General features: G+C 43.7%; 4 protein-coding genes and 1 non-coding gene across 12 annotated transcripts; 3 read left to right on the top strand and 2 right to left on the bottom strand.

Annotated features, from left to right (window-relative positions):
- Positions 1 to 53,601: 53,601 nt before the first annotated feature.
- On the top strand, positions 53,602 to 59,291 carry SRP9 (signal recognition particle 9). Its single transcript, XM_053307772.1, has 3 exons — positions 53,602 to 53,841; positions 57,122 to 57,190; positions 57,908 to 59,291. Exons 1-3 carry the CDS (start codon positions 53,770 to 53,772, stop codon positions 58,025 to 58,027), a joined length of 261 nt encoding a protein of 86 aa, XP_053163747.1. The 5' UTR covers positions 53,602 to 53,769; the 3' UTR covers positions 58,028 to 59,291.
- A 12,379-nt stretch (positions 59,292 to 71,670) lies between these two features.
- Positions 71,671 to 139,262, top strand: EPHX1 (epoxide hydrolase 1). Of its 4 annotated transcripts, XM_053307762.1 has the most exons (10): positions 71,671 to 72,556; positions 74,616 to 74,735; positions 97,876 to 98,063; positions 110,919 to 111,099; positions 115,149 to 115,376; positions 128,338 to 128,467; positions 130,804 to 131,018; positions 133,265 to 133,373; positions 137,027 to 137,152; positions 137,770 to 139,262. In XM_053307762.1, the coding sequence occupies exons 3-10, from the start codon at positions 97,881 to 97,883 to the stop codon at positions 137,978 to 137,980; spliced, it is 1,383 nt and encodes a 460-aa protein (XP_053163737.1). In that variant the 5' UTR covers positions 71,671 to 72,556; positions 74,616 to 74,735; positions 97,876 to 97,880; the 3' UTR covers positions 137,981 to 139,262. The 4 variants fall into 4 exon arrangements, with proteins under 4 accessions (XP_053163737.1, XP_053163731.1, XP_053163738.1 ...); XM_053307756.1 differs by lacking the exon at positions 74,616 to 74,735 and having other exon boundaries at positions 71,676 to 72,556; XM_053307763.1 differs by lacking the exons at positions 71,671 to 72,556; positions 74,616 to 74,735 and adding an exon at positions 76,903 to 77,038.
- TRNAA-UGC (transfer RNA alanine (anticodon UGC)) lies at positions 132,999 to 133,070 on the bottom strand. The gene has a single exon. It is a non-coding gene; the product is annotated as a tRNA-Ala (tRNA).
- Positions 139,263 to 158,759: 19,497 nt separating the features above from the next.
- TMEM63A (transmembrane protein 63A) lies at positions 158,760 to 233,962 on the bottom strand. Of its 5 annotated transcripts, none has more exons than XM_053307636.1 (23): positions 233,158 to 233,962; positions 229,123 to 229,308; positions 228,161 to 228,240; positions 226,934 to 226,994; positions 225,105 to 225,142; positions 223,413 to 223,555; positions 214,545 to 214,596; positions 202,994 to 203,102; positions 199,316 to 199,386; positions 189,116 to 189,196; positions 187,287 to 187,410; positions 186,935 to 187,068; positions 183,790 to 183,927; positions 182,784 to 182,937; positions 180,646 to 180,752; positions 179,501 to 179,587; positions 178,696 to 178,758; positions 177,504 to 177,666; positions 174,493 to 174,598; positions 172,310 to 172,477; positions 171,375 to 171,490; positions 169,057 to 169,122; positions 158,760 to 159,788 (listed from the first exon to the last, which is right to left on the bottom strand). In XM_053307636.1, the coding sequence occupies exons 2-23, from the start codon at positions 229,297 to 229,299 to the stop codon at positions 159,630 to 159,632; spliced, it is 2,397 nt and encodes a 798-aa protein (XP_053163611.1). In that variant the 5' UTR covers positions 229,300 to 229,308; positions 233,158 to 233,962; the 3' UTR covers positions 158,760 to 159,629. The 5 variants fall into 5 exon arrangements, with proteins under 5 accessions (XP_053163611.1, XP_053163635.1, XP_053163619.1 ...); XM_053307660.1 differs by having other exon boundaries at positions 233,455 to 233,962; XM_053307644.1 differs by lacking the exon at positions 233,158 to 233,962 and adding an exon at positions 232,689 to 232,949.
- A 29,728-nt stretch (positions 233,963 to 263,690) lies between these two features.
- Positions 263,691 to 273,572, top strand: LOC128349989 (left-right determination factor 2-like). Its single transcript, XM_053307432.1, has 4 exons — positions 263,691 to 264,115; positions 266,495 to 266,738; positions 270,456 to 270,695; positions 272,870 to 273,572. Exons 1-4 carry the CDS (start codon positions 263,848 to 263,850, stop codon positions 273,207 to 273,209), a joined length of 1,092 nt encoding a protein of 363 aa, XP_053163407.1. The 5' UTR covers positions 263,691 to 263,847; the 3' UTR covers positions 273,210 to 273,572.
- Positions 273,573 to 288,358: the final 14,786 nt, after the last annotated feature.

Below are 288,358 nucleotides of genomic sequence, written 5' to 3'. Positions count from 1 at the left end.
GGAAGCTACCACCCAGATTTCAAAAAAATTGGGCAAAAGGGAATGTGGTGTAGTGCACATAGGACACCACCACTCACTCTGGGCCACCCTTGCGCTTCCCAAGTGGAGTTATGGGGATGCTGAAATCCCCATTATTCCCTATGGGGCAAAAGCTTAAAGACACACAAACTTCAGAAATTATTTAAAAATCACCCCCTTCACCAATTTATTTGAAATCTAGATGGTAGCAGGCACCCATTGGGGCACTACCACCTGACCCACTCTTCTGCCCTCGAAACCTCCTTTCTGCTCCGAATCTGCCCCAAAGACATGCCAACTTCAAAAATCATTTAAAAATCACCCCTTTGCCCAATTTCTTTGAAATCTGGGTGATAGCTTCCTTGCACCAATTGGGCACTACCACCCACCACAACCCAGTCTGGGCCACCCTGGTGCCCCCCACATGGAGCTATAAGGTTGCTGAAATCCCCATTATTCCCTAAGGGAAAAAGCTTAAAGACTCATAAATTTCAAAAATTCTTTAAAAATCACCCCATTGCCCAATTTCTTTGAAATTTGGGTGGTGGATTCCATACATTGGGCACTACCGCCCAACCCACTCTTTTGGTCCCAGGACCCTTTTAAAATCTGAAACTATTCAGATTCAGAAAATTTGAGTACAAATCAAATCTGGGGTGATTGGGGGGGTCAGATTCAGACCCAAAACAAATCAGGGGTGTTTCGATTTGGGTACAAATAGAAATGAAAAAATTGATTTGTGCACACCCCTATTAGAAGGCCAACAAAACCCAACAGGCCATACCCATTTGATCTTGTGGGCCCCTTACCACTTTATGTATGAAAATAATGGATAATTATTAGGAATATTGGTAAGACCAAGAGTTAAGTTCTGCTTCAGGTTCAGACTGATTACATCATATTGCATGGACTAGTTGCAGGCAGACCAGAGCCTGGGTAGCAGGAATATGAACACTGCTTGGACAAAGCAGTGCTTTGTGACAGAGGCACAAAAGCATACATGCCTTTATCACAGGAACAGCAGATGTGCTTAAGGTAGGTGGTTTCAGATTTTAGCAGATACTTCTCATGATGCTTTGAAAAAATAGCCATAAGCATCACATGCAAATGGAACCAAGGGAAGAGAAAAAATCTCTTCCAGGTGAAGACCTTTTTATTCAGTCAGGCCTTTTCTTTAGATTTGATTTTAACAATGTCTTTTAAATTGTTCTGTAGTATCTTGTATTTTCTCTTCCCCCCCCTTCTTTGGTCTGTAATGATTTAATGTGTTGTGTGTATTTATCTCATGTTTTAATGTGTTGTAAGCCACGCAGGGAAAAATTTGTTATGGGGCAGCTAACAAATAAAGTTGTTATTCCACATTCTGGAAGTGTATTCCTTGTACAAGCCCTGACTTTTCTGAGAAACCAGGACTGACATTTTCTGCACTCTCTCTTTTCACCAAGTAAATGCAGCATGTTTTAGAGTGGGATGTGTGTGTGTGTGATTTCAGTCTTGCATGGTACTTTAAAAAAACCCCAACAACCACTAGAATCCTCATTAACCACTCATGTGTGTACAATTAACAAAGCCAGAGTACATATACTGGATTGTTTACAAGTTACAGCAGAACTAATCTGTGCTGAGTGATCTTGAGTATGCAGTCTTGCATAGGAACATATTGCTGGATCAGACCAAGTATTCTTTACATGAATCCCAGTACTTATGAGTCCAGCAGAAACTCATCAGTAGCCAACCAGTGGACTACTGTCTACTTTCTGCTCATCACTGTTTTGAAGTCCCAATTTGAAACTGACAGAAAGATTTTTTAAAAAGTCTTTGCAACCTTTCAATTTGCTGAATTTAAGGGATGCTACTTTTGGGGGGAAAGTTAGTGCAATGGTAGCAGGACATATAATGGGAGGGGATGAGGCTATTAAGTAAACACAAAGGCGATACAAGGTTGTTCTTCAGGTTCAGCAAGCACAGAGAAAAGCATTCCAATTAATGTGTGTATGTGGACAGCTTCGACTGAGATGCAGCTAGAGCAATATGCAACCATATTAATAATTTATTGCAGTAGCATCAATTTGATATTTTAAAAATTAGAGAGATGCCTGCCTTCATGTACCAGGCTGTTGAGCTAGCAAGTGCCGAAGAGAAATACTTATGCAAAACCACAGCTTTCCCTTTTTATAGGAGGGTTGTTTCTTTTAAATCTCTCTGGGTGGTGGTGGTGGTGGTGGTGATGATGATGATGATGATGATGATGATGATGATGATGATGATGATTTTAAAAGCCTGGAATGAATATGGGAACATGGACCAAAGAAGCAGTTACCTGAGCAATCTTTTGCATACCCAGAATATAATGTAGCATGCTGTTGCAGACTCTTCTAAATCAGAACCTTGGCACACAATGTAGTATTCTGATAGCCAGTTCACCACATTCAGTCTCAGCTGACAAAAATGGGAAACAAACCTAATGTCCAGGGAGAGGTTGAACCTCATGATCTTGCCTGTTAGGAGCTACGAGTGGTAGAAACACACGGCTCTGTGCACAGCTGACCAATGGGCCAAGCCAGCTGAGTTACATATTGGAGAATCTCCCTAGGCAGTGCAAGGTGCCCAGCTACTGGTATGCCTCCACCCTCCACTGCCTATTGGCTGTCCTCTAAGAGAAGGGCTAAAAATGCTTCTTGCAGGCCAGTGGTGTAGCAAGGCTGATGGTGGCCTGTGTCCAAGCTTTTCAGTGAGCCACCCTTTGTCGCAGCGCCACCCCCACAGTCCTCCCCCCGCAGTCCTCGGTTCATCTGCTGCTGCTTTTCTGGTTGCGGCTGCCTCCGGCTGCCCACTAATCGTAATACTGCATGATGGCATCATAATACTGCATCATGGCTGACAGCAGCTATAGCAGGGGCCACGGAAGCCCGGCCAGCCACCCACTTGGCCTCTGTGGTCCCTGCTACAGCTTTTGTTGACGGCCGCGATGCAGTCTTATGACATCACCACCTGGTGCTGACATCATAATACCATGTCACGTCCAGCAACAGCACTTGTAGCAGGGGCCATGGAGGCCAGGCAGTCGGCTGGGGGGCAGCAACAAGAGGGCAGAGGCAGTGAAAGGAGGGGGCCTCTGGGGGCCCACAGCCCATGTTTACAGAACACGGGTGAACACCAGTACTTGTGCCCTGCTGCAGGCTGGGGCTGTGCCTAGGCAATGATGATAGTCTTGGTTTCTTCCCATATTCAATATCTCTTGGCTCCAGCACGTAGAGCAATCTCTCATCTGGACCTCCTTCAGCTCTGACTCTTGGCTCCTGGCTTATGGCTCAGCTCTCACACCACCACCATACATATTGATTCCCAATCTACATTTATTAATTCTTCATAGCCCAGTCCTTCCAAAAAATTCCAAATTACACAAAAGTCCAGATTTTAATAATTGAAATAAAGTAGGATTATTAAGCTTTCTGATGCATATTTTTCATAATGTATATTGCAACTTAAAAAGCACACATATATATTCTTTCCACTATAGACTATGATTTCTATTAGATTCAGACATGGAGAATCATTCCTCTTCTTCATCAATTATGTTTAGAATTCAAGAGTCACTCATTCTTGATTGTACAGAAAAAATAAGATAGGAATAAATGAACTCAGTTTTGATGTGTGAAACTTCTGCTTTAACATACCATGTGTTTCCGATCTAACTAGCACTTTCGAAACACGGTCAAGCTACTTGGAGTATTTGCCCTCTTGTGCAAATGCCTCTTGGTGGATCACCAGAAGCCCACAACAGCACAGGTGGGTTGCCACTGTCCATGTTAGACTGTAAAATGTGGACCAGTGTATGTACATACATGGTCAAGTTTTGAGATCATATACATATATTTAATGTCCATGTGCAACTTCATGGTACTAAGCTCAAGATGCTATGAATAAGCTAAGTATAGTAAGCTCAGGATGTAGATGACATTAGACTTATTAACATGTTATGTACAATGCATGTCCACTCAGTCTACCATGTGTGCATGTGCACATTACATTCAGTGAATGTACAGTAATATGTTTCCTATCTGTTCCCTGCATTTGAGGGGGGCCTCTATCATTTGAGGGGGTCTCTAGTAGAGAAGGCTGCTTTTGAATGAGTGGCTGCATTTGAAGGAGCCGTAACTGTACATGTGTTTATTTTTAAATGAACACATGTACAACCATACATGCAAAAATGTACATGCGTACAGGTACCTGTGTGCATGTATATAGCAAACATTTGAATAGGCCTTATGTTATTTTTAACATAAGAAACATAAGAACAGCCCTGCTGGATCAGGCCCACGACCCATCTAGTCCAGCATCCTGTTTCACACAGTGGCCCACCAGATGCCGCTGGAAGCCACAGACAGGAGTTGAGGACGTGCTCTCTCACCTGCCATTATTCCCCTGCAACTGGTACTCAGAGGCATCCTGCCTTTGAGGCTGGAGGTGGCCCACAGCCCTCTAACTAGTAGCCATTGATAGACCTCTCCTCCATGAAGTCATCCAAACCCCTCTTAAAGCCATCCAGGTTGTTGGCTGTCACCACATCCTGTGGCAGAGAGTTCCACAAGTGGATCACGCGTTGCGTGAAAAAGTACTTCCGTTTGTTGGTCCTAGACCTCCTGGAAATCAGTTTCATGGAGTGACCCCTGGTTCTAGTGTTGTGTGAGAGGGAAAAGAATTTCTCTCTCTCCACTTTCTCCACACCATGCATGATTTTATAGACCTCTATCATGTCTCCCCGCAGTTGTCTTTTTTCTAAACTAAAAAGCCCCAGGTGTTGTAGTTTTGCCTCATAAGAAAGGTGCTCTAGGCCCCTGATCATCTTGGTTGCCCTCTTCTGTACCTTCTCCAGTTCAACAATGTCCTTTTTAAGATGTGGTGACCAGAATTGTACGCAGTACTCCAAGTGTGGTCGCACCATAGTTTTGTATAAGGGCATTATAATGTTAGCCGTTTTATTTTCAATCCCCTTCCTAATGATCCCTAGCATTGAATTTGTCTTTTTCACAGCTGCCGCACATTGAGTCGACACTTTCAACGAGCTGTCCACCACAACCCCAAGATCCCTCTCCTGGTCCATGACCGACAGCTCGGATCCCATCAGCATATACTTGAAGTTGGGGTTTTTCATCCCAATGTGCATCACTTTACACTTACTAACATTGAACCGCATTTGCCATTTTGTCGCCCACTCCCCCAGTTTGGAGAGATCCTTTTGGAGCTGCTCACAATCCATTTTGGATTTCACTACCCGGAAGAGTTTGGTATCATCTACAAATTTGGCCACATGGCTGCTTACCCCTGCTTCTAGATCATGTATGAATCAATTAAAAAGCACCGGTCCCAGTACAGATCCCTGGGGGACCCCACTTCTTACTTCCCACCATTGTGAAAACTCTCCATTTATCCCTACCCTCTGTTTCCTGTCTTTCAACCAGTTAGCAATCCACACATGTACTTGTCCCTTTATCCCATGACAGCTAAGTTTCCTCAGGAGTCTTTGATGAGGAACTTTGTCAAAAGCTTTTTGGAAGTCCAGGTAGACTATGTCAACTGGATCACCATGATCCACACACTCGTTGACACTCTCAAAGAAGTCCAAAAGGTTGGTGAGGCAAGATTTACCTTTGCGGAAGCCATGCTGGCTCACTCCCAGCAGGGCCTGTTCTTCTAGGTGCTTTACGATTTTATCCTTGAGGATGCTTTCCATCAATTTGCCTAGAACAGACGTTAGGCTAACCGGTCTGTAATTTCCCGGATCGCCCCTGGATCCCTTCTTGAAAATTGGTGTTACATATTTATGCATGTTTTATGTATTTCCTCACATTTTCTTGTGCTAAAAGAAAATAATCTTTTTCTCCCTTATTCAGTTCTGTTCCTCATGTACTCTCATCTCTTCTTTATATCATCTTCATCTCAAACTCCTTCATTTACTCTTCAGGAGTTTCCCCATTTTATCACTGATAACATTTCCTCTGTTTCCCTTCCTTCCTATCCTCCCTGTTTTATTCTTTTTTATTATTTCAAATACAAATATAATATGAATTTAAAAAGCAAAGATGACTTCATAATGGATTTCCAAATAGGAACAAGGAAAAAAGAAATAAATACATAACCTTCAAACAAAACATCCACAAGGTGGTACCTTGATATTCAGTTCCTTTTCAGTCTTTCCCTTCCTTTTCTTCTTCTGCCTCCCCATGTCTTTCCTTCATTTTGTGTTCTTTGCTTCCGTTTCTCTGTTCAACTTTGCTTCTGGATTTTCATCTACTAAAGCTATGCCCTGTTCTCTTGATCCTGTTCCTTCTTCCCTTCTGAAAAATATCACTCCTGTCCTCCCATCCCTACATCATATTTTAACCACTCTCCTCTGGCATTTTCCCTGCTAACTTCAGTGCTCTGGTGTCTCCTGTTCTGAAAAAGGCTTGTTTGGATCCCAGCTCACTTTCCAATTAGTATCCCATCTCTCTCCTCTTCCTTTTGCTCCCAAGCTTCTTTAATAAAGGTAAAGTGTGCTGTCAAGTTGGTGTCGACTTCTGGTGACCACAGAGCCCTGTAGTTGTCTTTGGTAGAATGCAGGAAGAGTTTACCATTGCTTCTTGAATATGTTCTGATTATTCAGTGTCCACTTCTCATCCTTTGCGCGATCTGTGTCAGTCTGGCTTCATTCTACAGAAACAACTCTAAATTATATAACGAATTATCTTCTTTTGACCAAATATTCAGGTCACTTTTCTATTCTTCTGCCTGTTCTTTCTACTGCATTTGATACCCTTGATCACTTGATTCTTCAGTTACCTTTGTATGGTATAGGTGTTTCTGTGTGTGCGCTTTCTTTATTTTTTCCCTTGTTTCTGATACAGGATCTTCTCTCCCACCACACTCCATTCTTAAGGAGTTACCAGATGGTGGTTTATTCATTCATGAACACTGATAGTTACAGAAGATTTTACAGGGCATCTATATGTGATTTGCACTATCCCCATAAAACACCAAATTTCTTTTCATTGCTTAGATATTCTAACAAAACTCTAGTGGTAAAAATTGTGCAATGAGGAATCATGTAAACAGATCATAGGGATTGAGGAAAAGTGGTTTATGTGGCGACATATGCAAAGACTAGTTTCCAAAGACACTTCTACTACGTACAAAGACACCTACTTCTGCAATTAGCCACTGTACATTTGGTCATTGCCCTTTGCTTTTTTTTTTTAAATAAGGCTCATCTTATCCCTATTATGATTTTCTGTCATCTTTTTATTTTTTATTTTCGAATCACTTTGTTCACTTTTTGAAAAGCCTACAGACTAAGGATTAATGATGCATCAACCTCAGAATAGTCAGCTAAATTTCAGCAATTCAGAGAGGGTTTTTGTCTGTGAAACTCAAAAAAGGCTAGGGGAAAATTCAGACTATGTCCATGAACAGAAATCTTGGATATATTTGTTTGTAATTTCATTGGTTTCATGCACACAGGAGCTACCTTCCCTATCTTCATCCCATTTTCTTCCCATTTGGGGCCAGTTCAAATTATACTAGCCCAGCACACATGAAGAAAGAGGGGCCACACTGAGAATGTACCCATTGGGACATCCTCCACTGATGTCCCAATGTCCCCTGACAAAAATGTTTACAGGAAGACTCCAAACTTTAAAAGTTACTTTCACAGGAACCCATTAACCCATTTGTCTGCTATTTGTCAGGCTTCAAGCCCTCAGAAGGAGCTCCCATCCCTGCAATTTTCATTTCTTGACAGAATGAGGTGAAAAAGTTATAGGCATTTTAGTGATTTCTCATTATAGTCTTGAGACTGTCGTAAATCTGTTAGCTCGGCTAACCCAACAGGATTTACAACCCCTTTCAGCACTCCCCGATGAGTTAACAGAAAGTGGCAGTGGAAGTGCATGAATGAAAAATAAAAGGCTCACAAAGAAAAACAGTAAATGAATTAAGTCCCCTGAACTGAACTAGGTAGTACCCCCCTCTAACAATAACTGAGTAATAAGTGAAAAGAAAACAAAGAGCAAGAAATGAAAATAGCGAAGGACAACAGAAGCAAGGAATTAACAGAACAAAGCAGGAAAGCATAAACAAGGCAAACTGGAACTCGGACAAAGTTTTGGAATTCAAATAGCACACTGTCTGCAGCCAGCGAAAAGTTGCAAACAGCATCTGAGCAAGTGAGACTGCTAAATATATATGGCTCAAGAGAACCAGCAGCCAATCAGGCTTCCCTGAGTCAGCACTTCGGCTTCCTCTCCTGTGATCTCCTGCGCCTGCGTGACTGCCACTGAGCCTGCCTCTTGAGACGCCTTCTCAAAACAAGTGAAATCCCAGGCTCCTCCCCATCAGAAATCATGTCTGGCAGCTGTTGAGAATCCTCAGCTCCAGAGTCTGGTCTCCCTGCCAAATCCTTTTGCTGTGCCTCTGAGCCCTCACTAGCAGGCGAATTCTTCTGAGCCAGACGTCTGAGCCATGACAGAGAACCATTTTTACACTATATTAGTTATTCTTTCCCTCCCCAATAATTACGGAAGTGCATAAGCAAACATTAAATATACAATTAAAAAAGAGGAAATAGCAGTCTAAAAGTACAATCCATGCATATTTATTCAGAACTAAGTCCCATTATGTTCAGTGGGATTTACTCCCAGGAAAGTGTGCTTAAGATTGCAGCCATGTTATTAAAGGGGAAAGTTCCAGTAGGAGAAAGCTATTTCATAAAGTGATGAACTGATTCCCCTGCCCTATTCCAAGCTCCATGGAAGGTTTGGCAGAAGGGAGAGGGATGCTGCAGAAGTTAAATGAACTACAGTAGAAGTGCATGTCAACAAAATTCATTTTTTTCTTTTCTTTTTAAAGCCAGACTTGGGCCAACACCTTTATTTCTGTTCATGCCCACAATAAACATCATGGGGAGATGGGGACATTGGGAGGGACAGGTACAGCATCAACTGTCGACATTCTGTCCCCTAGTGTGGATAGAAAATAGTGACATGAGTACAAAAAAGAAAGTCACCAGAAGTGCTACATGTGGAAACTCAATTTCTCGTCCACATGCAGATCGATGTGCAGATCCACGGAAGTAAGTGGGGCCTATATCTGGAAGCACTTTCAGTGGAGTTCTTTGGAGTTGTACTATGAGTCTCTTCCCCTTTGGTTTTTATCATCTTCCACTTGGGACTATTATTCATTCTTGTAATATCTATAGTTTTTATAGTCCTCAGTTTTTAGCTTTTTATTAATAACTAGCTGGCCCAGGCACAGAGCATCTGTGCCTCTAGTTCTCCCTCATTCTCGGCCCCTGGCTACTTTCTTCTCCAACCCCACCACTTTCCTCTCCTCCTGCCCTGGGTGCTGCTTTTTCTCCACACACAGTTGCTTTCTCTCCCCACCTGCCCGTTGGCCTTATCTTCTCTGCCACTTTCCTCTTCCCCTCCACCGGGTGCTGCTTTTTCTCCCTGCCCACCCGTTGGTCTTGTCTTCTCCACCACTTTCCTCTCCCCCTCGCGGCAGTTCGCTCGCGAACTCTCGCAAGAGCTGCCACACATGGGATTAGCAATGGGTATGTCTAAGAGAATTATATATAGATAGACAGATTTTTAATTTGAAACTTACTTAAAAATGTAATTTTAAATGTGGTTTTAGCCTGGTCTTTTAAGATATTTATTTTATTCATCTTTTATTTTACATATATTTATTTCTTTACTTCTGTATCCTTGTGCTCCCTCACATTATCTTCTTCATGTTTTGCTGGTCCAGAATTTTACCTTCAATCTTGCATCCTTTCTCTCTCTCACTGTCATATCTATGGTATGTCTTGCCACAGAGATGGGTCTAGATCCTCCTTTGGGACCTGAGGCAATACTGCTGGCCCACTGCCTGCTTCTTGGTGATGCCAAATGCTTTCCCCTTATATCTGGTAGAGCATCTGCAGGCACAAAGAGCCATCACCATTCCTTCTCCTTCCATGCTTGCTGGATTTGAAAAAGCGGGGCCAGAGAAGAGAGCGGTCAAGAGAGTGATGAGCATCTCTCCACCATTCTCTTCTTCATTTCCTCTACTGTCTAGTATTGCACTGGAGGGGTGGGGTATAACTATTTTAAATAATAAATAAATAAATAAATACTGTCATCCTGCTTTTCAAATCTATTGAGTGTGGGAGAAGGAGGAGGGGGGATTTGTGGTGGTACTGGGTGAGCAGAAACTGCTGCCCCTTCCTCCTCCCCATCCCCCAATAATATATTGCCTGAGGTGGCTGCCTCAGTGTGCCTCATGGATCCGTCAGCCTGCCTTGCCACCAGATAGTGCCCCCTCAGTCTTTTCAAGCAGCAGCTGAAGACCTATTTGCTTACGTGAGCCTTTGCCACCCTATCTCTCATTCTCCTCCCTTTTGTGTCTTTATTTCCTTTTCCCTTGTAGATTGTAGGCTTGCAGGCAGGACCCCCACCGCCGCTACAGCCTATCTTTAAGATAGTTAATTGGTTTTGATTGATTACACTTATATTCTGCATTTCTGCCAAGGCATCTAGAGTGGTTTACAATTTAAAATACTAAAACAAAACACAAAATATTACAAAAGATAAGAAAGCAGAGTTGCCTGGGGCCACTAGTGGTCTCTTCAGGAGCAATTGGTATAAGCTCCCTGTTCTGGGCTTCCCTTCAGTTTCCTTCCTCCCAGGACCCACCCCTTAGAGGTCAACAGTTCTTTCAGACCATTGGTGGTCCATTCAGGTGCTGATGATATGAGGTTTCTGTCCTAAGCTTCTCTTCTTCTCCTTTTAATTTTTTTGTAAATTGCCTAAATTTCCAAGGCTCATAACCGTGGCTGAGATATTCCACAACGAATGCAGGCAGTGTAGACCCACCTGTGTCACTGCAGGGCTCTAAACCATCCAATGATCCTGCTGCACAGAAGGCAGTACCAGTACTGATGACTCTAGCACCATTGCATGTGGTGCCCTACTTCCATTAGGAATTATGGGAACAGTGTGCAATGTGTTATTGCAGCAGTACTGATACTGCCCTCTGGTGTAGCAGCATTGCCAGGTGATTTAGAACCCTTATAGCAGTAGATGGGTCTGCACCACCTGTATTATGCTGTGGGACACGTCAGCCAATAACTGACATGTCCAGTTAAGCCAATAACAGGATGCCAATAACAGGTTGTTGTATTACTTGCTTCAGTGCTTTATCTTATCTCAGTGCTTCTTTTCATATTGCCCAATAGGAATGGGTCCCCCACCACCTGCCACGTGAATCATTATGCAATGTCCTCCAAACATTTTAATGTTTAATCTAAGCCACTTCTCCTATTTGAAGCCTACAAGTACATAGATCTACAGGAGACTGCAGAATGCCATTAATCAGCTGCTTTTGCTGATGCTTGTTGAAAACTGAGACTTAAACTGCAATCCAGTGCACAGTTGAGCTGCTTAAATCCCAGTGAAGTCAATGACATTGAAGCAGCCCAATCTGCAGGATTGCATTTCAGTTTATGGAATAAGCCACTGCGATGCATTGTGCTTTGATCTGAGCAATCCAGGAACAAAACTACACTGAGCTATGGTGTTCCCATGGGGAAGTTACAATTACTTGGTCTAACCTATCTCACAGGTTTGTTGTAAGGATATATAATATAAGGATTACAACACACTTGTACAGGGCTCAATTTGGGCTTTTGGTAGGGGAAAGAGATTTTAAGTATGAATTTGGAGAAAAAGAAAAAGGATGATGGCAGCCCCTGGATCAGGGGGTGACTCTGATATCTTGGGGTTCTTCCATGAGCAAGAGCTCCTCATCTGATGCCAGGTCATCTTCAGCCTAGTCCTCACTGGACTTGGGGTCAGGACTCAGGACCAGGGGAATTCCTGATAAAGGGCCCCCAGGGGCCCCACATTACTAGTTAAAAGAGCAGAAAAGGAAAAGGGAGATAAATCCCTGCTCTACAGTGGGTGGTTTTGAGTAGAGGCTATATTTACCTGTCTCAGGTACATTCTTTGCCTTGAATCGCAACGATAAGATAGGAGATTTGCCTGGTGAGGGAAAGCTATGTTCTTTGCTTGCAAATGAACAGATAAGCCCAAAAGATAGCAATTTCAGATTGTGCTTTCAGCTCAGAAATTCTCAGATTTGGGAATCTCTAGAATTCATCCACAGAATATGCATTCTCTCTGGGCTTTCATTGTGGTGTATGGTCAGGTTAGCAAGAGGTGGGCAACCTCAGTCCTTGGGAGCAGTGGGGCAAATCTGAATTGTGTTAGTGCTGGGCTGGATGAATGCTGAACTGGAGTTTACCACAGACGCTGAACAAAAACTGGTTTGGAAAGGGTTTTTTATACCTCTTTGAGTGTCCAGAAACTTCTCCCAGCTTCTAGAATTTTCCTTTAGGCAGTAATGTCTTCCAGTGGCTGGGCTATTGTTTCAGATGAGCTGCATAGCCTAAGGGAAGTGACCACTATGGGTGCAAAATCACCCTTTTGAGACTGATATTCTGGTTTTCAAAAGTGGTGGGGAAATGGGTTTTACATTTGGATAGGAAGATTGCTCTATGGAGCTGTTTTACTAGTGATTACATTTTATTTCCTGAGGGAGGTTTCATAGGATATGCATACCGAACCTGTTTAGATTTCCAGAAGGTCTTCCCAAGTCATCTGGGTTACTCAGAGACTTATTCAGTCCTTTTGTTATGGTTATTGAGATTCCTGAGAGGAGATGGACACTAATGTTGAACCTTCTCTCATCATCTATTGCCAAATGTCTTTTCCTGTTTGGTTTCTTGTAATGCCAGTGTGGACCTGAAAAGTCCTGGTACTACCAGGGAGACCCATAAGCATATTGTTTGGGCTGAAAAGGGGGTCACTCCTAACACTAAAACTAGAGATGTGACAAATTCAAGAGTGCAATTCTCCTGGGTTGGTCACAGTGATTCAAGGGCTTAATGGAGGAAGGTAGAAGGGAGATTTTAAGTGACAGGCCAATCTTTAGCATAGCTGGAGAAACCTATTCATGAATATGGATCTCCACTATGTTTGCCTGAGACCGGCCTTTGTTTCCATGGAAACAAAGGCTGATATATCCAAAGATCTCAGTCTGTTAGTTGTGGCTTCGTGCCTTCTTCATTTCTGACCACTTAAATACCCATGATTAGAAAGGTTCTTATGAAGGGGTCCTTAGAGAATTCCACCTTCACTGGTAAAGAATAGAGAAGAGCAGAAGAAGGGAATAGGAATCTCTGTCCTAAGGGTGGCGCTGCAGGAAGGGGCTATATCTACCTTTCTTGTCTGCATAGCTTTCCTGGGCTGGAGTAAAGAAGCTGGAGGTCTGCTTGGAGGGGAAGCTCTAGGCAGCTACACTGAAGTTGTAGAGGTCAAGAGACCTACAAACTAGGGAGATCAGCTCTCTGTGCCAGAGATTTTTATTTATTTATTATATTTGTACACTGCTCCAAACTCACATATCTGGGTAATTCACAGCAACACAAAAATTAAAGCAAGAATTCAAACCTTAAAACAATTTAAAACCACAATTCTAGTTAAAAAGCTTGAAAAAAATCATCTTTAGAGACTTTTTAAAAGCTGTCAGAGATGGGGAGGCTCATGTTTAATCAGGGAGTGCATTCCAAAGTCTTGGGGTGGCAATAGAGAAGGCCCGTCCCTGTTTAGCCACCAGGCAAAGTGAGTAGCCACCAGGCCTGGTGGCAACTGCAGACAGACTAGACTTCTCCTGATGATCTCAATGGGCAATGGGGCTTATAATGAAGAAGGCATTCTCTTAGATATTAAAATATTTTAAAGATTCCTCAAGAATAGAACTTCTGGAACTCGTGCATAGAATGTGCATTCTGTCTGGGCTTTGCAATGGGGTGGATATTTATTTATTTATTTAGAACATTTCTAAACCACAAAAAACAAGTGTCATGGCAGTTTACAACTGGTTAAAAACTATGAACAATAAAATCAACAGTAAAAAGAGATGTTTAAAATCAAATAAAAATAGTCAAAAATAATGATAGGTGTGGCCTCAGTCTTTGGGAACATATTAGTGGACGGTGGACAGATCTGTGGGCAGGTCAGCAAACACTGGGTTAACACTTTCCGTGGTGCTGTTTTTCTCCCAAAAATCCCCAACACATATTTGTCCCTGAAGTGGCTTTTTGCAGCATTGGGGGTGATTTTCAGTAGAAAAATGAGGCAGGTGAAAGGGTTAATCTACCTTCCTGTGTGCTGCTTTGGAACCTGTGCAAATGCTTTTTAAAAAAAAATTAAGGAAAAGCAATAGCAGTCTTATGTTCTCTTTTTCACAATGTATTTAACAGAATGTTTCGCATAGTCCTACATGATTAGTAGTATTAATACATGATTAATATCTTTCTTGAGGTCCAGGATATATATGTGTGTGTGTGTGTGTGTGTGTGTGTGTGTGTGTGAATGGCTCTTTGACACTGTTAGGATTAGGTAATTTCATCATAACTGACATAACACTGGAGAAAAGATCAAAACAAATTTTCGTGTTACAACTAGCAGAAAGTTGACGTTTCTTCACAAATGGTATATAACTTAATTTAACAAAGGGTAGGTGAAATAATGTAACGAAATGCAAAATTATTACATTATTTCTTGAACATTTTTTTAAAAATGTTGTTTCTTTTGTACAACTGACTAACCTAGAAATGAAGGAATATGCAATGACAACAATATTGTAGATTTCTTCCTAACAGAACAATATTTACAAGTGGAAAAATATTTTCTAACAGTCATCATGCTGCTGGTAAAGAAACAAAATGTTTAGTGATTAATTAACAGTATGTTGGTGAATAATAATTGTTGTAACTGACATATATTAAAATGTAACTGATGTAACCATTGTTATGGGGAAATGAAATGTCCCATCAGGTAACTGTTCCTCTGGAATCAACATACACATTAGCCTTATTCGCTATTATGTTCAACGCCATGATCTTTACACAGGCACAGTTATTCACACATTATGTTGCATTATGGGTACAGTCGTAGTCTTCCTGTCTGACCCATGTATTTGAGAGGTCTGTATCCAGGTTCACTTTTTAACATGGACACAGGTACAGTCATTCACACTGTGGTGAGCAAGCGGTTAATGGAGTCTGAGCCTGGTTGCCCCAGTGGATGGCATCATGGTCAGTCCAGACACCAAACCTTGTGTTTGGCTGCAGTCAGGGATCCAATTGAATTGGGAGTTGACTATTCCCTTTCTTTTCAGAGGAGGGGTTTCTGTTCTTTGGTATGGTTTTTTCTTCAGCATTGTTTGGGGAGTTGGAGGTTGGGAAGGAGACTAGAGAAGGTGGGGAAAGTGCCTCTCCGTCTTTCTCCCTGGAACTTTGCTCAGCATGGGCTGAGGAGATTACTTGGAGGCTTGTGGAGAATAACAGCCCCAAGGACACAGGAATAAACAGTATTGCAGGGACAGTACTTGAAGTTTGTGTTCCAGTTTGTGTTCCAGTCGCCTCAGATTAATGGCTAGAGGCCCGGCCCCAAGTCCTCTCTTTAGCCTTTGTTACTTCACAAAGACTCCAGGATCAATGGTGCTGCTTCAAGCCTCCAACCGAGTCACAGAGCTGTTGTCAGGTCAAGCTCTCTTCGGCTTCTGGCCATCATTGGCAGTCTGACCCTTAAATAGCTCCCGACAGGTGGTGCAGTGCTTGCGAGTTCCTTGCAGGGCCAGGCATCATCGAATCGGGCAGGGTGGCTCACGGGATCGAGGATCGCTGATGCGGTTGTTGGTCTCCTCCACGGGAGAGGAGCCAGCCGATCCTTGTGGCCTCGAGCCTGATACCATTCGGTCCCCCCACAGATTGTTAATATTATTTTCTGAGTGCTCAGTGGGGAAAGGAGGGCCCCCAGTCACATGCCTCTCTAGCCTTAGGCCAGAAGAACCTCAGTTTGCAAATATTACATATCAAGGGATCAATTTTACAGTTTCAGGCTTTTGAAGAAACTGTGAGGGAGACTGGGTGTCCAGTCTAGTAAACCTTGAGGAGAAAGGATCTGTAAACCCTTCCCAGGTTATGAACAGGTGGTGGCAGCAATAAACCAGTCAGTGCCCGCCCAAAAGGATCTGGGGGGTCTGAACAAACCCAAAAGCCATTCTCTACACACACAAAAACATGTACCTGTGTACAGACATATGTACACTCATACAAACATATATACACTCGTACAACATCATCATGTCATCAAGATATTGCTCCTCCATACACAGAACTCATCCACATGATTCATAACAGGGTCAGAGGAGCGCTCAGCCGGGATAGGAGAACCGTGCATGTTCCCGATCAGCAGCTGTGTATTTGCAAAGATAGAGGCAGGAGCTGGGAAGAACAGGTGTGGCCAACTCACATTCTGTCCCCAGCATTTTATCAAGACTGGGCAAAAAGCTGTCCTACCCAGCTCCCACCTCTCACACAATCACTCTCCCCTCCTCCTACCTTTACCTTTGCAAACACATGACTGCTGATCAGGAGCACTCACAGCTCTCCTATCCTGTCTGGGTGCTCCTCCAACCCTGTTTAGGATCATGTGAATGAGCCCATAATCTAAGTTATTTCATCATTCACCCAATCTCAGTTTTCTCAACCTGTTGTCCTTCTGGTAACCCAATTACACAGACAAGCCTGAAGATGCCTCTTGGATTTACAGGCTCTGTAGGCCCAATCTGCTTTATTACTGAAGATTCTTTGTACCAGATACAGTCCTTTCTCTCAGCCAATACCAGCCACCATGACACTAGTGCATCACTCTAATTTTAACACCACAATATTCAGCAGACATCTCTTCAACAATACTGGCGAAATAATTATCTTTGTTTTGGACAACAACATTCCTGACAATGCACTTCTGCACTTCCTCTTTGCTTGTTGTAGTCACATAATCCTTAGGAACTGATAGCTGACATGATACATGAGCACTGCAGAAAAATGCAAGAGCAGCCTGATCTATTTCAGTGGGACCTGGCTTCTTCCAACTTGATGAGATTGCTCCCGTGGGTAAAATTTGTCTGTCAGCCTTTTAACGACAGCAACTTTCTTTTGTGGAACTTTCGGGAGTACTTTGTTGGCACAACAGTTCGCTTTACCCAGTGACTAGGCAGATGAAAATACTTTTGCTGGTGAACTAACAGAGTTATTGTTTGGGGTTACTCATGCTGCTAACAGAATCTTCTTCCTCATTCTGTATCTTCTCATTCTTTTTGGTCTTCTCTGCTTCTTGTTTTTTTCTCTTCTGATTCCACTCTATCTATCTATCTATCTTTAGATAGCTAAATATCTAACTCAACCCAAACTCATGTCTCTGGGCAGTTTACAAGAAGCATAAAACAAATTAAAACAGTTTAAAACCAAAATTCTAGTTTAAAAGCTTTGGTGAATAAATGTATCTTAAGAGTCCTTTAAAAAGCTGTCAGAGATGGGGAGGCTCTTATTTTGGCAGGGATTGCATTCCAAAGCCTCAGGGCAGCAACAGAGAAGACGAACTGGTGGCAATTGCAGACTGACCTCTCTGGATGATCTCAATGGGCAGCAGGGCTCCTAATGAAGAAGACCTTCTCTTAAATACCCCTGGGCCTAAGCTTTAGTACAAGTTTTTTGCTGAAGGAACCCCCCCCCCTTTTCTCTAGTTTCCCCTAGTCAGACACACTTTCCATAAACTTTTTCAATCTTTCCTTATCAGTCTTGGACATGATAGTAAAAATTAACAAGAGCTAAAAGAGAAGTGGCATAAGAATGCGCATAACTGAGATGTGGCATATTCATATGTATTGTCAGTTCCCATGAAATGTTACATCAGTTACTTGTATTCCTAACAGAAAAAAATAAACATTTTTTAAATTATTACTACAAGTTTACTTATATAATATGGTTGATAATTTAGGAGAAATATCATAGATAGATAAACTTTATTGCGGTCTTTGACCAGTACAGAAGCATGAAGAAAAAAACACAGTGTCATACATGTACAGTATAACAACAGTATAGATTTACAAATATACAGTGGCATGATAAATTATTCTACTACCGTGGTCATTAGTTGTTGTCATATATTCATTACTATTAAACAAAATTTAGCCATGTTATGGGTAAAGTGGGCTTCATGATCTGATAAAAGAAATAAAATGTATGCTTCATCTCCTCTGCCTGGTAGATCCTTAATCAAAGGTAAAATTAATGATTCATGTAAATCCCTGTAAAAGTGACAATATAATAAAAATATGACCCACATTCTCTATGGCCTGTGTACTACAGGGGCAGTAGCGTTTAGAGTAGGGTGTCCCACCATATAGCACTGCTGAGGGAGAAATATCATATTACAATTGCATTTCAACAAAACAGAACTATAGTTATCGTTGTAACAGGCATAACAAAGCCTGACCCAAGCTTTGATTAGGTGCTTTCTGAAAATTGTTGGGTGTTAATTTACGGGGGGGGGACCCCTAAAATCTCATGATTTATTTGTAGGTTTAAACACTGAATTCATCTGTTTCAAGAGTTTCCTTCCTGAATCAAGATACGTGCCTTTGCATTTTCTATTTTTTCACTAGATTTAAAAGCAATGCATGCACAGCATTCAAAATGGCTGCCATGCCATTTGACCTATCCACAGATCCATGCAACTATCACTTTCAAAACTTTTATAGACCTCCTCTGTGTGTGTGGTAAATCACATATGAATTCCAACATGAGATCTTTGCCCTTTAGCTCCCCCTTTTCATGGAATTGCCTTATTCTATTATTCCCTGTAAATGAATTTAAATTCATGCTGGAATAATGAAGAGCAGTTTTAAATGCTTTACCCCATTCATAGGATTCAGGCGAGACAAGAGACTGACAGTATTTTCACAAACCTTTCCACATTGCTTTTTCAGATTCTGTGGGAAAATCCTCATGATTTTGCTGCAACATTTTTAATCCGTTCCATAGGCTTCACATCACCACTGATACTGTACAGAAGGTTTCCCCCTTCCTCTGCCCCCCCCACTCATCTTGCTTTTGATCATTTCCCTTGTATTTCACATCGTAGTCCTTGAAGATATGTATTCAGTAAGCAGCAAAAAGAAACTGCTTCCCAGATGGTAAAATCAGACATCCCACTTGGGTTATTGTGTTTTTCTTTTTAGCTTCTCTCAATCCCCTTTGTGCCGTTAGGACTTTACTGTTGCTAAGCTTAGTGCGATCTTGGCCTGGTTCCAGCGTAGGTAATTATATCCTGGCTGGTCTAAAAATTCCTCCTGTTGTTTCATCTGGAGCAGCAGATCTTCACTTTCTGTCCTCAATGGTCTCTGGGTGCCCATAAGTGATAGAATACTTTTTCCCCCTGTCCCAGTGGAGGATACATTTCAATGCTGGATGAATGAAGGCTTTTGAAGAGAAGTCAGTGAAAAGCACAGTAGTTTTCTAAGCAAAAACCACTTTCTTGTGAGCACCCTTCCCACATATGGCAAACGATGGAAGGGAATTATAAATGAGGAACTGATGGACATTTGGTGGGAGAGAAAATGGGAATACGTCGATTTGGCATTAGAAAGCTGGAAAGATGTGTTGTTAGATTGCACTTCTGGGTACCTACCTGCAGACTGGAAGATGAGTGCCCCAAACAAAGCATGTACAGAATTCCTTTCTATCATCACTGAGTTTCTGTTGTCAGCACTTGGGTCTATAAGCAGAACTTCATCAGTAATTGAAATACAGAGGGCAAAGCGGGTCCAGTCCTCATACCTTTTGAAGCACACCTTCAACTACAGTTTATAGAAGGCTACATGGGGATGGGGATGCTTTGACCAAAACTGGAGAAAATCACACAGTGGGATTTATGGATTTCATTAAGAGCCCCTGATTTATCTTCTCCCCCAGAATATATTATTTATCAAGGCACTTTGGATTTGGGCACTGAACTTGACATTATAAGAAATGTGGTTGCTGTCTAAAATGGTAGCCTCAGCTCCCACACCATAAAGTATAATGCAACTTACAATGGGAAGTACGGTGCAACTTACAATGGGAATGTTCCCATGAGAAGTCAAAACTTCTCATGGGGACATTGAAACTTACATTTGATGGGATGAGGACACAAACATTGCATCAAAACCAGACCCAACTGCCTCATTTTCACTGCCACAGGTACAGTGGCTCTGTTCCTCTGGGTGGCTGGTGACTGCCATACCCCCGCACCCCTCAAAAGTCCTCTTGGAATCATGCTATATCATCACGTCTATAAATGAAGTAACAAAATCAGGGCCGGACTGGGTGCACTGAGAGGGCAGTGGAATGTACGTGGGGAGGGCGCCAGGTTTTGAGCAGAATGAGTACTGAAGGGTGGGAGTATTCACTGCTGCTGAGTGTGGCGGGGTGCAGGGGCACCCCACAGGTGGGACACACCTGGAATATGTCCTGTTGCCCTGTGGGCCAGTCCGAGCCTAAACAAAATGGGGTAGGAGGCTGCCTCAGCCCCACAACTTACCTCAGCTCCTGATATCAGTACACCAAGCATTTCTCGGCCCTTCACTGCACTAGCAGCACCCAAGGTAGAGCAGAGGTTGGAAAACACGCAGCACAATAATGTCAGGACATGACTAAGTTGCCACAACTGGCATTATGAAGTGGGAGGGGATTCAATATGGGGCAGCCACATATTTCATGTGTTCCCACCAAATGGAATGAGACTTCCAGGTTGTATGAATTGCTTCCATACTTCATACAGGTCTGTGCCTCAGACCTTTGGTTTGCAAACTAAGTCCTGACTGTCAGAGTATAATGATGCACCATTGATCCCGAAGGTACATAATTTTGAGCACTCGTGATGGGCTAAGTTTATTCCTCTTCCATCATTCCTCCCCGCAAACTCCTGTGGCTTCTTTCTGAATGGTTTCATTCTATACTACAAAGTTCAGATGCTTAAAAATCATTAATCTTAACCCATTTTAAGATGATGTTATATCCTGTTCCAGTCCATGTGGTGCTGAAGAAAGTCTAAGGGGAATTAACTTGGAACAAATAGTAACCAGCAGGAAGATGAGGTAGCAAAAAGCTGAGAAGAGGTATTGAATAGCATAGAGCTGGTTTCAGGCAGCTGATCAGAATCAGGTACCACAAGACAACCTTGGGAGTGCTTCCAGGAACAGCAGACATTATTCCCACAAAGCTCCAAGCTCAACCGAGTTGTTATAACTCCAAGCAAAACTTAGTCACTTCCAAGGCCCTCCTTCTTCGGCTGAAGTAGCTGATTTGGCTTGAAACTGTGTGCAGTAATGCCACTTAGTGGCCTTGGATTATCTTGTCTGTCTTCTCCAGTTGGTTGGGACTTGTAGGACAGAAACAGCATTGGGGGTTTGGTGGGCTGCTTCAGTTTCTTCACCGGAAAGTCCCCATTTCAGAATCTGGTAATCTTCTTCCTTCTCAGAGAGATCAATTGAGAGTTTCCTCACAGATTGTTTCTGATGTGTACAAGAGCTGAAAGACCTCCTGGAGGTTGTTCAAACCTGGCTTTTATTATTTTTTTTATTTTATTATTTTTTAATTTATATACCGCCCTTCCAAAAATGGCTCAGGGTGGTTTACATCAAAACTTTGCATCTCCTCCAGAAAGAAGTCTCTGAGAGCTATCAGGGAGCACTTCACACACAATTCGGGATTTTCATTGTGCATTAGAGTGTAGCCCATTTTATACCCAGAGTTTTTTTTAAAAATGCACTTTTTGCATCGGTTTATTTTTGGGCAACTTCGAACTCGCAGTAAAGCCTTGCAGTAAATTCATGGTAAAGCCTGCTGTCTCTGAAAATGGCCCTGGGCACATAATCTTGGGATGAAATCATCAGAGGAGTCTGGCAAGTAGATCAAAACACCTGATGTGGGGGGAAATACATAAAGTTCCTTTTAATGCCTTCCATGGTTTGTTTAATTTATTTGTTTAATGTATTTCTATGCTGCTTTTCTAAAAACAAGTTTACAAAAAGTGGTTTATAGCAATCAAAGAATAAATACAGCAGATCCCTATGAACAAAGGATGACAAAGCAATAACTGCTGCACAGTAAAATCACCATATAAAACCAGCCAAAATATTAATTACAATTAAAAGCCAATCAACATGAAATGGTTTTGAGGGTCCATTTCAAACCAGGAAGCATGGGAGCTTGTCAGAAAACAAAACAACAACAACAACAACAACAAATATTTATATTAGGAGTGTGCACAAAACCACCTGGCCTGGTTCAGTTCATGTTTGAACCAAACCCAAACCGCACCAGGCCAGTATGGTTTTCGCCCCCTTCGAACCCCACTTGTGTGGTTTGGTTCGGAGGGTGGGGGTTAGTTGAACATTTTTGAAAGAAAGAAACATTATTTTTCTTTTAACTTATCCCCTCCTGGGTCATGACCCAGCCACTGCGCAGGCGCAGCAGGCTCCAAAATGGTCACTGCACCAGGAAATAGGCCCGGAAAGGGCTGAAGACGTCAAAATCGGGCAATTTTTACAAAAAGGAAGGTCGGCAGGGGCCTTCTGAGTTATTGCCAGGCCAGCAAGCAAGGTCTATGATGATGACCTTAAACCCAGACACATACATTGGGTCTACCTATCACCAAAAAAAAAGATGAGATGGTGGATCACTTCAGACTGAAGGAAAGGGCCCATATGTTGAGATTTTTCTATACTCACACATGCGTGCGCACGCGCACACACACACACACACACACACTCCTAACAGCTGTCTCTCTAATTTTTTTCATATCTGTGCAAAATGTGTTTTGTTCTGGGCGGCAGTATCAAGGCAGTGTGTGCGCATCTCCATTCAGAATGGGACCTTCCTGATTCAACCTGAGTGGAGCCTAAATTGAACTTAGCAGACATCAAAAAACATGTGAGCACGTGCATGTGCACATGCCTTAGAGGGAAATGTGACTCCTGCACTTAGAACACAAGAATGCCAGGGGCAACTCTAGAAGCATTCTTCCTGGCATCTAGTTTTGTTTTGTTTTGTTTTTTTAATGTGCAGGACTGTCGAGACATAGGTTTACCACCTCATCTGCTGTTTATAAGGACTAAGCCTATGAGATTTAAACGTAGGACTCATTCAAATACAGCTCCCACAGATATATATATATAGCTACCGAACGTTGCATCAAATCATTGGAGATGACAAAGATCAGACCTGGGGCTTTGAAAAGCATGTGATCTGTCACTGAACTGTGGCCTCTCCTCAGCTTTGAGCCCCTCCCCAAGCATATAGCTACCCCATCCCTCTGGGCAGGGCCTGTGCAGGATTTGAAACTGGGACTTTTTGCATCCTAAGCCAGAACTATACTACTGCTGGACCAGCAATACCAACAGTAAGCCATCTGAATGTGCACATAGGAGCACAGGATAGGAAGCTGCCTTATATCAAGTCAGACTATTGTTCCATCTAGCTCAGTGAGATCTACAGCTTCAGGTAGGAGTCTTTCCCAGCCCTACCTGGAGATGCCAGGGAGTAAGCCTGGGACCTTCTGCATGCAGACAGAATCTCTACCACTGAGCTACGGTCCCATCTCCTAAGGGGAATATTTTACAGCAGACATTGCTCACGGGTAGTCACCTATCCAAATGCAAACCAAGGCTAACTCTGCTCAGCAAAGGGGATAATCAATGCTTGGTACTGCAAGAAAAGCTCTACACATGTCTATAACATACATAAATGAAGTATTTCACAAGCACTGGTGCTACATTGCCCTGTCCATTAAGAGAGGAGGAGGAGGAGGAGGTGACCTTTTCCTTAGTCATGTGTACAGAAGAGTAAATAGCACTGAAGGCACTGAAGCCTAGAATGTGAGCTAAATGAGCATTGATGGCTGCACACGGGATTGCCATAATTCAGTGTCTGCTTTCCTTTGCATTATGTGCACAGGAATATAGCTGCAGGTCTATTCCCTCATCTTGTTTCTGCCCTATTCACCAATCACAGGATGTATATCTGCAGAGGTTTTTAACTACCCCCGTGACTTCCGGTCTTGAAAATCAAAATCTCCTCCGCAAATCACTACAGAATTACTGTGAGATTTTAAGAGAATCACAGCATTGGGAGAGGGACTCCATCTGAATGAGGGGTGTCATATAAACACTACAGATTGACCATAAGTACTGCCCCACTGTGAAGTGAATGAAAGCCAGGGGACTTTCCAAATTACACCTTAGAACAGCAGTAAAATGCTTTGGCTGGGCAGGATCGTATTGAAAACGATCCCCAGAATCTCACACTCCTACAACAGGAAAATACAGCTGTTTTTCTGGAACAGACTTGCAATGTTGTAGCACTAAATGGCGAAGATAAAATCTGAAGTAAGGCATCAGAAATGTGAATGGCACCTTGCTGTCAGCGCAGGGACTGTGGTGTCACAATACAGGAAGTACGGAAGCACACTTTGCAGATCCGTAATGACACTGTGGTAAGGGTTAATCGGGAAAGTGCCCAGGTTAGTAAGAGGAAATTCCATAGCAAGCTGCAACTGGGTAGAGAACATAAGGGTGATTTCCAGATTACCTGCTACAACCACGGTAAAATGCTTCAGCTTGGCAGGATCGTATTCACAACGGTTCTCAGAATAAAAAAAATCCTACAATGGGAAAATACAGCAATTTTTTGTGACACAATTACAACGTTATAGCACTATATCGCAGCAATTAAATCCAAAACAAGGCATCAGACATGTGAACGGCACCCTGCTGTCAGCGTAGGGACTGCGGTATTACAACACAGGAAGTGCGGAAGCATAGTTAGCTGATATGGTGTCACCCCGCTGTAGGGTCTAATCTGGAAAGCACCAAGGTAGTGGGGGGAATCACAGAATATATGGGAACACTGTCAGGGGCATCATGTTCTCTACTGGAGATCAAAGAAAACCGCTTTATGCCAGTAGTTATAACTTCTACAAATATCAGAAAGCCATGTGCAATCAAGAGGTTGTTGTCTCCATGACCACCAAATGCCAGACCAAATCCAAGAAAATTTTTTGAGCTGTATGTGGAAGAAATAAAAATCAAAGGCATGGTTTAGACCAGGGAGTACAATGTGCGGAATAACTTAAATCTGAGCTTTGCAGTGCTATTTATAGCTTCCCAATGCTATTTAGCTTCCCAATGTTATTTATTAGCCATCCTACCCAGTGCGAGCCTCCCACATCGTAACTGTTGGGTTTTGTCTTTCAAAGTGCCAACAAAGGAAGCTACCCACTCCAGTTACAGAGTAGAGTGCAGAGTTCTGTTGCTGCAGTCATCTAAAGAATACGCACGGAGATTGTCGTACAATCTAAACTAAATAGGTTTATTGGTGAAGTACACTTTGGATAGTAAAGACCTAGTGCTATCTATTAGTTACATAATGGATAGGTAGCAGGAGAGAGAGATGTTTCCATCTGCTCTGCAAGAGGAAAGGAAGTGGACTGACCCCCCCCACAGGAAATATTTCATAGAATAGAAGCAAAGCAGGGAGAGGTAAGGAGACCCTCACTAACTACCTCTACTCCCAATGCCCCTAGTGGTCATTATTAGGATAGTTGGTGCAAAAGGTCAATGCACTGGAATGCCATCTCCAACAGTAACCTCCCCCTCCCCCTACTTAGGATTTTGCCGATAGGCGTGATTGTGTGGGAGCTGGGAACTGGACAGCTTTTTGTCCATCCTCAATAAAATGCTGGGAACATAATGTGTGTTGGTCATACTCATCATACCCAGCTCCTAACTCCTACACAATCACTCTCCCCTCCTCCTACCTCAATCTTTGCAAACACACGGCCACCAGTCAGGCGCATTCATGGCTCTCCTACCCTGGTTGGGCACTCCTCCTGCCCTGACTTTGACTGTGAAAACGAGCCCAGAGTGTGGCAAAGTGGGATGTGTCTAAATGGTCAATAGTATTGCACATGTATCTGAAACTTAGGAACATAGGAAACTGCCATATACTGAGTCAGACCATTGGTCTATCTAGCTCAATATTGTCTTCACAGACTGGCAGTGGCTTCTCCAAGGTTGCAGGCAGGAGTCTCTCTCAGCCCTATCTTGGAGAAGCCAGGGAGGGAACTTGGAACCTTCTGCTCTTCCCAGAGCAGCTCCAGCTCCTAAGGGGAATATCTTACAGGGCTCACACATCGTCTCCCATTAATATGCAACCAGGGCAGACCCTGCTTAGCTAAGGGGAAAGGTCATGCTTGCTACCACAAGACCAGCTCTCCTTGCCTCTGTTAGTAGAAGTGGATAGATACCGTTTGGAGATGTGAAAGTGTCTTCCTGTTTCTTTCTAAAGAGAGACATTTTCTGTGATGTCATCTCTTCACATCTCTGAGTGGCACTCCAAGCAATATTGTAGGGTGAAGTAACTTATTGATGGCTGAAAAAGACAGATGAATGCACAGTTCTGCTCAAATATATGGCACAATTAGAAGACTTAATAAAAATTCAAGTGCCATCTTTGGTGTAGGCAGGTGGGTGAACTGAGTAAACTCAACCATTGGAATAATCCATGCACTGCAATGTTTTCCCACACTGAAATATGAGCTTAAAATGAAGACTTTAAAATGTAATTTTTTTAAAAAAAGACAAAACCCTGATTTCAGCATCCTGTTTCACACAGTGGCCCACCAGATGCCTCTGAGAAGCCCACAGCAAGAGGGGAGGTCATGCCCTCTCTCCTGCTGAGTGAGTGTGGTACAGTGGTTAGAGTGCTGGAATAGGACCGGGGAGACCCAAGTTCAAATCCCCATTCAGCCATGATACTTGCTGGGTGACTCTGGGCCAGTCACTTCTCTCTCAGACTAACCTACATCACAGGGTTGTTGTGAGGAGAAACTTAACTATGTAGTACACTACTCTGGGCTCCTTGGAGGAAGAGCGGGATATTAAAACTGGTACTGAGAGGCATCTTGCCTCTGAGGCTAGAGATGGCCCACAGCCACCAGACTAGTAGCCATTGATAGACGTGTCCTCCATGACTTTGTCTAAGCTCCTTTTAAAGCCACCCAAGCTAGTGGCCATCACCACATCCTGTGGCAGAGAATTCCATAGATTAATTATGTGCTGTGTGAAAAACTACTTCCTTTTTGTCAGTCCTAATTTCCTGGCCTTCAGTTTCATGGGATGACCCCTGGTTCTAGTATTTTGAGAGACAGATTTCTCTCTTTCCACTCTCTCTATTCTGTGCATAATTTTACACACCTCTGTCATGTCTCCCCATAGTTGTTGCACTTTTAAGGATCCAGCTGCTGTCATCGTCATGGAATAATACTGAAACAATTCTTCAGATGAGTTTTACAGCTGCCAGACACCCCTAGCCATTGGAGCCTAGCTACAAAAGAGAGGAAACACAGCCAAGGAGAACACATTATCTGTTTGCAGTCCTGACAAAAGCCTCGTTGTGGTGCGAGTGGGAAAACAAAGGGTTCACTCCACTCTGGTTATGCTGGCACAAACGCTTGCTACAGTCCTTTTCAATGCACATATACAGGCAGCTTCGAATCCTGGGGGTCAGGAATACAGTTTCCGTGGCTCCTGCTCCCACAGTCCAGATGTGCAGGTTGATTCTGCCTGTCCACAGAGGTGAGGGTCTGATCATACAGCATGGAGTCTGAATGGGTGATGTTTCATGCTATGCACATAGGTTAAGGGTGCGCAAGTCAGCTCAAAATTGGGCCGTCTCAAGCTCAAACTGACTCGGCTCAAAGGCTGAAGCCAAGCTCGGTTCAGCTCAAGATCGAGCCCAACTGGCCAAGCTGGTTCAGACCCAGTTCAAGGGTGGGGGGTGGGGACATTAAAATTATTTTTTCAAAATGATTCCTTACCGCCAAGGGTTTGGGCGGCCTCGAGGGGGTGCCGCCACAGCTGCGGAGGGTCTCTGGTGGCTCCTCTCCCCCACCTGCCTCTCCCTGGGCCTGTTTGGGTAATTTCTGGGCCGTTTGAGCCCTATGTATGTGTGCAGCTGCCATTTGGGGGGGGCCGCCGTGCATACACACTGGCCATCTACGTTGACCTTGGTCATACAGATGGCCAGTGTGCATGTGCAGCAGCCTAAAAAAATAGCCACTGTGGCCTGCCTTTCTTTGGGGTGTTCCCTCAGTCCATGTCATGACATACACAAACATGAAGACCCTTGTATAGGATCACACCAAAGGTCTAGCTAGCCCAGCATCCTGCCTCCAACAGTGGCCTGAGAAGTGTCCCTGGGAAATTCACAGGGCAGGACGACAGCCAACCCGTTTGTCCACAGCAACTGGCATGCAGACCTAAACTGCTGCTAGCTGTGACCGAAGATCCAGCCTGTACAGAGATCCTGATGCAGTAAACAGCTCCGAGTGATAACTTCAATAATGCAAGCCTCCCCTTTTATCAAACAGTTCAGCCTCATGAGGGAAATGGTGCTGACTTCTGTGTGCTGCTAAAAGGCTATTTGTGGTGAGAATTTATTACGGGCAGCGCAACAGTCCTAAGGTTTCCAGGCCCTTGCCTTGCCTTTCATCTGTGAGCCAAACCTCTTAGCTTCTGCAGCAGGGTCCATTAGTGCTTTTCCATGAGCACTGCTAACAATGGTCTCCTTAATGGGAGTATCACTAGGATTACACTTACAGAATCCTCTGGCACAAAAATCACTGAGAGTCAGTGCAGGAAAATAATTAACCCTCATGATACTTCTCTGAGGAGCGAACAGAATACTTAACAGGCTTTATGGGCTATTGAATTAAGCCTGTTCTTGGGTGGGTGGATGGGGGGAAATTCCATTGTCGTTATGTGTAAGAATTAAGGCATCACTGGTCCAATGCACAACAACCTTCCGACTAATTTATCTCCAAAATGGGTCCTTCAGTTTCCATGTTTAGGAAAATGTGTCACAAAAGATGGAACACCCACACAATGTGCTCTCTCTAATAAAAATGGGGCTTCCTGCTTCCTTCCAGCCCCAAACTGTTCCTGCCTCCAGATGCTCCTGATTAGTGGACAGGTAAATCAATCATAACTGAGCCTTTCATTATTGGCTGATGATCCTGGAGAAACTGGAAGTGGCAACAAACAAAAAGCTGATTATTGGCTAGGAGGCTTTTTAATATTAAAATCGGGGAGGGAATTCTTATGCTAATGTTGTCCATCCAGGGCACAGAGCCTGGAGCCCACTATAGCCACACAAACACTAGGACCTGGAGCAGTAAAGTCTTGTGAGGATGTAAATGTTACTGAATTCAAAATGATGCCTGCAACTTATAGCTAGCTGAGTGACAAGCCAGCTGCCTGACAGACTCCTGCCTAAAACCTTGGAGAGTCACTGTCAGTCAGTGTAGACCAGGCCTGCACAACATAAGGCCCGGGGGCCAGAATCGGCCCACAGTAACTATTTTACTGGCCCCCAGGTACCCTGCAGCAACATAGGAGCTGGATATTGCCTTATCGTGCCATCCTGTGCATGCTTTCTCAGAAATATGCTCCATTGGTGGGCCATGTAATTCCCGTGTTACTCCCCTGTAAGCATACCTAGCATTGCAACCTGAAAGCAAAAACAATTAGGGAGAGGAGAGGACTTGGCATTTGTTTGGGGCTGGCATGCACTCTAGGGGCCCCACTCATCGAGTAGGGATAGGACCTATTCTCTGGCCACTACCCTTGGTTGAAACTATGGGCCCACTGACAGAGGGAATAGATCCACAAGTAACTAATCATATTTTTGATTTTAATGTAATGTGCTAAAAATTGACCTCGGCCTCTGCACGCCAAGTTGTAGATGGTTCCGGCCCACCAGGGCATTTGAGTTGTGCAACCCTGGTGTAGACAATACTGCTATTACTATTACTAGGAATGTTTATATACTGCTTTTCAACAAAAGTTCTCAAAGCCGTTTACAAAAAGAAAAATCTACTGAGCTAGATGGACCAATGGTCTGACTCGGTGTTAGTCAGCTTCCTCTTTTCCTAATTAAAGTGGAGCATGGGATCAAGCTCTAAATGTCGTGTTCCAGTTTGTTACCAAATATGTTTAGCCTGAGATTATGGGGAACTGATACAGGTAGCTTTTGGAAGAGAACATCGTAGACTAGCTTTATGCACACGCTTGCATTTTTCAGAGATATTTATACGTTTAATAGAGCAAAAAGGTTTTGGTCTTTCAGCAACAGACATCTCCGGCAAAGCAAATTAACAGTCCTCTTTGAGGAGGAGCTTCTCCTCCCCTACAGCAGCAATTTGTCTCAACAGAAATGGAGAAAGGGGGATACATAGAAGCCTAAAGCAATCATGAGACAACTGGAGTTCATAGAGATTTGGTGATGAGCAGCAGCAGTCTTCCCAGACATGGAAGCCTCATGACCTCTCTTACCTCTGCAGAGAGTTAGTTCAAAGAAACTGCGTGCATGTTTTTTTGGCAAACATCATGTTGGCTTGCTTTCTCTTTATAATCCTTCCTTTAAACCAGTAAAAGCAAATGGTGGGGTGTGTCAGTGTCTAAATCTATTGTTCTATTGTTATTTGTTTATTTTATTTTATTTTATTCACATATTTATATACTGTCCAAAACGGATGTCTCTGGGCGGTTTACAATAAAAACAATCCAAATTTTTAAAAAGTTAAAATTTAACACAATCTTAAAAGCTGTTAAAACTGTTTAAAAAAACTGTAAATTAATTAAAAGCCCGGGTGAACAAATGTGTCTTAACTGCCTTTTTTAAAGTTGTCAGAGATGGGGAAGCTCTTATTTCAGCAGGAAGTCCATTCAAAAGCCTCAGGGCAGCAACGGAGAAAGCCAGTCCCTGAATAGGCACCAGATGAGCCGGTGGCAACTGCAGATGAACCTCTCCAGGTGATCTCAATAGGTGGTGGGGCTCATGGCAAAGAAGACATTAGAGCTCTTCGCACAATCCATGAGAAGAGCTTGCGGGCGGGCTGCAGGGAAGGCGGGTTCCGCCTACCTTCCCCACAGAAGATCTCTTCTAAATCCCTGGGTGGGCAGATCACCCGCCCAGACGAGCAGTGGCTCTCGCTGCAGCTCCCGGGGTTGGCATGCCGGGACACATTGCTGCATGTCGCCCCACCCCCCGGAGCCCCAATAATGCACCATGCAGGTGTGCGGTGCATTACTGGGATCCCCCCCGCCCAGTGTGCCAGCTGGTTGACGCACGATCAAATAAATGAAGTTAAGGGAGCACTCACTCCCTTAACCTCATTTAAGAGGGAAGCTTCACAGGCAGGTTTGCCGCTGTGTAGCCACTGGGATGGAGCCCAATCCTGGTGGTTCACACAAGTGGGCAAAACCAGGCTGGGCTCCCTTAGCCCGGTCTTGCATGCATGTGTGAATAGCCTCATTCTCTTAAATACCCTAAGTTGTTTAGGGCTTTATAGGTCATAACCAGTACCTTGTATTTGTTGGAAATTCTCTGTGGTGAGAGAATCCCTTTCTCATTATAGCAGAGTGCACAGAGGCACGGCACAGCGGAATTTGGTTAGGCATGCATGTATGTTGAGAATAAAGTAACTTGGAGCCAATTCATAGTTTCAAATCAATATATAAGGCATTTATTAAGGAACTCCATTCTAGATAGGAAAGTGAGGAGTTAGGATCTCTAATCTATTTATCTAGCTGGATGCAGATGGATTCTGCATCTTCTCTGCACAAATGGTGCAGGGAGAGAGGCTTGCCATGTTGCAAGGTAGAAGGGCAGGTACGGAAGAGAGAGAAAAGGAAGTTAGTCCCTGAGATTAGCAATCTACATATCAAAGGGATAGCATCAGAGCAGTGGAGAAGTGATGACCAATGTCTTGACCCTCTAGCCCTCTGACTTACTAGTCTGTCCTCCACTGTCTGAGACAAAGAGACAGCACAAAGTCCTTTAACTTCCAACAGTATTTTGCCTGGAAATGTATCAGTAGCCAACATAATTCTTTCAATACAGAAGTAATATGGTCTCTCCAAGATGATCCAGAGACCAACTGGTCTGCCACATTCTGTACCAATTGCATTTTTCAGACTACGTGCGAAGGCAGCCCCACATAGAGCGCATCGCCGTAGTCAAGTCTGGAGGTTACCAGCATATGTACCACTGTTCTGAGGTTGTTTATCTCAAGAAACAGATGCAGCTGGCATATCAGCTGAAGCCGATAGAAAGCACCTCTGGCCATGCCTCAATGTGGAATACCAGGGAGCATTTGGATCCAGAAGCACTCCCAGGCTGTATAACTATCTTTTCCGGAGAAGTGTGAACCCATTCAGAACTGGCAGATCAAAATAATCCCATGAGTTCCAACCGCACACATTAAGTACACAATAAGTAGCTTTTTGTTATTTTTTGTTATTGGGAAAATCTTCTTTTTTAAATGGGGTGTGCAGACAGCACGCCAGATGTGTGTGGGGGACTGGTTTAGCTCCCAAGCAGGGCCGCGGGACCCTGTTCGGGTGTTAAATGGCCATCGCTGTGTTCGCAGCGTGGCCAGGAGCAACTCTTCCCTGCCTTAAAGGCAAGGAGAGCCATTTCAGACCGCATTGCGAATGCAGCGCTGGCCTCGATCTAGCTCCCAAATGAGGTTGTGCAGCCTTGTTCGTGAGTTAGATAGCCAGGAGAGGCTCTCCCTGCCTTTAAGGCAGGGAAGAGCTGCTCCTGGTCATGCTGCAAATGCAGCACTGGCCTGAATCTAACTCCTGAACGGGACTGCACAGCCCCATTCAGGAGCCAGACCACACCTCCCGCGACTGATCTCAGATGTAGGGAGTGGGGCCGCTGCTGTGGCTGGACATGGGCCGCCGCTGTGGCTGGCCCCGCTACTGGCTGTGGGTGAACACCCCACCCCTCTGCCATGGCCCTGATCCAAATCAGCCCCTCTCGTGGCACAGTGCTTTTTGAAAAATAAAAAGCTGTTGGGCGTTTTAATCATAGACTTCCAAGTCATGTTTAGTTGGCTCTAAGCTTTTCCCCGCTGGAAAGCTGAGTAGAACAAAAATACCAACAGGTCACCACGTTAGGAAGCAGAAGGTACAATTTTATACAATATAATAATAATAATAATAATAATAATAATAATAATAATAATTATTATTATTATTATTATTCAATTTCTATACCGCCCTTCCAAAAATGGCTCAGGGCGGTTTACAAAGAGAAATAACAAATAAGATGGAACCCTGTCCCCAAAGGGCTCACATTCTAAAAAGAAACATAAGACACACACCAGCAACAGTCACTGGAAGTACTGTGCTGGGGGTGGATAGGGCCAGTTACTCTCCCCCTGCTAAATAAAGAGAATCACCACGGTAAAAGGTGCCTCTCTGCCCAGTTAGCAGGGGTAGTATTTATTTATTTTATTTATTTATTTTATTTATATACCGCCCTTCCAAAATGGCTCAGGGTGGTTTACAATTAAAACAAGCCACTAAAACAATAAAAACTAAAACTAATTAAAAACAATATAGCAATTAACAATATAAAAACATTTTAAAATAGGATTAAACAGTTTACAGTAATTAAAAGCCCCAAAATCGGGTTAAAATTTAAAAACCCTGGAAAGCCAGGCTAACAGAGAATTCAAATTACAGATTTCCGCAGGGAACACATTCCACAGCCCCGGAGCAGCCATAGAGAAGGCCCGCCTCCGAGTTGCCACCAGACGAGCTGGTGGTAACTGGAGGCGGACCTCCTCAGAGGACCTTAATGTGCGGTGGGGATCACGCAGAAGAAGGCGCTCTCTAAGGTAACTTGGGCCTAAGCCATTCAGGGCTTTAAAGGTAATCACCAGCACTTTGTATTTTGCCCGGAAACATATCGGCAGCCAGTGCAATTGTTTCAAAATAGGTGTAATATGGTCTCTCCGGGTTACCCCAGAGACCAATCTGGCTGCCGCATTCTGAACTAATTGAAGTTTCTGAACTACGTACAGAGGCAGCCCCACGTAGAGCGCATTGCAATAGTCAAGCCGGGAGGTTACCAGCTGGTGCACCACTGTTTTGAGGTCATCCTCCTCAAGGAATGGATGCAACTGTCGAATCAGCCGAAGCTGATAGAAAGCACTCCTGGCCATGGCCTCCACCTGAGAAACCAGGGTGAGGCCTGGGTCCAGGAGTACTCCCAAGCTGCACACCTGCTCCTTCTGGGGGAGTGTGACCCCATCCAGCACAGGGAGATCTAACTCACTCCTCAGATTCTGAGCCCCCACAATGAGCACCACCTTGCTTGGATTCAGCTTCAATTTGTTCTCCCTCATCCAGCCCATTACTGCCTGTAGGCAGGCATTTAGGGAATGAACACCATTTCCTGATGATGAAGATGAAAAGGAGAAGTAGATTTGGGTGTCTTCAGCATACTGATAACACCCAGCACCAAATCTCCTGATGACCTCACCCAGCGGTTTCATGTAGATATTAAAAAGCATTGGTGACAGAATGGAGCCCTGAGGGACTCCATATAATAGCTCCTGCTTTGAGGAGCGACTGTCACCAAGCTCCACCATCTGGGATCTACCCGAGAAATAGGAACGGAACCACTGCAAAGCAGTGCCCCCTATTCCCAGCCCCTCCAGGCGACCCAGAAGGATACCATGGTCGATGGTATCGAACACCGCCGAGAGATCCAAGAGGACCAACAGGGCCACACTCCCTCTGTCGATTCCCCGGTAAAGGTCATCCATCAGGCCGACCAAGGCTGTCTCAACCCCATAGTCAGCTCTAAAGCCAGTTTGAAATGGGTCTAGATAATCAGTTTCCTCCAAAACTGCCTGGAGCTGGTTAGCCACCACCCTCTCGATTACCTTGCCCAGCCAGGGGAGATTGGAGATTGGCCTATAACTATCCATCGCTGAGGGATCCAGGGTAGGCTTTTTAAGAAGAGGTCTAACTATTGCCTCCTTCAGACAAGGAGGCACCCTACCCTCCCTCAGCGATGCATTTATGATATTAACTAGGCCATCTCCAACAATCTCTCCACTAGATCGAAGCAGCCAGGTCGGGCAAGGATCCAGAGAACAAGTGGTAGGCCGTACCGCTCCAAGGAGCTTGTCCACGTCATCAGGAGTCACAGATTGAAACTGATCCAACCTAACACTGCAAGAGGGATTGCTGGATACCTCCCTCACAGACCCTGCAGAAATAGCGGAGTCCAAGTCGGCCCAAATACAGGAGATTTTATTCGCAAAGAACCCACTAAAGGCGTCACAGCAGAGTGTCTCTGGGAGCTGATTTGAGGCAGAAGGAGCAGAGATTATACTCCTCACCACCCAGGACAACTCTGCCGAACGTGAACCCGCAGACGCAATGCACGCCGACCAAACACGCTTTTTTGCTGCGCGCACTGCCATTGCATAGGTTTTCAAATGGGTTCTATGCTGCATCCTGTCAAATTCGAGCCGAGTTCTCCTCCACTTGCGTTCCAGTCACCTACCAAGCTGCTTCATCCCCCGCAACTCCTCCGTGTACCAGGGGGCCATCTTAGAAGCAGGCCTGGAGGGACGCTTAGGAGCGATATCTACTGCCCTGGTGAGTTCTGTATTCCATGTTCCCACCAGGGCATCGACAGAATCACCGGCCGCACCAACATCAAAACCCTCCAAGGCCTTTTGGAAACCTGCTGGGTCCAGCAGCCTTTTTGGGCGGACCGTCCTAATAGGTCCATCACTATAAGTATAATGGGAGGACTTACAGGAGGCCTGGTTCAGAGGCCATTTCTGATTTCTCAACAAGAGAATACTCAGCCAGAGGAAAGGACAGCTGCATCTATGAATAATCCTTGAACTGTGATCAATGGAAGAAGTGTAGGGGATCTCACTGCCTATGGGTAAGCGGGTATATAGAAATATAGAAATTTTTACATGGTGCTGTAATTTGGTCCAACTAAAGAAGAGAACAAATGTGAATGTTACCTGTCTATTAGTGACTTGTATGATCGACTGTGCCAAAACTGGAAATTAGAGTCACATTATCAGCTTGTCAACTCAGAAATGAATACACTAATGTTTCTTGAGTTGTTGAGTGAATCCTTCTGTGACAGACTTTCTCTGCTTCTTTTTCACCTCTCAAGGATCAAATATTGTTTTGGCATGAAACATAATAAGGCCAAATCAAATGTGATGCGGGAGATATGTAGTTGTGATCTCTGGCAATATATCTATATCTAGATATTAGTAGCAGGTGCGAAGAGGCCCTATTCAGATCAGTGCCACTGTGCTGGAGAAGGGGGTTAACTTTTCTCCATGCTATTTTCTTGATGATCCTAAAATGATGCCCCATTTGTCCCATGGGGAGAAAACCTGAGAAAACATGGCAGTATTCTGTGACTGCAGGGTGGCTATTCATACTCCCAGTGGCTAGGCTTGTCTGCAGAACTGAAGACTGAACATAGGCTAGAAACATTTGTTCCTAAATGTGTGGGTGTCAGGTTTCTGCAAGTATTCGGAACATCTGAGAAGACCAAGCCTATATTTTAAAAGCTAGAACCAATTTCCATTAGCATCTTGGATGAGGTTTTTTCTTCCCCTTTTCTTTTTTTCTTTTTTTAAAGATAAAAATACTCTCTAGCATGGAAAAAAACAATTTTACTCAGTAGATTGCCAAGATCTGAAATGCATATTCAGATAGAGGGAATCCCCTCCCACATACTTAATGCATGAGTTTTGTGAAGGCTTCTCTTCACATATGCTTTCTACCCTAGGCTTTGAATATTTAATTTTTCTGCAACAAGAAGTTAAAAAAGAAAAATTTAAAGACACAAAACCCCACTTGTGTTCACTGACTTTCAGCAGGAGGTAGCTATTTCTTCCCCCCTTCCGCTTCTTCATGCCATTACAACTTTCCTGTACAGAGAGCAATCCCATCCACTTTCAAAGAGGGAGCAAATGATTAGGATTACAGTATGCCCAGATGCTCCTGTGTCAGCAGAACAATCACATTATTGCATCAGTGTAGCTTCAGTGTTTCCCAACTGCTCCAGTGCAAGAACATTGTGCAACTGCTGCATTTGTGCAAATCTCACAGGTACACAAAGTAGTGTAAGAAGTAGTGTGCTAGGATGGTGGGGAAATGGCAGTTAGTAGGTATCGGGGCATAACTGCAATTGAGCGGATGTGCTCTAAGAACATAAGCCACGCCAGCCCCCACTCTCCCTGCCTTGAGTAGAGGTACCGCCGAGGGGCCTTTACCTGTTGCCCCCTCCTCCTGACTGCCCACTTCCCAGTCAGCTTATGTGACTGAATGAGTAGGAACAACAGGAACAGAAGATAAGTGGCTGAATGGACTCTTTCTTGAGTGAACAAGGAAGGGAAAATGCCCATCCAGCTGCTTACCGTTGGATGAGCTGGTTGGGGAAATGGTGGGCGCACATGCGCCCTGAAGTTGACTGCACAGCATGCCGGTATTGCCTGATGCTGACACACAGGGGCGTAGCTAGGGGAGAGGGGGCCCGTGTTCATCCCTCTCTCCGGTGGCCCCCCAGAGTGAGGAAGATAATGAAGAAAATAGGGATGGATGGAGCTGGAGGGCCCTCAGGAGCTGGGGGCCCGTGTTCTTTGAACCCTTTCGCTCAATTATAGCTACGCCCCTGCTGACACACTTATCACTGGCCTTATAGAATCATGGGAATTTGTAGTTGGAAGAGACCTTGAAGGTCTTCTAATCCAACCCCTCGCTCAGTGCATGGAACTGCAATAGCTTCCCTGACAGATGGCTGCCCTGCCTTGTGGTAGTGCACCATGCTTTTGGATGTAAACCGCCTAGAGATGTGAGTTGAGGTGGTATATTAATGTATGAGAGAGAAAATATGATCATCACACCTCCATATGAAACAAAGTCAAACACTCCATGACCATAGTTGCCAAATGTCAACCAACACCCCCTCTATACAAATATAGCCTAGGAAAAGGAATCAGGAACTCAAAGAAATAGGAAAAGCCCAACCTACCCCAAAGAATTACGCCAAAGAAACCAAATATGGGACAGAGGGACAAAATCACAGAATCTGCCCTTCCCAGCTTCCCAGACATCCATTACAACACCAGAATATTGGACAGACCTGCAGAGAAGAATCCTTACAAGAGTGAGAAATCATGCCACACCAGCATGAGAAGGGCTGGGAGAAAGACAGCAAAAGAAACACAAGGACATGGTCATAAGCAGCACCACAAGCAGTGCTCATGCACAAAAGTAGGAACCACATGCACGGCATGATCAAATCACTATGAAAAGGAATCCAAGTTCCAGAATAAGAACGTTGACAAAGGATAACATGTGGCTGAAGCACACTTAAGTGACCATGCAGAAATGTTCTGAGAATATAGGAGCATCTAAGCAAGGCTGCACAACTTCGGCCTTCCAGCTATTTATTGGACTACAAGTCCCATCACCCCCCAGCCACAATGGCCAATAGCCAGGGATGATCAGAACAGTAGTCCAACAGCAGTTGGAGGGCCAAGGTTGTGCAGCTCTGATCACCAGAATCACCAATAGCACTTATTCCCTCAAGAGTTGCAGAAATGCTCATGAGATTATCTTAAGGAGCAATGCAAATGTGTTTTCCTATCCCTGTCTTCCCTGCATTTCTTTTAAATTAGGACTGCACAACTTTGGCCCTCCTGCAGATGTTGGACTACAACCCATAATCCCTGACTACTGGCCACTGTGGCTGAGAATGATGGGAGCTGTAGTCCTAAAACAACTGGAAGGCCAAAGTTCTGCAGCCCTATTTTAAATGGAGAAGGCCCTGTGCATGAAACAAAGCCATGTGGATTCCAGGTGCAAGAATGTGATTATTACAGAGCAGAAGCTGCAATGGCAGTGCACGTAAAAGCTAGTCAAAAGGGAGACAATTAACCATGTTTCTGCTGGTTGTTGTTTGGTGGAAGAAGGCCCAAGGAAAAAACCACAGGAGACCAGCACCGCTACAGTTGTGCTTACAACATTACCTCACAGGTTCTCATGGCACAAAAGCCAAGAATTTAAAGAAATTATTTCAGGTTGTAGTGCAGAAATAAATATAGCTCAAGGACTCATGAGAAAAAACATAGAAAAGTTACAGATTGAGTAAAAGCACAAAGGGATGAGAATGTTCCCACAATAATAATATCCCAAAATGCTCAGAGAGGGTAATATGAAACAGAAAGGTTATGCATAAAGGCTATGCACACTATCCAATCCCTGGATGCAAAAGGGCATCCAAGGTGGCTCACAATATTAAACAGAATAAAATAGTGCAAATAGAAATATAGAATCAGCTACTCAAAAAAGAACAAAAACTATGAGGGAGTGGGGGTGGGAAGCAGCAGCAACAATAATTAGGGCAGCAAAACCCAAAAGAGAAACAACATTCTAGACTGAAAAAATGACATTCCATGAGGATGGTCAGCCTATGTCAAATGCCCAGCAAAAGACAGTGTCCTGGCCAACTTTCTAAAGACAGATGGAAAAGGATGTGGCCAGGCAGACCTCCTAGGGTAGGGAGTTTCATAACCTTACCTGGCATAGTCACCGCAAAGGCCCTGCTCCGAGTATTCACCAGGCTCTCCTCTGAGAGTGGTGGGACATGAAACTTGATTATTTCAGAGGGTGAGAGCATCCTCCTACAGAGAAAGGTGGTCCTTCAGTTACCCTGGACCCAGGGGCAAAGCTATAATTGAGCACGGTCAGACAAATGCCCCTGGGCCTTGAGGGAGCAGGGGGTCCACTGCCTGGTAACAACTCACTCTTTGCTTGCACCCTCCCAACTTACTGGCCTGCTGTTGGTTCTTCATCAGAGGACTCATCTTGGCTTCAAGATGAGGCTTTACTGCGAACTTGAAGTTGTCCCCCAAAATTGACACAAATAGTGGATTTTTTTTACCCCGGATATCGGGTTACACTCTAATGCGTTGTCTCTACCTCCTGAGAGCCACTGCATCAGAAACTAGACGACAGTGGTACCGTCACGTTATCCGAAGACAAAAGTCACAGGAGAAAAATGTGTTGCTCCGCTTTAAGGCAGTAACTGAGCTGTAAAGGTAAAGTGTGCCATCGAGTCGGTGTCGACTCCTGGCTACCACAGAGCCCTGTTGTTGTCTTTGGTAGGAGGGGTTTACCATTGCCATCTCGCATGCAGTATGAGATGATGCCTTTCAGCATCTTCCTATATCATTGCTACCGGATATAGGTGTTTCCCATAGTCTGGGAAACATACCAGTGGGGATTCAAACTGGCAACCTCTGGCTTGCTAATCGAGTCATTTCCCCGCTGCATCATTAGGTGGCTGTAGGCGGTCCCTATTCACTTACTAATGAAATGGATGCAGGCATAGATTAAAAAATGTAATGTTTTAATGGGTCCCCCCCCCCGCCCTTGTTTGTCTCAGTAGTTTGTTTTGTGGGTTTAATGCTAAGTCTCAGATTCATAAGTTTGGCTTTCATAAGGACTAAGCACAAGCCTACTGTAGGCAGCGGCAGGTGATGTTTTTTTGAATTGGTTGGGGCTGCAGTTTTTAAACACTCTTTGCTTCTCCGCACCAGGATTTATGAAGCACTAATAAAGAAAAAGCATCTTGAAACATTTGCAGAGTGCCATGCTTTCCTCCCCATCCCTGCGACGAAGAAAATCAACTTGTCGAAAAGAAGTATATAAATAATAGTAGAACTACTACTATTCCGCACATAGGGGTTCTCAAATTTGAAGTTGTTGGAATTCAACTCTCATTGTGACTGGAGGTGATGGAAGGTATAGTCCAAAACATCTAGGGACCCATGTCTGAGAACCCTTGCTCTACATGGGTAGAGAGAACAGCTTTCATGTGAGAAGACCGGCACTTTTCATTAGTAATTTAGTTATACCACGTGGTATATGTTCTTGAATTTGTTCAACGTTGTGGTGATAGTCTCTAACCTAGATAGCTTTAAAAAGGAAATAGAGACACAAGAGGGAAATCACGGAGGCAGGCGCAGTGTGCAGCCCTGGCCTCAAACCCAATGGGTGCCCCCCCCACCAGCCATGGGCCCATTGGGTGGCCTATGTTCACTGAATACAGTTGCCTAATGTTAGTTCTGCCCTGCTGAGCTCCTTGGAGGAAAACTGTGATAAAAATGTAAACAATAAAACCTCTGACCATGTGCAGAATTCCAATAATCATAATAATTGTGGATTAATCATAACCAGCCTCCATGTGTTTGGGATCAGGGAGTACATCGTCCAGGTCTAGGAAGTATAAGGAGTTAGTGTGACATCTAGATGCAACTTAAACATTTTTAGAAATTCACTGGAAACCAGTCCCTCAAAGTCCTAAGAAAGTCAGGCAATACAAAGCATGCTGCACAGCATTTGTGTTCCATTACTGAGAAATCACAACCTAGCTTGTTGTCTGCTAGGGGAGTAATATTGCTCTCTACACTCAGAATCTCATTCCATTTTTTGAGAATCTGCAAGTAATTTGGCAAAACACTATGTCCCATGATACTCAGTGAAAGCTGATAACTCCCTCCCCTGAGACATCTATTTAAATAATAAACAGCTAATTAACTGAAATGTAGACACATTCAGACTTAGGAAAAATAATATCTTTCCTCCTCGTAAGGGCAAGGGTCTGGCTGCTCAGGGCTAGGAAGCAAGAACCGAAATGCCAGCCAGAGAGTTACAATACCTAACCTGTAGTTCACACTCAAGTGAAAGTGGGGGCACTCTGCATGGACCATTTGAGTATAGCCGACCTCATCTCTCTTTAGACTGCAGCCCCTCCCCACAGTCAGATCTAATGAGGAGGCAATGGACTCTCAGTGAATCTGTATCCGCACAGCCCCAGGAGGCAGCTACTGTGTCTGCTTTGGCAGGAGAAAGGAGGAGAAGGAAGAATGAAGAGACAGCCCATAGCCAGCTAGGAGCCGTTGCAGCACTAGGGCTAAGAGAAAATAGACCCACTGTGGGAGAGGGACGTCTCTGGCTATATTCCAAAGGGAGACAAAGCAGCCTGCGTCAACACATGACTCACCCTCCAGTCTCACCTCTCCCCTTCCTGACTCCTGATTGGAGTTTGAACTGAAGATCAGTTTAGAGAAACAGCAAGACAAATGAACAAGGTGATGACATTGACTTCAATTGCATTTCTCTTTCTCTCCCTTGATTAGAGAGGCTTGGCCTTCAGCCCATGATAGACATGTTGCCCCAGTTATAAATATTCAGCACCTCTGAATCTGCATCCAAATAATGAACCTGATAAGAATGAGAAAGAGAGCAAAGCAGACACCTAAATTCTTTATGACAGTAAGGTACCAATGTGGGACAGCAACCCTAAGCCATACTGAACACAGTGAGAATTACTTCCAAGTAAGCACACATAGGCTCAGAGCGCACATCAAATAAATGGAACATATTTACACTACAAACATATAGTTGTAGGGTATAAAAGTTTTATACCTGTCTAGTGGTCATTATTTCCCAGAAAATCTTGGGAATTACAGTTCAGTAAAGGTTCTGAGCATTAGAGATTCTAGGCCTAGTGCACAGAACAACAATCTCCAGGGATATCTCTCTCCAGGGATATATTCAGACTATTAAACCACTTAATTCATCAGTATAGATATGTCTATTATATATATTTTACTTGTACTTCTAATGCCAACTTTGTACTTCTAAAGGTCAACACAGTCCAGGGTCCAAACACAGTCAAGACAATACAGGAACACAGCCAATTAGCACGCAAGAAGCTGTTGTTGCTATCAGCAGGGAATGCATGTTACAGGCATCTTAAATAGGCTGAGCCCCCTGGTGCTGTTAATTAACAGCTGCTGAGTCAGCAGCTTTGCCTGTTGTTATACGCATGCGTCTTCTTAGCTCTTGCTGTCTCTTGGATCGGCGCCTCTCCACAGCCGAGACTGGTCGCGCCTCCTCCACAAGAGCTGCCTCACTCGGCTGTAACTCATCTTCAACTCCCTGTGCTTCAGACCCACTCTCTTTTGCCACCTCTGGTCTTTGCACACCCTCTTCTGCTGTCAGCTCCGTCTCTATCTCCAACTCGTCCTCAGAGTCTTCCAGTATGCCCATGACACTCCCTCTCAATTACCTTGCCCAGCCATGGAAGAATGGGGACAGGCCTATAGTTGCACAACACTGAGGGATCCAATGCAGGCTTCTTCAGAAGAGATCTAATGATTGCCTCTTTAAGGCAAGGAGGCATCCTGCCCTCCCTCAGACAAGCATTTATAATATCTACCAGGCCTTCTACAACAACTCCCCTGCCAGATTGTATAAGCCATGCCGTACAAGGATCAAAAGAACAGGTGATAGGTCACACCGTTCCAAGCAGTTTGTCCACATCCTCAGGAGTCACAAACTGAAACTTATCCAGCCTAACCACATAAGAGGAGTCACTGGATACCTCTGCATCAGACACTGCAGTAATTGTGTAGCCGGAGTCTAAGTTGGCCCGAATACGAGTCATTTTATCTACAAAGAACTCATTAAAAAGTCACAGTGGGTAATTGATGGCTCCAAATTCTGATTCAAGGGAGGAGGGGCATGTACTAGCCTTCTTACAACCCTGAACAACTCTGCTGGACGTGCGCTTGTAGATGCAATATGGCCATGGAGAGGGGAAAACCGCTCACACACACAACTTCTTCACTCCTAATTACCCCGATCCAAAACAGCTTTTTATGCAGCAACAACACAAAAGCCATTAGGGCACCATTGCATGCAATTACATCTAATATGTAGGAAAAGCCTGGAAGTCCCACCCCCACTACATCAATCACCCTCGTACCCCACCACTCATGCTTACAGTGCGCTTGTCTGAAGCAGGAAGAGCCCTAAGCATGATGGGAGTTTCTGTGATTGCAAGGTTGGATTGATTCTGTCTTGCAATCATGCAAGTGCCCACCATCACAATTAGAGCTTTCCCCTCTTCTGACAAGCACCACTGTGAGTGTGAGTGGTGGGGCACTGTTTTATAACTGCTTCCCTCACAAACACAAAGTACTCTTATATTGACTTAAATAAGTTTATTCAGAAACAACTCAGTTTTCTCCTTCTTTCCCTCTTTTCCTTTCTGACTCCAACCCCCCCCCCCAACTCTTTACAGTATCCTCACTGGGACAAACTTCTAAACAAAGCATAAAAGATTACTGGATAAGATACAACAGGTGTGCTGCTGATTGATGTGGTGGGGGTGGTACTTCCCTTCACCCCACTGTATATGGCCACAGCGGGATGATTTTATAATGTCTGAATGAAATTAAAGAATCTCCGGTAACCGTTAAATCTTACATTCTTGCAGTGTACACTCTTGATTTCTGGTGAACCCGGGAGAAATTGGCAATGTCAATTTGGTACCAGACCAACTTGACATTTCCCTGGGACTGACAGCAGGAGTTCAGATCTAAGATTCATAATCCCAGGTAGATGCTGGGTTGGCATGGTGCCAACCCCAAATCGCCAATTTTTCCTGGGTTCACATGCCTGGAAATCGGGAGCATATGTGCCACGGAAACCTAGGCTTTAACAGTTACCACAAATTCTTTTAATTGTGTGAACTGGCCCAAAGATATGTCTCTACAGATTGCTTAATAGTAGGCATGTGCCCGAAACATTTCGGAGGCCATTATGAAGGCCTCTGAAATGTTTTGGCGCTGGGGGCAGTTTCGGCGTTGGCAGGGGTAGCGCTTTAAGGGTGGGGGAGAGTGTACTCACCCCTCCCGCCGCATTTCCCCCGCCGGCACATTGTTTTTTAAGCCCCTCGGGGCGGCAGCGTTCCTCCCTGCCGCCCCATTTTCCCCGTCGGCCAGAAGTGGCAAGTCCGCATGCACCTGTTGTGTGCACGCACGCACGATGGGTGCACGCGCACTCGCGACTTCCAGCCACTTCTAGCCGACGGGGAAAATGGGGCGGCAGGGAGGAATGCTGCCGCCCTGAGGGGCTTAAAAAAAACAATGCGCCGGCAGGGGAAATGCGGTGGGAGGGGTAAGTACACCCTCCCCTGCCCTTAAAGCTCTACCCCCGCCAGTGCTGAAGATTTCCGTGCACATCCCTACTTAATAGTGACTTACTATTTTATTCATTCACTAGTAATTTTAAGCCCGTTAGATTAACGGGCGCTAGTAGACCACCACCGCCCCCCGCCACCGCCAGCAGGCCCAGTCCTTCTGCTGCGGCCCCCGCCATCAGCGGGCACGGTCTCCTTGGCGTGGCAGCCGTGTCTCTGCGGCCGTAACATGGCCGCCGTGTCTCTGCGGCCATATCTTTCTTGGACGTTCTGGGCATGCGCTCTGCGCATGCCCAGAACAGCCGAGAAAGACATGGGCAGGGAGACACGGGATTACACCAAAGGCTTTTATTATAGAGTATTCATTCATCCATCCATCCATCCATTCAATTTTTAAACTGCCCTTCCAAAATGGCTCAGGGCGCTTTACAAATAAAACAAAACAGTTAAAATCAATCAACAATTAAAACAAAGATTTTAAAATACCATAAAACAACAGTTAAACAATAAAAACAGTTTTAAAACCCTGAAAAACCAGGTACATTAAAACTCTTTACAACAATTTAAAAACCCAGGAAGGTCAGGCCAAACAGATCGGTTTTAAGGGCTCTCCTAAAAGCCAATAAAGAGTTCAAATTGCAGATTTCTGCAGGGAGTGCATTCCACAGTCTAGGAGCAGCTACAGAGAAGGCCTGCCTCTGATTCGCCACCAGATGTACCAGTGGTAACTCAAGACGGACCTCCTCAGATGACCTTAATGTGCAGTGGGGCTCATACAGAAAAAGGTGCTCTCTAAGGTAAACTGTTCGGAAACATATCGGCAGCCAGTGTAGCTGTTTCAAAAGAGACATAATATGGTCTCTCTGAGTTGCCCCGGAGACCAGTCTGGCTGCCACATTTTGAACTAACTGAAGTTTCTGAACTATGTACAAAGGCAGCCCCACGTAGAGGGCATTGAACTGGGAGGTTACCAGTTGGTGCACCACTGTTCTGAGGTCATCCTCTTCAAGGAATGGACACAGCTGTCGAATCAGCCAAAGCTGATAGAAAGCACTCCTGGCCATGGCCTCCATCTGAGCTACCAGGGTGAGGCCTGGGTCCAGTAGTACTCCCAAGCTGCGTACCTGCTCCTTCTGGAGGAGTGTAACCCCATCCAACACAGAGAGATCTAACTCATCCCTCAGATTCTGAGCCCCTACAATGAGCACCTCCATCTTGCTTGGACTCAGCTTCAACTTGTTATCCCTCATCCAGCCCATTACTGCCTGGAATGAACACCATTTCCTGATGATGAAGATGAAAAGGAAAAATAGATTTGGGTGTCATACTGATAACAACCAGCACCAGATCTCCTGATGACCTCACCCAGCGGTTTCATGTAGATATTAAAAAGCATTGGTGACAGAATGGAGCCCTGGGGAACTCCATATAACAGCTCCTGTTTTGAGAAGCAACTGTCACCAAACTCCACCATCTGGGATCTACCTGAGAGATAGAGGTGGAACCACTGCAAAGCAGTGCCTCCTATCCCCAGTTCCACCAGGCAACCCAGAAGGATACCATGGTTGATGGTCTCAAATGCCACCGAGAGATCCAAGAGAACCAACAATCATACTCCCTCTGCCAATTCCCCGGTAAAGGTCATCCATCAGGCTGATCAATGCAGACTCAACACCATAGCCCGTTCTAAAGCCAGTTTGAAATGGGTCTAGATAATCAGTTTCCTCCAAGACCACCTGGAGGAAACCACCCTCTCGATCACCTTGCCAAACCAAGGGAGACTGGAGATTGGCCTATAACTATCCATTGCGGAGGGATCCAGGGAAGGCTTCTTAAGAAGAAGTCTAACTATTGCCTCCTTCAAACATGGAGGCACCGTCCCTCTCCCCCAGCGATGCACTTATTATATTAACTAGGCCACCTCCAACAATCTCCCTGCTAGATCGAAGAAGCCAAGTCAGGCAAGGGTCCAGAGAACAAGTGGTAGTCTGCACCACCCCAAGCAGCCTGTCCACATTCTCAGGAGTCACAGATTGAAACTGATCCAACTTAACACTGCAAAAGGGATTGCTGGACACCTACTTCATAGACCTTGCAGAAATAGTGGAGTCCAAATCAGCCCGAATACAGGAGATTTTGTCCGCAAAGAACCCACTAAAAGTGTCACAGCAGAGCACCTCCTTTTATTTTGTTAGTAAAATACTCAGCCCCATACCAACTGACCCACATAGCCAATCTATTATGCATAATCAGTGACACAGTTCACTGCAATACCTTTTTACCCAGCCAACACCAGAGTAATAATACTACCCTGCTTTGTAGGCTGGAAGCAACAACATAACACACCATCCCCTACAATTTGCCTTTCCTGTTGACTCACATCCCATCCTTTTGTGGCCAATAAATCCACAGCTTACATTTTCTTATTTCGTTGCTAGTATAACCCAGAGATTATGCTCTGCATAATTCAACTTCTCATTCACTGACCTATTCTGTGGGCTGCTTTGCTACTTGTTTACTTGGCCATCCACCACTGAGGCTTGTACATTTGAGCTAATCTAAAACAGCAGCTTGCATTGTGATTCAGATCAGGAACTTCTGGGTTTTAAGTGCATCCCCCAAAGGCAGATAATAGAAGGCTGCTATTTTTGCTTGATATATGATGGCAATTATATAAGTTTTTAAAACATGGACAGAAACAAGGGAGAATCCTTTCTGTGTTTGAAATAATGGGACAACAACCACACATTTATGCATCCATGATTTTTTAAAAATCTGAACACCTAAATATTTTCTTGCTATTTCTCTAAATGAATTTTAATCAACTTTAACTGAATTTAGGAAATAAAGGAGTTGTAGGATTTCTATAATTGTCTAACCTCCAGCCTCTTGCTAAAACCAGCAATTTCATTTCACCTTCAGCAAGAAGCCACAGTATCCCCTTGGAGTAAAGCCTTTGAAATAGCTGCAGCTGGGTCTGGATCTGGGGCACCTCTCAGCAGAAGAGAACCAGTAATTTTAAACCACTTGCTTTTAGAGAAAAAGGCATTTCTCCTCTATAGATAGTCATGTACTTGTTTAATGAGGGGTCTTCCAGCCTGGGAAACCTTGAAGTGGAGTCATTTAAAAAACAAACAAACTCAATTTCTTTTCCACAAGCCTACACAGTAATTTTGTCTGTGTTTACTAATTTTAATAGACTGAGCCACAAAAGAGTAAAATATCTTCCCATCAGATTGTGTCTCCATCTTCCTAAAATGTCCATCTTCCCTTGCCCCCCATCTCTCCCCACTTCATACAAGCCTGTCAACTTCTCCAAGCCTTCACCAAGGCCCTATTTGTCAATATACAGTGAGGGAAATAAGTATTTGATCCCCTGCTGATTTTGTCCATTTGCCCTCTGACACAGAAATAACCACACTATAATTGGAATGGTAGGTTTATTGTAGCTGTGAGAGACAGAACAACAACAAACAAACCCTCAAAAGCCCACTGCCCAAAAGTCAAGTGACGGATTTGCATTGTAGTGAGGGAAATAAGTATTTGATCCCCTATCAACCAGCAAGATTTCAGGCTCCCAGGTGTCTTTTCACTATATGCAGGTAACGAGCTGAGATGAGGAACACCCTCTGTAAGGGAGTGCTCCTAATCCCAGCTTGTTACAGTACCTGTATAAAAGACACCTGTCCATAGAAGCAAGCAATCACTCAGCTTCCAAACTCACCACCATGCCCAAGACCAAAGAGCTGTCGAAGGATGTCAGGGACAAGGTTGTAGACCTGCACAAGGCTGGACTGGGCTACAAGACTATCGCCAAGCAGCTTGGTGAGAAGGTGACTACAGTTGGCACGATAACTCGCAAATGGAAGAAACACAAAATAACTGTCAATCTCCCTCGCTCTGGGGCTCCATGCAAGATCTCACCTCGTGGAGTTGCAATGATCATGAGAATGGTGACAAAGCAGCCCAGAACTACATGGGGGGAACTTATCAATGATCTCAGGGCAGCTGGAACCATAGTCACCAAGAAAACAATTGGTAACACACTACGCCGTGAAGGACTGAAATCTTGCAGTGCCCGCAAGGTCCCCCTGCTCAAGGCAGCACATGTACAGGCCCGTCTGCAGTTTGCCAATGCACATCTGAATGATCCAGAGGAAAACTGGGCGAAAGTGTTGTGGTCAGATGAGACCAAAATTGAGCTCTTTGGCATCAGCTCAACTCACCGTGTGTGGAGGAGGAGGAATGCTGCCTATGAGCCCAAGAACACCATCCCCACCGTCAAACATGGAGGTGGACACATTATGCTTTGGGGGTGTTTTTCTGCTAAGGGAACAGGACACCTTCACCGCATTGAAGGGACGATAGACGGGACCATGTACCGTCAGATCTTGGGTGAGCACCTCCTTCCCTCAGCCAGGGCATTGAGAATGGGTCGTGGATGGGTATCCCAGCATGACAATGACCCAAAACACACAGCCAAGGCAACAAAGGAGTGGCTCAAGAAGAAGCACCTGAAGGTCCTGGAGTGGCCCAGCCAGTCTCCAGACCTTAATCCCATAGAAAATCTGTGGAGGGAGCTGAAGGTTCGGGTTGCCAAACATCAGCCTCGAAACCTTTCTGACTTGGAGAGGATCTGCAAAGAGGAGTGGGACAACATCCCTCCTGGGTTGTGTGCAAACCTGGTGGCCAACTACAAGAAACATCTGACCTCTGTGACTGCCAACAAGGGTTTTGCCACCAAGTACTAAGACATCTTTTGTGAAGGGATCGAATACTTATTTCCCTCACTACAATGCAAATCCATCGCTGACTTTTGGGCACTGGGCTTTTGAGGGTTTGTTTGTTGTTATTCTGTCTCTCACAGCTACAATAAACCTACCATTCCAATTATAGCCTGGTCATTTCTGTGTCAGAGGGCAAACGGACAAAATCAGCAGGGGATCAAATACTTATTTCCCTCACTGTAGTTGCTAAGATGTTTAACTCTTATTATCTGAAAAGCCAATACACTAACCTCTGTGAACACTTCAGTGTACAGACATTGTACACAGACAGTATACAGGGTGCATGATGATGGTGCTCTTTATTATTATTATTTTTATTCTGCTTTTCAGTTAAAATTTTAAAAAACCAACAAAATGGCTTGCAAAAATTAAAAACACCTTTGTTTTATAGCTGCTTCCCTCATACACACAAGGAAATCTTATATAAATTTAACTAAAGGTTTATTCAGCAACAACTTCATTTTCTCCTTCTCCTTTCCGACCCTTTTCCTTTTTGACTCCTCTCCCACACTCACTACAGGATCTCCCCTGGGACAAATGTCCAAACAAACAAACTGCAAAATATGACTGGATAGAATACAACCACCATACAAAATACAAAACAATATCAAAGAAAATGCAGCCAGCAGCAGCAAAATAATTGCAGAATACACCCAGATCAACACAATTTCAAGCAGCAGGTCACAGCTAAAAACAACACTACCATATAAAGCCTGCCAAAACAGAACGGTCTTCAAGGGACACCTAAAAACAATAAGGGATGGGGGCAGGTGGATCTCCAGCGGGAGGGTATTCTACAATCTTGACACTACCACCAAAACTTTTTTCATGTCCATTCTCATCTATATCATGCAAGGATGGGACCAAACACAGGGTCTCTGAAGTCAATTTTAAGTACCCACTCAGGTGGGGACAAGCAGTGCCAAGATCTAGTGTAGTCTCCAGGGCCAAAGGCAATTCACCCTACTGAGTGGCTTGCAATGGTCACTATAGTAGCCATACTTAATAGGAAGGGCCACACATTTCCTGATACCACATCGTATAAGATGCACATTGCTGGTTCCCTAAGCCACCAACCCAGTTTGCTCTGTCCATCCTATCCAGAGACATTCTTAGCCAAGGACCTTGGGGATCTGGTCCATGGCCTCCTGCCTCCGGGGGGGGGGCCTCCAAATGTTTTGGGGGGCCTGCCCAGAGTCCCACCGCTGCCCCATGCCCTCTACACCACTCCCCCACTGCGCCGATATTTGCCATTTGTGTGGCTGGGGGTGGGAGATGAGCTGAGCAGACCTCCCTCATGGTAGCAGCAGGCGCAGCAGCTGGTGGGTCTGTCCGTCTGGGTGCACCTGCCCGTGTTGCCCAGGAAAGTGGGCAAGAACGTGCAGCAGCTTGCTGCTCTGGGAAGCCACTGCCCATTCCTCCAAACGGGCTGTGGATGAGACTGCTGCCTAGAGGGAGAGGCGAGGAGGACAGGCAGGCGAGTGGAGGTGAAGAGGGATGCTAGTTGGAACTGCCACTTGCTTGTCTGCTTTGAGTAGTGTGGGGGGCTCTGGGGAGGCCCCCCCGAACATTCAGAGGCCCCCTGGAGACAGGAGCAGCCGTGGGGCAGTAGTAGGTATTTTAAAAAATTAAAGGAGGTCCTCGTGGTGCGGGGCTCTGAAGCCTTTCAGGTCTGGGCTGGTTTTAGGACCTAGGTGTGCCACTGATCCTATCTTCCTTTTTACTTCCACAATTTCACTTTCACCTGTTACCATGTTTCCCCACTTCCTCATGTGTCTGTCATCAGGGCCATCAATCAACCAGCTGTAACTGTGGGAGGATAACTTAGTGTATGTGTGGGTGCTGAAGTGCTACTATCAGTCTTCTGAGAGTAGGGGTGGCTAGTTGTTGGGGAAGGACTGAAAGTGTGAGGTATGCTTCCATGTATATGGCTTGCTTCCTACCACAACATCCAGGCCATGAACTGTGTTGGGGCCATACATTCTCCTCCCACCCAGTGATATTCTTGATCTGTAGACAACTGTATGTTTCTTGTTGCCCCATGGAATCATATTTAACTTTTGGCACATGCATAGCTGAAATAATAGTTGACTTTATTTTCTGTAACACCCTACATTGTGCAGTTGGATCCTTTGTTTTAGATCTGGGGGCCCCTCTGCCGGCTGATGTCTTGAACGCTGGTGTTGTGATGATTTTGTGTGTCTGTTTGCCCGTATTATTGTGTTTTATACTGACACATGCTGCACTACTTCAGCATTGTCTGTGCTGTCCCTATTGTTTTGGCATTCTTTCCTTTTTCTTGTATATGCAAGTGTCTAGGGCAGGGTTTCTTAACCTTGGGCCCCCAGATGTTGTTGGACTACAACTCCCAGAATCCCCAGCCATAGCCTATTTTATTTTGTTTCTCTCTGTTTTAGGGCTTTTATTTGTCATAATGTGGATATGCCTGGATGGATGAGGAATATCAAGGACACCAGTCCTGCTGAATTGTAAGACTTCTGGCTGTTTTCACAAGCATTAGCTTCGGACCCTCTTGTGGCATTCAGGCATCTCCCTGAAGGCACTGATACAAATACAAATACGATGAATATGTATACACTGCTTTTCAACAGAAGTCCCCAGAGCAGTTTAAATAGATATAAACAAACAAAATTTCTCTCTGTCCCCAAAGGGCTGACAATCTATAAAAGAAACACAAGATAGACACCAGCTACAGCCACTAGAGGGTTGCTGTTCTGGGGATGGATAGGGCCAGTTGCTAAATAAATGACCCATATTAAATAAAGAGAACCACTAGTTTTTAAAAGGTGCATTTTTTGCTCAGTTAGAGGGGTTCTAACTTATGAACTGTCCTGTCCTGATTGCATTAAGTTTGCTAGAGAATGGGATTAGACAAGAGCACCAAGACTTCAAGATGCCAACTTCAACCTTGTTCTAAGATTCAAAGCTGTGTGAAATACATCCAAAAGGAAAGTGGAAGGAAAATTAACAGATGCTATAAACACAGAAATAACAAAGTTAGGACATAAGTCACAACGCATCTCTGATGTTCATGGATATTAATTAGTTGATTAACTACAATTTAGTTAATAGATTTGTATCCCACTATTCTTTAAATTAAAGTCAAAGAGGCTTATAAATGCTTGAGGGTAGAGTTAGGGAAGATACATAATACTATTACTACTACAAATATTTATATACTGCTTTTCAACAAAAGTTCTCAAAGTGATTTACACAGAAAAATATTAAGTAAGATTGTCCCCTGTCCCCAACTGACTGGCTTACCCCAGGGTGCTGAAAACATAGAACAAACTGTGTTCTTTATTAAGTTGATAAAGAACAGATACATGTTCATGTTAAATAAAGAACAGTTCTTTGAAACAAAGAGCTCACAATTTAGAAAGAAATGTAACGGAAACACCACTGGAGGGGTGTTGTGCTGGAGTTGGATAGATTGCTCTCCCCCTGCTAAATATAAGAAAATCATCACTTTAAAAGGTGCCTCTTTGTTCAGTTAGCAGGGGGGTGACAGGAGCCTCATGTGAATATATTGAGCAGAAGCTAGTAAGATGAGAAAGGAAAGCAGAATGTTGGAATCTAATGACTAACTAGTCGCTTGCCACATCGCCTTCTGATTGGACAGAGTAATGACCAATGATGATTGCCCTTGCCTCTCTATCACAAGCGCAGGGCCTTTGTAACTTTGGAGACAGGGGTTGCGGCTGCGCTTGAGGTTTTCCTCTACCCGACCATCGAAGGGTGCTGTGAGCTCAACTTTCCGTGCAGCTAGTCTCCGGAAACCGATCATGTGCTCGCCGTCTCTATAGTAAGCAGTTCCCCATTGGAGCAGGAAGAGGAGGAGGAGAAAGTGACTTCCAAACAAAGCGCCTCGCTATTGGTGCGCTTTCCCAGTGAACCCAATGGCAAGGCTCCTTGTTTAAATTCACCCCGCCTTAATCCACCATCTTGCTGCTTGTTTGGCAGACAGATGAGCTGTACATTTCTCGTCAGAGCGAAGCAGCCATGCCGCATTATCAGACCTGGGAGGAGTTCACCCGCGCTGCCGAGAAGCTCTATTTGTCCGATCCTATAAAGGTACTCGGGAGTGGGGAGGGCTATGAGAGCTGCTTGCGGCACGAGAAACTGCCAAGGAGAGACTTGCTTAAAGAGCTGGGGAAGCTGGTATCGAGGGGTGGAGGGGGGGACAGCGGGGGGTGGCTTCTCCCTCAAGTCTGCATCTGTGACACGTAGAGCCTTTTGTCTGGTTCATCAGTTCAAAGCAAAGCATGGGGTGATGTTCATGGCTTCATCCTGAAGCTGCTCCATGAATGTCTGACTCCTAACAGTTAAGTGTATCTTTGTATGTAGTTCCACTCTGTATGTTGAAGTGGTACTGTGCTTACTAGTCATCAACAATGAGCTGGAGGTGAGAAGTCAGCTGTGGCTTTTGTGGAAACTATTCCTTTGATTATATTAATGTGTGCTGGAAAGAAGGAATTCTTTGTGCTCCTCAGTATTATTTCAAAGTAAGTTCCCTTTGTGTCTAGATCAGTATGTTGATAACATTTTTTAATCAAATGTGTTTAAACTGACTTGTTTGAGAATGCTTAGACATAATGATGCATAACATATCTTTATATAACAGCTTCATTCGTTTTATAGGGGAAAGTAGCTTATAGCTCTAAATCTGAACCGAAGCTTCAATTACTGCAACTTTTGGGGTAATAACCCCTGAGAAGCAATAGAAGCAACCATATGGAAATCAGAGTAGCTTCCACAATTGTAATTTGGTATAACTTAAAGTATAAAATTATGTGTCACTCCTCTGTAAAAGGTAAAGTGTGGCCTTGAGTCAGTGTTGATTCCTGGTCACCACAAAGCCTTCTTGTCTTTGGTAGACTACAGGAGGGGTTTACCATTGCCTCTTCCTGTGCAGTATGAGATTATGCCTTTCAGCATCTTCCTATATCACTGCTGCCCAATATAGGTGTTTCCCATAGTCTGGGAAACATACAGTGGGGATTCTACATCTTTTAAAAAGATGTTTACCTTATGGGTGGCTATACCATGATTTTGGCAGTGAACTATCTGATGTATGTATTAAGACTGGGATATTCAAGCCTTGTTTCATATTTTATGTGAAGGACAGATGCTCTTCTAGTAATACCCAAACTTTATTTTGCTGAACACACATTAGTTCTCTAGAGCAGAACTTTCCTGCAGTAGTAGATAAAATGTTAAGGGTTTAAAAATCTCATTGAGCTATAGATTTGGTAGGTAGTGCAGCATTGGAAAAGTACCCTGCCTTAGTACACAGCTGGATATCTCACATGTGTCTGTGTGATACAATTGTCAGAATGATTTGCTTAAAAAAAATTTGCAACATATACCACTGAACCATGTGTTAACTGTATACTATTAAAGAGACAAATTCATCACCCTACTTGTAATATACAACATATACAAATCCAGGCATTTGTGTTTCAGGGCGCTCTCCCAGGGCTCAAAAGAACATTCATTTTGAACTAGATGGCAAACAGAGATTTAGTTGGTTAATCTGAAACATCATTGAAGTCCAGTTTTCCTTGCCAGTTTTCATGCTGATGTCTCACCTTTACTTATTCTTTCCTCCATGACTGTTTCCTCTTGACCTAGAAACTTCCTGCTTCTTCTGATCTGCCATTTCCTGAGCAGAAATGCTTCTAGACCCTTCTCTGTAGTATCAGAATCCTGTCCAATGGCAGTTGGAGAAGCTTAGTGTAGGAGCAGGTCATTCATTGATTAGCAGAGATATTTCTGCTTGTCCTGCCTCCTGTCACATTAGGCAGTTTGAGTAATAGCTGGCAAAGGTTATATACTGAACCGCACATTCCCTTTAGTATATTATAATATAGCTTCTGGACTACAAAACCCCTGCAAGTCTGGATATTGGACCTAAAATATAGTATACATAAAATATTTCACCCCTGCAAGTCTGGATATTGGACCTAAAATATAGTATACATAAAGATATTGCCAAGTGAGTTTGTTTGACACATTTGTATACCACCCAGAATGCAAGTCTCTGGGCCGTTTACAACAAAACAGTAAAAACAGTTGACCTCAAACTATTACTTTGAAAATAAATGTTGTCTTTCCTGTTGCACATAATATGACTCTTATTGATAGATGGTTATTGCTGCTATACCTTAGAACCCCACTAAATTCTTCAGTTAAGCGTTTTCTAGAGATGTGCTGTCTTCTACTACTTGATTTCACGATTAAACGCCTAGTCCAGGGGTTCCCAACAGTGAAGACTGGTACCCCTAGGGGTGCTTGAAGGGCTGCCAGGGGGTACTTGTAGCCCTCCTGCCTTTCCATGCTGTAGCCATGCTGTTCTCCATCTGAGGATCACTGACTTGAAGTTGATGTGTCTGCTGCAGAAAGAAAAGAAGGAAAGTGAAGACAGTCCTCCCCCACTCCTGATTTGCTGGCTATGTGTTGAAACTCGTCTTTGCCTAACTAACAGGCTTTGTCCTATAATTTCAGTGGGAATACTCCTAAGCAAGTCACCTTAAGTGGCGCAGTGGGGAAATGCTTGACTAACAAGCAAAAGGTTGCCAGTTTGAATCCCTGCTGGTACTATATTGGGCAGCAGCAATATAGGAAGATGCTGAAAGACATCATCTCATACTGCATGAGAGGAGGCAATTCCCTCCTGTATTCTACCAAAAGAAAACCACAGGGCTCTGTGGGCGCCAGGAGTCAAAATCGACTCGAAGGCACACTTTACCTTTACTCTTAAGTAATTTAGTCTGGATGTAATCAAGTGGTTAGAGTAGCCTGTCTCATAACTGTAACATTTAAATTTGTCTGTTCTCGTATATATGATCTCTCTTACCAGTCAGTCTATATGAGGTACCTGAGCTGAAGACTTGTGACAGAAAGATACACTTGTGTTTGGTTTTTTTAAAAAGGTTGGGAAGCTCTGCCCTAGTTTATCATGCAGCACAGAACACATCCAAGTTTTGAGTCTGGATTTTTTGCATTGGTGGAAGTTGGGAATGAGAGAACTTTCTGAGCAAAATAAAAGAACTCTTAAAATTGTTTTGTTTTTGGATTAAGGCAGTCTTGCAAGTAACTGCTTGCTTGGATACCTGTGACAAGTAAGAATTGCTATGAGGTAGGAAAGCATCACTTTAATGTGCATAGGTCTCTGAATGTAAATGACTAATATAGGGGGGTGTGTGTATGTGGGTTAATAAAGACTAGTAACTGTTGTAGACCTATTTCCAAAGATGGGTTAAGGAATTCAGCATTATCTGTCTTTGAAGGTGCTGTGTGGAAATAACCATATGTCATTTATTCACCCTTAATAATGTTTGTGTCTTCTCAGGTGCGTGTGGTACTCAAATACCGACACTGTGATGGAAGTCTGTGCATCAAAGTAACAGATGATGTAGTTGTAAGTAAAATATTTCTTTGAATTGAACAGTATTGCTTGGCCCTTGGGATAGTTGTGTGATTAGCCTGCTGACATATTGCTTTTTAAAAACTAAGTAGTAGCTTTGGAGGAACCGTGCATGTGCTGCTTAGCCTTTTCCTTCCTGTGGTTTGCTCAAAACATCTTCCCACTCCTCATCTCCAGCTTCTTTCCTTGTGGCAGATACAATTCCTGTGCATTGTAGGTCTGTAGCTCTGCATCTCCCTTGACATGCTGAGGTGTCCTGATCACAGCTGAGTAGGTAATTGCAGCTCCTCATTGTCTGAGAATATATAGGTAGGGTGCTACTGTATGAGCTCAAAGGTCCATTTAGTTCAGCATTGTTTCCGAGATGGCCAACTAGATGCTTCTGGAAACTCAAATAGGGTGTGATGGTATTGTTGTTTGTCCCAGGCATCTTATATGCAGAAGTATATTGCCAATCATAGTTAAGCTACCATTGCTAATAGAAGCAATGTTAGACCTCAAAAAATGTGTTAGACCTCAAAAAGCTGTTAGACCTCAAAAATGTGTCCAATTTCTAATTGGCCCTTATAGTGCAATATGGAAAACAGTATGTAATAAACCAAACAGAAATGAGAAGAAAACTCATGTGCTTAGTAAAATGCAAGCCAATATTAAGCTTGGGTGCAGGTAGATTGAAAGAAACACTGATAAATGTCTCCCTCTCTCTTTCAGTGTCTACTTTATAGGACAGACCAGGCTCAAGATGTAAAGAAGATTGAGAAATTCCACAGTCAATTAATGCGACTCATGGTAACCAAAGACTCCCGCAATGTTGCCATGGAAACAGACTGAATAGCTGGAAATAAAATGAATACTTCAGTCATATTTCACAGCAAGAGAATATCGGTTGCATTTTGGCAAATTTTGGACAGAAGAAGCATGTGGCATCAAGTAGATTGTTAAAGTCTAAAGTGGGCTTTCTAAGGATTTTCAGGATCCACTCCAGAGTGGCTCAGAGACTATATGCTTTCATTTGAAAGCCTGTTTTGTTTTGTTTTAAATTTGAGCAAAAGAATGTCCTCCACAGGAAATACTGAAGGTTAAAGTACATTAGGCCAGATGTGTACACTTTAAAAATATATATTCTGTACTGTCTTTTTAAAAAAACCCAGTGAGGGAACAAGTGTGTTTCTTTGAGAGGATGCTCTGCTATGGAGGGAGTTCTGCTGAATTTTATGTCCCTGTATTTGCTAAAGTGAGGAGAATTATTGGTTACTAATATAAAACGATTAATAAACCTTTATTGAGTTAGCAATAGCATCTTCCACAATGGATTTAAATGGCCAAAATGTACAACTTGCAATACAGCTAAGTCTGTGGATGATGGTTTCATGCACCTGGACTGCTGGATTCTAAACTAGTTTTGATCACAGGGTCATCAATCATCTCTTGGATGTTCAGTTGACATGTAAAATAACAAAAGTTTACTCTTTATCAGTGATGGGCAAGTGTTTATTGAATCCTATTTCCCTAGGGGAGCTTTACTGGCAGAGAGGTCCATTAATCAAGTTAGACTTTGAACCTTGGGGAGAGCGGAGGCATATAAATAAGGCTGCATGCAGAACTTTTTTTGTTTGTTCCTAATGTTCTCATGCAACAAAGATTTCTGTGCAAGTTCTAAAATAGTGGTCTCCTAAGTTGATGTTGAACAAGTTTATACCATAGATTATATTCTGCCCTCTATTTTAAGCTTTACATATTTCTTATGAAGGTATATTGCATAACACTAAACCTGATGCTATACTGTGAGTGATGTTCCATATTGTTAAATACAGCAGTTCAAATATGGAGAGCTCCACAACTTAATGGATTCCCATGTATAAGGGAGGCGCATATTTGGTGTTGAAGATAATCCTCTCTTTTGATTTGACTGTCTTCTGAACACCAGTTAGTCATACTGTTCACCAAAGAACAGTTTTTGCACGTTAACTTCATAAGGTAGAGAAAGCACATCAGGATACTGATGCATACTGTGATACTTATTTCAGCATGGTGAACTGCCTCATGACACTTTCAATCCTGATATGAGATGAACAAAATAAAATACTTGTCAGTACAGTTGTCTCTTCAGAATCTGTTATAGCTATAGAAACTTGTATGGGTACTTCACTGACTTCAAGCTGTTTTCACTGTTCATAGCTGGTATGCCACAAAGAGGTTCAGTCTTGAGTCTAATGGTTGATTAGTTAATTACTGTGGCTACTTTAAAGGGCAGAGGTTTTTCATACCTTTCAGAGTTTGTTAGACATGGCGGGGAAATGGGGAACCTATTTTCTGCATGTAGTGTACCTTCTTGGAAGTGGCTTGTCTAAGGCCCTTCTGTGAAAAAATTAAATTCAATCACTGCTTGTGATGACATGCCAACTTTTATACTTGGGAGAAGCTCAAACAACTTTAAAAAAAATCTTGTTCATAACTCTCATCCTATATAATAAAACCCTAAGGTACCTGCGTCCATGTCTCTTGCGGGTGTTCTGCGCATGCGTGGCGCACGCGCTGCTCCGCTGGTGAGGAGGCCGCTCGGATTCCCGGCGGCAGGGCTTAAGAGCCCGCCGCTGCCACTACAGCCCCCAAGAGCAGCCGCTCGGATTGGGCCGCGTCTGTGGCGCTGCCCGGAACAGCCACTCCGGTGGTGGGGAGGTCGCTCGCCGCCCTGGATCCCCAGCGGCAGGGCTTAAGAGCCCTCCGCCGCCACTACCGCCCCTGGGAGTGGCCGCTCGATTATGCCGCGTCCGCGGCGCCACTGAGGGAGGCCGCACCCATGGCCTCTAAGCAGGGGGCCGCCCTTGATTCTCGGCGGGGGGGCTTAAGAGCCCTCCGCCGCCGCTACAGCCCCCAGCACAGCCACTCCTATTAGGCCTGGCCACGTGCTCCTGACCGGCCTAGGAGCTGCTACGGACGTCCTCTCTCCAGCGAGTCAGAGAGAGGACTGAGCTGGCGCAGGTGCGCAGCCGGCTCCCCTGTTCACAACTCTTCTAGCGCCCATTAATGTAACGGGCTTATCAGTCACTAGTGATTACCATAAGCCTCTTCACATGAGCATCTAAACTTAGGTAGTCTGCCTATAACCCAGGGTTGCATGCTTGTGTGAACCAGGGCAGTTGCCCTAAGCCCTGGTAGTATGAATCTGGGTAACCCTGCTTCTAACCCTCAGTCTTAACCCAGGTTATTGAACAGCAGGGGTCCAGGTACCTGTGCTTGTTGATCATGTGTCCACTTTTCCCTATGTTTCCAGGTCCCAGCAACTGGCCACTGTGTTTGACACAGTGCTGCAGCTGGGTGGGCTTCAAGCTGTGAATGAGCCACTCGACACTGCTCACTCAATGTCCCATTATATAGCATACCTCCCAATTGCTTTTACATTTCATTTGCTATTCTATTTGACAAGAGTTCATATTTTTAATTGACTAAACACTAAGTTGGGAATCCATATCTGAAGCCATGTAGACTGTTGGATTACTTGCTTTACTATGTTAACTTGCACCACAGGGTCTAGAACTCTGTGGCGAAAAGGTCCCAAAGAAGCTCTTCTCACGTTCAGTGAGAACTGTGGGGCTAACTGCAGGGAGAGCGGGCTTAGCCTGCTCTTCCCACAGACGAGCAGCCGCCCACACGTCCCCCGGAAGTTCCAGGATGCCCCGTGCAAGCACGAGGGGCATTCTGGAGAGACCCCCAAGCCCGGGAGGCTGCTCGCAGCCTCTCGGTTGGGGGCCTACTCGTGTGTCGCCATGCGCCACAGCAATACACAAGCAAAAAGGTGGTCTATAGGGAGGGGTAGTTAGGCGGGCTAGCCACCTTGGGAGCACTAGGCTCGCCTGCAAGCCCGGTGGTTCCCACGATCCCTGGAAAGCGGGCTAAGCTCCCTTAGCCCACTTTCCAGTGATTGTGACAATAGCTTCAAAGTCTTCCTTTAAAGACATGTATTATTACAAAACTTGGAATATCTCTCTAGTTTTCTTGTGGGAGTGGGGAAGTGTTTGCAAATGGAGCTGGATTTAAAAGAAGATGACAAACTGAACCGTATGAAAAGAGAGCAATAGCTGCATCTAGCCAGCATAGCATAGGAGAGCCAGCATAGCGTAGTGGTTAAAGTGTTGGACTAGGACTGGAAAGACCCAAGTTCGAATCCCCATTCAACCATGAAACTCACCGGGTGACTCTGGGCCAGTCACAGATCTCTCAGCCTAACCTACCTCACAGGGTTATTGTGAGGATATAAATGTAAAAAAATAAAATAAATAGCCATCAGCCATTCCAGCCATATGTGTTGGCTGGAATCCAAGGTGCTACTTGGTTAGTTTAAGCTCATGTTAAACCAACCAAGCTACTTGGTTGTGCTCATCTAGGGAGTGAGGGCTCTTCCTTGAACAACAGACTGGCAAACTCCTTTTGCAACATCTCTCAATTTTAAAGTGCTACACAAAAGAGATGACAGTGTGGGCTATTGTTGGAAGAAAACACCCTCTGATACATGAAACTAGTTGAGAACATACAAACAGCCCTGCTGGATTAGGCCCAAGGCCTATCTTGTCCAGCATCCTGTTTCACACAGTGGCCCACCAGATGTCTCTAGGGAGCCCACAGACGAGATGAGGGCATTCCCTCTCTCCTACTGCTACTCCCCTGCAACTGTTATTGAGGCATCTTTCCGCTGGAGATGGCCTATAGCCACCAGACTAGTTGACACTGATAGATGTGTCCTCCATGAATTTGTCTAATCCCCCCTCCCCTTTTAAGGCTATCCAAGTAGTAGCCATCACCACATCCTGTGGCAGAGAATTCCATAGATTAATTGTGTGGGGAAAGTACTTCCTTTTGTCGGTCCTAAACTTCCCGACCCTCAGTTTCATCAGATGCCTCCTGGTTCTAGTGTGAGGTGGGGTATCTCTCTCTTGACTCTCTCTACTCCATGCATAATTTCATACACCTCAATCATGTTGCATTTTTTCCACACTAAAGCGCCACAGATGCTATAGCCTGCCTCATAAGGAAGGTGCTCCAGGCCCCTGATCATCTTGGCTACCCTTGGTTGATTGAGTGTATCATTAGATACTAGCTCTCTGGTTTACAAATCTGTAGCAGAGAAAAACTGTACTCTTTCTGGCCTTTCTCCACAAAGGCCAGAAATCTGTTTTAAATAACAGATGCTTGGGCTGTTGCTTCTTCCACAGTTTACAATGTCATTGCAACTATGTAGCTCCTAAAATATTTCTAGGCTGAGTTCCACACGTAGTATATTCAAGCACTATTGTCTTCTTAGACACTAATTGTCTGTGTTGACTTTTGATCATGCATGACTCATGTCATCTTCATCTATAATTACCTCTTTAAGAAAGCTCATTTTATGCTGAGCCACTTTAACCTTTTGTCAACTCAGTTCTCTATGTGTAACAAGATCACTGCTTCTTGGGATACTATATTTGTGGCACTGTATGTGTGTTCCTGCTTTCTTAGGAAGTCTTTGCGGCTGCATGCCAGGCTCTATCTGCTCTTTATTTCCTTCTGAATAAAAAAGTGTGCTTAAGAACTTTGAATTGAGAAGATGTCCTGGTGGATAGGCCCAGAGGAGAGAGAACCATACTTTTCCAATGGCATTTTTAGCCTACTTGCTGAAGGGCAGAAGGCTTCTGAGTTCAGCATTTCTGTATTGTACTTCTCTAAGAACTTATGTTTGCAGCTGGATATAGACCAAATTCACAGCACATCTAGGGGACACTGTGTTGTTGTTTTTTTAAAGGTCTGCCATGTTGGTTCAAGATGGTGGCTATTCAAAGTATAAGCAACATCCCTTTGTAACTCATGTGCTGACAGATACAAACCAAATTCAAAGTACATGAGAAAGGGTCCTAGGTAAGTCTCACCGTGTTAAAAGAAGCAGAAAGTAGGCTCCATTCATTCTTAACTGCTTTCTTAAATCTTTACTATGCAAGGAGGAAAAATTGATTTTATTTTTGCCTAAAACTTCGTGGAGGATTTGCTTTTTACAAACCAAATATATAGAAGGCAGGGATAACTCTTTTCAGCCTCAGGTGTGAGCAGATATTTAAGAACTGACTCTGCGCCAGTCATGTATCTCTCAGCCTAACTTGCCTCATAGGCTTGTGAGGATAAACCTAACCATACACATTGCTCTGGGCTCCTGGACACTGTTCCCTCTAACAAGGATTCTCAGATGTTGTTCACTACAACTCCCAGCATCCCCAGCTGCAATGCCTTTGGCTGGGGAGTCTATGAGTTGTAGTCAACAACATCTGGGAATTCATTTAAGAGGGAACACTGCTCCTGCAAGGAAGAGTGGGATATAAATGTAAATAAACTATTTTTTTAAAAAAATGCTTTACCTGTCCAGTGTGGAGGATGGAGTAAGTATCAGCGTTCCTACTGAAAATTTACTGGCATCCCATAGCGATGTATACCTATGATGGCACACAGGGGCCTTGTATTGATATAGCTACTGTCCAACAGAAGGGATTGCATGTCATATTTAGTGCATAGATTGAACTTTTGCGTAGCTGCTTCCCTACTCATCAACATGTCTTGTATCCTAATTCAGTCACTCCCTCCACTTTTTTCAATTCTGTGCTGAACAATAATGTTGCATAATGCCACTGTGTACTAGAGTGGGGTGGGTAGACCTAAGGCTTCTGGGAGTTCCTTTTCTTTTGCCAAAGCCCTGGCAGCCATCAGCACAAATAGCAACTAGGGGAGGTGGAACCAGTTGTGAAATGGCAGCCTGTACAAAATTTTACATCTACAAATATAATGGCTGGTGGTGGCAATAAGGGAGGCTAGCAGGGGGAGGGGAAACCTCTGTGGGACGCCCCCCCCCGCCACCTCCAAGAAGGGGATAAGTAAAAGGGAGTAAGTTTTAAAAAAACAATTAAAAAACATTGTTCGCAAACCTCCCCCTGGACCGGACCGAACTGGGGCGGTGGTTCAAGGGGTTGCTGGACCAAACTGGCCTGGTCCAGTTCAAATCCGGTCCGGACTCTAACTGAACTGGGCCAGCTGGTTCTGTGCACACCCCTACTACTGGCTAGAAGTGAAAAGCAATGCCAGGCGAGTTCAGATAAGCCTGAAAGCTGGCTGTAGGTTCTTAGCTATCTAATTTCCACCCCTGTGCTAGATGGCAATATTAGCTATTTACAGCATCTGGGTCATCTTTACTGTGTTACTGAGCTGCTGTCTGAAATACATATATGAAGAGAGGCCCTCTGGTATGTTCTACTACCTTCTGAAATATGGGTGGTAGTGGTGATGATTGATGATGCAGATGCATAAAAGGACCTACTATGTAGAATTCCCTGCTTCGGGCTATTAGAATAGTTGCTTCCTTGCTGTTCCAACAAGCCTTTAATGTTCTATACAGCTTGTTTTCTCCCTGTGTATTAGTTTTAATTGTTACTTGTTTTGTGTGTGTGCTTGATATAACTACATTTTATTACTGGCTGTTGTGACTGTCAGAAGCTTTGGACATTTTTTAATAGAGTGGGGAAGTGGGGTAAATATTTTAATAGAAGTAAAATATAATAATGCACTGTGTGTCAGAGAAAGTTGGTGAGTAAATACTTGTCTCCAGGTCTAGAGAACTACCTGTCAAAAAAAAAGAAAGCCCACTTGAAAGTGTTCCTAATCATACCTGTTAAAGAAATGGTGTAGCATAGTAGCTAAGAAATTGAGTTGGCAGTCACAAATCCTCTGGTTTGAATCTCACCTCTGTTATGAAAGTCCATTAGGTAGACTGGGCAGGGTATTTCTTTTCAGTCTCAGCTCTGCTTACAAGTAATTAAGGCTCTCCACATGAGTAGTGTGGAGAACCTAAAAGGGTTCTGTGGGGAGAGCGGGCTTGACACGCTCTCCCTGCAAACAAGCAGAGATCTGGATCGGCTGCCCACACGAGTACTGGCTCCATCACAAAGCCAGTTGGGATGGTGGGGTTTGGGGCCCTCCTGGCCTCCAGAAGTCCCAGCATGCCCCATGTCAGTGTGCGGGGCATTCTGGAGAGCCCCCCGACTCGGGATGCTTGTTGTAGTCTCCTAGTTGGGGGGGCTACTCATGAGTTGCTGCGCTGCGGGGACACACAACAAAGAAAACGGTTAGCAGAGCACTCGCACCGCTTACCTCATGGTGGGGGGCGTTAAGCGCGCTTGCCACTGGGAGCTACACAGCTCCCTTAGCCCAGAATAGCCTCATTGTAAGAATTACACAGATAAGGAATATCTGTGAAGCATGTCAGTGCTATACAAATAAGTATTCTGTGGACATGACATTAGTTCCGTATGAACCATTGGAACATGTATTGGTGGTTTGATGATGAGAACTTAAGGCTAGTGCATGCACACATACACGGAGCCTTCATTAAATTATTGCTTGTAGCAGCAGTGGGGAAGTAACTTGTCTAGTGAGCAAGAGGTTGTCAGTTTGAATCCCTGCTGGTGTGTTTCCTAGACTATGGGAAACACCTATATCAGGCAGCAGCGATATAGGAAGATGCTGAAAGGCATCATCTCATACTGCACGGGAGATGGCAATGGTAAACCCCTCCTGTATTCTACCAAAGAAAACCACATCGCTCTGTGGTCACCAGGAGTTGACACCATCCCGACAGCACAACGGTAGATCTGAGTGCTTGCTAAAGGAACACAGAGATGATTTTTTTCAGGTGGGATGAGTTTTTTACATCTTACAGCAAGGCTTTGAAATAGAAATGGTCTGGGGTGAGATGGGAACAAATTTCCAAGGCAACATGGTGAACTATTACATGTGAACAGAACAGGTTGAAGAATAGAGATGGTTACTCTGCCATGGCAGAGCACTTTAATGTAGCCTCCTCCATGTGATGGTTATAATGTGCACTGGTCCATGGTTGGATTATATGTAATGATAATGCTGTCATTCAATAGCAGATGTCTTTAATGGAAAGGAATAAAAAATATATTTACCATTGTTGTCTGGACACATGTTATAAAGTCTTTCATAGTATCATGTGGGTGGTTATACTGGAATGGATTTAAAGATATAAGGAGAGATCTGCTATTAACCTAAACCATATGTGGATCAGCTCTGGTGTGAATCAAGCTGTGGAAACTTGGATTCTAGAGAAACCCTCCTCTGCACCTCACAACCCCCAGTGAGGCCAAGATGTGTTTATTTTCCTGCTGCATACCAAACTTTATTTGATGTGACTGCCTCCTACAACTAAACATTTGCTTCTTGCCACTGTAAAGTCCCTGTATGACTATTAAAGAGAATGAAAAGCACGAACAATGGATTTCTAAAGAGAGAATAAACACATTCCTAAACAAACTTGTGTTCAGCAGTTATAAACATCAGCATACAGCGACAGCTTTGGGCCATACATTCCATTCTGTCATTTTTTCACTAAAATCAAAAGGGAACATTTTGAACAATATATTAATTCATATTCTTTTACACAAGACCATTACATTTACAGGCTAGCTTTGGAGCTATGTGTATTTGATACTGTATATCAAAATACTTTGGTGCCTTACCTCTCTCCTCCATTCCCACCCCCAAGTTCATGCTTGAAGAATTAATTGGACCCCAATGCTGAGAAAGCAAGAAGCCTAACTACAGTGAGCAGGGCCTGTGCCTCAGTGGCAAAGCATCCCAGGTTCTATCTCCTGTATCTCCAATTTTAAAAGGAACTGATATGTGCAGGATGGAACAGTGGTCTGACTTAATACGGGACAGCTATCTTCTCTTTCTCTTCTAAACCTGTCCTTCCCTTATGTCCTAATCACACCTTTCTCTCACCTTTTTCTGCACAGAAATCATTAGGGATGTGCAAAAAATTTCGGGCACAGAACGATCTGTGCCCGAAACAAACAATTTTGGGTGATTCGGGGCCGAACCGAATCACCCCCGATGTCCCCCGAATTTTTTCGGACACGAGCCGAATCACCCGAATTTCGGGGAAAAAAAATTCGGGTGATTCGGTTCATGGTTGATTTTTGGTGATTTTTTAAAGTTTTAGTGACTTTGGGGTAGTTCGGGGGCATAGCATGGGATCTGGGCAAAAGGAGTGGGGTGGGGTGGTAGTGCCTAATGGGTGCAGGCTACCACCCCAATTTCAGGGGGATTGGGCAAAGGGCTGATTTTTGGTAAATTTCTGAAAATTTCATGTCTTTGGGGCAGATTGGGGCATATTGAGGCAGAAAGTGGGGCCTGGGGCAGAATAGTGGTGTGGGTTGGTAGTGCCTAATGGGTGCAGGCTACCACCCCAATTTCAGGGGGTTTGGACAAAGGGGTGATTTTTTGAGAATTTTTGAAGTTTTGGTGACTTTGGGGCAGTTTGGGGGCAGAAAGTGGATCTGCCCCAAAAGAGTGGGGTGGGGTGGTAGTGCCTAATGGGTGGAGGCTACCACACCAATTTCAGGGGGATTGGGCAGAGGGCTGATTTTTTGAGAATTTTTGAAGTTTGGGTGTCTTTGGGGCAGATTGGGGGCAGAAAGTGGATCTGCCCCAAAGGAGTGGGGTGGGCTGCTAGATAGTGTCTAATGGGTGGAGGCTACCACCCATCCCCAATTTAAGAGTGATTGGGCAGGGGGTGAATTTTGGTGAATTTATTTTTATGAGGTTTGTCTTCATAAGGTGAAGTGTGCTAAATTGATTACTTCCTCATATTATTCATAGTAAAGGAAAGTGTGAAAAAGTGAAAGTGGGGTCATGAGAGTTGTTTAATTGAAAAAAATCTCATTTGCTATGATAGAATGAGAATTCACACCTCAGAAGTTTTTTCTGAGGTGTGAATTCTCATTCTATCATAGCAAATGAGATTTTTTTCAATTAAACAACTCTCATGACCCCACTTTCACTTTTTCACACTTTCCTTTACTATGAATAATATGAGGAAGTAATCACTTTAGCACACTTCACCTTATGAAGACAAACCTCATACAAATAAATTCACCATAATTCACCCCTCTGCCCAATCACTCTTAAACTGGGGATGGGTGGTAGCCTCCAGCCATCAGGCACTATCTACCAGCCCACCCCACTCCTTTGGGGCAGATCCACTTTCTGCCCCCAATCTGTCCCAAAGACACCCAAACTTCAAAAATTCTCAAAAAATCAGCCCTCTGCCCAATCCCCCTGAAATTGGTGTGGTAGCCTCCACCCATTAGGCACTACCACCCCACCCCACTCTTTTGGGGCAGATCCACTTTCTGCCCCCAAACTGCCCCAAAGTCACCAAAACTTCAAAAATTCTCAAAAAATCACCCCTTTGTCCAAACCCCCTGAAATTGGGGTGGTAGCCTGCACCCATTAGGCACTACCACCCCACCCCACTATTCTGCCCCAGCCCCCACTTTCTGCCCCAATATGCCCCAATCTGCCCCAAAGACATGAAATTTTCAGAAATTTACCAAAAATCAGCCCTTTGCCCAATCCCCCTGAAATTGGGGTGGTAGCCTGCACTCATTAGGCGCTACCACCCCACCCCACTCCTTTTGCCCAAATCCCATGCTATGCCCCCGAACTGCCCCAAAGTCACTAAAACTTTAAAAATTCACAAAAAATCAGGACTTTGCCCAATCCCCCTGAAATTGGGGTGGTAGACTCTACCCATTGGGCACTACCACCCCACCCCAAAATTTTGCCCCTGGGCCCCTTTTTACCCCCCCGAATCGATTCAGATTCGGATTCGGGTTAAATCCGAATCCGAACCGAATCAAGGGTGATTCGGGTGACCCAGATTCGGGCACAAAACAGAACGGGGGTGATTCGGCTCGGGTCCGAGCCGAATCACCCAAAAATCCGAATTGCACACCCCTAGAAATCATTAAGTAGCCATGTAGTTCCAATAGAGAAATCCAAAAGCCTCATCCAGTAACTCTTTTGGTCCTAATAAAAGTATTACTAGATGTAGCTTCTATTTTTCAGCTCATGTACTACTAATAATATTTTTTTAAAAATAACAACCTTTATTTGTTAGCTGCCCCATAACAAATTGTTCTCTTGGTGGCTTACAACACATGAGATAAAAACACACATCATAATGGACAAGCGGGGAGGATATAAAACACAAAACAATTTTTTTAATCAGTTACAATCAGATCAAAATTATTAAAAATTTTAATGTAAAAGGCCTGAGTGAACAAAAAGGTCTTTACCTGGCATCTAAAAGAAAAAAGCGATGAAGCCTGGTGAACCTCACTGGAGAGGCTATTCCATAAATGGGGTGCAACCACTGAAAAGGCCTCTCCCTAGTAGCCACCTGCCTCACCTTTCGCTCAATTTATTTATCTATCATATTTTTATACCGTCCAAAACTTAAGTCTCTGGGCAGTTTACAACAAAATTAAAAGTAAAACATTAATTAAAAACAAAAACAATTTAAAAGCAAGAAATTTAAAACACAAACAATATCAGTTAAAAGTCTGGGTGAAGAAATGCGTCTTTAGAGACTTTTTAAAAGATGTCAGAGATGGGGAGGCTCTTATTTCACTAGGGAGCGCATTCCAAAGCCTCAGGGCAGCAACGGAGAAGGCCCGTCCCTGAGTAGCCACCAGACGAGCTGGTGGCAAATGCAGACGGACCTCTTCTGATGATCTCAATGGGCGGTGGGGTTCATAACGAAGAAGACGTTCTCTTAAAAACCCAGGGCCCAAGCTGTTTAGGGCTTTATAGGTTATGACCAACACTTTGTATTTCGCCCGGAAACATATTGGCAGCCAGTGTAACTCCTTCAATACGGGAGTAATATGGTCTCTCCTGGATGACCCAATTATAGCTACGCCTTTAGGAGTGGTCGAATAGCAACTTGGAACTGGGACCACTCCCTCTCTTAATGAGGCATTTAGAACCTGCTGGACCTAGCTAAAAATTCCCTCCCGACTAGATTTAATAAGCCATGAAGGGCAAGGATCAAGCCCGTACATGGTTGGCTGAACTCGACTAAAGACTTTGACCACATCCTCAGGCCCCAATAATTGAAACTCATCCAGCAAAACTAGACTAGGTTTTACTCTGGACACCTCTCCCAATTATCCTGCATCAGCTGTAGTGTCCAACTCATGGTGAAAGTGAGTGACATTACCCTCAAAGTGCTATGCAAATGTGTCACAGCGTGCTACTGAGGGTTCTAATACATGCTGCCCAGGGCCAGATTTCAAGAGGCCCTGCACCACCCAGAAAAGCCCTGCTGGATGACATTGAGAAGATGCAATGGTGGGTGAAAAAAAAATGTTTCTTTTGTTCTATCACTGCCACAGAGTAGACTCGGTAATGAGCTCTAACCTGTGTTAGCTCAGAGTTGCCCTAAATTTTCCTCCACTTACATTCTAGCTGTCTCCCAGTTTGCTTCATTACCCTCAGCTCAGGTGTGTACCAAGGTGCTGCACAGGCTCTGCTTTGCGGTAGGGATGTGCACGGAACCACAGAGGTGTGGTCCGGCACTGGGGGGACACTAGCTTTAAGGGTGGGGGGTAGTACTTACCCCTCCCACCGCTCTTCCCCCTCCAGGGCTGCACCTAAAAGCAAAGTTTTGGGGGCGGCAGCGTTCCTTCCTGCCACCCCTACCCCTGTTGTTGCCAGGAAGAAGAGGAAGTTACCAGCACACATGCGCCCGTTGCGGCGCGCGCTTGCGCCCGCTGGTGCCACTGCGCGTGTGCCGCACACATCACATGTTGCGTGTGCATGCAACATGTGATGTGTGGGGTGCGCGCATGCTACGACGGACACATGCGTGCTGGTAACTTCCTCTTCTTCCTGGCAACGACGGGGGCAGGGGCAGCAGGGAGGAATGTTGCCGCCTCCAAAACTTTGCTTTTAAGTGCAGCGCCAGAGGGGGAAGAGCGGCGGGAGGGGTTCTTTCAATGCAACAGTCATTGGTGGGATGCTATGCTGGGGGTGAACTGGGTCAGTTGCTCTCCCTCTGCTTAATATAAGAGAATCATCACTTTAAAAGGTGATTTTAATAAATTAATAATAATAATAATAATAAATAATAATAATAATTTCTATACTGCCCTTCCAAAAATGGCTCAGGGCGGTTTACAAAGAGAAATAATAAATAAATAAGATGGATGGATTTAAAGCACTCTTTGCTCAGTTGGAAGGGGGACATTATCACAAATGTTTCACTGACTCCTCTTTTCTCTTGTTCTCCCAAACTCCCCTCTGTCAAGGGTGGCTCAAGGTGGGGCAAACACCCCCTCAGAAAAGTAGTTTCCCGCCCCCCGCCCCATTTCTGGTTCAGAAAATGTGGTGGGACACAGCTCACCCACCTATATGCACCCATTTGCACTTTTCCGTTTCTGTGCCCCATCTCAATTTTCTTTTCTAGCACTGCCACTGTGACCACCTTTACCCTTCCCTGTTCTTGACTGATTGGTTGAGTGAGTGAGTGAGTGAGTGCCCTCAAGTCGGTGTGGACTCTTAGCGACCACATCGATAGGTTCTCTCCAGGATGATGTGTCTTCAACTAGGCCTTTAAGGTCTCTCTCAGTGGTGCATTCACTGCTGTCGTAATCGAGTCCATCCATGTTGCTGCTGGTCGTCCTCTTCTCTTTCCTTCAACTTACCACGGTGGTTAAAAAGAAAAACCCATTGCTCTTTGGGAGGAAACTGAAGACCACCAAGCTCGGGTCCCAAGGCCGTATCGATCATAATTCGGTTCCGTCAGAATCAGAGATTAAGGTGAACGCTGTCCAAAACACTTTATGTCACGACCCTAGAATGCGAGCCAGGAAAAGAAGACGTGCCCGTAGAAAAGGCAGCTGAACTGCCTTAAGCAAAACACACGTTGCAGTGAAAGCAAATTTCCCCCGATTCTTCTGCGGTCTTAAAAACGGCATTGAGCAAATGCAGCAACCACGAATTGCTAATTGGGTTTCCTCAAACGACCGAACTGGGCGCACGGCTTCTTCCTCACCCAAGTTCCCTTCTCCAGTTGTAATCTCAGCTCCCCGCCTCCCCGCTTTCCCCGAGATTCGCCAGTTTTTAAAACCGGGCTTTGATTTGTTTTGTGCCCAGTTGTCATGGGTGTGAATGTGGCGTGCTGTTTGGGTGGTCAAGAGGAGGACTGGACTACGGCTAAGTGTTTGCTCTTCTCCTCTTTAAGAACTACATCTCCCAGAATCCTAATCGTGGCATTTCGGCCCGCTATTAACTCCTAGCGCTTACAAGAATGGGTGACGCTCTGGACGAGGGAGGCTCTGGCGCAGTTGTAAGAGTTGTTTGGGCGGGCCCAACGAAGAACGTCCGCCCCTCCTAATTTTGGAGGCAGTACAGAGATCAGCCAGGTTGGGATACGCGAGGAACGAGCTGAGGACTGTGGTGGAGGCACCTTTGCACGTGAGGATTATTAAATCGGTGTTTAATCGGAATGCAAACGCTACAGTGGCAGAATGTGCATCCGGTTGTTCTTATTTATTATTTTTTACCGTTATTTATTCCTCCTTCCAAGGAGTTCAGAGTGGCTTATGATTCTTCCCGTGCTTTTGTATCCTCAGCACAAGAGCCCTGTGCAGTAGGGTAGGCTGAGACATGGTGACTGCCCAAGATCATCCAGTGAGCTTTATAGCTCAGCAGGGATCTGAACCCGGGTCCTCCTAGCCATTTAATCTGGTTTAGTCCGCTTGGACAACTTTCACGCCTCGCATAAGTCCTGCGAGACTGTCTCAAAGATGTTGCTTAGCATCTTTCTCGGGCAGAAAGGGGAAACTTCACTTGGTAAGTGGGAGGGCATTGGATTGCGTTCCCGTCGGGTAGTTAGGCTACCAGAGTTACTTGGAGAAGTGCGAACAGATGAAATATTCTTGTGTGTGGTAGTTCTGCAGTTTACACGGTTTTAAAAAATGCCCCTCTCTGTTACACTGGGTGGGGGGAACAAACCAATCGTGCTCTCTTTGGGAGGAGCCTGAAGACCACCGCAAGTGAGCCTGAGGCAGTATCCCTCCATAATCCATCGTTTGTCCTGTTTCAAATGCCCTGTTTGTGCAGGTATGCAAGGTTTTGCAAACACACACGTTTCTGCAACTTTTACCTTTGTTTTAACAAAAAGCTCATGCTTTGAAATGCCATTGTTTTTGCATTGTGCTGGAAATGTTGGTTTGCATTGTGTAATTCGTTTAGAATCATTAGCTGTGAAGCAGTTCAGATTGCAAACCAGCTTTCTGTTTGCAGCCATTGAGATCCAAGGTTCTGTGTAAGAATCTCTCTTTCACCATGTGGCATGATGTCTCCACCCAACTTTTAATTAATAATCCCAGGCGTGTTCTAGGATAACACTTAAAAAAACAAAACGAAAAAACCGATTGATTTTATAACACAGCCAATTTCATAGCCATAATTTACTGGTAGGAAACTCAGGCTGGAGAAACATGAATAGCCCAAGTTTATCAAACTAGCCCCATGCCTCTTATGTGATAAATACATGTAGTTGCAATAAAATGGTTTTCTCTGAATATCCTACTATGGACATTTTCCTGATGTCCTAAATAGATTGTAATCTGATCTGGCATATTGTTTGACCTTTTTAAAAAGTAAACAAATATACTGTTGGTTTCTGTTGTCTTAACTTTTGCAACTATAACAGTTCTCTTTCTAATTCTGGTCCACTGACCACAATAAAAACTTGGTTGGTTAGTAAAACAAGTAGTTCAACTTATTTATTTAATTTATATACTGCCAGACTCCAAGGCTCTAGGCAGTCCACAAAATTAACCACAATAGAAACAGCATAAAACCAACTAGCAATTAAAAATTTAAAACGTTCAGCAAGGTTGCTACCTTTTGGTTCTAGGTTTCCCTGGATAGCACCTTTAATAACCAGCAAAATGCTACGAAGAGGACCCACAGCTCAGTGGCAGAGAACATGCTCTGCATGCAGAAGGTCCCGGGTTCAATCCTCTTGCATCTCTAGGTAGGGCTGGGAAAGGCCAGACTCCAAGGCTGAACCCCAAGAGAGCTGCCAGTAGCCAGTGTAGACGGTGGTCTCTTTCAGTATAAGACAGCTTCCTCCTGTGTTCCTCACTATGGCACGATAGATTCTTCCACCAGCACTAAATAGAGGGGGAGGGCAGTTGCTGACAGTGTCATGAGATCAAGGCAAGTTCTGTAGTGGAGGCAGATCATCTGAGGAGTGGAAGGTGCTGTTGCAGTTTTTTTCTGGAAAGGATACGGTTGGGAAGCTAGGGTGGTCTTTTGCCCAGGGACCACCTTTAGACCTCTGATGAAAGGATCAGACAGATTCATAGAGGGTAGGTCTACTAAGGATGACTGGCTATGATAGCTAAATGGAGCTTCCAGGTTCAGAGGCAGTATTCTGCTCATAAGGGAGGGCTATTATTATTATTATTATTATTATTATTAATTCAATTTCCTTCCTGTTGCCTTCATGCCTTACTTATAGCTTTCCAGGGGCGTCTGACTGGTTACTGTTGCTGGGTGGTTTTCGGACTACAAGCTCTACAGCGGTTGGAGGTGGTGTAAAATGCTTCAGCTTGGCAGGATCATATTCAGAACTGAAAGGGTAAAAGCTCTTTGCAGCATAAATCATGGTACAGCTGAGTCCGTTAGTATTGCCACCCATGACGATGTGTTTTCCCAGGCAGGGACTGTTCATATTGATTGTTAGATGTGCTCTCTATGCCTCCTAGTGCTGCATTTTGGGCCAGTGGGGTCGCAGAAGAGGATGATGACATGAGGCTTAAAAAAAAAAAGTTTGGTGGTTTAATGCAAAGTCACCAGCAGGAGGAGCAGTCTTTTCTAGCTTGTGCAAATGTAACTTTTCGTTGCTGAAAATTAGTTTTTAAACTAATTAAAAAACACACTGGCTGGGACTGAAAAAGGAAGAACAGAAAAATATAGAAAGAAATATAAGCAAAATGAATTTAACATTAACAGAGAAGGGAGCAACAAGCAAATAAAAAGGAAATTGCACTGATGCACCACTGCAACTGTGCACAAGAGCACCCAGGAAATTTTTTTTAAAAAGGGTAGTTTCGAAAGCTAAGAGGAGATTAAGATATTGAAACGTCAAATTGTTGAATGAGCCCTCCACATTACACTACATTACACTGTGGAAACAGCAGGACAGCCCTCCTAAAACAGCAAAATACAACTATTTTAATACGGAAGCACATTTATTTATTTATTTATTCTTTATTTAGCACATTTTTATACCGCCCTAACCCAAGGTCTCAGGGCGGTTAGCAGATACATAGTGAAACTGTTGTAGCATGTAATCTGGAAAGCGCCCTGAACTGGGGGTAGTTCAGTTGTTGCACTACAACTTGCATCACCCCCAGCCACAATGTATTGTTGAACAACAGCTGGAGTGCTGGAGGGTGCTTGCCCCTGGTAGACCTTGGTCCACATGGGCTCCTCTTCCACTCCTAACCTGAAGCCGACCCTGGAGGAAGTGAGCAGACTGGTTGGTAAGCATTTTCCCCCTCTCAGCCATCTTCTTCTGTCATGTGACTTGGCAAGTGCACATGTAGTGTGGCTTCTCTCTAGGCTCCCAAGTAGCCAAAGCCAAGAGACTAGAGCAGAGATGTGTGTATTCTGGAAATTTTTGAATTGGAAAAAATTCCCGTGCAAGTTCATCCTTGTTTGCATAAAATTTGCATTAATGTTTTCCTCAGAAGTTTACTATGAACATTTTTTTGATGTCCTCAATAGATTGTGGTCTGATTCGGCATGTTATTTGACATGCTGACAATACAGGACCAAAAAATCAATTTTTAAAAGCTTGATAGAATAGATATATTTTCAGTTGTCTTTAGAAAGATACTATTAGTGATGTCCTCTGAAGGATGTCCTCTGATGTCCTCTGAACCTAGAGCTGGGGCACTACTGCTGCAATCTGCTTCTTCAAGACATTAATTGGTTGGACAACACTGCTGATCCTCTATCTTGTCTCCAATTGCCTGAAGATCCTGCCAGTTTTCAATCATTACTACTTTAATGTGGGCAAATACTTCTGTCTTCTCCATTTTATATCCCACTCTTCCTCCAAGGAGCCCAGAGCAGTGCACTACATACTTAAGTTTCTCCTCACAACAACCCTGTGAAGTAGGTTAGGCTGAGAGAGAAGTGACTGGCCCAGAGTCACCCAGCAAGTATCATGGCTGAACGGGGATTTGAACTCAGGTCTCCCCGGTTCTAGTCCAGCACTCTAACCACTACACCACACATGCATGTCCAGTGCTTGATGATTGCAGCTCTACACTTCAAACTTTTATTTTTCTCACAAATGGTATTGGTTTTGGTATACACATTTTATGTTTATAAATGTTGATTCAAAGCAAAGATCTAACTTTACACTCACTATTTAGCATTACTGCCACTTATTTACTGATTTATCTTCCTCAACCAAGAGACGACTAAACCCCAGTGCTATATCAGTGTGAGATCTTGGCATGGTTTGTTGCATGCAGTGTTGCGATGCCAAGTTACCTGGTTGCTTTTGTGGCCCTGTGGAGTCTGGAAAAAGGCATGGCCTTCCTCCTGTGGGGCTTTTGTTCCCATCAGGGGGCAGTAGGGATGAGAAGGGTCCAGGCTGGTTGGATCCCAGTGGGGTTGAGAGAACAAGGCAGGGAGAGATGCAGGAAACAGCTCCAGGGAAGGCAGCTACGTTGGGTGTGGCAGGAAACAGGAAGCAAGGTCAGGAAGGGGGCGGGGCTGGAAATAGGCTTTAAGCCCTGACAACTCTGCACTGGGGCATTTAAAGACAAGGCAGCTGATGAGGAGGGGCTGCTTCTGAGTATAGGAGCCAGGAGTTCTGCAGGAGAGGGAACTGGCTGAATACAGCAAGACAGGAGGAGGACTCAGGTGACAAACTAATCTCCACTCCTGGTTGTTCCTGAGGCTGATCTCTTCTTTTTTTCTGCTGACCCAGTCATTCTGGAGTCCAAGAAGGGCTAGGAGCCCACCCCATCCCCTGGGAATCTGACATGCATTTAGCAACTATATCTGCCCTTGGGTAATCCACTGGATTTCTTCCAGTTCAGGAACTCAGTTTGATTAACTTTTCTAGATGGTACTATTGGCTTAACTGACATTATTCAGGCATACTTTGGAACTGCACTTTGCCCTCCACATAGTTGCTAGCTGATTAAATATATGTCTGTCCTTTTCTGCTTGGGTTTCTACTGTGAGAGGAGGCTTAAAGAGAAGGTAATCCAAGCTAAATCCATTTTCTTTTAGAACTTTCTGGGAATTGTGGGAGTACAGACAGAAAGAGAGTGCGAGAGAGCACACTTGCTTTGTTGAGACTAATCCAGTTTCTTTATTGTGCATAGATTGAGTTACAAAACTGCATAGTAACTGCTGCTGGAAGTCTGCCACCTACATCACGGAACCTTGCTGTCACCTTGACTAATATGTAGGAAGTTCAGCAAAGAGTGCCTTGTGTGTTGTTCCTGTGGCACAGTGAACAAAACTTGATTTTCAGGTATCTCCTGTGTAAAGGAGATGCCTCTTGTTCTAACCTAAAGTGGAAAAACCAGAGTTAGTAATGGTTTCAGTAGGTGTCCCTGTCTTAGTTTTAGGAGAACTTTGCTTCTCCCAAATATATTGTTCGTAAGAGAATGTAATTCAAAGGTTTCTTTTGTATGACTTATATATTCTTGCTCTAAAAGGTTGCCTTCTGTCTGGTTGGTTCCATGACCAGCTGCTCTAAAGCATAGTCATTTAGCATGTCTAGAAATTAGGCCTCTCTGTCAGTACCGACACTTGTATTTGCCCAGTCTATATGAGGTTGCCGGTTCAAATCCCCGCTGGTATGTTTCCCAGACTATGGGAAACACCTATATCGGGTAGCAGCATTATGGGAAGATGCTGAAAGGCATCATCTCATACTGTGCAGGAGATGGCAAAGGTAAACTCCTCCTGTATTCTACCAAAAGACAACCGCAGGGCTTTGTGGTCTCCTGGAGTTGGAGACCACAATTCCTGGAAACCACAACCGACTCGACGACACTCTTTACTTTAGTTTTTATGTGAAGGTAATTGAAGTAAACGATTATTATAGCACTCTCTCTCTCTTTGACGCCTCTCTGATTTGCTTCTCCAACTCCAGGTTACTCTCAGTGTTTTTGATCTGGAGGGTGATAGCATGTCCCTATTAACACATTTCCTTTCAGTCCTTGTATTATCACCCAGAATGATTCTGTGCAGGACTTTAGTTTTACTTCAGTTTTACTAAGTTTTCTAGTTTGTTGATTCTATCCCTTCTTTATCACACAGTGCTACTGCACTCCCTCTCCCTGTCTTTTCTGTAGAGCTTGTATCCCGGAGTAACAGTGTCTCACTTTTCTACCAGGTTTCCAGTATGCCCACTGTGTGTGTGTGTGTTTGTTTTTTCAGTAGCTTCTGGCACCTATACACAGAATCTCTTATCTGGAATTGGTGTGTGCTATCTCCCTTACTGTCATTTGACCTTTTTGACCAGCTGTCATGTTTTTCTGTTGGCTCTACTCCTGGTTCTACTGTGTCTCCTTCTGGTTTAACTGAAAAGTTTGAACCCTTGAGAATTTTGTTTGTCATTCTAGATACCACCCAGTTCCTGTCGGCAGTCTCCCAGGCATCATTTTAGAAGCTGCCCTGCAACCTTTTTGGTTTTATGTGACTCTGCTAGTTCTTTTGAATCTCTCAGCAGCTTTTGATACCATTGACTGTGGTATCCTTGTGGATCGCCTGAGGGATTTGTGGGGTAGGAGGCACTGTTTTATAGTGCTTCCAATCCTATGTCTCAGGTGGATTTCAGATGGTGGTGCTTGGTGACAGTTGCTCTTCAAAGCAGGAGCTATTATATGGAGTGAGTCCTCCAGGACTCCATTCTGTCACCAATGCTTTTTAACATCTACATGAAACCACTGGGTGAGGTCATCAGGGGATTTGCTGCTGGATGTTATCAGTATGCTGATGACACCCAAATCTATTTCTTCTTGTCATCAACATCAGGAAATGGCATTGGCCCCTTAAATGCTACAGGCAGTAATGGGCTGGATGAGGGATAATAAGCTAATGCTGAATCCAAGGAAGATGGAGGTGCTCATTATTGGCAATTGTAATCTGCAAGATGCGATAGAACTTCCTGTTCTGGACAAGGTTACACTTTCCCAGAAAGAACAGGTTTGTAGCTTGGGAGTACTCTTGGGCCTGGTTCTCACTTTGGTGCCTCAGGTTGAGGCTGTGGCCAGGAGTGCTTTTTACTAGTTGCGACTGATTTGACAACTCTACCCATTTCTTGAGGAGAATGAACTGAAAACTGTGGTGCACCCTCTGGTAATCTCCAGGTTGGAATACTATGCACACTATGTAGGGCTGCCTTTTGTAAGTAGTTCAGAAAATTCAGTTAGTTCAAAATGTGGCAGCCCGAGTGCTCTCTGGGGTGTTCCGGAGAGACCACATTATGCCTTTTCCAAAACAGTTGCAATGACTGCCAATGTTTCCAGGCAAAGTACAAAGTGCGGGTTATTACCTTTTTAAGCCCTGAATAGTTTAGGCCCAGGTTACCTGAGGGAACATCTTACTTTACAAGATCCCCACCACTCATTGGGGTCCCTCTTCAAGTGTCACCAGTCCATCTGGTGGCAACCTGGGATAGGACCTTCACTGTTGTGGAACACGCTTCCCGTGGATATAAGGGGATTGTCTTCATTGGTGGCCTTCAGGAGAGCTGTAAAGACCCACCTCTTTAGCCTGGCTTTTAGTGATATTTAGTTTCAATGTTATCGAGTTTTAATTGTAATTTTTATCTGCTTTTAATTTTTATTTTAATGTAAACTGCCCTGAGCCACCTTCTGGAAGGGTGGTGTATGAATGAATGAATAAAATAAATGCCATACAAAACTCCTTTGATGTCTGTTAGCAAAGTCCTGTTTACAAATCTCTGGGTTGCAAAGTTCTCCTGGTCTGAGCCTTGTCTTCTCAAGAGCTGCTTCCAAACTGAGCCACCTCAGGAATGTGGCCCTGATATGAACAGGTGGATGGACCCCTTTTTAGAACCAGGGCCTGCTCTTAGACTCCCAAAAGACAAAAGGCTAGATTGAGGCCTGTGTCTGAATTGCCATTTTGGCAGGAAGCTGAAGCCTGACTTTGATTTTTATCTCTTAGCCAAGCCAATGAACAGAAATGCTTATTCTTGAGAGTCTGGGAAAGAAGGGGAATTTTCCATCACTCACTCCCAGCCTTGAAGTTGTTTACCACCTTATAATTAGGAAATTATAAGAAACCACGTATAGATAAGAATGCCCGTGCTGTGCTATGGGGGATGTCATATTCATATATTATTATACCGCACTTCCAAAAATGACTCAGGGCGGTTTATACAGAGAAATAATAAATAAGATGGATCCTTGTCCCCAAAGGGTTCACAATCAAAAAATAAACTTAGTCACTGGAGGTACTGTGCTGGGGGTGGATAGGGCCAGTTACTCTCCCCCTGCTCAATAAAGAGAATCGCCACATTAAAAGGTGCCTCTTTGCCAAGTTAGCAGGGGTTATAACACTGAGACACCCACCACCACCACCTTGCTTATGTAACATTCTCTGTCCTTCTAACATATTTCCCTGGGCTGAAGAACATCAACAAATGGCTACCAGCCAGGGCCATCTGGACATGTCTCTATCTTGAGATTCATCAGACAAAGACCAGAGCTCGTGTTTGGCTCCTCCCTGAAGGGAGAGAGGAATTCGGAGAGCCGTGTCGGAATTTGTTTATCAAAGAGGAGACACTCTGAGTAGATGAGGTGATTATTTTGGCTTTGAAGAGTTGGCAAAAGGGAAGGGTAGGCATGGGCTTCTTCATAGAAGAGGCACCATGTAGCCCCTCCCTGTATCTCCAGAGCCAGTCACCCTCCCACCAGAGATGCCAGTGGAGATCTCGTTCCTGTGTACCTGGAAACTGGTAATAATTGCCCAGAGCCATGCCTCCATGAACCAGCCACTTCTGACTCGCATCTTCCCCCACTCCCTCTTTTCCTCTCTGCCCTTGGATCTATCTCTTACCTATCCGAGCCCAAGTGAAGCCCCTGCTGCAGCCATTATTTGCCAGGTAGCAGGAAACGGCGTCTGTCTCCCCATCTCCTCCTTCTGGTCCATCCTCCTCCCCTCTTCCTAAACTGCTTTAATGGACATTCCTCTTGTCGGTCTCCTCCCTCCCTCCTTGGAAACTACACTTTAGCCTTTTCCTCTCTGCCAACACAGCTTCTAGGATTGTTTGGAAACAATCAGGAGATAGCAAAAGGCCTTCAGCCGCTTGCTCCAAAAGAAATGAAACTGTTTTAAACTATTCAGCATTTAGTAGAAGGGTTAGAAAGAAATACTTTTTTTGCTAAGAGTCAAAGATGCCTTGCATTTATTAGTGGTATGAGTTAACTGTCATAGAAATTATTAGGCCAAATTAAAGGGGAAACACTGATTGAACTGTGTGCTTTGCAGTCAGACAAAATGACAATTCAGACGCAGGCCTCAATCTAGCCTTTTGGCTTTTTGGGGCCTTGGAGCAGACCCTGGTTCTAAAAAAGGGTCCACCCACCTGTTCATATCATATGCCTCCTCTCTTGAGAGGATGGCCTCATGCCAAATGGCTGTGATGTAAGCATATGGGCCGATCCACCCGTTGGTGGGGGCGGAGCTGGGGAGAAACGTAATGAGGCTGTCAAGCCTATCGGTTCCTGGGCTCTTCCCTTTTTCTTGACCATACAACAAATACAAATAATCACTGAGCAAGCTAAAGCAAAGCACACACACACACAAAATCAAATCTAGTATATTAATATACCTTTTGCATTTTAAAAAAAGAACTATGGTATAACTAGCAATACATGCTCTTGATGCTCTCAATGTGATCTCATATGCATGTTTCAACTCATTATATTCAACAATTATCTCTTGCAATTCTGGCCTATCTAATCCAATTTACTTCAAAGGAAACAAACCTGTTCCCTTTGTTACCCTAGTCCACAGGTATCCACTCCTAGATCCTGTAGTCCAGGTGGACAAAGGTGTGATGTTTACAAGTTGATGGTGGTGGAGCTTTGGGTCAATTTTGCCACAGGTTGCTGACAGCTAACCAAACTCCTTTGTCTCCTCCTCTTGTCCAGTTATGTGTCCCATAGCACGGCGTAGGCGTTCTTATCTGTACGTGGTTTCTTATAATTTCCTAAATCAGCTAGACATGATTATGCTTGACATGCCAAACTAGTTCTCATGACTGGTTTTAGCAAGTCACGAGCCGCCCAAGACTTTTTGCAAGGCGGTAAAAAACTTCAAGGCTGGGAGCGAGTGATGGAAAATTCCCCTTCTTTGCAAGTTTCTAATAGCTTACAAACTACAAAATCAAATAAAATTCTACAAGCAAATGTACTAACACTAGAAGTCCCCTCCCACAATCTGTGTGACTCACCTGCAGCTAATAGCTGCCCAGAGAATGATTTGTTATGGGGCAGCTAACAAAGATTATTATTAGGCACAATTGACACTGACAAAAACAAACCTCATAGCAGAGAGGCAGGCAGGCTACCTGTTCTAATTAGCCCTGTTCAGACATTACATTATATGTGCATACAGGCGTCTGTCTACATGTAGATATTTTTTGTTTGAATGACTGCACATGAGTTCATTTTAAAGTTGAGTCTGGATTCTGGCCCTTAAAATGCAGGGTACAGATGGGTGTGCTACTATATGTACACTGAACACAATGTGCAGATAACTGCATGTGTGTCTAGGTCTGTATGTGTATATCTGTATGCTGTTTTACTTCTCTGCCCATAATACACATGGAGTGTCTGGGTCATAAAGGTTGTATGTTTCATTAAAGGAAATCTTAACATACACTGTTCTCAAAGGTAGTTCAGTTGCTTCCAAGTCTGTTCTGAAGCAACAACCAATGATTGCACTTCTGCTCATTACTCCTTCTGACCCTGCGTTTGTACCATACTATGATCATCCTTATGTTGTTTTAAAAAACAAAACAAAAAAGTATTCTGTATATAGTTAGTTTCTTCTAGCCAGGATAGTACTTTGTACTGTAATCCAGTTCTTGGCTCCAGGCCCTAGAGATAGCAAATGGAGTAATCAAGGTATAATGAAAGTCCATTAGTACAGTGGCAACTATAGCTGGGGAGGATGGGAGTTGTAGTCCAGCAACAGCTGCAGGGTTGAAGTTGTGTATTCCTGCTTAAAGTGGCCAGTCTGGCATCTGACAAAGGAATGATAACATTTTCTTATGGCGGACAAAGTGTAGTTCATACGAATACAACAAATATTTATATACCACTTTTCAACAACAGTTCTCAAAGTGGTTTACATATATAGAAATAAATAAAATGTCTCCCTGTCCCCAAAGGGCTCATAATCTTAAAAAAGAAACATAAGAGAGAAATCGGCAACAGCCACTGGAGGGATGCTGTGCTGCGGATGTGTAGGGCCAGTCGCTCTCCCCCTGCTCAATAAAGAGACTTGCGACTTTAAAAATGTGCCTCTTTTGCTCAGTTAGCAGTTAACTAACTAACTTGGTTAGATTCATAGCTCTTAATGAGAGTTAATTATTGGGAGATACATGGAAGTGGCTCTGGAATATACCGCCCGGGGAAGCCATTGGTCTTTGTCAGGTGATTCTCCTTACAGGTGAAACTTGGAAAATTAGAATATCGTGCAAAAGTCCATTAATTTCAGTAATGCAAATTAAAAGGTGAAACTGATATATGAGACAGACGCATTACATGCAAAGCGAGATAAGTCAAGCCTTAATTTGTTATAATTGTGATGATCATGGCGTACAGCTCATGAAAACCCCAAATCCACAATCTCAGAAAATTAGAATATTACATGGAACCAAGAAGACAAGGATTGAAGAATAGAACAATATCGGACCTCTGAAAAGTATACAGTGTACTGTGCTTGATTGGCCAGCAAACTCGCCTGACCTGACCCCATAGAGAATCTATGGGGCATTGCCAAGAGAAGGATGAGAGACATGAGACCAAACAATGCAGAATTGCTGAAGGCCGCTAATGAAGCATCCTGGTCTTCCATAACACCTCATCAGTGCCACAGGCTGATAGCATCCATGCCACGCCGCATTGAGGCAGTAATTGCTGCAAAAGGGGCCCAAACCAAGTACTGAATACATATGCATGCTTATACTTTTCAGAGGTCCGATATTGTTCTATTCTTCAATCCTTGTCTTCTTGGTTCCATGTAATATTCTAATTTTCTGAGATTGTGGATTTGGGGTTTTCATGAGCTGTACGCCATGATCATCACAATTATAACAAATTAAGGCTTGACTTATCTCGCTTTGCATGTAATGCGTCTGTCTCATATATCAGTTTCACCTTTTAATTTGGATTACTGAAATTAATGGACTTTTGCACGATATTCTAATTTTCCGAGTTTCACCTGTATTCTCCTCTCCAGCTAAGGGTAGGGGTTGGTGTGTGAGTAAAGAGACATAGCAGCCTGCATCTGGAATCAGACTGAGTTTGGAGAGGCTTGAAGCACCCTGAGTGCATAACTGCTGTCTGGGGATTTGATGTGATCTGTTGTTCCTTGTAGGAGTGCACTGTTGTTTGGGAATCCCTGTTAGAGGGAACACTGCCCCAGACCCTAGAGATAGTTAATAAACAGGATGATCAGGTGTAGCAGTCAAGACAATCGACTTACAGTAAATATTGTAAGTGCTATAAATCACACTAGCGTCAAAAGCCAAGAAATGTATAATTAAGTTGTGGTGGGAAAAATCATGCTGCTGTTGTGTGATTAATATTAGGGATGTGCAAATGGATTCGGGTACAAATCAATTTGTATCTGAATCTAGCTGATTTAGGTGATTTGGAGACAAAACAAATCACCCCTGTGATCCATTGGCTAGATTCGGGTACAAATTGAATCACGCCTGATTTGATTAGAATCGATTTAAGATTTGGATCCCTTCTATTAATTACCCCAGATTCCCAGCTTCATTTTTTTAAAAAAGCTAAGCTCTAGCCTTTGTAGAAGTGGAGTTATGGAGCAAAATTGTGTGGCCACTATTTTTAAAGTGTTTGGATTCTTTGGTGTCTAATGACCTTTCCTCATAATGAATCCCTATGAGGATTCATTACACACCAAAGTGTCTGAACACCTCAAAAATTCCTAAAATATAAACTGAGTATCCAGTGACTTGTGGGTTGCGGGGTAGTTGGAACATTGGATGCCACTAATTCCCCACCCCCACCTGCAAAGCAGTGGGGTCAAAATGAACAGAAGAAATGAAGGTGTGTAATGCAGACACCAAATAATCTAAACACTTTTAAAAATACCTAAAAAATAAACTGAGTACCCCAGTGTGTGTGGGGGTGGGGGAGGGTGTAGTTTCCTCATAGGGATTCATTATGAGGAAAAGTTATTAGACATCAAAGAATCTAAACATTTTGATATTCCTAAAAATTAAAATGAGTATTCCACTGCCTTGCAGGTGTGTGTGGTGGGGTGTAGTTGGCACATGGCAGTAGATAGTTGGCACTGTCGAGTGACAGTCAAAATGAACAGAAGAAATGAAGGTGTGCAATGAATCCTCATAGGGATTCATTATGAGTAAAAGTTATTATACACCAAAGAATCCAAACACTTGAAAAATGACTGTACATTTTCTCCATAACTCCACTTCTACAAGGGTTAGAGCTTAGCCTTTAAAAAAAAAAGAAAAAGGAATGCTTGGGATCCGTTTTAGGGTTAGTATATGGCAACTTCAAATCCCCATTGTTTCCTATGACGGAAATAGGAATACCAAGTGTCCCGCTGCCTTGAAATATGGGTGGTAGGTGGCACCCATGGGGACCTACGCACCACCCAAATTTGGTTCCCCTAGGACCTTGTTAAGTTTTCTGAATCCGAATTGAATCAAAGCAAATACAAATCAAATCAGGGGTGATTTGTTTTGGGCACAAATCGATTAAAAAAAAATAAATTTGCACACATCCCTAATTAATATCTGATTGTTATGAGCCTATCGGTACGATTTTTCTCTAAGGTGGTTTCAGATCAGAGTCTGGGATCTGACCATGGAACAGGGCATCTTCCCCTGGAGCAGGAGTTCACAACTTTAGTCTCCAGATACTGTTGGACTACAACTCCCATCATTCCCAGTCATATTGGCCTTCATTGTGGCTGGAGGTGGTGGGAGTTGTAGTCCAACAGTATCTGGGGACTCAAGGGTGGGAATTCCTGCTTCAGAGGAAGATTTCTTGTTACAGACTAAGATAAATTGTGGATCACATTCAAGAATTCAATGTCCTAGAAAATAAAAATAGAACTCATTTACTGATATTCTCTCTCCAATAGTTTTCATCCACTGTTAGTTAATACTGAAGATAATTCCCACTCTCCTTTCCTTTAAATACTTATGCTGAATAATTTCTAATAATTCCCTCTGAAATGATAATTTTAATTAAGGCAGCATAAATCATGAGAACCAACATGACTGCTTAAAGTAGTTAATTTTCTATTCTGTGGTTTGCTGAAGAGTGAATTAACGAGGCCTCTCCTTGTTTCATCACTCTGACTTGGCTTTTTTGACGACTGCTTATTTTGCTTCCTAGACATATGAAAATTTGTAGAAGCTTTGGACAAATTGTTTGGTTCTTTGAATTGTGACATGGCCTATCCTTGCTCGTCTCTTCCCAGGAACCCCTGCTAGAAACCAGTCTGTAACGAAGGATCTGATTGTAGATCATGAATTCCTAAACACTGTGCCAGGACACACTTGTTTTCTATAAGAGAGTGGCTAGTGTGCCATGTGAGATAAATATACAATGAGACCTGTATAAGATAATTAGTCTATCAAGGTCAGTATTGCCTACAGGGCACTGACTGGCAGCAGCTCTCCAGGTTTCAGGCTGGGATCCCTCACAGCCCTGCTTGGAGATTCTGGGGGGTTAAATTTATTTATTATTTATTTATTTAATGTATCACGAACAGCTTTAGGAAGCGCATTCTAGAGCCCAGGAGCGACTACAGAGAAGGCCTGCTCCCAAGTCGCTGCCAGGCGAGCTGGCAGCATCTGGAGATGGAGCTTCATGTGCAGTGGGGATCATACAGAAGGTGGCGCTCTCCCAGGTAACTTGGTCCTGTGCCATTTAGGGCTTTAAAGGTAATCACCAGCACTGTGTATTTCGCCTGGAAACCTATTGGTAGCCAATGCAATTGCTTTAAAACCAGCATAATATGGTCTCTCTGAGAAACCCCAGAGACCAATCTAGCCACTGCATTTTGGACAAACTGAAGTTTCCGAGCCCCATACTAAGGCAGCCCCACGTAGAGCGCATTGCAGTAGTCAAGCCTAGAGGTTACCAGAGAGTGCACCACAGTTCTGAGATCATTATCTTCAAGGAACGGACACAGCCGACATATCAACCGATATGACTCGAAGGAGCCTGTCCACATCCTCAGGAGTCACAAAGTGAAACTGATCCATTCTAATTAAACCAAAGGAGTTACTGGACACCTCTACAACTGACCTTGCCATAACTGTGGAGTCCAAGTCGGCTCGTATGTGAGAGATTTTAATCTGCAAAAAAGTTGCTAAAAGCATCACAATGGGATGATGAGAAATCCAAATCTAAGTTCAGAGAGGAGGGAACCTGAGTCAATCCCCTCACAACTCTGAACAACTCTGGTGGACACAAACTTGCGGACGCAATGCATGCAGAATAGAATTGCTTCTTCGCTGTACTGTATGTATTGACACAGAATAGGCCTTCAAATGGGTTTTGTATTATGTCTTATCTGATTCAAGTTGTGTCTTCCTCCACTTATGCTCACTTCTCCCTTGCCGCTTCAGCTCCCGTTGCTGTTCAGTTTTGAACAGCGGAGTCAGTTTCAAAGCGAAACGGAGAGGACACTTAGCGGCCATAAATATCTACTGCCCTGATTAGCTCCGTATTCCAGGTCTCCACCAGAGCATCAACAGAACCACTGGCAGAACCAATTCTAAAACCCTCCAAGGCCTCTTGGAATCCTATAGGATCCAGTAGCCTTCTTGGCTACCTTCTGTATGCAAAGCATGTGCATTACCACTGAGCTACCAAACTTCTCTGAAGCTCCTGTGAAACTAAAGTACTCAGCCACAAGGAAGGCTACGAGCTGCATCGCTTCTCTTCCCTTATTTCAACCAACCTCCAAAGAAATGTTTCATCTCTTTTCTGGCTTTGACTGGCACATTCAATCACTGCAAGCAGTGCAGAAGCACAGTAGAATTACCTGCCCTTGAAGGAGTCTGCCTGAGTCACTGCTCTGAACTTCTTTCTTCAGTCAGGAGACCCACCCAGACTGGTTACTCAAGTGGATACACAACTGTGTGCATTTGTGGGTCATTCTTACTCTTAGGCATTCTAATGGTGAACTTTTTTGCATACAAAACTAACCCCAGCTGCAATTCCAGTTGCACTGATGGACAACAAAGCAACACAATAGTTCAGAGTCGCTTCTGGAACTTCTCACACAGACTCTTTTATTGGACATTGGTATCTGCTGATAATCATCTGACTACTCAACATACCACAAATGGGCATTTTGAATTTTGGAAAGATGTTATTTCTCAAACTACCCTGGATTTTCTTTTCTTCTTGTTTGTTCATACTTTGTTGTACAAAATATTCAGTGGAACTTGGATTTAGAAAAGCGAGAATGAATGCTGCTGCTATATTTCCCTGTTCCAGACATGCACTTTTAGTTCAGTGAACAGCCTCCTGGCGTGTTGCCTTTAAATATCCGACCAACACAACTAGTTTTCATGCTCCTGTCTTGTGTTTCTCATACAGTTGTTCCTGCCCTTTTCCACCTTCAATGCTAACTGGGCAAAGAGGCACCTTTTCACATGGTGATTCTCTTTATTGAGCAGGGGGAGAGTAACTGGCCCTATCCACCCCCAGCACAGTACTTCCAGTGACTGCTGCTGGTGTCTATCTTATGCTTCTTTTTAGAATGTGAGCCCTTTGGGGACAGGGATCCATCTTATTTGTTTGTTATTTCTCTTTGTAAACCACCCTGAGCCATTTTTGGAAGGGCGGTATAGAAATCGAATAAAATAAATAAATGTCTCCAGCCTTTTGAAAGGGAGGAGGCATTCAAAAGCAGTTTGATATGGCATGGGAGGGATGTCAAAGAAAAAACCTCAACACACTGGGTAAACCTGAGCCTAAAGTAGCTCTTTGGGTCTCAGGCCTTGGTGCGAGTTTGGTCTCTTGGTGGAAGCCCACCTATATTTTTTTCTTAGATTTTCTTCAGGTCTGCACTGGCTTCCTGTTTTTTCTTGCTGGATCAATCATATCTAATGGTTTGTTTTCATGGCTATCATATACAGCTCTGATAGACATATGGATAGAGCACTCATTCTTCTGGTATAAAATATCCAAGACTGAAAAATAAACATCTAAATGTGGAAGGGTTCTCCCCTTCACTTTCTAGCTTCCACTTCTGAATGGATTGTTCTGTTATGGATATGAATAAATATTTAGAAATGCTTCCTTGAATTCCCAGCACATGAAAGTAGTGTTGCCAGCCGCACCAAATCATTTCTGTTGCCTATTCTCTTTGGCACATTCTTCTAGCATTCCATCATGGCAACAGAAAGTGATGTTTTTCATTTGTTTTCCTTGCTGTCATTTCCATATGATAGGTTCTCTTCTGATCTAATTATCATATTTTTCAGAACGTCTTTGACATGAGAGTAAGGGCATGATTTTGTCAAAGTTAAGCAACAGAAATCCCATAAATTTTGGCTTTTTATATTTATGTATTCTATAGTTGATTAAACAGAAATGTAATGTTAGAAGTGAGAATTCTAAAGCATTGCTCTTAACACCACAGTAAACTCTTCTGGTCACTAGTGTCATGATGAGATGTACATACAGTAGGGCACTTCCCAGACTAGCTGCTCAACAGCAGCAAAATGCCTCCATTCAGGCAAGTCAGATTTGAAACGTCAACAACAGGGGGAGCAGTCTCGCATAAACTAACCACCCGAAAAAACAGCAACTTTCTTACGCCGGATATACGACGTCCTAGCTCTATATTGCAGTGATTAAATTCAAAACAAGGCATGGGGAATGTGGACAACAACCTGCTGTCCGCGTAGGGACTATGGTGTCACAACACAGGAAGTGTGGAAACACACTTCCGAGATATGACATGACCCCATTGCAGGGTCTAATCTGGAAAGCGCCCGGGTCTGTCTTGGTCAGTAAAGAATCAGAATTGTTCAGTTGTTGAAGACTAGTGCCTGTTTGGGTATGTTATCCAATGTCTGTCTCTCTCAGTATGTGCTGTTCAGTTTCTTAATTAATCTTTGGGTTTTGAACTCAATCTAGTGTCTTCAGATAATCTCTTAGGCTAAACTTCTTTACCACCAGAGCATACTCTGCTGAATGAGGATTTTAATGTTTCTCCTCACACCCCTCAACATATAGTGGGCAAGACATTTCAGCTTCTGCATTCCTCAGTTGCTCTGATGTTATTGGCAAGGTACAGTAGCTGCAGTAACCGTTATAGAATGTCCGTGATGTAGTGTTGATCAATCTAGGACTGGCTGCTGCTGAGATGTCAGGTGAGGAAGAGGCCTCTGAGGCTAGTGTTCTGAGTGCATGGATACCAAAGTTCTCTCTTGCTTCCAGTTTTGCTGTATCCGATGGCAGCTCTATTGCAGTAACTGACAAATCAGATAGTTTGTGTTCTCAGGTATTAAAATGTTTGGCTACTGGTGGTTCAGATTTCTTCATAATAATTGCAGAAGTGTGTACATAGGTCATTTTGTTGTCTTACCCATGTACTACATAGTGCTTCCTGGTCAGTTGGGTAGATCACGTCACAGGATCACAGGTGGAGTGTGGTGCCAGGGGGCAGGGCAGTGAGCAGCTCCTTTAAAAGTGAGGACAGCAGGTCTTTACCTGCTCCTACTCTGCTCCACACAGCTTCCTGTGCATCTTTAATATATAATGGGGTTTGTACAATATTGTGTATGTTGAAGTCAAAATATAGAGAGATTATTTCAGTGCATGTTGTGTTGGCTTTGTGTATTTTTTTGTAACATGTAGAATCTTCCTGGAGAGGGGTTTGGATTGATGGGATCTGCTGTTTCATTTGTGAGAATTTCTGATCCTTGCAATCTGTAATGGATTAAAGCCTTTGTCTCAGAGCAAGCTCACATGAGGAGAAGAAATGCTGAATTATCCCTGTTGAGCTGCAAGACTAGGCTTCTCCTAAAACTTTTCTGTAATATCGGTTCAAAAGACTGCCACCAAGCACCCGAAAACTTGCAGAGAACCAGCCCAGTGGGTTTGGGTGCTTTAATCCAAGGTCCCTCGGTCACCAGGTATTGGGCAATTTTTTTTTTTAAAACCCACTGTCCAAATGTATACCTACACGGGATGCGAAAACCTGGTAGTTGCTGACCATCTGAGGACATGCTTGCTCCAGAATAAACTCTCTTCACCCCCCTTTTCTGAGTTAAACACCCACTCTAAAAGTCTTGTACACCCCCCCCATAAAAACCCCAGTTTTATTCATTTACTACAGACTGCTTCCACCTGAGGCTTCTAGCTTTCTTAGATACAATTAAGCATCTTAATAAGATTACAAAAATAGTTTGTCTTAATGCAGGTTTAAATGTTTATAGAGTCTTTTGCAACACCCTGGGTAGAACGGGCATAGGCTAGTGTTTCTTATTTTAATTACATTGCAGGTAATCAATACTAGAACAGTATCAGGGATATACAAAACACACAACAAAGAAACAAATTCTAATGCAAAGTCTGACTAAACAAACTCTTCCCTAGATGAAACCTCACAAAGCTCAGGCTTCCTTTCCTTGAAATCGCCAAACTACAGAGGAGAATTCAAGTTTCCTACCCTCCTATCTTTCAAGGATTTGCAGTCATTTTACTGCATCCATCCTCCATGGGCACATGTCCTTCTCTCTTCTAACAAAGAACTGTCCTTGTTCCCAGAATTCCCTGCAACCGCTCTCTTGGTCCTACCCACCTGGTGTACTGATTGGCTGCCTTGGAGTTCACCAGCGGGTCAGTCAAGACAAGGGTTCACTCCCTGTTAACCCTTTAGGGAAAGGGGTGGCTGATCACTACACAATCTCTGCAAGGATTGCTTCACACTCTACTTGTCCAAACCAGTTCTAGTCCATTGAAATTCTATTTACCTCACTGCAAACTGGCACTGATTTTGGTTGATTTTGCACCATGGGTAATTTTTCTTTGCATGAGCAATTGTGTTGGCTTGTTCCCCCCCACTGTGACAATTTTCCTTATCATTCATCCATTTGGTTCCTATATAACATCACTTAAATACTGTCCATTTTAATTAGGTTTAACCCAACCATATTTCATATAGGGAAACTATATATCTTTGGTGTTCTGTATTCCTGACGGGGATGGAGAATGGGAATAGTCTTCTCAGTTCTTTACTCTTTTGTCCACTCATAAACAAGTGAAAATAGAAGGGAGGCCCAAGTGAATATTGGATTATTTATATTTCTCTAGTGTTGATGTCAAACTATAAATCTGGTTTATTTATTTCAAAACTGATTGTCGTGTGTTGAAAATAGGGTGGGCATTAATAATGGTGTTCATTCTCCCCCAAATGCAATTTTAATTAGTTTTTGCTGGCAAAATGAATATTCATACCAGTGTTCCAGATTAATGCTCAGCTTTGTAGCCTGGGAACCCACATGTATCTATGTATTGCAATGTGGCTTGAGCCTTTAAGTCTCATGAACTTCTTGCCAAGAATGAATTATTACTCATTATAAGTACATGACAATTGCAAGGATGAGTTGTGCAAATATACTTGCCAAAGCAGCAAAGTGAAATTACTAGTCCTGGGGCATCACATCTGTTGCTAGTGTTAATGTACTGTGTCCAGTGCTTTTAGGATCATTCAGCTAAAAATCTCCAGTGCGAACAAAAGGCTCAGAAAAAGGTAACAGCAACCGTAGGGTAGCATCCAGTGCGAACAGAATGCTTCTGCTCACACTACCAGAGGGGGTGGGGAAGAGGTTTTGTTTTTGTTTTGTAATCCCCCTGCTCCTGGCTTCTGCAGTTGCCTGTGCCCTCTGAAAATGTTTTCCTGAGAGCTGAGGAACCCTCGGGAGCAAAAACATTTTTTGGGGGGTTCAAGAGACTACAGAGGGAAGGATATCTTCTCCTCTGCTTTTGCTTGTGTAAAAACATTTACTCTGCATGCTACCCAAGAGCAAGGTCAAAGGAGGAATGGGATCTTGAATACTTCTAGGCTACCTCTTTCAGATTTCTCCTCCCTCCCTGGAAAGCAGAGAGATTTAAAGGGGCAGCCCTCTGGCCTGAATCTAGCACTCTTCCACTCCATCAAGTCCCTTGTGGCTCATTGCCAGTGCTGGTGGACAGGCGTAGGTGGGTGTGGAGTAAAGAGGCAGTTCATTGGGGTTGCTTTGGCTCAGTGAGTGCTGGTTCATTTCTAGGGATTGTGGCTTCAGGACACTAAGCCTAGTGTCAGGGCCAAGGGCTGGAACTGGGTCTAGGGCTGGCTCTGCTAGTTCGCCTGCCCCCACTCCTCAGGGCACTGCTGCTTGGTGGCAGGAGTCATGACAGTATTTAAACTAAATCTATAAAGAGGATTCTGTTCTGAACCTCTTTTTTTAATTTTCCAGACTACAGACACACTGTGAAAAGATGAATGAGCAGTTATTTCCAAGACTTGGCACTGAGCCCCAGCAAAAATGTATACACTTGTGAGTTTCCCTTGAAGCTCTAATCTCAGAAGGCAAACTGCCAACCAGATCTTACCAGGAGGCCTTGGGAAGACATAAATATCAATAGCTGCATATTCATATTTTTTGAAAATGTGAATAAATTGACCGATGTAAGAAGAAAAGTATAGTGGAATTGTTTTGTTTTTCCTAGACTTGCTTTATGACAGCTCTGTGAGGTGGGTAGTTAATCGTTCATGATGAAAGAACTGAATTCCTAGCAAGACTGTGACAGTGTCTGACTGGTCTTGTGATCTAGGGAGAGCTTTGGGACCTGTTGCTGATGGGAGGTTTGGCATCCTTGCATCAGTTGTGGGTATCCAGAAGGACTTTCTGCTTAAAACCCAATAGGTAAACACACTCCTACTGTTTCATCCAGTGCTGGTTCTACACACTTTGCCCATCATGCTACTTAAAGCTTCAGTATTCTGAAGTTCTGTTCAGTTAGTTCAAGAACTAACATGATAAAAACTAACACTTCTTGAATCAATAGGAGTGAAAGCAATTGTGTGAAGCACTATTAATATGAATGAAACAAATTACTGCATCTGTCTTTGTTTTCATCAGTATTATAGTGACTGCTATACAGGCAAACCTTGGCATTTGTGGACCCGACACCCCTGCTTTCGCGTATCCGCGGTCAGGTAATTGACACCTGACTTTGGCATATATGAAAAAAATGGGCCCAAAAGGGGTTAATTTTTAAATTAACCTGCTTTTGCAGGTTGCAAAAGCAACCCATGGGTTGCTTTTGTTTGCGGATTATGGGAGTTGTAGTCAACAATATCTGGGAATCCCTGTTAGAGGGAACACTGGTTGGGGGTGGGTGGAAATGACCTCCAAGGTCATTTCTGCCTGCCATTTTGTGACTCATTTTGACCAAAAAAAAGCAGCTCGGAAAATGATTTTTCACGGGCGGGGGAATGAAGGATTTGGGCCCTTTTGTGGGACATTGCTGGAGGCCCGTGGGCTATGGTAGGGTACTTTATTTTGTGCCCGTCCCATTTTTTTGTGTATTTTGTCTGTCATTTTCAGGCTTACAGGAACCTAACCCCCGCAGTGCCATTGCCATAATTACTTGGGATTCAGTTTCCTTATCCATGGTAGTGGCAGGGAACGGAACCCCTGTGAATACAGAGGTTTTCCTGTAATAGCTAACAAAAGATTATTATTATTTTGTCATCTTGGCAACCTTTCAAAATTTTACAAGTGATCATTTCTGATTTGTAAGGGTGTCCACTGAAAGTCATCTGGAAGTGACAAGAATTTTTGGTGCTGCTAACACCTTATTTAGCAGGGGGAGAATTGACACTTTAAAAGGTGTCTCAAGCAGGGGGGTTATGTGCACTTTTGGTTCAAATTTAGCCCCTCTCCTTTACAGTAAATAGGCCTTGCAGTAGTTAAATGGTGCCTCTGTGAATATTTTAATGAAGTTTCGGGTTGGGGGGACACTTGTCCTCCTACCTACCTGTTTCTCTTGCTTTGGATTTGACCTGTGGCACCACCCCTAAAAGTTGGCCGCCCCTATGCTAGACTATACTTGGATAACTGTTTCAGTTCTTTTTCATATAGTCCCCATTTAATCCTATAGTTTGTCTAGATGATTCCACTTTCGCAAGCTTAGCATCTCCTAAAATGAGCACGTTTACCACAGTCTCTTTATGATGGTTTGGAGGGACAGGAACATAGCTTAGTGGCAGAGCACGCTCTTTGCATACAGAAGGCCCCAAGATCAATTCTTGATAGCCAAAACAGTCTGTAGCAGAAGAGGGGGCCATGGGTGCATGTCTTCCTGTCTCCTTAGTGGTGTGTGTGTGGTTTATGACTCTATATAGTCAGCCATGTTGCCCAACATGGCTGATTTTGTCTTGCAGGGAGGTTGTTGGAGCTTGTCTGGTTAATGATATTAATACCTCACTGAGGGAGGGCAGGATGCCATCTAGTCTGTAGGAGGTGGTGGTCAGACCCCTTCTTAAGAAGCACACTTTGGACCCCCGATGATGGATAATTATAGGCCAGTCTCTTAACTTCCCATGGTTGGGTAAGATAATTGAAAGGGTGGTGGCTGATTAGCTCCAAGTGGTCTTGGAGCTAAACTAGACCTATTTCAAATTGGCTTTAGAGCGGGCTATGGGGATGAAATGGCCTTGGTCAGCCTGATAGATGACCTTCACCAGGGAATTGACAGGGGAAGTGTGATTCTGCTGCTAGTTTTGGATCTCTCAGTGGCTTTCATCAACTATGGTATCCTTCTGGATCACCTGAGGGATTTGGGGATAGGAGGCACCATTTTACAGTGGTTCCATGACTATGTCTCAGGTAGATTGCAGATGGTGATGCTTGGTGACAGTTGCTTTTCAAAACTGGAGCTATTTTATCTAGTCCCACAGGGCTCCATTATGTTGCCAATGCTTTTTAACATCTACATGAAACTGCTGGGTGAGGTAATCGGGGGATTTATTGCTGGATGTTACCAATATGCTGATGATACCCAAATCTATTTCTCCTTGTCATCAACATCAGGAAATGGTGTTAGCCCCTTAAATGCCTGCCTACGGGTAGTAATGGACTGGATAAGGGATAATAAACTGAAGCTGAATCCAAGCAAGACGGAGGTGCTCATTGTTGGGGGTCGTAATCTGGGATAGAACCTCCTGTAAAATGGGATAGAACCTCCTGTTCTGGATGAGGTTACACTCACCCAGAAAGAACAGGTTCATAGTCTGGGAGTGCTCTTGGGCCTGGGTCCCACCCTGGTGCCTCAGGTTGAGGCTGTGGCCAGGAGCACTTTTTACCAGCTGCAACTGATTCAACAATTCTGCCCGTTTCTTGAGGAGAATGCACCAGCTGATAATCTCCAGGTTGGACTACTGCAATGCTCTCTATGTAGGGCTGCCTTTGTATGTAGCTTGGAAACTTCAGTTATTTTTAAATGTGGCAGCCATATTGGTCTTTGGGGTAGCCTGGAGAGAACACATTATAGCAATAGCAATAGCAATAGCACTTACATTTATATACCGCTCTATAGCTGGAAGCTCTCTAAGCGGTTTACAATGATTTAGCATATTGCCCCCAACATTCTGGGTATTCATTTTACCGACCTCGGAAGGATGGAAGGCTGAGTCAACCTTGAGCCCCTGGTCAGGATCGAACTTGTAACCTTCTGGTTACAGGGCGGCGGTTTTACCACTGCGCCACCAGGGGCTCTTTATGGCTGTACTTTAACAGTTGCACTGGCTGCCAGTATGTTTCAGGGCAAAGTACAAAGGGCTGGTTATTACCTTTAAAGCCCTGAATGTCTTAGGACTGGGTTACCTGAGAGAGCGCCCGTCTTTACAAGATCCCCACTGCTCACTGAAATCATCATGAGGGGTCCGTCTTCGGGTGCCACCAGTTCATCTGGTGGTGACCTGGGATTGGGCCTTCTCTGTTGCTCCTAGATTGTGGAACGTGCTCCCCGTAGATATAAGAGGATTATCTTCCTTGAAGACCTTCAGGAGAGCCTTAAGGACCCATCTTTTAGCCTGGCTTTTAACAATATCTAGTTTTAATGTTATCTAGTTTTAGTTATAATTTTAATCTACTTTTAATGGGTTTTTGATTTTATGTAATTTTTATTTTAATATAAACCACTCTGAGCCACCTTTGGAAGTGTAGTATATAAATCTGAATGAATGAAATAAAATATAGTAGTTTAGATTCTCAGGCCCTTTCCACCATATTTGTATACCACCCCAGCAATGTTGTTGTCTGTATGCATATTTAATGTTAGCTAAGCTTTTTTGATGCTTTTGCCTTGTGTTCCTTTCTGGAAAAGCCAATGTTGTCTCTAGCTAAAGCGTTCTTTTAATACTCTGATTCTGGTGTTTTTTGTTGTGTTTTGCAGTCATCATGTTGCTTGAAATACTGTCTGCTGTGGTCTTGGGGGCGATCATCTATCTCTATATGACCAAGAAAAAGGAGGAAACATTACCAATGGGAGAAGGATGGTGGGGCAAAGGACAGAAACCTGACTCTGAAGAAGATACAACTATACATCCTTTTATGGTGGAAACTTCAGAGGCTGAGATAAATGTAAGACAGAGTCAGTCTCTCTCTGTGTGTGTGTGTCTCTCTCTCTCTCGCAGATGTGCAACAGCCTAGTACAAGCCTCAACAGATTTTCTTTGGATCTATGGGCCAGCCCAAAAATTAAGAAGCCAGATTGCCCTGTGTGTATACATGCGCACACAGGGGTAGGATTCACTGCTTGCCCCTAGCAGTGCCTTCTGCTCCAAAGGAGGATGGATTCTCTGTTCCATTGAGGGGTGTGTGTGGGCTCCTCACCTTGATTGTGCGTTCCTCTTCCTGGTCCTGTCCATCTGGCTCAGGCAGATAATGGACAGATGTGACCAGGAGGAGGGAGCAACCTGTCCCCAACTTTGCTTGCTTGCTTCTTCTGGTCATGTCTATCAATTGCCTGGCTCAGGTGCCATGATGAGGTGGCTCCTGGGAATGGTCAAGTTCTGACCTAGTATTTCTTGCTAACAGCTTGGCCTTGACCTTGCTTTTCTGAGGGATGTTTCTTAGTAGAACCTATTTTCAAATTAATGAGCTTAAAAGTGCAACCTAAGGGTCACCCCCAACCTGTTTATATTTCTAACCTGCCTTATTACCTTTTAGACTCAAGTTGAATAACTTAAAAATACAAAATGTACTTACAATATGCAAGCCAATCTATATAAGTTTGGGCTTATTTTTAAATCAAGCCAGGATCAACAAAAGTATCTATCAATCAAAATTTATTGTGCTGAGCCATAGGCCATTACATATAAACAAAATAGAGTAATAGCAAATAATACAACTAAAACAGTTGCCTTAAAAGAGGTGACAAGTCATAAAATCTTATAAAATCAACCTTCCTGATTACTTCAAATAAAACAGCCTCGTAACTTCCTAGTTGTCATTGCAAATAAAGCGACAGAATATGTTACATATGGATAATCATTGCACAATAATTCCTCAACCGCTTCATAAGACTATCAGTGAACTGTTGAAGGATGGTTGCCAGAAATTTCTTCCGTGGTTCTGTATACAAGAGACAACACATCTTTGTGAGGCGTGTATCTCCCATTTCATTTAATCTGTGCCAATAGCGAAGGAAAGATAAATCAGTTCTGGCAGCAATGGAGGGTCTGTGCCCTAAAGTGGGCCGCTGGAGTACCAGGAGGAAGTCCTAGTATTTTTCTTAAATATTTGTTTTCAGTAATCTATAACTCTTCCTTTTTCTTTCTCTCCTCAAATTTCTGCTCCATATAACAATTGAGAGATGGCTTTAGAAACCTCTTCAGAATGGGATTCATTAATGGGGTTCTGTATTCATCTAGAAGTGTTGCAGCTGTGCATTAGTTTTGGCACCTGCTAGCAAAGTGGCCTCTGATGTTTCTAATTAATATTAACGTCAATATTTATCCCCAAAGAATGACACCTGCTCCAGAATGTGCCTATCAAGTCGCCATTTGAAGTGTTGTTTTCTTTTTCCAAAGACCATTACCTTAGATTTGAAGTAATTTATTGATAGTTTTTCCTCTTTACAGAAACTCCCAAACTTAGCCAACATTCTCATTAAGCCTAGTCTATTTTGAGAAATCAAAACTAAGTCATCTGCATACAACAAGGCCACCTTTTGGGTTCTGAGGGTGCGAAGGAAGAAGGGGATGTCATACTTGTAACTGTGCTATTTACATATATATTAAAAAGGAAGGGGGCCAATATATAGCTCTGTTTTACTCCTCTAGTAATTTGAATTGGTTCTGTCAAAGTACCTTGAAGCCCAATTCTAACTCGCATGGTATCGTCCCTTGATAGCCCCTGAAAGAGCCATAGAAGTCTTTTATCAATGTTGGTTGTAGCTAATTTAAGCCACAGCTGAACCTTGTCCATGCCGCAGAAGATCAAATGCCACAGAAAAATCAATAAAGACTCTGTGTAAACACACACAAACACTCCCCCCCCTCTTATTCTTATTTGGACCCTGAGTATATTTTGAGATTAAATGACATAAGACATATATCTGGTCAATGGTACACTGCCTTTCCTAAAGCCTGCTTGCTCCTCATGGATAATAGTTTTCTTCCTCGCATATTTGTAATTTATGGAGAAAATAACCAGCATACAATTTATAGGTCACATCGAGGAGACAGATGGGTCTGTAGTTCTTAGGGTCTGAAGGATCCCCTTTCTTATCAGTTGGTACCACAATGCTAGATGACCACTGTTTGGAACCTACCCTAACACCTCCAAAATCCAGGATTTGTTTTATATCATATTATATCAGTTGTCACCACATTCATGGAATTTTAGTAGCTTATTACTTCCTTTCACTGCCAGCATGTAGGTGTACCACTAATCTTGGTCCTCCTAATTGATTTTGATAACTGCTTTTTCTTGTACTTTTCTGGTCAAACCAATTATGGTAACAGGACCAGTTTTCCTTTGTTGTACTGGAGACACTAAAAGAGGTCTCAGCAAACAAATTATATCCTCATATACATCTTGCACTTTACATGAGCCCTCAATTGCCTGCAGTCTCAGTTCTTGCAACCTCGGACTGCCTAGCAGTGATCTTATTTCCGCTCCCATTTGGAGAGACGACTTACAACACCTGTCACACCTTTAAAAAACTCCCTCCATTTTCACTTCTAATACTAGCCCAGGTTGTAGTTTACTAACATTGAGTGTTGGTTGTAATGGAAGATGATCACTTTTTGCTCTATCAACCAGAGAAAAGGAGTGGACCAAGGATACTAAGGATGGTGAGCCTAGCATATAATCTACTACACTTACCCCCTTTGCTGTCAAATAACTAGAAAAAAGATCTGGATAACTTCCATTGAGGCAAACCAGATGGTGCTTAAATATAATAGTCTAAAGCTTTCCCCTCTTTATTAATACCTTTTATCCTGGAAAACTCCTGGAAGTTAACATCATCATTATCCTGAAAGTTAACATCACCTTCCAGGTCAAGGCCTAAGTTGTCCTTCCCCATTCTTACATTGAAGTCACCACCTCTAAGTAGCTGGGAGTGGACAATCTAGAATTATCCATATTTATCCATAGAATTATCCAGACAGCGTGGTGTAGTGGTTAGAGTGCTGGACTAGGATCAGGGAGACCCAAGTTCAAATCCCCATTCAGCCATGAAATTACCTGGGTGACTCTGGGCCAGTCACTTCTCTCTCAGCCTAACCTTCACAGGGTTGTTGTGAAAGAGAAACTTAAGTATGTAGTATGCCGCTCTGGGCTCCTTGGAGGAAGAGCGGGATATAAATGTAATAATAATAATAATAAGATTCTAGACCTTCGATCAAATCCTCTAGCCTACTCCAAATTTCTCTGAAGGTGCTCCATAAACCTGGAGGAAAGTACACAAACCAAGAAACCAACACCACTAACTTGCACTAAGAGCACTCAAAAGAAGCTGTCTGACCAATCACTCAGCAACAATCCATTTATATCTATAGAGGTAGAAAGGAGGAATGTTACCCTTCCCCCCCACACACACACCACCTTGTCCCATCTTGGAGGATTTCCTTGCTGGTTGCTTCCAAACCTTATAACCCTGCACAAACAACACATTTTCTTCTCACAGCCAGGTTTCCTGCAAGAAGACTATATCATAGGACTGGAGATGGCTAATAAAATCTGAATCTACAACCTTATTTCGCTACCCTGTAATATTCCATGACCCTGTCTTAATGTTTGTATCCACCTCTAGCCTGTCAGGGGTTGATAGTCAATCCTCCTGGATATAAACCAGTGGTTCATATCAGTTACCTGCCTCCCAGGCTTGAACTGCAGTCACCGCCCAGATGCTCAGGTTTCAGGCTGTATATAAATGTGTAAAAACAGTAATTTTGCCTCAAGGAGTTAGACCTTCTCTACAGCCGTCTACCTGACTATAGTGAGTTCCTGTGTCCGCACTCATAATTAGACTATAGGAATTTGTACCCACCCCAGGTCCATTCTTGTAGCAAGTAGTGAGGTATTGCCACCTGCTCTGCTCCATTCTCCAATTTGAATTGTCCAAATTGCAGCTCAGATCAAAGGGGCATGGTCATTTGATTGGAATATTGTTAGGAAAAGTCAGACAACTAGGCTATGTGGTCTCCAGTTAGAAGCCCTCTTAAGTCACTGTAATTTATTTATTAATTTATTACATTTCTATACCGCCCAAAACTCACGTCTCTGGGCGATTTACAATTAAAATAGTTTAAAACATCTAATCACTTAACAATTAAAATCATTTAAAACATTAAAAAATTTAAAACATTAAAACCCAGTATTTTAAAAAAAAGGGGGGGGGATTTCTTCTTCTTCTTAAAACCATAGATCTCATTAAAAGTCAGGGTGAATAAATGCGCCTTCAGTACCTTTTAAAAGTTGTCAGAGATGGGGAGGCTCATCTCTGGGGAGCGCATTCCAAAGTCTAGGGGATGCAATGGAGAAGACCTGTTCCCGAGTAGCCACCAGGCGTGTTGGCGGCACCCGCAGATCAACCTCTCCAGATGATCTTAACAGGTAGTGGGGCTCACAGCGAAGATGACATTCTCTTAAATACCCAGGGGCTAAGCTGTTTAGGGCTTTATAGAAAATAACTAGCACCTTGTATTCTGTCTAGAAACTTATCGGCAGCCAGTGTAGTTCTTTCAACACAGGAGTCATATGGTCTCTCCTAGATGACCCAGAGACCAACCTGGCTGCTGCATTCTGGACCACCTGCAGTTTCTGGACTACATACAAAGGCAGCCCCACATAGAGCACATTATAGTAATCCAGCCTAGAGGTTACCAGCATATGTACTACGGTTTTGAGGTCGTTCATCTCAGGAAACAAACATAGCTGGCATATCAGCCGAAGCCGGAAAAAAGCACCTCTGGTCACCACCTCTACCTGGGATACCAGGGAGAGGTTTGGATCCAGAAGCACCCCCAGACTGTGTACCTGTTCCTTCTGGGGGAGCGTGATCCCATCCAGAACAGGCAGATCAAAATAATCTCCTGAGTTCCGACCCCACACAATAAGTACCTCGGTCTTATCTGGATTCAGCCTCAGTTTGTTATACCTCATCCAGCCCATTACTGCCTCCAAGCAGGCTTTAAGGAGGTCATGCCTTCTCCTGATGACATTGACATGGAGAATAGAGTTGGGTGTCATCAGCATACTGATAACACCCTGCACCAAATCTCCTGATGATATCTCCCAGCGGTTTCATGTAGATGTTTAACAACACAGAGACAATATGGAGCCCTGAGAGACACCATATAAAAGTTCAGATTTTGAAGAACAGTCTTCAAGAGACACCATCTGGAATCTGCCTGTGAGGTAGGAGCGGAACCACTGCAAATCAGTGCCTCTCACCCCCAGTCCCCTCAGACGTTCCAGAAGGATACTATGGTCAATAGTAACGAAAGATGCTGAGAGATCTAAAAAGACCAACAGAATCACACTCCCTTTGTCAGTTCCCAGTAGAAGATCAGTCAGGTCAACCAAGGCAGTCTCCACCCCGTAGCCCACCTGAAAGCCAGTTTGAAATGGGTCTAGATGATCAGTTTCTTCCAAGACCACCTGGAGCTGGGAGGCCACTACTTGTTCAATCACCTTGCACATCCATGGAAGATTGGAGACAGGCCTGTAATTGCTTGACTCTGAGGGATCCAAGGCAGGCTTCTTCAGAAGTGGTCTAATGATTGCGTCCTTAAGACAAGGAGGTATCCTTCCCCCCCATCAGAGAAGTATTTATGATCTCTACCAGGCCCTCTACAACAGCTTCCTTGCCAGATTTTATAAGCCATGCTGGGCAAGGATCAAAAGGGCAGGTAGTTGGCCGCACCATTCCAAGCAACCTGTCCACACCCTCAGGGGTCACAAACTGAAACTGATCCAGGGTCATCACATAAGGGGAGCTGCTGGACACCTCAGCATCCGACTCTGTAGCAATTGTGGAGTTTGAATCTAAGTCAGCCCGAATTTGAGAGATTTTGTCCACAAAAATCTCATTTAAAAGGTTACAGTGAGTACTTGTTGGTTCCAAGTATTGATTCAAGGAGCAAGGGGCACACATTGGCCCCTTCATAACCCTGAACAACTCTACCAGATGTGAACTTGCGGACATGATATGGGAGGAAAAGAATCGCTTCCCTGAGCATAGATCTTCAAATGCTCTCTATGTAATAATTTGTCAGATTCAAGTCGAGTCTTCCTCCACTTGCGCTCTAGTCATCTACCTTGCTGCTTTAGCCCTCGTAGTTCTTCTGTATACCAAGGGGCCAATTTCTAAGTGGATCAGAGAGGATGCTTAGAAGCGATCGTATCCACTGCCCTGGTGAGTTGATTATTCCAATTCTCCACCAGAGTGTCAACAGGGTCACCAGCAGAGCCAACACTGAATCCCTCCAAGGCTTCCTGGAAGGAATTGGGATGTGGTCGTGAGTCCTACCTTAACCAGATGGTGGTCTGTCCATGACAATAGGGAAATCACCGGAGTCCCCACCCACGGAACACCACCCTGTTCAGAGTGAAAGACCAGATCAAGCGTATGACCAGCAATATGCTTCTGTCCCGAGACCACTTGGGATAGGCCCATAGTTGTTATGGCCGCTATGAACTCCTGAGCTGCCCCTGACAAATTGTTCCCAAAGTGGACATTGAATTGCTTTTGTCTCCTGGGAATTGCTTTTGCCACTTGAGAAGCTGGGTAGAAATATTTTGCCTCCTATTTTCATTTAAATGCCTTCCAATTATTGGGACAAGGGGGTGATCCCTAGGTTGTAGGCAGGCAGCCTGAGTCTCGGATGTAATTTAATACTGCTTTATACAGTGCTTTATTTTTAATCCAATGTTCTCAACTTTTGCACTATTGTGCCCATGGACCATATTTGGCTTCAATTTCTAAGATCTTCATTTCTTCCCATACCAGTATTATTCCAGCAATACAGCCCAATTCCTGTAGAGTGGCCTTTTTGTCTACAAATTTTCCTGCTTTTATAGTCCAGGTGGACAAGCTAAGGATGAGAGATTCTTTGGAATCGGGCTCCCTGCAAGCCCCCAAAAGAAAAAATGATATATTGGTGGGCCCCTTGCTCCCTACTACTGATTTGGTCATGAAGTTTAAAAATAGGCTTTCCAGCCAAGGTGGCCTCATCTACCTTATGCCTTTTTACTGAAATCTCAATTGTCCTTATGGGCATTATTTCAGAACTATCCCAGAACTCATCTATTGTTGTCAGAGTATCCTCTTCAAAGCTTGCGGAGACTGGGACTTTAATGCCCCAGGCCCATCAAATGTAGGGCAGATTGCTGTTTCTGCAAGCCTATCCTAATACTGTAAAGAATAAAGAGGTTTGTTTCTGTATATATCTAGTAGATCCAGGTCTAATGTGTCATCTTGAAAAGAGTTAACTTTGTGGCCAACCTAGTCTTTAGTTTCTGTAGTTCTCTCCCTATCAGGAATAGTCAGAAGAAGCAATTTTCAAAATGCTTTGTTCAAGAAACAAATAGCCGGTAAGGTTGCTTGAACCCCTGTTAAAACCTTTTTTTTGCTTGGGAGACATCTTCAAACAGAGTTAATACTACCTGTCCTGACCAAGTACAATGTTTTCCCAAAGCTGATAAGGGAGGGGGAGTCACACCTTCCTTCCGATGAGGCTTTGGAGTAGACACATTAAAATCAGATGGTGAAGAATGTTGTAATTTGTGATTGTTTAGCAAAGCACCAAGAGGAAGCTGCCCACTCCAGTTACAAAGTACTTCAGAGCCTAATTGTTGCAGTTAGTCAAGAACAGGCATGGAGATTGTAGTGTCGTATAAAGTAAATAAGATTTATTAGGTTAAGTACATTTGAGATAGGAAAGACCTATCCTATGAGCTACCTAATGAATAGGATGGGGGTGGGGGAGAAAGAGATGCTCCCATCTGCTCTCTAAGGAGAAAGGAAGTAGAACGGACTCACTACAGGAAATACCTGAGGAGTCAAGACAGGGGTCATAGAGGCAAAGCAGGGACAGGTAAGGGGACCCTCACTAACTACCTCTACTCCCAGTGCCCCTAGTAGTCATTAGGATAGTTGGTGCAAAAGGTCGATGCACTGGAACACCATCTCCAACAAAGAAAGGGGACCTAAATTATCGTGTTGCCCTTGAGGGGTAATCTCAGGTTGCCCGAGGAACTGAGGGTTGCCAAACATTGTTGAGATGGAGTCGTTTGAATCAATAACTGAAGTAGCATAATTTGTGACATCAGGTTCTGTGACAGTCCCTGCATCCACAGTAGCTACAATCTGGTTCACCTCAGGACCTCCCAGGTCCCCCATCCATGCTGCATCAGAATCTGTCACACTATCCTGCACAGTGGGGGGTGGGGAGTAATCCTCTTTAGTTTTCTGCTTGAGAGAAATAGGTGACTGTTCAGTAAAACCTGGGAAACCTTTACATTGCTTTCTGGGTGACACCATGTTCTACTGTTCACTATGGTCTTTTCTTCCCATGAAGGCCCCTCTCTTCACAGCTCATAATCCCTGGCCTGTCACAGACTGTTCGCCGTTGGTCGAGAGCCCTCTGGCCCTCGCCCTTTGGCAAGCTCAGCCAAGTTGTACCTGCAAATGGATGAGGCAGAAAGCAAATTGCAGCATCTACCCAGCTGGGGCAGCTTTGGTTCTCTCTCCTCTCCCTTCCCCTCTGGGCCCAACAAAAGTATAAAAATAAGTGATGCACAGTGTAAGGTAGATCTGCCATGCAAATGGCAGTTATTTCTTCTCTAGCAATCACCGTGATAAGCAGTTTTGTTTGGAGGTCATGGCTGTGTCATATTAATCTGGACACAACCTACTGTTGTTCATTCTATTAGCAGAAAACAGTATAATGATGTGTTGTGGTTGCTAGTGTGCGTTAATCAACTCAAACTGGGCTATTTTCTGTCACACGCAGCTGACAATAGTCTTAAAACAATGAGATAAAAAGGGCATGCTGCACACGGAGTGGAATCTAAGTTTAGCAGCCTTTAACAGCTTCTGCATGGACCTTGTGTTTGGTTCTCTGGGGAGAGCCTTTGATTTGAAAGGCCGGCTCTGTTCTAATGGCTGTGGCAGTACCTGTTGTCCCCGGCAAGTGCAACAGGACTGTTCTAAGAGCTTTGCTGCGTGATTAGTCGCATCATGTCCCAAATTTCTCTGCCACCCCCTCTTTTTGTACAGTGGTCCCACAAATCCACATATAGCTACTGTAGCACCTGCCACCCACCATAAATGGGGGGGGGGGAGACTGGAGAAGGAAGCTTCTATGCGGCTCCTTTCCCCCCATAGAGATAGCTGCATGCCCCCCGATGCAAGAGAGGTGGGCAGTGTGCAGCCTCAATGCTAAGGGGAGGCATTATTGTTGGAAGAAGAGGGTGGTGATTGGGATTTCTCCCCGATCTTGGCAGAAGAGCATTCCTGCAATGCACAGAGAGAGAACACAGAACCTCCTTCTGTTTAAAAAAAAGAAAAGAAAAAGTCACTTCACATAGTAATTAATTGGGGTTCATGATCTTCACCCACACACATTTTCCCATACAGAAGTTTTGAAAGAATATACGGAACCACCCAAACAAGAGATGAGGAGATAAAAACACAACCTGTGGGAACCAGAGGTGGGTGGTGCAGAATGCATGAAAAATGAGTGGGATAATTTTTCCTATAAAAGAAAAATCCCTGTAGGAAGACTAAGTATTGCCAAGCTGTAGCTTCTGTTGTATCACCTGAGAATTTAAGAGATTGTAGGACTAGTTGCAGAAGTTTGAATGAATGGATAAAAAAATGGTATAGGTAGTCAGGGGGAAAGGTTGTAAAGGACATATTGCAGCTTCAGTTTCCTGTCTGGATACTAGAATGCTTTTCCAAATATACGTTAAGACCATGCAGAACAGGAACAGATTTGAATGCCTGGAGCAGGGCAATAAGAAATGTTAAGACTTGATGGAGAGGGTGGAGAGCAGGCAGTAATCTCACCAAAACAGCTGCTATGTTGAGATCAGGAGTTACAGGTGAAACTCGGAAAATTAGAATATCGTGCAAAAGTCCATTAATTTCAGTAATGCAAATTAAAAGGTGAAACTGATATATGAGACAGACGCATTACATGCAAAGCGAGATAAGTCAAGCCTTAATTTGTTATAATTGAAAATTAGAATATTACATGGAAGCAAGAAGACAAGGATTGTAGAATAGAACAATATCGGACCTCTGAAAAGTATACAGTGCTTGATTGGCCAGCAGACTCACCTGACCTGACTCCATAGAGAATCTATGGGGCATTGCCAAGAGAAGGATGAGAGACATGAGACCAAACAATGCAGAATTGCTGAAGGCCGCTAATGAAGCATCCTGGTCTTCCATAATACCTCATCAGTGCCACAGGCTGATAGCATCCATGCCACGCCGCACTGAGGCAGTAATTGCTGCAAAAGGGGCCCAAACCAAGTACTGAATACATATGCATGCTTATACTTTTCAGAGGTCCGATATTGTTCTATTCTTCAATCCTTGTCTTCTTGGTTCCATGTAATATTCTAATTTTCTGAGATTGTGGATTTGGGGTTTTCATGAGCTGTACTCCATGATCATCACAATTATAACAAATTAAGGCTTGACTTATCTCGCTTTGCATGTAATGCGTCTGTCTCATATATCAGTTTCACCTTTTAATTTGCATTACTGAAATTAATGGACTTTTGCACGATATTCTAATTTTCCGAGTTTCACCTGTATTTCCCATTTGGGGCTTAAGCACTATTCTCTGGTTGCTTCGCTCCTTTCAGCGCCCTCTGGAATTGTCTTTCCATAATTCCGCAGATACAGCATTTTTTTGGTGTAAGCATGTATCCCACTGTGTTCCATGCAAAGTACTGGTTGGGGCAGAGTATTGGCCATAGGACACAATGGGGAACTCGAAACACCCCATTGTTCCTCATGAGTAACTTCTAGGGACATCAAATGGGCAAGCGGGCGATTTAAAAAAGTTTATTAACCTTTCCCCAAAATCTCCATAGGTTCCTATGGGGATTTGGGGGAAATGTTAAAAATTGGTTAAAAACCCACTTTGGTACCCCTAGGAGCTACCCAAGGAGAACAATGGGGTATTTCAAGTTTCCTCATTGTTCCCTATGGCTAGAACAAGCTGCACTCAGAGTGCATGCGCACAATTTTGCAATGCATTTTGCAACCCTGCTTTGAAAAACACTGCAGAAGCACACAGTAAAAGGGAATCTGTCACTTTCAACACAGATTTCAAACACAGTCCAAATGGCAAAAAAGAAAAAAGAAAAAAAAGAATAACTGACCCAGAATCCACTGCCAGCCACAATACCTGTGCTGTAGTAACATCATTGGCATAAGTTGTTCTCTCACACACAATTATGACTCCTTACATTACTTCCTAGCATTGCCACCACAACATCTTTACTTAGCAGCAAGCATATCCATAACCTAGAGCAACTTCAGCTACATTTTTTACTTAGTGCACCTTGTAATGAATGCAGATTGCAGAACAGTGAGTGAAGCACAAGTTAGTCTCAAGGCCAGACATGGAGCTCATTACAGCAATTCCCAAGAAATATACACTCTTGCTCAGAGCTGCCACTGTCCATTTCTTGCCACAACACTATCTCATAAACAAAACAAAACACACTCAAGGAAAGCAGACCCCAAGTTCTGCCTTTGTCAGCCTGAGATCCAGCAAAACTAGATAGTTATAGCAGCAATAGCACAGCATATTGTACTCAGTGCTGAGAAAAGAAAAACACAAAATCAAACCTTCCTTCTGTCCTGGTGTAGCCTCTTCAAGAGAGGCACAGTATAAGGATGTGCACACTCTCTCTCTGCCTCCCAGTCCCCTTGTATACAATTTGAAATTCCCTCCTTTGTGTTCCCCTTCCCTCCTCCCAGCCAATGGGGGCACAGATGCTGATGACAACACTTGATTGGTATAATAACAAGCCAACCAAGAAGCAAGGAGATCACAAGCCAATCAGAAGCCAGTACCAGAAAACCAATTGGCAAGGGAAAAACAGACCTCCAAAATGGTGCTTTGAGCATTGAAACGTTTTGATCGAAATGGGGGTGGTCTGCTCTGAGCTTGAAACAGATGCTTTATTTAAAGGGTGTTCTATTTTGAGCTCGAAACGCCCCATTTCAAGTCTTAACGTGTCACCAGCTTAATGTTCTGCACATGCTTACACTATAGCATCTACAGTTGAGGAGACTATGTTACTGGTTTTTATCTCTCAAGCTTTAGTGTTTTGTGTTTTATATTTTTGCTTGCCAGCATTTTTAGATGAGATATGACTGTTGTTTGTTTAAATATGTATATTGGTGATCTTAGTACTGTAAGCTTCCCTGAGAATATATGAATATATAGGGTATAAATGATTTAAATAAAATAAATATTCTTTTTTTTGAGAGAGAGATTTCTCTGAAGTCTGAAATGAGTGGGGAGCAGTGCTCCCTCTAACAGGGATTTCCTAGATGTTGTTGACTACAACTCCCAGCATCTCCAAGCAAAGGCTATTGCTGTTGGGGATACTGGGAGTTGTAGTCAACAACATCTAGGAATCCCTGCTAGAGGGAACACTGGTGGGGATATATGATAATGATACGTTGATAACATTGTGGTGTTGGCCTGCAAAAATTAAGTGAGCAATTCTGGAGTCAGTTTTTGATCTGGAAGCATTCCAGGAGGCACCAAAAATGCAAAGGATGTAAATATAATAGGAGTCAATGCTTTCCCTTTGAGGCATCATAGTTTTGTTGTAATATGAAGTCAGATAAGTATGTTAAATATGATTCATGGGTATACAGCTCTACCTCTTTCTTTTTTTGCTCTCATCTTCTCTTCCCTCCTCCACCTCTATTATGTCTTAGGATTTGCACAGAAGACTTGATCAGGCTAGATTCACTGAGCCATTAGAGAACAGTAACTTTCGTTATGGGTTTAACTCTACTCATCTTCAGAAGGTCATCTCTTATTGGAGAAATCAGTTCAACTGGAAGAAGCAAGTGGAAGTTCTCAATAAATTCCCACAGTTCAAAACAAAGATTGAAGGTTCGTGGCTAAAAAATATTGAGATTTAAATAAATGGATCAATAAATACATATTTATTGTTTTCTCCTTTCTGTTCTTAACAGACATATTCAATGTCAGTACATCATTGGTTTGAAGAGTGGAGTAATATATCTTTCCTGATTTGGCTTTGGTATCTTTGGAGACTAAAAGCCAAACTATACATTGTAATATTGAGCCCTTAGCTAATTGACAGACTTAACATTTATGTATGCATTTTAGCAATAGGCAGGCAGAGCTCCCTTTGTAACTTCAGAATGCATTTGTTCTCCACGTTTGTATCTGGTCTCTGCTTTACCTGTGGCTCATATAGCTTTATTTACTTTTGCATGAATAGCCTGTGCTTCTTCCAAGAAGTCCAGAGTGGTGCACATGGTTAAATTTATCCTCCCAACGGCCCTATGAGGAAGGTTATGCTGAGAGATATTATTTATTATTATTTATTTATTACAGTTATAAACCGCCCCATCCAGAAGCTCTGGGAGGTGTACAACAACTTTTTAAAAAGACATAAAACCCACAAATCAAACACAATGCTAAAAACAATATAACAAGAATTCAAAAATGATTAAAACTATTTAAAACCAATTAAAATACTTTTAAAAACAACAACACTTTACAAGCCTTGAAAGGCCAGGCCAAATAAGTTTTTAGGGCTCTCTTAAAGGCCGATAGTGAGCCTAAACTGCGGATATCTGCCGGGATTGCATTCCATAGAACAGGAGCAGCTACAGAAAAGGCCCAGTTCTGAGTCACCACCAGACTGGTAGTAACTAGTCATCATTGAGGTAATCAGGAGACTGACCTCTCCTGATGACCTCAACGAGCGATGGGGATCATACCGAAGAAGGTGCTCTCTAAGGTGACCTGGACCCAAGCCATTCAGAACTTTAAAGGTAATAACCAGCACTTTGTATTTTGCCCGGAAACATATTGGCAGCCAGTGCAACTGTTTCAAAACAGGCATAATATGGTCTCTCCGGGTTGCCCCAGAGACCAATCTGGCTGCCACATTTTGAACTAACTGAAGTTTCCGAACTACGTACAAAGGCAGCCCCACGTAGAGCGCATTGCAGTAGCTGAGCCTGGAGGTTACCAGCTGATGCACCACTGTTTTGAGATCGTTCTTTTCAAGGAATGGATGCAGCTGTTGAATCAGCCAAAGCTGATAGAAAGCACTCCTGGCCATAGCCTCCACCTGAGAAACCAGGGTGAGGTCTGGATCCAAGAGCACTCCCAAGCTGCGTACCTGTTCCTTATGGGGCAGTGTAATCCCATCCAGCACAGGAAGATCTCACTCATCCCTTAAATTCTGATCCCCCACAATGAGCACCTCCGTCTTGCTTGGATTCAGCTTCAATTTGTTATCCCTCATCCAGCCCATTACTGCCTGTAGGCAGGCATTCAGGGAGTGAATGCCATGTCCTGATGATGAAGATGATGATGATGAGGAGAAATAGATTTGGGTGTCATCAGCATACTGATTACACCCTGCACCAAGTCTCTTGATGACCTCACCCAGCAGTTTCATGTAAATATTAAAAAGCATTGGTGACAAAATGGAGCCCTGAGGGACTCTATATAATAGCTCCCATTTTAAAGAGGAACTGTCACCAAGCTCCACCATCTGGAATCTGCCTTAAAGATAGGAGCGGAACCACTGCAAAGTAGTGCCTCCTATCCACAATTCCCTCAGGTGATCCAGAACGATACCATGGTCGATGGTATTGAATGCCGCCGAGAGATCCAATAGAACCAACAGAGTCACACTCCCTCTGTCGATTCCCCGGTAAAGGTCATCCATCAGGCCGACCAAGGCAGACTCAACCCCATAGCCCTCCCTAAAGCCAGCTTGAAATGGGTCTAGATAATCGATTTCCTCCAAAACTGCCTGGTTAGCCACCACTCTCTCAATCACCTTACCCAACCATGGGAGATTGGAGACCAGCCTATAGCTGTCCATCACTGAGGTATCTAGGGAAGGCTTCTTAAGAAGTGGTCTAATAATTGTCTCCTTCAAACAAGGAGGCATCCTATTCTCCCTCAGTGATGCGTTAATGATATTAACTAAGCCATCCCCAACAAACTCCCTGCTAGATAAAAGCAGCCAAGTCGGGCAAGGATCCGGAGAACAAGTGATAGGCCGTACCGCCCCAAGCAGCTTGTCCACGTTATCAGGCATCACAGATTGAAACTGATCCAATCTAATACTGCAAGAGGGATTGCTGGACACCACTTTAATGGACTCTGCAGAAACAGTGGAGTCCAAGTCGGCCTGAATACAGGAGATTTTGTCCACAAAGAACCCATTAAAAGCAGCACAGCAGAACAAAGTCCCCAGGGATTGGTTTGAATTGGAAGGAGCCTGAATCAAACTCCTCACAATCTGGGACAGCTCTGCCAGGCGCGAACCCGCAGAAGCAATGCACGCAGACCAGAATTGTGTTTTTAACGCACGCACCACCTCCACATAAACCTTCAAATGGGCTCTATGCTGTGTCCTGTCACATTCAAGCAGAGTTCTCCTCCACTTGCGCTCCAATCGCCTACTTTGCTGCTTCAGACCCCGTAACTCCTCTGTATACAAAGGGGCCACTTTTAAAGCAGATCGGAAGGGATGCTTAGGAGCGATCGTGTCTACTGCCCTGGTGAGTTCCCTATTCCAGGTTCCCACCAAGGCATCAACAGAGTCGCTGGCAGGACCAATATCAAAATCCTCCAAGGCTTTTTGTAATCCTACTGGATCCAACAGCCTTCTTGAGCGAACCATCTTAATAGGTCCTCCACCCCTGCAGGGCTGGGTTGTGGCTGTGAAACCAACCTTAACCAGGTAGTGGTCTGTCCATGACAATGGGGAAACCACAGGATCCCACACCCACGGAACACACCCCTGATCCGAACAAAAGACCAAATCAAGTGTGTGGCCGGCAATATGAGTTGGTCCTGAAACTAGTTGGGATAGACCCATAGTTGTCATGAGCCGCACCAGACAAGTCAGCCTCACAATGGATATTGAAGTCACCCAGAACCAAAAGTTTGGGTGACTCCAACACCAACTCCGAGACCAGCTCTGTCAGCTTAGTTATGGAGTCAGTTGGGCAGTGGGGTGGACGGTACACCAACAGAATCCCCAATCTATCCCTAGTTGTCAGCCTTAGAAAGTCACACTCAGTGTAAGTCAACTGTTGCACAGGGGCCCTGGTAAGGGAAATGGTATCCTTATGGACCACAGCCACTCCACCCCCCTCCCACATCCCTTAGGCTGCTCCACAACAGTGTAGCCTGGTGGAAGAAGCTGGGCCCAAACTGGGCCACTAGCTTCCCCCATCCAGGTCTCAGTTACACAAGCCAGGTCGGCTCCCTCATCCATGATCAAGTCATGGATGATTTCGGTTTTATTCTGAACCGACTTGGCATTGGAAAGGAGCAAGACTAGATTCTGTGGGAAGTTGGAACTGCTCCATGAGGCCAGAGAGCTGACAGTGCAGCTGGAAGCGGAAACAGTTACTAAATTACTGGTTTCCCTTTCCCTGTAATGGCCAGCTGCTCTGCCAATGCCAATTCTTCTATTCCCCACCACAACAGTAATAGCTGCCCCAGAGCTACTGGACACACACCCGGCATCTTTGGGGCGGCAGCGTTCCTCCTTGCCGCCCCTGCCCCTTTGTTGCCCGCTAAAAGTGGAAGTAACTTCTGCGCATGTGCCCGCCAGTGTGCACGCATGTCGGTGGCGCACTCAGCGGCGGCAGACACATGTGTGGAAGTTACTTCCGCTTTTAGCAGGCAACAAGGGGCAGGGGCGGCAGGGAGGAACGCTGCCGCCCTGAAGATTTTGCTTAAAAATGGAGCGCCAGAGGGGGGAAAGCAGCAAGGGGGGTAAGTACAACTCCCCCGCCCTTAAAGCAACACCCCCCCAGTGTCAAAGAACTAGGAAATAACCTAGTCTTGGATTCAGGTAAATACAGTATGTGCTGCATCCACCTAATCAGTTGGTTTGGTCTCTAAAGCGCTTGTGTATGTGTTTTCCATAGGTATTGATGTCCATTTTCTTCATATAAAACCTTTACACTTGCCTGACGGTCAATCTACAAAGCCATTATTAATGGTTCATGGCTGGCCTGGATCATTCTATGAATTTTACAAAATCATCCCACTCTTGATAGACCCTGCAAACCACGGCTTGAGTGACAAACACATTTTTGAAGTAATTTGCCCTTCCATCCCTGGGTATGGCTTTTCAGAGGCACCGCACAAAAAAGGTATAAGTTTTGTATGTAGCTTCTGCTTTTTTCAAATGCATTCTAATGTATGTATTCTAATTCTTGGCCTTGATAAGTAAACTGGTTAATTCTTTTTTCAAGATCAGCAGTGGCGATTAGGGTCCTCAAATACGCTTTCAGCTGTGCATATATAGGCACACATCAACATCCCTTCCTTCATTGATGTCTGCTCAGGCTTTGTGTAGGCCAGTGCTTTTCCAGTTGTGTTCTGGGGAGCCCTGAAGCTTCTCAGAAGTGTGTCAAGCTTTTCCCAATGGAAAGATCAGGAATGGTAGACCAGCTCTCTTGCAAAATAGCTTGCCCACCCCTCCGAAACTTCCTCTGCAATGTGTGACTATAGGGGAGGGATAGTGTACTGTATGTTCTCGGGTTCATTCTCAGTTCACTTAAGGTGATGAGTGAGGCCCAGCTGGCGATCTGTATGAACCAGGTGTTCATTCCAGAACACTCCACATAATCCTCTAACACGTTGGGTACCATACATGGGTTTCTTGGCAAACAAGTCAGTGTAGCAGAGGCTCCCTGAAAGTCAAAAGTTTGGACATAATTTCCACTGATACAACCATTTCTTTGAGAAGCGGGAGTGACTTTGCCCTCCATTCCACACTTTTGTGCTAGCTCAAATCTAACATTAGTTGTGCTATACCCATCTACCTTAGATGATGACTGTAGAGCTCTACAGTTATAAATGCTAAGAGTGTACAAACAGGAGAAGAGGTAGGTTTATTGATGGTGGGGTTTTTAACTAAGTGTATCTGAAGTACAAAGATACACACCGAAAAAAATAACACACCCACACAATTCTTCAGCCTTTTTGTAAGTTCTAGCTCTCTTCAAATAAAGTTTGAATGGTCCCCATGGTTCCCAAAGTGTGGAATATCTATTTTCCCCCATGTCTCTTGATTCTGTCTACTTAACTCTTATCACTGTTTGCCATTTTTATTATCCATTCTTTTTGTACATCTGCTTTTCAAATACTATGCAATCAGCAAATGTGCTGTAATTGAGACCTTGATTATTCCTATTTACTGATTTGATGCCCTAATAGAAATGTCTCATCTTCATTGTTGTGACATCTTGTTTTTGTTTTTTAAAGGTGCATGAGTGCTCCCACCTCATATGATGCAGTGGGGGAAAGCCTTACCTCTTTAAAGTTGCAAGAGACAGGGAGGCTCTTATTTCAACAGGGAGTGCATTCCAAGGGTAGCAATAGAGAAGGCCCTTGGAGTAGCCACCAGATGAACCTCTCTGGAGGATCGAAATGGGCATTTGGGATCATGGCGAAGAAGATGTTCTCTTAAATACTCACGGCCAGCCATTTAGGGCTTTATAGCTTATAAGCAGCACCTTGTATTTCCCGGAAACTTATTGGCAGCCAGTGTAGTTCTTTCAATACAGGAGTAATGTGGTCTCTCCGAGATGTCCAGAGACAAACCTGGCTGCCGCATTCTGTACCAACTGCAGTTTCTGGACTATATTTAATATAACAGACATAATGTGCTCCCTGCTGAGATACGATCCTCCCCATCTCTGGCAATTTAAAAAAAACACCTGAAAACCCATCTTTTCACCCAAGCTTTCTCAGCTTCCTAAATTTTGGGGGTTTTAATAACTGGCTTATTTTAAAATTAAAAACCCTATTTCGGGATTTTAGTCACTGTAATTGTTTAATTGTTGTTTTAAAATGTTTTTTTTAATTTGTTAATTGTTACGTTGTTTTTTAATTTGTTTTAGTTCTTTACGGTTTTAGTGGTTTGTTTTAAATGTAAACTGCTATGAGCCATTTTGGAAGGGCGGTATACAAATGAAAAATAAATAAATAATAATATAAGTGTGTTTTTAGCTTTTAACAAGAAAACATGACTGAAAATGGTTATTACTATACTGAGATATGTTTAGGCAAGTATTTCATAACTGGTGTGCTGCTCTGACTTGCTCTGTGTCAACTCCAAAACAGGGAGTGTGAATGCCCTGCTTTTGGAGCTGGCTTGCTTGCTTACATACTGGGAAGGTTGCATTCTTCCTGCTGCATTTAAGGGGTTTGAACTCCAAAAGCAATGAGTTTAAACACCTTGATCTGGATAGTGATCCAATGACAGCCGCAAAAGTGAGTTCTGCACCTGCGCAGACCAACTTCGGGATAGATTCTTTAGCTCCTCGATGTGCCCCTCCCCACCGAGTGTGCGTGCTCCACACCTGGTTTTTTTTGGCAATTGGGCGCCATTTCCCTCAGTTTCTTTCTGCCCGCCAGTGCAATCACTTCTTTGGTGTTATCGGCTCCTCAGAAAGTTTGTTTTTCAGAAAATTCCCTCATTAACTATTTGACTTTGGACTGGACTTACGATTCTTCTTCTAATTGTAAAGTATTTGTACCTAATTTATTGGATACTTAACTTGGAAAGGCTTAAGGACTTCTCTTTGTATTTGTGGACTGGTTGTGTTTGCATCAGTGGATTATTTTGGCATAATGAATATGGACAGTTTACTGGCTATTCTTTATTTATGGACAAATTGTTGTATTTCATTGGCTTCCTCATGCATACGAACTCCCCTACAGGAAAGACCACCTTTAAAAGGTGCACAGATTGTAGGGGGAAACTCCTGTCCACGGACGGGTATGACCAATGTTTATTCTGCCTGGGAGAGGGTCATAATGCGGCACACTGCTCAGTTTGCTCTTCCTTTTCTAAGCAGACTCTTAAAAACCGTGCAGCGTGTTTAAAAGTTGCTCTTTTGGAAGACGCACTAACCCCGAAGGGATCATCACCCCATTCTCCTTTGGTGTCCAACACAGAGCTGAAGCCAGGGACTGCTTTGCCAATGCAGTCTAAATCCCCGACATCGAGACCATCAACATCGGTGTTGATCTAGGCGTTTAAGAAGCTGGAATCGACATCGAGACGTAAGATTTCCTGGTGAGTAAAGGAGAAACGCAAGCCAGAGGAGGTGGCTTCTGACACTCTACCTCCTAAAAAACACAAGGATAAGTTGGTGAAGTGACATTGTCAAGATGGGGCAAGTGAAGCAACACACTTCTCTATGGGGCTCCAACACTGCTTGCCACCCTCGACGTCAATGCTACGGAGTCAAGCAACAACGCATTCTCTGACCCTTACTCTCTGCCATCCCCCGTCTGAGACGACATCTGGTCTTCGATATCGAGCTGTGTCTTTGTCTCCAACTACTACACCTCAACAGTCACAGTTGACGCCGAGATGCCCCTTATTGGATGCAAGGTCTACGACCTCACGACAAGGAGCTTCTTCCCCTTTGGTCTTGGATGTCGACTTTGATGCCAAGATCTCATTAGACCCCAAGTCAGCACAAAATATATTAGCCCTTCTGGAGTCCAATGACAGTACCCCCTCAGCAGGCATGTTTAAAGGCTTTTTGAGCCACGGACTGAATGGGGAAGATGAAGACGGAGTAGTGGCTACCCAACCAGTGCCAAAGACCCCTTCCTTCTCTACTGCATGTCTCGACTTTACCACGCTTATACAAGGTCTGCTACCTGGACGTGGATGGGGTAACACCTGCTCGAACCCTTCGCCAGTTTTCCTTGAAGACTTTTTGGCTTATAGGGCATGGAAAGCTAGATGACAGGAGACCCCACAACTAGTTCAGATTGCAATGCAGTTCTTTCCGCCTATTGTTTTCACACAGGATACGGCTGTGCAGACAGTCGTACAGCACGATCTGACTCCTCGGCACACAGTGCCGCAACTTGCCCATCAAGATGCAGCTGTTCAAGCTTGTGTTCCAACTCCAGCTACTACCTCTACTGCAGCTGTTCAGGCTTTTGTACCAACTCCAGTGGCTTCCAAACACTCTATGTGTACTCAGACAGTAAGTCAGCCAAGATATATGACTACTCAAACAAAGGCTTCTCTAGCATTGGAAAAGGCTATTCAAGTATGGGAGGCTGGAACATCATCTAGTGCCTCCACAGGTGCTGACAGCAATGGCATCCAGAGAGAACTAAGACTTTGAGTGCAGCTTGCACAAGCTCAAAGGTGGTTGGCTCTACAGCTGGAGAGAATTCTACAGAGCCGGTCTCTTCGGATGATGAGTACAAATTGGTCTCTTCAGAGATCGAATCCACAGGCAGTAACTCTGAGCTAGACCAAAGTGTACCAAACAATCCTTCAATCTCTCTGAATAAAGAGATGCGCTCTTACCATCAACAAGTGACTGAAATGGCAACAGTACTGGGACTGGATTTGAAACAAAAGACTATGGATTTGGATGATCCCGTTTTATAATTTTATGAAAAGGATGACGACAATTCAACCTGTACCTCATATACCTTTCCATGCTTCCTGTGATTACAAAGGCTGTGAAGTCAGCATGGGAGGTGCTGGTGACATCAGCGCCTACCTCTAAATGCCTGGCAACACTCTACAGGGTGCAAGAAGAGGGAAACGAATATCTGTTGAAGCACCCAATACCAAATTCTATTGTAATTTTCTGTGCCTCTTCTTCAAAAGGTGGTAGGCGACATACTACACCAGCCAATAAAGAGGGCCGCAAATTGGATGTGCTCGGACACAGGACATATGCCACCGCATGTTAATAAAAATAGCCAACTACATGGCCTGTCTGTCCAAATATACTTTGTGGGACAACTGTTTTGAAGAATGTACGACCCTGTCTTCTGCGGAATCCATGAAGAAATTTGAGGAGATGTTTACCAAGGCAACCATGGTGACTAGGCAACAGCTTAGTAATGCCAAACATCTGGCGGAATCAGTCCTGCATGCTCACATCTGCCGTAGCCCTACGCTGATATGCTTGGTTGTGTTCCACCAATCTACAACAGGACATGCATGACAGAGTGGATGCACTACCATTCGATGGCAAGGGTCTGTTCTGTGACGAGATGGAATCCACTATGGAACGGTGGAAGAAGTCTAAACACACTGCTAAGACCTTCAATACTACATCACAGAGGTACTCTAATAATAGATACCAGCCATATGGCCGACGTCAAGGCAACTACCATCAATTGAAAAGAAAGGACTATCACCAGCCTTTCCAGTGTTACAACAAGAAATAATTTAACAGACCAAAAGGTGCACAAACAGCACGTAACAAGATGCCACAAGCAACAAAGCAGCACCTTTGATTGGTGTGCCAGCCAGGGGCATAGCAATGTTGGAGTGGGCCCAGAGACAAGATTTAAAAATGCCCCCCCTCACTGAAGCTCAGCTCATGAAGTAAAGAAATCTTAAATGAGGCTGAATAGTGGTAACAAAAAGCATAGTGTTTATCTATCTATCTATCTATCTATCTATCTATCTATCTATCTATCTATCTATCTTCTACATGTCACAATAGAACATCGTCCTAAATTATTTTTTTAAAGGTTTTGTAAATTGTGGACGATGCAAGTCATTTAATGGTACTAGAGCAAGACATGCTGTTCTGGTAGCTCAAGGTCTTAACCACATCAATTTCGGAGGATGAATACAACTGAAGGAAGCCTGGGTGGGTCCGCGGCTGGTGGAGTCAGTCATGTGACTTGCCTCTGGGGCCCCCCCAAGGCAGTGGGCCCCCAGACACTTGTCTCCCCTTGCCCTATTATAGTTACGCCCCTGGTGCCAGCCCATCTGTACAACAAAGGCTGTCTCCATCACAACTGATGTTTCCGTCTGTCAGTACCAAGCCCAATATCTTCCTGGCCAAAGCCAACAATACCATCAGGGTGTAAGTCATGCCAAAGCATGGCACAACATAACCTCAGACAGATTGGTTCTGAGTATAATACAAACTGGTTATGCAATAGAATTCAAAACTCTGCCAGTTTACACGAGGGTGATATTCGCTTCTACCTTGGAGACCCTGATGAACGAAGTGAACACCTTGTTGTTGAAAGGAGCAGTATCGCCAGTACAGTGGGCATACAGACATCGGGGGTTCTACTCCCGTTACTTTCCAATCCTAAAGCGGGATGAGGGGATCCGACCAGTAATGGACCTAAGGTGGCTCATCGTGTATATCAATGTGAAAAGATTCCGAATGATAACATTGCAGGCAATCCTTCACGGGGAGGAGTGGATTGCAATGTTGGACCAGAAGGTTGTCTATCTTCACATCGGCATTCAGGAGAACCACAGGAAATACCTTTGGTTCACAGCGGGGCAAAGTATTTACCAATACAATGTCCTACCCTTTGGCCTCTCAACAGCAGCAAGGGTCTTTACGAAGTGTATGGTGGTGGTGGTTGTATACCTTCGAACTCAGGAGCTTACCTTATTCCTGTATCTGGACGACTGGCTGATCCTAGCAAGGTAAAAGAGCTATCGCTCGCGCAGATAGTCTATGTAACAAGTCTTCTAGAGGGATTAGGGATCCAAATCAATTGGGAGAAATCACACTTATCCCCAGCAAAATGGCTAAGTTACATAGGAACTGTATTGAATATGGACCAACAAAGGGCTTTTTTTGCCAGTGGAGTGGTACAAATGCCTTACACAACTGATATGAACATTCCAAATACAACCGATCCAACAGGCAAAAACTGTCCAGGTGCTCTTGGGGCCTCATGGCATCATGCACCGTGATGGTACGATATGCCAGACTGCGAATGCGGAAACTGCAACTATGGTATCTGTCCACATTCAGACCAAATGTGGATGCCCAGAACATGAGACTGACTGTTCCAGAAGCTGTGCTTCAGATTCTGACCTGGTGGACCCAGAGAGAGCATCTCTTGGAAGCAATACTATTCAGGGTACTGCTACCTACTCTGACTGTCATGACAGATGCCTCCCTTCTGGACTGGGTGGTGCACATGTCCATCCTCAAGGTGCAAGGCTTATGGACTACACAGCAGCTGAAACATCATATCAGTTTCCTGGAGGTGCTGGCAGTCTGTCTGGCCCTCAAGTCCTTCCAGAACCAACTGTGTGGGCAGATAATACAAATTCAAATAGACAATATGACAGCACTGGCTTACATAAACAAGCAAGGCAGGACGGTGTCTCAATCCCTTTGCCACCTGAGTCAACAAATATGGAACTAGTGTATCTTCCAAGAAATCCAAATGGTGGCAGTTCATATCAAGAGAGAGGACAATACACTGGCAGACATCCTCAGCAGGTCTCTTGTTGCAACAACACAAATGGAAGTTGAACTCGCTTTACCTAAACACAGTATTCGCAATATGGGGGACCCCTGCAGTGGACCTATTCATGACACAAGAGAACAAGAAGTGTCTAAGCTGCTGTCCAAGGGCAGGAGTGTGGAAACACTCCAAAGGAGACACTTTCCAGTATCAATGGACAGAAAGTTTGTTTTACTTGTTCCCACCTTACCTGCTGCTCAACAGGGTAATAGCGAAAGTGCTACAAGATGGAACAAGATGCATTATGATAACCCCATTGTGGCCACGGCAATCATGGTTTCCATGGCTAGTCAGACTCTCTGGACAGAACTACTAGCGCCTGCCGTTCTGCGGATCTATTAAGTCAAGAGCAGAGGAGACTTCTCCACCCAAATCTAGGCACGTTAAACCTCACAGCTTGGAGGATAAATTATTGAGCAAAATCCTTCTAAATGACAAGAAAACCTCTACCGGGCGGACTTATTCAACCAAGTGGAAGAGATTCCGAGTATTTGCAGGGACAAAACAATTTCACCCACATGACGCCACTGTCTGTGAGGTACTGCTCTACCTAACTAGCCTGAAACAAGCAGGATTAGCAAATACATCCATCAAGTTTCATCTAGCTGCAATTTTGTCTGACTACCCTGGTTGGGATGGGAGAACAGTTTTCACTCACCCAGCCTGTAAGAAATTCTTAAAGGGCATAAACAACCTATATCCGCTGGTGCAATATCCAATGGATAAGTGGAGTCTGATGGTTCAACTTTGACTGAGAAGCCCTTTGAGCCCATGGTGATGGCTTCTTTGAAGCTGGTAATTCTGAAAACTGTTTTCCTTATAGCAGTAACTACTGCAAAGCAGGTTAGTGAACTAAATGCGTTCCATATTGAGGAGCCTTACACCAAATTTTCACCAGGATAAAGTAGTGATGTGATTTGATCCAGAATTTTGACCTAAGATAGTGTCTGATTTTCATATGAATCAAAATGTTGTTCTTTCAACCTTCTTCAGAGACCCAACTATGCCGCTGGAGCGTGTGATGCACAGTCTGGATGTCAGACTGTGTGCTCTATTCTATTTGAAATGTACAGCTTATTCAGGAGAACAAAGAACCTTTTTGTATATTATAAGGGCAGGACAAAGAGTTTGCTGCCTTCGAGACAGCGAATAGCACACTGGCTTGTTGAAGTTACCTTTCTGGCTTATAAATTGCAGAAGTGGACCCTCCTAAAACAGTGAAAGCCCATTCAACTAAGGCCTATGCTTCATCAGCAACCCATCTCACAGGCATTACATTCAGAGACATTTGCATCACTGCAATGTGGGCCTCGAACTTGACGTTTGTAAAGCACTGCACACTGGACCTTTGCTCAACAGCAGCTTCTTTTGGACAGGCAGTACTAAAACGGGTGCTACAATATCTTGCTTCTCCCACCACCAGCAGCGAAAGCTTGTGAGTAACCCACTTTTGTGGCTGTCATTGGATCACTATCCAGATAAACAGGTTGCTTACCTGTAACAGATGATCTGGTAGTGATCCACTGACAGTCACAAAACCCGTCCAACCATCCCCGCTGCAAGAAGCAAGCTTACAAGATAAAGATTGTTGAGAAACAAATATGTTATGGCATTGCCGGCCTACAGAAACTGAGGGAAATGGCACCCAACCGCCGAAAATAATGGGCGCAGAGCACGCGCACTCGGCGGGGGAGGGGTGCATCAAGTTGCTAAAGAATCTATCCCGAAGTTGGTCTGTGCAGGCGCAGAACCCACTTTTGTGACTCTCTGTGGATCACTACCAGATCATCTGTTACAGGTAAGCAACCTGGGGGTTTTTTTGGTGCTCACTCGAAAGAAGCTTTGCCCACACCACAGTTTTGCTGTGACAAAAAAAATAATGCTGCTGTTAACCCTGTGCCCCGATTCTTATTTATTTATTGGGACGGGAAATGTTGGGGAATGCCAACTTAAGCATTGACAATAAATCCGCATTTCATAAGCAAAGGGCGGGGGGGGTCACATATACACACCACACTGAACATCATGACAACTCCATGCAATTTTGTAAAACTGATTTGCCATTTAGAAGCATGATACAAATTTTGCTTCCAAATGTGTACAGTACAATTGTATTGCACACAACTACTCTGAACCATGTGCAGAATCCTCCCCACGGTCATAAAACTTTAAAATGCTTGTAAATACTGTTTTTGAGAAAATGTCTTCAGGAAACAGAATTATGATCTTTCAGCAGTTGTTAGAGGAACACTGCTAGATTATTTTATGATGCTCAAGATAATGTAAAGCAAGAGATATGGCAGTAATCCTTCAGTTAAGGCTTCAAAGCATAGCATTCTTCAAATGAGCTGAATTTGAAGTGGATAGATGTATTTGCTCCTCCAAGAAAAATGCAAATCCATACCCCACTCCACCAAAAGGAAAATAAGGTACCCTCCTGCCTGTCCTTCCTCTCTGCACCTGCAAGTGATGTCCTCAGGGTTCCCCTCCCACTTTCTTCTGACTATGTTAACAGTAGCTCCTCCTGCCTTAGACACTCAAGCTTGTGGGCTGGGCTTAGGGATGTGCATGAACTGGAGTTTGGGCCGGTTCAGCGGTGAGGGGTTTACCTTTAAGGAGCAAGGAGGGTGCTCATCCCCCCCCCCCCCGCGCGTGTTCCCCTGCCAACACTGTCTTTAAAACCGCTGGCGCGGGGCGGCAACATATCTCCTTGCCGCCCTGGTTAGCGTTGGACTGGAAGTGGCCGGTGCATGTGTGCATGTCACGCATGCTCACCGGCCACTTCCAGTCCGACACTGACCAGGGCAGTAAGGAGGTATGCTGCTGCCCCCTGCCAGCGGTCTTGGAGACAGCGCCGGTGGGGGAAACACGGTGGGGGGGGGATTAGAACCCTCCCTGCTCGTTAAAGGTAACGGCGCCCCTACTGCACCAGCCGAGTGCCAGTTCGTGCACATCCCTAGCTGGGCTTATGGAAATGCTGATTGATGCACTTGCTCTCTTTCAGGTAGTGGGGAGAGAGGGAAAATAGAGAATAAGAGAGAGAGTGCAGGTCCTGCCATTTTTTTAAAAAATTACTATTAAAAGAACAGAGTGGCTTCTGTCCCCAAAACTGATGGTATAAAAAGAGGTGGGGGTGGAGAGATTGTAAGGACCCCTGCTAACTGGGCAAAGAGGCACCTTTTAATGTGTTGATTCTCTTTATTTAGCAGGGGGAGAGTAACTGGCCCTATCCACCCCCAGCTAGTACCTCTAGTGACTATTGCTGGTGTCTATCTTGTGTTTCTTTTTAGATTGTGAGCCATTTGGGGACAGGGATCCATTTTAATTATTTATTTGTTATTTCTCTGTGTAAACCGCTTTGAAAACTTTTGTTGAAAAGCAGTATATAAATGTTTGTTGTTCTAATAATGATCAAGCTGGCCTCACTTTTAAAAAAGGGAAAGAAATCCTACAAAGACAAGTTGTGCTATGACCCATCTTCGTTCTTGCTGATAGCAAGAGCTTTTCCACATGGGGCTTTTACAGCACTTTTGCACACTGAGGCTTGAGGTATGTTCATATAAGGGTGGGATTTAGCCTGAATTCACTGCTGAGTCAGCAAGGTACTATTCATATAGCAAGCAGAATTATTCAGGTGATATCTTTAGAAATAGAGCTTTAATTCGAGAGTATATGTGTCCAAAAATAGTTGCACTTTCTAAAATGTTTTCCTGGGATATTCTGTCATTCTGCAGAGAATGATTCTGACATGTGGAGGCCCCCATGGATAAACTGAACAAAGAGGCAGCTTTTAAAAGTGGTGATTCTCTTTATTTAGCAGGAGGAGAGCAATTTGCCCTATCCACCCCCACCACAGCATCCCTCCAGTGGCGTTGTTGTGAGTCCATCGGGGACAGAGGGCCATTTTATTTATTTATAGCTATGTAAACCACTTTGGGGACTTTTGTTGATAAGTGGTATATAAATATTTGTCGTATTCATCATATAAAGTGGATCAAGACAATATGGAGGTGTGGCTTTGCTGAATGTCTGCTGACATGATAGCACTCTGGGCAGACTTCTTTCCTCTGCCCTGGAGTCAACTTCCATTCATTCATTTCTATTTTTTCTTCTAATTTTTAAAATTCTTCCTTCCTGAAAAGCCTTCAGGAATTCTTCCTTCCTGAAACAAGGTACAGTTGTAGCACAGGATATAGGACTCTTTATTAAATTTTAAGTCGATGGGTCAATCTATTTTTAAGAAATATCTTAGATAGAGAGGGTGTTGCACTTTTAAAAAAAGTTTCCTCATTGGTCTTGCACAAGACTGCAATTGGCCACCAGATGGCAGGCTTGCGTGAGGTCGATGGGGAAATAAAAAAACAAACAAGTGAAATATCCTCCCTGTCTAAAATGTTCTACTAAAAATCATTCAGTTGACCCATCGACTTCAAATTTAATACACAGAGACCCACTATCCTGTGCTCTTTATCCTGTAAAACTGGACCATGGAGCTCTGAAGCTGTGCCTGGTTTCAGAGGTCCATGGCCAGCCCTTCGCAACTTATAATTTTCTTCTAATTTTCCATTGACCTCTATTTTAAAAAACCCAAAAACAAACTTGTAACTGGCTATAGAGACACATGGCAGCCTTGTACAAGACCCAAAGCATTTTTTTAACCAGTCAAACATTTATGATTGTTTTAAATAGCAAAGGTTTAAAGGAATACAGGGTATCCACCACAAGCTCACATACCTGCTCCTTTTGTACCTGAACACTTGAATAGGGAGGAGGAGGAAGAGCGCCTGCCTCTTCTACCACCCCATTGGCTAAAAATGGGCCGGAAGGACAGCAAGGAGAGCATGCAGTATGAACAATCCCTGCTTGGAAAAAACCTAAGGAACCATAAACATTATTTATTTGTTATTTCTCTGTGTGAACCGCCCTGAGCCATTTTTGGAAGGGTGGTATAGGAATAGAATAGAATAGAATAGAATAGAATAGAATAGAATAGAATAGAATAGATAAATAAAAGCCAAACTTCATAAGATATAGGAATATGAACGGCTCCAGGTTTACCCCAAATGGTTCTTGAAAACATTTATTTACGTTTATTTCCACTTTGACTACCCTCGTCCTATGTCCTCCAATGTTAGACCACTCCCTCCTGCACTAAAGCTGGCAGTCTGGAAAGGCTCCAGTTATTCTGCTACAGTATTCAAGTCAGAATATCTGAGGTCTGAAAAGAAACGAATATTTCATGGAAGCCCTGCAAATCTCACACAGGATGCAGGCAATGTTGTGTGGACCCTCCATAAAATCCCCCCTCCCCCCGGTAACAATCAGTGCTTGTGATGGAATAAACCTCCATCTGGAAGTACAAGAGGAAATACTTTTAAAAAATAACCCTTACCTGCATGCTATAGTCCTGATTCTGATCCTCCTGCAGCTACTATTTTAGTTGTGGGAAACAAAGATAGAGGTGCTCATGTAGTATTGTGTTTAGCTTGGCCCTGAGGCAGCAGCAAACAGTGTTGATGTGATGGCTAGAGGGCGTTGGACATAGTATAGGTTCAAATCCCCGCTCAACCATAGTAGAGGCTACTGTCCATTCACAGAAAGAAAAGTGTGGCTAGAACTGAGAACATACCCTCCCTGTAGCATATTGCATGTAGCTGTTGTCATGTCTACTCTTTCATGTGATTAAAAAAATGCCCTGTTGTGTTGCATGCAGGGGAGAATGACTCCCTGGCAACCTTATCTATATCCCCAATCAGTAACTTATATCTTCGGGGGCAGAAAGCAATTCTACATGATACTTCTTTCTATTTGCAGGTTTCGATACTGTGTGTGCTGCCCGCGTCTTCTATAAATTGATGCATAGGCTGGGCTTCTCCGAGTTCTACCTGCAAGGAGGGGACTGGGGTTCTGTGATCTGCACCAATCTGGCTCAGATTGCTCCAAGGTGAGTGTTCAGCTTCTTGACAATGCAAAGCAGATTGATCAGTTAAGCAACACATTGGCTGTTTAGGAGAATGGGATGTCTTCACTCTGATTTTAGATGGGATATTTACAGTGTTCTCCTGCACCATTTACACCTAATGGGGCGACGATGTTATTTGCCAGCTGAAGCACCCCGTTTTATCCAGGATGAAGCAGACTGAATCATTTTCTGGATCTAAGCTGGGGGAGAGAATAGGAGTCAGTTTGGAGGTTCACTGACACATATTCAGGGTGGGGACATGCTGAGAATATGCTTGCCCTGAGGTCACTGAAGGACATCCTGACACGCTCTTGGGTTGTTCTTTAAATTGCGTGAGGAAGCGTTCATCTGAATCACCCCTCTACACAGACTACAAAACCCTTTTAAAAATGGGGTTTGGAGTGCATGTAGTGGGGCAATTCACATGATCGCCCCTTCATGCTCTGATGACATGACAGGATATCCTTTCAGGATGAGTGCATTCTTGGTGTGTCTCCACTCTGAATACACATGCCAGTGGACACCTGTCCAAACCTGCTCAGTGTCATTTGTTCACAAAGGGCTTTTCATCTCTGTACCTCTAAAGCTGTCTTGTTTTACCTGGATACAGACCTATCGCCACCCTAAAAGTTGGGGGGGGTGTCAAAAATGGGGGGGGGCAGCTTAACTGTTCCCTATCAGTCCTAAGTACAAGCAACATTAAATTATTTAACAAGTACAGGAGGCCCTATTTATTCACAGGGGTTCCATTCTTGCCTATAGGCATGAATATGGAAACCACAAGTAAAGAAACCTTACCTCTGTGGGAAACCAGGTGTTAGGTTCCTACACGTGCACGCACGCACGCACGCACGCACACACACACACACACACACGGCTAAAAAAGTGGGGAGGGGGCAGATATAAGAGTATATAAGAACAGCCCTGCTGGATCAGGCCCAAGGCCCATCTAGTCCAGCATCCTGTTTTGCACAGTGGCCCACGAGATGCCTCTGGAAGCCCACAGGCAGGAGCTGAGGGCATGCCCTCTCTCCTTTTGTTATTCCCCTACAACTGGTACTCAGAGGCATCCTGCCCCTGAGGCTGGAGGCAGCCTGTAGCCCTCCGACTAGTAGCCATTGATAGACCTCTCCTCCATGAAGTTATCCAAACTCCTCTTAAAGCCATCCAGATTGTTGGCTGTCACCACATCTTGAGGCAGAGAATTCCACAAGTGGATTATGTGTTGTGTGAGTACTGCACTTGCTCTCCAGAGCAAATTCCTCCATTTATTTTTTTTATTTGTAATTTTGTGGAAAATCACACAGATTATTTTTTAAAGGCACAAAATGGCTCCACGCTACTTCCGGACTGGAGATGACCCTGGAAATGCAGCAGAAGTTATTTCTGGTGGCCCAGAAACCGTGGATAGGCAAAAATAAAAAATAAAAATATAGGGACTGTCTGGATAGGAGCTCTAATTTTTGAATAACTTTTAACAAGGTGCCTAATGTGGTTTGCCTTGAAAAAGAAAAAGAAAAAGAAAAAAAAAACTTCTGCAAAAGTAACTGGCTGAAGTGGTTGGCGTATAAGAGAGGTTCTTTATGTTGACAAGAGTTGTTGGGAAGTATGTAACGGAGCTTGGAAGTAGACACAAGCCGTATTTCCCTGGTTTCTTGCCATGTTCCCTTGTTAGCACTATAGCACCCAGCTGGGAGCACTAAAGGTGTCCCTAGAAGTCAGACAGCCCCTTGCCCCCAGGATATACTTGTGTTTTAAAGCAAGAAGCCAGCCATGCAGGTGCCAATTGTTCTGGGGTAGAGGACACTTTGCTGAAGCACCTTGCCTTGCCAGGTATGCCACGGGAACTAATTGTGCTGAAACCACACTGCTGGTTTTCTAAATTAGATCCCTGTGAAGCTGCAGGTTCATGCCTTCCTCTTTGGGGAGGATTGCTGGTCTTGCAGTCGCAAGCATGAATTGATCCATTTGCTAAGCAGGGTCTGCCTTGGTTTGCATTTGGGTGGGTGACTACATGCAAGTGCTGTAAGATATTCCCTTTAGGGGATGGGGCCATTGCTCAGGTGAATGTATGCAGAAGGTCCTAGGTTCAATCCCTGGCCTCTAGGTAAGGCTGAGAATGACTCCTGACTTAAACTTTGGAAAGCCACTGCCAGTCAGTCTGGACAATACCAGCTAGATGGACCAATGGTCTGACTCAGTATAAGGCAGCTTCCTATGTTCCTAAATGGAGGGGGGAGAAAGAGATTGGGAGGGAGGGAGAGGGAGAGAGATTTTAACTGGACAAATGATCTAACTTCTTGTTCATATTCTTTTAGCCACGTGAAAGGCCTTCACTTAAACATGGCAGTAAATACTGCTTTGAGATTTAAGGAGCTGCTTTCCATTCCATTGGGACCATATTTTCCAAAACTCTTTGGTTTCCAGGATGAGGATATCAAGTTGATATTTCCTTTTAAGGAAAAAATGATCAACAAGGCGCTGATGGAAACTGGCTATATGCACATCCAAGCAACGAAACCAGACACTGTTGGTAAAAAGCTTTTACTCTTACTCTTTATCATTTCATTTGGTTGTCCTCGCAAGTAGACATTTCTTTCCTGTGATCAACTAATTACGTTTGTTCTAAAAAATGTGCAAAAGTGCTTTAAAGTCTGCAGGCTGAAATGTGGGGTCGAAATTTTTCCAGTGGAAAAATTTCCATTGCTAAATCTCATTGGCTGACATCCGGACTAGCATTGCGCACATGCAGCAGTGGCCATCTTTAGGTGACGCACATTGGGCTTCAGAAGGAATAGAAGATTGGGGGAAATCGTCCTTTCCCCCACTCAAGTGACAGTGTAGTGATGGTCTGAAATTCACACTGCTGCACGTGAGGAATGCTAGTCCAGATGCTCAGCACTGGTTCATAAAATTTATTACTAACATTGGATGCCAATGTGATATTAGGCAAGTTCAGCAATTTCAAAGTGGTAACTCCATGTTTTCCAGGTGATTATACCTAGAAAGTGTGTGAGAGAGGGTACATATATTTTATTGGTTTATTGAATATTCAAAAAGAAAAAAAATCTTTCCACATAAAGCTTTGACTCTGTTATAGTAATGTCATAGTATAACAGTTAAAGCACATGAAGTGTCTTTATTGACCCCTGTCAACACATCAAATATTTCAGTTCAGCTACTTGAAAAACTTGATACGTGGTGTGGGAAATTAATATGGTGGTGGCTTTCTTTTCTTTTCTTTTTTTTGCTTGCCCCCATCAAATTTGTGGGGCAAGGGAGCATTTGGTGCTTCACCTCAGGTGCTGGGCCACCTCTGGGTGCACATTGAGGTGCGTGACAGATAATGAGAGAGAGGTGGACAGGAGAGAGTAAGTCCCGGTTCAAATGTTGGGGGTGGAGGCAGCTGTCCTCCACTTTCCCTTCCATGAATGTGGAGGAGACCCAGAGCCATACAGCCATGACTGCTGGTGCAGAAATAACTTATCTATCTTATCATGGGGAGAAATTGCATGAAGAAAACTTCTGTGTGGTATGTGTTGTGGACCACCCAGTATACTTTGATTTGTGATCAAACCTTCTGTGATATGTGTGGTGGAAGGGAAATCTGTCTCCCTGCTCCTCCACGACACAAGGTTTGCTGCCAACAATTGTGACACTGCTACAGAGCTACTTGGAAACTGCCATGTGAATTTCTTCCCACCTTGACCTCCTCTGGTTGTTAGCGGAGCTGATTCAGAGGACTAGGTAGCATGTTTTTGCAGCTGAAACTGTCAGCACACTTAACTCAGTTTTTTACATCTCTCTTTATGCATTGATCAGTCATAAGCCTTCAGTTGAGCTGATGATGCCTAGGAGGGAAACAGTCAAATTTAACTAATGGGTTGTTATCTGGATAAGTAAGTGGATTAGCTTAACTGTAATGTTGTGAAACTTTTAAGTGCCTCAATTTAAAGCTATCATTTTTATAACTGATTGAGGAAAGTGAGTAAGGAAATGGATCATGCATTCAGTGATATCGAAATTAAATTATCGGGCTGAGTAATAATAGTATTGCCCTGTTTGGCCTATTCAAATTTAGCATTGCTTCAAAAACTTAATCTAGTCCAAGAAATGAACCAAAATGTGACTACACCTGGTCTCTTGCAGTTTAGAACATGGATTGGCACTTGCTGTTGAGGGGCCACGATGTTCTTCAGACAGGAGAACTTTTATTTAGTGGCATATTTAGTGGCAGCTGTTTCAGATGCTGAAGTCTGTGGCTGACGTCCCGGCTAACAAAGTGCTTTGTCGCACCAAGCTGCACTCGTGCAAAAAAGGATTGCATCACTTTCATGGAGATTCTCAGAATGGTGCTCTTGTGCAAAGGTTCCCTGCAAAACATAAGAGGCATGCCACCGGTTACATAGGAAGCTGCTTTCTACTGAGTCAGACCATCAAGCTCAGTATTGTCGACACTGACTGGCAGTGGCTTCCTCCCACATTTCAGGCAGGAGTCTTTGCCAGCCCTCTCTGAAGATGCCAGGGATTGAACCTGGGACCTTCTGTGTGCAAAGCAGATGCTCTGCCACTGAGCTACACCCTCATCTTGTTGCACTAGCACAAGCATGGTTGCACAAGGGCAGCACTAGGCTGGAAAGCAACTCCAGACTTAGGCTTGCACAAAGGCTTTGTTCCTCTGGATATCATCAGCCATTGTATATTGTGGAAAGATCTAGCTGAAAATGTGCTGGATAAAAGTCGTCTTTTTGTTGTTGTTGTTGTTTAATTGTGGTTTAGGCTGTGGCTTGAATGACTCTCCTGTGGGATTGGCTGCATACATCTTGGAAAAGTTTTCTACATGGACGGATGAAAGCTTCCGGAATCTGGAAGATGGAGGATTAGAAAAGTGAGTGCCATTCTCCCTGCCCCAGATGTACAGAAGTTTTATTTATCTTTTCTAATTAAGTCGTTCCCCATATTTATTTGTATTAAGCATTTATATGCTTTTTTTCTCAGCACCCCCCCCCCTTTTTTTTTTAGTTTAGAAAAAAGGTGACTGAGGGGAGACATGATTGAGGTCTATGAACTCATGCATGGTGTGGAGAGAGAGGAATTTTCTCCCTCTCGCATAACACTAGAACCAGGGGTCATCCCGTGAAATTGATTGCCAGGAAGTTTAGGACTGATATGCGGAAGTACTTTCTCACACAACACATAATCTATAGAATTCTCTGCGACAAGATGTGGTGACAGCCACCAGTCTGGATGGCTTTAAGAAATTTAAGATAAATTTCTGGAGGACAGGTCTATCAGTGGCTAGTCTGAGGGCTATAGGCCACCTCTAACTTAAGAAGCAAGATGCCTCTAAATGCCAGTTGCAGGGGAGCAACAGCAGGAGAGAGGGCATGCCCTCACCTCTTGCCTGTGGGCCACTGTGTGAAACAGGATTCTGGACAAGATGAGCTTTGGACCTGATCCAGCAGGGCTGTTCTTAGGCCTGTTCAAAGCATAAACATATAAATAAAGTTATAACAACACTGAGCAGGGAGCTTTGTTCCTGCTGTGGCTTGTCAATCTCTGTGTATTTATTTAAGATATTTATATCCCACTTTTTCAACCCATAATGAGATGTGTAAGGCAGCTGACAACAACATTTGACAATCATTTGATGAGATAAAAATGACAAAACAAGTCAAATTAACAGCACAGGTGATCAGCAGCATCTTATCCAGCAGCAAAGTTTAGGAGCTTGCCAAACCTGAAGCCTGTGGGAATGAAACCAGTTTTGGTCTCACATCTAAAGGCCAGTCTGATCTCCTACCCATGGTGCAGGGAGTTCCGCAGCCTAGCTGCCCCAAGGGAGAAGGCTCACTTCTGCATCTCTGCCTTCCTGAATTTAAGAAACCCAGTGCTACAGGAAGGCTAAAATGGATTTTGATTTGGAGTTTATATGTATTATATGTACACGTATGCAAAGCAGTATCTCCAAGCATATTTATCTCTGTACTTCACATTCCAACTTGCATCTAGTCTATAGAGAAAAGGCTTAACCAACTCAGGCTCTTAACAGATTTCTCATCTTTCCTATAAGTTACAGAGTAAATTCTGCTATGTCACAAGCCCTGTTCAGATATTTTGTTCGCGTATGCATACATGTGTCTGTACATTTGTTTGTGTGAATGACTGTACCTGTGTTCGTTTTAAAAGTCAACCTGATGTACAGGCCCCCTCAAGTGCAAGATGCAGATAGGGAGTGTACTACTGTATGTACATTTGAATAACTGTACATGCACATAGATCTGTCTGTGCATACACTGTGCGCAGATTGTATGTGCGCAATACGTAACCAACCGGCGAATAAGGCTACAGTTGGTTTCACATCTACTGACTTCCTGTATAGCTGAATGGCTTTGGGGCCAAACAGTGGATCATCTAAATCGGACACAGTCCTCTGGAAACTGTCTTGTGTAAGCCCCATTGAAACAGAATGGAATCTGCACATTCCAACTCATTTTTAACAGAGCTTGAGTAAAAGAATTGAGCCATGTTAATTAGCCATTACATGAATGGGTGATGCCACAAAATGTGGAACACTTGAAAAAGCTGCTGTCTGTACTAGCCCCGGTCAGATGGTGCATTCCTCCCTTTCCCCCTCCTGTCATGTTCACAGAAAACTTCCTGGGTTGTTATATGACAGCTTTGATGCTCAGATGATAACCCATGGTTTGAGAATTCCAAATAAGCCAGGACTGCATATCAGGCTTGAGCCATGACTTGTAACCTTGGTTTGTAGGGAGTGCTTAAGCCATGTTTTTCTGGTTCAGATGTTAGAGTAAACTGTGGCTTAATGAACCAGGATGTCTTCTGAGAAGCCAGGCTCATGAGGGGAGGACAGATGGGAGAGTGCTTGCACTCCTTGCTCATTCCCAATCTAACAAACAATAGCTTATTGGACCAGGAATATGATGTCTAAATCAGGCCATTGCCCCCTGTTTCCATAGAGTAAACAAAGAAAGGGAACTTATTTACTAGATTCAATTATAAACTTATTCAAAAAAAATCCCAAGAGAATATGATGATGATAAATGGAAGGACAAATATATTTCAGCAATATCTCAAAAGGATCAAGCTAAATGTTGATGCCAGGAAACAGCATTTCTCCCATTAGTACTGCTCCTTGCTTTGATGATGAAATCCTGTATGTTGCTGTAACTGTCCAGAGATCTTGAGAAGGGAAGGACTATACTTCTTTTCTTTTTCTTTTTTTTTAAGGGGAAGGGGGAACATCTGCTTTTCTTAATTACTTTAATTTCTAAAGCATCCATAATTAATGGTCTGCTAGTTTTGGCTTGGGAAGAGGAATATGAGTAGAATCAAGGTTCTGATGATGCTCTAAAAACAACGGAGCTGCTGGTGGGAGGTTTTTCACAGTGTGTATTAAAAGCTAAAAAAAAATACATGATGGACCTTTGGCTTGCTATGAATGACGTATGGAATATTAATGGGAAACGGTTCAATTTCTTTAGTCTTCCTAACTAATATATTATTGATAACACATAGCAGAGTTTGAGTCTATGAATAATAAATGTCACAAACTGCTGTTTTGCTCTTACCCTTTGGGGGAAGAGATGAAGCCAAGACTTGAACATGCTTTTGAAGGTTATGGCAAAAAAGAAGCATCTGATTATCTAGTCGGAACCACGGCAAGTGGCATTTTCGCCCTCCATATATCGCCTTGGTCAAAAATGCATCAGACCTGGGGAGACTACAGTGGAGATGGGATGCTTCTGTGTGACCTCTTCCCATGGTACCCTTCCTGCTTTTAATTTCACCTAACTTGTAAACGGTCTCTAAATCTGTTACTTGCTTAAGTGTTAGCCTTCTCCAGCAGGAAATGAGAGTCTGAAGTGATTCTGCAACCTTTTGGCTAAGCACAAGGGAGAGGTCCAGGTACCTCAGCCAGAAGGTTCCATGGAAGTGAGGTGGCAAGCAGCAGCAATGGTGCTGTCTCACTGTACTGATAGAAATCCCATGGGAGGATGTCCCAAGTGGTGAGGCTCCTTTTATGCAAGTTGGCCTAGAGCTGGCAGGGGTTAAGAGTGAAGGGCAACATAAAGAGGAAGCTGTTATCTTTCTTGCAATGTACTGGGCGCTTTCCAGATTACACCCTGCAATGGGGTCATGACGTTTCTCTGAAGTGTGCTTCTGCACTTCCTGTGTTGTGACACCACAGTCCCTACACTGACAGCAGGGTGTCGTTCATGTTTCCAGTGCCTTGTTTCGAATTTAATCGCTGTGATATAGTGCTCTAATATTGTATATCCGGCGTAAAAAATGTTGCTGTTTTTTCGGGTTGTTAGTTTTCGTGAGACTGCTCCCCCTGCTGGGTGCTTTGCTATTTACGTTTTGAATGCAATTTACCTGAACAGAAGCATTTGGCCACTGTTGAGTGGCTAATCTGGAAAGCACCCAGGTCACTTCTGCAAAAATGTCAGTAACTCACTATTTATAAAATTATACTAAACTCCAGTGTCGCTGTTTCTGGAATGTATTTTTCAGGATGTTCACTCTGAATGACCTCCTCACAAACGTCATGATCTACTGGGTATCGGGCTGTATCGTTTCTTCAATGCGCCTTTACAAGGAGGCTTTAGGGAAGGGCATTGGCACACAGAAGCATGAGAAGTAAGGGATTCTGCTTTGCCCATTTTGTTTTCCTTCTTGAATACCTAGTAGACCCTAGCCCTCCTCAGACATTATAGAGCACAGCAGCGCTCATGCTTACAATGGGCAAAGCGGGGAGGAAGTTCCACTCTGCTATTGTCACTCACCTCTTCCTGCCAGGAGAACATGTTTATGGTGCTGTTTGTCTGAAGGGGGGAGGCAATGTACGTGTGTTCTCCATTGACTCAGTGGGCTGCAACCTGGATTGAGTTCCACAAAGCAGGAGATGAAGGCAAGAGCCGCCTCCTGCTTGCACAGCAGCTGGTATTCTGGAGATCCTGTCTAGCCAGCATGCCTAATAGCCAGAGACAGACTTTGTATTCATTGAATCCCCTTCTAGCTCCAACTAAGGTAATTGCCATCGCCACATTCGGGGCAGTGTATATTGTGACCTGCTGCAGTGGCAGCAGCACCAACCTCCCTGCCATCCTGTTTCTAGGCATGACTGTCCCCTACAGCCTTTGTCTCAATCTCACTTCCCCTATTTTGACAGTGGCTCTAAGTGCCAGTTAGAACGTGGCTTCATACTGGAGAGCAAAATGTCATCTCTGTTTCCCCCGCCCCCTTTTGCTTTGCAGGCTCCCTGTGCACGTGCCTACAGGAATTGCTGCTTTCCCCAGTGACTTGGTGCATTATCCTCGGTTGTGGGTGGAACAGAAGTATCGCAATCTTGTTTCATTCAACTTCATGGCCAGAGGTGGTCACTTTGCAGCTCTTGAGGAACCAGAGCTTCTTGCAGCAGATATTCTACAGTTTGTAGCAAAAGTGGAAAAGGGAGAGATTTCTTAAAGAAACACCTTTATAGGGTTGTGGGCTGTCATCACTACTTCTGCATACACACACACACACACACACACTCTCTCTCTCTCTCTCTCTCTCTCTCTCTCTCCCAATACAGAAGTTTATCCGATAAGAAATGGGGAAGTGCTTTGTATTTAGAGTGGCTTCTGCTGTAGTCCTGCAGGTTCTCATAGCTCTGACTCTTAGTCTTGTTCAAGCCAACTTCACGATTGGCTAGTGTAGTGCAGTGACTGGACTATGAATGAAGATGCATCTGGTTTAAATCTCCAGTGTGAGTATCATACTGGCCTACCTAGCACAGTTGGCATCAGAATGACTAAAGGTTCATGATGTAAATGAAGCATGTTGAATACTCAAGATGCTCTGTTTAAAATGATAAGTAGAATTGGTAGGTGTATCAGAGCAGTAATTAATCATGTGCTTAGCTTGCTCTTCCTTTTATGCTAAGGGGACGGGATAAACCGAGCAAATGGCAGAGTGATGAAGACGCCACCTGTCCACATACCCAGCTTGAATAAGGGTGAATTTAGCCATTCAGGGTTCAGATAACTTTCAGGTAGCATCTCCAAACTAAGCCTTTAACTCTACCAGCAGCAAATGCGAAGTAAAACCGAAGAAGCCATCCAAACCGTGTTCTCAAGTAAGGGCCAAGGAGTTGAGGGTAGAGCACCCTAAGGGAAGTATATGGAATCCAGTGAGAACTGTAAGAAGAAGTAATGAAAACTCCCAACTGCTTGATTACTAGAAAGGGGTACTTTTTGCTAGAGACTAGATCCTGTTCACCTATGAGGACTGGGCCACTCTGTCTGTTTTTTCAGATAAAACCCAAGTACCTGATTATATACCGGACACCAGGTTTCTTTCAAAGTAGGAATAACACAGGCCTGAATATGAAAATGTACAAAGCTGAAACTGTGTAACTTGATTATTATACTTGAATCAGAGCAGTTGAAATTAGAACTAATTTGACTCTGACATTTTTAGGAGGAGAAGGAAGCATAGGGTTGGCTTTAGAAAACTTAGGTTCCAATTCCTGCTTAGCCATGAAGCCAACTGAGTGCACAGCATTAATTCTCAATTCAGCCTACCTCACAAGGTTGTTGTGAGGATAAATGAGGGATTACTTATTAAGTGCTCCTTCAAAACTGCTATAGACATGAAATTCAGAGCATGCAGCTAGGACCTTGACAATAACACATGAATAACTTTTATGTTTGCCTTTTGCTTTACAGAATGCTTAGAATTCCATAATAAAAATAGCTGAACTATAGCGTTTATATGAACAAGTGTTTAATTACTCTCCCCACCCAGCTATTACACTCAATAAAGAAAATGCGTATAAGCATCTTATGGTAGAAGTACCAATGCATGACTCTGCATAAGAGGAAAAGTCTGATCTGGGGAAAGCATTGGCTTAGTGGATAAGAGCCACTTGTACTTGACTGTCGTCCACACAACAGAAAGGTCAAAATGAAACAGCAGCCCTCTGGGAAAAACGGGTTGGTATAAGGTCTGCAAAGCAGTTCTAGTGTGTGTGTTTACACTTCAGAAGTGCTTACATTCAGCTCCAGTTGCACCCATATACTTGCCAGAATTCTCTTATCTGCATCAGAGGCTGATGGGAAGGCAGCAGTGCCAAGTAGCAAATTGCTCTCCCCTGTGGGAGGGGACTCTGGATTCTCAGGAGCCTTTGTTTAATTTATAGGGCTGCCCATTAGTAGGTTTTGTTTTGTTTGTTTGTTTTGGCAGCACATAGCTTGTGAATGGTTCATATAAACATTTATATCCTGCTTTTCCATTGTTGCTTTTCCAGCCAGCAACAATTTAAAACCAGACTTAAAACAAACAAGTCAATGAAAAGAATTTAAACAACCACCAACAAACTCTTTAAAAACCCTACAATATTCCATTATTGGGCAAAGTGCTCAAATGCATGCTAACATCTAAGTTCCAGAGTTTCTTGGAGTAAGTAGTGTGTTTGGGTCTATTTGAATCCAGCTTCAGACCTGGTTATGATATGGAGACTGCTTTCATCACTGTGGTGGGCAATCTATCCCTGGAACTGGATAGAGGAAGCATGTCTTTGTTGCATCTACTGGACCTTTTGCTAGCTCTTAGCACCATCTACAGTGGTATCTTTTTAGACCACCTAGCTGGGATAAGACTTGGAAACACCATGTTGCCATGGGTTCTGATCCTTTCAGAAGGGGAAGTTCCAGGCAGTGGTGGTGGGAGACCACACCTTCACTCCTTGGCCATTGGCCTGAAGAGTTCTGCAGGGTTCCATTTTGGCCCCTGTGCTGTTTAACGTCTATGTTAATCTGCTGCAGCAGTTCTCCAGGAATTTAGGATGTGGTGTCATCAGACGTGAATGACACCCATTTCCTTTTTCCTTTCCATTTCATTCTGTTGAAGTGCTTAACTTAGAGTTTCTCAAACTTGAGTCCCCAGATGTTGTATTACAACTCCCATCATCTCCAGCCACACCAGCTTTTGGTCATTGTGGCTGGGGAAAATGGGAGTTGTAGTCCAATGTCTGGAGACCCAAGTTTTAGAACCCTTTGCTTAACCAATGTTTGGGATCACTAATGGATTGGATGAGGGCAAATAAATTGAAGCTTGAACCAAGCAAGGCAGAGGTGCCTCCTGCTCAGGAAAACTATTGATTTGGGAATTGGAGTAAAATCTGTGATGGGCAGGATTTCACTCTCTTTGATGGCACAAGTTTGCAACTCAGGAGTGTCCCCAGAGCTTTCTTTAAAGGTCCTGGATATTCCTCTGATGACTGTAGTCGGGAGTGCTTTTACCCCTCTTTAGTTAGCCATGCCCAGGCATGCAGAAATTAGACTTGGGCATGCTCTATGCTTTTGCTCCATCCTGTTTGGGTTATTGTGAATGATGGAAGTAGCATTTCGACTGTGATTGTACGGCACTCAGTACAGAGCAGTGCTTTGTAGCACCTTTCAGCAGCACAGGTGACTCTCTCCACCAGGGGCGTAGCTAGGGAAGAGGGGGCCCGTGTTCATCCCTCTCTCTGGCGGCCCCCGAGAGTGAGGAAGATAATGAAGAAAATAGGGAGGGGTGGACCTGGAGGGCCCTTAGGAGCTGGGGGCCCGTGTTCTTTGAACCCTTTCGCTCAATTATGGCTACGCCCCTGCTCTCCACTATCAACGTTCCTCTGCACAGTCTGTGAGCAACTATTTTATATTAACTGCACTGTGCCTTTTAAAGGAAAGAACTATATGCGAGAACTATGGTTTTTAAAATTAGACAAAACAAAACCAGAGCAAAAATGGCAAAAACAGAGCCACTGCCCAGAGCCTCTGGACAGGGCGGTTTATAAACGTTAAAAAAAAAAAAACCTAGTTAATCAGGTTCAAAAAAATAATCTAGAGGGAGCATAGACAAACTTTCTCCGTAGGCAACTCTCCTTGTATTATTTCACCACAAAGCTTTGTTCCTTTCCTTGGCTCTGGAGACATTAATGTGTCCCCCTTTTGTCTCCAAATCTCCCACACGTGGTCTCCTTTTTCAGGGCTCGAGGTCACCCTATGAAATGTTTCATGCGCACGCCAACATCTGTTGCAGCCAGGAAGTATAGCTGTACCATAATTTAAATTAATGTCCCCTCGCAGACTGATCTGTCATGATACAGACAAAATAAGTGGGAAGGAAGTTTACAAAGTGATGCTTGCCAGACCTCCTTTTTCAAATGTAAGCGCAGGCGTATTTTCATCTTGCTCCTGCGGTGGCCTCACGTCAGGGGCCAAGCCCAGAGAAAGGGTAATGGCAGAGGAGAAGCTACTTTGCACTCTTTGCTGTGCTCTTGTGTTAGCATAAACCTCTGCCAGGCTGCCTCTCTTCAGAGGTTTGGGAGCTTAGGGGGATGGGCAGGGGTTCTCAAGACTTTTTGCTGCCTGAGGCAAAGGACGGCACGATGCCGCCACATCTGTGGGTGAGGGTCAGCATTCTCAAGACGTGCGGCCAAGGCAGCAGCAGCAATAGGTGAGCACTGATGAAGCCACCAAGCCAGGCAGTGCTGAGGGGTAAAGAAGAGGCACATCCCAGTGGGATGAGAAGGAAATGGACAGCCTCTTCCAGTGGGGTGTGGAAGGGTGGCAACAGTGGAGAGTGTGGTGGCACCTGTAGTGGTGGGTTTGCTGCTTCCTGTGCCCCTCCATGCCTGAGGCAACTGCCTCACCCTGCCTCATAGAAGGGCCACCCCTGGTGATGGGGAGAAATGACAGTGGATTTGGGAGAAAGTCCCCTTTTCATACAAAGCCTTTCGATGACTTGGCAGCTGCTGCATTAGGAAACTGGAGGCAGCAACAGCATATAGCAACCACCACAAGCCAAGTAAATGTGACCATTGGATTCCGCACATTCTGTCCTGCACTGATCTTGAAGTTAGCATTTTCATTACATTATTTTGAAAGCATTTTCCTGGTCTTGTATGCTTTTCACAGCTAAGAAGATGATAGTCCTCTCAATGTTATGTAATATTAGGAGGTACATACTGTACCTCCTGTATGTAATTATTATTTGCATATTATTATTACATAAAGGTATTATATACACTGCCTGCATGATGTCAAAGTTTAGATTAGATGGTGTCTAATCTGTCAAAGTTTAGAAGAGCTGAAATGGATTTGCCTTTCCAAAACTGTCAACCAGAAAAGAGGGAAAAGTCCCAGAAGAAACCAAAAGTAAACAAACTGGAACCTCAATCAGAAACCACAGTCAAATTGAATATAAATCTGTATTAAAGTTTTAAATGAATGTAAGTAAAAGCCATAATCAATACCTATATATGAAGTGATTTCTGGATAAAAACCCATTTTGATACTTACATAGAGAGATAGAACCCAAATATTTTCCATGATGGAATTGTACCCCCATATAGGTCACTTGCACTCAAGCAGCCCTATTTATCTGTGTGAATAAAGTGAGCTTGATAAAATATTGAAACCAACTTTTATCCAGAAATTGTGTCAAATGTATGTTTTGATGCTTTGTATTTAACAGTCATTTGTAGCTTTAATATAGTTTTATTTGCATGTTTGATTAGATTAGATTATGGTTTTTGACTTTACTTCTGGCTCACAAGATTGCCCACAAAATTCTCTTGCAAATTTTTATGGCAGATATTCTCTGAATATTGAACATATGAAGTTGCCTTGTACTGAGAGCACTGGTTCATGTAAGTCAATATCACTACACTGATAGTGGCTGGGCAGGGCTCCAGAGGGAGGTCTTATCCCAATTCTAGCTGAAGATACTTGATACTTGGATTGAACTAAAGACCTGCTACATGTAAAGCATGTGCTCTGCCACTGAGCTACAGCTCAATCCTGTAGGGGTGATGATATTCTCTGGGTGTACATTTTTTTAGGATTAACAGTTGACATCCAAAGATGTTGCAGTAGGGATTAACATCTGACACTACCTGACAGATGGCTTGCATAGAAGTTGGTATGATTTGATAGTACTTGACAGATGCCTTGCTATACAACATAGAACATTTTATTTTGATTTTATCTGTTCCTTTGACCAATCAAACAGGTTAATGGTTATGTCAGGGTTTTATTCAGAAAGCATAATGTCAGAAGTTGGCATCAAGATTCAATTACATCTAAAATTACGTCTAAAATTTTGCCAAAAAATCAGCAGTATTGTTTGGCATCTGCTTGCTCACAGGTGACACAGGTAAGGAATTGGGAGTAAATTGTTTCAGCTCCTGAGTTGTATTCCTAAGTTGTAATCACTTGTATTCCTAAATACAGCAGAGGTGTCTGTGAGTGGTCTTTGTGAATCTTCCTTTGCAGAGCTATCTTTGGGGATAAACACAGTCCCCCAATAACCCAGGAGATGAGTGGTGGGCAGAGCCCAGTTTCTGTTTTGAAGCCAAGGTTTTGAAAAAAGGAGGTGATTCGGAACACACAGCTTGACAGGCCACACTTTGAAATGTTCTGAACTGTCACATGCTGAAAGCTCTGCCCTTTATTTTAAAAGTGTGCAAATGGAGACATGGCTAGGAGGGGGAATCATAAAGGAGGGGGGGAAATGAAATTCTTGCCTTCTGCTCCTCTTTATTAACCACTGAAGGTCTCCCCCCCCCCTCAGCTTTTCATACCTAATTAGCTTCAACTACATTGGAGCTGTTTGAGAACTGTGCCAATTAGTCTGCATGCATAGGTTTAGCTGCCAGTGACTCATTAACATTCCAGTCTCCATTCAAGGGCCCCTCTTTCCAAAAGAGGTCAACGCAAGATTCCTCATTTCAGCATGCTGACCGTCCCATTATATACTGCCAGGGCTACAAGGACACAGTGTACCTTGCCCAGTCACTTATTCCAGAATTGTTTTTCAACCCTGTTTCAGGTGTGCTGTGATGACAACAGGCACAAGGACTGAAGGGGTGTGCGGGCATAAGAAAAATGAGGTGTCTTTCCCACTCCAATGGAAACCTCCTGTCGGCTCAAATGAATTCCAGTCCAGAATGAGAGACCGTGCACTAGAAACAAAAATGCTTTGGTCTTTTTGCAGATATTCTGTGTGGCGTTTGGAGGAAGGTATTTCCACTCTAGTGGAACCTAGCTATAGGGCTCTTTAGGTCTAAAGCAAGTCCTTGTGGTAGCAGTGGCCTTCTACACCCACACACAGTGTTAACCTTTCACCTTCCAGCTAATGGATGTGGGTCTGTGGGCCCACTCTGGCCCCTGGGCTGATGAAAAACAGATTTAAGAACAGGCCTACGTTGTTGGGGCTGTTTTCTCTCAAAATATGCACATCGCCATGTTGCTGTGCTCCTAAATTCACATGCATGAAATAAGGGAACAGAAGAATGTTTGTGCTGCACCCCTCCTCTCCTGCTCCTGGATGGGAGAGAAACCAGCCACCCATTGCTGTGTCCTGGCTGCTCCCCTCCCACCCTATGCTTCACCTCACCCTGCTGTGATGTTAACCCCAGGCACGTTAAAGCAATTTAAAACCACAGTCTAGTTTAAAAGCTTGAGTGGGTCAGCCAGCCATGACAGGGAAGGAGCTGTTGCAGACAATGCTCACTTTGGCAAGTGCCTCACCTCTGTGCTGGAGCTGAGCTTCGGCAAAGGCTCTCCTAGCCTATTGATAATTATTACCTTACCATGACTGTTAATTATCCTGGATAACGTTTCCAGTCAGCCAGTTGAGACAGCCTGGATCTTGCTCATGCTTATTGTTCACGCTATTTATTGTAAGATGGGGGGGGGGTATCTGGCTCCCGAACAGAGCCCTGCAGCTCTGGCCAGCGCTGCGAATGCAGCTCCGGGCATTTAACTCCCAAACGGGCCGCGCTGCCCCTCCGGTAAGCTAGACTGGGGCAGCTCCACGAATGTGGTGGCCATTTAACTCTCGAAAGGGGGCCGCTCAACCCCTGTTCGGGAGTTAAACCAGCAGCCCTGCATCTGACGTCAGACGTGGGGAGCATCAGGACTGTGAGGCACAGCCCCTGATTGGGCACGACCCGGGTTCTTTGAACCTGTTTGCCCAATGGTGGCTCCACCCCTGAGATGCTGCCACGGATTGAACTTGCTGCCTTGTGCATGCCAAGCAGATGTTCTACCACTGATTTAAAGCCCCATGGAAGTAACAATGAAAGCTGCTCTATACATTGCCCATCTGGCTCGCTGTTGTCTACACTAGGGGTAGGCAACCTTTGGCACTCCAGCTCCCACCATCCTCAGCCACAATACATTGTGGCTGGGCTGATGAGAGCTGTAGTTCAACTACAGCTGGCATGCTCAAGGTTGGCTACACTGACTGGCAGCAGCTTTTCAAGGTTTCGGGCAGGAGTCTCTCCCAGTGAAGTTAGGGCCTTCTGCATGCAAGTAGATGCTCTGACACTGAACTTTGGTCCCATTCCCTAACACCTGTGTGTTAGGCCCGGTCATCTCTTATCACACCTGTGCTGTTGTCAGTTGCAAATTAGATCCATATGGTGTTTGAGCTGTGATGGCTTATTCAAAAATTCATAGTCAACATTTGATGATGCAGTCATCAAGCATTGGACATAGATGTGTGAACCAGCATTTAAAGAAATACTTCCTAATTGAAGTAGTAATGACTGAAAACTGTCAGCATCTTCAAGCAATTGCAGCCAAGAGAGAGGATCAGCAAGGCCGGTCAACCAATTAATAATAGTCTTGATGTTGCAGATTACAGGAGTAGTGCCCCAGCCCTAGGTCAAGGAATCTCTTCCTTCATAGAGGACACCACCAATGGTGTCCTTCCAAAGACAGCTTCTATCAAGCTTTTGAAAATTGATTTGGTCCTGTGTGGTCAATATGTCAGACATGCCAAATCAGACCACGATCTATGCAGACATCAAGAAAATGTGCAAAGTAACATTTCCTGAGAAAAACATGAATGCAGCTATTATGTACCTTCCAGCACTCCAGCTGTTGTTCAACAATACATTGTGGCTGGGAATGATGGGAGTTGTAGTTCATCAGCTGAAGTGTTAAAGGTGGGCTACCCCCAGTTCAATCCAGCAACAGTAACCAGTCAGATGCCCCCGGAAAGCTATAAGCAAGGCATGAAGGCAACAGCCATCCCTTATCAGCAGAATACTGCCTCTGAATCTGGAAGTTCAATTTAGCTATCATAGCCAGTCGTCCTACCCTCTATGAATCTGTCTAATCCTTTCATCGGAGGTCTAAAGGAGGTCCCTGGGCAAAAGACCACCCTAGCTTCCCAACCGTACCCTTTCCAGAAAGAAACAGCAACAGCACCTTCCACTCTTCAGCTGATTTGCCTCCATTACACTGTCAGCAACTGCCCTCCCAGCAACTGCCTTTCCCCTCTATTCAAGGCTGGAGGAAGAATCTATCGTGCCATAGTGAGGAACACAGGAGGAAGCTGTCTTATACTGAAAGAGACCACCGTCTACACTGGCTACTGGCAGCTCTCTTGGGGTTCAGCCTTGGAGTCTGGCCTTTCCCAGCCCTGCATAGAGATGAAAGAGGATTGAGCACGGGATCTTCTGCATGCAGAGCATGTTCTCTACCACGGTCCTCTCTGTAGCATTTTGCTGGTCATTAAAGGTGCTATCCAGGGAAACCTAGAACCAAAAGGTGGCAACTTTACATGTTGAACGTTTAAATTTTCTACTTGCTGTTTAATAGTTGGTTTTATTCTGTTTCTATTGTGTTTATTTTTGTGAACTGCCTAGAGCCCTAGGTGGCCAGATTTGGCTTTTAAAAAGCCAAATTCTGGCTTACGGCCCATTTGACTCACGAGTATACCCCTTAGGTTCTAGCAACCCACTCTGGCAGTATATAAATCAAACTGTAGTGGATTAAAGCCTTTGTCTCAGAGCCAACTTACGTGTGGGGAAGAAAAATGCTGTATCATCCCTGCTGAGTTTTCTGGCAAGGCTTCTCCTAAAACCTTTCTGTAATTTTCGGTATGTTCAAAAGGCGGCTGCCACCACCAGATTATCGACAGAGTTTAAAACGACCACAACCCGCCCCGGGCTTGGGGTGGAATTGCAGGGAAATGCTTTATTATTGGAAAAGTACGATGATCTTCCATGTGCAAGCCTACACATGGTGAGAAAACTGATAGCTGTTGCCTGCCTGAGGTGTGTTTGCATCAGAGTAAAACCCCCTTTCAGCCCACCCTTTCTCCTGAGTGAAAAACAAAAACAGCTTTATTCAATTACCACAGAGTGCATCCATCTGAGGCTTTCTCAGCTTCTAGTTACAGATAAACATACTCAGTAGGTTACATGAACACTTCAAAAAGCACCCCAGATGATATTAAGGTAGCACACTTAAAAATTGTGGTTATCCAGTTGCAAATAACAGGTATGTAGGAAATGCAAAAGCACACTTAAAAGCTTACAGTACAGGTAAGCAATCATAGAACAGTATCAGGCATATACAAAACACACACGAAGAAACTGAAATCCTAACACAAAGCCTGACTAAACAAACTTTCCCTAGACTAACTTCCCGAAGCCAAAGCCCTGGCTTCCTTTTCTTGAACTCACCAAACTCTGGTTGAGGATTCAAGCTTCCTGCCCTCCTGGCTTCCCAGGACCTGCAGAGGCATTTTCCTGCAGCCAAGCTTCACGGCCACACATCCTCCTCTGCACCTCCAGCCAGCTTCTTCTAGGAAAGAACTCCTCGTTCCTCCCAATGGCTTTCTAGATCCCACCCACCTGGTGTGCTGATTGGCTGAGCCCTGGAGTTTGCCAGCTTGTCAGTAAGGACCGGGTTCACTTCCGGTTACTTTTTAGAGGCAGGGGTGGCTGATCGCTACACAAATAGTAAGTGGAACTATTTGTTTTACTAATCAACTAAGTTTTATTGTGGTCAATGGACCAGAGCTAGAAAAAGAACTGTCATAAGTTACAACAAAAGTTATGGCAGCAGTATATTTGTTTTACTAAAAAAAATAGGTCAAACAACAAGCCAGATCTGATCAAAATATATTTAGGACATCAGGAAAATTCCCATTGTAGCATATTCTGAGAAAAAAACATTTTAATGCAACCATTTATCATAGGAGGTATGCAGCTGGTTTGATAAATTTGGGTCATTCGTGCTTCACCAGCTTGAGTTTCCTACCCGTACATTATGGCTATGAAATTGGCTGTGTTATAGAATCAACCACTTTTTCTTTTTTTAAAAAAGTGTCACCCTAGAACATGCTTGGGATTTTTAATTAAAAGTTGGATGGAGACATCATGTCATATGGTGAGAGAGATTCTTACACAGAACCAATGGCTACAAACAGAAAGCTGGCTTGCAATCTGAATTGCTTCTCAGCTTATGATTTTAAACAATACAACAAATATTTATATACCACTTTTCAACAAAAGTTTTCAAAGCGGTTTACATAGAGAAATAACAAATAAATAAATAAGATGGCTCCCTGTCCCCGAAGGGCTCACAATGACACAATCTAAAAAGAAACATAAGATAGACACCAGTAACAATCACTGGGAGGTACTGTTTTTGGTAGATTCAAAAAGCTGCTGCCACCGCCGCCTCCGCTGCCACCGCCACCACCCACTTATCAACAGAATTTAATCCACTGCCTAGCCCACCCCCCTCCCTCCACCCTTTGCTTGGGGTGGAATCCCATAGAAATTCTCTTTTGCTATTGGAAAAGTACCAAGATGTTCTACATGCAAGTCTACACTTGGTGAGAAAACTGATTGACTGAGCCAATCACTGGATAATACAAACCAATACAAACCAACATTTCAAGCACAATGCAAAAAATGGCATTTCAAAGCATGAAGCTTTTGTTAAAGCAAACCTATAAGCTGCAGTTTGCAGACCTGCAGAAACAGGTATTTGAAAGTACAAATGATGGATTATGGATGGATACTGCCTTAGGCTCACTCTTGGTGGTCTTCAGGCTCCTCCCAAAGAGCACGGATTTGCTGCCCACCCACGCCCGTGTAACAGAGAGGGGCATTCTTTAAAAACTGTGTGAACTGCAGAACTACCACACAGAGGAATATTTCATCTGTTCACACTTCAAGTGACTCCAGTAGCCTAACTGCTAAACGGGAAAACAATCTAATCCCCTGCTCCTCACACGTACCAAGGTTCCCCCTCCTGCCTGAGAAAGATGCTAAACAGCATCTTTGAGACAGTCTCACAGGACTTATGTGAAGTGTGAATGTTGTCCAAGCAGACTAAACCACATTAAATGGCGAGGAGGACCTGGGTTCAGATCCCTGCTTAGCTATACAGCTCACTGGGTGATCTTGGGCAGTCTACCCTTCTTCACAGGGCGGCTGTTAGGATACAAAAGCAGGGGAAGAATCATAAGCCACTCTGAACTCTGTGGAAGGAGCAATAACGGTAATAAATAGCAGCAACCGGATGCACATTCTACCACTGTAGCATTTGCATTCCGATTAAACACTGGATTTAATAAACTGCATGTGTAAAGATGCCTCCAACACAGTCCTCAGCGTTCCTTGAGTATCCCAACCTGGCTGATCTCCACTGCCTCTGGCAATACATGTGACAAAGAAGCAAACCTTTTCTGACCGAATTGCATCGGCAAACGTATGTCCCGCGGAGTTGTTTACGGTTGTGAGAAGGCTAGTATGTGCTCCTCTTCCCTTGAATCACAATTTGGAACCATCACTTACCCATTGTGACATTTTAAATAAGTTCTTTGTGGATAAAATCTCTCGTATTCAGGCCGACTTAGATTCAGACCCCACAATTATTGCAGAGTCTAATGCGGAGGAGTCCAGCAACTCCCCTTATGTTGTTGGCCTGGATCAGTTTCAGTTTGTGACTCCTGATGATGGGGATAAGTTGCTTGGAATGGTGCAGCCTACCTGTTCTCTTTCCCCTTATCTGCCATGGCTTATACTATCTGACAGGGGAGTTGTAGAAGGCTTGGAAGACATTATACATGCCAGTTCAGGATGGAATAGGTATGCAGTCTGGGATTGTTTCTGGATCAAATCCTCTCCCTGGGGTTTGACTTTGAGGCGATGGCCAGAGGTGCTTTCTATCAGCTTTGGCTGATACACCAGCTGTGTGTTTCTTGTGATAAATGACCTCAGAATAAGTGGTACATATACTGGTAACCTCCACACTTGACTACAGCAATGCGCTTTATGTGGGGCTGCCTTTGTGCCTAGCCCAGAAACTACAGTTGGTACAGAATGTGGCAGCCAGGTTGGTCTCTGGGTCATCTTGAAGAGACTATATGACTCCCATATTAAAAGAACTATGCTGGTCTATAACCGTAATAAATAAGACTGATTGATATTAAAAGAACTACTGTATCCTGGCTACCAATACATTTCTAGGTAAAATTCAAGATGCTGCTTATTACCCATAAAACCCTAAACATCTTCACTATGAGCCCCATCACACATTGAGATCATCCAGAGAGGTTTGTCTGCAGTTGCCACCAGTTCGTCTGGAGGCTATGCAAGGATGGGCCTTCTCTATTGCCGTCCTGAGACTCTGGAATGCACTCCCAACTGAAGTAAGAGCTTCCCCATCTCTGACAACATTTTACGTCTCTAAAGACACATTTATTCACCCAAACTGTTTAACTAGACTTGTGTAAAAACCTAAATCGTTTTTACGCTTTGATTTCTATTTTAATTTGCTTATGTTGCCATAAACCGCCCACAGACTGAAGTTTGGGGAGGTGTACAAATTTAATTAAAATATATTAAATAGAATATGGTCTACATCATAGGAAACATAGGAAACTGCCATATACTGAGTCAGACCATTGGTCTATCTAGCTCAGTATTGTCTTCACAGACTGGCAGCGGCTTCTCCAAGGTTGCAGGTGGAAATCTCTCTCAGCCCTATCTCGGAGAAGCCAGGGAGGGAACTTGAAACCTTCTGCTCTCCCCAGAGCGGCTTCATCCCCTGAGGGGAATATCTTGCAATGCTCACACTTCTAGTCTCCAATTCAAATACAACCAGGGTGGACCCTGCTTAGCTAAGGGGACATGTCATGCTTGTTACCACAAGACCAGCTCTCCTCTCCTGTAAATCATACATTTATTTTTGCTAAGTTGTCCATTCCTTTTCCCTCAAAGTGTCCTAGAAACTGTAGTTTGGTGAGGGTGCTGAGAATTCTGCTACAAATCTAGAGTCTTGCTCTACCCCACCGAACCTGAAGCTGCCAACCCTCCAAGACTGTCCTGGAGTCTCATAGGAACATAGGAAGCTGCCATATACTGAGTCAGACCATTGGTCCATCTAGCTCAGTATTGTCTACACAGACTGGCAGCGGCTTCTCCAAGGTTGCAGGCAGGAATCTCTCTCAGCCCTGTCTTGGAGATGCCAGGGAGGGAACTTGGAACCTTCTGCTCTTCCCAGAGCAGCTCCATCCCCTAAGAGGAATATCTTACAATGCTCACACTTCTAGTCTCTAGGAATCTGCAGTCTCCAAGCCACTGTTGAAAGTAACCTTGTAGATTTAATGGCTTGATATTATGAAGCAAATATGAAGGGGGAGGATATCTCCAGGAATAGCTTCAGTCAAAGTTGGCCACCCTACCCCACAGCCCCCCAAGTTCCTTGGGGAGAACAAATTACCCACTGTACATCTTTGTTGAGAAAGTGTGAGACAATTCTAACAGGAAGATCACAGCCGAGAGTCCCTGGGCTAGCAGAGACAATTCCAGATTTGGTACAGATTAGTAACGGAGAGCAGTTTGACACATTTTTGCAGACTCATTCACAGAATACCCCGCCCAACTGCATTCCTTCATAAAGTTTAGAAATTAATCCTTTGTGGAGGCAGTTAAAAGACAGATGGCTCAAATTCACAGACTTCCCAAGGGGACAACTGCTTGCAAGCTGGAAGGAGAAAGATGATCAAACACATCAGAATCCCAGTCTTGGAGAAAATGGAAACGCTGCATTTGTTCCAGCTGGCATCTTAGAGCTTTACATTCTAGGCAGGCTTGTGTTATATGTTGTGCAATAGCCAGGGGACATATTTGGAGTGAGTGTATCTTATCGTAATGCACAAGGGTGAACACTTTCATGTATGAACCTCAGGAGGTATTTTTCAGTGCAAGTGCCATCACAAGTTCAACAACTGGCATAGTTTTACTGAGCAGCTGCATTTGGGGCTGAAACCTGCCCCTGCCTAGTGGGCCATGAACTTTTAAAGCACCCTCTTGCAGCTGTTAACAGAGACAGAGATGGGATAAAAGTAGATCCCTGCAAAGTAATTTCAGATTCTAGCAGGTGAAGCCGTTGCAAGCCATATAGTAGTTTTAAAAGGGGCAAGATGAATAGATGTAAAATGGTTTAAACAACTTTAAATGTCAGAAAGTATTTATGAGATAAAGAAAAGGTTTAGAATAATTATAGGCAAGCTCTCTTCCATTTGCATCAAACTGGCTTGGAAATAATCAGATTGTTAAAACAAAACAAAACAATTTACTAAGCCAATATGAGGCTCTGAATACCCCTTTTGCCATCCCCCAAGCACTCTCCTTGCCTATCCCAAAATGAAGCAATACCCTTCCCTTGACTTACCAGTCCCTGAAGCACTTCAGGGATGAGCAGCAGAGTGATTTTTTCCTTTGCCACTGCCTTGATGTGCGCTGCCAAAATCACCACCAGCAGCAGCAATGGTTCAGAGACTAGGGACTGCTTCTTTCTCTCCCCCGCCTTGTCATCCCTGCACACTGCCTCTTGCTGCACCAAGAGGGAAACTTCTCCATGACCCTTGAGATGTGTAGCCTACCGTCTTACAGGAGCCCTCAGACTTTTCCAAACGGAGACTGAACACAGCTTTGCAACATTTAGCCAGGGGCAGTTCATACGAGAGAATCATTTACAGAGATATTAGGATGGCGACGGGAAGTGCCGCCCATTCAGCCAATGGCATTATTCAGCTTTGCTCTTGACAATTTGCAGTTACTGCATATTATATGCGTCCTAAAAAAAAAAACAGCACTTTGGTGCAGTGCTCACAATGGCTTAACTTTAGGCACCACCTCCCTCCACTGCAGTGCTCTTCCTCTTCTTTCCTCCCTGGTGTCTACTACTACTACATCCTGCCTGTTCAAGAGACAGAGGCTGGAGAAGTTGGAGGGACAGGAAGTAATGGAACACATTTCCTGCTGCTGCTCCTCACCCTCTGCTTTTTGAACAGGCGGAGGCCTGGAGGGCCCAGGAAGAGGAGCAGGCATAGCAGCTGCCACTCACCCACCCGTCAGGTTGGGGGAAAGGGGACCCAAGTGCATTAACGCCATGCACTTGGTAAAGACTCTTGCTGTGGAGACAAACCAAAAGGCAGGACCTTGTATTGGTATGTTCTCTTCCCAGTGCAGAAGTGTAGGTACTGTCTGTGGTGCAGCCAAATCGAAATATGAAAATAGGCATCTTTTAAGACTATTGCCACAAACCAGTCATTGTGAAACAGAAGCTATAAGATCTGGGTGAGAGTGGCCATACAGAACTGACAGGAGCAAATAAAACTGTTGAGGCTATTGTTGTTCTAATCTATTCCCCGTTTCCCTCCCCGGCATTAACACTTAAGAGTATTTCGTCCCTTCACGGACTTTATTGTAGGATCCTACTTTTGTCCCTTCGCGGACTTATTTTGTCCCTACACAGACTTCCCCCCACCCCCTCGCCCCTGCGTGGACTGGGTACTTAGCAAGAGACGTCTCTCTTGAATTTTCGTCCCTTCACAGACTATTTTTATTTTTCCCCTCGTGAGTTTGGGGTGTTGAGGAGGCATTAAAGCCTGACAGGTCAAGCATAGTCTTATCACTCAAGAGGCTGCAACATAAAACTTCAGCGCTTGAATTTCACCAAGGCCCTTTGGGTGTAACTGCTAACAAAGTCCTGTTTCCATGTGGCATCTCACCAAAGCGTGAGCCTATTGATTACCTATTGCTGACTGCAGTAGCAATAAACCTCAATTAATAATTCCCAATCCTTGTGTCTGACTGATTGGCTAAGCGGACGCAGGAACGAGCCCCATCCACATCATTGTGACGGTTGGAAAAAAGACAGGGAGGTGATCTGTGAGGGGCTATAAGTGTGTCACCAAGGGGCTGGGGTTACCACCAAAAAGTTTATAGCTTACACCTCTACAACAGCAACAACAAATATTTATATATCGTTTTTCAACAAAAGTTTCCAAAGCAGTTTACATAGAGAAATAAATAAATAAGACAGCTCCCTGTCCCCAAAGGGCTCACAATTTAAACTGAACCATAAGATAGACACCAGCAACAGTCACTGAAAGTACTGAGTTGGGGGTGGGTAGGGCCAGTTACTCTCCCCCTGCTAAATATAGAACCACCGCATTAAAAAGGTTCCTCTTTACCTGGTTAGCAGGGGATCTCTAGAAGGTTCTAATGTCCTATCTATGCAGGTGCAGACATCCAAAGTGTGGAGGACAATAGGACCACAAACAAGAAGAGTTATCTTTAAATGACATCATCTACATGTGCAGATAATAAACTCATGCAAGGGAACTTCCTTGCACCTGCCCGGCTCCCAACAGCCCCCTTTTGCCCTCCCCAACGCCTCTCTTTTAAAGACACGATGTATATTTAAATGTTTACATCACAGATATCGAAACAAAGCAGAGAAAAATAAACTCACAAAAGCTTAGTACAATTAGACACATTTATATTTAGGCAGCTTTTCTTCCCCCTTAAGGTGTTTTGGAACAGGAAGAAGAGGGGAATCAGTGAGTTAGGAGGCCTTCCAGAAGTGGGTGGGATGCAGGGAGAAGGGGGCAGAGGCACCCTCGGTAAGTAGAAGTCATTTCCTGGAAGATACCTCCATTCGTTTTTGCCAGATTTCTTCCTTCTTCCTGTAACACTTTTGTAGTAGGTGGTATACTAGTGTATCAATCACATTAAAAAATTCTAGCTACAACCCAGTGTCCATCTGCCCCCCTCCCCTCAAAAGATTGTTAAAATATAGCTGTGAAATGCAATTGGGGAAAAATATTTTAAAGCAACAGTTGTGGGCTCTCAGCATCATGCCTTGATGATATTAAGTTATGTGGGAGAGGGCAGGGTGGTCCTCCACCTTCTTCCCAAAACAGAGCAAGTCCAACACTGCATCAACCAAGTACTCAGCCTGTCAGAATTCTCAAAGGCTAAACAACTATAATTGTGAATTATCACCTGGTTTTATTCCAGGTTGTCCTGGACATATGTCTTTTTCCCTGCACACCAACCTGAGTGCAATCTTGCCTTTCTAACACTGCATTAAAGTGAACAGCGGTAAAACCAAGCCAAGGTGCTGCATGGGAGAAAAGTCATTATTATTTAAGGATTTATAGCCAGTCTGTCCTAAAAAAAAAGTGCAATCCCAAGATGGGCCTTGCTGACTGTATGGAATCCTGCTTTTGTACACCACTACTACAGTATCCAAAAGATCTCACACTTCATAAAAGACAAGGTCAGTTCTGAGTCTAAGGGCTCATAAAAACTAAACTAGGAAACTCAACTGGAATTGGTTTATCACCACTGGAAGGTTTACTAAGGACATTTACAGACATTGAATAACCTTCCAGTACTGGTGAGAACAAAATGACATTAAAACTGAATAGAAAGCGGGACAGTGACATTTATAGTTCTGCTCAAACTTGGCATTATACAGTAGTTGATTAATTTGTTTTTAGAGCAATAACCACTTTAGGCTATTGTGAAGTATAAAAGCACCCCCATAGAGGCAGGCTGACACCCCTGTGTCTGGAAAATTGAGCAACTAAAATTGTCTTCTATTAGCTGCTTGTCAGTGGAGCAGTGAGCGATCACTGCATAAGCAGCTACCTAGTTTCCCCTCACAAATGACTTGACAATCAAGAAAGCAACATGGAAGGCATGGTTTGATAGCTTGGGTGCAGATGATACACTAGTCTTTTCTTTAATATACAATAGTATGAATTTCTACCCTTCAAACATTAGGAAACTGACTTAAATATCTGATCACAGCCATACAGTCTGGTTCTCAGTGAGGTGGGGAGCCCATGTTTGGATTCTCTCACTTCAGACTGGAGTTGGGGTCCACACCAGTGTGGTGTACTGGTTAGAGTGTTGGACTAGGACCTGGGAGACCCGAGTTCAAATTTCCATTGAGCCATGAAACTCATTGGGTGACTCTGGGCCACTAACGTATCTCTCAGTCTAACCTACCTCACAAGGTTGTTGTGGGGATAAACATAACCATGCACACCATTCTGGGCTCCTTAGAGGAAGAGCAGAAGATTAAAACAAAACAAAACAAAACAATAAAAATAAAATAGATAGATAGATTAATAAATAAATAAATAAATAATAAAATAAAACAACTGACTGGTTATCCATATAAGTCACATTAAAAACAAGTGTTGGCTGGTTAAAAATCCCTGCTTTGGCTTTTGTTTTAGGGTACACAATGCCCATAGATAGCCACTGGCTTTCTTGCAGAGCCCTAATATCGGAAAAAGTTCAGCCTTAACTCCAGGCTCTAACAAGTCCTGCAAAGTAAAGATCTTTAATTAGTTCAGATATGCAATACCAAACTATGATTTGGCATTACATAGTTGGCCCTTGGGCACATAAGCTACTTCCTGGTTCTTGGCAAACCACACTTTGCTATTTCCTTGGAACCAGGCAAACTATAGCCTGCTTCAGATGTTAACCAAGAACCCCACTGTAGCTGGGTACAGGTGGGCAAAGAAGGAGGAAGCCCTGCCTCCACCACATCAATCACCCATACATCCTACCTCTCGGCGTCAACGAGGCTTGACTGAAGAGGGGAAAGCCCTCACCATGATGGCTGGCACATCCATTATTGCAAGGGTTTTTAACAACATCTGAAGGAGGCTCATGAGTTGCTTGCAATCCAGAATAACTACCATGGTTTCATTCTGGTTTTCAAGCAAGCTAGGCTGTAATATGAAAGAGGAACCAAGGAAGGGGAAGTGTGCAAGCTGCACACTTATTTGTGCACTACCAAACTATGCCATTGTCTAAAATTCTAGAATACTCTTCCAAAGACATTCACTGAATACATTTGTGGAAAGTATCAGCAATTTTCTAATGCCATTATTTCCTTGCTGATGCACATGGGTGGAATTCTCTCCCTACTGACATTAGCCATGATTCTCAGGGCCTTCTTCCACCCTACCTAACACATCTTTACAAACAAAACAACAGACAATCCAAAGTCTTAAAATGGTGGACCTATGGATGGCACCACTAAAACAATGTTTGAATCCTCTAGTTTGGGGGCAACTGAACTAAGTCGTGCATGCTTTGCATGTGTGGAGCAGTTGGCTGGACTTCACCGGAAAGGCATATTATAATGATTTAAGAAACTGTATAGAGCTTCTGGCAACTTTGCAGAGGTGTCAAAAGGTTCAAGTGATTATTTAAAAAGAGATTTGCCATGGCACCCATGTTCTGTATAATAGGCCTTTCAATGGTTAGAAGGACATCTTCTTACAATCTCTAGCACTGCACCAATCTAACCTTTGAAACCTTGCAGGTTGCTAAGTACTTTTACATGTAGCAGGTTTCATTACCCAGCCTCAGATATACACAGTTTACCAAAAACAGAGGGAGCTTAATAGGCCAGGGCTGTGTGCATAATGCAATAATGCCACAGAAATTTAACTGGTGCAGAATTCAATATCTTGAAGATCTGTGTTTTGATTTTTTTTAAAAAGTTTCTATCTTGAAGGTTGCAAATGTAGACTTTAGCACACTGTTTTGAATAAGAGCGAAAAGAGAGTGAGAATTAGGGTTAGCAGCTTTCTAGTAGGCTCATGTGGTACAAGAGTGTATAGTATTTAAAGAGTTAAAGGTTTAACATATTAAGAGGTGGAGCTGAATAAAGGAAGGACTGCAAGTTTGTGTTCGTCTAAAATGGCTGCTGGTCTTTCTTGGCAAACACTATAGCAGGAAGAATGTCTCCAAAGGCTTGTATAGCTTCTTTATGCTGGTCTCTGACCATAATAAAGGCTTATGTATGTATGTATAGCTTCTAGAGGAGTAACTTCCAGCAAATTATTAGCAAAAAGTTAGAATATTGTATGTAAATCAAGCAAACATGCATCACTTGCCTGATTTATACGTGTTAATTTTCTTGGGGTAGAATACGAGTAGTAAGGTGCTTTCTTTCTTTTTTAGGTGCACAGCTCTACCTTAGATTCTTGGTTCTGCAATATTGCCTGGTCTAAAAGTTTGGGTTGGATTTTTAAAGTGTGAAGTTGAAGTCAATACACTCAGCCACAGAAATGTATCTGAATTCAGTGTTTTATTGAATGTGATTGCTTAATTATCCTTGGATCCAATTTACCTTTTGTAGCAATGCATACCTATTTCATAATTTAAAAAACAGCCTAATATCTTACAGTTGTGAAACCTTTTGCACTTCACTTAATGCATACATTTAACCAGATAAAAATGATAAAATGTTCACATCCTTTATTGTGCAAGTAAGCTCCCCTGTGTATGAGGCCCTTAAAATGGTCACCGGGGTGGGTGAGTGGGAACAAACACAGTCCATACTTAAAAGTTCTTAAATACATGTTTTCATCCTAAGTCCTTTAATTTTGGCACATTTTCTATCTACATGTGCAGGAAAATCCCTCTATCTTTCAGGGAAGAGAGATGTTCCTGCCTGCTCTGGAAGGTAAGGGATTCTGGCAGAGGTTCAGAGTACTGTTCAGGTTACACTGACTATTCCTATAGAAACAGATTTTGCCTTTGGACTTAACCATCAAGTATTTAACAGATAGCCAAAGCTGGTTAAAATTCAGAAGGCATAATTTCAAAAAAGGCAGGTGTCATGTTTTGACAATTCTTTTAGCTACAGTGATCTGGCCCTTAACACATTTAGTCAAATATTTCCATAAAGGCAAACAAAACCCAAAGTAGTATCTCTGAGCACTGCTGTTGAGTATGCCTATGCCACAATTTGTGTGATGACCTATACAAATGAACAATTCCAAGGTAGCAACTTTGTAATATCAGTACAGCAACTGGACTCCTCCCGAACAGTCATATCAGTACTTCTGACTGTGCATCTTTTGGTGAAACTTGCTCTTTTGAAGCAGGGCCAAGGATGCCACCTTGTGTTAGTCAATTATACTGAACCACACGCTTTTACATTGACCCACTGACAACAGGCTCCTCAGCAAGAGAGAAATAGTCATCTTCTGTGTCAGTATTATTATCCCTCATGGTGCCATAGCCTGGGTGCGCTATACGAGACAGAATTGTCCTTTCATTATGGCCATAAAATAGAACACGGGGGACATATGCCTAAAATGGAAGACAATTAAAATCATGATTAAAAATAATGATTCAATGTATTGTTCTGAAGTATCTCATCACACTTTTTACCCCCAGTGTTCCCTCCTTTTCTTCCTACCACCTATTCTTTGCATATAAAAGTTTTCCCCATTACTGGATCTGCTAAATGAAAACCTCACAAGCTGAACTGCTCCCCCCCACCCCACACAAGTCTCCAAGATACACAGCAAAAAATGTCAGGTTGCTTACCTGGAACTTGGATCTTTCTAGTAGTCATCTGTGCTCTTACATGATTGGACTTTGCACCTGCACAGAGACCTCATTGGAGTTATTCCAAGCTAGTTTCTCTCTTAAATAGGCAGTAGCCCCTCCTCTTCCAGTGGTCACATGTCCTCCCTCCTTCAGTCCCGGAATTCATCGACCTAGAGAACTATAGAGGGGAGGTTGGGTGGGTGTGTAAGAGCACCGATGACCACTAGAAGAACCCAAGTTACAAACTAGCAACCTGATGTTCTTCTGCATGGTCTCTGTGCTTTACACGATTGGGCACATAACAAGCTGCACACAGTGAGGATCTTACCTGGAGATGGGAGTCAAGTGAAGAGGGACTGTACGGCAGCCATGCCGAAGGCTGCAGCCCTTCTAGTGCAGACATCAAGAGCATAATGGTGAATAAAGGAGTGAGAAGATGCCCAAATAGCAGCCTGGCAGATAACATCAAGTGGGATCAACCTATCAAGGGCTGCTGAGGTTGCCACTGCTCTGATAGAATGTGCTTTGATAGGAGGAAGGTATCTCTTTCTTGGCTAGTTGGTATGATAATGTTATAGTCTTGACCACCCATCTGGAGATGGTCTGTGATGCTGCTGCTTTGCCCTTGTTTGGACCAGTATGGACCAGTACTAACTGAGAAGAACGTTCCGCGGAAGTTCTATGTACATAAAAGGCCAGCACTCTACAGACATCCAAGGTATATAGACTGTGTTGCGCATCATCCGAAGGGTTAGGGAAGAACATAGGAAACTGCCATATACTGAGTCAGACCATTGGTCTATCTAGCTCAGTATTGTCTTCACAGACTGGCAGCGGCTTCTCCAAGGTTGCAGGCGGGAATCTCTCTCAGCCGTATCTTGGAGAAGCCAGGGAGGGAACTTGAAACCTTCTGCTCTTCCCAGAGCGGCTTCATCCCCCGAGGGGAATATCTTGTAGTGCTCACACATCAAGTCTCCTATTCAGATGCAACCAGGGCAGACCTTGCTTAGCTATGGGGACACGTCATGCTTGCTACCACGTGGGTGGCTGGGACCAGTGAAGAGAGAAGACAACTTTGGGAAGGAAGGCGATGTCGGGGCGGAGCACCACCGTGTCCTTGTGGAAGATCAGGTAAGGTGCATCTACTCTTAGTGCCCTTAACTTGCTTACTCTCCTGGCGGATGTGATGGCTACAAGCATCGCCACCTTGTGGGAGAGCAGATCCAAACAGATGGTCTGCATCAGTTCGAAAGGATGTCGCATGAGGCAGGTGAGCACTAGAGAGAGGTCCAAGCTGGGGCCATGATGGGTGGGTCTGGGTATAGGTAGGCCAGGCCCTTGATAAAGTTCTTAACAGGGTCCTTGAAGAGGATGTAGGTCTGGGTTGTGAATCTGCTATGATGGCTGCCAGGTGAACTTTTAGGGAAGAGAGTTTAAGACCGGATTCTTTTACAGAAAGGAGGTAAGTACAAACGTGCTCCGTTGACAGTTCTGGAGTAATGTTGGGGGAACGGAGAAGGATAAGAAAGTGTGTCCATTTATGCTGATAAAACTTTATTGTTGCAGATTTTTGGGGCACGGACAAGACTCATTGTAGAGGCTGTGGGAAGAGAGTTGTATCCACCATGCAGCGAGGTACAACCTGTGGAGGTCTGGGTGGAGCAGCTGACTGGAGTGCTGGGAGAGGTGAAGATATAGTAGTCGTTAGTAGTGGTTGCCCACTGCGAGGCATATGAGGAGGGGAAACCAGGGTCTCCCTCAGCCACCAAGGAGCTATGAAGATGCACTGTACTTGGTCCTGCTGGATTTTCCTTGGCCACAGTGTTATCTGTCTGGATGGTGACTACAGAATGTTGGAAGCGGGGAAGGAAACCCCTGAAGATGGCTAGTAATTCGAGGAAGTTAATGTGATGTCTGCGTTCCTGATTATTCCAAAGGCCGTGAATAAACAGGACTTGAAAGTGGGCTTCCCAACCTGTGTTGGATGCGTCTGTGGTGAAGATGTGATGTGGTTATGGGGGGTGAAAAGGAGCTTCCATGAAGAGATTGCATTCATCTGTCCACCAATGAAGTGATTGGTGGACTGTGCTGGGTACGCTAAGCCAGCAAGACAGAGTCTGTATGTGGGCATAAGCAGTGAAGGAACAAGTTCTGTAAAATCTTGGAGCGGAGTCTGGCATGTGTCAAAGCCATGTAACCTAGAAGCTGCTGGATGACCTGGGCCCTGCGGTGGTGCCGATTTGCTACGTGAAACACCAGGGAGATAAGGGTACACATGTGGACAAATGTGTTGGTACCACTTCACAAAAAAAGAAGAACCCACAATTGTCTCTGAAATAACTTGAAACTGAAAAACATAATTGGCAGCCATTATTGTTTATTCCACAAAATCAGACTTTGCTTTAGAGTTTTGATGCAACAGAATATTTCAAATAATAACACAAATGAAAATGGCATGGACAAAAATGATGGGACCCTGAACCTAATATTTTGTTGCACAACCTTTAGAGGCAATCACTGCAAATAAGTGATTCCTGTAGCTCTCAATGAGACTTCTGCATCTGTCAACAGGTAGTTTGGCCCACTCTTCCTGAGCAAACTGCTCCAGCTGTGTCAGGTTTGAAGGGTACCTTCTCCAGACTGCATGTTTCAGTTCTTTCCATAGATGTTTGATAGGATTCAAATCAGGGCTCATAGAAGGCCAATTCAGAATAGTCCAATGTTTTGTCCTTAGCCATTCTTGGGTGCTTTTAGCTGTGTGTTTTGGGTCATTATCCTGTTGGAGGATCCATGACCTGCGACTGAGACAGAGCTTTATGACACTGCGCAGTACGTTTCACTCCAGAATGTCTTGAGATTTCATTGTTCCCTGCACAGACTCAAGGCACCCCATGCCAGACATAGCAAAGCAGCCCCAAAACATAACCGAGCCTCCTCCTTGTTTCACAGTAGGTATGGTGTTCTTTTCTTTGAAAACTTCTTTTTTTTGTCTTTGGACATAGAGCCAGGGTGGATTTGATTTAAATCAAACTGATTTAAATCATGATTTAAATCACTAGCAGGGTGGAAAAAATCAATGATTTTTTTAAAAAAATCAAAAAAATTGGATTTTTTAAATTTAAATCAGATTTTTTTGATTTTTTAAAAAAAATCATTTATTTTTATCCACCCTGCTAGTGATTTAAATCGTGATTTAAATCAGTTTGATTTAAATCAAATCCACCCTGCATAGAGCTGATGTGACTTGCCAAAAAGCTCCAGTTTTGTTTCATCTGTCCAAAGGACATTCTCCCAGAAGAATTGTGGCTTGTTGTCAATATGCATTTTAGCAAATTCCAGTCTGGCTTTTTTATGTTTTCCTTTCAACAGTGGAATCCTCCTGGGTCTTCTTCCACTGAGCCCACTGTTACTCAAAAAGCAATGGATGGTGTGATCAGATACTGATGGACCTTGACCTTGGAGTTCAGCTTGTATCTCTTTGGAAGCTGTCCTTGGCTTTTTGTCTACCATTCTCACTATCCTTCTGCCCATTCTGGGGTAGATTTTCCTCTTGTGGCCATGTCCAGGGAGGCTGACTCCAGACTCCAGACTGGAACTTCTTAATATTTGCAACTGTTGTCACAGGAACATCAAACTGCTTGGAGATGGTCTTATAGCCTTTGCCTTGAACATGCTTGTCTATATTTTTCTTTCTGATCTCCTCAGACAACTCTCTCCTTTGCTTTCTCTGGCCCATGTTCATTGTGAGACACATGATGATACCAAACAGCAGAGTGACTACTTTTCTCCATTTAAATAGGCTGAATGACTGATTGCATGATTGGAGACATGTGTGATACTAATTAAAGAAAACTAATAATTTGAAAAATCACTCTAATCCAATTATTTATTATCTTTTCTAGGGGTACCAACAAATGTGTCCATGCCACTTTAGAATATCTTTGTAGAATAAGCAATACTTTATCTCTTTTCACACTTGCTTTGCTTTACTTGATAACATATCAAAGGCATGCAGGTAGACATGAGACAATTGCTTTTCATTTAATCGCTTTTCAGGAGGCATAAAACACTTTTTCAATGAGTTGTAAGGGTACCAGCAATTGTCCATGTGAAATTTGTCCACGTGTGTATGTATCCTGTGTTCTGGCAGGTAGAGTTTTGCCTGTGGCGAGTAGAAGAGTAGGCATAGGAATTCTATGTACCTGGTGAGTGGACTTGTCATAGTCGATCTGGAGTCCCACCCAGTTCATCTAAGAGGGTAACTGTGCTGGCAAGAGAAGCGAGGACTGACTGAGGGGTATCTGCCACCAGGAGCCAGTCATCTAGAAATGGGAAGACCTAGATATCTTGCTTCTGTAGGAAGGCCACCACTGGGGCCATGCATTCAGTAAACACCCTTGAGACAGACACAAGACTGAAAGGACGGGCCCAAAATTGGTATGTGGTGTTGCCTATTTTGAAGCATAGGTAGCGCCTATGTTGAGGGCGGATGGTGATGTCGTAGTATGTCTAGTGAGACGAACCACGTGCCCTTCTGTAGGAGTGTCAGGATGGTGTCAATAGTGATCATCTGGAAAACTCTGTAAATAACACAATGGTTTAACTGCCAAAGGTCCAGGTTGGGGTGGAGGCCCCCATCATGTTTGGGAACAGTGAAATATGGGTAGTGGAAACCCCATGAGGAGGGGCTGAGAACCGGTTCTATTGCCTGTTTGTCTAGTAATGAAGCGACCTCCGCCAGGACAGGGGTGGCTTTGGTAGTGACTGGGTAGTTGGATGGGGTGTGGATAAAAATTCCAGTGCATATCCAATTATTATTATGGTGATTCATGTTTCTGATATAATTTTCTCCCACACTGTGAGGTAGGGAGAGAGGTGGGTCTCCCAAGTGTGCTGGAATGAGGAGTCACTGTTTCTTGGTGAAAGTGGAAGATGGCCTAGGTTTGTTGGGTGGTGCATATTGTGAGGTGTATGCCAGGCATTTCCTGTAGGGTCAATATTGAGGTGAGCAAAAGGAATGGTCGCTCTGTTGATATTGCAAGATGGGATGCTGTGGTTGGGTTTGGTGCCATCTGGCAGGCTGCTGATGTCTAGGTGAGGGATTCTGAAAGCTCATAGAGTGAGCCCAATTTCAAAGGTGCTGGACTTTGAGTCCCATCTGACTTGTTGCCAAAAAGCACATTTCCATCAAATGGCAGATCTTCTATGTGGGCACGAGCGTCATGTGAGCCCAGATGAACAAAGCCAGGCATGGCGACGAACAGTTATGGAGGTAGCCATGACCTTGGAGGCACATTCAGCTGAGTGTTTGGTGGAATAAAGTTATTAACAATTTGGGCTGCTTCCATAAGGAAAGTCTTGGCAGGGTCTTTCTTATCTAGAGGAAGATGGTCCAAGAAGGGTGCTAGATGTTCCCATAGGCAGTGGTTATAACAGGCGTTGTAAGCCGGATAATTGGATAGTTTAAAGTTCAGAGCCGAGATGGAATAAAGGCGTCTGCCAATAGAGTCTAATTTCCTACCCTCTTTCTCTGGAGGTGTAGAGTTGGAATGTGATCTGTTCTTGGAAACAGATGACTCTACCACGACTGAATTGGGTGTGGGGTGACGTGATAAGAAGGTTCCTGCCTGATCATCATCTATGTGGACTCTGTAGAAGGTTTCCAGCTGTTTCATGGGTTGACGAATGAAGATGGCCTGGCCCAGCAGGTTTTGGCAATGTCTATAAGGGCAGAGTTAATAGGGAGAGAGACAGGAGCTCGTGTGTCTGCCTCAATGAGACCAAAGAGAGGGTCTGATTCAGCCTTGCTTTGCTGGGCAAGAGGTATGACTAGTGATTATGCCATGTGAGAAATGTACTATGCATTAAGTTTATAATCTTCAGGTGACCTGGGTTTGGGGTCTGTTAGCAAATCAGAGGGAGAGAAGCCCCTGGATTGGGTATCACCTTCCTCATCTGAGGCAAGGTCAGAAGTTTCCTCAGCACTTTGGTCCTGTTGGGACTCCAGAGGATCTTGTTGAGTCGTGTCTGATGGAGTGATCTGGGTGAGAGGAACCGGTGGCAGATCCTGTGAAGGGGATTCCTAGTTCGAGGTTGGAGGCAAACTGTCTTAGTAGGCAAACTGAGGTCTGTTCTTTTGGGGATGTTGTTGTTTAGGTGGCACTACAAGTGGATGCATGGCCTGCCTTGACTGGTGTGGAGGTCTAGGGATGGTGCACTGGGGGGAGTGAGACCTGTCTCTGGGTTGATAGTAGTCCCACTGGTGCATCTGGGAATGGGAAGATAGATGGGTTTGTTCCCCTAAGGTGTAACACCAAGGAGCAGGGTCATAAGGAATTGATTCCCTAGGATATGAGGCTGAGGTGTTGTAGGATTGGTAGGCCGTATGTTTGTCCTAATTGGCATAATAAATGTCAATGTGGCGAGCAGACAGGAGCCTGTGCCAGCTGGTCAAAGAGTCAAAAGAAAGATAGCATACATCAGGTGAGAGATTCAGTGTATAGGTGCTTATATGCCAATGCCAGAAGCCTCTGAGCCAAGATGGGTAAGCTGGAGTGCTTGGTTGCTAATGCAGAAATAAATATAGTGGCATAACAGAAACATGGTGGAACTGTGAGAACCAGTGGGACACTGTTATCCCTGGATATAAACTCTATAGAAAGGACAGGGAGGGGCACCTTGGAGATGGAGTGGCACTGTATGTTAAAGAAGGAATAGAATCTAACAAGCTAGAAAACCTAGGTGGACTGGAGTCCTCCACAGAAACCCTGTGGGTGACACTACAAGGCCTGAAAGGGAACGTTCTACTGGGGACGTGATATGGCCCTCAGGATCAAAATGCTGACAGTAACTGGGAGTTGCAGAAGGAAATCAAGGAGGTGCCAAGGAGAGGCAGGGCTGTAATTATAGGTGACTTCAATTACCCACACATAGACTGGGTAAATTCACAGTCAGGTCAGGACAAAGAGGTCAAATTTCTAGATACACTAAATGACTGTGCCCTAGAACAGTTCGTCTTGGAACCAACCAAGGAGAAGGTGACCTTGGACTTAATTCTGAGTGGCACCCAGGATCTGGTGCGTGATGTCAGTGTCGATGACCCTTTAGGGAACAGTGACCATAGTGAGATCCAATTCAGCATACATGCGGGGAGAGACCCACCAAGGAAGTCTAACACAGACATTTTGAATTTCAGAAGAGGAAACTTCTCTAAAATGAGGAATATGGTGAAAAGAATGCTGAAAGGGAAAATCAGGAGAGTCACTTCACCCCAGAGTGCATAGAATTTACTCAAAACCACAATACTAGAAGCCCAGTTAGACTGTATACCCAAAAGGAGGAAAGGTACCACTAAGTCCAGGAGGATGCCAGCATGGCTAACAGGTACCGTCAAGGAAGCCATAAAAGGGAAGACGACTTCCTTCCAAAATTGGAAGGCTTGTCCAAATGAACAGAACAGAAAGCAACACAAACTCTGGCAAAAGAAATGCAAGGTGACAATAAGGGAGGCAAAAAGAGAGTTTAAGGAACATTTAGCCAAAAGTATCAAGGGGAATAACAAAAACTTCTTTAAATACATCAGAAGCAGGTAACCTGCCAGGGAGGCGTTTGGACCATTAGACAATGAGGGAGTGAAAGGGATTATTAAGGAGGATATGGAGGTTGCAGAGAAGCTAAATGAATTCTTTGCATCCATCTTCATGGCAGACGATACTGAGCATATACCTGTTCCTGAACCAGGCTTTTCAGGGATGGAGGCTAAAGAACTGAGTCAGATAGAAGTGACAAGAGATGATGTTCTAAACTGTCTGGAAAAACTGAAAACAAACAAATCACCAGGGCCAGATGGCATCCATCCAAGAGTCCTCAAAGAACTTAAATGTGAAATTGCCGACCTCCTTGCTAAAATATATAACTTATCCCTGCAATCAGGCTCTGTACCGGATGACTGGAGAGTAGCAAATGTAACACCGATTTTCAAAAAGGGATCCAGGGGCGATCCGGGAAATTACAGGCCGGTTAACTTAACGTCTGTTCCAGGCGAGCATCTTCAAGGATAAAATTGTAAAGCACACAGAAGAACAGGCCCTGATGGGAAAGAACCAGCATGGCTTCCGCAAAGGTAAATCTTGCCTGACCAACCTTTTGGAGTTCTTTGAGAGTGTCAACAAGTGTGTGGATCATGGTGATCCAGTTGACATAGTATACCTGGACTTCCAAAAAGCTTTTGACAAAGTTCCTCATCAAAGATTCCTGAGGAAACTTAGCGGTCATGGGATAAGGGGACAAGTACATGTGTGGACTGCTAACTGGTTGAAAGACAGGAAACAGAGGGTAGGTATAAATGGAGAGTTTTCACAATGGAGGGAATTACGAAGTGGGGTCCCCCAGGGATCTGTACTGGAACCACTGCTTTTTAATGTATTCATAAATGATCTAGAAGCAGGGGTAAGCAGCGAGGTAGCCAAATTTGCAGATACCAAACTCTTTCGTAGTGAAAGAGTTTTGGTAGTGAAATCCAAAACTGATTGTGAGGAATATCTCCAAAAGGATCTCTCCAAACTGGGGGAGTGGGCGACAAAGTGGCAAATGCGGTTCAATGTTGGCAAGTGTAAGATTATGCACATTGGGACGAAAAACCCCAACTTCAAGTATATGCTGATGGGATCTGAGCTGTTGGTGACTGACCAGGAGAGGGATCTTGGGGTCGTGCTGGACAGCTCATTGAAAGTGTTGACTCAATGTGCAGCAGCTGTGAAAAAGGCCATCTAAAATTCAGAGTCCTGTTCCTTTTGAGTAAATGCAAGTATAACCTGTATTTAACCTCTGCTTTTTATGGGTGTCTCTTTAAATTCAAGTTTAAATAAATTTAAAATTCTTACATTTTATGGGGGTCTCTTAAATTCTTCTGTTTGGGTAAATATGGTACATACATTCTGTCACCAAACTTGTGGGTGCGTGTAGAACTTTTGTTTGCAAAGGAACTATTTTCATAGAAAGAATTTTTTATAAAATAAGTGCTTACAGACTGTTTTGGAACCGTTACTGAATCTGTTTCAGATGTTTGTTCATCAAGCGTGCCACCTTCTACCTACAGGTATGAATAGAGAATTTATTAAAATAAATTTCAAAGTGTATACAATCTCTAGTAAGGGTAACTAAGCATCTACACTACCCCAAATCTCCCACTTTTGATTTAGAGCTCCCTCTCTTGGGCATAGTTTAAGTCAGGGCTGGGAAGACTTCAGGATCCACATTATTTATTTAACTTATTTTTATACTGCCCAAAACTTACATCTCTGGGCGGTTTACAACAAAATAAAAACAGAAAGTAAAACATCAGTTAAATAAAAAACAAAAAGTTTAACACATTATAACAATTAAAAAATTTTCAAACAATATTTTAAAACAGCATTAAAACCATTAAAACAATACTAATTAAAAGCCTGGGTGAACATATGCGTCTTTAAAGACTTTTTAAACACTGTCAGAGATGGTGGGGCTCTTATTTCACTAGGGAGCGCATTCCAAAGCCTCGGGGCAGCAGCAGAGAAGGCCCATCCCTGAGTGGCCATCAGACGAGCCGGTGGCAAATGCAGACGAACCTCTACAGATGAACTCAGTGGGCAATGGGGTTTATGACGAAGAAGACGTTCTCTTAAATACCCAGGGCCCAAGCTGTTTAGGGCTTTATAGGTTATAACCAACACCTTGTATTTTGCCTGGAAACATATCGGCAGCCAGTGTAGCAACTTCAATACAAGATTAATATGGTCTCTCCTAGATGATCCAGAGGCCAACCTGCCGCATTCTGGACCAACTGTAGTTTCCGGACTACATACACGGGCAGCCCCACATAGAGTGTTTTACAGTAATCCAGTCTGGAGATTACCAGCAGATGTACCACTGTTTTGAGGTCGTTCATCTCAAGAAACGGACGCAGCTGGCATATCAGCTGAAGCTAATAGAAGGCACTTCTGGCCACTACCTCAACCTGGAACACGAGGGAGAGGTTTGGATCCAGAAGCACCCCTAGACTGTGTACCTGTTCCTTCTGGGGAAGTGTGACCCCATCCAGAACAGGCAGATTAAAATAGTCTCTCGAGTTCCGACCTCGCACAATGAGTACCTGCATCTTAGCTGGATTCAGTATCAGTGTGTTATCCCTCATCCAGCCCATTACTGCCTCCAGGCAGGCATTTAGGGAGGTGACGCCTTCTCCCGATGAGGTTGAAATGGAGAAATAGATTTGGGTGTCATCAGCATACTGATAGCACCCTGCACCAAATCTCCTGATGATCTCTCCCAGTGGTTTCATGTAGATCTTAAACAACATCGGAGACAATATGGAGCCCTGAGGCGCACCATAAAAAAGTTTTGATTTTGAAGAACAGCAGTCTCCAAGGGACACCATCTGGAACCTGCCCAAGAGATTAGGAGCGGAACCACTACAAAGCAGTGCCTCCAGCTCCCAACCCCCTCAGGCATATCAGAAGGATACTATGGTTGATAGTATCAAAAGCCGCCGAGAGGTCCAAAAGGACCAACAAAGTCACACTTCCTTTGTCCATTCCCAATTGCAGATCAGCCATCAGGCCGACCAAGGCAGTCTCAACCCCATAGCCAGCCCGAAAGCCAGTTTGAAATGGATCAAGATAATCAGTTTCCTCCAAGACTGTCTGGAACTGGGAGGCCCTCACCCTCTCAATTACCTTGCCCAGCCACGGAAGCTTGGAGACAGGCCTGTAGTTGCTCAACTCTGAGGGATCCAAGGTAGGCTTCTTCAGAAGCGGTCTAATAATTGCCTCCTTAAGAGAAGGAGATATCCTACCTTCCCTCAGAGATGCATTTATAATCTCTACCAGGCCTTCTACAGCAACCCCCTTGCCAGATAATATAAGCCATGTTGGGCTTACTCAAGCCTTCACAATCCATCAACTGGAACCAGGTGCACAATAATGGTTTGGTTCAATAATGGTTCATCTGTATTTTACGGATGAGGAGCACTGAGGCTGACAGAGAAGCAATTAGCATGACAGTCATGGGCAGATGAGGTTTTATTTGCAATTTTACTTGTTACTGTAAAATTATTGGGAATCAGGAACTCTTGCTGAACTACTCCAATTCACACATGAATCTAGTAGTAGATCTGGATCTATCTTTTGTCCATCCCAGATTTTAGTTGTAAATACTTAAATCAGGGGCAGGTTTAGAACTTGGATTTAATGAAGTAAAAAAAATGTCCTGACCAACTTTGGCACTAGTGTGAAGTGCCAAACCTACCTCTAATTAAAGTGGAAATTGTTATTTAGCAACACCTAGATATAAGCACTAGGAATTTACCTCGTAATTCATGGGGCTCAAGTACTTGAAACAGCCAAAGCACGTATAGCCGATGCAAAAAGCAATTGCTATGCTGAGAACTAGGAATGTAAATATAGTTGTAGGTGCTTGAAGGCCTAAAAAGAGTGAGACACAAATATGAAGTAGGGGATGGGTTAGAATTCAGTTAATTATATAATTAAATCATATACAAAGTCAAACCATTGGTCTATCTAGCTTGGTACTGTCAGATGGCAACTGTCAGTGTTGTCCAGGGATTCAGATAGGGGTCTTTCCCAGCTTCATCTGGTGAGTAAGCTTGGGACCTTATTCATGACAGAAATGTGCTCTGCAACTGAGCTATGGCCCTTCCCTGCAATAGCAGTGACAAATGTGCATACAAATCTGAAAAAGTTCTCTTCTGCCATTTACTCCAAATATCAGTCTGTCATTGGTCTTGGCATCTAGGTCTGTCTTATTAACAGTTCCAGCCTCAGAAAACATACACTTGCACCACAAATTTGCCCTATGCTTCTGTCAATACACCATGTAATTTAGAGATATCCATGCTAAATGATGACACTCTCCATCTACAGGTCGAACATCCCTTATCCGAATGGCTTGGGACTAGAAGTGTTCCAGATTTCAGACTTTTCCAGGTTTTAGAATATTTGCATATTTGTAATGAGATATCTTGGGCATGGGATCCAAGTCTAAATATGAAAGGTTATTTTTTTAAGGTTTTATTTAAAGTATAAAAACAAATAAGCATTGAATTTACAATAATTACAGGTAGCTGTAAATGTAATGAAAACTTTGCGAGAAAGTTTTCAACACAATAATATTTCCGGATTTTGGTGCATTCCGGATTTTGGATGTCTGGATTAGAGATACTCAACCTGTATTATATATAATATCTTTACTCTGAATTCATTAATAAAACCACCTATACTTACCTAGCTTTAAAATAGAGAAAAAAAGGAGCCAAAATAGACACAGAATTGGAGCAGCAAGGGCCTGATTCACAGCTGCAAAATGCATTTGCTTCTCTAGCTTGGCAGGGAGGTATGCATAGTAGAGATTATGGCGGTCAACTGTATGCTTCAGCAGTAAATAGATTAACCCTGAAAATAGGGAACACAGAATTACTAAGAATTGTGGCAGTAAAATATGCATCTACCACCACTGTCCAACCCAAAAGCAAAACCAGAAGTGTGTCTATTCTGTACAAGACAGGGCATCAAAAATGTTCAATGTTCTGTACTAGCCAAGAGTCACATGCACAGATATAAGATGTTCTTCTGTCACTCCTGCCACTTAACTTTGAAAAAAACAACCAAATTCATACTAAGGTTTAGATCAGGCCTCCTTCCTACTCCAGAATACATACATCTTTGAATGTGGTGGGATACAAAGATGAGGAAAGGCTTTATTGTGTTCTCTTCACTGAGGTTTCCTTTATTTAACAGATATGTCGCAGCTTTAAAAAAAACCCACGGTTCTACACAAGAGTAATGGCTGATATCCAGAGTAACACTGCACATGTACTTAAGAAGCACAGATTCAGAGGGAAGGGGGGGGGACCAACACAACACAACTACACCCTTCCTCCATAGCATGTGTACAGTGTTAGTTTGAATGTTTATTATTTATTTATATATTTATTAACATTTATATCCCGCTCTTCCTCCAAGGAGCCCAGAGTGGTGTACTACATACTTGAGTTTCTCCTCACAACAACCCTGTGAAGTAGGTTAGGCTGAGAGAGAGAAGTGACTGGCCCAGAGTCACCTAACAAGTCTCATGGCTGAATGGGGATTTGAACTCGGGTCTCCCCAGTCCTAGTCCAGCGCTCACGTGTTGGCCAATTAGTTTTCATTTTTGTTTTGCAATATGGACTAGATGATGTTTGTTCAGTAGAAACTCTGTACCATTCCTATTAGAATTCTGCTAGCACACGCTTGAGGATTTCGCTGAGGTTTTGACTTTTATGGTCCTTTTACAAATATTGAGTTGCACCTTTGGTGATGTAGAGAACAGGTTGTCCATCTGTCTACAGAACAAGGAAAGCACTCTCCACTGGGATCACTCTTACAGCTGACAAACACTGAATCACACAAGCATGTGTGATATGCACAAGCCAGCAGTCAGGAAGAATGCATGTCATGCATTCAGAGACTAGTTATTGCATGTGACAAGCACAACGAACCTGTGCTAAAATGAATTATTAGTAATGTTTATTTGTAATGTCTTCAGTAGCCCATACCTTTGGGTCTGCTTCTATGCCTCTCTATTTGCCCTCAGAGGAAGGTGCATTCCCTCAGAGGAAAGTGGATTTGCTCTGCTTTCTCCTTGTCCCAGAAAGCACAGCCAGCTGCTCATCTCCATCTCCCCTTCAGCCTCCCCACTTGCCCCCTCAGATAGTTGCTGACAGTGTCTGCACTTGTACACTTGCATTTGTGCATGCTGTAGCTTCCTGGCCAATGTCTTGCAAGACCTCACTGAGCCATGTTCCCAGTGGTGAAGCACCGGTGACCGAGCCCACCCAGTCTATGCCACAGATTGGCTGTCATTGGTCATCTTACTTTCTACCTCCTCGCAGTGAGCTTCTTTGGAGATCCAAACATAGCAGATACACCCCAACATTAATACAGAAAATTAAGCACTTCAACAACGTTGGACTATTTGTGACACACAAATGCTTGCATGATGAAAAAAAATTATGATGTTTTTCGAGTTCTAAACAAAATCCAGTATGCAAAACTGGTATCCTAAACTATTCCCCTGACATTTCAGATTAGAAAGAGAAGAGAAGAACACTATATCGTATATCAGTCCTGCGTTAAACAACTTTTCTAATAAGATTGCTATGTTCTACTGGAATCTGTTGGGTTTTCTTCTCTCTTTTTTCTTTTCTTTTTTAATCAACATCCAAAGGCAATTGTGCTGGGGATGATGGGAGCTATAGTCCATCATCTGTCGGTCCAAGGTTGAAGCCCATGCCCTATGTGACCAGAGTCAGCCAGCATCAAAACTGGTATAAGTCTTAGTTCCTAGATCTCAGTACTACACTCAAGGAAATTTTCTGTGAGGGACTTCTGCTCGCTTCACTATAATCCCAATTCACTGGTCAACTTACCAAATGGGACAATAATAGGGCAAGTGATGCTGTAGGCCATGACAACCGTGAACACACATAGCATCCAGGCATACATTGCTCCATATTGATATTCATATGCTTGGTGCTGCAAGAAAACAAAGTACAGTAGTTATGTAAAGATTCCAGGGACAAATGATTAATGAGACCAAAACTTGGCCTTTTATTTCCATGTTCTATTTACCACAGCAGTGCCACCTGTTATTTTGAAAGCAATCCATGCCTTCAGCAATCTTTGGGGTGAAGGGTACATGCTACATGCATAGTAGATATTCAGTGGTATAGTGGGAAAATGTTATGACACAAAACAAGGGAGGTCTACATATTGACTTATTTAAATTCAGAGCATGGAATCATGCTCAGTTTAAATTACAGGTCCGTTCTTTTAATGCCATAAGTTGTTTGGGTTCTTTGATATAAGATTTAGCATGCTTAGTCACAAACAAGCAATGCCACCTTTATTAGAGAAAGCTGAGTATCAGAGTCAAACACCAATAAAATACATAAATGTCAAAATCTTTGATATGATTTATCCTAAGGATTGTGTTAAACAGCTTAACAGTGCTGCATTAGAAGGTCAGCAGAAAATTGGGAAATTGCTTCTCTGAGGGAGGGTAGGATGCCTCCTTGTCTTAAAGAGGCAATCATTAGACCCAGGGGCATATCTAGGGTAGGGCAGGCAGGGCACGTGCACCGGGCGCCACTTGAAGGGGGGCGCCATTTTTAAAAATTAAATTTTTTTTAAATGGCCACCGAAAACAAACTGGCCACTGTGCATGCTCAAATGGCCTCTGTGAGGCCCTAGGCCATGCCAGGCCTTGTAAGAGGCCATTTGAGCATGCATGGCAGCTATTTTGTTTTCAGCGGCCATTTTTAAATATATATATATTTAAAAATTACCACCGCACATGCTCCAATGGTCCCTGCAAAGCCCTAGAGGCCAGCGAGGGGAGGGGGGACCTTCGCAGACCCACCCCACAGCCTTTAAGAAGCCCCCGAAGGGGCTACAGTTTTTTTAAAATTTAATATAATATAAGTCACTGTACACATATTCAGTTTGGCACTGTGTACAGAGAATCAGGGCTTGTGAATAATGAGCTGAAGCTTATGAGCTAGGATTGTATTCATTTGCTCTTACTTTGCTTCTTGGGATAAGTGAGTTAAATGTGATGTCTTAATAATATGGCTATTAATGGTGAGTTTGTCTTTGAATCAGTGTGAAATCCTTAGTATTCAGGCCCATTAGGAGTTTCTTGCTCTCTTTCTCTCATTTTAACTGTCTTTCTGAAATACTAGAATATATTCCAAACAGTGACACAGTTTACTCTGCATATTCTTTAATTATTTTCAGAGTATCTGGGAAAAGTAAAATTCTCCATTTATTTTTAAAACTGATGTAATAGTGATGCTACAATGCATAGTAGAGAATTAGACATTAGTTTTCCAAGTACACCTCCACATAGTATTTGGATATTTCATGAGCCCCAGCATACTGAAATTTGTAGTTTTCCAGCATTTTTTGGTCTGGCTATGTCCACAGCTAAATAGTTTTTGAAAGATTAAAAGATTAACAAGCTTGACTTGTATTTTTCAGATGATATTATGGTAAAGTTATCTGAAAGATGGGTGTCGGATGTTTGGACAGGGGGCGCAATTTCAGTGCTTGCCTTAGGCGCTATTTTCCCTAGATACGCCCCTTATTAGACTGCTTCTGAAGAAGCCTGCATTGGATCCCTCAGTGCTATGCAACTATAGGCCTGTCTCCATTCTTCCATGGCTGGGCAAGGTAATTGAGAAGGTGATGACCTCCTGGCTCCAGACAGTTTTGGAGGAAACTGATTATATAGACCCATTTCAAACTGGCTTTCAGGCAGGCTGTGGAGTGAAGACTGCCTTGTCGGCCTGATGGATGATCTCCAATTGGGAATTGACAGAAGTAGTATGACTGTTGGTCCTTTTGGATCTATCAGCGGTTGTTTAGCAGCTACATAAAACCGCTGGGAGAGATCATCATGAGATTTGGTGCAGGTTGTTATCAATATGCTGATGACACCCAAATCTATCTCTCCAGGACATCATCATCCGGTGAAGGCATAACCTCCCTAAATGCCTGCCTGAAGGCAGTAATGGGCTGGATGAGGGATAACAAACTGAGGCTGAATCCAGATAAGACAGAGGTACTTATTGTGTGGGATCGGAACTTGGGAGACCATTTTGATCTGCTGGTCTGGATGGGGTTACACTCCCCCTGAAGGAACAGGTACACAGTCTGAGGGTGCTTCTGGATCCAAACCTCTCCCTGGTGTCCCAGGTAGAGGTGGTGGCCAGAGGTGTTTTTTACCAGCTTCAGCTGACATGCCAGCTGCATCTGTTTCTTGAGATGAATGACTTCAAAACATGGTACATATGCTGGTAACATCTAGGCTGGATTTCTGTAATGCGCTCTATGTGGGGCTGCCTTTGTATGTAGTCCGGAAACTGCAGTTGGTTCAGAATGCGGCAGCCGGGTTGGTCTCTGGGTCATCAAGGAGAGACCATATTACTCCTGTACTGAAGGAACTGCACTGGCTGCCAATATCTTTCTGGGCAGAATACAAGGTGCTTGGCAGTTACTTGGGAACGGACCTTCTCCGTTGCTGCCCTTGGACTTTGGAATGCGCTACCTATTGAAATAAAAGCCTCCCCATCTCTGACAACTTTTAAAAAGGCACTGAAGACACATTTATTCACCCAGGCTTTTAATTAGACTTATAATTTTAATATTTTTAATATTGAGTTTTAAATGTTTTAAATGATTTTAATTGTTAATTGATTTTATGTTTTAAATGATTTTAATTGTAAACTACCCAGAAAAATTTTAAATTAAAAAAAAAGAAGAAGAGTAAACATCAAGGATGCCACAGAATCCTGGGATGAAGAGCAGTAGTCAAAATGTGTGGAGATGCAACCTGTGTGAAATATAAGAATACTTGTGCTACAAAACACTTTTATACCTGCTTAATATTTCTTCTCTCGCCACTGGACTTCGCAAGCACCATACGAATGGTATACAACATGAGGCCTGGGAAACGTAGTATTTCCATTCCATTGCCAATGAAAGTCGATGCAATCACGTAGTTTACAAAGAAGGCTCCCTGATCAGGCAGGAAGACGCATCTACAACAGGTTTTAGAAAACAAGCAACTTAATGATGAAATGGCAGGTGACGAAGCTCAAAAGAGTCTCTTCAGATCTCCATTTGTATCCCTTTATGAATCCAACAGGGGGCAGCAATGCAAGGTTCCTATATAAGTGGGGCCATTAATTCCTGTCTGTTCTTCTCCCTCCTTTTGAAGGCAATGGGGAAAGAACGTCTCCTTTGTATTTTTACCATGATGGAACTTCAATGCAAGATTTAAGAAATCCAGTAGTCTCAGATTTTTTTTTAAAAAACCCTGCTTTTAAAGAGTCCACATATGCCTTCTGCAGAAGTTCAACACTAAGAGAAACACACATAAGTTCAGCTCCAGCCCATTCCCCCAGGTTTCCTATAGTTCATAGAGAATTCTGATAAGGGAAGAGGTGCTTTCTATTCCTTTGCACTGGGCTTTTGCCAAAACATGCCACATCACTATAAAAATCCAACATGAAGGCAGAGAAAAGCCCCTTTCCTCTCTTCCCCACTCTCCCTCTAGTGTTTTGCAATGCTATCTATGCCTTCTTTGGCTTCCTCAATTTGGCCTAGTAACTATAGACATTCACTATGGCATTTGACACCAAAAAGGTTCCTGTCTTCTGCACTTAAACTACCTTATTTATACACCACAGCTTTGGCGTTACCATTGGTAGTTGAATGCTGCTAAAGCAGGGTTGCACAACTTTGGTGCTCCTGCAGATGTTGGGCTACAACTCCCATAATTCCCAACTATTGGCCTCTGAGGCTGGGGATGATGGGAGCTGTAGTCCAAAAACAGCTCGAGGGCCAAACCTGTGTAGTCCTGTGCTAGAGTAATTCCTTTGGGACAAAGTTTATGACAAAGTGCAATTAATATTTCCTTGATTTTCAGCTTAATTAGAATTAGACTTCTATTTTCCCAGGGTAAGCAAATGATTGAATATATATACGGCTATATACAGTAACTATAGAGGGCATATTTATATGTCCTGAACTAGCAAGCATAGGATAGAAATGGTTTAATTACTTACTCTAATCTGACTTTAGATCCATTAGATTCATTGTCAAACAACCAACGAAAAAAGACAGCCAGACTGGAAGAAATGCATTTGATATTAATCTAAACCCTTTGCAACATAAAACATGGAATGTTAAAACGTTAGTTTCTGTTTGATTGCTTTGATGTAACATTTATGTATTTCTAAGGAGCAAATCAGACACAATAGACCTTCCCCCTACAGTGAGAATAGCAGCAGTCTTGGGGAGGGAGAATTCAATTGGGAAACACACACACATTCTTCTCCTAGTGCTGCTACTTAATAAAAATGTTTGAAAAAGCCATCAGGGGATCTGATCATGAATCCGTGCCTACTTGCTTTGGTCGTGCCCACTGAAACCAGTGGAGGAGAAAAGTGAACTTACAGCCCATTCATTTCTTTTAGGTGCAATTAGCTTTCTCTGGATTGTAAGATAGATGTAGATACACATGTTACACCAGAGACTAAAGTAAATGGATGATAAAAAGAGCAGTATTTGGCTCAAGTATACATACATGGGAAAATGTAAATTCAATTCTGCCCTGCTTACACAAAGGCACTACACTGTCTCTTAACACAAGCGCTGGCAACACAAGTCAACATATACCGCCAAAGAAAACTTACTCAAGTAATTTAAAACATGTTCACTTTTCAGTACACAAGGACAGAAATGAGCAACTTGCTTGGACCCCGAACAAGGACCCCTTCAAATATTTCAGCATTACATATTCCAAAAGACCTCTGCAACCAGAGCTGGAACCCACTGAATAAAAAGCTGAGATTCTAAGGTGCTTTTTACCTGGTCAAACCAAGTGAAGGTAGAATTAACACCATGAAGATCAAAAAGGAGTAGACTTTGTGCATAATTATTCTGTTTTCAGCAGATCTACCAAAAAGAAAATTAATGATCAAGTGCTACATATTTTGTGACCCTTTGTCTTCATTCTTACAACTGAATGAATTGTAAGAATTGGTTCTTACAATTAAAAATGGAAGTTAGAAAATTTAGAAATGAATTGCTTCCATTTTTTCCTGTATTTCCTTTGATGCTTTAACTACATTGCTCTCAAGGTAAAACAGAAGAACTCAGATCCATGCCAATACCCTACTCCATATAAAGACTGTCACTCAACTACTAGGACACAGCTGCCATAATTAACCCCAAGCCAAGTTTACAGCAGATCTGCCTTAAAAGATTGTAACCCTTCTGCACAGGTTTTCACAATTAAACACTGAACCCAATTTGAATCTTTATCAAATAAAAAGCCACAAACAAGTTTATATTCATTGGCACCCCTAGGAAACATAGTCACTCCCTTATAGTTTAGCAGGAATGTTCCATGAAATAATTAGAAACATTGTAACCATTGGTCTGGTTAAGGTATCACACAGAGCCAGGATTGAACCCTGGTTTCTTGAAACATTCTCTAGTCTTCAGAATATAAGCTCCCCCATCCCACTTGCATGCAAAGAGAGGAGAGAGTCTATTTCCAGTCCTAGCTTCGAACATGCCAGGATCTGTCATGACATCCAAACTGGAGCCATCTGAAGCTGGGACAGATCCTGGTTTATTTGGAAGTTCTGGCTAGAATGAGCCATGACTGCCCACATCTTGACAGGTGCTACCTTTTTTCTTTAAAAAGGGCTGAAGTAGAATCATTCCTCCCTTTGCGCACAAAATGGTGAGGGTAGTGCACATGCTCAAGGATATAGGATGTTACACAAAACCAGGATTCAGATGCAGCTCTGCACAAGGGACACTGACTTTTGCTATACTTAAAGATGAAATCTAATAACTATTATGAAGAAAATGAACAAAGAATATGGATTGCGATGATCTACAGCTCTATATCATCTGAATGTTCCCCCCTTCCTATGCTCTCCATCTTCAAGACAATTTGAGACCTTTAAACATCTAAAAAGAAGTAAAAATGTGCTCTTTACTTTGTCCAGTGCGATTCTACAAGTGTCGAGTAATAGACGATTGTTGGCAGCAAGGCTGAAAAGGACCACAGGAGTAGTGTTGGGAAGAACTGGCTAACAACAGGGTTCTGGGGGGAAGTGGAAATAATTAGAAGATTAGGCTAATATTGTATAGTTGTCTTAAATTGATGTATTTTCCAAATTTGTAGGCCACGCCAAACTTCCATCTCTGGGCAGTTTACAACAAAATAAAGAACAATTAAAAACCACAATCAGATTGAAAAGCTTGGGTAAAAAAAAGTCTTTAGAGACTTTTGAAAAGTTTTCAGAGATGGGAGGCTCTTATTTCAGCAGGGAGCGCATTCCAGTTTCAGGGAAGCAACAGACGTGGCCTGTCCCTAAACAGTAGCCACCAGACGTGCTGGTGGCAACTGCAGACAAACCACTCCAGATTATCTCAATGGGCAGTGGGGTCAAAGTGAAGAAGACTTTCTCTTAAATGCCCTGGGTCTAAGCTATTTAGGGCTTTATACGTTATAATCAGCAACTTGTATTTTGCCCAGAAAGTTATTGGTGGCCAGTGTCGCTCTTAGTATAGGAGTGATATGGTCTCTCCGAAATGGCCCAGAGACCAACCTGGTGCTGCATTCTATACCAATTGTAGTTTCTAAACCAGGCCTGCTCAACTTAGGCCCCCCAGCTGTTTTTGGACTACAACTCCCATAATCCCCAGCCACAGTAGCCAATAGCCAGGAATTATGGGAGCTGTAGGCCAACATCTGCAGGAGGGCCGAAGTTGAGCAGGCCTGTTCTAAACTATGTACAAAGGCAGCGCTGCATAGAGCGCATTGCAGTAGTCAGGTATGGAGGTTACCAGCATATGTACCACGTTCTGAGGTAGTTTATCTCAAGAAATGGACACAGCTGCCATATCAGCTAAAGCTGATAGAGAGCACCTCTGGCCACTGCCTCAACCTGGGTCATCAGCAAGAGGTTTGGATCTAGAAGCATCCCCAGACTGTGTACCTGTTCTTTTTGGGAAAGTGTGACCCCCATCCAGAACTGGCAGATCAAAATAGTTTCCCAAGTTCCAACCCCACACAATAAGTACCTCCATTTTATTTGGATTCAGTCTCAGTTTGTTATTCCCTTATCCAGCCCATCACTGCCTCTAGGCAAGCATTTAGGAAGGCGATGCCTTCTCCTGATGATGTTGAAATGGAGAAATAGATTTGGGTGTCATCATCATACTAATAACACCCTGCACCAAATCTCCTGATGATCTCTACCAGCGGTTTCATGTAGATGTTAAAAAGCATTGGAGACAATATGGAGCCCTGGGGGACACCACACCGTTCTAAGCAGGTTTTCAACATCCTCAGGAGTCACAAACTGAAACTGATCCAGACCAACCACGTAAGAGGAGTTGCTGGACACCCTTGCATCAGACACTACAGTAATTGTGGGATTTAAGTTGGCTTGAATAAGAGATATTTTACCCAAAGAACTATAAAATGTCGCAGCAGGTGACACAGCAGTTCCAACAACAACAAGAACAAATATTTATATACCGCTTTTCAACAAAAGTTTCCAAAGCAGTTTACATAGAGAAATAAAACAAACAAACAAAGAAAGATGGATCTCTGTCCCCAAAGGGCTCACAATCTAAAAATAAAAATAAGACAGACACCAGCAACACCAACCGAAATGGCCCGGTTGGTCTCCGGGCCATCTCAGAGAGACCATATTACTCCTATACCAAGAGCGACACTGGCTACCAATAACTTTCCAGCAACCAGCAACATTCCAATTCAAGGGAGGAGGGGCACATACTAGCCCTCTCACAACCCTGGACGACTCCGCCAGATGTCAGCTTGCAGATGCAATATGTGCAGAAAAGAATCACTTCTTTATGACATGTATTGCCAGAGCAGAGATCTTCAAATGCGCACTAAATGGATCTTTTCTGGGCAAGATCCTGTAAGTGTGCCATTTGTTACATATAGCTGAACTAACCTCAGCTGTTCTACACCTTCCTAGTTTTACATAAAAACCAAAGAGAAAATTAAAGAGAGGGGAAATATAAATTACAGCTCAGTATTACAAGCAGAATGTCTATCATGGAATAAAGAAAAGATGATGAATAGTGCACTACTCACATTAAGATACTGAATTGGCTTGGTTACATTGAACTTGTCCATAGTTGAGATAATGATGGAAGGGGTAGTCAGAAAAAATAACACAAGAAAGAGGACCAGATTGATAAGACACCACCAAAACCACCATTTCAGCCCTTGAACTGAAAGATTATGCCTGCCAGGCAAGAGACATAACAGAAAGCATATTAATAAGTGCATTTTGCACAACTAATATTAACAGGTAGCATGACTATACTGTTAAGAGGTCAAAATTACTTTACTGAGCAAATGTCAAGTATCTGTGGGGAGGAAGAATGATTTTAAACAGAGGAACAGCAAAAAGGGGGATGCTTAACCTCCCCTTGGCCTGCTGCTTTCTCTTTGAATCTCCCTCCCTTAGCAACACAAATACTGGGGCGGTGGGGGGGGGGGGGGCGCATGCCAATGTTTATTCAAGAACACCACCACATTTTGGAGTAGGATCTTCTTCAGGATAGTAATTTTTAAACCAGGAAAGAGCAGCATTATCACAATTTATATGTAAAAACACACAGATGTATTTATTGATAAAAACTATTTCCTTGAACACAGAGTTTGAAATGCATCTGGCTTCTCAATACAGTTTGTACCATTCTGGATATTTTCTCTTCTGTTGGGCTGGATTATGTCCCACATGCTCACCCTGGCACAGCTCATAGATACAATTACTGCTCATTGAAGAGGGCTCAGCTCTGACTGCTGGGCACATGCACAATTGGATCAGGGTAAGATGGTTCTCTGGAAGAGCCATAATAGTTAAAACAGATTTCAAACCTGTTATATGTTTTTATAGTGTAGACATGATTTAAGACTATTGTCAGTGCTGCCGACAGATTTCAAGCTTCCTATCCCTGTGTTTCAAGATAACTAAATAATATGACAATCTATGCAATACAGCCAAAAGAAAATTAAAATTCTGGAAACTCTAAAACAATTCCTACTTTCATGTCTTCCAAATATGAACAGAAAGAAAAAACAGACAAGTTACCAAATAATATTCTCTGGATAGGGAGCATATGCAACATCCCACATTGAAACGAGGAGTTCTTTGCTGTAGGCTGATGGCTGGGGATTTCCTTTACACTTAAAGCCCTCACACTTACAGACATTGAAGTCTTTAAGAATACTGCAGTAAGAGAAAATGTTAACTTTATGCTTGCTTGGAAATGCTCAGTATGCACACACAGACTTGACAAAAAGCAATCAAACCTGATCAAAGCAGTGTTTGTACATCCCTTCAATGTCACTTGCTCAATAAACATTAGTATTGCTTTTTATATTAAAAACTCTTTGATGCACATAATTCTGTGCCAACATTTGGTTACTGTTTATCTGTAGTGCAGATACTTATACATACTTTATTATGGTCACAGACCAGAATACAAGTAATGATACAATCTACAAAATAAGCAAGGTAATCAATAATGGAGATAACAATACTAGAATACTAAAACAATGACTTGTAAAATACTACATGACCAATAAGGTCATAGTTAGGGGTGTGTAATTCAGGTATTCGGTGATTTGGTTCGGGACCCGAACCGAATCACCCCTGTTCTGTTTTGTGCCCGAATATGGGCCACCCGAATCACCCTTGATTCGGTTCAGATTCGGATTTAATCCGAATCCGAATCGATTTGGGGGGGAAGGGGCCCAGGGGCAAAATTTTGGGGTGGGGTGGTAGTGCCCAATGGGTGCAGGCTACCACCCCAATTTCAGGGGGATTGGACAAAGGGCTGATTTTTTGAGAATTTTTGAAGTTTTAGTGACTTTGGAGCAGTTTGGGGGCAGAAAGTGGATCTGCCCCAAAAGAGTGGGGTGGGGTGGTAGTGCCTAATGGGTGGAGGCTACCACCCCAATTTCAGGGGGATTGGGCAGAGGGCTGATTTTTTGGGAATATTTGAAATTTTGGTGTCTTTGGGGCAGATGGGGGCAGAAAGTGGATCTGCCCCAAAGGAGTAGCGTGGGCTGGTAGATAGTGCCTAATGAGTGGAGGCTACCACCCGTCCCCAATTTCAGAGTGATTGGGCAGAGGGGTGAATTTTGGTGAATTTCTGAGGTTTGTCTTCATAAGGTGAAGTGTGCTAAATTGATTACTTCCTCATATTCATAGTAATTGAGAGTGTGAAAAAGTGAAAGTGGGGTCATGAGAGTTGTTTAATTGAAAAAAATATCATTTGCTATGATAGAATGAGAATTCACACCTCAGAAGTTTTTTCAGAATACAGTATGCATCATAAAAAGACATGAGCAGTTATCTCAACCTCACCAGAGCCACATGGGCATAATAACTGGGAAACTGGAATTTTACGGTACCTGCCCTTTAAAAATGCTGAGGGGAGAGCATTAAGATGAGTTCCAGAATAAGCCTATCAATACTTTGAATAAATGAGTATAAGTAAGCTGCTGGGAGAGATCTTAAGGACTCTGAGAGGTCGATATATTCTTGAAGTTCAACTTAAATAGTTAACTATTAATAGTTGTTAACAACAACAACAACAACAACCTTGGGCCCCCAGATATCACAGGAACACAGGAAACTGCCATATACTGAGTCAGACCATTGGTCTATCTCGCTCAGTATTGTCTTCACAGACTGGCAGCGACTTCTCCAAGGTTGCAGGCAGGAATCTCTCTCAGCCCTATCTTGGAGAAGCCAGAGAGGGAACTTGAAACCTTCTGCTCTTCCCAGAGCGGCTTCATCCCCTGAGGGGAATATCTTGCATTGCTCACACATCAAGTCTCCCATTCATATGCAACGAGGGCAGACCCTACTTAGCTATGGGGACAAGTCATGCTTGCTACCACAAGACCAGCTCTCCTCTCTATCGGTGGACTACAATTCCCAGAATCCCCAGACATGGCCTTTGTGGCTGTTGATTCTGGGAGTTGTAGTCCAACAAAATCTGGGGGCACAAGGTGGTGGTGGTGGTGGTTGTTAATTCGATTTTTATACCGCCCTTCCGAAATGGCTCAGGGTGGTTTACAATTAAAAACAGAAACAATTAAAACCAATAACAATTAAAACAGAAATACAAATATGAATACCAATTTTAAAACATCTTAAACAATTAAACTATCAGAACAATTAAAACCCTGAAAACCAAGTTAGCTTTAAAACAATTAAAACTAATTAAAAACCCTGAAAGGCCAGGCCAAACAGATGGGTTTTAAGGGCTGTCACTAAGGATTTAAGATTACAAATTTCTGCTGGGAGTGCATTCCACAACCTGGGAGCAGCTACAGAGAAGGCCCGCCTCCGAGTCGCCACCAAACGAACCGGTGGTAACTGGAGACAGACCTCCTCAGATGACCTTAACGTGTGGTAAGGATAATGTAAAAGAAGGCTCTCTCTAAGATATCTCGGACCCAAGCCATTCAGGGCTTTAAAAGGTAATAACCAGCACTTTGTATTTTGCCTGGAAACTTATTGGCAGCCAGTGTAACTGTTTCAAAACAGGCATCATATGGTCTCTCCGGGTTGCCCCAGAGACCAATCTGGCTGCCGCATATCGAACGAACTGAAGTCCCGGACTACATACAAAGGCAGCCCCACGTAGAGTGCATTGCAATAGTCAAGCCAAGGTTAAGAAACCCTGCTATAAAACACGAAAGTTGGCGTGCAAGTATCCCAGTACATCCTGTCTATCCAAATGGCTTAAACACCACATTGGGAAACTATTTTGATTTTTGGGCACTGGGCTTTTGAGGGTTTGTTTGTTGTTATTCTGTCTCTCACAGCTACAATAAACCTACCATTTCAATTATAGCCTGGTCATTTCTGTGTCAGAGGGCAAACGGACAAAATCAGCAGGGGATCAAATACTTATTTCCCTCACTGTAATAGAACCAGAAATTAAAAATAGGATAATGTTGACTGCATGGGGGAAAACCTTTTAATAGTTAGGCATCTCGTATAAATGCAGTTCAGACAAAAAAATTATTCTGATTAAGGCAAACCAATCAACTGACAACTTTGGTTAAATGTTTTAAGTAGTGAAGAAAAAGATTCAGAGTGGTGTCCTATGGCTTTCAATATGACCTATGAACTACTTTGGGAGTGTAAATAGGGATAGGCTTAATATTTCATTCCACCTTTAGATACAATATTGAATTAGTGAACACACACTTACTATGCTGCCATAGATTTTTCCTGAAATGTTATAAAAGCCATTCCCAATGGCTTATCATAAACCATCTCTAACTCTTTCAAATATGCTTCTAAATATTTAGTTGTAGTCCTGGTGTAGTAGTCTATAGCATCCTCCTGTTGGAAAGCAAAATTCTGTTATTTATTACAGAATATTATGAAGTGTTTAAGTTACTCTTAGCAGTTTAAGATAAGTTCTGGAATAGTATCTCGTTTTCTTTTTCCAGACATTAGGTTTTTCTTTTTTAAAACAGCAAGTCACAGAGATTTGTTAATTTTCTATTGCAATCATCCAAGATTTTAGCCAATTAAGAAGAAATGTAGTATTTTCTTACCCTCTCACAACCTTTGACATCACAACAGCAGAACTGGCCACATGGTTTGGGGTTTATTAAATACCGCTTGCCAAACTTCCGATGCAAGTTTGAATAATAAATCAAACTTCTCTCAGCCACTTTTCTAAGGACGAACAAAGTTTTTGTGATGCAAGAGTAGATCCGCAGTACAACTATTTTCACAAGCCTATATCTATATCTAACACTTAACATTTGTACTAATAAAATCATGCACAATGAATAATGCAGACGGAATTCACATAGGCTTCACTTTGAACCCTTGTACTTAATTGTTAATAACCAACTAGGGAAGAATCTCACAAAGCTTAGATTTTTTGGATAGATAGGCATTTTATTGTATAAAAAATAAAGGTCGGATTCAGACATAACGCGAAACTGGAGTTAAATGGGGCAGAGGCTGGAACTTCATTATGTCCAAATTTGTAGAATTGTGGTTTCGAGCTGAAAGCAACCTGCGGTTTGCCTCACCAAACTCCAAACTGAACCTTCAGTTTGCAGTAAGGTTCCCCACCGAGACCTGAGGTTTGCCTGCCAAAGTGTTGCGTCCAAATGTGGATGGCACCATAATCGCGGTTCTGTGAAGTTTTTGAAATTGCAATCAGAGATAGTGGTGCAGATCCACCTGGGATTGCACCAGCTCCATGCCTGCAGTGCTTCTCGTTGGCCGCCTCTTGGAGGACCAGCCCAGCCCCTCCCATTCTGTCTCTGATCCAGCAATGCAGTTGGACAGCAACAGGGATGCCACCATGTCCCATCCTAAGCTTGTCTGCCTGTCAAGCAGCAAAGTCACACAGGGGCATTTTCTCTTCCCACTCTGTCCCTTGTTTCCCTTTCCTGGCAATCCAAGTTGTGCTTGTGTGGGACAGTTTTGTTATAGGGCTAGTTGAAGGCAGGCAGTGCGATCACTGTAAGAAGCAGCACTGGCATGGCATTTAAAGGGATTTAAATGCCCTTTCCATACCGAGCCAAAAAGGCACAATCACGCTCAGCATGCTCCCTTCAAGATCGTGGCAATCGTAGCCACTCTGGTGACATGCTGATGCTTTGCTTACAGTCTGGCAGCACTATGGAGCTTGCTGGAATGTGTCCTCAGCAGACTAGGAGGAAGGAGGAGCTTCCCTCTCCTGAAACAAGGTTGCCAGACTGTGGTCCAGCAAACGTCTGCGATACAATTCATAGTTTCAAATTGAAACCACGGGTTCATCAACCTCCAGTTTCATGTTACATGCAAATGCGGCCAAGATAACATAAAAATGTCCACTTAACATGTTACTGAAATAGCAGGTATTTGTTACAGTGTGTGGACCCATGCTGTTCTCTTTAAGTGCAAGAGCCATGCTCTTATTTATTATGCTTTTATCCCATCTTTCCCCCAAAGAAACTTACAAAAGGGCTTTTCCCCTTGCCATTCTATGAGGTAGGTTAGGCTGAAAGATAGCAAATGATGGTGGCAACTGCAGACAAGCTCTGTAGTATCTGAAGCTCAGTCTTAGCCACTATGCCACATATTAGTTCTCTCTAGTGACCATGCAGGTACATATCATATAGTGACATGCAACACACAAAATTACCCTAGTGTGGAAGAGTAACACAACCATTTCACCCCATTTTCACTATTTCCCCATTCAGGTTTTTTCTAAACGCAAAACTCCACATTGCAGTGGTGCTACAAGTCTGTAATCACTTTAACACTGGCAAAGACAATACTATCATTCTGATATCAGAATCTTCTCTACCACAAAAAGCATTTTTCTGACAAAGTTTTTAATGAAGCTATGGTTTAACTAGAACATTATTCATACAGGTACCTCTGACTGTAGAGATAGGAGAGTCCGGATACATCATAACATAGCTGGACCTCTTGCACGCTACAGGTTGGATATGCCTCCCTACAAAGAGACAACGTAGAAGAAATTGGCAACGGCACCAAACTTCAAATGGCCGGGGGGGGGGGGCGCTCAGAATAAAAAGCGCATGTATTTCAGCTTTGGGGCTCATTTTGAATTGGCCCCCAAACTGTGCTAAGGAGGATTTCCAAATGGCAATTTACTCCTGCTTCACTACGCAAAGGGTAGGAAGGAGTTCATAAGAGGGTGGGGCGGAGGGAATTTACAGTGACTTCAATATGGTAACAGCAAAGTTACCTGTCAAACAGCCATTGTTTTTTTCATGACAACTGATCCTAATATGCAATCCTTTTTTTTTTTTAGTATACTGGTTGGAAAACGGTATATTAATATTTGTACTAAAAAGGAAAAAATATGTAATGTTGTTACATATTAAAGCGTGTTTAAGTGTGCAGGTTGCACTTTGGGAGAGTTTGAAAATGGGAGTGTGAGATACTCCAGCATTTTTGCTGCACCATATGGAGAGACATCACAGATAAAGCAAGAGGTGCTGGCGTGGCTACCTGCCCAAGAATGACTTTGGGGAGTGCCACCTGCCATCCCTCTCAATTCCTAACTGGGCAGAATAGTTTCTTGTGCTGTGCAGTCAGTTTCTGGTCAATACAGTCATCCAGCATCAATCGTGGTTTCCCCAATCACGGATTTCAGTATCTGCAGTTGGGTGAATTTCTAAAAAAACAAAAACTGGGGGCAGGGGATTTCTTCTGTTTACCTTGTTTTTCAACCGCAATTCCCTAACCTCATTTGCAATGATTCCCTATTGCTTCCCAATCGCAAATTCACCAACGGTGAGTGTTTCCTGGAATGGAACCCACACACTGCCAGCAGCAAATCCAAAATCCATAGCAGCTTTCACGCTTTGTATTGTATTCAGAAGCCCATAAAGGATTGGATAGAACCCCAAAATATCATTAAAGTTACCAGAAAATCAGAAGATAAAATGGTGGTAGAAATACAAAATAGCAGCCGCAGTCACATCCTGCAGTTCAAGCAATTTCCCCTGCCCCACAGCCACGGTTATTGTTCTCTGAGCCTTCCTCCCACCAACGACACACATACGGCGTCCTTGCACACCGGCACCATTTCAAACTAAGCAAATTAAGCGAGATCCTTTTGAACCAGTGTGGGTGTACAAGGACCCCCTTTTAAACCAAAGAATCTATGGGGAAGAGCGAAGAGTTTTGAGTGCAGTAATGGCTGGGCAGACAGCTCTGAAAATTGGTGCACAAGTAGTTAAGGATGGCAGGACTTTATTCAATTTCAAGTAAATTGGTCCAGCCATTGATTTTTAACAGTGGTTTTTTTTTTTTTTTTTTTTAAAGTTCAGTGATTCTTTGATGAGAAGTATTTTTTTGCCACAGTTCTCTAATGTTAGTGCAATTTTGGCTTATTTTTTTAAAAAATTTTAACTTTTTCTCTCCCCCCCACCCGAGACTGTGTTTTTGGAGTTTGAGAAGGTGCTCTTGCATAACAGTGTTACTTCAAAGGGATTTCTGCATTGTTTTCTTCCTTTTGCAATATCAGGGGTGTGCGCAAGAGCACCAAACAGGAATAAAAAACAAGAAGTGGGGAAATCCCTGAGAAGTACGCATACGCAGAACCCAGTGTCTGGACTTCCTGCCTCCTCTCAGTGAGAGCTCCAAAATTGAAGCAGCACTTAGTTACAATAGAATACTGGATTGTTCCCTGCAGACACTGGATTTCCATGCAGACATACTTGTGCAAGAGCACTGGAATGAAAAAAAATTAAAATTTGGAAAAAATAACTGGAAACCACGCACTGAAAACACACTCACTCCTTGTCTACCTGGGCACAAGAATGCACCAATAAGAAGCAGAAGGCACCCCCTCTGCAAGTGTATTGGCCAGAAATGGGTGGGATGGATGGGGATAACCCTGCCATATGAACAAGCCAAGGTTTGAAGAACTGTAACAAATTGTAATGAATCACAATAAAAAGCAGCAATGTGAACAGCCCAGATTTACTCCAATTTAAGCTCTTTTATGCTTATGCACACTTTATATACTTTAATCCTAACTCGTCCTAATTTACAACACTTTCTCACAACACAGTAAAGCCCCACATCTGGGGAACCTCCAGGCTTCCCAGCTCTTGCTGCAGCAGTGTTCTAGCGCATAAACACTGTGTCATGAGTTCCACCCCATCTCCAATAAATGTTTATGAAAAGGAAAGGGAAGAACAGGTTGTTTACCTGTAAAAGATTATCCTTGAGTGATCTTAGGTATTCAAACTACTGGGATATGCACCTGTGCAGGAGACCAATCAGAAAGATTCTAAAAGCTTTGCGCAGCGCTTCCAACTCCGCCCATGGCGCACATGCATTCATCGATATAGGGGGTTGGCATGCCGCTCTCTTCGGTTCCTGGATGGCTGGACGTCAGCAACCACCATAAATGGAACTAGAGAGGTAAGTGAGAGAACTAGGTAAGTAAAAACATCAATGTTGCCCAGAACACGACCTCCAAGAAAGAAGGGATTTAGGGTGGAATGTGTAAATATCTAGGATCACTCAAGGATAATCTGTTACAGGTAAGCAGCCTGTTTATCCTTGACGTGATCGCAGTGTATTCACACCACTGGGCGATTAGCAAGCTCCTGTTACAGGAGGAGGATTTCTTGGACCTTATCCTGGAGCAGAGCCATCATTGGGTGAACAGGTTCAAAGAACCCGGGCTGTTGCCCCCAGGGGCTGCGCCTTGTGGCCCCAGACATGACCCCTGCATCTGACATCAGATGCGGGGGGCATTATTTTCATCCCAAACAGGGCCACGCCACCCCATTTGGGACCGAAATTGGCCCACACTGCATTGGCAGCGTGGCCGGACTGACTCACCTTGCCTTTCAAAAGCAGGGAGAGCTGCTCCTGGTCTTGCTGCCAATGCAGCAAGGCCAATCTCTCTCCCAAACGGGGCCACATGGGCCCATCTGGGAGGGAGACCACCCCCCATATCTGACATCAGATGCAGGTCACACACCCCCGCATCTGATGTGGGGGATGGGGCCAGGGGGCAGCGGTGGTGGTGGCTGAACACAGGCCGCCATCAGCCTCCCTCAGCCATTGGACCTACCTCATGCATAGTTAGAATAGAACCTGCTTCAAGATACCCCTCCCAAAATGTGCATCCTTGGAGGACCTTAGGGCCAGCACATAATGCTTAATGAAGGGGTGGTCCAAAGACCAAGTTGCAGCTCTCCGAATCTCAATCATGGAGACTCCTGATAGATTGGTTGCCAAAGATGATACCGCCCTTGTAGAGTGAGCTTTAACAACCTTAGGTGGGTCTTTGCCCTGAGACTTGTATGCCTCAACTATGACTTGGACAATCCAATGGGACAAGCGTTGGTGAGTGATTCGTGTGCCTTTCTTGTCCTTTCTATAGGAAACAAAAAGTCTTATCTTTACGAAAGGAACGAGTCCTATCCAGATAGAAGGCCAATGCATAGTGATCACTCTAAGGCAGACTGTGGGTTACAGAAAAATGCCGGCAGGATTACATCCTGATTGACGTGGAAACTTGTGTTTACTTTAGGAATAAAAGATATGTTGATATGCATGATTACTTTGCCTTTATGAAACCCGATATAAGGGGAATCAGACCTTAAGGCTCACAACTCCCCCACCCTTCTGGTCGAGGTGATAGCTATGAGAAAGACTGTTTTAATAGACAAGAACCATAGAGGGACCGCAGCCATAGGCTCGAACAGGGTGTTCATGAGACCTGTCGGAACTAGACACAGCGACCATTGTGGTGCCGGGGTCATTGTATGGACTACATGTTCTCCAGTCCATAAGAAACCTTTTGGAAAAGAGTGGGGGGGAGAAGACAGTAGAGGCATCCACTCCCCCATGACAGCTGGAGATAGCGGCAAGGTGGATCCTAATAGATGCATTAGAGAGGCCAGTCAGTTTTAGGCCAGAGAGATATTTCAGTATCTGCAATATGGTAGTCCTTGAGGGCGAACAAGAGTGTGATGCTGCGTACAATGTAAAGCGCTTCCACTTGCCAGCATACGTCTTCGCATAGTTTTTTTCTCATTAAAGAGGATTTCTTCTAGTAGCTGGGCACTGGGTTCAGTTATTTGATTCTCCAGGCAGTGAGTTTCAGCTTCTTGATGTCTGGATGCAACAGCTGGCCGTGATGCATGGGCAGCAGGTCCAGAACGGCTTGCAGAAGTTGGTACCTACCCTTGGACAGTCTCAACAAGGTCGGATAACATGCCTGACATGGCCAATCCGGTGTAATCAGAATGCAATCTATCTTTTGATGGATCATCCTGTTGAGGACTCTTGGGATCAAGGGAAGGAGTGAGAATATGTAATATAGAGCCACGGAACAAGAAAAGCATCCCCCATGGATTTGGCCCCTATGCCCACCCTTATACAAAACAGATCACATCTCATATTCTCCTCTGACATGAATAAGCCCACTCTCAGGAACCCCCATATGTGGGAATATCGGTAACAGATAGGCCATGGACACGCTCCATTCGTGAGAGTCTGAGTGATGCAAAGTGCATTGTCGACTCCTTTGATGTGGATTATAATGGGATGAATTCCATGTTGAATGCACCAGTCCCAAAGCTTCAATGCCAAGCTGCATTGGGGACATGAGACAGTCGCCCCTTGATTGTTCACGTATGCAATGGCTGTAGTGTTGTCCATCATAAATTGTACTATATTGCCTTGTAATATCAGTCTGAAGACCTTCAAACTGAGGAAGCACCCCAGCAGTTCCAGCACATTTATGTGAAGTCGCCTCTGGGTAATAGTCCAAGACCCATTCATCTTGTAAGTGAGGCAGTGTTTTGAATTCTCACCCTGTTTGGGGCGCTGGACATTGGATTTTCCCCTACGCTGATAGGGTTTACCTGGAGGTCTTGAGGATTTCTTAATCTCTCCTATCGGTGGGCTTGTATTGAGACCGGTACTTCCCATAGGGAGCATTAGGTACATAAGGTGGTTTTGGCCTAGATTGATAGCCGGATTGAAAATCCGTGTCTGAATCTGGTGCTGGATCTTCCAGGGTGGGAGAATGCCCATTACATGGGGTGGGGTATGTTCTGTGGGTACCAAAGCTGGACTTTGAGGGCCAGCTGTAACAGTGGAAGAACAGGTTGCACTGGAAACTGTGGATTTGATGGAGCGTTTGGTGCAAGAGGTGACCCAGGATCAGTTTGCGTCAACATGGTAGCTTGAGTTGTATGGAATGACATCGAACCTGAGGTGACTGTATGTGTAACTTCTCTGGGATGATGAAAATCATGTGGGCATAAAAATGCCTTCATCCTGACTGAGTCAGGGTAGTGCACCACACGTAAAGTTTACGCATATCAGTATGATTGAACCCTTTAAAAAGATGGGTGTGTGGTTGATTGGAAAGTCTGGTGGGTCTTGCTCTGATAAGTACAATTGCCTCCTCCCTGATGCAATTGTGAAGAAGCAGGGCATATGGGGCTGTACGAGTGCACACTCCATAGTTTCTCAGTTTTCCATTTAATCATATTTTGTCTCTCATCCTCCATTAGACAGCCATGAGAGACGGGGGTGGGGGGAGAGAAGATGGAGTCCTTGGAACTTCAACCACATTATCAGTATCGCTAAGGCCAATAATTTTTTGAAGAGGTGGAGGAAAGAGGTATACACTCTGAGACAGTACTACATTAGCTTTCGAAGGCAAAGCCATCATATTACACAGAGGAACTTCTGTCATAACCAATAGCAAATGAGAGGTCAGAGAGTCTAGTGTTAACACCCCCTCATTTTGCGCCTCCTTTATAGACACAATTTTCAATGTTTCTATCATAAATTTTGGTACCGAGTATGATGTCAACAACTCATTTCCCAATATCTACTTGTTCGATGTCAGTACTTCCTTCGGTTTCAAAGATATTGATGGGTTTTTGGATTTCAAAGATTTCACCAATGTCGACTGTTTCAATGTCAAAGATCTCTCCGACACCAAGTGCTTTGATGCAGAGTCCAATTTTGTCTTCTTATGGGAAGTAGATATCGAAGTGGCGGCTGAAGAGGCTCCACATTTCAATTCAAGCTTTAGCCTTTTCTGATTTGACCTCTTTTAAAGTCGGGGAAGAGGACTTCGATGCTCCTTCCTTCGTGAACTGGATCGGTGTCGAAGGATGACTGGATTTCAGGCTCGGCGTTGATGCTGACCTCTTCTTTTCCTTATTTAAGGACTTTGCAGATGGAGTCGCATTCTTAGATGTTGAAGAATCGACCGGCTTTGATACCGGGGCGGGCGCCAACATCGATAATGGAGGTTTTAGTGCCAAATTGTAAAGAACATCCTTCAACCTCAAAAGTCTAATTTTCCGAGTCTGTTTAGAAAACTCCTGACAAATCTTACAGTTTTCAGTATTATGTTCTTCTCCCAAACAGAGAAGACACAAGGAGTGTCGATCTGACAAGGGGAAAGCAATGTTACATTTTCCACACAAATGTATTTTTCTTTTTGTCTGTCATGAAAACAGTCCGACAAAGAAGAACCAACAATATTTAGAGAATATGTAAAGATATTTCTCTCACTTAGCCGAATGGCTGAGGCAGCGAACCCCAACCAAGCAGAAGAACCTTCTGAGGTGTCCATACTGGTCGGCGGCTGGAAAGGAACTGAGGAGAGCAGCACTCCAACTGCCTATATCGACGGACACATGCACACCTTGGGTGGAGTCAGGAGCACCATGCGAAGCTTTTAGAATCTTCCCGATTGGTCTCCTGCGCAGGTGCATATCCCAGTGGTTTGAATACACTGAGATCATGTCAAACATCAACAGGGATGACATCCAACTTAAGAAGTTGTGGTGGTAGTACTCAGGCCCATTGTGCTCCCACTTATAACACTGGGGGAACAACAGGATCTAGCTTCACAATGAATTCCATGTCTCCCTCCCCCAGCTCCCAGTCAGTCTGTCCATCGTTCTCTCAGTCTCAGTCTCACACACACACAGTGTGCACCAACTGTTTCACAGTTCAGTCTGAATTCGAACCAAATTAGGACCCAACCATGGGGGTGAGAGCTGGTTTGATGCTACCCCTGCTAAGAGCAAAGAGGCACCTTTTACAAGTGGTGGTTCTCTTTATTCAGCAGGGGGAGAGCAACTGGCCCCATCCATCTCCAGCACAGCATTCCTCCAGTGGCTTTTGGTTTCTCTCATGTTTCTTTTTCAGATTGTGAGTTCTTTGTGGTCAGGGAGCCATTTTACTTATATTTATGTAAACCACTTTAGGGACTTTTGTTGAAAAGCAGTATATAAATACTTGTATTCATATTCAATCAGCTGGGGAGGGCAGCGAGAGGCAACTTTAAGATTAAAAGAGAAATCCTTTACAGCTACTGGCAGTAATAATAATAATAATAATAATAATAATAATAATAATTTGATTTCTATACCGCCCTTCCAAAAATGGCTCAGGGCGGTTTACACAGAGAAATAACAAACAAATAAATAAGATGGAACCCTCTCCCCAAAGGGCTCACATTCTAAAAAGAAACATAAAATAGACCCCAGCAACAGTCACTGGAAGTACTGTGCTGGGGGTGGATCGGTCCAGTTACTCTCCCCCTGCTAAATAAAGAAAATCACCATGGTAAAAGGTGCCTCTTTGCCCAGTTAGCAGGGGCACTGTTGCACAGTACTGTTGCACTTGGCCTGGAAGCTGCCTGGACTCGTTTTCCCCAAGAGCCTGTGTGGAGGCCAGATGAGTGCCGGAGTCATGCCACCATTGTGTGGGCTCAGGGAGCTTCCAGACCATGTGCGGTGGTACTAGCAGTACCACCAATACTTCTCATTTAACTTTAAAGTTCCCTCTCGTCACTGCCCCAGTGCTACCACCAGTACTAAAGGCTTTCTCATTTAATTTTAAAGTTGCCTCTCGCACTCACCCATCGCCCGGACTGTTCAAAATGTCAAACCAGTTTGTTTCAATTTCGGTCTGACCCCCTTTCCAGTGGTTCACAACCAGACCACTCAAACCACCCCAGTTCGCAGTCAAGCTGGTTCTGCACACCCCTAACACACACACAGTTCTTTTAGGGTGGGCAGGCATGGCTAGTTGTCAGTGCCAGCAAATGGGAATGAGATATCTCCTTGAGTAAGGAGTCCAGTACCTCATCTGCAGCCACAGCACAGGTAGGATTATTCTCTATGTCAGACCCTAAACGCAAGGTCTATCTTCATATAAGTTGGAATATGTACTTAGCCTCAGAAACCCACGTTTAAGGGAAAAAATAATCTACACATCAAGTTAGACTTTTTTTTAACACACTTGTAGTGAACAGCTGCTCCTCTCCCCTAAAGAGTTAACCAGAAGTGAACCCTGTCCTGACTGGCAGGCTGGTGAACTCCAGGGATCAGCCAGTCAACCCACCAGGTGGGTGGGATCTGGAGGGCCGTTGAAGAGGAAGAAGAGTTTATTTGTTAGAAGAAGATGGGATGGAGGTGCAGAGGATGTGTGGTCATGGAGTATGGCTGCAAAAGGAGGACTGCAGTTCTTGGAAGAGAGAGAATTCAGGGGCTTGAATTTTCAATCCAGGGTTTGGTGAGTTCAAGGCAAAAGAAGCCAGGGCTTTAGCTTCGGGGAGTTTTCGTCTAGGGAAAGTTTGTTTAGTCAGACTTTGTGTTAGAAGTGTGTGTGTGTGTGTGTGTGTGTGTGTGTTGCATATTCCTGATACTGGTCTATTTTTGTTTACCTGGAATGTAACTAAGCTAAGAAACACTAGCCTTCATCCATCCATGGCATTGCAAAAGACTCTGCAAGCTTTTAAAGGTGCGTTTGTATTTTCCTACATCCCTGTTCCTTGCAACTGGGGTGCTTTTTGAAGTATTCTTGCAACCACTGAGTATATTTTTTTACCTTTAACTAAAAGCTGAGAAAAGCCACCTAATGGCGCAGTGGAGAAGCAACCTGGCTAGAAAGTAGGAGGCTGTTGGTTCAAATCCCCACTAGTGTGTTTCCCAGAATATGGGGAACTCCTATATCGGGCAGCAGCCAAATAGAAAGGTGCTGAAAGGCATCTCATACTGCACAGGGGATGGCAATGGTAAACCCCTCCTGTATTCTACCAAGAAAACCACATGGCTCTGTGGTCACCAGGAGTCGACACCGACTCGACAGCATGGCCTTTCCTTTCCAAGCTGGGAGAGCCTCAGACAGAAACAGTCTGTAGCATTTGAATAAGGGAGTTGGAAGGGGGTCTCATTCTGGTGCACACAAGCCTGAGCCGGTCAGCAATCTATCAGTTTTCTCATCACGTGTAGGCTTGCACATGGGAGGATTTTTGTGTATTTTTCTAATAGCAAAAGAAAGTTTTCCTTGGGATTTCCACCCCAAGCTCAGGGAGGCAACCCTCTGTGATAGGGATGTGCACGGAACCACGGAGGCGTGGTCCAGCACTGAGGGGAGTGTGTCTTTAAGGGGGGGATAGTACTTACCCCCCCCACCGCTGCTCTTCCCCCTCTGGCGCTGGACTTTTTAAAAACGTTCTTGGGGCGGCAGAGTTCCTCCCTTCAACGAGGAACGCCCTTCAATGAGCGTGCGCACGCCGCGAAGGGCGCATGCGTGGCTCTAGCTTTTTCGGCTTTCTAACTTGGAAGACGACGACGAGGGCAGGGGCGGCAGGGAGGAACTTTGCCGCCCCAAGAATGTTTTAAGAAAGTCCAGCGCCGGACGGGGAAGAGTGGCGGGGGGGGGGAAGTACTATCCCCTCCTTAAAGACACACTCCCCCCACCCCCGCCGAACCGCCGGAATTCCAGACCGGTCCGGAGGCCTCTAGAATGGCCTCCGGACTGGTCCGTGCACACTCCTACTCTGTGATAAAGAAGGGTGGTGGTGGCAGCCATTTTTGAAACTACCAGAAATACAGGAAAGTTTTGGGAGAAGCCTTTGCTCAAAAGCATATTGGGGATGATTCAGCATTTTTCTTCCCCTCACGTGAGCTTGTTCTGAGACAAAAGCTTGGTAATCCGGTACAACTAAACAAAGATATCCAATAAAATGAGTTCAAATTGCAAGGCCATATTTAAAAACCAGAACATAATTTAGGCAAGTATTTTTACTTACCTGAAGTGATTTTCTAAGCTTGTTTTCTGGGCTTTTGGAGGAAGGCCAGTTACAAACAATGTGCGCTTCACCTACATGACAAACGTATCACAGTTTCTCAAGAAGACTGGACCAGAGTAAAAGCCAGAGAGAAAAACTGATGTATATTCTCTTTCAAGACATACAGGGCAACTTCAGACATCACATGGAACCTCAGTAGCAGCTGAGATCCACTCAATCTCCCTCCGGGAACATGTGCTTCCCCCTCCCATCCCCATACAAGTGCCCACTTTTTAAGTTAGCATATGCCAAGACTAGTCATGAAGTAAAAACACTCACCAATCCTAGCATACCCTAACCAAGAAAGGAAGTAGGTACTCGAGTGGGGATTGGGAGTGGGGGAAAGGGGCTGGGGGGCTGGGGCTGAAGGAGAGGAGAGGAGAGCTGGTCTTGTGGTAGCAAGCATGACTTGTCCCCCCTGGTGGTTGCATATGAATGGGAAACTAGAAGTGTGAGCACTGTAAGATATTCCCCTTAGGGGATGGAGCCGCTCTGGGAAGAGCAGAAGGTTTCAAGTTCCCTCTCTGGCTTCTTCAAGATAGGGCTGAGAGAAATTCCTGCCTGCAACCTTGGAGAAGCCGCTGCCAGTCTGTGAAGACAATACTGAGCTAGATGGACCTATGGTCTGACTCAGTATATGGCAGCTTCCTATGAGATGGATCACATGGATCTCAGCTATTAAGATACCACATTTATTTATTTTATATACTGCCCGACTCTAAAGGCTATAGGCAATTCACAAACCATAAACACAATAAAACTAAACTATTAAAACAACCATGAGTAAGACAATTTAAAAAAAACATTCAAAGATTACTAAAAGCCAGGCAAACAAAAAATGTGTCTTAAGGGCTCTTTTAAAGGCTGACAAAGATGTTATGCCATGGATATCTACAGAGAGCACATTCCATAGCCCAGGAGTGACTACAGAGAAGGCCCACTCCCAGAGACAGACCTCTCTCCATCACCTTAATGTACAGTAGGGATCATGCAGAAGGCAGCGCTCTCCCAGGTAACCCGGTCCTAAGCTGTTTAGGGCTTTAACAGTAATTACCAGCACTTTGTATTTTACCTGGGGACCTATTGACAGCCAATGCAATTGTTTTAAAACAAGCATAATGTGGTCTCTCCGAGAAACCCCAGAGACCAATCTAGTCGCTGCATTTTGGACCAATTGAAGTTTCTGAACTACACACAAAGGCAGTTCCATGTAGAGTGCATTTTAGCAGTCAAGTCTAGAGGTTACCAGAGAGAGCACCACAGTTTTGAGATCATTTTCTTTGAGGAACGGACTTAGCTGTCATATCAACCAAGCTGATAAAAAGCACTCCTGGCCATAGCCTCGACCCAAGTAACCAGTGAGGCCTGGGTCCAGAAGCACTCCCAAGCTACGTGACTGACCCTTTGGGTGAGGAAGGCAGTGCAACCCTGTCAAGAACAGGAAGATCTAGCACTTCCCATGAAGTATGACCCTTTACCATAACTTTTCAGAGGGCAACTATCTCCTAGCGACACCATCTGGAACCTACCTGAGAGATAAGAACAGAACCACTGCAACGCTATGTATCAACTATTCCCAAATCCCTCAAACAATCCAGTAGGATACCATGGCCGATAGTTTCGAAAGCCACAATGTCATCTGCCCCTGACTAGTGTAAAGATTACATTTAACAAGCTCAGTTTAAGTCAAGGTGCTGTTTTTTAAATTGGCATCTGTGTTTCACTAATTTAAAAAGGGAGTTTTGACTGCTTTGCCCTCAAAGGCATATGATTTATTTATTATTTATTTACTCGATTTCTATACCACCCTTCCAAAAATGGCTCAGGGCGGTTTACACAGATAAATAATAAAGATGGATCCCTGTCCCTAAAGGGCTCCCAATCTAAAATGAAACACAAGACAGACATCAGCAACAGTCACTGGAGATACTGTGCTGGGGGTGGATAGGGCCAGTTATTCTCCCCCTGCTAAATAAAGAGAGTCACCATGTTGAAAGGTGCCTCTTTGCCAAGTTATCAGGGATACGATTTGATTAAAACTGCATCAAATTTTTATTCATGAAAAACGTCAAGGCAAAAGGGTGGTGAGTTCCATGCATCTCCATCCCACATTAGCTTTTTCACATACTATCTGCAGCTATTTCTTTCTCCAATTTGCAACTTCAGCACCTTTATTTATTATTACTTCAGCACCATGTAGGCATCTTAATGACATCACATAGCCAAAATCAGAGTAAGGACAAGAAACACTGCTACCACTTTGAATAGTCTTCCTGATAACACTACATAGCCAGACAGATATCACAAAGCCAGATCAGAATAAGGGCAATGCCTCACTATGAACAGGAAACATTTTCACTCTGTTCTACAGCAAATCAGCAGAACATGTACGTGGCTCCTTTATTTGTCAGGATGTTGAGACTTTCCGTGAAATTTCAGTGCTCCCGTCCCATTTTAACCCAGAACTAAAGGTGGCCCTCCTTAGCTGCAGTTTCAGCACTCTCGGTTTTGCATATCTGCAATTAAGTCAGCGTGGTTTAGTGGCTAGAGTGCTGGACTAGGTCCAGGGAGACCTGAGTTCAAATCCCCATTCAGCCATGAGACTTGCTGGGTGACTCTGGGCCAGTCACTTCTCTCTCAGCCTAACCTACTCCACAGGGTTGTTGTGAGGAGAAACCTAAGTATGTAGTACACTGCCCTGGGCTCCTTGGAGGAAGAGCGGGATATAAAATGTTAAATAATAATATACCCAACCTCATTATCTGTGGTACGCTGCTTTACATATCCATGGTTTTCGGCAGCGAAAGTTCTACCCTTACATGGTCGTGCTCTTGCTGCATGTGCTTGTGGGTTGCGAGAGGAATTTGGAGGACAGTTGAGTGCTTCGGTCTGCATGTTTAGAATATTTTGTTTCTAAAAGCCATTTTAGGTAACATTTGACATCCTTAGGGAGCCTTCAGGAGCCATTGCTCTGGAGCTTTTGAAGGCTTTTTGGAGTCATTCCTGTGGAGCCTCTGACAGCATTGTGCTGCCTCATAATATTACAATTATCACTTTTATGGAATTTTAATTTTGATGAAATTAAAATTTTCAAATTAGTTTTTAAAATTTTGGTAATTACAGTACTGTATTGCAATTTTTTAAAAATAAAAAAATTAATTATCCATTGAAAATTGATTCTCTTCTCACTCCTTGATTCTCATACACTTTTCTGTCTGTTTTGACTTGAATTGGATTTAATGTTGTCCTGCCTCTTTTGCCAACCAAGCAGGCCAAGGGGTTTGTGTTAAGTGCTGGACTTCAACAGTGGGGTGAGGAAACATTATGATTACACATTATTGGAGAAGCCAGGGGGCATTGCTGGAGGAGCTGGAGAATGGGAGAGCAGGAGAGCTGAGGTAGCCAAGGTACAGTACTGCGCTCTATCCTTATTTCTGCTTTTACCCTGTCTTTTTGGTGATTTTTCAGTCATTTTCCTAGGGTCCAGAACCTAACAGCCCACCCCCCATTCTCACTGACTCAAGTTTTCATTTTACGCAGTTGTAGGCCAGAACGGAACTCCCAAGAATAACAAGGGCCACCTGTAAACCGGAAAAGTGGTACCTTTAAAAAAACATATTCATCATTATAGAAACTTACAATGGCTTCTTCCTTGTATTTGATGGCTTTAGTGTGATGTCTCATAATGAGGACTGTCAAAATCAGGTAAACAACAGCAAAGATCGTGTGCAGCCAAAGAAGATTGTTTCTGTGAAATAACACATTTCAGTATATTAGAAGTGAGATGACTCAAATGTAACACTTGCCTGGAATGCTGCTCTACTTAGGATCATTCAATAAACAGCAGGGTAAAAAAGCAAGAATTAGACTGGTTGGTTGTGTCAATAGCTTCTAATTTACAAAAATGCTGACCTGGGTATCCAAAGATGATCTAGCCAACAACTACACACCAAATTTAGGAAAACCTCCCATGTTTGCTGACCAACCTACTGGATACTTTAGCACTGTCTTTATTTATCCACCTATCCACCCCCAGCACAGCACCTCCAGTTACTGTTGCTGGAATCTATCTGATGTTGCTTTTTAGATTGTGAGCCCTTTGGGGACAGGAATCCATTTTATTTATTTATTATTTCTCTGTGTAAACTGCCCTGAGCCATTTTTGGAAGGGCGGTATAGATATCAAATTAAGATCGCAGAGACTGACTACAAACAAAGGCATGACAAAGTAGCAGGGATGATACACTGGAACATCTGCAAAAAATACAAGCTAACTGTAGCCAAAAATTGGTGAGACTATAAAATGAAAAAGTTGAAGAAAATGAAGATGTAAAAATATTATGGGACTTCCGACTACAAACAGACAAACATCTGCCACACAATACACCAGATATAACTGTAGTCGAGAAGAAAGAAAAACAAGTCAAAATAATCGACATAGCAATACCAGGGGATAGCAAAATAGAAGAAAAAGAAATAGAAAAAATCATCAAATACAAAGATCTACAAATTGAAATTGAAAGGCTGTGGCAGAAAAAGACCAAAATAATCCCAGTGGTCATTGGCGCCCTGGGTGCAGTTCCAAAAGACCTTGAAGAGCACCTCAACACCATAGGGGCCACAGAAATCACCATCAGCCAATACAAAAAGCAGCTTTACTGGGAACAGCCTATATTCTGCGACGATATCTATAACAATTGACAATAAAATTCTGGCATCCCAGGTCCTTGGGAAGGACTCGATGTCTGGATAAAACAAACCAGTCAATAACACCTGTCTGACTGTGTAAACAAGAAATAATAATTTATAGGCAAACTGTTAATTGGTTTTTTTAATTACTGACAAAACCAGTTCCATAAGCCCATGGGCATTTGGAACTATGTTTTTCTTAAGCAGCTGCCTCCCAATGATATTTTCCAACTGATCCTCAGACCAAGCTGCTTCCAATCTCCTCTCAAGCCTCCTCCTTTGATCTCAAGCTTTTGGATGGACTCCTACACACACTGCCTTAGTCACTATCCTGATCTTGCCTCCACCAAGAACATCACTCTCTGACTTCACTGCTGTGGATATTTATCTGATCACTGCTTTATCTGTTTCAATACTGAGTATAGTCCAGCCACCACACATTCTGCTTCATGCTCCTTCTGTGACCATTTATCTGTTGATCTTATGGTTTTTGCCAATATCCTCTGTCACCTCTGCATCGTCCATAGATTCTGCAGTTTCCACTTTGAATTCATCCTTGTCCGCAAGTCTTGATGTGTGCTTTGCCCTGGTCTCCCAAAGAACTATTTCGCTAATCGCCACCCCGGCTTGTTCCCTCTAGGAATCCATTATGCCTCTTTTATATGTTTGCTTCTTGCTAAAGTTTGCCCCTTTACTTTTCCCCTCCTTGCTCTCTGCTCAAGACTTTGCCTCCTTGAGATGCCCTAACTGAAACCATCCACTACAATATCTTCCTCTTCTCCTCACCTCCTTCAACCTTTTCTTTCTTCCTCCATCTCATCTGATGAGTTGACTACCTACTGCCTTCATTAGGAACATAGGAAGCTGCTTTATACCAAGGCAGACCACTGGTGCATCTAGCTCAGTATTGTCTACACCAGGCCTGCTCAACGTAGGCTCCCCAGCTATTTCGGACTACAATTCCCATAATCCCCAACCACAGCAGTCAATAGCCAGGGATTATGGGAGTTTTAGGCCAAAATTTGTATTAGGGGCGAAGTTGAGCAGCCCTGGTCTAGTGACGTGCACGGACCAGTCCGGAGGCCATTCTACACGCCTCCAGACCGATCCGACATGGGGCGGTTCGGCAGTTCGACACTGCAGGGGGAGGGTGTTCCTTTAAGGGCGGGGGGAGGTTGTACTTACCCCTTCTGCCGCTTTCCCCCCGCTGGTGCGTGTATTTTTGGAAGCATTCCCCCTCTCGGCAGCAAAAGGCTTCAGAAAGCTTTTTGCGCATGCGCGTGTTGCGCGCATGTCATGTCTCCGTGATGTGCGTATGCGCAAAAGGCTTCCAAAAATACACGTGCTGGCGGGGGGAAAGCGGCGGGAGGGTTAAGTACAACTTCCTCCCACCCTTAAAGGAACACCCACCCCAGTGCCAGACCGCAGCACCGCGGTTCCGTGCACATTCCTATCCTGGTCTACACAGATTGGCAGCAGCTTCTCTAGGCAGGAGTCTCTCTCAGCCCTGTCTGGAGATGCCAGGGAATTAAATCTCATTAAATCCTCCCACCCACCCACACACACTGAATCCCAGAACATCTGCCCAAATCCCACTCCTAGGCTAGAAGTTAGAAGGGGTGGGATTCTCCTGCCAACATTCCTCCTTTTCATCACATCAACTTGTTTCCATTCCCTAGCTTATCTCTACTGCATTCAAACATGCACTATCTTCCCTATTCTCTAAACACTTCCTTGCTCTCCATTTATTCTACCTTTCCCTTCAGACTCATGGGCTGTGCTACTTATTCCCACAGTCCTCTAATTTCCTTCTCTACCTCCTACTGTCCCTTGCACTCTACTGAAGCTGTTCTCACAGAAGTCACTAACCATCTCCTCGGTGCCAAACTGAAAGGTATCTAACTCAGTCCTCATCCTTCTTAATCCTTCTCTCTCCTCATCCCATGTGCCTTAGGCCTCTATGATTCTGTCCTCAAAGGATTATCTTCCTACCTGTCTAATCATTTTTTCAGTGCTCCCACAGAGTGAACCTGGTCTCATGGCTCTGTTCTGTCTGGGTCCCATGGCTCCTTGCACACTGTCCATGGCTGTAGTTATGATACTCCCATCTTCAATCCCTTCATTTACATCCTGTCTGCTTCTGGACTCCGCACAAGCTCCTTATCCTCTCTTTCAAAATCCTCCATGGCCTTGTCCTTTCCTCCCACTCAGATCTCATAGCCTGTTACACACCTGCCCATGACCTTTGCTCCTCCAATTCAGCCATCCTCAATCCTCCCCATCCCCTCCTCCCCCCCCCACACCATTTACTTCTACCTTCCCCTGTTTCCTTGTATCAATATCTAGGTTTTAAGTCCCTCATGGCAGAGATGAACTTTTATTCTTTATAAAATGCCACATCATGACACTATATCCTTATCATCCCAGGCTTTCACTAGCACTAGACTAGGTGCCCTGATTTACCAAAGCATAGGGCAGGTTTATAAAACAGTAATGCTCCTTTTTATTTTATAACATGTGCTTTCAAAGTCCAATCAATTCATATTACATCTTAAAAGTCCACTTTTAATACACACATGCTAGTAGATGTGTGTGAGCCGTTGAGTCGGTGTCGACCATAGAGCCCTGTGGTTGTTTTTGGTAGAATACAGGAGGGGTTTACCATTGCCTCCTCCCACGCAGTATAAGAGGATGCTTTTCAGCAGCTTCCTATATCACGGATGCCTGATATAGGTGTTTCCCATAGTCTGGGAATCATACCAGTGGGGATTCGAACTGGCAATCTCTGGTTTGCTAGTCAAGCCATTTCCCCAATGTGCCATTCGGTGGCCACCTAATGGCACAGCGGGGAAGTAACCTGCCTAGAGAGTAGGAGGCTGTTGGTTCGAATCCCCGCTGGTGTGTTTCCCAGAATTCCCACTGGTGTGTTTCGCAGGTGGCAATGGTAAACTCCTCCTGCATTCTACCAAGAAAACCACATGGCTCTGTGGTCACCAGGAGTCGACACCGACTTGACAACACAACCAACCAACCATAGATGTACTATAAAGGAGTAAACTTTTATGAGCAGGCCTTTAAGTGGAAGGGATAGCTATTTTGGAACATTTTTAGGATTCTCCCATTTCTACTATAGTTAGCAATGGTACCAAGTTTCAAAATGACAGACTAATAATATCACTCTACTTATTTTGGTCTCTGAGCTCATTCAGAGACCTGTAGACAGAGGCTGGAATGTGACTGTACATTTTGTCAGTTCTCTCAGTTGCCACACAGACTTATGGGAGCAATAAGGTGGGCTAGTGGCATGGCTTCAATGTTCTAGAATGCTGCCACAGCAGTGTCCCAGGAATTCTGGGAAATGTCGCTCCCAAGAACAATGCCTTCAGTGAGGACTCCAAAGCTCCAGCAAATTCATTCTCCTAATTTCTGGTACTTGGGAAACTGTTATGGCAGTGTATTAATTAGGGTATAATGGATCAACAGACTGCTTACCTGTAACTTTGGTTTTTCTAGTGGTCATCTGGGCTTTTACACTCTGGGCTTCGCACATGCGGAGACCATGTTGGAAACTTCCAAACTACTTTCCTGCTTTTTTGGTGGGAATCTCACCCCCACTGCTATATTTATTCATTTATTTATTAAACTTCTATACTACCCAAACTTTCATCTCTGGGCAGTTTTCTGCAGTAGCAGAAAACTGCCCAGAGACAGTTTTGTCAGTAATCTTCTGCAGTAGCAAAAGAGCACCAAGGACCCGTCCCCCCAGATTGAGTCCCCATTTGTGGAAAATAGTAGGGGACTTGCTCAGGGTACCCACTTGTTGGTTTGGGTAGCCCCTTATATGTACTACCTGCAGCATAATACGATGTCTGAAGCACCAATTCCAAACAGTGCGTCAGGTATACCAGGCTCCTTCAACTGTTTGTTGACATAAGCTTTTTTGGTGGTATTGTCTGTCTAGATCAAGAAACTGGCTGGCTGGATCAAGAATATGTGGCTGCACCAACCCTCCTTCCCTCAGTCAAGGAGTCTGCCTGAAGGAGACCCCTCAGTGGGAAGGATGGGAGGGCATGTAAAAGCCCAGATAACCACCAGAAGAACAAAAGTGATAGGTAAGCAACCTTTTGTTCTTCAAGGTGGTTTCTGGCTTTTACACTCTGGGCACATAACAAGCTGCCTTACTTAGTACTGGGATCTAGTCAAAAGTTAACTGAAGCACTGACAAAGCTCACATCCCTCTGGGCTTGTGCATCTATCAGATAGTGCTGTATAAAGGAATGTGGAGACACTCAGGTGGTAGCCTGGCAAATTACCTCCAATGACACTGCCTTATCAAAGGCCACCAAAGTCACCATAGTCCTGGTGGAGTGTGCCCTAATGGTTGTTGTTGGTTTTTTATTGGTGATCTTGTAACAAACTTGATCATGGAGACAATCTATCTGGATATGTACTATGAGGAGACCTGGAGCCCCTTTTGCTGTCCCTCATATGAGACAAATAAAGAGTTCGTCTTTCTCCATGCAGCTGTGTGCTACCCATAGAAAGCAGCCAAAACCTGCCTTAATATCCAGAAGATGTAGCCAATGCTCAGCTCTGGATGTTGGGTTAGGGGAAAATACAGTTAAGTTGGTAGGTTGGGAGCAATGAAATGACAAGAACACCTTTGGAAGGAACTGTATGTCTGGCTGCAGGACAACCTCTCCATATGGAAGCTAAGGTAGGGTGCATCTACTCTTAGGGCCCGCAATTCACCTACTAAGTGTGGAAGTGATGGCCACTAGAAAGCAGACCTTCCAGGTGAATAGCTAATAGTCTGTTGTGGCCAAAGGCTCAAAAGGAGGCCTCATCAAGTTTGCCAGAACTAGAGAGAGGTCCCATGCAGGGACCATCAGCAGAGCATCTGGATAAAGATTCAAGAGATCAGTCAAGAACTTTTTGACATCATTGTGGAACCAGGAATGGCTGGATTGCAGTGAGACACACAATGGCTAATAAATGGACTTGTAAGGAAGATAGTTTCAGACTGTTCTCTTTTAAATAAGTAGGTAAATATATGCTGTACCAACAATGAAGAAACATCAAAACCACGCTGAGACCTGAACTTTGTAAAACATGTCCATTTATGGGAGTAAGATTTAACTGTGGCCAGCTTGTACATGGCTGGGAGAATCCTGCGGCGCTCCACTGGGAAGGACTGAAGATGCTCGACACTGCCCGATGGAGGGATCATGCATCCAGATGAAACAGGAGGCCGTGCTGCTGTGGCACAGAAGCAGCTGGTAGGCTTGTGCAAGGTTCTGAAGATGTAGAAACCATGGTTGGCAGGGCCACCTTAGTGCGATCAAGATACAGTTCACTCCTTCCATTTTGATCTTAAGAAGGACCCACAGGAGTGGTGGGATTGGGGAAAATATGTATACAAAGGTCTGTCCATAGGATGGCAAGAGTGTCTCCCCATGAGCAAACTCCCACGTCCTCTCTGGAGCAATAGTGGAGACATTGACTGTTTTCTGCAGTAGCAAAAGAGCACCAAGGACCCCCCCCCCCACTGCCCCCCTCCCAGATTGAGTTCCCATTCGTGGAAAATAGTAGGGGACCTGCTCAGGGTACCCACCTGTTGGTTTGTGTAGCCCCTTATATGTACTACCTGCAGCATAATACGATGTCTGAAGCACCAATTCCAAACAGTGCGTCAGGTATACCAGGCTCCTTCAATTGGTTCCACCCTGTCTGTTGTCATAAGCTTTTTTGGTGGTATTGTCTGTCTGGATCAAGAAACTGGTGCCCTCTATTATTGGTAGGAAGCACTGGAGCACTTTGAAGATGATGAGAAGCTCCAGATAACTGATGCAACGGGCCTTCTCAGTTTGTCCCAGTGACTTTTCACATGGTACTCTCACAGATGCCCTCCTCAGCCTCATTCTGAGGCATCTGTTGTCAGGACCAGTTTTGGAACTGGAAAATGGAAGGGACTGCCAGTAGATGGTTCAACAGCATCCACCAATGGAGGGAAGCACAGATGTCCTGGAAGGGTGGGGTGGGAAGGAGGGTGTTCTGAGAGCCTACCTGTGGATTGAAATTGTTCAAAAACAACAACAACCACCACCACCACCAACCACTGTTGGAGCAACCACATATGGAGGCAGGTGTGCAGCACTATGTATGTGACGGCCACCATATGACCTAACATGTGTTGGATGGTCTTGGCTCTGTGAAGTCCATAGTTCACTTCTGCTACAGCCTAAGCTATGGGTGTATGCATTCTGATTTCTAGAAGAAAGATCCAGACACGGATAGAGTCAAAAACCAGTCCCAGAAACTGGATGCATCGAGTGGGTTGCAGTTGGGACTTTTGGTAGCTGACCTATAGTCTCAAGGTCTCTAGAAGAGAGATGATGTCCCATACTTCTGATGCAGATTGTTCGTGGAATTCCACTGCGATCAGCCAGTCGTTGAGAAATGGGAGAATTTGTAGACTGGACTATTGGAGATGTGCCACTATAGGGACCATAAAATTTGTAAAGACCCTGGGAGATGAAGCCAACCCCAATGGGAGGGCTTTCAATTGGTAAGTGGAGCGGCAGACTTGGAAACGAAGGAATTTCCGATGTTGGGATCGGGTAGAGACATGATAGTAGGCATCTCTGAGGTCTAGGGATGGCATCCACATACCCCTTTCAAGGGGTGACAGAACAGTAGGGATCATTAGCATCTGAAAGTGCTTGTAGGCGATGAGCTTGTTTAACTTAGATTGAGAATAGAATCCTAGGGAGGTAAGATCACAAACCTTCTCTAGGTTTCTCAATTGCTGGTCCATGGACTGGTGCCAGTCCACGAGGCATTGGGTACCGGTCCGTGAGGCATCACTAATAAAAATCACCCCCACAAAAAACCTAATTTCGTGCTGGTGGGGGCTGCCGCCATGAGCTCTCTGAAGCTCATTTTTAGGCAGGAAGCCCTCACTGCTGGATAATGTTCATTTCGCTTCCTTGCAATGAACGTTATCCAGCAGTGAAGACTGCCTGGAAATGAGCTCCAGAGAGCTCCCACTGGCTCAAAATCATTTGGGGGGGGGGCTGGGGGTGAGGGCAGGGGCAAAGGGTTTACTACTAACTAAACCGCTTTACTAACTGCTGGTCCGGGAAACTGTGCATAAAGAATGTATCGGTCCATGACTCAAAAAATGTTGAGAAACACTGCTCTGTATCATCCTTTTCCAAAAGTTTCACGATGTCTGCCGTGAGAATCAATGGGCAGATATCGTGAAACTTTTGGAGGGCATATCCTATGCAGAGGGTGGTCTGGACCCAAGAATTGGAAGTTATCATTCCCAAGCCGGCAGGTACAGGAGAAGGCAAGTGCTGGTGAGGAAGAGAGGAAAGTCATTGTTTCTTAGGATAAGAGGGGGTACATTGTCATTGCTGTGACCTGGAGTAAGGAGCCTTTTTAGGAAGGTAGTATCTGCTCGGTCAAAAGTAACATTTGGATGAGGTTTGCTGTGACAGAAGCTCCAAGTGCAAAGAGTGGTGTTCCACTGATTCAGAATCATCCTCAGAGTTCAAATGGTGACTCTCTGGGTGGTCCAGAACACTGGGCATAATGAGACAGAGGAGTGTAATCCGGGAGCACTGACAGTCCTGCTCTCAGCAGGTCTAGAGAGGGGGTTAGCACTGTAGGTTCTGTGGCCGGAAGTTGAAGAAAGCACCTTGGCATGCTTAAGTGCTAACTTCCTACCGGAGCCCTTGGGAGGCTGTTCACAGTGTGTTCATTGAGAACTAAGTGAACGATCCTATGACTGAGATATAAAGGTCCCTGGCCTTTCATAAGAATGATGGTATCGAACCCAATACTCCAATCTAGCATTAGATGCCTGGGTGCTGTAATATCCCAGCCAGTTCTTCTCAATACCATAAAAAGAGTCCAATCTCTGACATGTAGATCCAGGGAGTCCATTGGTGTGGGTCCAGAGAGTGAGGCCATATAGGGCAATAGTCCAGGGAGCCCTCCAGGTCCTATGCATGTTCAGTACCTCAGCAAGAGAGCTTGGATGCGAAGATGCCTTGGGGATCAAGGTGCTCACTTCCGACTAATACACCACCAGGATCACGCTGCTAGTTGGAAGCCAGCAAGGAGGCTGAATAGGCAACTAGGGCAGTTCCATAGGTGCTGGTGCCAGGGTTTCTGAGCCCATCCCCCAAATTCCAAAATGCATCCGAGTGCAGTTTTCTCTTTTTAAATTTCTCTGGAGTCAGATCCTCCTCCTTAGGCACCTGTTTGTGTTTTGAAATGCGGGGGAGATGCTGAACTGTGGGCAACCGGGTCACTGGTACCTTCTTTTTATTCAGTACCATAGCCGGTATAGGCATAGCCGGTACAGACACAAGCATCAATAACAGAGTCAAAATAGTCATGTCCAAGACCAGAACTCACTGGCAGTTGGGATCAAGACCAATGCATTTGGCATCAAGCATGGAATCTTCATCTGCACCATAGTTCTTGGTACCAAGGTTAATGTCGGTGAGTGCAGTGCCACCAAGTTCGGAGCCCCTACAGGTGATCGTGAAGCAGGGTCTGCAGTGGAAGCAGACACTGCAGAGCCCTTGGACATTGCAGAACCAATTGTTGTGAAGCACAGAGGGCCTATTCCCAAAGGGCTGAGCGCAAGCAGGCAGCTTTTTCTGGCCTGTTTTGTAAACTTTTGGCAGCACAAGCAGGCCTCGACTATGTATGCTTCTCCTAAGCAGACGAGACATTTGCTATGTGTGTCCAAAGATGGATGTTTTGTGCCACAATGGACACATTTTTAAGAACTGACTTTACTTGCCATATGATGAGTGACCAAGATCTGGCTTCCCGCCGCCAGCCAGGGAACACAAAGTACAACGGTCAAGGCGGGGGGCAGACTGAAGAAAATACATGAAGGAAAAGCAGTAACTATACAAGGGAGAAAACAAAAGGAAAACTAATAAGCAGCAAGAGAAGTGGGGAGAAGCAAGGGGGGAACCTCCCCCTCGCCACCTCAGAGGAAGTCTCACGAGGTCGACTGAAGCATGGACGATGGACTGAGAGAAGAAGGGCTGGTGCAGCTGCATATAGTGGTGGGAGCGGGGTTCCTGCCAAAAAAGCAGGTAGCTTGGAAGTCTCCAGCGTGGTGTCCCTGCATGCACGAAGCCCAGAGTGCAAAAGCCAGATACCACATCGAAGAAGCTGTAATACGAAGCTTTTGCTGCCTTCACATGTAAATGTAAAGGGAAAGAAAGAGGGCAGTAGAGGAAGACACTGGCTCTGCTATGCTCCTAGTGAAAACAGGGCCAACATTTTGTGCTGGCCCTAGGAATGAAAATTGCTTTTTAGATTTTTTTGGAAAAGAAAAATCATTTTGCCCAAATCAAGTAAGGAGCAGTCTCTTCCTTCTCTAACCATACTGTATAGCTGCCATTGTTTGTTCCCCAATGCCTACCCAGCACATTTTAGTCTGCTACACCAGAGGGGAAACAAGATCCCTAAAATGATAAAGTTTAGGAATATACAGTTACAGGTGAGGAGAAGATTGATTGATTGATTGTTAAATTTATATACCGGCTTTCATTAAACAATCCCAAGGCGGTTTACAGCAATAATTTAAACACAAGATGGTATAAGAGACAATTAAAATATTAAGTGATAAATATTAAACAAATCTGATTAAAAATTTAAAACAAAAGCATAAAAGCAATACAGAGTATAAAGAGCAGCAGCAGAGAATCAAATAAATGCCTGGTCAAAAAGCCAAGATTTTACACTCTTTTTAAAAGCTGTAATGGAGACCAAGGAGCGAATAGCCACCGGTAGAGCATTCCAGTCTGGGGGCAGCAACAGAGAAGGCCCTGTCCTGTGTACATGACAACCGAGCCTCCCTCATTGTGGGCACCCAGAGCAGAGCCCCCTCAGATGACCTCGTCAAGCAGGCAGTAACCCTTGGGAGCAGGCGGTCCCTCAGGTATCCCAGGCCCAAACCGTTCCAGCAACTTGAATTGTACCCGGAAACAAACTGGCAGCCAGTGCAGCTCTTTCAAAATGGGTGTGATGTGCTCCCACTGGGCAGCTCCAGATAAAACCCTAGCCGCCGCATTTTGCACTAGCTGCAGTTTCCAGATATTCTTCAAGGGCAGCCCCACATAGATCACGTTACAGTAATCCAGCCGTGACGTGACTAAGGCATGGATAACTGTGGCCAGATCTGCCTTCTCGAGAAAGGGACGCAGCTGGCGCACTAGCCGAAGCCGTGCAGAGGTACCCCTGGCCACCGCCTCCACCTGAGCTTCCAAAAGCAGAGCCAGGTCCAGTAATACCCACAAGCTGCGTATTTGCTCCTTCAAGGGGAGTGCAACCCCATCCATAACCAGTAAAATCTCCTCATCCTGATTAGCTCTCCTACTGACCAACATTACCTCCGTCTTGTCCGGATTCAATTTCAGTTATATGAGATAATATAGGATACAACACTTTGATCATTACTTACTCAGTCTGCAGGTTTGCTATAGTAGTTCTCCCAAAGCTATAAGGATCTTTATCTGAAAAAGAGAAAAACAGGTTGCTCACCTGTAACTGATGATCTGGTAGAGATCCGTCGATATTCATAAGAATGGGTTCTGCGCCTGCGCAGGAACCCCACGGTATCCATGCCTGAGCTCGTCGAAGCGCCCAAGCCACGCCCCCACGCTGCTGCGTGCTATATAAGGCGCGGCTGAGGCGCGTAGTCCCTCAGTTCTTGGACGACCGCCGTGGAGGACGATCATCTAAAGTCTTTACTTCTTTTTTGTTTTGTTTAAATTAGGTAAGTTCATCCATTAAAAAAGGGGGAATATCCTGAAGAGGATAGAAGCCACACACCCATACGCACATAGAAGTAGCACTACTGCAGAGGGGAAGGTTGGGAGGGTCTTATGAATATCGACGGATCTCTACCAGATCATCAGTTACAGGTGAGCAACCTGTTTATCTGGTTCGAGATCCGTCGATGTTCATAAGAATGGGTGTTTAGCAAGCTCCAGTAGGAGGGGGGAGCAGTAGTCACAACAACACCTGTTTCAAAACACTTCTCCCAAAAGTGGCCTCTGCCGCAGAGCGTACATCTATGGCGTAGTGCTTAATAAAGGGAGACTCCGAAGACCAAGTTGCGGCCTTACAGATATCCCTGAACGAGACCCCAGAGAGGTGTGCAGCGGAGGAAGCTTCAGCCCTAGTGGAGTGGGCTTTAATGGCTTCTGGAGGTGATTTGCCTGTAGATGATATGTCAGGAGAATAAGCTCTACCAGCCATCTGGACAATCTTTGTCTCGAAATTGGGGATCCTTTCCTTGGCCCTTTATACGATATGAATAGACGAGTAGAGAGCCTAAAGGGTTTTGTGCTGTCTATGTAGTATAGGAGCGCACGGCGCACGTCTAGAGCATGTAACGATCGCTCCAGAGCAGAAGTAGGGTTCCCAAAGAATGTAGGTAAGATGATATCCTGGTTCAAGTGGAAGTCGGATACAACTTTTGGTAGGAAAGTAGAGTCTAAACGCATGCGGACTTTGTCTGGTTGAAATAAAGTATAAGGGGGGTCCACCCTGAGAGCCGCCAGTTCACTCACACGCCTTGCTGTTGTGATAGCAATCAGGAAGCTCGTCTTCCAAGAGAGGTGTTTAAGGGAGGACGTAGCCATGGGCTCAAAGGGAGCCTGAGTCAGTGACGAAAGAACCAGCGATAAACTCCATGGATTTACTGGTGTTCTGATTGTAGGGTACACATTTGACAGGCCTTTCAGGAAGGCCTTGCTCAATGGGTGCGAGAACAGTGTAGAGTTGTCAATACCCGGATGGTATGCGGACAAGGCAGATAAATGGACTCTCAAAGACACGTTGGCCAGGCCTTTTGCTTTCAAAGACGTAAGGTATCGTAGAACCTCCCGGACTGAGGCTCGTTTAGGAAGGAATCCCTTGGAGCGTGCATATGACCTAAAACGGTCCCACTTGCGCCTGTAGTTGCGGCGCGTAGATTCCTTGTGCTGGTTGAGTAGGATATGAGTCAGCAGACTATCTTCCACACTGTCAGATGGAGGGTTTTGACGTCCGGGTGCAGGACGAGACCTCCGTCTTGAGTGAGGAGATCCGGATAGGAAGGTAGGTGCTTGTAGCAGTTCTTCGCCAGTCTGCGTACTTGCGGAAACCAAGGTTGCCTTGGCCACCATGGAGTCACTAGGATGCAGTTGGTCGGATTGCAGAGAAGACAAGCTACCACTCTGTGTATCAATGGCAGGGGGGGAAACATGTAAGGTGTCTCTAGGGACCAATCCAACTGAAAAGCATCTCCGAGAGACAGAATGTCGTGGCCCGCCCTTGAACAGAAGCGATCGCATTTCGTGTTCTCTGAGCAAGCAAAGAGGTCCACTGAAGGCCTCATCCACCGGTTGAAGAAGGGAGTTATCACATCCGTGCGGAGTTCCCATTCGTGCTGACGGTCCTGCAAGAAGACTCTGCTCAGGTCGTCTGCTAGGGTGTTGTCCAGGCCCTTGATGTGAACAGCTTTGGGGTAAATGCGGTGTAGAATACACCAGTGCCACATTTGAACACTGAGAGCACATAGACTCCGGGAGACCGTCCCTCCCTGGCGGTTTATATATGCCTGGGCGGTTGTGTTGTCGAGGTGGATCTGAACAATTTTCCCTTGAAGGACAGGTAAGAATGACTGTAGTGCTTGAAAAACAGCCAGAAGCTCTAGGAAGTTGATGTGCAATTTGGCACGTTGAGGAGACCACTTCCCTTGAATTTTGTGGTTGTCGCAATGGGCCCCCCAGCCCTGGAGCGAGGCATCCGTCGCCATCCAAATCGAAGGGGAGGGGGATCGAAAGGGTACTCCCTCGAGTAGGTTCTTCCGCTTGGTCCACCAGGAGAGCGACCGGAGTACTTCCGGGGGAAGTAGAAGGCGCTTTGATTGACTGTCTCTGATTGGACGAAATACTGAAAGAAACCAGAGTTGGAGCTTTCTCATCTTGAGTCTCGCATAATAGATTACTGTATTGCAAGCTGACATAAGGCCCAACAGACGTTGAATCATACGGGCTGGCTGTAGGGGATGATCTTGAAACTCGGAGATTTGGTTCAGGATGCAGTTGAATCTCTCCTCCGGGAGAAAGGCTCTTTGTTGTGTTGTGTCTAGGATTGCCCCTATGTAGGAGATTATAGGTGATGGTTCCAGATGCGATTTCTTCCAGTTTATCTCGATGCCCAAATCGTGAAGTAGGTTCACTACATATTGGATGTGCAAAACTAACTCGTCTTTGACTTTTGCAGTTAGGAGCCAGTCGTCCAGGTAAGGGTAGACCGATACACCCCTGGTTCTTAGATGGGCAATCACTGCTGCCATACATTTTGTAAAAACCCTCGGAGCGGTGGACAGTCCGAAGGGCAATACATTGTACTGAAACACTTTGTCGCCGACAGTGAAACGTAGGTATTTGCGGTGGTCCGGACGTATATTGATATGAAAATAGGCGTCCCTGAGATCCAGCGTCGCAAGCCACTTTTCCCCCTGGAGTAGTGGGAGGATCTGTTGCAACGCCATCATACGGAACTTTTTGACGTGGATAAACTTGTTCAGACAACGGAGGTCCATGATGGGACGGATCCCCCCATCCCTCTTGGGGATCTGAAAATAGTGTGAATAGAACCCTGTTAGCCTGTCTGCCCATGACACCGGGGCAATAGCCCCCTTTTCCAGAAGCTCCTTCACCTCCTGCAGAAGCAGCCTCGAGGAGGGAGTGCATCTCACCCCCGTGAAGCGTGGAAGAGTCCTGAATTCTATTGCGTAACCATATGTGATAATCTTCAGGACCCACCGGTCCGATGTTATGCTGTGCCATGCGGGGGCATGGCTTGCCAGTTTGATCGTTGGTAGGGACGGAAGGATGGAGAGATCCGTCAGTGCTGGTGGAGAGGCCCCCGCTGGCAGGGAAGGGGGGGTGTATGGAGACGGTAGGGAGGATGGTGTCGATGGGCAGTCCACAGTTTCAAAGACGCTTTTGGGGTTCTTGTGGCTTCGCTCGCTGTGATTGAGGAGCCCTTTTCTTATTATAGAACGGGCGACGTTGGTAAGACGAGTAGGGCTTCCTAAAGTCACGCCTGTCTTGTGACCTGTAGGAGGGTTTTAATTTTCCATAGTTGTTCCTGTACGTTGATGTTGAGGAAGAAGTCGAAGGATGCGAGCTGAAAGTTTTTGCAGTGAATTTTGATTTCTTTAACTGCTCCATAGTGGAGTCAGTTGTTTCACTGAAAAGGCCAGTACCATCAAATGGTAATCCTTCTATTCTTTCTCTCATATCCATTTGGAGTCCCGTAGACCGCAGCCAAGCGTGTCTTCTCAGGGTTATCGCTGCCGCCATTGCCCGAGATTCGCTCTCAGCTAGATGTTTGGCTATGCTGAGCTGTCTGCGTGTTAGGTCTCCAGAGTTCTCTAAGACTTGGTGGAATTTTGCTTTAAAGTCTTCTAAGGATAGGCAGTCCAAATCTTTCTCCAACTGTTCCCAGAGACCATGAGTGTACATTGTAGTGCAGGCCGCATAGTTTGCTACCTTAATAGAAAGGCAAGAGGTTGAATAGATCTTCCTTCCCAATAGGTCCAGTTTTCTACCTTCCTTATCAGGAGGGACTGTGTACCTCTTGCCAGACTTAGACGCCGTGGCACAATCTATTACTAGAGAGTTTGGCGCCGGGTGCTTGAGCAGATAGTCATTATCCCTATCTTGAATTCTATAGAGACTTTCCAATTTCTTTGACGTCGGGGTGGAAGTGTGGAGGACTTCCCAAGCGCATTTCGCAGCCCTTGTAATTACTGGTAACATTGGAAGGGCAACTGGGGCTGTCATTTGAGTCTTCAACATAAATTTATATACTGGGTCCTCGATAGTTGCCAACTGTGACTGGATATCTAGACCAAGAGCATCAGCCATGGCCCAAATCTGTTTGTGGTATGCTTTCATTTCATCATTTGGTGAAACATAAGTTACCGGTGCTACAGCCGTAGGTGGTTCCACAATGGAACTGGTGTCTTCAGGGTCGGACTCAAAGTCAGAGGAGCCGTAGTGTTCTGAGGGAGAGGCAGGCTGCAGCTGAGCGTCCTCAGCACGGTGAGGATCCGTTTGCGTGGCTGAATTGCTTTGTAGTTTTAGGAGACTTGTCTGTGTAGATGTAGACGTAAGGTGGAGTGGTGAAGTCTGTGTGGCACAATGGTTGTTCATGGAGCCACATGTCTGGGTCGCAATTGTCGCAAAAGTTGGAAAGGGATGAGCAGGTGCTACTTGTCTCCAGGGCAGGTTAACGCCATCTCTGCAGGGACCAGCTGGAGAAGAGACCCCTAAGGAAGGGTGTCTATAACCACAGGAGTGCCAAGGAGTGTGTGGCAAGTTGTTGGAGGATGGTGGAGCTGGAGGATGAGACAAGGTAGGTGTTCCTCCCTCGGCTTCAACGCCCACTGAAGGGAAGCCGGTAAATGTCGAGCGGCCGCTCGACGTCGAGTCCAGGAGAGACAGAAGAGATCGGGTTGCTGCTGGGAGAGATTCTTCGGCATTGACATCCACCATCTGGAAAGTCGGTATCGGTGGTCGATATCGAGGGGTTACTTGCATCGATGTTGACAGGACTGGAGTGTGCAAGGTGGACGGCGCAAAGGCCGAGGCTTGTGGTGTCGATGGAGAGGCAGACGAAGCCAAAGGTGTTGGAGCTGGTGAGAGAGTTCTTGTTGCCGGCATCGAAACTCGTGGAGATCGCCGAAGGTTCGAAGCCCGATCGTCGTCGGGCAAGACTCGTCCGGCGTTGAAGGAGGAAACAGGGTCCGACGTAGTTAGTTGATGTGGTTCGGTATCGAGCACTCTCAACGTCGACATGCCGGTAACGGGAGAATGCGTCGAAGGGGCATCCACGTCGATAACTATCGGTGTCGAGGAAACGGGTAGCTCCTCCAGAATCACCGTCTGTACTGCGAAGTCAGTCGACGTCGATGGCTTCGACCTAGGTTCTGATGACTGCGCCGTAGAGGGAGATGGTGTGTGTCCCCGCGGGCTCTCGTGAGTCTTTCGACGTTTGGAGTCAGTCGGAGTCGAGAGATCATCATGTCGATGTTTCGAAGCCTTATCACGGTCTTTGGAGTGATGTGAGGGCTTCGAGGTAGAAGAGCCTGAGCTCTTTGATGAGGTCTTTTTTTCGAGTGTCGAGCGTCTATCTGAAGTCGAGGCGCTTTTCGACATAGACGACGTTTTGGCGGGAATTATGTCAGAGGTTTTTTCTCTGCTCGACGTCGAAGAAGGCTTTGGCGCCTTAGATGTCGACGGTCGAGGAGTGCCCGGTGTAGATGGGCTCAAAACTTCATCGTAAATCGCCGCACGGAGGCGAAGAGCCCGATTCTTCCGAGTCTGTTTCGAGAAAGACAGACAGATTTTACACGAGGAGACGTTATGCTCCTCACCAAGGCACAAAAGGCAGAGGTCATGAAGGTCCTTGGAGGGTAACTTAGCCCTGCAGCCTTCACACCATTTGAAAGATTTTTTTTCCGTCAGCCATAGCAAGGTCGAAGCCGTTCCGCGTCCGTTCGCCAGAAGTCACCGAAGCCAGTCCAAAACGAGAGCCAGAGATTTCCGAAAGCCGTTCCGTAAGTAGAGCCAGAGAATTCCGATATTTCCAGTCCGAGTCAAGAGGATAGATGAACAACCAAGGAACTAGTAACGACGAAGAGGCACGGACCGCAGGTCCAGGACACAAGGCGGTCGGAAAAGAACTGAGGGACTACGCGCCTCAGCCGCGCCTTATATAGCACGCAGCAGCGTGGGGGCGTGGCTTGGGCGCTTCGACGAGCTCAGGCATGGATACCGTGGGGTTCCTGCGCAGGCGCAGAACCCATTCTTATGAACATCGACGGATCTCGAACCAGATCATAATGTTTATACCCTGCTTTTTAACAAAGTTCTCCTCAAAGTGATTTATATAGAAAAATGGAGGGAGAACATGGTTCCCTGTCCCAAGGGTTCACAATTTTTAAAAATGCAAGTAGCACAGCAACTGGGAGGAACATTATGTTAGGCTGAATAGGGACAGTTACACGTTATAAAAAGAGAGCTCTCTCTTTCGAATTTTCAACTAGATTATGCACATTCCATTCATTTCAAAAAACCACATTTGCACACAAAGTGATTAATGTTCATATTACTTCAGCACTGTGCTATAATGAATTTATACAGTTAGTGAACACAGCAATCCATAAGCACAGAGGATGCACTTTGAGGAAGATGCAAGTATAGAAAGGCTATAATTTCTACAACTGGTAAATATCACCTAACACTGTTAGAGTGGTAGGGGGAGGAACTACCCACTTTATCTGGCAGCAAACATGTACAACAGTATCAAGAATCTGGCAGGCAGGACCAGCACACATGCACTAAATGCAACCAGAAGTGAGGCACCCATTACGTTCATCCAAATTTGGCTGAGAGAGGGAGGAAGCAGGCAACGTCCTCTATCTTAATATTTGCAGATATCTTCGTCTACCTGTGTGTCTGTGACCACCCTTTCCTTGGAAACAAATGCAAATGCTGCCGCTGCTAGTCCCCCTACCCAAACTCCAGGAAAATGAATGTGCATCAGCTGGATCGCTGCCAGACATTTCCAGCTGGAGTAAGCCCAATAGGCAAGCAGCCTATTGGGCTGCTAGCCTATTCATAAAGCCAACAATCTATGTGGCACCTTTTGACCTGAAGCAGAAGGGAGAAGAGATATTTGGGGGAGAGGGAGAGAAAGTGGAGTTTTCTGCCTATGCCCACTATAGATGAATATGAGCCATCTACTTTGATATTATACAATAGGCTTTGACAATTTTTCTTCGGATCCAAGAACCAGCTCCAAAATTTGGAAGCCAGGTGAATGGACTCTTGACAAAATTACCAGACCTAGTGACCAATGTTGTCAAGTGGGAGTGTAAATGGGCTACTCTTCATCCCCTTTACAAGTAAAATGAACAGGAAAAGGGTCACCTGGGACAAAAAGATTTAATTAATTCTGCATCTGACCATTCTAGTCTAGGGGCCACCATTAAATATCTAGGTGCCATGGTTTCATGGCACCTGGGATTTGTTAAGCCCTATTATACGGTAATACATTCTGTAAGCATTCCTTCTGCAATGTCACTCTGGAAACTGGAAGCAGAATTGCTGAAACAAGTGCCTTTGGGTACCTTCAAAAAGCCTTTGAATACCAAGATATTGATTTTAATGATTGCCTTCTATTTTTTTCAGTTTCTTACCTACAAGTTCCAGAATCTTAAGCATTGCATTAAAAAAAGAGAGAGAGACACAGATTTTGAGTACACCACTATCATTTTGCATTTGAAAAGATAGCTTTTCAAATGGGCACAGAAGTAGTCAATCACAGAAGTAGTCAATGTTGTCAACTGATTCACCTCTTAGCTTTCTTCAATTTGTTTATATGTTTGAGGGGTGGAATACCAACTGCTCTGAATTCAAAGTGATGAAAGAGGCCTTGGATCATTAATGGCTCTTGATTCATTTTGCAACAGTACAGCTATTACCTTTGGTATGCAGATAACAGGAGCTCAAAATTCATAGTTTACTTGCAATTTCCAATGTAGTGATCACAGAATGGCCAAGACAGCCTCACTGAACTTTTAAGGGATGATTATTGGTTCAAGGAAAGCTACCTCCATTGAAGCACTTCTTATTAGAAACATAGGAAGCTGCCATATACTGAGTCAGACCATTGGTCTATCTAGCTCAGTATTGTCTTCACAAACTGGCAGTGGCTTCTCCAAGGTAGCAGGCAGGAATCTCTCTCAGCCCTATCTAGGAGATGCCAGGGAGGGAACTTGGAACCTTCTGATGCTCTTCCCAGAGCGGCTCCATCCCCTGAGGAGAATATCTTACAGTGCTCACACTTCTAGTCTAGCAACACTTCTATTCTTATTGATGCTGTTACCACTATTATTTATGTTAGCAATCAGGAGAATCTAACATATGTAGCACAGACGTTCAGAGTCCAGTTACTGAATGCACATCTGCTCCTATACTCTGTACGTTTCAATATTTGTAATGGATCATATCAATACAGAACCTACTATCTGCACCACTATTTTCAATAGAGGTTTTACTAGATGCCCAAAAACTTTCAGGAGAAAGGAATGAAGAGACTATAACTTCACTTCCCTGCTAGCATAGGGTATTTTGATCACTAGAAACGGGATACACAGAAGGGGTTCTCTAACTCAAGTCATATAAATATCACTAAGTCTTGATTCTCAAAGCTTGAGGGCTACACAAAACATATTATCTAAGGCATAAGAGTTCCTTACCAAGCAGGTCGCCTGATAGATTGACAGGAAGTATGATGCACAAAGACAATAGGCTGACAACAATCAACAGGCAGATGAGATGGCGCTGAAAAGCGAGATAGTGCATAGCGTCATCCCCACATTTTTCATGAATCTCTTCATCACTGCACCACAAAAAGAAGCAAATAAATCAGCAAGCTTTATCACATGGAATCAGCTTAAGAACTAGACAGGCTAAGGGGTTTGTTGCAAAGTAACACATAATTGTTGAGGTAGTACCATAAAAAGCCAGATGGGCCTAAAAAAAATACTTAGTCTCAAAAGCACAACCCACATAGAAAGATGTAATAGAAGTCAAGCTTGCTCTCAACCTCAGCATTTTACTTGACAGTGATTTTTAAAACACGGTTCTATGTTTACATTTTATTCTATAAGACTTAAAAACACCACAAACCTGGATTTTAAATATTGTCATTTTATAATCATAAATACAACCAGATGCTGTTTTAGAAGTGAGCCAGGCCTTATGATCAGAACTGTCTCACTGAAGACAATATTTCAGAGATTCAGAGAACCACACTGGGCACCAGAAAAGGTTGAGTTGCCAAAGTGGGGGGAGGGGACAGGGGGGAGACACGGTTTTAATAAGGCAGCAACTGGACATCTGGGTCTCTCTACTTCAGAACATTATGGTCAATCACTGCACTGAACAACATAGCACAATTAAAGTATTCTCGTCTGAAATTTTAATTCCTCTTATTCTGGAAGAAGATAAATATTCTATTTATGCAGTACATTTATATACCGCCCCATGAAAAATGTCCCTGGGTGGTTCACAATATAAATATAAATATATTTATATAATTCATAATATAAATATAAGTTCTACATACACAGCAATTTTGTAACTGAGAAGTAAAATTAATTCTTAACCACTAAGAAAGCAACTTTTCTACAGACTTCAGAGCTTACGTAAAGTTCCTGAATCAGTTTTATTCAAAAATTTAGAAGCATGTGTTTTAAGTATTAAGCCGCATGCTACTAATTATAACTAGAAAGAATTTCGTGAAGTGAAAATAACGGAGGAAAAGAAAAAGGTAGAGTCCCTAAGGAAACTCTTACCTCTAATTTTTGGGAACATCCTCTTTTTAAAGCTATGATTCTTGGTAAGCTCTGAATCAAGATCAAGTATTTAAGGATTATTTCCTAGCGATTGTTTATTTGCGGGTTTGCCTTATCCACCAGATGGTAACTTTTCAAAGATATCTACAGGCTGACTTTATATAGCACATTAGACTAAACCAGGGCTGTTCCATCATCCCTGACTATTGGCCACTGTAGCTGGGGATGATGGGAGTTGTAGTCCAACATCGGCAGGAAGGCCAAAGTTGTGTAGCCCTGGTTTAAAGCTGCAAAATATTAGAATAAGCTTCCAACTATGCATTCAAGATTTTCCACAGTTATGGGCTTGGACAAGTATGTTATCAGTTTATCTATCTGTAAAATATGGCAGCAATATTAACATACAATGCCAAAACATTAGTTTTTTAAAAATTATAGCCTTTATAAAATGGTTTACATTAAAAATTTATAAATATTTGTATAAATGTTTGTTAAATTAAAAATTATTAAGTTACAGCTTTTTGTTTTAATAATTGCTATGAAACAAACAGTATTAAGCGCCAGAGAACATTTCAAGCCCTGTGAACTTACTGCATTCGAAAAGCAGCTGTCATCCAAGAACAAAAGCCCTGCAAACAAAAAGAAATATATTTATATTTGAAACACTAGGCAGACTTCAAAGTACAACGAACCAAGTAGTATTGCATAAGGGGGCTTTTCTGCTTCCTTCCTTCCACTGCAGTGCAGTGCACACACTTCCTCAAGGGCCACTCCCGAGGGTTGAAGAGCCATCTAGAAAGGCTGTGGAGGATGCAGCATGGGGGGCTACAACTGGAAGAGGGAAATTGGAAGGAATTGGATACCCTCCCAAGCATGAGTGGAACTACTTCCTGCTCATGCACAAGGTTCACTGGATCCCACTCACTTACTGTCCCTTAAGGAGCAGAATGATGTATTAATTTTAATTTATATTTGTAATTTATTCTCCAAGAAAAGAGCTTTTGGGGTTTCACCAAAACTTTGAACATGGAAGCTTTAGAAATATTAAATGAGATTGTTCTACACTTTGTCTCTCTCCCCACAAAGAGTACACCTAAGGGTGATAGCAACTTATTTTGAGTTCTTCACTCCTCAAGAAAGTGGATTGAAACTGAATAATGAACAAAGTTATAGTGAGCAACCCTTGTGACCTGATGCGAATAAAGATTCCCAAAATAGATGGGGTTCAGGCTTCCTGATCACTCAGATGTGCTGCCTGGGGTTTCTGCTGCTGGGCCCTTCATGCTAGTCATACACTTATGGAACCTCTCTTTCTTGGAAACTTGCCAAACTGGGAATTTTATAGGCTCTTGAGTTTCCTGAACTAATGATCTTGTGTGAAGCAAGGGGGAAATCAGGAAGTGATAGAAGACTGCCCTAATTACTCCCTTACAGTCAACACAAGTAGACAGACATAGTCTATATAGAAAATATATTATGATTAATCCCGCATTTCTGTAACTTCTTGGGAGTGGGCCCAATTGCTCAGGCGAATTCAGGGGAGGGCAATGAAGGAAGATAGAGGTCTGGAAAATGAATTTTATGAGAAAGGGCTGAATGAACAGATGTTTAGCCTGGAGCAGATAAGGCTGAAGAGACACATGATAGCATTCTTCAAATACCTGATGGGTCTTTACATGGAGGAGGGCAAAGACTCAAAGCTGCCTCAGAGGACAGAGGTCTGCTTCTTTTAGACTTCAGTTACAGGAGGGCAGATTTCAAATGAACATTGGAAGAAATTTCTTAATGGTAAGGGCAGTTCAGCAATGGAACCATTTACCTGGAATTGGGCTCTCCCTTGATAGAGGTCTTCAAGCAGAGGCTGGACAGCCATCTGTTGGATCTGGATTTCCTATATTTAGCAGTGGGCTGGACTAGATGGCCCTTCCAACTCTGTGGCTAACATTCCCCATACAACACCGTTTAGCACAGACAACATGAATCAGAGCCATTAAAAGGTGACTCTTGACCTGAATAATCAATAACTACCAAGGAGGTCCTCCTTATTTCCATAACTTGCTTTGTGTGTCTTAGCATTATTTTAGAGATGCAGAATCAGAAGTTTTATGATTAGTAATTATTAAAGTTGTTCCCAATGTAAGTAGTATTATGCAGCTACTTACTGTTAGCACATTGCTTCAAAACACTGCCTCTCCTTGATTTAATATGAGGGTTCAAAGGAAAAAAAATTGTAATAGATTATCAGTCTATTAAAGACTGAAAAACAGAAGCCATAAAAGCAAAGGATTCCATATGAGCACACTTCTGAGACTATGTTATTGCTTCAAACATTGGAGTCACTTCTTTATACAAGTTCAAGGCATATTATACATGCATGCTGTAATGTAGCATATATGATAAGCCTAACCCACAATACTGACCGGATCAGAATCCAGGTTATCAGGCCCGGATGAGGAAGATAATCCATGAGATCTGGATTCACTAAAAGATACAGAGGAAAGCTTAAGGATTAGAATCTTATACTAACAATAGTTGCTAAATTCTATCAGGGGTTCATTTAAGAAGACCTTAGACTCTGTAAGTGGCTTCTCTCTCACACATACATACATAACCACCCTGCTCCCAGGAAGCTGGGGGACAATTTCCACAAAGCACCATAAACAATGTAACTAATAAAAGCTTGTTTTAAGACTCAGAGCTGACTAAGGTGACTGAGAGCCTTTGTAGTGTCTGGAAATAAACTTGGCTTCTTTTGTAATCGTGAGATGGACTTTAAAATTATGAGGTCCAGAAAAATTATCAGCTTAGTCAACACTGATGAGACAAGCATTTTCCCAAACCGTTGTCCCCAATATATTTAGATGATTCCTGCTTATCCCCAAATCTATGGCTCAGTAAAATAAAGCTCTGTGTGTGTATGTATAAGTGTATAAGAGACATAAGGTAATTAGATTTTAATGAACCAACTCTAGTTTAAATCTGAAGTGTGCCATGCTCAGGCCTCCACGTTCAGCTGCCGTCAAGCAAAACATACTTACTAGTAACTGGATGACAGAAACTTCTCATTCATAGTTAAAGTACATAATTAGTGATCCTGCAGCTTCTTGGAATACGAATTAAATACAATTGCAATACAAATTAAAACTGGATGGCATCCATTGCAAATCAATGGATGCCAGAAAGCCTCAGATATATGATGGTCTGACATTTGCTGAGTGAGCTCTCTGCTTTCTCTCAGTTTCCTCCATTTGTGGTTGTGGCCATGACTGATCATATCAAAATGTCGTATGGTCACTAGAAAGCATGACATTGTCACTCCATTTGCTTACATCCTGCGGGGACCATTACAGCATCTCTGGTTGTTTTTAAACAACTTTTTAAACAACCTGTTTTTCAGGCTTTTCGTTTATGAAGTTTTAAACAGGGTTTTTTTACAGTTTTACTTATGTTAATTTTAATTTTAATCTGTTTATATGATTTTTAGATTTTGGTTGTTGTTTGACTGGATTGTAAACTACCCTGAGATTTTATATAGAGTGGTATACAAAAGCAACAGACAAATTAATATATTAATAAATTAGCATAAATAAATTAATAGATTAGCATAAATAAATTAGCATAAATATTCAGGTTTTTAATATCTTTACCTTTCTCTTTCTGATACCAGTGCAATGCGACCATAATCCCACATTCGCTTTCTTATTATGGAAAACATTAATATTAAGAGCTAGGAAAGAAGAAGTCAGAGTTTCGTCACAAGATTTTATCATTTGAGGTTAAACTGGTTTCCAACTCTTCAGTCTGGACAAGAATGAACTCAGACCAAATATCAACAACAACGTTTATATACTGCTGTTCAACAAAAGTTTCCAAAGCAGTTTACATAGAGAATTAATTAATTAAATTAATAAAATGGATCCCTGTCCCCATCCCCAAAGGGCTCACAATCTAAAAAGAAACATAAGGTAAATACCAGCAACAGCCACTGGAGGTACTGTGCTGTGGGTGGATATAAATATGTTTATGTTGACAGGTGCTCTTGAATTTACTTTTGGCAGGCACCACAGCTGGTGCTCTCAGTTTCAGAGAGAATAAAAAGGACTGTTGATATTTGTGTTGCAAATCCTATTATCTAAAGCACAACTTATTTTGCATCCCTACCATCTATCATTCTTTGGAACATATTAGACCCTACATCACAGTTCAACTGCAGAAGGAAGGACCTTCTCATATAAACTGGCCTACTGCCTAACAAAATGTGTGCATTAGGAGAATCTGCAGTGACATACCAGGAGTCCTCACACACCGGGAGTCCCCAGTCACCCTGCACAAGTGCGGTTATACAAGCAGAGTGTTTCTGGCATGCAAGCAGCACTTGAGAATATTAGTGCCCTTGTACAAGAGAATGTGTGGACAAATCGGGGAGTTAAGCGAGGGCTCCCAGTGTGTCCCCTCCAATTCCAACACATGCACTTTGTTAGTCATTGTCTTCATTTCAGCAGAATAAAGCATATGCTGATCTAACTTGCTTCAGATCTCTTCAGGGAACTAAGCTCCTGGACAGAAGAAAAATCTCCCAACAACTAGAATATTTATAAAATATACATACCAAAAAGCAAGATACATCAAGCAAGAGCACAGTAGGAACTCCACCAAAGGTTACACCTTGGAGCACAGTACTTTCCTGTGCAGTGCTGTAGCAATAGGTCCCATTTCCAGAATTAGTCCTATTCAAGTAGTAAACCAAATGTGTAGGTCCAGCATTCAGAAACAGAAATGGAATCATGTTGTCTCTCTTAGGAAAAAAATATGATAAGCAGTTAGAACAGGAAAGGAAGCATTACACTCAGATAAGACAGCCCAGGAAAATTAAACTCTCAAGCAAAAGCAGTATTTTACCATAATCATTACTTTCCATTATTTAAGAAGTTCTGCAACATGGATCAAAGCAAACTTCTATTGCCAAAATATACTTTTGCACAAGATCCCTATATGTATATGCTAAAAGCCTAGACTACCGAGAGAAAATCCTAAAGGTACAGCAGAAAGTACAGACCTTGCTTTTATATTCAAGGATTGGTATTTTAAAAATACCTAGCACTTGATATTAAACAAGATTAGTTAAATATGATAGTGATTTAACATCAGATCTGAACCACTAGACTTTTTGGTAAGTGTATTACAAGTCCAGAGTGTGAGATAAGCCCTCTCCACAATCCAGTTGCCCAACATTGTTTTGCCTCTGATCAGGGTGGATAAAAATCAATGATTTTTTTTTATTTAAATCAAATCCACCCTGCCTCTGATCTACTGAGTTAAGAAGCAGGTAGCAGCAGGCAAAATAGGCTATTTATTATGGGCAGCTCCATGTCATGCAAAACCTGAGATTCAATGGAGTGGCTGCAGCCCCAGGAACATGTGTGCACCCTACTTTCGATCTTGGAAAGGATGTGCCAAGATTAGTGGGTTCATACGACACATCCATTCTCAACATATTCTGCCTTACTTGTGGTACAGAACTGAACATCTTTAACCAGTGTTCCCTCTAAGGCATGCCCGTGTGCACGCACTCACATGTTTTTTATGTCCGTTCAATTAATTTTAGATCCCGCTCAGTATCAGACTGCCTTGATACTGCCACCCAGAACAAAATTCATTCCACACACAGATGAAAAAAATTAGAGAGAATACTGTCTGTAACTAAGAGTTGAAGTGAGGGACAGATTCAGAATACATACTGCAAGTAGGGCAGAATATGCCAAGACTGGTGGGTTCATACAGCATGCCCAAACTCAGCATATCCTTCCTGAGACCAGAAGTAGGACACGCATGTGTTCTCAGGGCTCCAACCACTCAGTGGAACCATAGGTTTGGCGTGACATCTGAAACCACCCTTGATAGCTGTGCCTACAGGAGCTTTCCCAGACAGCAGGCTTTACCGTGGGTTTACTGCGAGGCTTTACTGCAAGCTCAAAGTTGCCCCCAAACCAGATTTTTAATACTCAATCACCTCAATAATTGAGAAAAAACATCATGCCCAAGAAAAGCACAGCCTCGTTCCCGACTCACTCCATTCACTCCAGAGGGGAAGGCAGCTCCCACTGCCTTTTCCTCCTCCTCCTCCCTTCCTCTCTCTCATGCAGAGAGAAAGCCTCCCTCTTTCTCTCACTCACTTCCTCAGGTGTGGTGGGGGGGAAAGGAGGAGTGGTTCACAGCAGGGGAAGTTCAGTTCTACTCCCTGCCTCCATATGCCATTGGCGCTGTGCTGAGAAAGGGGAATGGAAAGAGCAGAACACTGCAGCATGGGGCGGGGCGGGGGGAAGAGGAGGAAGGAATGGCTTGTCTGGCCAAAGGCTCATGACAGGAGGAAGGAGTGTAGGGAAGTTCAGTTCACCTCCCTCCCTCCACGCCGTTCTGTTCCTTCCTTTCCCCTTTCTTTCTTGGTGCAGCACCAATGGCATGCAGGGGGTGGGGAGGTGAACTGAACATCAGCTGGCGCACCAGGAGAGGAAGGAGCAGAGCAGTGCAGCATGGTTGGGAGAGGAAGGGGTGGTTCAGAGGCCAGAGCTTCATGGGCTAGATTCAGCCCACGAGCCAGAAATTTGACACCCCTGCTGTAGATGATCTATAGAGCAAAACCAACAGTCAGAGCTACAAAGTGGCTTCAACTGTTTTAGGCAGTCATGATGTTATCCCCTGACCACCCAAGCCTCAAAATGCAAAGAAACAAGATAGAATATAATATTTTGAAATGAGTTATTCTTTTATTAAAAACCCATTCTCTGTTAGATAGCACATGCCATCATGCTTTATGACAATTTAAGTATTGAGAAAACAATCTCAATTCTAGTCACCTAATTAAATAATCTTAAGAATGTAAGAATAAGCCATGTCAGGGTGAAACCATCCATGTACAGACCAGTCACCTAAAGATACGTGCACATTGAAATTTCTCTTTTAACATAGGTGCTCACTAAAAACTATTACTCCACATACAAATTTGAAACTTAACATAATATTCTTAAAAAGGAAAATGAAATATTACAATAACAAATATTCACAGCTGTAGTTTCAGCTCAATACTTTACCTCAGCTTTAGTTCTAATTGCTGCCTACACAGGCAATTCCAAAGGGAGCACACACATCATTCAAATAGGACCTCCATGCAAGTTCCTAAAAGATTCTATTACACTGAATTCCTGGGCAGTTTCATAGTAATACTTGCATAGAAGTTGATGGGTAATTTGTTTTAACAAACTTTCTTCATGTTTTTTGTACCCACTCATAGATGCAAGTTGCTACATCGGAGCATCCAACTTTAGCCCTCCAGCTGCTGTTGAATTACGACTCCAATCATTCCCAGCCACACAGAGTGGCCAATAGTCAGGAATGATGAGAGTTACAGACCAACATCCACAGGAGCACCTAAGCTGCACAACCCTGCGTAACACTATAACCACCCTTTAAAATACAAAAGATTATTTTAGTCACATCAGTTGCTTTGGTGGAACTAACTAGAAAGCCACGATCCATAACAGCAGGATTTATTTCAGATCCCCATATCACAGCTCCACAAAACAGGCAAATACAGAATAGCAATTTAAAGTCAGTGGGGGGTGGGGGGGACCCAGAGCCCGACAGAGGGCAGAAGGGAGCCAGTTTCATCACGACTCTGACAACTGCCAAGATGATGTGTAAGTATTAAGCTTGCCCAATCTTTCCTCAAAGTCCAGATAAGAAACATAGCAAGAGGTTTATAAGTGACAAGCAACAGAGCTACAACACCCTTATGCTTGTACCTACCTTATGAAGGAATCAGAAATTAAAGCTCACAGCACAGAATAAGTTATAAGTACACCAAGCAGAACAGGAAATGAGAGAGTCTACTCATCTCACCCAATAGAAGCAATTATCCCTCTTTCCCCGAAGTTTAGATTACCCGCCCCCCCATTTAGCCTTGAGCTTTAAAGAGAGCAACATGCAGCAACCCAACAGAAGAAGCTTCCCTCAACACTGAGCTACGGAATTTCAGCCAGTAACGCAGCAGCTGTTACCGTCTCTGTCAGAAAGGAGAACAAGTGCGACAACCCTTAGAGAAGTAGCGGGACAAACGGATGCCTCTTAACATACAACCAAAAAAAATACGGACAGAACACTTTCACCAGTTGTACGTACTGAACACAGCGAGGACGACTTCAGACAGTTGTTCGCTTCCTCCTCTCCGGACAGGAAACGAAATAACACAAAAAGAGAATATGAGAAGTCACACAGAGGGGAGGGAGGGGACTTGCCTGAAGTCGCAGAGTTCGTGGTGGGGGGGAAATTGGGAGGGCGCAATAATCCAGATATATCTCACTGGCGTTTCACTACAAGAGAACAGGAAGCGGAGCGGCCGACAGTGGACTGGGGCCAGCGGGGACGCGAAGAGGCCCCCCCCCCAGCCAACAGCCGGGGCGGGTGGGAAGGGGACTCCGCTTTCCCGGCTCTTCTTTATGCCGAGAGTTTGCTCTCCCTCGTCTCGGCTAGGGAGAAATGCCGCAGCCGACACAGCTCCTGCAAAAGCAGGGCGCCATTAGCATTCCCTTTCCCAGCAGATAGCTTATCGCACGCACCGCGCCAGGCTGCAAGGCCCAGCCCTTGTTACCTGAGCCCTCTGGTGCTGGGCCGAGGCGGGGCTAAGTCTTGTCGTTTCTAGTCTAGAAAGTAATAAAAACGAACAGGTGGTTCCGAGAGGCGCGCATGCGCCGGTATTCTGCTCCCGGCCTGGCCCCACCACGCAGCCCGAAGTACGAGCCCGCCTCAGCGTCCAACTGGTGGGGCTGGAGAGTCTTTCGTTTCGAATTCGAAGTTTGACTCCAGTTCAGTCAGAGCTGTACAAGAGGGGGCAAGTCAGCCACAGAGAGATTACAGAGAAAACTATTGGGAAAGAGGCCTGTGGTACCTTGATATCGAACAGATGTCTTGTCACATAAACCTTTGTGGACTATAGCCCACATCATCAGATGGAGGAACTATGGCATAGCTCCTCAGTTGTGGCATATTTATTTTTTCTGTGATAATCTAACAGCTGCCTCTCTGGAATTTATCACCAGAGGAAAAATATTAACACAGAAGAATATAATGAATGTGGCCTTTTCTTAAAGTAGACCTCAATACATGTCTGCCCTGTCAACATATTCTCCTCAAAGGTAGCGACCAGGTATTCTGAAAGGGCTGCCATGACTAACAGCTGTGGCAGGAAGAAGATTCAACTGGTAGTTGTGTCTTCTCTCCTGTAGTCCATGTTGTAGTCCCATATCTATGAACTGCAGTCCAACTTGGGGTTTATGGCTAGTTTTCACAGTTCTCTCTGTGCAGAAATCTGACACGTTATCCAGAAGCTAGCCTTTGGTTTTCTTTTTTATAGTTCTTAAACAGGGTCGTATCTAGGGTGGGGCAGGCAGGGCACTTGAAGGGGGCGCCATTTTGTAAAATTAAAAAAAATGGCTGCCAAAAACAAAATGGCCACCGTGCATGCTCAAATGGCCTCTGTGAGGCCCTAGGTCATGCCAGGCCTTGCAGAGGCCATTTGAGCATGCGTGGTGGCCGTTTTGTTTTCAGTGGCTTTTTTTTAAAAAAAAGATTATTTTTAAAATTGGCCGCTGCACATGCTCAAATGGTACCTGTGAGGCCCTAGAGGCCAGCGGGGTGAGGGGGAACCTTTGCAACCCCCCCCCCACAGACTTTAGGAAGCCCCCCAAAGGGGCTACAGGTTAAAAAAAATTAAAAAATTAATATAATATAAGACACTGTACACATATTCAGATTGGCACTATGTACAGAGAATTAGGGCTTGTGAATACTGAGCTGACGCTTATGAGCTAGGATTGTATTCATTTGCTCTTACTTTACTTCTTGTGATAAGTGAGTTAAATGTGATGTCTTGCTAATATGTCTATTAATGGTGAGTTTGTCTTTGAATCAGTGTGAAATCCTTAATATTAAGGCCCACTGGGAGTTTCTTGCTCTCTTTCTCTCATTTTAACTGTCTTTCTGAAAGACTAGAATATATTCCAAGCAGTGACACAGTTTACTCTGCATATCCTTTAATTATTTTCAGAGTATCTGGGAAAAGTCTAATCCTCCATTGATTTTTAAAACTTATGTAATAGTGATGCTACAATGCATAGTAAAGAATTAGACAGGCACTTCTAGTTTTCCAAGTACACCTCCACATAGTATTTGGGTATTTCATGAGCCCCAGCATACTGAAATTTGTAGTTTTCCAGCATTTTTTGATCTGGCTAAGACCACTGCTAAATAGTTTTTGAAATTTTAAAAGATTAACGAGCCTGACTTGTATTTTTCAGCTGATATTATGGTAAAGTTATCTGAAAGATGGGTGTCAGATGCTTGGACAGGGGGCGCAATTTCAGTGCTTGCCCTAGGCGCTATTTTCCCTAGATACGCCTCTGTTCTTAAAGGGTCAAACCAGTTGCCACATTTAATTCATTGTTGGCTCTGATGTACCCAAGTTTTCTTTATTAAGCAGACACAGGGATCAATCCAGATTAGGACTACAGTCTTGTGCCTGGAGGGCTTTAACACTTTGCCTCAGCAACAGTCCTGCTCCAAATTACCCCATTCTCGTTGCTGCTGCTTGCCCCAGGAGGGAAATTCCTATGGATTGGCATGAGGGATGCAATCTGCTTTGGGACCACAGTGAAGGGAAAGGGTCAAAGCCCTCATCACCTATGCCAAGCTGCCAATCCAGATTTCTCTCCCTACAGCTGCTATTTAGTAAAGAAAGGTTAGGCATATAAAAGTCAACAATGCATTTAGCATAACATGCAGTTTGGCTCTAACTCCGCCTAGAGATACACATATCATGTGATATATAAATATGACAAATAAATAAATAACATGACATGACACTATTCCAAATCCCCAGTGTAATAATCCCTTTATTCTTTAATCTTCAATATAAATTAGAGAATTCCATTGGTTAGAACTGTCCCATGTGTAGATTATTTATTTAATTGAAAGATTTCTAAGCTGCTCCTCAGAAAATGTACAAAGGCAGAGCATAATAAAAAATAAAAACAATACATATCACACAATTAAAACGAAATGGCAAAGGTAAAACACAGCAGCAATAGGTATTCAATAGCATACCGCTGATACATCATTACAAATCCCTGGATGACCTCACGCAGCAGTTTCATATAATTGTTATAATTGTCCTATGTATTCTAAATGCCAAGCAGTAGCCCCATAACACTATCCCTCTGGCCTGGACAGTCTTCATTCTGTGTGTCAGGAACTAATTGATATATTGTCTTCAATGCTTGTGGGGGACAATATGAAACCACTGACTGAAGTCATCCAGGGATTTGGAATGAGGTATCATCAGTGACTGGGAGTGCAGAAGGAAATCAGGGAGGCATCAAAGAGAAACAGATCTGTAATAATGGGTGACTTCAATTACCCACACATAGACTGGGTAAATTCAGAATCAGGTAATGACAAAGAGGCCAAATTTCTAGACATGCTGAATGACTGTGCCCTAGAACAGTTGGTCATGGAACCAACCAGAGAGAGGGAGACCTTGGACTTAATACTGAGTGGTGCACAGGACCTGGTGTGAGATGTCAGTGTCATGGAACCTTTAGGGAACAATGACAATAGTGCGATCCAATTCAGCATACATGTGGGGAGAGAATCACCAAGGAAGTCTAACACAGAAACTTTGAATTTCAGATGAGGAAACGAGGCGTTTGGTGAAAAGAAAACTGAAAGGGAAAATCAGGAGAGTTACTTCAGTATGCATGGAGTTTATTTAAAACCACAATAATAGAAGCCCAGTTAAAATGTATACCAAAAAGGAGGAAAGGTACCACCAAGTCAGGGAGGATGCCAGCATGGCTAACAAGTAAAGTCAAGGAAGTTATAAAGGGGAAGACTACTTTCTTCAGAAATTGGAAGTTCTGCCCAAATGAAGAGAACAGAAAGGAGCACAATCTCTGGAAAAAGAAATGCAAGGAGACAATAAGGGAGGCAAAAAGAGAGTTTGAGGAACATTTAGCTAAAAGCATCAAGGGGAATAACAAAAACGTATTTAAATACATCAAAAGCAGGAAACTTGCCAGAGATGCAGTTGGACCCTTAGATGATGAGGGAGTGAAAGGGATTATTAAGGAGGATATGGAGAATGCAGAGAAGCTAAATGGGTTATTTGCATTTGTCTTCACAGAGGAGAATGCTGAGCGTATACCTGTGCCTGAACCGAGCTTCTTAGAGACAGAGGCTAAAGAACTGAGTCAAATAGAGGTGATGAGAGTCAACGTTCTAAACTGTCTGGAAAAATTAAAAATTTAACAAATCACCAGGAACAGATGGCATCTACCCAAGAGTCCTTAAAGAACTCAAATGTGAAATGGCCAACCTCCTTGCAAAAATATATAACTTGTCCCTACAATCAGGCTCTGTACTGGAAGACTCAAAAGTAGCCAATGTAACACCGATTTCAAAAAGGGATCTGGGGGGGCGGGAATCTGTTAAATTACAGGCTGATTAGCGTAACATCTGTTGCAGGCAAATTGATGGAAAGCATTCTCAAGGATAAAATTGTTAAGCATATAGAATAACAGGCCCTGCTGAAGGAGAACCAGCATGGCTACTGCAAAGGTAAATCTTGCCTCACTAATGTCCTCACTAAGGTATACCTGGACATTCAAAAAGCTTTCCACAAAGTTCCTTATCAAAGACTCCTGAGAAAACCTATCAGTCATGGGATAAGGCGACAGGTTCATGTGTGGACTGGTAAATGGTTGAAGGACAGGAAACAGAGGATAGGCATAAATGGACAGTTCTCTAAATGGAGGGAAGAAAGAAATGGGGTCCCCCAGGGATCTGCACTCAAGGTGGCCAAATTTGCAAATGACATTAAACTATTTAGGGTAGTGGAATCCTAAAGAGATTGCGAGGAGCTTCAAAAGGATGTCTTCAAACTGGGTGAGTGGTCAACAAAATGGCAGTGCTAGCAAGTGTAAAGTGATGCATATTGGGGCAAAAAACCCCAACTTCACATAAACACTGATGCGGGCTGAGCTGTCAGTGACTGACCAGGAGAGGGATCTTGGGGTCATGGTGGACAGCTCCTTGAAGGTGTCCACTTACTTTGCGGCAGCTGTGAAAAAGACCAGTTCCATGCTTGGAATCATTAGGAAGGGGATTGAAAATAAAACTGCTAATATTATAATGCCCTTATACAAAACTATGGTGCGGCCACATTTGGAATACTGCATACACATTTGGAATACTGCATACAGTTCTGATCACCATATCTTAAGAAGGAGATTGTAGAACTGGAAAAGGTGCAGAAGAGGGCAACCAAGATAATCAGGGGCCTAGAGCACCTTTCTTATATGCAGAGATACACCTAGGTAATTTTGGAGCCTGGACCTAAAGGTCTTTGGAGGCCCCCCTCCCATGCAAATTAAGCATCATCATGCTCTGCCGGGTAACCACACGATCCGGGATAGATGAAAGAGGATTTAATCTATGCTAGGGGCTGTTGAGGCCCTGGACTTCAGCCCTGAATTCCAGGGATAAGAGCGCCTCTGCTTATATGAGGCAAGGCTACAACACTTGGGGCTTTCAAGTTTAGAAAAAAGACGACTGAGCGGAGACATGATAGAGGTCTATAAAATCATTCATGGTGTCGAGAAAGTTTATAGACAGAATTTTTCCTCCCGCTTTCATAATACTAGAACCTGGGGTTATCCCTTGAAACTGATTGTCAAGAAATTTAGAACCGACAAAATGAAGTACTTTTTCACGCAACACATAATCAACTTATGGAATTCTCTGCCACAAGATGTGGTGACAACCAACAGTCTGGATGGCTTTAAGAGGAATTTAGATAAATTTACAGAGGACACATCTATCAAAGGCTAATAGTCTGAGGGCTATAGGCCACCTCCAGCCTCAGAGGCAAGATGCCTCTAAATACCAGTTGTAGGAGAGTAACAGTAGGAGAGAGGGCATGCCCTCACCTCTTGTCTGTGGGTTTCCCAGAGGCATCTGGTGGGCCACTGTGTGAAACAGGATCCTGGACTAGTTAGGCCTTTGGCCTGATCCAGCAGGGCTTTTCTTATATTCTTATGTTCAGTGTGCAATGAGATTTATAAATGGCAGAACTTATGTAAAACCACCTCTTTCACTTCTACCTGTTGCCCTTTTCTCCTGTGTTTCAGCTGTGTGTTTTTTTAATATTGGGAACTGTGTGGATGACCATGCAAGATGCTGCGTATTCCTTCTAGCACATTATACTCCTAAATGTCAGTGTTTGCCTGTATGTTTATAGAGACTGGGCTCCATGTCCAGTGCCACCATGTACCATATCATTCGTGCTACCCGAACCTACACCACAGTACAGAGTGATAACAATACTTTGTCTTTGTTATTTTCTTGGCTTTTTATTTTACAGGTACTTGTGTGCTATGGCAAAATGCAGAAAGCATTATACCTGTCACAAATCTACAAGATACATATGGATTAGTTCCAGGGAACTTTTTTGAATCCTGAAAATGTATGAACAATTAAGCTACGAAGTAAGTTTGTTAGAAGTTTAGAAAATATAAGTAGTATGATCTTACCTTGACTAGCAGGTTTATGTATTTTAAAGTGGATTCTGTTTAAGTATTTCAGCATTGCATTTGAATATTGATGGTGTTGCTAAGGTGAAAGGTAACCTTGGTTTCAGTGATTAGTAACTCTCAATCTTTGACACAGGCTTCTTTCCACAAGTGTCTAGAGGCTAGACAGACCTCCTTAACAAACCCTGCAATGTCATTTAACAGCCTTCCTGCTGTCGCCTGCTTTGTAAATAAAGTTGTTTTTGTTTGACTCTCTTTGTTCTTTTGATGGCAAAAGCAGCATCCTTTCCCTATTTAACAAGCATGTATTTTTCACTCCTAGGGATACATGAAAATTGAGTATCAGGATCTACAAAGCAAGTCACAAATCCTTTAATCCTTCTACCTTCACTTGCTTTGCATATTCTGTATCTACCCTGGATAGCTCTTAAACACCCCAAGAAGTGTGCAAGTGCTTATATCTAACCTGTGACTCTTTCCCTATATCATTTAGATCACTGCACCACCAGTAAACCCCACCACACACACATCTTCAGATTAACCTCAGCTCCTTATTTGTAGCTTTATCCTTCCCAGCAGGATTTTCCTCTTTGGGTCAACTTCCCTGAGGGGCACACACATCCTCAGAAGTTTGGGCAGCAGGTGGTATGGGCGTTATCACTTACATAGTGTCTCCCTGTGGTTACAGCATTTCCACTACAGATGTTTTGTTTTTTCTGAGTACTGAAAGTAAAACAGAGGCTAGATGAGCTGTTAAATGCCTACCAATTGTTAAATGCCTACCTAATTAATAGATCTAATTCACCTTCTTGATAATTCTGCTTTGATCTGAAGGTCTCTTCACACATTATGCTTTGTAGGTGTACATCTAATAACATAACATGTTACTTTGACCACCACTTGATTGGAAACACCAGTTAGGAGTGTGCCAGTTCGACCAGTTCAAACTCAAACCAGAACAGCCTCAAAAAAAGGCAGCCAGTCTGAGTTTGAACCAGACCAGGCCCAGTCCTATATAGATCGGTTTGACCCAGTTCAAGGGCTATGCTTGTAAATGGATGAGGGACTCCTTTTGAAGTGTTTTAAGGGCGGTTGGGAGGGACAGCAAGAGGGCACATTACTGGCATCATTGTCATCGTCAGCAGCGTGACAGAGCCCCGCCGGCGCTCCCTGCCAGCAGCGCAGGCCAGCAGCAGCCTGTTTCCAATCTCCATGGATATGTGGAGGCTGGAACCAAGATGCTACCAACAAGGCTGGAACTAGGCTGCTGGGAGGGAGCACCGGTAGGAGATTTAGAAGGGCTGCCATGCCATCACTGACAATGAAGAAGCTGGTAAGGTGCCCTCTTGCCACCGCCACCCCCCCCCCGGCCGCTCTCACCACCACTTTGCTTTTAAAGGGTAATTCTCACCAGATTCCCCCTTTACAAGCATAGCTCTTGAACCAGGTCAAACTGGTTTGACCCAGTTCAACCAACAGACCAGACTGCTGGCCGGTTCAATCAAACTGGCTTGTGGACCAGCGGTTCAGTTTGAATTCAAACTGAACCACCTGAACCGTTTCCGTGCACACCCCTGACACCAGTATCAAATAGGAACACTATATTACACTTATAGAACGTATCATTGTTTTAAATTGTTTTAACTTTGTTTTTAATCTGTGTTGTTTTATTGTAAACCACCCAGAGATGTGAGATTGGGGTGGTATACAAATAAGCTAAATAAATAAGTAAAAAGAAATACTTGTTAAAAAGCCGAAGTAGGCTCTGGAACCCTTTGGAGTGTACACTCACTGGCAAAAAAAATACCATAGCTTCCGTCTAGTATGTAAAGATTGTGAAGAACTACACTAAATGCTTTGATGTCACTAGCCACAGAACTATTCCTTTTGGCTATGAGCACATTCACACAGATAGAAATAATTTAAAGAGGCTTCTTCCCTTCTTTCAATGTAACTGGGATTTTTAATAGCATACTTTGAATGTCAAGTTAATTCAAATCTTAAACAGCAAAATCAAAATCCAATAGACTTGTATTACTTATACAGACTCCACTTAAACTGGTCTGGACTTCAGCATAATGAGGAATGCATCAGGCCAGATCATTTTAGTGCAGGTCATTCAACAAAAACAACTGACTTGGATCAACCTTGTATTTCCAGAGTGGAGAAGTCTGAACTTACACTGGGTAGAGGATATCTCAAAGCTCTCTCAACCACCTAAACACATTTATATTTCATTTTATTCAATATGTTATCTATGTGTGTGTAAGGAATAGCCTCTATGCAGTTTCATATGATTTGAAAGTCATGTTATGTAGCTGAGTGAAATGAGCTTGAACTATACCAGGGTTTCTTAACCTTGGGCCCCCAGATGTTGTTGGACTACAACTCCCATCATCCCCATATATGGCCTTTGTGGCTGAGGATTATGGGAGTTGTAGTCCAACAACACCTGGGGGCCCAAGGTTAAGAATCCCTGAACTATACAATTCTAATTTTAAAGGTACTCAAAATAGTGTTGTTTACAGTTCCCAAAGCAACACTAATTTAATTCACAACACCTTTGCACTTCAGAACAGGAAATTCTAAACTGATGATCCCACTGAATATACCTAGTGCTATGAACACTGTAATGAAGATAGCTTGCTGCTAGCATATGCAGTGTGCTGGAGTGAGGAGGGAAGTGAAAGTGTAATGTTTTGCAAAGTGAGTAATTGAAGGCATATTACCTTGAAAAGCTATAGAAAGATTCCTACTTTTCAAAACAATAGGTTTTAAAAGTCCAAAACAAAATCAAAGAGAGTCCCAATGTAAGCTCATATACACACATTATATAAAATAATTCTTAGTTAAAGACAAAACATGTTTGGACACGTTCTTAATATGACTAGCTGTGTTCCAGAGTAATATGATAAATAGTCCCAGAATAATTATTTATCACTGAAAACGCAAAATGAAAGAACAGACAAAAAATCTCATTCATTTGACACATGAATCCCTTCTTTTACCCTTGCATACCTGTCTGTCTCTGCAGAATTTTATTTATCCTTGTTCCATATCTCATTTTCATGTTTTAATTTCTCTCCCCTCTCCAATAATTGCTTTATTCTTATCCTTGTTTAAGGATAGATTAATTGCTACTGCCTCTTCCTCTTCAAGTTGTTCTGCATTCTTAGAGCTTTTCTTCCTTTTTCATTATCCTTCACCCCACCCTTTTCCCTGCACTCTCCCCTGCCCCCCCCAATTTCCTCATATGTGGATTCCGCTAATTCATCAGTAGCATGTTCATTGAGTCCTATTTGTTTGCAACAAAATATTATGAGAAGAAAGAGGAAGAAGAGATGTAGCATCTTGTATCCAAATTCATTCATGCATTCATTCATGCATTCATTCATTTGTTATATTTGTACACCAGCCCAAATTTCCATTTCTGGGCTGTTTATAGCAAAATAAAACAAATTAAAACAAAAATTAAAACTTTAAAACAATTTAAAACCACTCGTCTAGTTAAAAAGCTTGGGTGAATAAATGTGTCTTCAAAGACTTTTAAAAAGTTGTCAGTGATGGGGAGGCTCTTATTTCAGCAGGGAGTGTATTACAGAGTCTTGGGGCAGCAACAGAGAAGGTGCGTCCCCGTATAACCACCAGAAGGGCTGATGGCAACTGCAGACAAACCTCTCCAGATAATATCAATGGGCAATGGGGCTCAGAGTGAAGAAGATCTTCTCTTAAATTCCTGGACCCAAGCTGTTTAGGGCTTTATCGGTTATAATCAGCACCTTGTATTTTGCTCAGAAATTTATTGGTAGCCAGTGTAGTTATTTTTAATATAGAAGTAATGTGGTCTCTTTGAGATGACCCAGAGATCAACCTGGCTGCCACATTCTGTAACAACTGCAGTTTCCGGACTAGGTACAAAAGCAGCACCACATAGTACGCATTGCAGTAGTCACATCTGGGGGTTGCCAGCATATGTACCATTGTTCTGAGGTCATTTATCTCAAGAAATAGATGCAGCTGGTGTATCAGCCAAAGCTGATAGAAAGCACCTCTGGCCACTGCCTCAACCTGAGATGCTAGGGAGAGGTTTGTATACAAAAGCACTCCCAGACTGTGTAACTATTCGTTGTGGGGAAGTATGACCCCATCCGGAACTGGCAGATCAAAACAATCTCCTGAGTTCCAACCCTGCACAATAAGTACCTCTGTCTTATTTGGATTCAGTTTCAGTTTGTTATCCCTCATCCAGCCCATCACTGCCTCCAGGCAGGCATTTCGGGAGGTTATGTCTTCTCCTGCTGACATTGACATAGACAGAGAAACAGATTTGGGTGTCAACAGCATACTGATAACGCCCTACACCAAATCTCCTGATGATCTCTTCCAGAGGTTTCATGTAGATATTAAAAATCATTGGAGACAGTATGGAGCCCTGAGGGACGCCATATAAAAGTTCAGGTTTTGAAGAACAACAGTCTCCAAGTGATACCATATGGAATCTGCCCAAGAGGTAGGAGCGGAACCACTGCAAAGCAATGCCTCCTACTCCCAAGATACCTCTCCACAGTGGTCCAGAAGGATGCTATGGCCGATAGTATCAAAAGATCACCGAGAGATCCAAAAGGACCAACAGAGTCACACTCCCTCTGTCAATTCCCTGTTGGAGATATTCCATCAGGCTGACCAAGGCAGTCTCCATCCCATAGCCCACCCAAAACCCAGTTTGAAATGGATCTAGACCATCAGTTTCCTCCAATACTGTCTAGAGCTGGGAGGCCACCACCCTCTCAATTACCTTGCCCAACCATGGAAGGTTGGAGACAGGCCTATAGAGTTGCTTAACTCTGAGGGATCCAATGCAGTCTTCTTCAGAAGGGATCTAATTAATTCCTCTTTAATACAGAAAGGCATCCTGCCTCCCTGAGAGAAGCATTTATAATATCTACTAGGACCTCTACAATAACCCTGCTGGTAGATAGTATAAGCCATGTCAGACAAGGGTCAAGGGCAGGTGGTACGCCACACCACTGGTCCGTTCCAATGGAGAAATTCAAGCACGTGACAAGTTATTTGTACATTAATACAGGAAAAGAGCTTTTTCTCTTAAGTAAGCCAGAACAGATGACTGTGCATTGCATTGGTGTATTTTGATGTATCCATTGTATATTGATAAGTGCTTTGTTTTCTCATATGGAGAGGCTTTGCCAAATTGCTGGACCCATTCCAAACTCTGGAATCCTGGAATTTATGCAGGAACTGAACCAATGCAGAAGTGCAATTTGGCATGCAGATGTTTAGGTTCCACCACACAGATGCAGAGACTAAAGAGCTAAAGGCAGATCGATTTAGCTTTATATCCTGCTAATACCAATATGCCCCTGGGGGTATACATTTATTTCCATTGGGTTGTGTAGATAAGCTTTAAATATTTTGCGTTATGAGAGTTGTCACTTGCCTTAGGAAACTGTTTCTGAATCTAAAACATCTTGCTAATTGCATATGAAGGTGCTAACTTGCATACTCATTCTACCATATTTTCTTTGGAAATTCTACAGCTTCCTCTGGAATTGATTTAGACCAAAATGTAGCAAACTTCACTATGTGCCACCTTTTCCTAATTTACACTCTTTTCAGGGAATTAAAGCTGCTTTTGCATTAGCCATCTTACAGCTCTTTAGCAGAAGACATTCTCTGTAATTCATATTCCTATTCAGCTTGGTCTTTAGTATGTATTTTTGGCTGAGGTGGCTGAAAAGACACCTTCTAGGAAATTTAGATATGCAAATCATTTTCCTTCTATTAGAAGCTGGTTTGTGACAACTGCTTTTGAAGGGCTCTATTAATGCGTCTAAGTAACACCTCGTAGAATTTGTTCTTATTTGCAGAAGGACCTTTAAAGTGGAAATAATGAATAGAGTTGCATTTACTTTCCCTTGTTTGAAAGACACACCTGGAGAAATTAAAAGTCAACAGAGTTCTAATTATAGGAAGAACTTTTTTACACAATGCATAATTAACCTGTGCAAACTGAAAGCTCTAGATGTAAGAGGAAACCAAGAGCTTAGTCAAATTAGTAGCATTCAGAAAACTTACTTGTGCTCCATTGAAGACAATGGCACCCTATCTGCTTCCCACAGACTATCTGCTTCCCACAGAAATCCATAGCAAACTTCACTGAGTTTCACAGAGCTGGACTGTTGCCATTTTACAGTCTGTATATCTTTGGATATGTTATATACCACACTCTCTGTGATCTAGGAATGTCTGGACTTGAATCTTTCTCCCTATGGTGCTAGTTTTTAACTTGCATGTTGTATTTTTCACTTGCATGAGGGCATCTTTAAAAATGTGATCCACCACTTACAGTCTGTATGCTCCATTCTACCACCTCAGCTCTCTGGCACTCCACCCCATCTTCTTCTATTGCATGTGTATGTAGACTAGGCCTAAAGTATATAGGTTTCTGGCCAATAAGGGCTTATAGTCAAATGTAGCACCTTATATTGTCTTCGGAAAATGATCAGAAACCTATGCAGATAGTGACTTTTCCTCTCAGGAGGTATGATGTCACCTTGTTCTGTGTTAAAAGACAGATCTTTGGAAGACTACATTAGTCACAGAGTAGTAAGTAATATAACATATTCATGCAGCAAGATCAGTCCAGCTATTTTTCCTTGATATGATAAACTGATTTAGATATATTGAATCAGACAACTCTTACCAAATATTGATGTTAAGCTTTATCCTTCTTTCAAGTCAGCAAAAGGAAATGCAACTTCTCTCCAGCGTTGTCAGGACTAGAGAAATGATATGTAGCAAACTGAAGGAAAGAAGGGAGAAAGTCTGTAATTAAACTGATGTGTTTCTTATTAGTAAAAAAGGGGGGCATAGACATGGCTTTTGTGAAGAACACTGGTACTCTTGCAAGTGTTGTCAAATGAAGATAATTTAAAACATCTGATCCAGCATCTGCTGTTGCACAGTATAAAAGACTACAAAAATGTCCATTCATACAGTAATAGGCACCATCTTGTATCTTTTACTTGAAGAGAGAGGCGGAAAAGAAATTAAAGCCCAGTATACAGTAGCAGTGATCTAAAGAATATGTGTGCTGTGGTGTAATAACACATCTGTATTCAACTCATAAGCTCAGTGTTGAAGGAATTTAATTATTTCTATAAAATTAAATTTGGTGTCAAATTTACTGTGGGGAGGTGTGTAGAAAGCCCTCCCTTGAATCTCTATGAACATATTTTTAATCTAATTTATGTTTATTCATCATACTTATATCCTGCTTTTCTATTTAAAATATCAAAAAAGCAGATAATAAAAATAATCCAATTAAAACAGTAAAAAAACCAACCACCACAAATAAAATAAAGCATCTGCAGCAGCCAGGATCAGAACACCAGTTTTAAAAATCCTGGAAACATTAAATCAGATAGAAACAATACAGCCACAGATCAACTATTAAAAGCTTTGGAGAATAAAAAGATATTAACTTGTCATCTAAAGGCCTAACTATATGTGGCTATGGAGATGCATGAATGTACCTCTGTCTTTTTAATATGTTTAGAAATAGCAGGTGCGGTAGTGATTCAGATGGAGACTGTGCCATGGGGAAGGGAGCCCTAACCTGTCCCTTGTGCTGTTTTCTTACTGAAAATTGTTCTCGAAAACTGCTATTTGCTCGATTAAGAAAAATATGTGTGCATGTGTACATTTTCCCTACTGGGGCAAATAGCTTTAATGGGAGAGTTTATCCTCCCCTAATCCTCACCCTTGCCCTGCACCCCAGTCTTCACAGCTGCTATGTTGAAACATTGTAAAGAGATGGAGATCTCTATGCATCACTACTGCACATCTAATTTGCCTCTTAAATATAACAATATTGGTGCCTGGCAGAACTACCTAGGGAGGGTATTCCACAGAGTGTCACAGTTGAAAAGGTCCTCACATTTTTCACTATCCACCTAGATCAGTCAGATTTATAAGCTGGGCCTTCAGGGATCCCACTAATTTCACTGACTTCACACAATGACTTTAGTCTTGTGTCTGCAAGGAAATTCTCCTGGAAATTGGTATGGGCAAATCAGAGCTACCAATCTTTGTAATTTAGATGAAGATTGGTAGTTAAGAATTTGTCTTAACTCTTAACTAGTTAGGATGACCAAATACTGACCATTGTATTTGAGTGGCTAATAATTAGTTAATAATGTTAGCAAGGCAAATTTAATCCAGCTCCCAAGAAATAGATTGTGGAAGCTACCACCAAACTGAACTTCTTGCTAGTAGTCATAGAAATGGACAACTTCCTCTTTTACACTTGGAGATATCATTTTACATGGGACTGAATGGAAGATCATGCCCAAAGTGTACCACTTCTGGGAGAAGGCTCCAGGTTCAGATTAAGTCACACTGAGGTATAGGTATAGGTGTTTATATACCAATGAGTGTATAGGTGTTTATATGCCAATGCCAGAAGCTTCCAAGCCAAGATGAGCGAGCTGAAGGGCATGGTTGCTAATGAAAACCTAGATGTAGTGGGCATAATGGAAACCTGGAGGAACAGTGAGAACTACTGGGACACTGTTATTCCTGGGTACAAACTCTACAGAAAGGACAGGGAGGGGAAGATTGGGAGTGGAGCAGTGTTGTGTATTAAAGAAGGGACAGAATTCAACAAGCTAGAAACCCTAGGAGGATTGGAGTCCTCCACAGAATCATAATGGGTGAAAATACAAGGACTGAAAGGAAATGTGTTACTAAGGACACACCATCACCCACTGGATCAAAACACTGAGAGTGACCTGGAGCTGGAGAAGCAAATCAGAGAGGCGACAAGAGAGAGACAGAGCTATAATAATGGGTGACTTCAATTTCCCTTCAATTACCCTCACATAGACTGGGCAAATTCACATTCAAGTAATGACAGAGAGGCCAATTTTGAGGGCATGCTAAATGACGGTACCTTAGAACAGTTGGTCATGGAACTAACCAGAGAGAAGGAGAGCTTGGATTTAATCCTGAGTGGTGCCCAGGACCTGATGAGAGATGTCAGAGTTGTAGAACCACTGGGAAATAGTGACCATAATGTGATCCAATTCAGCTTATATGCAAGTGGAGCACTGCCAAGGAAGTCCAACACAGATGCGTTGGACTTCAAAAGAGGAAACTTCTCAAAAATGAGGGGACTGGTAAAAAGCAAGCTGAAAGGGCAAGTCAGGAGGGTCAAATCACCCCAGAAGCATGGCACTTATTCAAAACTCAGTTAGAATGGATACCAAGAAGGAGGAAAGGTACCACCAAGTTTAGGAGGATGCCAGCATGGCTAACAAGTAGTGTCAGGGAAGCTATAAAAGGGAAGAAGACTTCCTTCAGAAAATGGAAGTCCTGCCCAAATGAAGAGAACAGAAAGGAACATAAACTCTGGCAAAAGAAATGCAAAGAGACAATAAGGGATGCAAAAAGAGAGTTTGAGGAGCATATAGCTAGATGTGTTAAGAACAATAATAAAAACTTTAAAAAAGATATCCAAAGCAGAAAACCTGCCAGGGAGGCGGTTGGACTCTTAGATGATAAGGGTGTTAGAGGAGGATAATGGGACTACAGAGAAGCTGAATGAGTTCTTTGCATCTGTCTTCACAGCAGAGGATACTGACCATATACCCACTCCAGAATTGAGCTTCTCAGGCTTAGAGGCTGAAGAACTGGGACAATTTGAGGTGACGAGAGAGGATATTCTAAACTGTCTTGAAAAACTAAAAAATAACAAATCACCAGAGCCAGATGGTATCCACGCAAGAGCTCTGAAAGAACTCAAATGTGAAATTACTTCTCTCCTAGCAAAAATATGTAACTTGTCCTTACAATCAGAATTTGTACTAGAGGACTGGAAAGTGGCTAATGTAACTCCCATTTTAAAAAAGGGATCCAGGGGGGATCTGAGATTACAGGCCAGTTGCCTTAATTTCAGTGCCGGGTAAATTGATAGAAAGCATATTTAAGGACAAAATTGTAAAGCATATAGAAGAAAAGGCTTTGCTGAAGGAGAACCAGTATGGCTTCTGCAAAGGCAGGTCTTGCTTCACTACCTTTTGGAGTTCGTTGAGAGTGTCAGTAGGCATGTGGATAAAGGTGAAATGGTTGACACAGTATACTTGGATTTTTAAAAAGCCCATCAAAGGCTCTTGAGTAAACTTAGCAGTCATAGAATAAGGCAGGGCTGCTCAACTTCAGCCCTCCTGCAGATGTTGGCCTACAACTCTCATAATCCCTAGCTATTGGCCACTGTGGCTGGGGATTATGGGAGTTGTAGTCCAAAAACAGCTGGGCGGCCTAAGTTGAGCAGGCCTGGAATAAGGGGACAGGTTCATGTGTGGATTGGTAACTGATTGAAGGAGAGGAAACAGAGGGTAGGAATAAATGGACAGTTCTCTAAATGAAGAAAAGAAAGAAGTGGGGTCCCCCAATGATCTGTACTGGGACCAGTGCTCTTTAACTTGTTCATAAATGATCTAGAAGTTGAGGTAAGCAGAGACATGGCCAAGTTTGCAGATTATACTAAAATATTTAAGATGGGTGAAATCCACAACAGATTGTGAGGAGCTACAAAAGTATCTCTCCAGTTTGGGGGAGTGGGCAATGAAATGCCACATACGTTTCAGTGTAAGCAAGTGTAAAGTGATGCAGATTGGGGCAAAAAAATCCAACTTCACATATACACTGATGGGGTATGAGCTATCAGTGACTGACCAGGAAAGAGATCTTGGGGTTGTGGTGGACAGCTCATTGAAAGTGTTGACTCAGTGAGCGGCAGCTGTGAAAAAAGCCAATTCCATGCTTGGAATCATTAGGAAAGAGATTGAAAATATAATGCTAATATGATAATGCTCTTATATAAATGGTGAGGCCACATTTTGAGGTTTTGTCCAGTTCTGTAATACACTGTATTTTAAAATACATTGTATTTTAAGAAGGACATTGTAGAACTGGGAAAGGTGCAGAAAAGGGCAACCAAGATGATCAGGGGTCTTGAGCATCAGTACCTTCCTTATGAGGCCAGGCTATAGCATCTGGGGCTCTTTAATTTTGCAAAGAGGTTACTACAGGGAGACATGATATAGGTGTATAAAATTATGCATGGAGTAGAGAGAGTGGACAGAGATAAAATTTTCTCCCTTTCTCACAACACTAGAAACAGGGTTCATCCCATGAAACTGAAGGCCAGGAAATTTAGGACCAACAAAAGGAAGTACTTTTTCACACATCACATAATTAATCTATGGAATCTCTCCCACGGGATGTGGTAATGGCCATTAGCTTGGATGTCTTTAAAGTGGGCTTAGATAAATTCATGGTGGACAGGTCTATCAATGGCGACTAGTCTGGTGGCTATAGGCCACCTCCAGCCTCAGAGGCAAGATGCCTCTAAATGCCAATTACAGGGGAGCAACAGCAGGAGGGAGAGCATGCCATCACCTCTTGCCTGTGGGCTCAGAGGCATCTGGTGGGCCACTGTGTGAAACAGGATGCTGGACTAGATAGGCTTTCAGTGAGGATTGAGAAAATAGAAACTTAAATAAACTAATGCTCCATCTGCCCCTAGCTAATATTATTTCATATTTTTTAATGGTAAATTGGTTTGAAATGCCCATGCTTATCTGGCAAAATCTTTTGTTAAGCATATCACACTTTCTCCATTAACACATAGGATTTGTTGAAAGAGCATACTGTCAATATGCAGATATGATCCTGCAGCATAGCAGGTAATCTAGATCGTAATAATAATATTGTATAATTACACAATAAAAACTAGCCTTACATTTATTGACCATTGTTATAAATTGTGTATGTAGCCTTGGACTGAAGCTGAAATCACTCATATTTTGTTCTTTGCAGACACTTTAAATCCCTTGTCTGACATTTTAAATCCACCATGTGGATTCCAATACACATCACACAGAAAGAGCTACTATAAAATGCCTGTCTTTTCTTGTTTGCATGACAAAAAGAGAATGGTAAATCCTGCAATTGGAGCAGGTAATCACCATTGTGTGAAAAGACTCCAATCCACATGTTTTCTTTCTAACTAAGCTTCAACTGTCTGTTTGCTTCATAATTTTATATGATTGCCGAGCTCATAAATCTGCTTCCAATACACATTTGACATTAAAGGGTTTTCAGTCTATTCAACTGGACAGCAGATGTTAGAGAAAGTACTTTCTAATTGAGAGGGCATCACTCTCTACCAGAAGTACATTTCTTGAGTGCCTAACAAACATTTACTTGTATCATTCAAGTCAGTGAAAAGAATTATAACGAACTTCATACTTGCTGCATAGTTATAAAACCTGTCAAATCTACATGTTTATTCTGTTCAAAAATAAGTTCTGAATTCAGCCTACTATACAAGGTGATGATTTGTACTTTATCCATAGTTATTGGATAATTATACCCCTGTATCTGAAATACTGGCTGACATCCTGAAGCATATGTGTTGGTAGGCTCTGACGAGCCATATCAGGAGCCTGCACACAAATCCCCCAGTCCTCTTGCATGCACACCGTTGCAACAGAGGACTAATACAGTCGTCCCGTGCCAACTGCAGGTTTCCCAATCACGGATTTGAGTATCCGCGATTGGAAAATTGTGGCAGTTCTCACCATCCATGACCTATCCATGGTTTGGCAAGTTTTTTTAAAAAAATTGGGGTTTGGGGGATTTGGGGGGTCAGGAGGTCATTTCTGGGGGTCAAGGGGTCATTTCCAGAGGTCAGAGGTGATTTTGGGGGGTTGGGAGTAATTTCTGGGGGTCAGGGGGCATTTCCAGGGCTTAGGGGTAATTTTCAGGGGTCAGGGGCAGTTTTTTCTATTTTTAACTGGGTTTTTTTTCTTTTCATCTTTTTGCAGCTGCAATTCCCCTAACCCTCTGTTTTCCAGTGGTTTTCATGCCTTGCAAACCGTGAATTCTCCAACTGTGAGTTTTTCCGGGAATGGAACCCTCACGGTTGGCGAGGGACGACCGTACCTCCAAATGCTGCTCATGCAAACAGGTGTTCTACCACTCAACAACAGCCCCTCCAAAGACATTATTTGCTTGGCTGGCAAGTAAAGGAGAAATCATGGGGGGGGGGATAAAGAAGAGAAAGAAAACAACAACAACAACAACAACAACAAGAAAATAGACTGAAAAGCTTTAGAGCAGGGCCGCTCGACTTTGGCCCTCCAGCTGTCTTTGGACTACAGCTCCCATATTCCACAACTACAGTGGCCAATAGTCAGAGATTATGGGAGTTGTACGCCAACATCTGCAGGAGGGCCAAAGTTGAGCAGCCCTGCTTTAGAGACTCGCACTAGCTACTCCTTTCAAAACCTAAGCTAAAGCTACATTCACCAAAAATAATAATTGCTTCATGTCAAGATTCTGCTCTCATTCCTAAAATATCTCTCAATATCAGACCTTATATTTTATATAGATATTTTCATTTACAGTCCTTCTTGCCACCTTCACTCAGACAACATTCAGTTCCACCCTCTACATATTGATGCTTGCTATCTATTAGCAAAATCACAATCCCAAAGGAGCAGTTCAAAATATCAGCTTTGCACTTCAGCTATATTGGAGGCAATCAAAACAAAATCCTACTAGTTTCATGTTTACAAAACTGCCACAAAGAAAACACTTCTCTGAAGGAATTGAGACATTACATGCATTTAGACTGAACTGTATGGTAATGTTATATGAATGTCCATTGATATGTACATGCACAGTGCAAAACTCTGATTGGTGTACAGAGAAAGTTACATACCTCAGAAAGTGAACTTCCAATCATGTGTTAAGAGTGACATTGTTCAAGTAAAATGTATGTGTATTCAGTATAAGATGTCTTGGTAGCAGCCAAGTACAGTAAAAGGTAAAATGCAAACTTGTCTGAGATTCAGTGAAGTGAGGTAGTGGAGGATGTGTATATAGTCTCCTCTACGTTTGGTATCTTATTATATCGGAGATGTAACTACAATTGAACAAGTGGGGACAATTGTCCCTGGCCCCTGAGGGAGCCCCCCTCCCCCTGATGATAGCTTGCTCCTCCTTGCTCTCCCTCCAACCCACTCTGAATAAGACAATAGGATGGAGATGGGCCCATCTTCAAGTTTTGTCCCAGAGCCCCCTCCAGCCTTGTTTATGCCCTGTGTAATATTATTCTTTTTTTCTATATAACCCGCTTTGAGAATTTTGTTGAAAAGTGATATATAAATAATGACAAAAGTAATCATCACTTGCACTGATGGTGCCCAGTAACTGAGAGAATAAATTAATGATGATGTCTCAACATTTAAGATACACAAGGCACTTCTAGATGCTGCTCCCAGCAATCAGGACGCACAACAGGAAGTTACTCAAAGAAGAGTATATTCCTTTTGAGTGGAGTTGGATTTGGAGGAAAGCAGTAGCATTGTTTATTTGACACCACAGTGGTTGTGCCACCTGTCACTGCGGTGATCCTGGTAGTCCATCTGGATTGCCAGTGATCATCATGGGAGCTATCACTGTAACATGTTGGTTGTGGCTGAGTGGCATTCCCATTATGAACCAGAGAGATGATCACATGCAAATCACACCTTACTTTGATGCAAGTTCCAGTGAAATCACAGGACCCAGCCCTCTTCCTTACATTTTGCATGAGAGCTATTGTAACATTTGGCATGGGTTCCTCCACATGACCCAGGGGTTTTCGTTTTATGCTATTGACAGGCCAAAAAGAAGAAGAAAAGCTGCACTACAGCAGTTCCCACACCATCAGTCCAGTATGATGTAAGAAGAAGGGACTTCTATAGTCATTGTGTACATTGCAAACAATGAGATGGTAGAATCCTGGCCTGTACCACTGAAGTGGTAGAATCATGTATCTCAGTGTGTGCTAGCAATAATATGGATATGTGCTAGCAATCAGAAGGTTCCAAGTTCCCTCCCTGGCATCTCCAAGATAGGGCTGAGAGAGATTCCTGCCTGCAACCTTGGAGAAGCCGCTGCCAGTCTGTGAAGACAATACTGAGCTAGATAGACCAATGGTCTGGCTCAATATATGTCAGCTTCCTACGTTCCTATTTTCCTAAGGATTTGGAGGACTAGCAACATTATATCGGAACAGCTCCACTCCCCCCGCTTTTTTTTTTTTTTTTAAATTCCAGATAACCAAGATACATGTATAATCAGGCCTTCCTTTGCAGCCTCAATCACGGGGAGCCTGCAGGCAATAGCCCACATAGTCACAACAAGTTTGAAGCTGTCTGTGTTGTTGAAGAATAGGATTAGAAGTATTAGACCTATCATTGTCAAAGATTTGCATTTCAAGTATATAAATCCTGTTCCATAATCCTGGAGCCCAGCTGCTTCACTCCCATCTCAAGCATCTTCCCTCCTGTTTTGGCAACTTGGATTGGATGTTTCAGAACAAATCCAGTATTTATTAAGAAATAAACACTGGGCCCACAAGTCTAGGAGAGCAATGTGGATATGTGTAGGAAACAAGCAAAGATTTGTTCTAGGATACTGCTGATCAAAACTAAACTAAAATGAAATGTGACAAGAATCTTGGTCTAGATGTACCTTTAGCCTCTAAAATAAGCCATAAACATTTAGATGTTGATTCAGACTTCTTGCTGCAGATTTCCATTCCATTAATTATTTTAATTCTTCAGCCCGCTGAACGCTTCGTTCCAGGAAAGAGCCATTTAACGCATTACATAGAATGAGACAGATGAGAAAAATGATTTTTTAAAATCTGGACTGCTATACTATCTCAGACTGCACTTGGAGAGTGATATTTTGGATAGAGTGGGTAAGCACACACATGTTCAATCTGTTCTATTCAGTATCAACTGCACGGGCTGCCAAGTTCCTTCTAGGCATAATTCAAGGTGCTGGTTCTCAACATTAAGGCCTTTCATGGCCTGGGCCCCACATATCTCCTTACTATAGCCCCCCACATCTATTTTGTTCATCTGCTCAGGTCCTGCTTGAAATTCCACCACCGTACAAGGTGCAAATAGTTGTGACTAGAGGCAGCGCTTTTCCCTGGGGCTGTGAAACAGTCTGTCCACAATGCTTCTTTGGAGGATTTTTGGAATAGGTATAAAATCTCCTCTTCCAATTCACAGTTGGTGCAGGCTTTTTCTCCTTTATTATGACCGTCATATTGTTTTTGTATGTTGCTTTATATTTAATATATTTGATTCTAGTTTTTTAAATGTTTATGAATAACATACCCAGCAATTGTCACAGAAGGACATTTTGCAGTTGTGGTGCTTTTAAAAGTTGCACTGTTGCTAGCAGAAGAGAAGGAACCACCCAAACACATGTTCTACAAGGGATTTCCCAGTGCACATATATGGGCTTGTGCAAAAGACTGCACAACAGTTTCAATGTGTTGCACTACCACAAGAACTCATCTGGAACAGAGGCGTCTTTCTTCATGCAATTACCAATGTATTTCCGAACAAAATACAAAGTGCTGGTTATTACCTATAAAGCCCTCAATGGCTTGGATCCAGGGTACTTAAGAGAGTGCCTTCTCAGTTGTAAACCCTGTTGCCTAGTAAGATCATCTGGAGAGGTCCAGTTACAGTTGCCGTCAACTCGTTTGGTGGTGACTCGGGACTGGGCCTTCTCTGTGGGTGCCCCCAGGCTTTGAAATGTGCTGCCTGCTGAAATAAAAGGGTCTCCTTCTCTGTTTGCTTTTAGGAGGAGCCTGAAGATGTACCTGTTTTCCCAGGCTTTTAATCGATATCTAAATTTTAATGTGCTTTTATTTATTGAGATTTTATCTGTTTTATGAATTTTAACTGTTTTATATTGTTATGTTTTAATTTATACACTGCCTGGAGATTTCTATATCAGGCAGTATAGAAGTACAATCAATCAATCAATCATACATTATGATAAATAATAAATAAATACATAAATAATACACAAAAACCACAATACTATCTATGCTAGTGCAATAAGCAGAGTCTGAACTAGTTTGAACACTAGCTATTGAATTTTACATTGTTTTGCACTGCCTTGAGTACAGAAAATGCAGCATAGATATAATTTTAATAAATAATCACACCAGTCCTAAACTCTTTGGCCATGATCCAAAGCTCTGTGATGCTTAAGTGCACATATGGAGTACTGTGGGAACAGGAACTGTCTAATTCACTTCCGTGTTGTAAAAATTTTGCCACACATGCATGAATCTGTGTGTGAGCTTTCCTCAGTGCTGAAGTGAATTGGCCATCCCTGCTCACAAGGAAAACAGGGAGCATCAAAATCATATTTGCCTGAACCCCAGAGCTTAAGGACTGAGGGTATTGCTGGCATCTGGGGCAATCCACCTTAATCAGTGGGTTTACTTCTACATAATGGACATCTAAAGACACACACACAAATACACACACACACTCTTTCCATTCTCTTCTGCAAAGGGATATATTCTGCATTTGGAAGGATAAATTCTGCATTTCATTTTTTTTAAAGGCCCAAAGGAATATGGCATTAAACATTTAAAAATACCAGAGCATTAAAAAACAAAAAACCCTGTCAGGATGGTCAAAACCACCCAGGTTGGGAATGCATAATAAGCATGGAAGCTCTCAATTTTGTTTCAGGGCATAGAATAGAAGCCCAGGTTCAGCATCAAAGCTGTTGAATTGCAGCTGTTTTGTGGATAGGATGAAGACTCCAGGAGCAGAAAAGCTGCTTTTACATTAGCAAAAGATTTTTTTTAAAAAAATTATGAGGTTTTCCATAACATTATGGAGCCATTAATTTCTGCACGCATATTACCCCACCTCCTGGATCCAACCTCCTCCTTGCACAGAAAAGTAATGGGTGGATATGAAAGTGTGAACAAATCTTCATATGAGGGATGTGCATGAATTGGTTCGGTGGTCCATTCTGGACCGCCAAATTGGTTCAGAGGTCTGGAGTTCGGGCTGATTCAGCAGGGGGGTCACATTTAAGAATAAAGGATCATCCCGTCCTCTCCACTGCGTTTCCCCCGCTGGAAACTTCCGGTCTGATGCTGACTGGGGTGGCAAGGAGGTATGCTGCTGCCCCCTCCAGTGGTTTTGCAGACAGTGCCGGTGGGGGAAATGGGCAGGAGGGAGAGGAATGAGCACCCTCCCTGCTCCTTAAAGGTAATCCCTCTGCCGCCAAACCGGCTGAGTGCCGGTTCGTGCACATCCTGAGAACCTGCTCCATGTCCCCCACAGTCAGAAACATGGTGGCTGAGCATGGGTGACAGGACGTTTTCTGTGGTGGTCCAAAGATACTGGAATGCCCTGTCTAATTTACAGCAGGCATTTTCCAGTGTAACTTTTTAATATAAAATGTTTACTGCACTGTTTTAAATCAGAATTTGATCTTTGGTTTTAATATTATTTCTACATTTATTTTGGTTTTTAATTATCTATTTTTTTAATATAGTGTTTTATTTTTATCTGTCTTTTTGCTGTTTTGTGTGCTCATGTGTGCGTGTCCATGTGTGTATGAATTAAAATGCTATCTCTTGGTCATAGCCAGTTGTGTCTAAGATTGTGATGTTTCATTTTAAAATATCTGCATTTTACTTTGCTTTGGGACGGGTAAACTATTAAAACTTCATAATAATTCTAATATCTTAAGTATTCCAATGAAACTTTTTTTAACATCCTTGCACTTGGAGCTAGGAAACTGCTTTCTGTTTTTTTCTTAATGGAAATACTTCAGATATAACTTCCCACCACCACCAAATAAGAACAGACAGAACAGGGATGTCCTGTTGTCTCATAATTGGTATTACTACAGTAATAGGCTTTAAAGGCTTTATGCAGAAAACAGAAAATTATATTTCAGGTAACAGAAGATATACACAATACAGCTTAAAATTACTCTCATGTGATATATTTAAAGTTACATTAGGCCATAATAAAATCATGCGAACACTGTACTCTCTCTCTCTATACACACACACACACACACACACGTACAAACACACACACACACACGTACATACACATTATATATTTTCAGAAATCTAAATTATTTTCCTGGCTCAAGGAGGTAAACCACCAATGTATTATGACTGTCTGTTTAGCAGCAATGTAATTGTTATAATTCACAAACTGGGGTTGGGGGAGGGGGGAGATACTTGAACTAGCGAGATTGTTAAGGAGATAATTACCTCCATTGTTAGGAGACTGATCTTTTATCTAAGATTTATTTATTTATTTGATTTGATTTGATTTTTATACCGCCCTTCCAAAATGGCTCAGGGCGGTTTACAATTAAAACAGAAAACATTAAAAACAATTAAAACAGAGATACAAATATAAATACCAATTTAAAACAACTTAAAAAACAATTAAACTATCAAAACAATTAAAACCCTGAAAACCAGGTTAACATTAAAACAATTAAAAACTGATTAAAAACCCTGAAAGGCCAGGCCAAACAGATAGGTTTTAAGGGCTCTCTTGAAGGACAGTAAAGAATCAAGATTACGAATTTCCGCTGGGAGTGCATTCCACAGTCCAGGAGCAGCTACAGAGAAGGCCTGCCTCTGAGTCGTCACCAAACAAACCGGTGACAACTGGAGACGGACCTCCCCAGATGACCTTAACGTGCGGTGGGGATCATGTAAAACACAGTTTCTCAACCACCAGTCCCTGGACCGCTGCCGGTCCCGAAGGGTTGAGTGCCGGTCCCTGACTGGGAGTCAACCCCCACCCCAACAACTGCAATCAAGGCACTCACTTCCTCAATTTTGCACATGGCACGGAAGAGGGAGAGGAGGAGTATCATGGAGGCACAGGACCCTCTTCCGCCTTGCCTCCACATGCTGCTGAGATCTTCCTACAGCTATCTTTATCTTTACAACTTCAAACTGTATGCGGCGTGGGGGCATTTAGGAAAAGGTATGGCAGTGGGCACCACTTGAAGGGCTGCTGGTTCTTGCATGCTCATTATCTGCAACCAAAGGTTGATTGATTGAAACCCAGCTGCCTGTTGCGGCCGAGGCGCCTTGAGAGGAAACCCTGTTTTCCTCTTGCATCGGTGGAGTGTTGTGGTCCCTTGGCCCCCTGTAACCACCTGGTCTGCACCGCCGGTGGAAGATGGGGTTCTCCTTTGTGACCTCACCAGGGGGTGCAACCTCTGGCTGGCATCATGCCGTGGTGAGGGCTAAGCAGTGGAGGGAGGGAGGAGGGCTGCCTTGGCTTGCCTCGCAGCGATGCACGGGCAGCATGTGGGACCACGTGAGCTGCGTGGCCCCAAAGTCAGGCTGGTGTGATTGGCACATGCAGGGGATTTGGGAGGGGGCACAGAAGCGTGCGCTGCGAAAGAGAATGGGGGAACACCTGCTACACTCTGGTGCGCAAGCACAGAGGCAGCAGCTCTTGGACCCAGGCGACCTTCCAAGCACGGTCCGGTGCACCATTGCCTCGCCACCAACATCTGGGGACCCAAGGTTGAGAACCCCTAATATTCCATGTTTGCAAAAGATTCCAAATTTAATGATTTTAATGCTTATATTATTTTAATTGTAAACTGCCCAGAGATGCAAGTTTTGGGCAGTATAGAAGTCTGTTAGATAGATAGATAGATAGATAGATAGATAGATAGACAGACAAACTTGAAACCCCTTTACTAACTGTTGGTCTGGGAAACTGCGCATGAAGAATGTAGCGGTCCTTGAAACTCTGCATGAGGAATTTAGCGGTCCTTGACTCCAAAAAGGTTGAGAAACACTGATAAAAGAAGGCGCTCTCTAAGATATCTTGGACCCAAGCCGTTCAGGGCTTTAAAGGTAATAACCAGCACTTTGTATTTTGCCCGGAAACATATTGGCAGCCAGTGTAACTGTTTCAAAACAGGCATCATATGGTCTCTCCGGGTTGCCCCAGAGACCAATCTGGCTGCCGCATTCTGAACTAACTGAAGTTTCCGGACTACGTACAAAGGCAGCCCCACGTAGAGCGCATTGCAATAGTCAAGCCGGGAGGTTACCAGCTGATGCACCACTGTTTTGTGGTCATCCTCTTCGAGGAATGGGCGCAGCTGTCGAATCAGCCGAAGCTGATAGAAAGCTCTCCTGGCCATGGCCTCCACCTGAGATACCAGGGTGAGGCCTGGGTCCAGGAGTACTCCCAAGCTGCGCACCTGCTCCTTCTGGGGGAGTGTAACCCCATCCAGCACAGGGAGATCTAACTCACCCCTCAGATTCTGAGCCCCCACAATGAGCACCTCCGTCTTGCTTGGATTCAGCTTCAATTTGTTCTCCCTCATTCAGCCCATTACTGCCTGTAGGCAGGCATTTAGAGAATGAGTGCCATTTCCTGGGGATGAAAAGGAGAAGTAGATTTGGGTGTCATCAGCATACTGATAACACCCAGCACCAAACCTCCTGATGACCTCACCCAGCAGTTTCATGTAGATGTTAAAAAGCATTGGTGACAGAATGGAGCCCTGAGGGACTCCATATAACAGCTCCCGTTTTGAGGAGCAACTGTCACCAAGCTCCACCATCTGGAATCTACCCGAGAGATAGGAACGGAACCACTGCAAAGCAGTGCCCCCTATCCCCAACTCCCCCAGGCGATCCAGAAGGATACCATGGTCGATGGTATCGAACGCCTCCGAGAGATCCAGAAGAACCAGCAGAGTCACACTCCCTCTGTCGATTCCCCGGTAAAGGTCATCCATCAGGCCGACCAAGGCTGTCTCAACTCCATACCCCGTTCTAAAGCCAGTTTGAAATGGGTCTAGATAATCAGTTTCCTCCGAGACTGCCTGGTGGAGCTGGTCAGCCACCACCCTCTCAATCACCTTGCCCAACCAAGGGAGATTGGAGATTGGCCTGTAGCTGTCCATCGCTAAGGGGTCCAGGGAAGGCTTCTTTAAGAGTCGTCTAATCATTACCTCCTTCAGGCAGGGGGGCACCCTACCCTCCCTCAGTGATGCATTCACGATATTAATTAAGCCGTCTCCAACAATCTCCCTGCTAGATAGAAGCAGCCAAGTCGGGCAAGGATCCAGAGAACAGGTGGTAGGCCGCACTGCCCCAAGCAGCTTGTCCATATCCTCAGGAGTCACAGATTGAAACTGATCCAATCTAATACTGCAAGAAGGATTTCTGGACACCTCCTCCATAGACCTTGCAGAAATAGTGGAGTCCAAGTCAGCCCGAATACAGGAGATCTTATTTGCAAAAAAAAACCATTAAAGGCATCACAGCAGAGCAACCCCGGGGACTGATTGAAAGTAGAAGGAGGAGAAACCATACTCCTCACAACCCGGGATAGCTCCGCCGAGCGTGAACCTGCAGCCGCAATGCGCGCAGACCAGAATCTCTTTTTCGCTGCGCGCACTGCCACCGCATAAGCCTTCAAATGGGTCACATGCTGAATCCTGTCAGATTCGAACCGAGTTCTCCTCCACTTGCGCTCTAGTCGCCTACCCAACTGCTTCAGCCCCCGCAGCTCCTCAGTATACCAAGGTCTTTTGCAGCAGGTCGGAAGGGACGCTTAGGAGCAATCGTGTCTACTGCCCTGTTGAGTTCCCTGTTCCAGGTTCCCACCAGGGCATCGACAGAATCACCGGCCGCACCAACGTCAAAATCCTCCAAGGCCTTTTGAAATCCCACTGGGTCCAGCAGCCTTTTCGGACGGACCATCCTAATAGGTCCACCACCCCTGCAGGGGTGGATTGCGGCTGTGAGACCAACCTTAACCAGGTAGTGGTCCGTCCATGACAATGGGGAAACCACTGGATTCCCCACCCACGGAACACCCCCCTGATCCAAACAAAAGACCAAATCGAGTGCATGGCCGGCAACGTGAGTCAGTTCAGAAACTAGTTGAGATAGGCCCATAGTTGTCATGGCTGCTATGAACTCCTGAGCCGCACCAGACAAGCCGGCCCCAAAGTGGATATTGAAGTCCCCCAGCACCAAAAGTCTAGGAGACTCCAACACCAACTCCGCGACCAGCTCCGTCAGCTCAGTTAGGGAGTCAGTTGGGCAGCGGGGTGGACGGTACACCAACAGAATCCCCAATCTATCCCTAGTTCCCAGCCTCAAAAATATGCACTGAATATAAGTCAGCTGTCTCACAGGGGCCCTGGTAAGGGAAATGGTATTCTTATGGACCACAGCCACTCCACCCCCCCGCCCACTTCCCCTGGCCTGTTCCACAACAGAGTAACCTGGGGGGAGAAGCTGAGCCCACACTGGACCACTCGCCTCCCCCAACCAGGTCTCCGTTATACATGCCAAGTCAGCTCCCTCATCCACAATCAGATCGTGGACAATTTCGGTCTTATTCTGAACTGACCTGGCATTGCAAAGGAGCAAGGCCAGATTCTGTGGGTCGTTGGAGCTGCTCTCCAAGGCCGAAGAGTTGACAGAACAGTTGGAAGTGGAAACAGTTACTAAATTACTGACTTCCCTTCCCCTGTAACGGCCAGCTGCTCTGCCAGCGCCAATTCTTCTATTCCCCACCACTACAGTAATAGCTGCCCCTGAACTGCTAGGCACACCCCCAGCACCATCCCCCCCAAGAGAGCCCAAACACATGTCTGCAAGAGGCCTGGCCCAACCCAACCCCCCAGCCCTCAGTCCCACACCCAAAGGCCTGGCCCCAAAGGCCCGGCCCCCTTTGGCGGCCGCCTACAGGCGGCCTGATGGCCACGCCAACGGCTATGCCTACGGCGAGCCTTCTTGCTATTAAGCCTGCAAGCCCCAGAAGCCACTCCTCACACAAGCAGCTCCCAGGACAGGCGGCAGGTGGTAGAACTTGAGCAATCTGGGAGACTGGCAACCAGCCAGTTGGAACTTTGCAGCCAAAAAGCAGGCTGCACTCCGTCTCTGCTGGACTGTCCACAGGGGTCAAAGGGGCTAGATGGTAAATCCCAGCAAGGCAGATGAAATGGCCCTGCTCCCCTGTTACCTAAGATATTATCTGTTTCTTTTTTACTATAAAAGCTCTGAAATTGTTCTTTGCCCTTCTATATAAATTATACAGTGTTGAATGTGCTGGTGATACACACACACACACACACACACACACACACACACACACACACACCACAGTTTTGTACCCTGCAGAAATGCATTCCTTCAGGCTCACTGGTGTAGTTGACGGACTTTCAAAGACTTTGTGCCCAGTTTGCTGGTGAAATGACAACAACAACATACATTAATCAATCAATCAATTAATTAATTTATAGGCTTAACAGTATTAAGTGGTTGGTGAATCACAACACAATTCAGATGTTACTGTGTACATGTGCTTTCCTTCATGAGTTATCTATGAGCAGGAAAAAGTGTACTGAATGAGAGAAGGAATGTAGGGACACTGAGAGATTTGGGAAGAAATAGAGAATCTTCTAAATATTCTTTTATTAAACTTGCTGCTTTGGAAGGTGTTGCTGTATCTTATTCATATCAGAGGGATGTAACACTTTCAAGTCCTCTGCCTCACCTCCACTTGTGAAATTTGTTATGCCAGTGGGATCCGACTTGCTATATAAAGCCATCACATCAGGTCCGCTTCTCATTCAAGCAGTCTGCAGCCTTACAGAGCTTTAGCCTATCCCTGCTCAGCCAGAAACAACTTGTATTGAGAGAAGTGAGCTTCAGGGGTTCTTTTCTGTGTCTGACTGATAGGCAAAGGATGACTGTGAGCCTGAGCTGGGTAGTAACTTGTGCCCTCTTCATAACTGCCACCGGCAATGGATTTAGCCAGATAGGACTCAGACAAATTTTGCTGGAGAAACTAGGACTTCCTGAACTCCCTAATCTTCAGAGGACAGACCTGGAGAATCTGATCATCCCAGAGAGTATAAAGAACAAATATGTGTCCCTGCTGAAGCGTCACCGAGTGAAACGGAGAGCCTTGCCAAGTCTAGCTGGAATCCTGAGAGGAATTCCCGGCAATGCAGGTAAACATTGCTATTATACTTGCAGATAACTGAAAGCAAAATCTCATCCTTAAATAGACATTCATATCTGCTCTGAAACTGTACAGATTTAACGTATGTAATAAACAACCAAACCACTGAGACAAACATCTCTGAGAACTTTATACTGATGTGTGGCTCAGAATTTTTCTGTGTATTTAATATGTGATAAAGATGATAATCAGGTCGGATAAAATAGCCTTGCTTAGTAATTAAAGCATGACAAAATTGATTCCAGGGAACACTATACCTCTTAAAGAACTCTCATTCATTACATTGGACAGCATCTAGATTCAGCTGGTCCTGACCAAGTGCCATAAAAAGTAATGGGATTTAAGTTAGTCATTACTAACTTGTATCATTCATGTAATGGTGCTTAGTCATGACTAACTGGTCTGGATGCTGCCCAGTGTGTTATATGCTATTGCACCATTAAACTTGGCAAGTGATACTCTTATCTTCTATTAGAAACTCACTTTTCTTTTCACAGGATTAATTAGCATCGCTTTGCTTATGTGAAGTGTAATCCTAAATGTGATTATTCAGATATAAACCTTATTGAGTTCAACTAACAGTATTTAAATAATTCAAATAACTCATAGTTATTTAAATAGCAACCATGATGTGAAGGAAGCCCCCACTGGAATGAAGGCAGTTTCACTCACTAACCCCTGCTCCAGTGTGAGGTCCTAGTAGTCACTGTGACCACTCTCTGCTTCCAGAGAGAATTCAGAACTGGGTCTGAACCAGCCTTTGGAGAATCCCCTCCATCTCTGTAGAGTGGGGGGCAGGGTCTGGCTTTGTTCACCCCTTCTATTATGTTTCTCTTTTAAAAGTAGTTCAACTGAGCGGCCAGCTCATGGGGAGCCAACTCCAGAGTCTCTGAGCATGCACACACAAGAGGCAAGATTGTTCTCTCTAAAGGAGTACTTTATCAATCTACCGGCAGTATGTCTTCATCTTTTTCACTCAATGACAAAGAGGCACCTTGCTTTTTCAAGTGCAATTTAAGTAAGCAGACAAAAGCTGCAGTTCTACACACCCTTTCTTGGATATGAGTCTCATTCCCAAGAGACTCAAGGGTTGTAGAACTGCAGTTTTTGTCTGCTTACTTAAATTGCACTTGAAAAAGCAAGGTGTCCTTTAGTCATTGAGTGAAAAAGATGAATACGTTTTGCATGGTTGCTACTTAAATAATCTCTCATGCAATGGCTTTCATTACATAGGGAACCAGCTGCTCATGGGTGCCATCCAAGTTCCCAAGAATCACAGCAGAGTGTGGTGTTGTGTGGTACAGTTCAGCTTGATATACTTGTGCCACATGGTCATTTGTTGGAAAGAACTAAACTCATAACACAGAAAGCAGTATAAAGTAATTGTCTTTTAAAAGCAAGCATCTTTTTTGCTGAACCAAAACAGAGTTCCTTGCATGCAGTCAAAATAGTCCACACTGGCCCCTTATTTCCATCACCTGCAATGTGTGTTTGAGGAAGGGGAGAACCAGCATGGGATGAAGTCATGGAGGAAAGCCAGGATTAGATGTGCACTGGATGCCCGGCTGCTGTCTCTTCATGGCCAATAAATGAAGCAGCCCAACAAATGCTTGTGTAATCTTTTCATGAAAGATGACTCCACAACCTTGCTAAGCAGCTACTTCCATTGGTGAAATGTTCTTATAATTAGGCAGGTTTTTCTAATGTGTAACAAAAATAATAAGGGGGGGGAGAGAAAAGAACAAGCTAATTATAAGAATAATAATAAGAAGAAGAAGAATAAAAAATATTTCTGTTATTTCAAAACAGCAACCTACTTTTATATAGCACTCAAACAGAAAGGTCCTGAAATGGAAAGCAACATCTTAAGCGGCCTTTTCTAAATCTGCAGGGTTACACATGAGGTTGACCTGAGTATGGCTTAGAAAAGACAAATGTAACACCTGTCCTGTGAAACAAATAATATATGTTCCAATTCTAATCTATTATATTAATTCTCCTGGGTGTGCCTTGGAATGTTGATTGGCTGGGCGGCAGACGCGCCTGATTGGCTGAGGCGCACCCAGGAGGATTGGTTGCCACAGCAACGGCCCAGCCGTGGAGGCCAGAGGTGGGGGGCCCCGCCCAGCCGCGGAGGCAAGGGGGGGAAGAAAGGGGGGGGAGAAGTGGCAGTGGGGAGGAGCGGTGGCTGGGCCCGGAAGCAGAGACTGGGGCAGAAGGTGGGGAGAGGTAACCACCGGCCCCAAAGAGCGCACAGATACTCTGTGCGGGGTCGGCTAGTGTAACATTAAAAGACAGTATGTTCTTTCTGCAAAAAGTGGAAATGATGATGAGCTTAGTTATTTCTGCTGTTCCCAACTACATACAGATATTTCAGGAGATGTTCTCTATTCGAACACCACCCGCCAGAGTCTTGTCTTCGATATGGAGGGCAGAATACCAGAAAACAGTGAAGTCACAATGGCTGAACTGAAACTTTTCAAAAAGCCCCTGGAGAGGACACATCTGCCCAGCAGGCAGTCTCATAGGCCGGTTACGAATGCCAGGGTGAGCGTTTACTGGGTGCAGCTTCAAGACAATGGCACCAAACGGACTTCTTTGATTGACTCCAGGTAAGAATGAGTAGACTGGTCAAATGACTCAGGGACCACACTCAGGGGTCCATTTCAGTTTTGAGTTGGGGGGGTGGATGGCAGGATATTTCTAATCTGGATATAACTAAGAGAAAGCTTTTAAAGGTTGCTGTGAATCAGCAACAATTAAAAGCCTTCTCTTAGATATATCAAAGTTTAAATGTAAAAAAATCCCAGTGGCTTTTCAGAGTATTTGTTATGATTACATTTTTATATATATACTTCACAATAGCCACATATATCGTTGTTCTTGTGGTCTGAAACAGGATATGAGGAGGAAAGGACTTTGCTCTCCAAAAGGCCTCCCATCTTCCAGAAAGGCATTTTTGGGGACTGCTCCAAGCCAGTACTGCAAATTTTATTCATTCATTCATTCATTTAGTTATTACATTTTTGTAACAACTTTTTTCCATCATGGAACTCATGGTGATGTACACAGGATTTGCAGAAGGTCTCTCATCCAGGCACTGATCAGACATAGGCCTGCTTAGCTTCAGCAAGATGGCTGCTACCATATCTTGTGTTCTCAGGCCATGCCCTGGGAGTGTAGGGAACGTACACAGTGCTCATTTACATCATCTGTTGTAATGTTTATGCCTTCTTTATGTATTTACTGTTCCTTAAGTATTTAGTGTCCGCAATTAGGGAAAATAAAGGTCAGCTTTTTTGCAAATGTTTTTGATCATTGTAGTTTAAATCTCGTATGTGTGTGTGTACACATGTGTATAGATCCAGGGGTCATCCCATGAAACTGAAGGTTGGGAAATTTAGGACCAACAAAAGGAAGTACTTTTTCACACAGCATATAATTAATTTATGGAATTCTCTGCCACAAGATATGGTTAGCCACCAGCCTGGATGGCTTTAAAAGCCTGGATGGCTTAGACAAATTCATGGTGGACAGGTCTGTCAATGGTCTATGGGCCTCCTCCAGCCTCAGAGGCACAATGCCTCTGAATACCAATTGCAGGAGAGCTTCCCCAAGAAAGAAGGCATGCCCTCATCTCTTGTCTGTGGGCTTCCCAGAGGCATCTGGTGGGCCACTGTGTGAAACAGGATGCTGGACTAGATAGGCTTTGGGCTTGATCCAGCTGGGCTGTTACGAAATCCAGAAGGAAAACTCATTATTAGTTTTCTCTAGGCAGCAGTTTTCAGTCATAAACTGTACAAAGCTGTTAGAAGCAAAGGAAACTCTGTGCCATTGTTAACTGACTCCAAATTCTGCCTTCTGCATCTATTACTTCCACTTTTGCTTTCACTGAAGTATTTATTTCCTTCTCTCATGCTTGGGGACTAACCAGCTGCATGGCGCTATGTAATTACTGTAATGACAGTGGATTATTTGGCAGTATATGAAATAATCATTTTCAGAACATGACTGATTAAAGCCTGAATGAGTTTCAGATTATATTATTTCTCTTCCAGGGCTTTTTATATCAAATTATTTGTTAAGATGTTCAAAAAGGTCATTATTATCTTTAGTGCCTGACTGGCCAATCCATTACTCTACCTGGCTTATATATACACACATATGTGTACAAACAAACAAAAAGCAGAGGTTTCCCGCTTGACTACTTTGTCAGGGACAGCTCCTGCAACACTGTGAGGATGTATGCAGAGCTGTCTTGGACACGGATTGTCATGAATAAGGAAGCCCTTGGTTACATAACAGTTCCACTGGAAATGAGAGCCTCTGGGTTGTAGCTATGCTGCAGTATTTTTAGTCTTATAGAGGTGCTTTTTTCTTTTCTATTTTTTAAAATTATTATTGTTGTTGTTGTTGTTTACACAGTAAGACAGGTGTTATTGACTGGTTTGTTTTATCCAGACATCGAGTCTTTCCCAAGGACCTGGGATGGCTGAATTTTATTATCAATATTGTTGCTGTTATTATGATATTGTCACAGAATATAAGCTGTTCTCAGTAAAGATGTTTTTTGTAATTGGCTGATGGTGATTTCTGTGGATGATGATGATGATGATGATGATTTAAGAACCAGTTCACACAGCCAGATTGGCATGTTGAGAAGAAGTGTTCAGAATATCTGTATAATGTTTAGAACACTGTGAAGTGACTAATTGCTTCATCTTGCACCCAGTTCAGTAGCAGAGCACATGCCTTGCATGTAGAAGGTCCAAAGTTCAATCCCCAGCATCTCCAGGTAGGGCCAGAAAAGACTGCTGTAAGAATCCCTGGATAGCTGCTGCCAGTCAATGGAGCAGTGAGCTAGAAGGACTCATACTCCAACTCAGTATAAGGCAGCTTTCAATTTCCCATGCCTCCACAAATCTGGGTAGAGCTATAGCATTGTAAATGAGGGCTGGTTCAGATGATATTGCTTCCTGCCCATGAATCAGGAAAGGGAATGGGGGATGTTCATCCAAATTATCCCTATATACACACACTCCAAGTACTTGGAGCATGTGTACAGGAGTCATTTGAATGAACAAACCCAACCTGCCACCTCCCCCCCCCCCCGCACCCACACACACATTATAAAGGAATGTGTTGAGAGGGCAATGGGACATCTGTGAAGGACATTCTGACAGGCGTGCTTTTAGCGCCCCCCCCCCCGTACCCCATTCTTGATTGCATGTGCCTGGGAGATATTGTCCGAACCAGCCCTATGACACTCACAGAAATGCTTTACCAAACTCTGTGAAGATCCATTCGACCCACATTCTCAGCATACCCCCTGTTATGAATTAGTCCTGGTTAGGAATTGCACTTGTTTATTGACCCTGATCTTGCTTTCTCCTTCTAGAAGGGTAGCTGGATTAATCTGTCGTAGAAAAAACTACAGAGATTCTTGTAGCACCTTACAAAAAACAAAGTCTATACGGCCAGCATATAAACTGCGAACTGCAATCATTCCTCAGTAGAGATTTGCCAGGTTTAAAGGAGGCAAAGTAAAACAAAATTAAAAACAACTCAGAACGCTGTCTTCGCCTCAGCATCAACTGGAAACCGGAAAAGAAGCAGTGCCTTGTAGCACCTTAAACACTAACAAATGATTTAAAATAAATTTGTTGATCTTCAGGATGCCATAAAATGCCTCATTGATCTTTTTGCTCTCTCCTTTTTGTCCAAATTATGAGTAACTATTTGCCATCAGTTTAGTGCAAAGAACAATTCACATTTTATTTTTTGAACTCAGGTATAAAACACTCCTGTTTGAATGACAAAATACACATACAGTACCATCAATTGTGAATGTTACTTGCATATTGAAATAGCAGAGTTCTACTGCAGTAAACAGAATTTCTGCAATAAACACAACCTGATCCTTTCCTGTTTGCCACTTCCCTATTTATTGGTGGAAACCCATGCATACATTTTCACAATTGACATTGTGAGTGTGTTTTGCCAGGTAAGCAGAGATGCTTGCTATACCCAAGTTCAAATGTAAAGTGTAAATAGGCACTGGATTAGGCAAACATCCTAATGAAACATACAGTAGGCTTCTTCCATTCCCTAGGAAGGCTGTATGTATTTCCCCCTAGCAATTAATTTGAAAACAGTAATTGTCCTCTTACTCATTCCAAATTGTTTTTTGTTTCAATTTCAGTCTATTATTCTGGAATCAAGGAGCTGGTGGATTTTTTAAAAAATTCCCTCTGTTGATTTATTTATATAAGCTGTTGTGACCAAAGGTTCCAGGATATATCCTGATTGTTAACTCTGCTTATTAATAGGTTAGTTCCAATTATGGAGTCTGGCTGGAGGAATTTTGATGTCACTCAGGCTGTGCATTTCTGGCTAAAAACCAAGAAGCAAGGGCCAATGCTCCTGGAGATTTGGATTGAAGGAGAAAGGTTAGGCAGTTATGCCTCTGAAATGGCAAAGGTTGTGCGCTTTACTTCTCAGGACCCTTTGGATAAAACTCTGGGCAAACCTGAATTGGTGCTTTACACTCTCAACCTGGAAGAATATGGGTAAGTGTCAAACAGTAACCCTGTGGTGACCTTGGTTTTATGGTTCCCACTTCATGATTGCAGGCAAAAGGTTTACATAATCCTTAAACCCAACCCTATCCTTGTTCACTTAGGTCATCTGATTTCTGTGGGACTTACTTCTAAACAAGCATGCTCACTGTTAAAGGAGAGGCAGTAGAGGCAACTGCCTATGGCAGCAAAATTCCCTCAGCAGCAAATTTTGGTGTGTGTGTGTGGGCGGGGGGGGGGGGGGGGTTAAAACATTAAAAGAGGCGGGGGCAGTGTTCCCTCTAACAGGGATTCCCAGATGTTGTTGACTATGACTCCCAGAATCCCCAGCTGCAGTAGCTTTTGCATGGGGACTCTGGGAGCTGAAGTCAACAATATCTGGGAATCCCTGTTAGAGGGAACACTGCGGGGGGGGGGGGAGAGTTCAAATCTAATTTTTAACTTTAAAACCACGGCAGCATGGTGGCGGAGAGGGCGGCGATACCCCTCCTAATCCAAGCCCACCTACCTCCCAAATGACAGCTATCGCCTGATTTTGGGTTTTTCTGCGCACATGAGCATGTGTTTTTCTGCACATGTGCAGAAAAGCCCAAAATCAGGTGATAGCTGTCATTTGGGAGGTAGGCGGGCTTGTATTAGGAGGGGTATCACCGCCCTCTCCGCTACCATGCCAATGCACTCCTGCATGGCAGTGGTTTTAAAGTTTAAAAATAGATTTGAACTCCCCACCCCTTCCTCCCTTGCCATTGGGGTGGCAAATCTTTGGCAGCCTACAGGTGGCAAAGAGCTTAATCTGCCCCGAACATGCTCAGGATTGCAGCTGTGCAGCTCAATTTTATGCAGGTTTGTTTGGAAGTAAGTCCCCTTGCTTTCAGTGGGCTGTACTCTCATGTAAGTCTGCAGCAGACTGCATTCTTACTTTGTTCTGAATAAACATACACAGAATTGGGCTGTGTATATTGTGGAGTTTTGAAGCTGATCTTGAGAAATAGTCTATCTTATTGTTTTAGGTTTGTTTGTTTGTTTATTTATTTATTTTATTTACTCACCCTGGCATCTCCCAGATAGGGCTGAGAGAGATTCCTGCCTGCAACCTTGGAGAAGCCGCTGCCAGTCTGTGTAGACAATACAGATGGACCATGAGCTAGATGGACCAATGGTCTGACTCAGTATATGGCAGCTTCCTATATTCCTGTTTGTTGGTTCCTTACTTTGTATTGTAGTTTTAGATTTGATTTTAATGTTGATTTTTTCCCCCTTGATTGTAAACTGCCCCAAGGGCATTGTCAGTTGGGCAGTATATACATTTTATAAACAAACAAATAAATATCTTTCTTATTTATTTATTTATTTATTTATTTATTTATTTATTTATTTATTTGATTTCTATACTGCCCTTCCAAAAATGGCTCAGGGCGGTTTACACAGAGTAATAATAAAGAAATAAGATGGATCCCTGTCTCCAGAGCAATCTTGCATTGCTTTAACATATACAGTGCTTATTGGGTACACAGCTGTGGGTATTGTAGACCACCACCTGTTTTAGAGGAAAGAACCAGCTGTGAAATCCAGATAGTGAACAAAAATGTTATGAAAGAAACTATATTACTCTCTTGCAAAGTATTTAATATAAATGACCATACAAAATCCCTGTGAAAAGAGAAAGAGAGAACAGATAAATTATGTTCAGTTAGTTAAACTGAAGAGATAAGAGAGAGTTAGTGTAAGAGATCAATAAGAATTATATATTTCCTGGAGAGGCTGATTAATGCAATGGATAGAGAACTAGACTTGGAACAATTTGTTATGGGGCAGCCATATAAATAAAGTCCTGTTCTTATTCTTGGACCTGGAAGACCTGGGTTCAAATCCTTGCTTACCATAAACCTTACTGTGTGACTCTGGGTCAGTTGCCATTTCTCATATCACAAAGTTGTTGTGAGAATAACCTGGGGCAGGGGGGAGACTGCTTATGCCACACCTTGACCTTCTTGGAGTAGGATAAAATGTACAAAATAAACTCTGGTTGCTACTTCAGTACTTAAAGAAGAAATATGTCTGAAACAATCCAAAACATTTGTAGGCTCTAGGGCATCTATAAGTCTTTTTATTGTGAGACCTATCCACATCTCAGACACAAACTGATTGTTTCTGCTTTTTGACAGAGGACCTGGAGACTGTAAAGAAGAAATCTTGACAGAGAAGACCATGTGCTGCCGGCAGGAATATTACATCAATTTCCGAGAGCTGACGTGGACTCAGTATTGGATTATTGAGCCAGCTGGCTACCAGGCTTACCACTGTGTAGGTAGCTGCTGGCAGCCCAAGAACTTGCTGCGCCATTTTGGCTATGGAGAGAGAACCTGTGCAGTGGTGGAGAGTTCTCCCCTTCCCATGATGTATCTTGTCAAGAAAGGAAACTATACAGAAATTGAGGTGGCAGAATTCCCTAATATGATTGTAGAAAAATGTGGCTGTATTATGGACAATGTAGCGGTGGTCTAGTTATAAACACACAGTGAGGTGCTGGTGGTTTTAACTGGTGCAATAGGTGATCAGATACAGGGTGCTCTTTTTCTACTTTAATAGCCTTTTTGAAGGAAGCCACAAATCTTAGCACTCCTATTCCTCTCCTAATCTGGCATATTACAATTGTTTGCTGATCTTATGAAAAAATGCACAGCATAGTTATGTTCTTTTTGCAACAAGGAATATAATTATGGTGCCACAAATGAAGACTGATCCAAATTGAACTTTTTCACAAGTGGAAAAGAAAAGAAAAGCTCATCACAGTAGATTTGTGCAATTTGTCCTCCATTGGTAAGAGAACTCAACATTGTAGTGAAACATGGATATTTTGAGTTTTTACTAGAATCTGTTTTCTTTGGCAATCTCAAATTCGCCAGTGGTGGTAACAACTGCTATGGCATATAATTTTGTGTATGTATGGAAAGAAAGGGCTAGTGTGACATAATGGTTAGAGTAGTTGATTCTGACCAGGAAGACATGAGCAAACCCCTGTTTAGCTGCGAATCTCACTGGCTGACCTTGGGTCAGTCACTCTTTCTCACCCTACCTCACAGGGTTGTTGCAAGGCAGTATATCCCCTCCCCCACCGATTGCCTTCAAGAAAGAGTGGGATAAAATAATATTATATTTACAAGGAGAGCGGAGGAGAAGTTGTTAATGAAAGCTGTCAATACTGAAGAAAGACTGCTGTGCTAGATGGAACTTTTGCTTGGCTTTCATGGCAGCTCTTACTGTGACATGTGGGAAGGAGGTCTTGTTTATTGCACGGAACCCTGTGGGGTGAAGTGCATTTGTACATGTTTTGAAAGAAGAATCATATTGTACTTCCTGCAGGATCCCTGTCAGTAATGGCAAAGCCTATCATGTCAGCAATAGAGGACAGATTCCCCTTCATAGCAACTGTGTCCCCTAGTGCAGTGTACGTTTTCCCATAAAAGAAAATGGCCACATTCTCACGTAACGAAGGGGCCAGAGGTTGCCAGACCATTACATCTGAGTGCAGGACAGCCCCCTCGGAACTCCAGTTCCACACAGAGAGAAACCCAAGCTTCCGCTCTCCAAACTCCAATTGGCTTGTAGTGAGATTCACCACTCCAACCTGAGGTTTAATGCGGCCTGCATTACATCTGAATTTGGAAGCACAGGCTGTGTTCCCTCATACCAGAGTTGAAGTAGGAAGCTCCTCTCTCTCTCTCTAGCTGTCATTGCCTATGTGGGCTTTCCTTCATGAAAGAAGGAAACCTGCATACCCAATCCCCCCTCCTCTCTACAGTCTCACTGACTGCAGGCTTTCTGCTCTCCATTACATCCAAATTTGGACAGGAGAGCAGGGTGGGTGGGGAATGGAACCATGGGTCCATTGGATCCGCAATTCCATGTTACATGCGAATGTGGCCAATGGCTGAATTCACTCTCATGAGGAAAAGTAAAGAGCTGTCATTAAAGACACCTCTGGAATGGGGGTTGGAATCTGTCCCATGCCTCTTGTGACTCCAGTCAGTGAAAATCAAGCCTGTTCTCACCTGCATAGCACTGCCTCTTAACTGCATAACCTCCTCATATCCCCCCACCCCCACAACTTGGATATGACAGACTGTTGGGAGCTGCTTTTTACAGAAAGAGACATCCGAAGTCAGCAAATAGCCATTTGTGTATTCAACATCTTTTCTAAACAGATGACTGTTTTATAGCTGCTTCCCTCATAAACATAAATTAATCTTATGTAGATTTAACTAAGGGTTTATTCAGAAACAAGAAGTCTAGGACTGAGAAGGAAAGTGTTGGGGGTGGGAGGCATTGCTTTGCAGTGGTTCCGCTCCTACTTTTCAGACAGATTCCAGATGGTATCACTTGGAGACTGTTGCTCTATGAAATGTGATCTTCTATATGGCATATCTCAGGGCTCCATACTTTCTCCAATGCTTTTTAACTTAGAAATGAGTTGGGCCTGTAAACCAGCTAGTGCAGCCGCACAGATCAAAGTCCGTGTTTCCTCTATGGTTAATCTTAAATCGTGTTGGAGCCTAACTAATCCCACCATCCATTCAACAATGGTGTCTGTGCCTAATGGAACCATCGTTTTGGCTAGCTCCCAGCGGTTCCTTCTGGCTGCCCCTGCGCATCCTGATCATTTAGGTTCTCCTCTTCCTCCTCATCGTCTTCTTCTTCTATAGACTTCTTGGTTGGTCTGGGAACCACCTCCCCGTCTTCATTGAACTCCTCCTCAGACTCCTCCTCAGCTTCGCTCTCCACAAAGTCAGACATGGCTGCAGCTGTAAAGAACTGCCTGCATCCTCCTCCTCCTGAGCTCGTCGGGCCTCTCTGGAGGCAAAATGGAGGCCTCACTGCTCCTCTGTCAGCAGCCGCTGCGGCGCGACTGGAGGGGGGGCGGGTGGAAGAAGGGAGGGAGGAGCAGAAGAGCACAGGGAGACTCACGGGGGCAGAGCGGCCCCGCCTCTCGCGCCGGCCCCACCTCCCACTTCCGGATCCCAGAGGCATCTATTCCTGCTATCCTCTGAATATTGTCTTTTAATTACTCAGGATAGTTGGTCAGTCCAGAGAGATCTTAATCCCATCTTCTGTTAGCTGCTATCTTGAGGAGGGGACATTGCCCAAAGCCAATCTTGCAAATGGGCCCCTTCTCTTGTCCCAGATTTGGGCCTGGTCCCAGAAGGTGTTAGTAAAAGGACTAAATCTACAGGTGTTTTCCTAGGGTGGAATTTCTATAGACAGCAACTGAGTAATCCCCTTTGGGCATAGCAGAGCCATCACTGACAAAGATTAACATAGATTTATTGCAACAGGAAAGAGGAGATCAGCCCCTGGCCTCTTCCACAGACATTATCTGATAGTGAGTTACATTTTAGCATATTGATTAGCTCAGGCCTAGCCCTTGTGTTTCTGTGAGTGCCCATTTCACAATACAATGCTGGATTGCCTCTTCCCTCACAGACCAGTTGAGATCTGGGGTGTCAATTTACCCCGAGCCCAGACATTAATTGAACTCTTAATATAAAATGAAATCAGACACAGGCCTGAATTCCATATACTTCTGGGTTGGTACCTCTGAGTCTAATATGTTGTGGTGCCCAACAAGATCATCCAGAGAGGCTCATCTGCAGTTGCCACTGGCTTGTCTTGTGGCCACACAGTTTCCAACAAACCAAGATATGTGATAATCTGCAGTGCTAACCTCAGGTTCCCTCCAGGCAAATCTCAGGTTCTGCATTAAGTGTAAACCCACCCCTTTTATGAGCCACTTCGTAACACTGGTGCTGGGAACCATTGTGTGCCTGAGAACCACTGTCTTCCTGGTAGAAAAAGCCACTGTAGAATAATAGTTAAAAGACTAAGCAGTAACCAGAAAGCTCTTAGCTAAAATCTCATCCTTACCATAGAGCATGGTACAAATCTCATTGTACCATGGAGCCTCCATCTGAAGTTGTAGGAATAATGACTGTTGCCTACCTTACTGGACTGTTGTTGTAAGGATTACTGAGATAATAATACTCAAAGCACTTAACTATAAATGTGAAATTCACACATATGCATTCTCATTGGATCTCTAACCAGAATACAGGACTATATATGGTTTTAAAAACTTCTCCAGAAATCCTAGAATCAAGAAGACTAGTAGAGGATGCCTGCATGTGTATGCATTTAAATTGATGCATTTGCCCTTCGTTTTGAAACACTAGGAATATAATACCAACATAGTGGAATCTTGGATTAATTGTTATAGGCGAAATTATTTATTTTGTAGGGGGAAAAATCATCCCTGCTATCAGAAAATTCCAGCAATTTCTAGGGAAAGAAAAAGTACCTATATCTCAGAGTGGCTGCTTTTAGGGCCTGCAGTTAGTTGTATACAGAGTGGCACACTTCAGTCCTTAACATTTATTCCTGTTTCTTCTCTTGTCCCTCTTCAACCTTCTTTGTGACTGCAATGCATACATGATTCCTCTGTTTTTGGTTACTGACATGGTCTATGAATTTCTGTAATGGGTTTGAGGTTTGTTGTTAAATTATGCCATTTTGCACACAGCCAAATGTGTGCCCTGTTTTAACTATAGCTCATTTTTCTGGGATGGCAAGATCTAAGAAACTGGCTACCAGTTTGTTTCTGGGCACTGTTCGAAATGCTAGTGCTGACTTTCTAAAGCCCTTAAGAGCTTTGAATCAGGGTATTTAAAGGATTGCTTTCTCCCATATGAACTTGCTTGGCCTTTAAGGTCAGCTTCAGAGCCCTTCGCTGGATACCCATACCATGCCTTCCCCAAACAGATTAAGGAAGCAACTACACAACTGTCATTTAGGTGCTATCTCCAAATTAATCAAGGCTTTAAACTGGCCTTTTCCTGCTGTATTATTGGCTTTACTGCTGATGGCTACTTTATCTTTGCTTGCTGCTTAACTTGTTTTATTGGTGATTTTGCATTGTTCTAAGTTTTGTTGGTAAGTAGCATGTGCATCATCACCTTGGAGGCTTTTAGTATGAAAGTGGCTTGTAAATATTTATTTATTTATTTTTAAAAGAATGGTATCTGTGTATGGGATTGTGAACTAAGTGGGCATATGCAGTCAGAAGATCAATCTTCTAACGGTTGCAGAGAGGTCTGTTTTGTGAAGCTTGGCAACTAAGAGGATGTGGACACACAATCAGATTCAAATACGGGACTGAAAGACCTGATACAAATGGTGAGGGGGAGCAGGAGTGAACAGTATTTGGATAAAATGAGTTGCAAAACATTTGCTTGCAACACTAATTCTAGTGCTAAGGACATTACAATAAAGTTTTCTAGGATACTGTTTTCGTGCTAACACTAAATGGGAAGTACTAGATAGTAAATTGGGACAGTATTAGGTGCGAACTTCACAAGTGTTTATTAGAACAAATCATGTGCAAATTGGCCTGTGCCAAAGTGCCCTTTGAATGAGAAGTACTGTGAACTGAAACGGTTAACTTATACATGTATTATTGGGTAATAGTAAATGATAATGAACAGTACTAAGATAGTAGGTAACTTATTTATTTACTTGCCACTACCCATACAGTCTTTGTGCATAGGTCATCATCAGAAGTGGAGAATCATATCTGCATTTGTAAGCAGCCTTGCTCTGTCTAAATGTACCTGAAATTTAGCTGTTTTTTTCACTTTGCATGATAAAGAGTTATGTATAACTTAAAAGTCTGCAGGGTCATATTTTAACAGAAGTTAAGATAGCCTTGCCAATTTTGCATTGTAAATCATCAAAAGGTTATATTACACTTGGCCAAAATGACACTAAACTGCATGGCAGATATACTGGAACACTGAGCAATTGATCATTAAACTTCAGACAATTGGAAGCTGTAATACGCCCCCCAAATACTAAAGCCACTTTAAAGCTGTATAAATTCAGGGGTGGGGCAGTAAACAATCCTATTGTCTATTCTGAATAACTGTTACAACAAATTACAAATACAAATTACTACAAATGGAATGAGGTCTATTACTATCTCATTAAGTAAGTTTCTACCTTCATTAGCATTGAAATTCAGCCTTAGCAACTCCTCTTGCTTCCATCCCATTTTAGAATGGTTTGAAAGCTGTGAATAAGCAAGGAAAATACAACCTAAATGCTACACATAGGGCTGGTTTGGGTGGTACTTTTCTGGCCCACACAATTAACAGAGGGCCACACTGTTAATTGTGTGGGCCACATTTCTTTATTGTGGGAGAGGGGCTCCTCCTTCTAACAGCAGCTCTACTCAGTGATACTACCATTAACTCAAGGTACACAGTCAGTCCACGAGTAAAACCCAAACACCAATACTGGTACCCAAATACTAGTATGAATACTATTATTTGAGTCACATGTACAGTATCTGCTTGGTCAAACAGTCTCCTCACAATAAAGGAATGAATCAGGAGGACATCTGTGAAAGATGTCAGACCAGGCTTATTCTTGGCACATCCTGCTTTTATGTATTTATTTATTTATTGTTTGATTTCTATACTGCTTTTCATTAAAATAATCTCAAAGCAGTTTACAATATAATTAAAGCAATGCACAATTAAAATGTAAAAAAATACAGCTATTAAAACTAAATATAAAATTATATCTCTATTTAAAAGGATAAAAACAGTAATACTCAAAACAGCAGCAGTAACAACAACTATATTCTCATTTAAAAGCCTGGGTGAAGAGGCACGTCTTTACCTGTTTTCTAAAAATTGTGATATAGGCTGAGGAGCGGATGCCAGCCGGGAGAGCATTCTTAAGCCTGGGGGCAATGACTGAGAAAGCCCTGTCCTGAGTGTTTGACAGCCGAGCCTCTCTCACTGTCAGCACATGGAGCATAGCCCCCTCTGATGAGCTTGTCAAGCAGGCAGAAACCCTTGGGAGCAGACGGTCCTTCAGATATCTGAGGCCCAAAACGTTAAAGGCTTTAAAAGACAAAAATATCACCTTGAATTGGTCCCAGAAACAAATCGGTAGCCAGTGCAACTCTTTCAGAATGGAAGTAATATAATCCCAACAGGCATAAAAATAAAATCCTGGATAAAATCGTAGCTGCCACATTTTGCACTAGCTGCAGTTTCTGAATATTCTTCAAGGGCAGCCCCATGTAGAGAACATTACAGTAATCCAGCCATGACTTGACAAGGGCATGGGTAACTGTGGCCAGATCTGCCTTCTTGAAAAAGGGACGCAGCTGGCACACTAGCCGAAGCTGTGCAAAAGCACCTCTGGCCACCGTTTCCACCGGAGTATACAAAAGCAGAGCTGAATCCAGCAGTACTCCCAAGCTGTGCACTTGCTTTTTCAAGGGGAGTGCAACCCCATCCTGAACCAGTTTATCTCAGTTGGTTCTCCTACTGACCAACAGCACCTCCATCTTGTCTGGATGGATAATCTCAGATAATCTGCACATAATCTCTGCATAATCTCTGCATAATCTCAGTTTACTAGCCCACATCCAGCCCATTACAGACTCCAGACCCCAGTTCAGGTCATCCACTGCCTCCCTAGCATCAGGTGATAAGGAGAGATAGAGCTGAATGTCATCTGTATATTACAGACAACATACTCCAAGTTCCTGTATGACCTCTCCCTGCGGTTTCATGTAGATAATGAACAGCATGAGGGACAAAGCCGAACCCTGCGAGACTCCACAAGCCAATGGCCAAGGAGCCAAGCAATAGTCCCCCAGCACCAATTTCTGGACTCTCTCCCCAAGAAAGAAACAAAGCCACTTGAAAGCAGTGCCTCCAATCCCCATACTTGGGAGGCAGTCCAGAAGGATACCATGGCTGATAGTATTGAACGCCGTTGAGAGGTCCAGCAGAACCAGCAGGCATGCACTCCCTGTTAAGCTCCTGGCATAGGTGATCAAGGCAGTTTCAGTCCCATATCCAGGATGGAAGCCAGACTGAAAGATAATCCATAATATCCAAAACCCTCTGCAGCTGAGACACCACCACATGCTCTATCACCTTGCCCAAAAGGGAAGGTTAGAAACAGATCTAATTGTTCAGGTTGGAGGGATTGTGGGAGGGCTTTTTTAGTAGTGGTCTTACCACCACCTTGAGACACGATGACATCCTGCCCTCCCTTAATGAAGCATTGATTATAGCCTCCAGCCACCTGCCCATACTTTCCCTGGCAGATTTTATCAGCCATGAAGGGCAAGGGTCTAGTACGCATGATGTTGTCCACGCACTGCCCAGGATCCTGTTCACATCCTCTGACTGCACCAACTGAAAAGAATCCAACACAATAGGACCAGACAGTACCCACGGCACATCTGCTGCAACTGCCACAACCCTGGTGTCCAAATTGTCATGGATACGAGTGACTTTATCTGCAAAATGGCAGGCAAACTGGTCACAGCAGGTTCCTCCCCCATTACACAATGGGTGAAGCAATAACAGTGTGAAGAAATAACTTCTCTACACGAAAAAGCTCCACTGGCCGGCACTGGACAGACACACTGGAGGTGGAGAAAAAACATTTCTTTGCCGTTCCCACTGCCATGGAGTAGTCCTCAAAATGAGTTCTAGCCCATGTAACCATGTTCAGTCAGATTCGTCACTAGTCTTCCTCCAGCATTGTTCCACCTGTCATCAGAGTCGTTTCATAGCCCCTAAGCTCTTCAGAAAACCAAGGACCAGAATGGGCACCACCAAGCTAGAGCCCATGCTTTTAATCACATGGGCCGGGAAAATATCATCTAAGCCAACCTATAGTGAGAGGACTGTTCTTATCACTTCCCATGTGATAACTTAAGATTGGAATTTTCTTGAAATGTCCAGGTTAAAACATTAGCAAATAAAGCTATTCACTGCAGTTGTGCTAAATTTTTCTTTTATTTCATTCAAAGTTTTCAAAAGCTCACATACTGCATTTGGAACTCTGGCTTGTCTTAATCCATCTGTGATCCCCAGCACCTTGTTAAACTAGTATATACAAATAAGTATTTTGTTAACCAATCAGAACAGGGTTAAGATTTAATTCCTGGGTTCACCAAAGGGCCTAGCCACATGATACGCTGCATATTTTGGATCCTTTGCCTGCCTTGGAGCTAGTGCACTCACATAATCACCTCCTTTCATGTGCCATAATCACCTCCTTACATGTGCTGAGGTTGTGGGACCCCTGCCAGAGACAGCAAAAATGCACTCAGGAGGCAGGTAGAGGAGGAGGAGGAGGAGGAGGAGGAGGAGGAGGAGAAGAAGAAGAAGAAGAAGAAGCACCACCACCACCATCCTTTGCATGAGTGGGTGATCCCTGCTGGGCTTTGAATGGCACTAGTTTTCAGATGCGCACTGCAAGAGTGCAAGGATGGATGGGTGGCTGTGTGGAGGAGGAGAGAGGAGGGGTGAGAGTCACACTGCTGGGGGCATGCAGAGATTTGGGAATGGAAATGTGCAGGCAATGGCTGCAACTGAACTGTGTGGTGGGGAGAAGGACTGTAGAGGGCATGGCTGTAGTTTATCTTCTCAAATGCTATATCCTGTGGATCTCTCCATACAACTCCACAAAAGTGCCGGAATATCCCATGCAAATACTTTCAACCCTCCTCCAAAGTGCAACGTTTTAAAGATGCTTATACTACGCATCAAGGATACTACGCATCAGGGAAAATGACAAATAGTGCTGCTGGGTGCATTTATAGCACCTTATTGAAGTCACTGTAACTCTCTTTCTCATCTGAACTCCCCTCAGCTGTAATAGTAGCAAAGCAGGAGCAAGCCAGTTTGGAAGACCTCCTGGTGCTGTATAAATACATGACTGAATCACTAAAAACTCAGACCCTCAAATTTTCTCTCCCTCAATGTAACACCCATACAAAGTGTCTCTATAACCCTCCATCTTTGTCTCTCTCATTCACTAGGTCTCTCTCTCTCTCTCTTTTCAGCATCAATCTTTCTGAGTAACAGACAGTTGAGATAAAGACTGGTGATGTCACAATGGAAGACATTGGAAGAAAAACACAGGGCCCTGAAGAGCACCAGAAGCACCCTTCTGACCAGAGGGCCATATAGTACTCCAAATGCCAGGCGGGGGCGGGGACTAAATGGTCCTCTGGTCAGAATGCCTCCCCCACTCTTGTTCTCTAGCAACCAGTGTTTAGAGGTAGTCTGCTTGTGGACAGGTTCCAGTTGGCATCAAAGATGATCCAGGTCTTTGGCAAACCTCTCCTCTTTCTTTATGATGTTGTCTAATCCCTTTAGAACCACCTAAGTTAGTGGTCATCACCCCATCTTGTGGCAATGAGTTCCCTACATGAACTATTTAGAGCGTCTTTCAAAGCATGTTAAAGGGGTGGCTCACAACACATAAAAAAACAAGTCACAATCTAAAAACTACCAGCAGTGACATTTAAAACCAGAGAGAAAACCAGTGAATAATGTTATGTGATCTCTGGCCTTCCCCACCTTTCCTCAAACCCCCCCCCCCATGTCCTGCAAGACGCATCAGAGTTGCCTAACAAAGTTTACAATTGCCTATACGTCACCCCATCTTGTGGCAATGAGTTCCCTACATGAACTATTTAGAGCGTCTTTAAAAGCATGTTAAAGGGGTGGTTCACAACACATCAAAAAACAAGTCACAATCTAAAAACTACCAGCAGTGACATTTAAAACCAGAGAGAAAACCAGTGAATAACATAGTGTGATCTCTGGCCTTTGGACTTTTTATACTTACCGTCTTAAAATCCTTACCCTAAACTTTTGTAATACAATGTTTATGAAAATATTATTATTAATGCAGCTATTAATGTAGATTAGGCAGTATAAAAATGGAACAAATAAACACATAAAGTATATTTTTAAGTGTCATCTTGGTGGATCCGTGTAGAGGCCCATTGCTGTATATTGTGGGAAGTGTTAGTGTTACTCTAAGGCAGGGCCTCAGCCTGTTTAGTAGTTGTTACAATGCTAGGAGGGGTTTAAGGGGTGGTTGCTAGGCAGCAAATTACTCTGCTGCTAGATGCAGGTTGCGGACTTGATACAGGGCCTGTTCAGTCATGTTCTGTTTAACTTACATAATATTTTAATGATTGTTATTAATAAGTGCTCATACATTAACCCTGTAATATCCTGCTCTCTTGTGTGCTGACTGCACTATACCCGTCTAGGCCAGCAGCCTGTTTCCCATCCTGGCCACTCAAATGACTTCAGCGATGTGCAAACCAGTTTGAATTTGAACCGAGGTGGTTCGAAGGTTCGAATTTGAACCGAACCAGCCATCAGGTTCAAACCGAACCAGGGGGTGGTTTGATACGAACCAATTCAAACTGGTTTGAACTAGTTTTGACCTCCAGAAGTGGGTGGGGTGGTGGGTTGGGCTAGCACCCATGGCTACCTACCACCCAAACCCCAAAGCAATCGGACACTCGTACGATTTTTAATGAATTTTTGAAAATTATTTTTATTTTTTTCTCATAGGGTATAATGGGACTCAAACCATCCCATTATTCCTTATTGTGGAGCACCCATGGGTGCCAACAACCATGCAAACCCCGAAGCAATCAGACACCCCTATGATATTTTATAAATATTTGAAATATTTTAAATTATTTTTCTCATAGGGTATAATGGGACACTAACCAGCCCATATCCCCTATTGTGGAGCACCTAGGGGCACAAAGGTGGGGTGGATGGTATAAACCCAGGGGTTCCTGCCACCCACAAAGTTCCAAGTTAATCGGACACTCCTCTGATTATTGGTGAATTTTAAAACTATTTTTGAATTCCTCATAGATAATAATGAGGATTGCAGCAAATGTATAGCTTCACGTCAGGGAGAAAGGGGTGTCCTAGAGTGGAGTGTGGTGCGTGGTAGTTCCCAAGGTGGGCAAGGAAGCTATCAGAATTATTTGAAAGGAATTGGGCAAAAGGCTGATTTTTAAGTGATTTTTGAAGTTTACGCGACTTAAAGGTTTTTCTCCATAAAGAAGCATGGAGGTGTCAGCAAATGTATAGCTTCACGTCTCGGGGCGAAGGGGTGTCCAAGAGCAGAGTGTGGTGGGTGGTAGTGCCCAAGGGGGGCCAGGAAGCTATCAGAATTATTTCAAAGGAATTAGGCAAAGGGTTGATTTCTAAGTGATTTTTGAAGTTTATGTGTCTTTAAGGTTAGCAATGAGAGTGGATTCATGGTTTGTCATTGAAAATCTTATATGCTACCAAAGAATCTACACTCAGAACACTTCAGAAACAACAAAACCCAGTACCCCATGGGTTAGCAACCCATGGGGGTGGTTGGCACCCTTGCTCTGGGCCACCCCCAGCACCCCCAAGTGCAGTTATGGGGCTGCTGAAACCTCCATTCTTCCCTATGGAGAAAAACCTTAAAGCCACTTGTGGAGTGCTGAGGTGGCCCAGAGTTAGTGGTGGTCTAGTGCAAAGAGGGTGCCAACTACCCTCATGGGTTGCTAACCCATGGGGTACTGGGTTTTGTTGTTTCTGAGGTATTCTGAGTGTAGATTCTTTGGTAGCATATTAGATTTTCAATGACAAACCATGAATCCACTCTCATCTGCTAACCTTAAAGACACATAAACTTCAAAAATCACTTAAGAATCAGCCCTTTGCTCAATTCCTTTCAAATAATTCTGATAGCTTCCTTGCTAATGGAAGGAACAAATTGTACGAGTGTCCGATTGCTTTGGGGTTTGGGTGGCAGGTACCCCTGGGTGCCAGCTACCACTCTACCCATTTTTGGATGTCCGAACCGGTTCAAACTGGTTCGAAACGGTTCAAAATGGTTCGAATTTGAACTGAACCAGGGGGAGGTTCGAGCAAAACCAAAACCGAACCACCCTCTCCTGGTTCAAACCTGATTCGAATTCGAACCAAACTGGGCAAACTGGTTTTGTGCACATCCCTAGACCCCACAAGCAGGGGCTGAATTCTTTCTCCTCCCCTTTGCTGTTAAGCTTTCTCCACCTCTAGTGACTTTCTGTATGGAATCTGGCTGTCTTCACATCTGTCTGAATTGCAGCTGGCGGGGAGGAAGCAATTCTCCTGGTGGAGAATTGGAACAGCAAACTCACTGGGGCAGTAGACATGATTGCTCCTAAGCATCCTCTCTGACCTGCTTCAAAATTGGCCCCTTGGTATACGGAAGGACTATGGGGGCTGAAGCGGCGAGGTAGACAACTTGAGCGCAAGTGGAGAAAGACTCGGCTTGAATCCGACAGATTGCAACATAGAGCTCATTTGAAGACCTATGCTCAGGCCATACATGCGGCAAAGACGGGTTTTCTGCCCGTATTGCATCCGCAAGTTCACGTCCGGCGGAGTTGTTCAGGGTTGTGAGAGGGCTAGTGAGTGCCCCTCCTCCCTTGAATCAGAATCTGGAACTATTGATTACCCACTGTGATGTGTTTAATGAATTCTTTGTGGGGAAAATCTCTCGTATTCGGGCCAACTTAGATTCCGTCTCCACAATTACCTCACTGTCTGATGTGGAGGTGTCCAGCAACTCCTCTTGTGTGATTAGGTTGGATCAGTTCCAGTTTGTGACTCCTGAGGATGTGGACAAGCTGACTGGAATGGTGCGGCCTACCACCTGTTCTCTTGACCCTTGTCCGACATGGCTTATATTATCTGGCAGGGGGGTTGTTGTAGAGGGCCTGGTAGAGATTATAAACATGTCTCTGAGGGAAGGTAGGATGCCTCCTTGTCTTAAGGAGGCGATTATTAGACCGCTTCTGAAGAAGCCTACCCTGGATCCCTCGGACTTGAACAACTACAGGCCTGTCTCCAACCTTCCATGGCTGGGCAAGGTAATTGAGAAGGTGGTGGACTCACAGGTTCAGACAGTCTTGGATGAAACTGATTATCTTGACCCATTTCAAACTGGCTTTTGGGCTGGCTATGGGGTGGAGACTGCTTTGGTCGGCCTCAGAGGCGTAACTAGGGAAAACGGCGCCCGGGGCAAGCACTGAATTGGCGCCGCCCCCCCCCGCCCCCAACATACTACATTATACTTAGGTTTTTCCTCAAAAGCGCCCACCGCCGCCGCCAAGCCAGACCAGGCCACTGACTGGCCGCCAGGCGACAGCAAAGCAATGGGGGGGTGCGGGTGGTGCGGAAGGGACCGCTTATGGGGGAGGGGGTGCCGACGTTCTTCCTTGACTGCTGCAGCGCTGCTGCACTGAGCAGGAAATATTTGTATTAACAAAAAATTAAAAAAAATTAAAAAAAATTTTTTTGTCATGGTGGCGCCCCCCACGTGACCAGAAAAGATGGCGCCCGGGGCATGTGCCCCCCCTGCCCCCCCTATAGTTACGCCTCTGGTCGGCCTGATGGATGATCTCCAATTGGCAATTGACAGAGGAAGTGTGACTATGATGGTCCTTTTGGACCTCTCGGCGGCTTTCGATACTATCGACCATAGTATCCTTCTGGAGCATCTGAGGGGGTTGGGAGTTGGAGGCACTACTTTGCAGTGGTTCTGCTCCTACCTCTCCGGCAGGTTCCAGAGGGTGTCCCTTGGAGACTACTGTTCTTCAAAATCTGAACTTTTGTATGGTGTTCCCCAGGGCTCCATATTGTCTCCAATGTTGTTTAATATCTACATGAAACCACCGGGAGAGATCATCAGGAGATTTGGTGCAGGGTGCTACCAGTATGCTGATGACACCCAAATCTATTTCTCCATGTAAGCATCATCGGGAGAGGGCATAACCTCCCTAAATGCCTGCCTGGAGTTGGTGATGGGCTGGATGAGGGATAACAAACAGAGACTGAATCCGGCTAAGACGGAGGTACTCATGGTGCGGGGTCGGAACTCGAGAGATGATTTTGATCTGCCTGTTCTGGATGGGGTCACACTTCCCCAGAAGGAACAGGTATGCAGTCTAGGGATCCTTCTGGATCCGAGCCTTTCCCTGGTGCCCCAGGTTGAGGCGGTGGCCAGAAGTGCCTTCTGTCAGCTTCGGCTGATACGCCAGCTGCGTCCGTTTCTTGAGGTGAACGACCTCAAAACAGTTGTACATCTGCTGGTAACCTCCAGACTGGATTACTGTAATGCGCTCTATGTGGGGCTGCCCTTGTATGTAGTCCAGAAACTACAGCTGGTCCAGAATGTGGCAGCCAGGCTGGTCTCTGGGTCATCTCGGAGAGACCATATAACTCCTGTATTGAAGGAGCTACACTGTCTGCCGATATGTTTCCGGGCAAAATACAAGGTGCTGGTTATAACCTATAAAGCCCTAAACAGTTTGGGCCCTGGATACTTAAGGGAACGCCTTCTTCGGCATGAACCTCACTGAGATCTGCCGGAGAGGTCCGTCTGCAGCTGCCACCGGCTCGTCTGGTGACCACTCAGGGACGGGCCCTCTCCACTGCTGCCCCGAGGCTTTGGAATGCGCTCCCTAGTGAAATAAGAGCCTCCCCATCTCTGACAGCTTTTTAAAAGTCTTTAAAAACGCATCTCTTCACCCAGGCTTTTAATTAATGTTGTTTTAATTGGTTTTTATGCTGTTTTAAAATATTATTTTAAATTTTTAAATTGTTGTAACGTGTGTGTTCCCCACCCCACACCCCCATTTTTGTCTCAACAAATGTTTTATTTTGTTTTTATTTTGTTGTAATCCGCCCAGAGACGTAAGTTTGGGGCAGTAT

The sequence above is a fragment of the Hemicordylus capensis genome, chromosome 1 (assembly GCF_027244095.1).
Source record: "Hemicordylus capensis ecotype Gifberg chromosome 1, rHemCap1.1.pri, whole genome shotgun sequence".
NCBI classification, from domain to species: domain Eukaryota; kingdom Metazoa; phylum Chordata; class Lepidosauria; order Squamata; family Cordylidae; genus Hemicordylus; species Hemicordylus capensis.
Note: the sequence above shows the minus strand (reverse complement) of the source record. Positions and strands in the feature narration are given on the sequence as shown.

Coding starts and splice junctions, on each gene's coding strand:
- SRP9 (XM_053307772.1), top strand. CDS start 53,770: ATGCCGCATTATCAGACCTGGGAGGAGTTCACCCGCGCTGCCGAGAAG. Junction 53,842..57,121: donor ATTTGTCCGATCCTATAAAG/GTACTCGGGAGT, acceptor GTGTCTTCTCAG/GTGCGTGTGGTACTCAAATA. Junction 57,191..57,907: donor AAGTAACAGATGATGTAGTT/GTAAGTAAAATA, acceptor TCTCTCTTTCAG/TGTCTACTTTATAGGACAGA.
- EPHX1 (XM_053307762.1), top strand. CDS start 97,881: ATGTTGCTTGAAATACTGTCTGCTGTGGTCTTGGGGGCGATCATCTAT. Junction 115,377..128,337: donor AGAGGCACCGCACAAAAAAG/GTATAAGTTTTG, acceptor TTCTATTTGCAG/GTTTCGATACTGTGTGTGCT. Junction 128,468..130,803: donor CTGGCTCAGATTGCTCCAAG/GTGAGTGTTCAG, acceptor ATATTCTTTTAG/CCACGTGAAAGGCCTTCACT.
- TMEM63A (XM_053307636.1), bottom strand. CDS start 229,299: ATGATTCCATTTCTGTTTCTGAATGCTGGACCTACACATTTGGTTTAC. Junction 228,241..229,122: donor TTGATGTATCTTGCTTTTTG/GTATGTATATTT, acceptor CTTCTTTCCTAG/CTCTTAATATTAATGTTTTC. Junction 226,995..228,160: donor CTGGTATCAGAAAGAGAAAG/GTAAAGATATTA, acceptor TGTATCTTTTAG/TGAATCCAGATCTCATGGAT.
- LOC128349989 (XM_053307432.1), top strand. CDS start 263,848: ATGACTGTGAGCCTGAGCTGGGTAGTAACTTGTGCCCTCTTCATAACT. Junction 264,116..266,494: donor AGGAATTCCCGGCAATGCAG/GTAAACATTGCT, acceptor AACTACATACAG/ATATTTCAGGAGATGTTCTC. Junction 266,739..270,455: donor ACTTCTTTGATTGACTCCAG/GTAAGAATGAGT, acceptor GCTTATTAATAG/GTTAGTTCCAATTATGGAGT.